The sequence below is a fragment of the Barbus barbus genome (assembly GCF_936440315.1).
Source record: "Barbus barbus genome assembly, chromosome: 20".
In the NCBI taxonomy this organism is placed as follows: domain Eukaryota; kingdom Metazoa; phylum Chordata; class Actinopteri; order Cypriniformes; family Cyprinidae; genus Barbus; species Barbus barbus.
The window spans coordinates 11,257,428-11,545,785 of record NC_136748.1 but is presented as its reverse complement, the minus strand read 5'-3'; the positions used below and the strand labels follow the sequence as shown (position 1 = coordinate 11,545,785).

The following is a 288,358-nucleotide window of genomic DNA, read 5'->3' as shown; positions in this document are numbered from 1 at the left end:
ACGTCTTTCCCATCACAATATTTACATTTTTTTCCAGTCCGTTGTGCTACCTTTTCTTCTGTTCATTCTCTATGTCGTTATGTAAAACATGCTGTGACGGCTAGGATGTGTTGTTGGTGGTGCTACTGTCTGGATGAGGGTGAGGACGGCGAGTGTTTGTTGATACCTAGTGCATAAACCAGCATCGGAGGACAAAGAGAGAGTATATATGGTGAGCCCATACATTTGTAGGAAACAGAGGATATTAACAGCGTGCGATAGAGGGGAGTCATTCAAAGTGGTGGGGAGAGGAAATGGTGAAGGGTCACGACGATGTGGAAGAGGAGGTTGCTCAGTATTCGTCCTGGTCCAAGTGGGCCTGCTCTTCTATTTCATCATCTTCTGGTGGTGCAAAGCCATCCTGTAGAAAAAAATCACGGTATTTAAACCCTGCATTCAACACTGCACTGTAAGTAACATTTTGTATATTCCGGTAATTATAATGCACTTTTGTATTTGCCCATTATGGTTCCTGAAGAGCATGTCATTAGACTAGTTTTCTTAATTTTAGGTCACAATTTCATAGTGGTTCTAATTAAAAAGCATCTTGGATTTCATATGCAAAAATTCAGAGAACAATGGTCACTTGAACAGCAGATACAAATTGATATCGCAATTATGAATCAACTTGACAGATATATCAGTCAAAAAATTATCAAAAAAGATAAAGTCATTGGCAGTACCTCTGTGGCATACAGAATGTCAATTATCCTACTGATAATGGGGTTGTTTTCAGTCTCATGTTCTTGACAGATCAGTTCAATATCTCGAAGTTTACTGAAGTAGAAATCTCTCTCCTTCTCCAGACCATCTACGGTTAACTTCAGCTCCATCAACTTAAAAAAAACAAAGCAAAAGGCAAAGAACAAAATGTAAGATACTAATCAGAACATAACCATTCCTTAATGGGAAAAAGTCCAAATGCTTATTATGATAAGACAATCTATATCCAGACATAGAAGAATATCAAATAAAATGAAGAAAGATAAAAATGACAAATGCAAAATCTACCAACACTTTCTTTAATTCAATTTCTACAATCTCCAATCGAAAGTATTCCAAGGTAGAGTAAGTCTTCCTTACCCTCCCGGGGACTCTACCTGTTGATTAAGCTCCATGATTTCAGCATCACTTCCCCCATTTCGGGCATGTGTGGGGTTCTTCCTTATAGTGGTGGTCACCCTCTGTGGTGTGGGCATGTTTTTAGGTACTGTTGGCGATGTTCTCTGAGGCCCTGAAATTGGAGATGTTTTGCATTTAGTTACAATAAATGGGATCTGTTCAGTAAATGTACAAACTAATCCATGCAATTATAAGTTTTTTTTTTTTTTTATCAGCTTCTTTACACATTAAGCTCTGTTTCATACCATAGTGGGCCAAAATGGACCCTCATAATTGACTGATCTGAAACGTCCCACAAACAGCAGTCTTCATGAGAGTTCAAATAACAGTCAATTCTGAATTCTGTAATTTTTTGGGAGCTTACTAAATTGTATTTTGGAATTGCCTTCACATATACAGTGTATAAACATACAATACCTAGTTTTGGCCAGAATTGCACAAGATAATTTTGCTGCCCAATCTTTTTTTTTTTTTTTGACCATCCTCAAGAGTGAGCCTATGATGCCTTTAAAGAAATAGTTCACTCAAAAATGAAAACTTGTTGAAACTGTACTCACCCTCACACCATACATGGTGTAGATAAGTTTGTTTCTTCGTCAGAACAGATATGGAGAAATTTAATAACGCTTCCTCTGAAAAAGTCCTTCTTCTGTTGTCCTCTCACATCAAAATCCACTGACATATTTGTATAAAACTGTTTTGGACTGTTTTTGCTAGTAAACTAAGCTTGTGCATATTTCTCTCCTGATTCAGACGAGACAACTTTTTCACTGGAGAAAGCAATATTATGGATAGAGGACCTAGCCGAAAGCAATGGTTTGAAGTTAAAAACATCTTAATTATTCATTTGTTTCCTACAAACATTTCACAAGACATTAATTTTTGGAATGAAGTTGTGTTTTGATGTTTTTATCTGCTGTTGGGACCCTCATTCTGACGGTACCCATTCACTGCAGAGGATCCATTGGTGAGCAAGTGATGTAATGCTAAATTTCTCCAAATCTGTTCTGTTGAAGAAACAAACTCATCTAAATCTTAAATGGGCTGAGGACAAGTACATTTTCAGCTAACTTTCACGTTTGGTAAACTATTCCTTTAAATGCAGTCTAAGGTGGCAGCTCACTAGGTTTTTGAACAGAGCTAATGATTCACTAAAATGAGCTTCAGAAGAGGTTCAGTAAGATCAGCCTTTAACAAGCTACAGCATGGACTGCTTGTTACCCCATTACTTTGGTTAAGCCTGTGTGATCAAACATTAACTGTTCCAAAAGCCGGTTATCCACTTTATATCTGGCAGGTTTAACCAAAGTCAGGGAATTGTGACGAGATGTGACTACAAACTAAATGGAGGTCACATTCCCAATCCACCCCAACAATCACAAAAGCAGTCAATTATCAGCAAATTAGGACACCACTTTTGTACCTCTCTGCTTCTAATACTTGGCTATAAACCCTCTATTGCACAATTTTGCCTCAGGGTAACCCTTTTCCATCACTTTTCAAGCAAAATATGTCAGTAAAGGGTTGTTAATGAAGGGATGACTTTAAATTTAAAAAATAAAAAAACACTTAAAGTATTTTATTGGTAACACTATATCCTTGTGCTCAACATTATGCCCTGCCTCAAAAAACCTTTTTTCAGCTATAAAAAATATGATTAACATTTATTAGTGAATAAAATAAATTTTAAAAGAGTTAATACATAATTTGTACACTACTGAACAAAAGTTTCCACTTAATTAATATAATAATAGTAATATATATTTTAAAATGTTAATTATTTCTCTTATGACAAAGCTGAATTTCAGCAGCCTCCAGTCTTTAGTGTCACATGATCCTTTAAAAATCATTCTAATATGCTGTTTAGAAACATTTAATAAAATAAAAGTATTATGTATAAAAATAAAGGTATTTGGGGTTGACCCCAAACCTTTATTAACAACTAATTGTTTTTACATTATTTTTTTTTATTTACGTAACATTAAAGTGAATTTTAAATACAGTGTAGTAAACTTAGAAGCCAGTTCTAATAGTCCCTGTAATATAACAGTTTGTTTTATTATAAACTAATTTCTTTCTATCACCACATAACGCTGCCTCCGATTTCTTTTTGATTTTAGTATGAGGTCCATTTTTATGCAAGCATTTTTATTGCTTTTATAAGGCATGCAATAGAGGGTTAAAATAAAGGCATGTTTTTTTTTTGTAACTTATTTCAAGTGGCAATAACTTTAAAATGACCAATAAAGAATTTGGAGGAACTGAGGGATGAATAGGACTGACTGAAGTGACACTAAGCAAGCAATGACCCTTCAAGACAGCACATGAGAGAACACCGCAGAACTGATTTTGGAAAACTGTTTGTTAGTACTGCACTAACAGAGCAACACAGAGCTGTTTTAATGCTGAATTCATTGTTTTCTCATTAATGAAAGCTTGGGCATAAATCATTCTGAGGCCCGTGCACAACCAGCTGCTTTGCAGAGCACGCTGTCAATCAGTAGAAGCTCAGCAATCAATGCAGCAAAGGGGCGGCAGAATCTCAAGGTTACCTGAGGGACCAGTTCTCTTGGGTTTGTGGGAAAAGTGTTCACCTGGATTTAGTGGAGGCGCCACATCTTGGCCCTGTCTAGCTTGAAGGGGATCATACTCTTTTCCATCATAATTGGCATCAAAGAATTTTTTAAACCACTGGACGAATTCAAAGTTGTCCTGGAATTTTCCTTTCACTAATTTTTCCACCGGAATAATCTGGATAACAAAAGGAAAACAAATCATTAGATCAATATAAGACTAAGTTGTAATCTAGAGGTGTCATTTTTATGCTAAAATCCTTTCTTATATCCTAGGAAATTTACAGAATACAAAAGCATATTTGACTAATTAAATTAGACACCTTCACTAGTCTCAAATAATATTTTCAGATAAGGTGACAAACAACACCAACAATCTGCACCCTGACTGATCATTTGATAAAAATATACAAACATATAATGCATAATACATCAATATACAGTATAAGCCTCACTTTGATAACTAATTTACATTTACAACTATTTAACTAATGACCCGTTAAGCGATACCTAGGCCTGATGTTTGATATTGATGAAAGTTACTTCTCATTTTTTTATTAGAGATGTCTGTTATATTGAACATTTATTAGCTTCATACTATAGTAAATGGATGGTTCATAAAAATGAATTGATGAATGTTCAAAAAACACTGGTATAACCTAATAAGTAATCACATACTATACATTATCTTTCATAACAACTGGTTGCTTTTTTTGTTTTTGCTCAAAACATGTATTTTAAAATTTCAAGCCAAAATGCATGACTTTTTTCTTCGACCTTACTGATTGCACTGTATATGTGAGTTTTGTTGTGTTTTGGTTCAGTCTCCTTAGTTGACCTAGTTTCTCTTTCTATTTGATTATCATTATCTTTTCCTGTGTCCTCATTAGTTCCTTCTTATTTAAACTCCCTGTCTAGTTCAGTTGCCTGTCTGGTGTAGTTTGTGTTATGGTTGTGTTACTTGCCTGTTTAAGGTTGGATCTACCTGTTCATATTAAGTCTTATTTTGGAACTTTACCTTGTTTATCGTCATCGTCTCTACAACCATTGAGTGACAGTGTAATTTTATTTCTGTATTGTTGTTCTTTTCTTTATAGTACATTTTAAATAATTTAATTTAAAAAGAAACAAAATCACTTCTCATTGACCTTTTTTGATTAGCAATAATTACGTTTATGTAATAACATTAATGTAAAACATTTTGATTTACTATTGTGTAAGAAATGTGCTATACAAATAAACATGCCTTAAATTATATTTTTTAAACAAATGAGCTGTAAGCTTTCGTGTATATTTTCTAAATGTGTAAAGAGTAAAAGTGAAAAAAAATTTAAGTTAAAGACAAGATTAAAATAAAACTGTGAGATGAACATAGATTTAAATATGCCAAAGGACCAACTAACTTTATCGACGTTCATCCTCTTGAAAGCTGCCTGGAGTACTTTGAAGTTATGTATAAACTCATGTTCCAGCTTTGCTTGAAATTTCACTTTCTTTAAAAGAATACACCCTGGGAACAGCATGTCCATGAACTGACAATAAGCCGCCCCTGAGGACAAAGAACAAAAGAGAACATGGATCAATAAAGCTCATTCATTGCATGATGGGGAACAATAAAGAAAAATGTCTTTGATCAACATGCATGCGTGTGATTGGTTAACTTTATTAGTGTTGAGTGCAAAGTAAATGCTTTAATTTGACTGATTACACTGGAAGAGATACAAACACTTAGCATGTATGATCAAAGGCAAAGTAAAAGCCTTTTTATTGTGAAATGAACTATAGTGTTATATAATATATAGTGGAGCAGAAATAAGAGTATGCTATTGCCATTCATGACATAAAAGAGAGAAACACTATGAAATAAGGCAGTACGACCCACCTGAACATAATTGTTCTATTTTGGTGTAGGTGAGCTGAAGGGAGTCGTTCAACCATGCCAACATGTCATGTCGGCTCAGGTTCTCAATTGTTACTGATGTGGCGTATACATTCACTGCCATCTCCTACAAAAAAAAAAAATAGAACAAAGTCACTATGTACATAATGCTCTTCATTTTATTACTCACGGCATCTGTGACTGTGTGTAAGTATATTATGTATATATGTGTATGTATATATATATATATAAATTTGTATATATAATTTACATAAATTTATTTACAATTTCATGTTGACAACAGGATAGCAGGTGAAGATCATACACATTCTTTGAATATGTGTCACTGTGTCTGGACTTAATGTGTTTCTATTTGGTTACTCAGACATGTTATTCAGTTCTGTTCTTCAGTTGTCACTGCATCACTGCAGAGTAAAATTGTAATCACACTATAAATTTCAATCCTCCGAAGATAATCCATCCAGATTAAAGTGTTTCTGAGATGTTAACCATGCTCATCTGGTGCGCTCAGCAGTGAAGTGAAGTGAAGTGACATACTGCCAAGTATGGTGACCCATACTCGGAATTCGTGCTCTGCATTTAACCCATCCAACGTGCACACACACAGCAGTGAACACACACAGCAGTGAACACACACACACCGTGAACACACACCCGGAGCAGTGGGCAGCCATTTATGCTGCGGCGCCCGGGGAGCAGTTGGGGGTTCGGTGCCTTGCTCAAGGGCACCTCAGTCGTGGTATTGAGGGTGGAGAGAGAGCGCTGGACATTCACTCCCCCCACCTACAATCCCTGCCGGCCCGAGACTCGAACCCACAACCTTTGGATTACGAGTCCGACTCTCTAACCATTAGGCCACGACTTCCCCCAAAATCTGTGCCCCGTGTGAGGACTGTGTGATGAAAATCACATCTGTAAAACACACACACATCTACTACAGAGACACATTATACGTGTATTTCACTGCATGAAATCTGTAAAGCTCTGATTCTTGAGTACTGGGACAAAAAATGGTTTCAGCTCCATGTATTGAATTGTCGGCAGGGTTTAACTTTTTTTTTTTTTCTACTGTTGCAAGCTAATAGTATATTATTTCAAATGTAACTTTTTCAGAATTACATTTTTGTTTCTGCATTTTAGAAATACAAATTTGTGTGACATCATGGTTTATAATATCATATGATATTACCTGATTATAAATGTTTTCATAATTATCTGAATGTGCTGACTAAAATTTGCAGTAAAACTTTTAAAACGTATTTATAAAGGAGGCATTTTTATTAACCCCTTCTTATAATAATAATGTTTCTTTTAAATATAGGCCACTGTACATTTATGTTACATACAGTACTTTAACCTTAATTTTATTAATATTCAGTCTTATAATATTAAGTTATTGTCAGAGAACAGGTGGTTTTATAATTTTATAATATAATCATTTAAATAAAATGAGCAGTTAATAAAAGCGAACAGTCCCTTTGTTTTGTAATATTGTAATTCTCAGATCATATACAATAATGCTGCTATATTCAACTAATGACAGGTACTGTAGTTTTTTTTGTTTTTTTTTTTGTACCTGCTGACTTTTTCCTCACACCTCAAGAATCAGTAAAAGACAAAAACTGGTTGAAAACGATTATTGGCACTCTACAAATGGTATTTTTCCTAATAATATAAAAAAATATATAGGCCTTATTGTATTGTGATGGGTCTGAAGAAATGAAGTGGAGATTGACCTGCTTGTTTTACCATCAGTTGGATAAACTATGCGCGTTTTACTATGTCATGTTTATAATATTCATTATTATTACAAACACATGCATTAGTTTCATGTTTATTTATCCTTTGCTGCAAACGACGTCTTAAACTATATTACAGTAACGTTATATTACAGTATGGGAGTCACACAGGCCCTTTAACGCGCTCTGCTTATCTCTGATATGGCTCTTTTTTTTGTCTTTACGCCAAAATGTGCGCATAAATTTTGCGTTTTACTCTATAAAACAGCAGACTGGAGCCTGCAGTGATATGTAACACACGTGAGTCCGCTGAACAAACAGTGCATTATTGTGACAGCTCTGCAGGCCCTGCAGCCCCGCCGCCGTAGCGTTAACTTACACAGACACGCTCGAGCCATAAACACATAATACACAGACAAAAGGGGTGCCAATTTAATGTCATACATTATGAAGAATACCGATGAATTATAATATTTGAACAATATTCTACTCACTGTATTTTGACTGCGTCCTTTCCAATGTTGATATTGCACTGGCAGAATGCAATCCGCTACTGCTGTGGGTTGCCAGATATGCGCCGCTGCCTAGTTACGGGCAATAGCGCCACGCGCTCCTGCAACAAACTCGCCTGCTCTGCGCATGCGCACCGCCCCTCATTATAGACGCATTTCTTTGTGAAGATCTGAATAACAGCAAGTAATTATCAGTTTGCATCACTTGTGTTTCTGTTCTTATAAATAGAAAACACTGTAGCTGTACTAACATTATTTCTGTATTTGTCGAAAAAATATGCTGCAATGATAACGACAACAGGTTTGACAAATCCTACATAAGGTAGGAGAAAAGCTCAAAATAAAGACATTTCTAAGCAAATCTAAGCTTTATTTTAGAAATAAGGACAAAGCTATTTGAAAAGACACAATAATAATAAAAAAACATTAACATTTCAAATAAAAATAAATTAGAAAGCTATATAATATACCCTATAAATACGATTTTTATTTTCTTTAAAATTATTGAAAGAAACAAAAGTTTAAAGTGATTGAAATAACTGACACACACACACACACACACACACACATATATATATATATATATATATATATATATATTAGTAATTAACAAACATGATATAATATAATAAATATATAATTATTAAAAGTAATATATTAATGTATTACAATAAATAGATTAAAATGAATGAAAAACTTAATATATACGGTCGTGGTCAGAATCTTCTTCTTCGTGTCCTACGATCTTATATTACATCTTTCCAGTGTGTAGCACAACTGATGGCGTGGTAGCTGTGCTCTGCTAAGTCACGATCTGAACATTGCTGTGCAAGGCTGCACTGAATGAGACCCCAAGCATGTAGCATTTGTAGGCATCTTCCATGGCCTACTCGTAGTCTACTGAGGGTCTTCCAGATAGGCCATGATTGATTGTTGTCGCTGGCTAGACACTCAGCGGGGATGATTCCTCTGACTTCCCAGGATCTTGCCCCCACACCGATGGTATTTTATCTATCAAGCCAAAGAGTTTCAATAAAGATATATACAGAGTATAACCAGCAGTGAAATGTAGGTCAGGTCCACTCCAAGGACAGTGCAATTATAAAGTATACAAATATTAAGAAAAAGAAAAGTAGAAAAAATAAAAGAATAAAATAAAAAGATAAAAAATATAAATATAAATATAAATGTGCAGGTCAGTATGTTGTTGACTTAAATAGTAAATAGAGGAATGTGCAAAAAGTTGTACAGGGTATTTAAATAGCAGCAATATGAGGTAGAGAAAAATTATGAATAGCTTATTGATATATGATATTTACATGGAGAAAAATTATGAATAGCTTATTGATATGGTGATATTTACATGGAGTCAAGTGATGTTATGACACAGAGTTAGAGTTTAGGAGCCTGATGGCCTGGGGGAAGAAACTCCTCCTAAGTCTCTCGGTTTTTGCCATCAGGCTACGGAAGCGCTTACCAGATGGCAGCAAAGTGAATAGATGGTTACCAGGGTGATTTGAGTCCTTGATGATTTTGACAGCTCTACTTTTGCAGCATTTGAGATAGATGTCCTGCAGAGAGGGGAGAGCAGACCCTGAGATGCGTTCAGCTAAGCGCACAACTCTCTGTAGTGCTTTGCAGTCCTGATTGGAGCTGTTTCCATACCACACTGAGATGCACTGAGTCAATACACTTTCTATGGTCCCTGAATAGAAAGTTTTCAGGATTGCTGGTGAGACCCTGAATTTCCTCAGCTGTCGCAGATTGTACAGTCTTTGCCTGGCTTTCTTAACCTGTGTTTGGATGTGTGTAGTCCAACTCAGGTTCTTGGAGATGTTTACACCGAGGTACTTGAAGTTACTCACCCTCTCCACAGGGGTCCCACTGATCATAAGAGGAGTGTAGGGCTGCTACACTCATAGCCTCTGAGTGGGAGGACCAGCGCGTCACTACTCTCTGCACCGGAGGATCCTGAACGAGCCTTTGTTTGTATTCCGGTGTTAGGAAAATGGCGGCATGGTCCGATTTGCCAAAAGCCGGTAGTGAGAGGGCTTTGTAGGCATTCTTGAACTGAGTGTAGCAATGATCCAGTGTGTTTGGTCCTCTAGTTGGACAGGATACATGTTGATAAAAGTTCGGCATGACCTGCTTGAGGTTGGCTTTGTTAAAGTCCCCCGCGATGATGAAGGCAGCGTCAGGATGTTTGTTAATGTAGCCGCTGAGCACATCGTGAAGCTTAGACAAAGCCAAGCCGGTGTCCGCCTGTGGTGGAATGTACACAGCAGTAACAATGATCGATGAAAACTCCCGGGGCAGATAAAATGGGCGGCAGATAATGGAAAGATGTTCCAGATGAGGCGAGCAGGAACGCGACAGAATGGAGATATTCCTGGGATCACACCATTTCTTGTTAATCATGAAACACACTCCTCCGCCCCTGTATTTTCCGGCCTCTGCTGTTCTGTCCGTCCGAAAAACAGAGAAGTTATCACTTGGCATTACAGCAGTGTCCGGGACCATGGACGAAAGCCACGTTTCTGACAAACAAAGGATGTTGCAGTCCCTTATAGGCAACTTAGTTGGAAACTAATCCTGGCTCTAAGATCGTCCATCTTTTTCTCCAAGAATTGGACATTTGCGAGCAGAATGCTCGGAAGAGGAGGACTGTGAGCCCTTTTCCGTAGTCTATCTCGAATCCCAGCGCGTTTCCCGCGGTGTTTCTTGATCCGTCGCCTCGGGGGGTTATGTTCATCTCCGCGTTTCGAAGAATCTCCAGAGGCCATGATGGATTCCTGGATAAAGTGTCCTTTTCAGGTTGAACCACCGGCTCTTTTTCCCATTGAACATCACATAAGATCTGCGATTAGCTCGTAGAGTTTGTATGATTTTACAGAAGTTTTAGTCAAGTGTCAGGTCAAAAAGTTTCTTTATCAAACGATGCTGGGCACTGTCGTATGCTGCTGTGAGGTCTACAAAGGCAGCCCCAGTGATAAATCTTTTCTGGAAACCATCCTCAATATTATACTGGGTGAGGTTTAGCAGTTGTCCTGAGCAAGACTTGCCTGGACAGAAACCAGCCTGATCTTTAATAAGCTTTTCTTCCGTGAGGGTAGTCAGTCTAGTAAGGATAAGTCTCCCAGAGTTTGAAACTGATGCATAACAAAGAGATTTGGCGATAGCTTTTAGGTGATAAGGGATCCTTGCCCGGCTTAAGGATGGCAACCACTTTTGCCTAGCGCCATATTGGTGGGATATTGCATGTGAAACGCATTAAACATGCCAAGGAGCCAGGACTTCCCTTTTTCACCTAAGTTTACAAGCATCTCAGTTAGGATGTCGTCCGGGCCAGCAGCTTTACCATTTTTGAGATGTTTCATGGCTATATTGAGCTTGGCACTAGTGAATGGTCTTGAGAGATTTGAAATGTTTTGACGTTACATAGCTTGGTAGAGCTTTTAAATCCAGAGGGTTTCCTGTTACCATGGCTGCCGCCATTTTCAATCAGTTGTGAGGCAATCTGATTTGGTGTGACATTGGTCACGGCTGGCGGAGTGATTTTTTCAGCGGTTAGCTTTTTAAAGACAGTCCATGCTTTATTGCTGTTCTTTGAGAAGTTCTCTATCATATCCTGCCAGGTTTCCCTTCTTTGGGCGCCATCAGAAATATATTCTTTGGTTTTTCCCATTGTGATGGATGATTAAGGGAATTTGGACTTTGTTTTCCCTCCTATTTATATTTCTGTGAAACAGGAAGCCGTGGCTGGATAATTTCATGTTCATAATCCCCCTGGAGTGCTCAAAATTCAAGATATTTTACTCGTAAGAATTTCTAGGGGGTACCAATAATTGTATCCAACATGTATTTGAGAAAAACATTTATTTCATAATGAGATTTCCCCCATTTTCAATAGTTTTACTTCAATGAAAAGTTAGATTTTTGTGATTTCTTTTTAAATAAAAGATCAAAAGGATTAATAATGCAGGTTATTTTCAGAGCCTTCTTTGATCATATTTACCAAGGGTGCCAATAATTCTGACCATGATTGTATACAGTATATATTATAAACATGTTTGTTAATTACTAATGAATTATAGTTATTTAATAACGTATATAAAATCAATGTATATAGAATATTCTATGTTGCATTTTATTCAATGATACATGCAGTCATGAGGTTGAAGAGGGTTTATTTGCACTTTTTCATGAGATAAACATAATACGTACAACTGTAGTGCATACACAGCTCATATTAAAAAATTGAAAAGCATACTGAAAATTCAGAATAAAAAAATACATGAATATTCAGCACCAACAGAAATGTTCTTGCCATTCTACTGCTTGTGTCACTGGAACATTGTACAGCTAAAGTTACTGTGTTTCGAACGGTCTCTACAGAAGGTATTCAAGTGCTTAGTTAGACATACATGTACAAACAGAACACATGCCTCAGTTAGCTGACTGGTGTCTTTTAACAGGGTTGGTTAGAAGTGAAGCAGAAATTTTCTGACTTGTTTTTGGAACATGCAGATCAATAGTCACTAATGCACAGTGTTCAGTGAACAACTGATGAAATTCAACTGTCATTACAGTTCAGTGTTCGGCTAACAGTTAATTCTAGAATAGATATACAGCTACACTGCAGAAATTATGCTATTGTTATGAAGAATAACTCGTAAGTGCCTGTAACACTAACAGGGAATGTAGACTTAGTGGATAAAAAGAAAATCTGGTCAGTTAAAAATGAAAGATCAATACATTTTTGGATTAGTTACACAGCTAAATTTGATATGTAACATTGTAAACAATGCTATTCTCAATTCACATTTTAGAAGGTCAGGTACGTGTGCTTATAAACGACATAAGGAAAATTGAAAACGCTTCTTATAAATTACTTTTTTGAATGTATAAGCAATACAAGTGACCTGTGTCATGAACTAAAACTAAAAATATGACAGAGAAACGATCAAATATCTCGCATTGCCTTTGAAATTTTAGTGTCAAAAATAAGATAATAAAAATAAGAACAAATATTAACACCTTGACACAAAGCAAAAATGAGTTTGTACCTGCTGTCACAAAGTGTTGTCGATTGGTCACTGTAAGAGTTGTAAGTGTAGAGAGGCAGAGCGTGTAACTCCAGATATAAACACTGAGGTAAATGTATAGTCATCTGCCAACACATTAAAACAGATCAAATATTAAATAACTTTACAATGGTTCACATTTTCAAGCCATGACCAAATACACAAACTAATAATATTCCCATTCTTAAACAACTTTCCAGTTGCTATCTTTAAAACAGTTTAAATGGCAGTTTGCGTAGAACGTACTGTTGTTAATGTTGTTAAACAAAAACAATTAGTAAAAGGATATGTCATTTATTTAGCACTACAACACAACCTTCACTATTTCATTTGACTGAATATGAAGAACAAAACACCCTGTAACATTTTGGATTACCAAATCTCTTACAAGTATTTCCAACATATACCTTGTTTTCCAATTTCCACACAAATATATTTTTCCCTTGTATACACGCACATATATAAGAAAAACACAGGAATTTAGTTGCAAGTGATTAAAATTAAATGATTTTCATCAGATGTGAGGTTGTCAAAAATGTAGGCGTTCAGCTGAAGACTTCCACGAGTGTTGATCCGAAATGTTACCAGATTCCACTAGAACGACCACCAGGGGGCGCCAGAATCCTTGCGGAAGCTCTCTTTGGAACATTATCATCAATTTGGGCACCTAGCCAAAAATAAAGACTGTTGAGCTACACAGGTTACTGTAATTGTAAATAAACACATTTACATAGTTTATAAATTTATATATTTTTCATTTCTATATTATTTTTTAAATATATAATTAAATATATTAAACAGAAATACGATTTAGACAATTTTATATTAATTTTATAATTATGTAAACATACACACACACACACACACATACATATATATATATATATATATATATATATATATACAGTCATAGCCAAAAATATCGGCACACTTGCAATTCTGTCAGAAAATGCAGCACTTCTCTCAGAAAATTGTTCCAATTGCAAATGTTTTGGTATTCACGTGCTTATTGTTTTTGTTTGCATTGCAACAACACACACAAAAAAAAAACTGAGAAGAAAAATCAAACTTGATAAAATTTCACACAGAACTCAAAAAATGGACTGGACAAAATTATTGGCACCTTGTCAAAATTGTAAGAAATAATTGCTTTTCAAGCATGTGATGCTCCTGTAATTTGTATTTAGACACACCTGCGGCAAGTAACAGGTGTGGGCAATATAGTAATCACACTTGCAACCAGTTAACATGAAGAAAAGTTGACTCAACCTTTGTGTTGTGTGTCACACTGAGCATGGTGAAAAGAAAGAAGTGTAAAGAGTTGTCTGTGGATTTGAGAGAAAAAATTGTGGGAAAACATGGACAATCTCAAGGCTACAAGTCCATCTCCAGAGAACTGCAACAATTTTCTGAGAGAAGGGTTGCATTTTCTGACACAATTGTAAGGGTGCTGATATTTTTGGCCATGACTGTATACACGTGTCGTGGTCAGAATTATTGGCACCCTTGGTAAATATGATCAAAGAAGGCTGTGAAAATTAATCTGCATTGTTAATCCTGTTGATCTTTATTTAAAAACTTCACAAAAATCTAACCTTTCATTGGATAATAATTTAAAATGGGAGGACATATCATTTATGTTTTTTAGAGAACACCTGACAAGATATCAGAGACCATTCCTTCATCTAGAATCTCTCCAGACCCTTTAGATTCACAGCTCCATGATGGTGCTTCTCTTCAGTTCACCTCACTCATTTTCTACAGGGTTCAGGTCAGAGTGGCCAGCAGAAGCTTGGTTTTGTGCCCAGTGACCCATTTTTGTGTTGTTTTTGAGGTTTGTGTTTGGATTATTGTCCGGTTGGAAGATCCAAACATGGCCCATTATAAGATTTCGAACAGAGTCAGTCACTTGTTGATTTTTTTTATCTGTTGGTATTTGATATAATCCATGATGTTATGTGTCTAAACCAGATGTCCAGGACCTCCAGCAGAAATATAGGCCCACAATATAAAAAATACAGCAGTATATTTCATTGTACATTTCATTGTAACCCATCAAGATGTGATGTTCAGAACATGGTAACTAGAGTGTTTGCTGCTAAAAAGCTCATTGAGTGATGAGTGAGGAGAATTTTTCATGAAACCCTCCCAAACAACATGTGGTGATGTAGGTGCTGTTTGACTATTTTTTTTTTAAGGTTTTTTTTTAAGGTTTTCTGCCCCCGAGACTTGACTATTTTCTGCAATTCTCCAGCTGTGGTCCTTGGAGAGTCTTTAGCCACTCAAACTCTCCTCCTCACCATGCATTAGGACGATATAGACACACGTCCTCTTCCAGGCAGATTCATAACATTTTATGTTGATTGGAAATTCTTAATTATTGCCCTGATGGTGGAAATGGGAATTTTCACTGCTCTAGCTCTTTTCTTAAAGCCACTTCACTAATTTGTGAAGCTCAATTATCTTTTGCTGCACATCAGAAATATATTCTTCTGTTTTTCTCATTGTGATGGATGATTAAGGGAATTTGGATTTTGTTTTCCTATTTATATTTCTGTGAAACAGGAAGCAAATTGCTGGATAATTTCACCCTGGAGTGCTCAAAATTGTGAATAAGAATGGGAATATACTTCAGATATATTTTACTCTAGGGGTATCAATAATTGTATCCAACGTGTATTTGAGAAACACATTTATTTTATGAGATTTTCCCCCATTTTCAATTGTTTTAGTTCAATGAAAGGATAGATTTTTGTGATTTAAAAAAAATAGATCAAAAGGATTAATAATGCAGGTTTATTTTCAGAGCCTTCTTTGATCATATTTACCAAAGGTGCCAATAATTCTGACCACGACTGTATATATAAGTATGTGTGCATGTATGATTATGTAAAATTATGTTCTGATTGTAGGAAATTAATCAAAACATTTAACAATGTAATTGTAATAACTGTAAAAAGGAAGAGAATGAGACTTTTTTGCATTACAATAAAAAATCCAGGGAAAATGTCAATAAATATTTTTACTGACATTGTACTGGCATTAAAAATAGGCTATGCAACTATATACAGTATATATATATATATGGCATGCAGTAGTATTCTGAAATGAGGAGGCAAAGTTTTTTTGTTATTTGTTATTTAACAAATGTAAATTCATGTCCCTGTCCCATTTTCTTGCTTCCATAAACATTATTTACGCTATCAGAAAAAAAATCTATTTTGGATTTTACATTAACAATAATAGGCTATTCTATTTATTAAAACCAAGTCTCATAAGTTTAGTGTTTTTAAGCAATTTGCATTTATTCCAAAATAATAACTCAAGCAGTAACAATTTAAACAATATATTTTACTTAAACAATTAGCCTATATATTTTGTTTATAGCTGTTCTTTTTAATAATAAACTTATTAAACTCTCGCTGTAACTTTACCCGCTGGTGTATCTGTTAGACAATTTTACCTTAGAAAAACAAGATATTTTTATGTCACTTTTTGTGTCATATTTTGTAATATTTGCATTGTTTTATTTTTGTACTATGATTTTATATTCTCATCCAATTTTTTGAAGAGGCACTGCCTCCTTGCCTCCTCCTTTTGCTGTTTGTGTGTGTGTTTTAGTGTCAAGTATAGAACTTTTTTTCATTAGATTTAATGTAGACTACTGTACCAGACAAACTAAAGCTGGACTCATGTAGGTCTCTCATTCCCCCGTGGCGCGTGCAGGGTCGTGGGTTCATGTCCCCATCTGAAGGGCCCACTTCCTTCTTCCCTGAATTCTGCACTGCAGCTACATCTCCAGTGTAGGGCGCACGCTCCACCCCCTTGAGTGCTTGACACTGAGAGAAGAGGGTCACAACCAAACAGTCGAGGCACTGCCATACACTTTAATAAAAAACAAGATCTACTGGAGTGAGAGTTGTGCTTTGAGTACCTTCTCCCGCTGCACCATTTTCTTGTAGAGGTAGTCTGGGAAGGTTCGGAGAGGGTAGAACTTTCCTGAGCCCTCAGCACAGGTGAAAATGCCGTTTTCATAGACCACGCGACCGCGGCTGATGGTTACCAGCGGGATGCCGTGACAACGTAGGTTCTCGTACAGATTTACATCTCCACCCTGCCATTGAGTGGTCACAGAGATGGTCCTACAGACACACAAAACCATTTAAAAATATGTAATTTCATTTTACAATACTTAGTATATGGAATGTTTTTTAAATTCTCAGCTGATTTGAATTGAATACATTATTTTGGAGACCTTGTTGATTCTGGATCCCAGACGACCACATCAGCATCGGCTCCAGGGATGATCCTGCCCTTCCTGGGGTAAAGGTTGTAGATCTTTGCAGCATTGGAGCTTGTGACAGCAACAAAACGATTCTCATCCATCTTGCCTCCGACCTATGAAGAAAGATAGAATGAGCTAAAAAAGTTTTTATTCTCCATGCATCGGTCATTTCCTGTCCTCTCCATGATTTTTTGTCTTTGCTGTGGTTTGAGCAGCAAGTTAACTGTCTATAATATGTTATATTAATACAATATTGTTATATAATTCATTACTTTTGTTAAATATTATTTATATACACTACCATTCAAAGGTTTGAGGTCAGAAAGATTTTTTTATAAAGAAATTAATAATTTTATTCTGCAAGGATGCCTTAAATTGATCAGAAGTGACAATAAACACATTTATGCTACAAAATAAATATTCAAATAAATGGTGTTCTTTTGAACCTTCTATTCATCAAATATCCCTGAAAAAAATGCAGCACGGTTTCAAAAACAAACAAACAAACAAGCGGTTTTAATTTTGACACTAAAGACTCTGCAATCAATTAATTAGTTAATCAATCAATTAAGGAATCAATTAATTAGATTTTAAAAATTAGGTTTAAAAATATACTTTTTAAAATTTAAATTATAATAATATTTCACAATATTACTGTTAGTACTGTATATTTTATTACACAAAGGCATCAAAATAATTGGTGAGTATCTTTGCGTTTTGTTGTTTTATTAATGTTAAAAGAATAGTTCACCCAAAAATAAAAATTCTGTCATAGTGTTTTATTTTTATACCATCATTTACTCAAAAGTTGAGTGAGTTTCTTTTGCTGCTGAACAGAAATGCTATTTTGAGGAACTTGGAAAACCAAACAGTTGTTGATTTAATCTTTTTACTTTGCAAACAGTAAGCAGAAGCAGTCTAGTCAATTGGTGGAGGGGACCTATCTATAATCTTTATATTTAAGTATGATAAAAATATATATACATATATACTTTAAATGTGTTATTGTAAGTTGGTCAAGCGCGACTGGCTCTTGTTATTCTACTACGTTTTTGTGTAGTTTTCAGCGCAACTGTTGCTATGGAGCGTTCTATTGCGTTTCGCCTCTTGGGCTTCTATACTCTTTGGTGCAAATGAAACATTATATTAACATTATATTGGCTATATTAACTGAAACATACCACTCCCCGCTCCCAAATAACACTCATGCGGTCCTGAACCCCAGGAACACCGTGAGGGATTTTAGTGAAGTCGTCTTTGCCCATGGCCTTCTGTTTAGTGGTGAAAGGTCGGTGGTCCGATGTCACAACGTTCAGAGTGTCACTGCATCACAGTGAAAAGGCTTTTATGTGACTGTACAGATATGACAAAATGACTAAATTTGTGCAGATCAATAGTCACTAAATGAAACTACTCAGTACACGGTCAATCCACTTACTTTCCCAGAAGGCTGAGCAGGTAATTGGGTGTGTTGGGGTCGAGTCTGAGTGGTGGCACAGTGACGAAAGCAGCTGCGTGAGCCCAGTCCTGGTGGTAGTACTGCATCCCGTTTAAGACAGCATGAGCAGTGGTCGTCTCTCCATGCACCACTTTCCCTGTCGACCAATCACGTTTCAGTATTTGGCGTCACATTGTGTCATTTACTGGTGAAGATTCGGATGTCATATATTAAAGTGACTGTGAATTGGCCTTGAGTGACATTGCCTGGCTCTTACCCTGCATTTTAGCGGATGCTAAAACATCCCCTGCTAAAATGCTGGACACATTCACAAGATATATGGGACAGTGGGCCTAAGAGACAAAAAAACAGAAACAATGCTGATCACATTTAAAGTCCTTAAAGGAACACTCCACTTTTTTTAAAATAGGCTCATTTTCCAACTCCCCAAGAGTTAAACAGTTGAGTTTTACCGTTTTCGAATCCATTCAGCCGATCTCTGGGTCTGGCGGTAGCACTTTTAGTGTAGCTTAGCATAGATCATTGAATCTGATTAGACCGTTAGCATCTCGCTCAAAAATGACCAAAGAGTTTCGATATTTTTCCTATTTAAAACTTGACTCTTCTGTAGTTACATCGTGTACTAAGACCGACGGAAAATGAAAAGGTGCGATTTTCTAGGCCGATATTGCTAGGAACTATACTCTCATTCCGGCGTAATAATCAAGGGACTCTGCTGCTGTACCATGGGTGCAGCAGCCGCAATGATATTACGCAGCACCTGAAAGTAGTCCCCAGCTAGGTAACTAGTTATGATATAGCTGGGGACTACTTTCAAGCGCTGCGTAATATTACTGTCAAAAACTGTCAAATTACTGAATAAGAGCAGATCTGCAATATGTTTTCAGTGTTTACATTACCCATGTGTTTTAATTCTGAAATACAGAATCTTTGTTTGTTATATTTAACACTAAACCGCTCATGTGTAGAATTACGGATACAGCATCTTGCTTAGAAAAGGCCCAATTGTAATCACCCAAGTCTATGTTAGTATTTCAAAAAGCACTTCGGAACCAGTAACAGCAGTTTGGGCTGTCATTGGAGCTGTAAATAATGAACAAAATACATCAACACTCTTGTACATCATACTCACTCTGTTAGAGACGGTAATAGCTCGGTGGACGGCCTCTGCTTCCAGCTGCACATGGAAAATTCCCAAGGTAAGTGAGAAAACACAAAAGTCACCAGTGAAACCTAATGATGAACAGATGCCTAAGAGTATTAATAGTCCATAGAAATGCAATATGGAGACGGGAAAGACTAGGAGCAGGAGAGAGAGTGGTTGTATCTAATATCTTAAAGGAAAACAATTTCATGGTCCCAGGATTTGAATGGTTACTTTACCTCCTCAGGTCTGCTTATCTCAATGCCCTCTGGTCCACTAATACCCAGATCCAGGGCTTCTCTGGCGCCCTAGTGTGAATGAATAAAAACATGCAATAACATGATAAATAACGACTATGCAGGAAGAAAGATGCCAACATTATTCATGATAATTTTGACCAAAATAAAGGCAGCATCACATACACTACTGTTCAAAAGTAAGGTCAGTCATTTCACATAACGCCGATAATTATTGATAAAAATTAATAGTGCTATTTCTCATGTGTGAAGCTGCTGCCTGTACACAGCTCACTAGGTTTTGGAGCAGAATTTGTTTCTATATTATGGTTTTGCACCAGTTCCCTGATTTATACCTCCGCAACCAGCTCTCCATTCTCCGCATGGACGCGAGCCACAGCACCGATGTCCTTACAGTTCTGCAGGGCCTGAAACAGCTCGCTGTCTCTAAGCATGTACATGTCCTTATATGCCATGAACATCTGGAAGGAGTTCACCCCTTTTTCCCGCACCAGTGTCTCCATTTGAGCCCTAACCTGTGATGACAAGACAAGTCAAGTCACCTTTATTTCTAAACCACTTTATACAACACATATTGTGTCAAAGAGGCTTCACAGTGATAAACAGGAAAAGCACTGAATCAATTACAGAAACTCAACTATGGAGACAGAGTTTGCATACTCAGCAAACACACTTTGTACCTTTGGTCCCCACCAGGTCACTCCCACATGAAGAGCGTAATCACAGCAGGCCTTGGCATCAGCGTGAGAGCGGCACTTTTCATAAGCGTCCAGCAATGATTCGTTCTTCTCTGGCAGCACATGACCAATTACCATAGTGGTGCCTCCAGCCAGAGCAGCCTGGAAATAATCAAACAACAGACTGACTGCTGAGGGATCCATACAGAATGAATACAAATCACTTGGTTTAATGGGCCAACAACAACATAACATAATGCCAACATGCTCACAAAAGCTTTGCATGAAATGGCACGATACATAACAGCACTCAGAAAACATTAATCAAGTTTAAATTAGACCTGTACTTGAGAACTGTATTCAAAATGTATCCGGAAGAGTTGCTAAGCCATTGTTTCACGGTGCTCTGGGTAGTGGTTAATAGGCATTTATATGCATTTACATTTATTCATTTAGCAGACGCTTTTATCCAAAGTGACTTATATGATGTTCTTTTCATTATTAAGGCATTGGTAAGAACTTCAGATTTTTTTCTAGGTTATTGCTGGAGTGATCCAGTAGTTGCTAGGGTGCTCTCATTATTGCTAGGGTGTGCATAATTATGAATATGGGACTGCTGATATAAACTTTTTGTATTTCATATGTACAAAAAGCACAATAATTGCAACATATGGTTAGAAAGCATGAAGCTTGCAGTGTTAGCATGCCAGTTTTTGTCAGCAGTCAAACAATCTGAAACATAATCTGAAAATTACAATCTGAAAACATCTTGCGAAGACGCAACCCATAGCAGTGCATTATGACGCTTCAGATTGTCTGATGGCAGACAAAAGTAAATGATAAATGGATGAGAGATCGTTACAAAAATGCGCATAAAATACACTAAACACAGAAGCTCAAACGTGTGTGACGCGCTAGAACAGACCTAACTGGTTCTCACGCACATTTCTTCTTATTTTGGGTTTTAATGGCAGGTGAACACCATAGACCAGAGGTCTTCAACCCTGCTCCTGGGGACCCACTCTCCTGGAAAGTTTATTTCCAACCGGCTTCAGCACACCTGCCTGCAATTTTCAAGCAGTCTTGAGGAGCTTGATTGGCTGCTTCAGGTGTGTTTGATTAGGGTTGAAGACCTCTGCCATAAAACCTATTTGGACGGGATTAGTTTTAAAGGGGTAGATGGGGTAATGTAATTTTACCACAGGACGTCTGTAATATTAATGGGAGATTCGCACGGGATTAGAAATCTCAGTAAAACTATCAGACGTGGGGGAGGGGTAACTCGATTTACGCACTGCTGTCACCTGCCTGTCGTCAAGTGCGTTTTATGTTACTTCCTGAATGTAAGAGCTCTTCATCGTTTGTAACAGTAAACATGCTTGAGGTGGTTTAGACAAGACAAGTGATGCTCTGAGTGATTGACAGGAGGCGTGACTAACTGCTGTGTGTGATATGAACTCACTGTCAGAGAGAGAGGAAGCGTAGTGTAGGTTTCCGTGAGCACGATTCGAGACGGAGAGAAACACGGACAAATGCGTTTCATCCATTCTTTCAGAGGATGGAAAGCAATGGGATCATTCGCGCAAAGACTTGGTTGACCCACTTAAGTGATTACCAGCTTGCATCAGTTGCTTTTATAGTGTGCTTAAACTCTAAAAATCACGGTTATTTTATTGCAACATTTTTTTGTGTTTGGGTAGTTTTTTGTGTAACCCAGCTCCTAGGACAGTCGCAACAACCCAGTGTGAGTGCAAGCAGATATATATTCTCTTCAGTTCTTTGTTTCATTTAATCTATAAAACATTAAACCATTTTATTTTATGCAAAGCAAACCAAGTCACCTAAATGAGCCGCAAAAAAATTTTTTTACTTATAAAAATTTTACTTTTATAAGTAAAAAAAAGCGAACAGTTAAGTCAGGTTATTTTTGCCCACCTCTCTCACTATACACAGCATGTAGCCTTAGCCTATAGCACTGTAGTAAAATCCCAGGACAACTCTAGTCCGAGCATCCACTGCTATTTGTCACTCTGCATTGTCTGGCATGAATATTCCATTTATTCATAAAGGTGGGTTACACGAGTGTAACAACTGGTTACACATGAGAGATATTGAGTTAGAAAATAGAGTAAATGAAGTAGGTGATTGCTCCGATCAACACACACACACACACACACATATATATGTATATGAATACTCAAATTGAAGAATGTAGTTTCAGGTTTCTAGATTTTAGGTTTATTATTATGTCATATACATTTTTGCTTTCTGCTCTTTTTATGTAGATTTCAAGTATTTAAGTTCATATAATACATTTATTTCAATTTCTGAAAAAAAAAATAGAAATAGAAACCATCAATAGGATTAGTAATGGTTTTACTGGAAATTGTATTGGTTTTAATGGAAATTGTAATGGACCCTATTGTTCTCTACTGGTAATTGGTTGCCTATTATTGTTGTTAAATAATATTATTGTTAAAACTTCTAAATCCTAATGGAACATGTCCCAAAACACACTACAGGAAACCATTATTTAATCGTTTTAATGATTAAAAGTTGATGGTTTGTGTAATGTTTGTAATGGCATTTGTAGTGGAAACCATTAGAATTTCTGTGATGGTTTCTATTGTTTTTTTTCAGCAGGGTCACCATGGGTTTTGAAAGTGAAAAAAGTGACAGTGATGTGACATACAGCCAAGTATGGTGATTCCATACTCGGAATTTGTGCTCTGCAATTAACCCATCCAAAGTGCACACACACACCCAGAGCAGTGGGCAGCCATTTATGCTGCGGCGCCCGGGGAGCAGTTGGGGGTTCGGTGCCTTGCTCAAGGGCACCTCAGTCGTGGTATTGATGGTGGAGAGAGCGCTGGACACTCACTCCCCCCACCTACAATCCCTGCCGGCCCGAGACTCGAACTCTCAACCTTTGGATTACGAGTCCGACTCTCTAACCATTAGGCCACAACTTCCCTATTTTGTGATGTTATTTGCCATAAATGCAATACATTGATTGCTGTAATATTGTGAGATAGTAGTGGCTGTTTGTACTTGTGGTGGGCCTATTTGGGAGAAAATCCAGGGCCGTTTTTTACTCCCAGTCCGTCCCTGCTGATGGCAGAAGGTCTGGGAAACTTGGCCGCTTTGAATGGCGAAGGCCCACCCAAGAGGCCAGATGATTGAGAGGTAAAGCAACCAATCACGTTTCGTTTTGTACCGTCATGTTTAGGCGAGTGGCAATGTTCCTACAATAACAGACCGGTGTGTACAACTCTTGGACATATTTTAAAAATTCTATGTCGCAAACTTTAAATATTTCTCATACTTTTGAAAATCCAGCGTTTAGTTGATCCTGATAAGCGCTCATTGTTACAGTTGTAAACACAATGGCTTTCTTCTTCCATGAGGGGGTTTGGCATCAAGGTGGAACGTTAAAGAACGCGACACACATCTCCCGGAAATCCTTTATAATTTAACCAATCCGATGACAACCGAAACTCCTGAAGTGTTTCCAATTTTGAGTGCCGTATGCATCAGACATTCAGCCACCGGTCCATGAGCGTGATCTCTTAGGTTGAGACTAAGGTGATCTGATGGTTGCTAGAGAATTGCTGGGCTGTTTTAAGGTGCTCTGGAGGTTTTTAGGGCATTGCAGGCATTACTAGGGTGTTCTGGTGGCTGCTGGGATGTTGCGATCATTGCTAGGGCACCATAAGGGTCTTCTGGTGGTTGACAGGGCATTGTTAGGCTGATGTAAGGGTGTTCTGGTGGTTGTTGGAATGCTGTGATTGTTACTGGGGGATTGTAAGGCTGTTTCAGGTGTTCTTTTGATTAGGATGTACTGATTGTTTCTAGGTATTTGCTAAGGGTGATCTGGTGGTTGCTGGGGAATTGCAAGACTATATTCAAAGTGTTGTGATGGTTGCTAGGATGTTCAGATAATTTCTAGGTCATTACTAGGGTGTTCTGGTGGTTGCTAAGAAATTCTGAGGCTGTTTTAAGGTGCTCTGGAGGTTTCTAGGGCATTGCAGATGTACTAGGGTGTTCTGGTGGTTGCTAGGATGCTCTAATTGTTGCTACAATAGGGTGTTTGGGTGGTTTCTGGGGTAGTATTTTTGGCATTACTAGGGTATTCTGGTAGTCGCAGGGAAGCTTTGATTGTTGGTAGGGAATTGCAAGGCTGTTTTTTAAAGTTTTCTACTGATTGCTAGGATTTTTGATAATTTCTAGGTCATTCCTAAAGTAATCTGGTGGTTGCTAGGGAATTCCGATGCTGTTTTAAGGTGCTCTGGAGGTTTCTAGGGCATTGCAGGCATTACTAGGGTGTTCTGGTTGCTGCTGGGATGTCGAGATTAGGGCTGGGCGATATAGCTAATTCACGATATAATGTTCCATATCATTCGGTATCAGGTGGTTGCTGGGATGCTGTGATTGTTGCTGGGGAATTGCAAGGTTCTTCTGGTTAGGATGTACTGATTTCTTTGGCCGTTGCTACGGTGATCTGGTGGTTGCTAGGATGCTCTGATCATTGCTAAAGTAGGATGTTCGGGTGGTTTCTAGGGCATTATGGGCATTACTAGGGTGTTCTAGTGGCTGCTGGTTTGATCATTGCTAGGGCACTGTGAAGCCGCCTTTCCACTGCACACGATATTCGGAAACGACTGTCACATTTCTCCCCCTAGTGGCAGTCGCACAGAACTTTCAAACTGGTCGCGCAGCAACCGTTACCTCTGCATATATTTACCATGGTAAAATTAATGATTTGAATAATTAATGTATGAATGTATCGTCACAAATGACCCCCAAAATAAAAACATAGGTAGGTTTTATGGGGCTAATCAACGTAAATAATGATTTAATAATTATAAAATAATTATTTCTGCTATAATTATCCTAAAGCACCATTTTACCGAAATAGTGTTTAATGAATAATGTTAAAGTGAACAAAATATTGATAATTCTATCCTTACGCTCATAGTTTTTAATAGAATACATCACATCCGGTTGGGCAGTCGCACACGGTCTAGCCGCAGAAGTTAAAATATTTTAACGCATCTGAAGCTCAAATCGGATCCGAATGTTTCCGCATACGCATATGATCGGAATTCCATACAGCTTCCGCATTACTCTCCATTGGAAATTAATGACTTCCGGTCTGTCGCTTGTCAGAGATAGTGAAAAGGGCGGCTTGAGGGTGTTCTGATGGTTGCCAGGGCATTGCTAGGCTGATGTTAGGGTGTATCTCTCAGTATAAGCCTATATGAGGTATGAGTTGTTGTTGTATTTTTTTTGCGCCTGTGGATTATCCACCAAAAAGTTATACAATAATAATATGTATTTCTCATATTGCTTTAGCCAACACCACTAATTAATATCCCACAATATCTGTCTGAGCATAATGTTTTACAGAAAAACACACAATTAGTAGAAGACCTTTTTTTAGTACGAGGAAACAATGATTAACAGTAATTCAACCACAAAAACGGTCCTCTTTAAAAACATCTCTCAGCTGACACAATCCGGACAGCCACATCCACTAAAGGGGTGTGTATTTGTGCACCATTGTCTTCCAGCACAATGGCACGAGTGAAAGGCTTTTGCAGTAGTCTTTGCAGCAGTGCTCCTGTATCTATGGAAACAGAATCTGATCTCCATTTGTCTCTGTGCCCGGCGAGTCTTATGGCTGTAGTGGGGAGGAGGGGGGAAGAGAATGCCACTTGTGTTGCCAAGGCTAACAATAACAGCGTCGATAACAACTCTTTATTTGTCATCTCAAAGCCCCCAGCACTAGAGCGTGTATGTATTTGTGAGGGTGAATCGTGCCCTGTGGTTGACGGAGGCAGATTGTGAGTGTGCAATGCTCACTCTTGCATCTCAGTGTCTGCTAAGTGATCCATGGGATTTATTTAGGCAGGGCTGCTGAAGCGAGTGCATCACTGCTTTTGAAGTATTTATAAAACAAGAACAAATGAATGTGACATTAAATGGATGTTACTTCACACATCATTTTAGTTCAGATCTTCCACTGTATGAAAAACGCTTATCTGAAAAAACTCATATAGCCTAAAATACAGTCATATAATGCAAGGAAAATCAAAGTACATTTTTGAAAAATAATTAAGAGTACAATCCTCTAAGCAGTACTATCATACTAGTTACTTTTGAGGAGAAGAACTTATTGAATTGTCGTGAGATAATAGGCCCCTGACAGATGGTGGGAGCCACCCAAGGTGTGGGGGGTGCGAAGTAAAAAAAATCAATTGTTTGCTTCTACTTTTTCTCTATATGCCCCAACTGGTACCACACTATTTCATCTTAGAAGTGACAAAGCTGAAGCCTTAAGCCATTTTAATAACCTCCCTAGTTCTTTTACATTAGATTTTAAATATCTAATGTCTATGACATACGGGGACAAATTAGATATTGTGGCCATGAGTTAAGAATTTGTTCAAACAACTTATTCATTTTTTACAATGTTTTTTGGTAAATTGCCACAATTTATCTAAATTAAAACAAGGAAACAAATTAATAAAAACATGGCAAAATATGGGATTGGTATGTGGCGCAAACCCGATTCAATCCTACGTTTTCCACATGAGTAGCATTGTATTCAAAGAATTTACTAACCACAGATATAGCACAGAAATAGGAAACTGGTGTATGATCAGATAAATTACTTTAAATCTGTATAAAATTAAACACTTATTTAAAATAATTAAATATTATTTTAGCTGGGAATCAAAATATTCATAACCACGGCAACAGTGTTTCAGTAAGGAGACATATATGATTATCAGTCAACAACGTAAATCAGTATTTTACTTTTGTAATGTGACATAATTCCAACTGAAACAGGACACAATCTTAGGGTGGGACCATTTGATTTAAACCATTGGGAATTGAATGAATTGTAAGAGGAGGGATTGAAAAATGAGGTCTTGATGATGTCAGCCAAATAAAAATGTTGTTCAGAGGTGGAGCGAGATTTTCTTTAGAATAACGTGGACTGATAAATAATTCCTAGTACGACCAATAACATATAATGAATGTAAGTCAGTTCTGAGTAAATTCTGACTTTCATACCTTGGTGCCGCTGTAGAAGTCATCCGCGGTGTTGGCGTTCATGAAGCTCTCGTTCAGGTGAACACTGGTGTCTATGCCACCCGGAAGCACCAGCTTTCCTGTGGCATCTATAACCTTGGCCCCACCTGGGATCATCAGCTCCTTGCCCACTTGCTGGATAATGCCATTCTCAATGTACACATCCGCTTCTTGTGTGAAGTCATCGTTCACCACTTTACCTCCTTTTATAAGAATGCGCACCGTTGCTGAGCTGGAAGACATGGTTCAACCTACGAGAATCCAGAGACAAAGTGTCGATGTGTATTATATAAAACAACAAGGTCTTTATAACCCATTCAGTCATTTTTTGAAATAAATAATACTAATGATTAAGGATGCATTAAATTGATTAAAAATGACAGTAAATGTTTTTTTTTCATTATTACAAAAGATTTATATTTCAAATAAATGTTCTATTCAGCAATGATTCCTGAAATAAAAATATATTAATGTTTTCCACAAAAATATTAAGCAGTGCAACTTCTTTCAACATTGTTAATAATAAGAAATGTTTCTTAAGCACCAAATCAGTATATTAGAATGATTTCTGAAGGATCGTGTGACACTGAAGGCTGGAGTAATGATGCTGAAAATTCCGCTTTGCCATCACAGGAATAAATTACATTTTAAAATGAATTCAAATAGAAAACAGGTAGGCCTATTTTAAATTGTAATAATACTTCACAAAATTACAGTTTTTACCAGGGCTCTAGACTGTGACTGAGAACGTATGAGTTCAAATTTGACGTGGTCCTTGGTCTGCTCTGCTCCATACAGCGCATGCTGCAGAGCCGCAGCACGGTGTATCAGGAGTCAGATTTCACAGATTACATGAAAGAGACTGATAGAGGTACTTTCAGTACGAGCGCTTTGGGTGTATCGCCAATTGAGCACGAGCACAAAGGTGCGCACTGAAAAAATGACGTGAAAACGATGATGGATAGAGGATTTGGTTTTCAAGCGAAGTATAAAAGTAAAGTAAAAGACCACTTCTTAAACCAGAGAAGGTGAACATGTTGGTTTTCTTGGGAAAAAACATGCAAGCACTATCACCGACAGCCAAATAGCTCACTTTACGCGATGGAGGCGTACATTTTCTTATTTATTTGATTCCACAGTGTTTGCTAAACTTTCTGTAATTTATTAGCAAATATATAATACAGCATGTGGTGTGTGCCATGCCTCGTCTTATTTATTTTTGTTAATAAATGTTATATATGCTAGTTTGTCATTGTACTGTTTTATTGTTGTTGTGCTTTTCATGAAGAATACCAATGAATCTTTCAAGCATTTGTTTTAGTCTTAAAGTGAAAGGTGTAAAGATGTAAGCACAACAGAAAATGAGCTTTTCTTGTAAAACGTGACACTAAGATCTCGAATTCAAATGCGAAAGTGAAAGCAACCGAAGCCTGGCTTATAACATAGCAAAAGAGGAACTCCCATCACAAAATTCAAATCATAAATAATACTGATGAAAAAGAATGGGTTGAATGTTAATCCCACATTTGTTACCATAACTATTAACTATGATTACGGAAAAACTATTCATCAGCATCTCATGATTAATCTCATGTTATGGCAAAAAAAAAAAAAAGTGCGACCAAATCATGTGCTGGTGTGACCAACTGAGAAAGTTTGTCGCACCAGCGCGACCAGTGGAAAGAATGAGTCTAGAGCCCTGTTTACTGTATTTTATCAAACATATGAAGCCAATTAAATCATTTACATTTTTAATTACTATAGAAATTTCCAGAAATGTTCCACTATATTGAGATTATAGTGACTGATACTTCCTTCCAGGCTTTCCATAATCATGGGAAGTGGCTTATATAACCCGTTTATTTAATAATATACACCCCATACTTTTGGAATGACATCACATGTCTCAACAGAGAGCTTGCAGCAATCCATATTTCCACATTTGGGCTATGGAAACCAACTATGTCCTTACTTGACATCCAAACAGGATCAATCATTCATATCACAGTCCAAATATTCCACAACATTAGTTTAAAGAGGTTGCAAAGCATTACGCCATTCTAGAATATCACTTTAGCGGGTAAACTGACACCAACATGTGTGATTATCGTCAGTTGGCATGATTAGTCACATTATCGACTCCAGCCTTTAACATGGTAATTACATGTGAACATATTAATTATTCATGACACATTAAAGCAATTTCAGCACTGCAACAAACGTTCCAGTAATGTTGATTCAACAAACCTCAACATCCAACACACTACAGAAACAGGGTGTGGAATTCATATTAAATGCTCAAAAATGATCAGAGCAATTCTGACCCAGATTTTCCAGCGTTGCATGTGCTGGGATGTGGGATTGTTAGCAGGAAATATATGTAGGCTAGCAGCTGTTGCTGTACATTCCCTGCAGCACCGCACTTCCTTATGATCTAATCCCAAGTGAAAGCATGTATGCGAGTCTATGCTGCAAAGTGAGTTGGGGGCAGGTGGGTGCGGCATATTCACAGCATGGCGCTGCCCAGGGTCCCCCCTCCCCCCTGTTCTGAGCCCCTGATGGTGAATGGCGTGTGTGTATGTGTGCAAGGAGGGGCTACTATGGAGCTGGAGAATAAGGGTGTGTCCTCAGACATCCTACTATAAAAAGAAACAGTACGGTGCATGAGCTACATCTGTCCTGTCCTCACAACACAGCCTGAAGAAAAATAATTGGAGCATTTGTTCCTCGCCATGACTCATGGAGGCCTTCCTCAGGAATGACCTACTTTTGAACCGTGCCATATTCCATGAGATCCAGATGGCACTCTTCTGGGTAGCATGAAGTACATGGAAACTTCTGATCTTTCTTGTGGAAACAAATTTCATTCAGTAAAACAGGACGGGATATTCAGTGCAATTTGAACTATTAGAGCAAAAAGAAATATATATATATATAAATATTCCGTTTATTGCACTAATTCTTTCTGCTCTAATAGTTCAAATTGCACTGAAAATCCCGTCCTGTTTTACTGAATTAAATATATATATATATATATATATATATATATATATATATATATATATATATATATATATATAATTTTAATATAAATTTAAATTAAATATTTAATTTAATTTTAGATTGAATAATATTTAAATATTTAAAATTATATATTGTTTTAGACAATAAATACAATTTCAAATAATATTTACATAATAGTAAATAAAATATTAATTGTGCCAATGGAAAATATAAATGTAATTGAAAAACAGGAAGAACTGGTGCAATATATGTAATGTACATAATTTCAAATAATATTTTAAATTGCACACAAATATTTTAAATGATATACTGTATTCTACAATATATAATTTTAAATATTTTAAAATTTATTTTAGAATACATTATATTATTTTCATTTTTATGCTGAAATGTCCATTGCAATAATATTAAAGGAATGAAAAGACAGTAAGAATCTATCTCTATTTATATAGCATATATTTAATATTAACATTATAAAATATATTGGCATATATTATATCAGAATTTTCATGCTAGAATACTTTTAGTTTGCAAAGCATGCATGCAGTCACGTGAAGCGAAAACATGACTACAAGAGGTATTTTATGAACAGGTACACATGCACATTTGTGCAATGCATAGCATCAGTAATGTCTTCTGATATGTAGATTGCATGGACGAGGCTTCATTTAGAGGCTGATGATGATGGTGATGTAGACTCATCCCATATCGAGGGTGTCACACAAAGGGGCGACCAAGCCCTTAATCTACACAACACATTCAATATGTCTCAAGGCATCAAGAAATGCCAACGTGCGTTGGTTTTTCAACATTAATAAGGATATTATAACAGCTTCATAACGGAAATATCAGATGTCGGGCGTGCGCTCGCGTTTAATCGTGATTATTGCTGGTGGGCTCGAGCTGTTTATGTGCATATGACATTCACATTGATTGACTAGATTATTAAATATCGTTCAATCGATAGTTAAACCATTACCAACTCACATTAGGAAATATATACGGGAAACACGAGACGCAAGACTGGGAGATTCTTTCCATACCACAAAATTACACGATTCAGAGCCAAGCAATATATCTCTGTGCTAGTCACTGAGGAGTTTCTGAAAATAGTTTACAGATGAATGCAAAATAGCGAGGCATAGTGCACTTACTTCCTTTGTTATATCCTTAAAAAGCGCTTTTCCTTCACTTTCAGCACTGGGGAACAATAAAGCCTGTTAGACGGCAGGCAGATGCTTCTGTTGGTCCAGCCCGGTAAACCTTACGCTTGCAGCAGCATCCAGACTGTGAGAGCCGGCGCCGACCAATCACAGGAGAGATACACAGCGAAGGCCTCAGCAGCGGCCAATGGCAATGCAGTATGGGCGTGTCCTGTCGTCAGTGGTACGTACCATTTATACAGATTCACAGGGGATGGAACTGGATCATTATGCCAATGTGGCAACCGTGCAAACCAGACCATGAAGTACTACATTTTTTGTAGCGTTTTTTTTAAATAAATGTATATTAACATAAAATGTACAAATATACATTAGCATGTATTAGCAAAGTTTTATATCGATTTAACCATAGATCAACATTAATAAAATATATTATAACAATTATTTAAAAGTGTATATATGTAATTGTGTCCATATACTCATGCTTATAATAAATATGTGACCCTGGCTGTGAAACAGCTAAAGTAATGGGGGAAGTCGTGGCCTAATGGTTAGAGAGTCGGACTCGTAACCGAAAGGTTGCGAGTTCGAGCCCCCGGCCGGCAGGAATTGTAGGTGGGGGGAGGGAACGTCCAGCGCTCTCTCCACCCTCAATACCACGACTGAGGTGCCCTTGAGCAAGGCACCGAACCCCCAATTGCTCCCCGGGCGCCGCAGCATGGCTGCCCACTGCTCCGGGTGTGTGTTCACGGTGTGTGTGTGTGTGTGTGTGTGTGTGTGTGTGTGTGTGTGGATTTGTTCACTACTCACTGCTGTGTGTGTGCACTTGGATGGGTTAAAGGCAGAGCACCAATTTCGAGTATGGGTCACCATACTTGACAATACGTCACGACTTTACTTTACTTTACTTTAATTATTTTTGTAATTTAAACTTTTTTTTTTGTGTGTGTGTGTGATTTACTGTTTTCTACATAAAATCATCCTTCATAAGGTAAAGAACATTCTGTGAAAATGTTACCTTGATTCCTTTAAAATTGACTGAGTAAGACCACGTCAAAGATTGAAATCATAGTGAAATTAATGGTCAAAGTCAAAATCAAAATTTGATGCTCGTTATCTTATAATTCGATTTTGAGACTAGCCTGGGTTTCACAGAGAGGGTCACATATAATTTATTTAAAAACATTTTTTTTGTCATTCCCAGAATGTAACTATTATACATACAACACAGATACACAAAGTATTACATACAGGTACATCTAAAAAAAAATTGAAAATCGTGAATAAACTTATTTCAAAAAGTGAAACTTTCATATATTTTAGATTCATTACATATAAAGTAAGACATTTCAAAAGTTTTTTTGTTTTAATTTTGATGATTAGAGCTTATAGCTCATGAAAGTCAAAATCCAGTATCTCAATATATTATAATATTTATATTTGAGTTTCATTAAATGACCATCCCTACAACATAAATTCCGGGTATCTCTTGTTCTTTGAAACCACAAGAATGGGGAAGACTGCTGACTTGGAAACGGTCCAGAAGACGAACATTGACGCCCTCCACAAAGAGGGTAAGTCACAGAGGGTCATTACTGAAAGGTGTGGCTGTTCACAGAGTGCTGTATCAAAGCATATTAAATGCAAAGTTGACTGGAAGGAAGAAATTGGGTAGGAAAAGGTGCACAAGCAACAGGGATGACCACAAGCTTGAGAATACTGTCAAGCAAAGCTGATTCAAACACTTGGGAGAGCTTCACAAGGAGTGGACTGAAGCTGGAGTCAGTGCATCAAGAGTCACCACGCTCAGACGTCTGCAGGAAAAGGGCTGCCAAGCCACTTCTGAACCAGAGACAACATCAGAAGCATCTTACATGGGCTGTGGAGAAAAAGAACTGGACTATTGCTCAGTGGTCCAAAATCCTCTTTTCAGATAAATTTAAATTTTGCTTTTCATTTGGAAATCAAGGTCTGGAGTCTGGAGGAAGACTGGAGAAGCACAGAATCCAAGCTGCTTGAAGTCCAGTGTGAAGTTTCTGAAGTCAGTGATGATTTGGGGTGCCGTGACGTCTGTTGGTCCATTGTGTTTTGATCAAGTCCAAAGTCAATGCAGCCGTCTACCAGGAGATTTTGAAGCACTTTATGCTTCCATCTGCTGACAAGCTTTATGGAGATGCTGATTTGCTTTTCCAGCAGGACTTCTGCACCTGCCCACAGTGCCAAAACCACTTCCAAGTGCTTTGCTGACAATGATATTACTGTGCTTGATTGGCCAGACTTGCTTGACCTGAATCCCATATGGAATCTATGGGATATTTTAAAGAGAAAGATGAGAATCAGTCGATCCAACAATCCAGACGAGCTGAAGGCTCAATAGTGCCTCAGCAGTGCCACAGGCTGATAGCTTCCATGCCACACCTCACTGATGCTGGAGTTTGTGCTAAAGGAGCCCCGACCAAGTATTGAGTGCATAAATGAACATACTTTAAAGAAATTTTTTGATTGATCTTAGGAAATATTCTAAAATTTAGAGATATTGGATTTTGATTTTCATAAGCTGTAAGCTCTAATCATAAAAATTAAAACAAAAAACTTTTGAAATGTCTTACTTTACATGTAATGAATCTAAAATATATATGAAAGTTTCACTTTTTGAAATAAGTTACAAAAAATTCAGTTTTTCACAATATTCCAATTTTTTGAGATGTACCTATATATGCAAAATAACAAATTATAAGAAAAAATCAACATTATTCAAATATATTTATTCTATATTCATAATTATATATACATCGAAGGGGTCAAATACTTATTTGACTCATTAAAATGCAAATCAATTTATAATTTTTTTTTATTTTTTTGTTGTTATTCTTTCTCTCAAATAAACCTACCATTAAAATTATAGACTGATCATTTCTTTGTCAGTGGGCAAACATACAAAATCAGCAGGGGATCAAATAATATTTTCCCCCACTGTGTACGTATGTGTGTGTGTGTGTGTGTGTGTGTGTGTGTGTATATATATATATACACACACACTGTGTAAATAATTATTTAATATTAATATTATACATCCTTTCCAGAATTGAAATTTTCGATAAAAATGATACATTTTTAGAAATTAAATGTTATTTAACTAATAGTGATATACAATTAATAATTTACTTAATAATCATATATCATTTTATGGTAAATACTCGCAATGAAAACACAACTTTTTCACAAAAAAACAATACATTTATTCAAGTGTTCTCCAGCACAAGTACATAAGGAGCCTTTTTTTCTTCGTTCTGGGCACATAACGAAAGAAAGGGGAGAGGTGGCGAATGATTGCTACATTTGCTGTATGAGCTGATTGCAAAAGAAGAGAAGGTTTGAAAAAGTTTATATGACACAACAGAGGTCACAAATATCAACAGTGTCACTGAGATATACAGAAAACCTGTTAGGAGAGCAAACAAGAGGCTGTTACAGCCAAATATTTATATATATATATACCCAAATAAAGCAAATTAAATTGAACAAGACAGAAAAGAAATTATATAAAAAAAAAAATGAAACAAAAGAAGATGGAGGGCTGGATATATGGCATGGAATGTAGGACTTAGAAGCAATTCTGCCTGGATATTAAGCAAGTACATGTTAACAGCAAAATTTATTACATTTTTTTTGTTGTTTTTTTTTAATTTCCCATTATGAGTACATGATTTCCCACAGATAAGCACCAACTACAGCAATGTCTAATCTAAAACAATATAAGAATCTTTCATCATTTATCATTATTTTTTTCAAGTACAAAGTTAAAATGCCTTTGTTAATATCTTTATATGAGAGAGTAAAATAATAGTGCTTCTCCAATACTACAAGAAACATTCAGAAAAAAACTGTCATTATCAAGACAAGTTTATTTATTTTCCAAATAATATATTTTTCTCAATTAGATAAAATGTTTAGCACCTTAGGAAACACCTACAATCCCTCTCTTAGTACTTAAAACAAGAATTAAAAAGCAAATCGAAACACACTTTTGTATGTAGGGCTGTGCAGTAAAGATGGGACTGTTAAAATCACTTAGCGAACTCATTCTTTAGTTTGATCCTCCGTTCAACACATAAATATGAATTACAAAAGACACCCTGCTGCTTTATAGCTTATGTCAATTAGCCTGTTGCCATTATGTCAATTACCCCCCTCTTGCGACTTGAGTGCTGTTTTGATTCTATGATATATATTAGCAAAGAATTATATTTGTACATCTCATAGGTCATTAAAAAAAGCAACAGACAATTTCTATGTACAAAATGTACAAAAAGAAACAAATCTGGGCGTCGATATTATTGGGAAAATAATAAAAGCAACTTCGCTGAACGTGACAAATGTTAAGGTATGCAAGCAGTGCAATGCCTTAAATTAAAAAAAGAGCCTAACAAGGGTTTCATTAGAGCCCGTTTCTAACCAGATTCACAAATTTAGCCTATATGGCTTGTGTGATAACTAAATTATTGACATGGTCAACATCCACCATTGGCAAACATAATAATGTTTTCAGATCTACGCTAGGGACCAGACGTAGTTCCCCCCATCCGACTACTTTTCCTACAGGGATACTTAACAAACACACTCACTTTGGGATTATATAGCAGACACTATACTGTATCTCGACGCAGCGAGTTATGATAAAGCGACTCCGTAGCACATGGAAAAATGAGAGGGGTGCCATTCGAATTCGGCCCCTTTACCACCGGCACGACAGACGGATTTTTTTCTATCCTAGCTCATTCGTTCACATCTATTGGCACAGCCCTACTGTACACAACAAAGTATTACCTTATATAACGGCAAGAGTTTCACATCATTAAACATAACTGAAAAAAAAGAGCAATTCACAAGAATCAAGGAGAAAGATTTAACAAAAATATCAAAGAAATAAAGAAGTATACATTTACAAAAGTGCTCGATATTGTTGGTAACACAGCACAAAAAATTGCTATTAAAAGGTAGAAGAACATTGTGAAGCCGCACCTTTAAAGATTTGCACCTGACTGAGAATAGCCTGCGGACGCCGAAGTTGAAGGCTGATTCACCTGGCCGACAAAACGACCGACGCCATCCTTCCTGCGGCCGCCACGCACGCTAAGAGTTGTACAGTAATGATTTTGGCCTGTGTGACACTAGAAAAAAACTAGCTCACCACAGCCTTTGATTTCAAGGTATGGATGACAAAAACATCACCGCCCATGTGGCTGGTTTCATGCGTTTGGATTGCAGGCATACTGAAGGAAGCAAACCTCAAAGACTGAAAGGCTGAGGTGTGTTTTTTCTTTTTTTTAAAAGAGCACCAGAGAATATTGTATAAAAAGGCTGTAAAAGATATAAAATGAGATGTGGCAGACCTGGCTTGACCTGTCGTTTTTTTTTTTGCTTGTTTTTTTTCCTCAAGGTTTCAGTCGTTCGTTTTACCTGGCGACGGTACAAAACGTGACCCCATGATCTTGTTTCGAGTAGTAGCACCACATGAGTTGCAATGTTTTTCACCACCTTGAAGCACCATATTGTCACCTATTACAGTAGTACCTTTATTACCTTCAGTTGTGTATAGAAACTGTAAACAAAGAGGTATTTGTGATCTGGTGTTTTGGATTTGTTAAAACAGAGCCCCCCTGACACTAAGAGAAAACTTTTTTTTCCTGCTCTTACCAAGGCTCAGACGCTGGAGGAGAGGAAAGACGCGCACCGCGAGAATTAGATCGATCCGTGACCCGACAGTCGAAAAACTCAGGAGGCGAACTAAATGTGATTTCCCTCTCAACAAATTTCTCGTTTCTGCCTCGAACTGTTACATCGTCTCTCAGTGCCTTAAAAGGAGGCCATGTCTCAACTATAGCTTGCACACATAAATCAAACACTGGATAACACTGCTAAAAAGTAAAATGAATAATAAAAAAATTAAATAGAATTAAAAACAGAGTCAATTATTCCAAACCAGAAGAAAAAACCCAAAACAAAACATGAAATACCTTTTTTTTTTCTGATGTCGAACTTGCAAATAACATACGAGAGCTTGCTTTCTAAGCTCTTGGTATTACATCGGTTTAGATTTTTATCTGTACTGGATTTGAGTTCAGATGCAGGCAAAGTACTCTTTGAGTGGTGCAAACAAGTGACGGATGACCGGGACGCTCCACGACCTTCCCAGCAGCCTTTGCCTGGCCAGACGACTCATGTTTGACACGTCTGTGTAATGGACAGGGAAGCCAAACACCCTGATAAGAGGTGAAAAGGGCAGAAAGTTAGTTCAAATGTATTCACAAGTACAACACTCCTGTGATGTGAATAGACAGATTATGAATAATCTAGAACAGTTTATTGCCATTTTTGTTTTATAGATAAAGAATAATCATACAGGACAGATTAAAGTGATCAAATATTTGTTCAAAAATCTATTTCAAATAAATGCTGTTCTTTTACACAGAACACACTGGATAATATAATATGTGACCCTGGACCACAAAACCAGTCATAAAGGTCAATTTTTCAAAATTGAGATTTATACATAATCTGAAAGCTGAATAAATGCTTTCAATTGATGTATGGTTTGTTAGGATCGGACAATATTTGGCAGAGATACAAGTATTTGAAAATCTGAAACCTGAGGGTGGAAAAAAATAAAAATACTGCGAAAATCTTTAAAGTTGTCCAAATGAAGTCCTTAGCAATGCATATTACTAATCAAAAATTAAGTTTTGATATATTTACAGTAGGAAATTTACCAAATATCTTCATGGAACATGATCTTTACTTAATGTCCTAATGATTTTTGCCATAAAAGAAAAATCAATAATTTTGATCCATACAGTGTATTTTTGGCCATTGCTACAAATATACCCCAGCGACTTAAGACTGGTTTTATGGTCCAGTGTCACATATAAGTAATGGTTTTGAGCATATTAGAATGATTTCCAAAAGATCATGTGACAGGATGCTGAAAATTCAGCTTTGCCATCACAGCAATAAATTATATTTAAAAATATATTCAAATAAAACTGTAAATTGTAATAATATTACAGTTTTTACTTAAAGAAGTAAACTGCTAATAAGTAGTTCACTGCTAAAAGCAGGAAAAATGTCATTAAAAATGCATTGCTAAGAACTTCATTTGGACAGCTTTAAAGGTGATTCCCTTTCGAGGGAACTTCGAACTCCGTCCTCTAGGGGTCGCTATGGGGAACGCCGTCAGCGTGACCCGTGTCTGAAGCATTCATACAAAAACACCACATGTTGGCCGGAGACAGCCTATGACGTCATTACCGGCGTGACCACAGTATAGAGGGGCACCGGGAAAATACGTCATTTTCTTCGTCTTCAGTGGCTGTTTTGTTTGAAGCGTGCATTCCACTGGTAAGAACGATTTTCTACTCTACTATGGCGAGCACTAGCCAGGCGTTTAAGAAATGTGTTCATCCGTGTCCTCGTTATTTGACACCTGATGACACGCATGATCTTTGCGTCTTTTGTTTGGGCGAGGAGCACGCACGCGATGTCCTCGAGGGGGCAATCTGTGTGCACTGTGAGCTTTTTTCCATGAGAAAGCTCCGCTCTCGTCTGTCTCTCTTTTCGAGGAAGGAGGGACAGCCGTCTGCTTCCCGCGGTTCAAGACCCACTGATGCTGAGGCACAGAGGAGAATGAACTTGTGAGGTTCACAGGCGGATCTGGCTGATGAGTTAGAGAGGGGGCTTTCCTTCTCGCGCTCGTCGGCCGCGAGCGAGGGCGAGCCACGGGATGATGATGACGCGATCTCGCTGACATCATCTGATCCAGCGGCTAGTGCTCTGCTGGGTTATGCCCAGAAAGAGCAGGAGATGTCTGAGGGTGAAGAAGTTGAGACTGAGCCCTATCAGTCCTCCTGCTCTGCGTATGATGAACTGTTGGAGGTTATGGAACGCACCACGGCAAGGCTTGACCGTGGAAGCGGGACAAGATGGTGGCACCGCGGGGTCGTCTCGATGAGCGTTATCTTTCTGGCCATAACCCCCCAGCTCGAGTGAGCCTCCCATTTCTTCCTGATCTCCATGCGGAGGTTGAGAAGGAATGGAAGAAGACGTTTTCTTCTCGCATTCATAGGTTTCAGCATACCAGTTATGCTAACATTGAGGGGATGCGTGAAAATGGCTATGAGAGGATGCCCCCTGTGGAAGAGACGCTAGCCAGCTATCTCTCTGAGGGTGAGACGTCCTCTCTCAAGGCTCCCTCCTTGCCATCTAAGCCCCTTCAGGAAACATCTCACTTAAATGGCAGGGCATACGCAGCAGCAGGTCAGGCTGTCGCTTCGTTGCACACGATGGCGGTGCTTCAGGCATACCAGGCTGATCTGCTGAAAGACCTGGATAAGGGTCAGGGCTTGTCACCTGACGAAGTAGCTGAGCTGCGCCGCACCACGGATTTGGCTCTCTGTGCCACTAAGCAGGCCGCCACTGCTATGGGCAGGTCTATGGTGGCCATGGTGGTAATGGAGAGACATCTGTGGGTGAATTTGGCAGATGTTGGGAAGAAAGAGAAGGGCTTTCTTCTTGATGCTCCAGTCTCGCCTTCCGAGCTTTTCGGTACCTCCGTCGAGACGGTGGTCGAGAAGTTTAGGGAGGCGAAGGCACGCTCAGCGGCCTTCAGAACCTTTATTCCAAGAAGGTCCAGGTCTAAGCCCGAACAACGCAGGGGTCCTGGCCCATCTCTATCTAGGGATCAGAGATGGGCACAGAAGGCTAGTGTCGCGACCCGTGCCCCTCCCCCGCCTGTGGGTAGGGCTAGAGGGAGGCGCGGGTCAAGGAGAGGCAAGCAAGACCTGAGGGAGGTGATCCAGACGAGGCATTCTCAACGCTCTCGTCCAGACCAGAGTAACTCTTAAACATCTACTCCCTTCCCTCAGGGGGCCTGTACATCTGCCCTCATCTTCTCCTCTCTAATTCCCCTGCAACCACCGTCAATTCCACCTGACCGAGTCTAGGTGGGAGCCTAGGAACCTGCGTTTTAAGAACATTGTAGTCTCTGTGCTGGACTTATGATGTTTTGGTTAAGTTCTATGTTTCATAGTTTCTGGGACCTGTTGTGTGTGTGTTTCACCTCTTGCCTTCGACACAGTGCAGTGATGACCTCACTCGTCGATACTAGATCCAGGCTAGGATGAGAGCCCTGTTTCCGGCCTCATACCCCTGGATCGTGTGGCCCAGTCGTAGGTTTCTGTGGAAAGAGCCGCCATGGTCATCAGGTCTCCAGCACTACAATGCCTAGGACCTGCAGGTCTTTTTACACCAGTTATTGGCATAGGGACGCATCCTTTGAATAGAAAGGCGCATGGCTATCTGAGGATATCTATGTGCTATCTCAGGGACTGCTCCCCTTCCGGGGGTTCTTAAGTAGCAGTCTCCTTGAGCCAGAAAAAAAAAAAAATGTGCTGGGGTGTAGGTAGAATCTCAGAGTCCGAGTTCCCTCTCAGGCTGAGAGTTGAGTTCTCCGCTCTCCAGAGTCTGTCATGGTAGCGCTAGTATTGCTCCCCTCACTATCGAGGGTCACCTATGAGCATGCTGCTCCCTTCCTGCACCCTATGCTCTTCTGGCTGGTCGAGCTGGCATTTCTCCCCTCATTATAGAGGGTCACCTATGAGCATGCCGCTCCCTTCTGGGCGTCTGAAGTGCTCTCCTTGTTGGTCGAGCTAGCATTGCTCCCCTTACTATAGAGGGTCACATATGAGCATAATGCTACCTTCCTGCACCCTATGCTCTCCTGGCTGGTTGAGCTGGCATTGCTCCCCTCACTATAGAGGGTCACCTATGAGCATGCTGCTCCCTTCCAAGCTCTCCTTGTTGGTCGAGCTGGCATTGCTCCCCTCACCTTAGAGTGTCTCCTATGAGCATGCCGCTCCCTTCTGGGCGTCTGATGTGCTCTCCTTGTTGGTCGAGCTAGCATTGCTCCCCTCACTATAGAGGGTCGCCTATGAGCATGCTGCTCCCTTCCGAGCTCTCCTTGTTGGTCGAGCTGGCATTGCTCCCCTCACCTTAGAGGGTCACCTATGAGCATGCCGCTCCCTTCTGAGCGTCTGAGTTCCTTCTCACGCTGAGAGTTAAGTTCTCCACTCTCCAGAGCTCTGCCTTGATAGAGTTAGCATTGCTCCCCTCACTTAGAGGGTCACCTATGAGCATGCTGCTCCCTTCTGAGCTCTCCTTGTTGGTTGAGCTGGCATTGCTCCCCTCACATTAGAGGGTCCCTTGTGAGCATGCCGCTCCCTTCTGAGTGTCTGAGTTCCCTCTCATATTGAGAGTTAAGTTCTCCGCCTCTCCGGAGCTCTGCCTTGGTAAAGATAGCATTGCTCTCCTCACTATAGAGGATCACCTATGAGCATGCTGCTCCCTCCAGAGCATCTGAACGGTGTTTATAAATCCATGTTATGGTAAGTGTGCACGCTAGTCTCTGTGCACTTTCTGAAAGCCACGTTGTGGTAAGATCGCACACCAAGGGTTTTTTGCAGTCATCCTGTATTGCATGGGTTATGCGCTGCGGCTTCGTACCCATTCATTAAGTCGGTCAGGCCCTGGTTTCACCTTTGGCCCCACTCTACCTATGTATCCCCAGTGATACTACTTGAACAGGGTGTTGCTACCAAGGATCTGTTGAGACAGTTCCTTCAGCGAGCTCTTGCAGAGCAAGCAGTAGCCCCTGGGTGACAGGCCAAGACTTAGTTACTATCCTAAGCGCTTGGTCGTATCCCCTTAAAGGAATCTCTTCTTCTGATTCCAAGCCTTTGAGCTCTACCCTGGGTCCAGGAGGCCTGGCCTCTAACAGGTAAGTTCTGGGGTATGCAGCTCAGGCCTTTGGCCGAAGGGGATAATGTCACCATCGTACCGTCCCAGGGGCAACTCCCTTAGCCGGGTAGAGTTGGTACTTAGTGCTCGCCTTTTGTGCTTGGCTTGCACTCCCCTCAGCATGGTGGCGTGGGTATTCCGTTCCCCATAGCGTGCCATGCTTCGGACGCAAGCTTCAGACGGAGAAGTGAATGACGTATTTTCCCGGTGTCCGTTTATACTGTGGTCGCACCGGTAGTGACGTCATTGGCTGTCGCTGACCAACATGTGGTGTTTTTGTATGTATGCTTCAGACACGGGTCACGCTGACGCCGTTCCCCACAGCGACCCCTAGAGGACGCTGTTCGAAGTTCCCTCAAAAGGGAACGTCTCAGATTACGTATGTAACCATGGTTCCCTGAGAGTAGGGAACGAGACACTGCGTCCTCTAGGTTCGGTGCCATGCTTCGGACGCAAGCTTCAGACGGAGAAGTGAATGACGTATTTTCCCGGTGCCCCTTTATACTGTGGTCGCGCCGGTAGTGACGTCATAGGCTGTCGGCGGCCAACATGTGGTGTTTTTGTATGTATGCTTCAGACACGGGTCACGCTGACGGCGTTCCCCATAGCGACCCCTAGAGGACGCAGTGTCTCGTTCCCTACTCTCAGGGAACCATGGTTACATATGTAGACGATTTATCAGTATTTAGATTTTTTTGCACCCTCAGATTCCAGATTTTCAAGTAGTTGTATTTCAGCCAAATATTGTCCTATCCTAACAAACCATACATCAATGGAAAACTTATTTATTCAGCTTTCATATGATATATAAATATCAATTTTGAAAAATTGACCCTTATGACTGGTTTTGTGGTCCAGGGTCACATATATTGATGACTCATCTTGTGCTCAGGGGCATGATACAACTTTTTGTCAACAAAAAGACCTTTTGAATAATAATGTCAAGTGGGAGATGACAAGTGGTCAGCACTAAATGCTGGTGTAGACGGGGTACAAAACATTTTGTGTTCCAATCATTTAAAACCCATTTGAAGGTCAGACACATGACTACCCTTACCAAAAAGTAGTATACTTCAAGTTTATTTTAATAAGTATACTTAAGTAAAGTTCAAGTATATTTTTAAGTATACTTTATATCAGTGTACTAGTAGTAGTGTACTATTTCAATACTCATTGGGACTAAATTGGCCCACTTTCTAGTATATAAATGTATACATTTAAGTATACTTTAAGGATAACAGTAGTAAAGTTTGAGTACACAACTAGTTTACATCAATGTTTTTAGCTTGTACTGAAACTATACTAAAAGTGAACTTATAGGTATACTGAGAGTTTACTAATTAAATACTTGTAGTAACATTTTTAGTACACTTTGAAGTATAGTCTCAGTAAACTACTAGTTTAGTAGTTTTATACTGCAAGTATACTTGTAAATTTTCTTTGAGTGAAGTTTATATCATAATTTAAGTATACTACTATATTCCTATTTAGGTATTAATTTGTATATATTTTGTCATATGAATATCTGAACATACAAAACATCAAAAGAAAGAACAGGGTATCTGCTTGTAAACAAAAATATTTTATTCTAGTTATATGCATTCTTTTTTTTAAACACTTGAATGTGGGTAAGTTTCACAAATAAAAAATAAATAACATTTTGAACAAAAAGCTGAAAAAAGACGATGAATTGGATTCAGAATGATAATCAAAACGTAGATGGAGTCGATCAACACCCCAAAGCTTGACAGTCATTATTACCTCTTCATTGGTCGACATTTTATTCCATAACGTTATACAGTTTTGATGCTGTTTTATGTCAAATGATCGTGTTAGATTACATGTGGAAGCATCTGTTGGTTAGTTTTCTTCTTCACTGGTGTTTTTTTTTGTTTGTTTGTTTTGGAAATTCTGTACAGAAGATGTGTACTAGCGCTCCCTACCGTATAACAATGAAAACACGGATTCTAGGAGCACAAGTATAGCTCAAATATATTTAGACTTTTTCGAAGTACAAGTCAAGTATACTTAAATGTCATTTTAAGTATATTTCTGAGAAGTACATAAAGCCCATTTCTGAGAAGTACATAAAAGTAGACTTTCTTATTTTTTTAGTTAAAAAGAAGTATAATAATAGCACACTTGAATAAACTTTTTTTTCGTAAGGGTATATTGCATGTGAAGTATGATCGCTGATCTGTACTGATATCCATACTGATATCACCTGTCAATCATGTACTATACTAAAACAAGGGTTTCAAACATTGCTGGTTATGTGTGGCTTTAAAAGAAAATTCCTTCTGTTAGAAAATTTTTGAAAAGTCTGTATATAAACATCAGTATTAATTTAGTATCATTGGGATATTATTATATATTTTTTATTGATATTTGAATTAGTTTTTACTTTAATATTTTATTTTCATTTTAAAGTTTTGGTAATTTTGTTGTGTGTTTTTGTCCTTTTTATTGTTTTGTTTTTTCTTTAAACAAAATGTATTATTATTTTTTATTTCAATTTTAGTTTGTCATTTTAGTACATGAAGTTCAACTAAACTAAGCAACTAAGCAACAATGCGTTGACTTTCTTTTCTGTCTTAACTGACCACTTGTGTTTGAATCTCCAAAAAGGATTTTAATACAAGGTGTAAATCAAGCAAGGCTAAAATATACCAATGCAGGAAGAAAATTGTGTTTGTCAAGCCATATCAATCAATATAAGTTAAAACTCACTGTTCACTGAAGCGGGGCCTCGAGATCTCTCTGTTGAACAAATGTCAGTGTAACATTTCACGTTTACTTTTGGACTTATAGCTTAGAACTTTTTAAAGGCATTTTGTCATACCTCTCCATCTCAGTGCACCACAGGATGTCCTCTTTGTCATTCATGAAGACAGGGAAGTGCTGGTCTTTGCCCTGCTTTATGGAATTTGACCGAGTGGTGATGGTCCGCACTTTATCAAACTTTAAAAAATGCAAAAGAAACTGATTTAAACTGCTTTATCCAGAAATGAATTGAGGGGTTGTCTAAGAAGTACCTTAGCTGTCCTGCCATGCTCCAAACAGTCTTGAAGGTCCAGTTTATCAGTGCACATGGCGGACAACGGTCTGAGAGGAAAAGGAAATAAAGAGGTAAAATGATAAAGTGAGAGATTAAATAATGAAATGAATGAAGAGCACTTCCAACTAACCTGTTCATGCCAGGCAGGTTACCCCAAAAGTAGCGAGCTCTGTGGGCAGCAGAAACCTCCTTGGCATCGATCATCACTGGGTTGCACTATAATACATAAACAAATAAATGTCAAAATAAATAAATAGATAATAAAGTATTATAATTTAAATAAAAATATATCCTAAACCTTTGTAATATTGACTCTAGCGAGCATATAATGGGTTCATTTGTTTCTACACAGCAGGTCATTTTACCACTAGGTGGCAGCAAAACCTACTGGTTTATATTAAAGCCCCACTGACAGTATAAAACAAATTCAGCACAGCTTAATAATCATCATGTTCAAACACCTCTAAAAAGCGAGAGATGTCCCTCTTGTCACTGACACCCATGGCCACCACATTCTCAAAGAGCCAGAAGAACGGCCTGTTATCTCCCTCTTTAGGTCGGGCCTCATGTAGCAGCCGGTAAAACTCGAAGAAGAGTCGACCCGTGCCCTCTGAAAAACACAAAACAAGATAACGAAAACTCAATATGACAATTATCATAAAAATTTACAAATATATGAGCTGTGTTATAAATACAACTGAGATATACAGTACACTACCATTCAAAAGTTTGGGGGGGCGGGAATATTTTTAATGTTTTCGGAAAAAGTCTCACCAAAGGATGTATTTATTTGATAATATTGTAAAATTACTTTGTGTTGTTCTTATTATTTAAAGGAACTGTTTTCTATTTTAATATACTTTAAAATTTAATTTATTCCTGTAATGGCAAAACTGCATTTTCACCTTTACTTCAGTGTCACATTATCCTTCGGAAATCATTCTAATACATTCTAATAAAATAGTTGTGATGCATAATATTTTTGTGTAAACCATGATACATTTTTTCAGGATTCTTGGATGATGTTTAAAATGTTTAAAAGGACAGCATTTTTTAATTAGAAATATTTTGTAGTCTTATGGACCCCAAACTTTTAAATGGTATTTGAAAGTGTAAATACTAACAATAAAGACTAAGGCTAGAACACACAGCTGAATAAACTCCTACCGTAGAGACCTTTTCTTGCAGGATTTACTATGGACAAGTCATTGCACGGACTTCCACCGATGACAAGATCAAAAGGACCCCATTCCTGAATCTGTGGATGACACAGAAGAACAGATTAGATAAAGGAAAATAAAATAATAGAAAGATTGATCAATATGAAATATTGTGGAGACCATTCATTGAAAAACAAATGAGATGCTGACAGTTTTAACCTGAAGAACCCTATTTATGATAACATTACTCTCAAAAGTTATTGTTAATGGTCAAAAGTTATGAAGATTTCAGTTTTTGTGCCAAGGCCAAGTTACCAAGATGGCCACCAAATGTACAGACTTGCTTTAAAATAACTTCAGTAACAGTAAACTGAGGTGAAGGACGATACTCACGTTTTTACGGGTGACGTTTCTCACGTCACCCACGTACATGATACGTCCCTGGTGCCGGACGATGCCCACAGTGATGGAGTCCTCGCACACTTCTGAGGCCACGTAACGCTCCACCTGGATACCCAGCTCCTTCAGAACCAGCAGCCCTGGCATAATCACAAACACCATGACAATCTACAACTAAGTTATTTTATTTTTGCTAATTATTGCGCAGTTTCATTGTAGTACGCAAGTACTGGAGATGAGTCACATGGCATTTAAAGCTGACTCAAAACAACCCGGCTGCAGAACTGAGCACCATTAACAAAGATGGCGGATTTCAAATCACATTCTTCGAGATGGTCGTATGCCAGCCAAAATAAATGGGAATGCTAACGGATTCTTTTCTTCAATTATAATAGATGTCCTTGCTTCAAACACACCAATGATGCCCAAAAATCCTGTTGAAGTTGGAAGCTTTCTAGGTTTAAAGGATTAGTTCATTCCTGAATTAAGATTTCCTGGTAATTTACTCCATGTCATTGAAGACGTTCAAGTCTTTCTTTCTTCAGTCGAAAAAAATGAAGGAAAACTTTGCAGGATTTTCTCCATATAGTGGACTTCAATGGAGACCAACGGGTTGAAGGTCCAAATTGCAGCTTCAAAGGGCTCTACACAATTCTAGCTGAGGAATAAGGGTCTTATTTAGCGAAACGATTGGCCATTTTCCAAAATGAAATACAAATTTATATACTTTTTAACCACAAATGCTAATCTTGCACTAGCTTTGCGATGCGCATCGATGACTTCACACATAACGTAATCAAGTTGGAAAAGTCACGTGTGGTTAGTTTTTTGTCTGTGTACGCCGGTTCAAAAAGGTAGGGTAGGGTGAAAAAATCCATCTTATTTTCTCCTCCAACTTCAAAATCGTCCGACATCTTTACGTTTTTTTGTATAGGGCAATTGACTTTCTTTGCAACACTGGGTCAGTACTTCCGCTTAGGACACGCGTGACCTTTCCAAAGTGATTATGAAATGCGACAAGTAGAGCTAGTGCAAGATGAGCATTTGTAGTTAAAAGTATATAATTTTAGTTTTATTGTTTTGCTAGATAAGACCCTTATTCCTCAGCTGGGATTGTGTAGAGCCCTTTGAAGCTGCATTGAAACTGCAATTTGCACCTTCAACCCCTTGATGCCCACTGAAGTCCACTATATGGAGAAAAATCCTGGAATGTTTTCTCAAAACCTTAATTTCTTTTCGACTGAAGAAAGAAAGACATGAACATCTTGGATGACGTAGGGATGAGTAAATTATCAGGCATCTTTCAATCAAGCATCTTTCTATTGGTAAACACGACAAAGCTGAGTGAAAAACTTGCGAAATCTGTGTAAAGAAATTTCACCTTCATGCAAAAATTCCTATTGAAACGACTGGATTTTAAATGTGACTGCAACTTAGCAGCCAGTTTCTTGATGGATTTAAAATGATATTACAGTGAAAGTTTCATACGGAGTATGTAGTGACCAGATAAATCATTCACTTTTCCGCCAAATATGCATACGCCACATAATAATCAGGCTTTAATGACAAACATGGACCGTCTAGAGGGTCAAAACTGCGATTGCAGTTAATCCCCACTGTAAAATCACACATTAGAACGTGAGCGGTACAGAAGTATCGACGAGCGGCCAGTATAACAGTTAAGCTAAGTGCACTTTAAAAGCCAGGATGAGTGTAACGTGATCAGCACTATTTTCTGCTGAGAGGATGAAAGGAAGGGCGGACATTCTTCACTAACCTGTTGCGATTCCATCAAAAAGTGACAGGACGCGAATGGGTTTTCTGTTCTCTGCCAAAACCGAAGGGTAGAGCCTTGGTGGTTCCTGAAAGAGAAGAAAGGAGGAGTAAAAAAGGGGGGTGGACGAGAGACAGACAAGACGAACAGAGAGAGAGAGAGGCCTTTAAAGCACACTGCTCTGGTAATGAAAGAGCACCTGTCTGTACATACTGTCTGTAACTAACAAAGAGGCCTTTAGGATAAACCAGTCCAGTAACAAGGGGTTATTGTTGAGCGTCTGTACAATAAACGCAGTATCACCGGCCCAGTTTCATTAACCATTTTCTTGTGATTAAGTGTGGCTGTCTGTGGTCTTTGTTAAACGTCTTAGTATTCAATAACGCTAACAATAGCAAATGCTCGCTAACCTGTTCTGTAATCCATTTGAAGAGTGGAGTGTGTAAGCTAAAACTCTATGATGTTAAGATGTGTACTGTAACACTCTCTGGCTGCTCTTTAGCACACTGGCCATTAGCCAAGCTGCTCTTTCACATGGTCTGGAAAGCAAATGGTTTAGGAGTCATATAATTACATAATAAAACTCTCAAACCATTCACATTTATACTGTAAACTACACTAGTTTTGGTTAAAATGCTCACAGCTGCTTCAACAATGCAGTATTTATAGCTGTGAAATGGAAATAAGAAAACAAAATGCATATTTATTTATTTAAATAATTTTTGGACATATTGCAGCACTTCAAAATGATTCCACAATGTGATTCCCAAATGATCTCTATTGACCCTATGGTTACTGTTAAAAGTTTCCACACCTTTTAATCAACACATTTTCATGGTTTTTCCATTACTTTCCATTTCAGTCAATCCTGATTACTGGATAGGGCTTTTTATAGAGATTGCACTCAAATGAGTCTTTTATAGCCAGTGTCATTTCTAGAGCTGAATATGAATAGAAAAATCTATATTTACTTCATATTTCCATGACTTTCCAGGCCTGGGAATTACAAATTGAACATTTACTGATATTGCCAGACTTTCCGTGAGAATTCTGACTTTTGTTCACTCAGACAAGCTTCAGAATGTCCCACAGGAAGGAAGTGAAGATTTGAACAGTGTATTTTAGACTAAAGTGCTTATGAAGCGGTAAAATTTAATTGTACCGTAAGAAAATTTGGGGTCTGTACATTTTTTTTTTTTTTTAGGAAACTATTCAGCAATAATGCATTAAATTAATCAAACGTGACAGTGAAGACATCTATAATGTTACAAAAGTAACAACTGTTTTCAACATTGATAATAATAATAAATGTTTCTTGAACACCAAATCAACATTTTAGAATGATTTCTGATGGATCATGTGACACTGATGACTGGAGTAATGATGCTGAAAATCCAGCTTTGCCTTTAGAGGAATAAATTACATTTGAAAATATATTAAAACATTTAAAATATTTCACAATATTAGTTTTTCATGTATTTTTGATTAAGTAAATGCAGCTTTGGTGAGCATAAGAGACTTCTTTTAAAAACATACAATACATTTTATTAACCCAAAACTTTTGAATGGTAATGTATATTATTCATACACAGGCTGGAATCAAGTGTGACATTGGAAAATAACTTTTTTGTCTTTAAAGAACCATTCAGATGCACATTATGTGATTAAAAATGATGTAGATTCAAGGCTAATGCCTAACACAGTGAACCGGAGAGCTTGTCTGATAATATGATGGAGAGTAACAGTTGCTAAAGTAGGATTGGTCAGTGATAATTTTAAGGTGTGGCTTTTTAAGGTGCCACTTATGCCACTTACAAAATCCTGGTCGTGATTGTTGGCAAAGAAGTGCTGCAGTCTGCAAGGCCAATCCACTCGGCGCTCCAGCAGGCCGTACTGAGCCTTCGGCCCACACATATAGCAGTTCCACGGGTCTTCTTTAATAGCTGCCTGCGCCGCGCCGGGCCCCACTAACAGATCCACACACTCCACACAGAAACACCTGCAGGAGAACAAAGATATAATGGAGGAATCAATGCAGGATTGAGGTAGAAAATGGAAATAATACATCATAACTCACTGCCGACAGTGTCTCACCTACAACAGTTATTGTTTCCGCACATGAGCACTTCCCTCCCTCCACAGCAGATAGTACAATAGGACTGGTAGCCATCGTCATCGTATTGATACGCACATTCAAGGAAGCAGTTCTATAAAAGAACAAACACATCAAATATTAATTCATTCTTATCAAGGAATACTGGGCATATGTGGTTGACAAATGAAAAACACTTTTTTTGATTGTGTTTCATTTGATTAAAACAGAAATATAAACAATATTGAAGGAAGCAGGGCAAGGTCAATCCATTAAAATATTTAATCTCATTTTAATTTTATAATTTTATGCTATGGATGCAGCAATATTAAAATTCTGCCCAGTATTAAAATGATAAATGTTACATGGTTAATATTAAAAACAACTATTGACTAAATAAATAAAACAAATAAATTGTTTCATCAAATGTCAATATGTGACCACAAAACCAGTCTTAAGTCGCTGGGGTATATTTGTAGCAGTAGCCAAAAATACACGGTGTATGGGTCAAAATTATTGATTTTTCTTTTATGCCAAAAATCATTAGGATATTAAGTAAAGATCATGTTCCATGAAGATATTTTGCAAATGTACTACTGTAAATATATAAAAACTTAATTTTTGATAAGTAATATGCATTGCTAAGAACTTCATTTGGACGACTTTAAAGGCGATTTTATCAATATTTGTATTGTTTTGCACCCTCAGATTCCAGATTTTCAAATAGTTGTATCTCGACCAAATATTGTCCGATCCTAACAAACCATACATCAATGGAAAGCTTATTTATTCAGCTTTCAGATGATGTATAAATCTCAATTTTGATAAATTTACCCTTATTTTTTTTACCCTTAGGTTTTGTGGTCCAGGGTCACATATAGTAATAACAACATTATAATGTACAGTATGAGAAATGTAAATAAATGAAAAATTAAAGTCCACAATTAAGCATAAAATATATGATAAATTATTTAAAAAATGAATAAAAAGCACTAATATCACTTGATATCTGCTATGCTTTCAACATACTGCGCATCCCTACTTAATGTAATCAGTTCCAGTAAAACTATTTATTTCAGTAAAATTACAAGAATTAACTTTGACAGCAAGATATGAAGTATATATATATTTAAAGATGGCATTACAATTATCATACTCTAACTTTAGCATAACTTACAGCCAACATATTTTTGATTGACTCCATTTGTCTCTGTACTTTTTTTTTTTTAAATGAATGTTTTGCCTTGCAAATGATCGTGTACAGCATACAGTATGTAACATTTGTTTTCAAAAGTCACAGACAAAACAAATCTGCCAATAATGTGAATGGACATGACAAAAATTACATTCAGGCTAACAAAGCAGCCCTCAAGGAAGTAGGAAGCAGGAATTTCCTGGCTTTTACCTTACAGCTTTGGCACATTCCTCCAATGAAGAGTGGGTACTCCAGGGAAGCATTAAGGCTGCCACAGGAGATGCAGATGTCTGGAAGTGTTCAAAGTGAGAGAGATTTTAGCAGAGGCTCTAACACTGACAGACAGCCAGTTATAAAACACACCTTAATCTGTATGTGTAACACATACCTTCAATGTTTCTACATTTCTGACGAACTTCATATACAAGCCTCTCTGAAAAACAACAGAAAAATAAACATTTAAAAATGGGAAAACCTCCCAGTGTTTCACACATTTGGCCTAATTCAACTTGACATTTTGTTGAATGGAAATTCCAGTGGTTTACATTTACATCACCTCGACAATTAAATTATTTAATAGTCAAAACACTTTTTTAATAGCATGCTAGAACTGATATAATGCTGCTAATTGTAGTGGTACTACATATTAAATATATTAAATGTCAGAAATAATTGATGATAGACAGCTGAATAATTGAAAATCTGGATTAAATATTAATGCAAGGTTCAGAGTCAAGTATTCCAGTCGCCACATTGACATTTGTTAATCTCAAGACATACTACAGTAGTTCATCATAGTAGCTGACATTAGTTCAAAAGTGTCACCAAAACAGCAGTTATTAGATTTGCTTCATTGTCATTTTTTTGGATGTTGTGCAGTGGTATAGTGAAACATTAAATACAAATAAATTATATAAAAAAAAAAAAAAATTGTTACCAAAAAAAAGTGTACCAAATCAGCAACAGTGCTGTAGTTATAAAAAAAAAATAATACACTACTGTCACTTTTAAAAGTATTAATTTCTTTAAAAAAATATAAATCTGTAAACGGTAAAGACATTTATAATCTTACAAAAAAATTATATTTAAAAACTGTTCTTCTTTTGAACTTATTTATTTATCAAAGAATCCTGGAAAAAATGTATCACGGTTTCCACAAAAACATTAAGCAGCACAAATGATGTTGAGCATATTAGAATGATTTCTGAATGGCCTCTGAAAATTCAGCTTTACAATCATAGATATAAATAATATTTTAAAATGTATTTAAACAGAAAACAGCTCATTTGAATTGTAAAAGTATTACACACTATTACTCTTTTTGAAAAGTACAAACTTTTGAACGGTAGTGTATGTTATATTATGTATACTATTTTTTTTATATTTTTTAATGAGATTTTTATTGCAACACTTTTTAATAGTTTTTTATTAAATATTACATTTACATTTAGTAATGTAAATATTGTAAATATTAAGCAGGTGTTATAACTAAAGTGAAATATAAAGCCATTTGTAACTACCAAAACTGTTGCAAGTGAAGTGAAACTCTTGGCTCTCCATATAACCCACAAAGTAGATGGAGCAAGACTGCTCCAGTTTTCCTCTGTTTGAGTGTTTAATAAAGCTCCCTGCTGATTTAACAGCTCGTCTCTTTATTACTACTGTTTAGGTTTTCCTGCCCTAAAACATGGGAAGTCATTTTGAAATCTTTAGCATGTATTATAACAACAACAACTGAACAACATGTAGGTGAAAATGCCATTTTAAAGCTATGTTTGAACATGTGCCACAATTCAACACAAAACACGTCTCTTTAAACTCGTAGAATTAGACGAGACCCCTGTCATAGTTCCAGACACACCCTCTTGTGTTTACTCTGCCGGCTGAGTAGATGAGAGCGCTAATCCTGATTTAGCATTACGAGCGAGAACTCTTTGAACTCGCTGACCTGGTGCGGTGAAAGTATCCGCTCACCTCGAGTCCGCTCGTCGATGATGTCTTTGACCTTGGGTTTCTCTGTGGCTGTGCTCTTGCGGGGCTTTTTTGCTGGTGGGGGCGTGTAGGCCGCCGCCTCTGGCTCCACCCACATCTCTGGATACACTTCCTTGTAGGGGTTACGCTCCTCTGAAAAAGGCACAATGGTACGTATAGCTATTGGTTAATGGATAATGCGGTGTGTCTATGTAAACGTCCGGCGGTCAGGATTGTTTTAATTTAACCAGTAACAGAGCTTAATTCCTGGCAGGCTGGCATGTGCACAGGCTTAACGGATAAACATCTAGACTAGTAAGCATCTACAAGAGATCTTAAAAGACAAAATTCTCCAAAATCTCTGAACCGAGGAACTGTCCATCAGAAATCTCACCGGTTTGCACATTTCTGGTTAACAACAGCAAAAAACTGAATTTGAACCTTTCCCTTAAAGTCAGCATGAAGTCACTAGCATGTAGAAACTTGGAAATAATGGAAAGAAATTACCCAAAAAATTAAAAGTGAAAAAAAGAAAACAGAAATTTAATCCTAAAACCTTGCACTCCAGTGAGCTGTCGACACAATAATTGGTGCAACTCGACAATTGAGTCATGGAGTTGTGAGCAAATCAGTTCAATCTGCGAACCCTATCAACTGGTTCATTGAGGAGAACTTGAACTAAAATGAACAATTCATTCCCTGATCCAGATCTCAAGTTCAACTCACCTGAATCAGTGATTCGGTCACCGTGGTTCTTCAAGGGATAGTTCACCCAAAAATGTAAATTCTGTCATTAATTACTCATGCTCATATCGTTCCAAACCCCTTCGTTCATCTTCGGAACACAAATCAAGATACTTTTGATGAAATCTGGGAGCTTTCTGACCCTCCATATTTCGCAACTGTACTACCACGATCAAGGCCCAGAAAGGTAGTAAGGACATCATTAAAATAGTCCACGTGACAACAGTCTTAATTTATGAAGCTACGACAATTTTGTGCGCAAAGAAAACAAAAATAACTACTTTATTCAACATCTCTTCTCTTCCATGTCGGTCTTCCACGTGTGTTCACGAGAGCACCACGCATGCTGACGCTAGAGTCGGCATTCTGACATAGCTTCATAACATCAAGCTTGAAAAATTGATATCACATGGACTATCTTAAAAATGTCCTTACTACCTTTCTGGGCCTTGAATGTGGTAGTTGTGTTGCTGTCTATACAGGGTCAAAAAGTTCTCAGATTTCATCAAAAATATCTTCAATTTCTTTCCAAAGATGAACGAAGGTCTTGCGGGTTTGGAACGACATGAGGGTGAGTAATTAATGGCCCATTTCTGGGTGAACCATCCCTTTAACAAATTAAGTCATTATAGACTGTCGTTCTAACAGAGTTGCACGAAAACCCCACAAGTTTGTGTTCCACTGAAAAGTAAAATAGCAGCACATGAAATTGAGTAAATTACAAAAATTTTATTTCTGGGTGAACTATCCCTTTCGACAAGCTTGACATTTTCCTTAGCCAAGCAAGCAGATATCAATATGAAACAACAGCAGTCTTACCTTCAGGCGGCTCTAGACCTTTAGGTCCTGTGGGTTGAAATCCCGTCATGGCCCATTCAATCATCTGTTTGTTTTGCATGTCTACTGACTTAGAAGTGTCAGTGTCGTCACTCTCTGGGCATTGGAGGAAGGTTTTGCCTGTTCTAGTGCTGGCTACCTGCAATGCACACCATTCAAACATTTTCTTTAGAGAGATTTTTGCTTGCAATATAACAATAAACTGGAGAAAATCTGATTTGTTCAATCCTCGATTTGTACCACAAACAAATTCCTACCTGTAGCACTTCAAAGATGGCTTTCTTGTACATTGGTTGTTTATTGTATGTTGGCTGGTGAAAGGCGTTGTGGAAGGAACTTAAAGGCAACAGTTTCTCAACACAGACCTACCGGGAAAAAAATTAAACAAAATATTTAGAGGGATGATCGACAACAATGGTAGCATGATGTTGAGTGCCAGAGAAAATTATGATCTGTCGCTTACTGTCAACAAATTCTTTCACAAAATTTAAGGGATAGTTCACCCAAAAATTAACATTTTGTCATTATTTACTCACCCTCATGTTGTTCCAAACCTGTATGAATTTCTTTCTTCTGTTGAATACAAAAGAAGATATTTTTTATCAAATAGCTGCTTGTAGCCATTGACTTCCAAAGTATTTTTTACCTACTATGGAATTTTTTGGAACTGTTTGGTCGAACATTCTTTAAAATATCTTTGTGTTGAACAGAAGAAGGAAACTCATACAGGTTTGTAACAACTTCAAGGTGAGTAAATGATGACAGAATTTTCATGTTTGGTTGAACCATCCCTTTAAATTGCATTGTTTCCTGAAAATTAAAGTCATTCATTTAAGATTTAACTTGTTTTACACCGTGTGGCGTGTGCTGTAAGAGTGAATACAAACTCACCACAGAAAACTTGCCGTCACCGAACCACATGACCCATCTAGTGCCTTCAGCCGCCCGGCTGCGTCCAGTCATTAACCAGGATACAATCCGGCCTGGCCACCAGGAGAATCCTCGTAACTTTCCCCACACAAGCTCACCAATGCCGAAACCTCGGCCATCCTGCAATATACAAACACAGGATGGATCAACTTGTGATTTCATACAACAAATGTGAACTGCTCATAAGATACCCTGTGTTTTTTTAATTATCTTTAATTCTTTTTACTGTCTAGACTTTCAGCCTGCATGGTAACTCTGTGGCGATTGCTATAAATGGACAACCTTTAATCCTGACACTTGAACTTGCCTATTTTGCGCACATAATTTCACAGATGCTTAAAAAATGGCCGCACCTTAAAGGGATAGTTCACCTAAAAATGAAAATTCTGTCATTAATTACTCACCCTCTTGTCGTTCCAAACCCGTAAGACCTTCATTCATCTTCTGAACACAAATTAAGATATTTTGATGAAATCCGAGAGCTTTCTGACCCTGCATAGACAGCAAACGCAACTACCACATTCAAGGCCCAGAAAGGTATCAAGGACATCATTAAAATAGTCCATGTGACATCAGTGGTTCAACCTTAATTTTATGAAGCTACGAGAATACTTTTTGTGTGCAAAGAAAACAAAAATAACAGCTTTATTCAACATTTTCTTCTTGTCTCTGTCAGTTTTTGACGCGTGTTCATGAGAGTACCACGACGCATGCATGTGTTGTTGCTGACGAAGGATCCAGTGTTCTGATGTAGAATCCTGATGCGCTGCACCTTGTTTGCAAGCAGAGGAATGTGCACGCATGTGTCGCGGTACTCTCATGAACGTGCGTCGAAGACTGACAAGGAAGAGAAGAATTGTTACATAGTCATTTTTTTGTTTTCTTTGCACACAAAAAGTATTCTCGTAGCTTCATAACATTACGGTTGAACCACTGAAAGAACCTATGCCTTTACTACCTTTCTGGGTCTTGAACATGCCAATTCCCTTGCTGTCTATGCAGGGTCAGAAAGCCTGAAAGCTCTCGGATGTCATCAAAAATATCTAAATTGGTGTTCCGAAGATGAACGAAGGTCTTGAGGGTCTGGAATTTCTGTGCAATTAATGACAGAATTTTTAAATTTTGGGTGAACTAACCCTTTAAGGCAAAGAGCTGTACGACAATAGTTTTAGTATAGTTTCAAATTACTCCCAGAGTTCATATGAAACAATCCCTCCAGCAAAAGACAGGCCCCACTGTTTAAAACTGGATTTCAAATCTGGTTAGCCAGATAACTTCTAGGATAACATTGCATAATCCTGGGATTTCTCTGAGAATAATTAGCCTATCAGCAAGCAGGTGTCAAAAGTCAGAAATTTGGCTTTGATAACAAAACTAAGTCAACTTTATGCAGAATTTGAAAAAGGAAAATCCCACATTTATCCCAAAACTTATCCAGCTAACCAAATAAGCCACAACTGCAGAACCAACCACCCAAACTACACAATGTCTGTACACAATATTTCTAAATTATCAACCCCAAGCCACCAAGATCATGGGGAAGTTACTCATACCTCGTACTCCGACTCTGTGTCAGTGGACTTGGTTGAGGTCTTGCCTCCATCCCCTACAGACACAGGCTCTGGGGTGGTGGCGACAGTTGGAGAGGCTGGGTCTGTAGGCTGCTGCTGCTGTTGCTGTTGGAATGGTGGAGGTTGTTTCTGGGGAGAAGGCTGGGGTTTGAGGTTGGTCTGAGGTTGAGCTTGAGGCAGTGGCGGTTGCTGCTGTGTTGGCGGCGTCGGTGGAGGAAAGAGTAGTGGGACGGTGATTATGGAGCTGTCTTTTTGAGGCTCCGACTCTACCTCGCCATGGTCCTCCATTGAGTTCATCACAGACACCAGTTTTGCCTTCTTCTCTGCCTGCAACGTAGGGAACAGCGGGACAGGAAGAGGAGGAGGTAAAGCACATGGAACAGCAGTGGCTTTCCTGAGAATAGCACAGTTCAGCGCTTGAGTAATGGTGATTTTTCGGTTTGTTTATAGTACTTTAATCCCACGTGCCAACACAAATATCTCCATCCTTTTGATAAATCACAAGTGCCGCCCCTTTGAGTGTGAAAACAGTCCCCTTTTCATTGTGGTGAAAGCTGTGTGCGATTACTTCGTAACAATGAGAGCTCCCCCCGTGACTGAGATGGATGCGCGCTGGAGAGTTCAGCGAGTTTGTCCAACCTGACTCTAAGCTATTAGGTCAAAAACAGAGGACACGAGCCAAGCCATGACTTAAGCAGCTCACAGCAAATCCCTAACAGCTGCACCTCTCTCGTCCTCTCGTTCTCTCTCACTCGCACGTGAATCTCTTTCACAGCTGTACTTTCTCTGCTGCTGGGGTCCAACTACGTCTCCAATTTCACTCACACACACGTGAACCTGGCAGAGTCGCCTGTGTGTGTGTGTTTGTGTAGGAGAAAACGGCTGGATCCATCCCCAGAAAGCTCTCCCTATGTCTCACTTTAGCTCACTCCCTCCATTATGGTGGCTATACATTCATATAAGCCCGCAAAGGGGGGAGAGAAGCTCTGGTGCCAAGAGCTCATGAGTGTGCATGAATAGACAGGATGAGTTTGGAGTAGAAACATGTGGCCTCAAATCAAGAAGCCCCACTGTAGTTTATAAATATCTGTATAGCTTCACTGGCTGCTTCGATGAGCTGGGCCATATGTGCCAGGCTGTTTGTCTTTGACAGCGGTTGACTGTGGAAAGAGTATTTAAGTGTATGCAAGCGGTTTTGTGCATATGTGCATGTCTTTATCTCTGCAGTACTGGGCGGTATGATGGTATATACCAGTAGTTCTCAACTGAGCCTAAATAAACTTCCAAGGGAGCTGTTTAATTTTACAGTGCTTTTCCTATTCCATGTCATTTCAAAACCAACAAGCAAAGCATGTTTCGTAACTTAGCAATATTTCTCAGGTTGAAGAATACTGTTCTAAAAACTCTGGAAATGTGGTTTTCAAAGGACAAATTGCAATCAAGTGTAACACTCAGGTCCTTAAGTGTATATGATGATACAACAATTCATTTATCTATGCACAAATTGCATTTAAGCCGCAGTATTCCAATGGATATAAGCTGTTTGTCAGAATTTAACAGTAGGAAATTGCTGACCACTGTACCCCCTCTTCAATGTCCTTAATTCAACTTGGAATTACCTTTCGTTGCCACGGTAATGATGCAGCTTTATATTTCCTCTATACCACATACCCAAGTTTTCCTGATGTTTCCACTAGAATGTTTTATTTGTCTTATTAATTAAAACACCTGATTCAACTGGGCTTATTAGTATGTTAAATAGAAAGACATCTAAACATTCTGAGACCAGGAAAACTACAGAGAAAAATAATACAGAGCCTTGGGGGACTCCATATTGTACTTAACTAGATATTCGTTAGATTTCTCATTTTCACAATAAAGTAGTAGTAACCAGAGTGGCAACAGGTTTTAAAAAGTAAAACTTTGTCTGACCAACGTTGTTGTTTTCTTTACAAACTTACTAAAAATATCTGTAACAAATTCAGCATCCAATTTTTTTCCTTTGTACAATATTTATTTTTTTGTTTCATTTAAAGAAACAATGTTCTAAAGTTTAAAATCATTAAGTACTATTACGGTAATTATTTGCATGTATTTTTGTCTTCATTTCAGCGGATTTACAAGAGGAATCATCACAGCCTGCGCAGAGACTCCTTTGAATATTGACTTTGACAATGAGGGAGTCACAAAAGTTACCCACTGTTACATACAACTGGGTCTACATACTACATGCAATGGTAGTAACACTGAGACATTGCTATACCGTTTATACCATATCAGATATATTTATATGGCAAATAGTTTTCATTCACTTATGATTTTTTTAAATTAATGCAATACCTTTCACTTCAAAAGTATTTAAAATCACTACATTTAATACTATACATCACATCACTGTTATTCAATATTTAAAGCATTTTGTGTTGAATTTCTATCAAAAATAACTCCGTTATGGTGTCCGCTGTCACCATGATGTACAATTACTTATACCATATATAAAATTTTCTGTCATACACCAGTGGCTTGAGTTATCATTAATGTAATCTTAGTCCAATCATTTCAAGACAAGCATATAAACAGGATTAAATCAGAATATAATTGAAATCTGAAACCCTTATCTAAAGAAAATATTATCTTGAGCTACCCAAGACTTATTTCAACTCACATGCTTGCGGCTCTGTTCGCTCTAAATGTACACAATTTACATTCCACACAACAAGCCGAACTCACCCTATGTGATTGATGAAGAGTAAAAACACCTGCTTTTGATGTAAAACCCACACATAACTTCTGACTAGCTTAAAAAAACTCCCTTAAGTAGTCAGAGCTATCATAAGATACTACAAGATTGTCAAAACCGATCATAAATAATGACAGAGGCAGCCAATACTGCAGGCAACTATTGTATATCAAATTGTACAGTGAGCGGGAGAGAAGAATGTCGACTCAGGAAGAAGGAAAAGGTTATTTATATATATATAAAAATGAAGAAATTAATAGAAAACTGACTCCCAAAAAACTGGGGGAGGAGAGGAAAGCACTGCGGCTATAAGTGGAGACTTGCTTCTGGACGTGTTTTTTTTATTTTATTTTTTCCCAGCTGTAAATGCCCCTCTTTGGGGGCCTCACTGTAGCGAGTCTGGCTCTTGAAATTGAGGGAGGGGGAGACGAGAAGGAAGGAAAGGGGGAGGGTTCCAGGAGTACAGTACTTTACAGTCTTTGTCAACCACAAACACACTGCCCAGCTCAGGAATAACAAGCTATATAAGCAGTATGTAATCCACAACAGAGCGCTTAAAATAACCAGATAACAAGTGTATTTATAATAGTCCAAAGAAGAAAATACAACAACAAACAGCAATAATTACATCAAGCTGTACTGTTGGAATCACTTTGAATAATTTACAAAGATAAAGATTATTAAAAAGCATGAAAAGTTGGAAGTTACCCATTTATTGGCCTAGTTTGCTACATGGCTGTCCAAAAGATAAAAAGCTCATTTAAAATACTAAAAACACAGAGATGTATTTAGAGAAAATGTTTCTGAAATTAGTACTAGTCTTACATTTCTAACTAACCAAAAATATCCTCCAGCCACCGAAGTAATGAGATGTAAATCTCAGCATCAGCACAAAGAAAACTTACTTTTAAGCCACTATGGGACTATAAATGTGGATGTACTGTAATGGTCTCTATAATGCAGTACTTTCACTTAAGCCAAAAATTGCCAGATAGAATAATACAGAAGCTTACAGAACTAAGTGATAAACTAACCTCTTCAGTTAAAGCTCTTATACACAGTGCACATAAATCCAATACTGAAAGGTAAGAAGGGTAACCTTGTGAGAGAGTGTTTTTTAAGCTCTATGTTAAAGCTGGTGTGCTGTATTATAGGACAGCACAGCCCTTTAGGAGCGCTACCTATATCTGAAAGGAAACGCCCATGGCCTTAAGCTGCTCTCCACATTACAATGATCAACCAAGCCTCTTTTCCAAGAAACCTCCTCTGGGAAATTCTTTTTTCCAACCTTATTGTAATTTTTTATATACCATGACGATTTGATTCAATTCCATGATCAGCTACTGCACATGGATGCCTGTAGGCCTATTATTTTGCATGTTAGGCCTTTGAATGTGTTGCTGTTCATATGACATAGGAATAAAAAAATATATATATACTTTTATGATTTATGATCATAAAGACAGGCTGAGGCTAGTATAAGAGACTCTCAGGCCAGCTAATGGAAGTTTTATTTGCCCTACATCAGACCAATGCCACACTGTTACTATGTCATGCATTTTGTCATACTTTTATGCCTTACAATTTTAAATATTTGGTTTCTGTGATAAAAATGAACATTTTAGTAGCTAATTGTGATCATTTAAACATGCCAACAAGCTAACATTAGCAAGCTGGCTAACACTGATGAGTTCTTGCACTGATGAGCAAGAATGAATGTGCTAAACCCAACATTGCAAGAATGATAGCATTGGAAGCATTAGTTTGGGTTGAAAATTACAAACAAATCAGTATTACGTCAGAGCATGCTATACAACATAGCTTCTTTAGGGAAGAAAGAAACATAATAAATATTGCTTAATATTAATATTTCAATAAATTATAAAATAATACATAAATATATATAATATTGATAGTTTTCATGTGACGTCACACCCTCATAGGAACGCCCACCTTGCGGGCAAAACGAAGCTTAGCTGCACTGACCGCCAGCTATTTTTACGCAGATTGCATCAAGTAATAATATAGTAAAACGCAGATATTAAAAGGCGAGATTCAGTGGACACCTTATTGATGATGTATATTTTGTACAGGCAAGAAGATGAAGCCAAAATATAAATGCAATGTGCAAAGTTTCACATTAAATGGCTTCCCGTAGAAAACCATTAGAAGGAAAACACTGAACCAATAGGCAGATTGCGTTCATGTTCTGTAAACTGTGCATCATTAATGTGGTGATTACTGAATTTGATCTTTTAATATTACTTTTAAATAGTTTTAAAGTATAAGTAGTTTAAGTAGTTTTAAATATATTAAGGCATGTTTAAGTGTTTTGTCACACTGTTTATGATTCAAATATTGCCGCGGCTGCTTAATGTTGGAAACTTTTTCCTTCGTCAAAGCAGAGACCAGGAGACTTTGGGATAAGTTACTCTTTATTGAGAACTCGCTGTAGTCGCTGTAGTCATCCAAGTCTGACTCAAACAGTATGCATTGTAGTTTATATACATTTCGAGGGGGAGGGATACAGAGGTGGAGACAATCTAAACAAAGAATTCAAATACAGTACAGGAATCGGCCCATTACCAGAATTTCCCTAGCCCTGATATCATCAGCATAACAGTGTGATTCAAATGCATAGGTGCTAATCCAATCAGCCTGACAGTATCACCCAAATGGTCAGGAAGTGCCTAAAGACAAAAGGTTAATGTCTCAGACACCTGGGCTGCCTGACTTCATCTTAGAATGTCATCATCTTTACCTCAAAATGTAAAACACACTGTTTCAGTTTATATATAGTTATATAAATAGTTATACTATTACATTGGAACCTAGATTTATCATTTTATAAATTTGTAATCCAACAGCTTAATATGGATTGCAAATGGCCAAAACTTGCATTTTGTTCAGAAATTTGAGAGGTGATCTAAATATTTGCGGCTGGGAAACAGATGAAAAATCGACACGCTTGTGCAGCAGTTCTATGGATGTTTTTCCCTCCAAGTCTTCGAGCCGGTCACGTGACTGAAAACTATCAATAGGCCTGTAAGCATAAATGTGTTTATTTAAAAAAGGAATAGTTCTCCCCAAAATAAAAATGTTCTTAAAATTTACTCACCCTCAGGTTATCCAAGACGTAGGTGAGTTTGTTATCTCATTACAACCGATTTGGGAGAAATTTAGCATTACAACTGATTACCAATGGATCCTTTGCAGTGAATGGGTGCCGTCAGAAAGAAGCTGTTGTTATTCAAACAGCTAACAAAACCCTCATAATAATCCACAAGTAATCCACATGACTCCAGTCCATCAATTAACATCTTGTGAAGTGAAAAGCATTTAAAATAATGTTTTTATCAGCTGTTTGGACTCTCATTCTGATGGCACCCATTCACTGCATAGGATTCACTGGTGAGTTAATGATGTAATGCTAAATTTCTCCAAATCTGTTCCAATGAAGAAACAAACTCATCTACATCTTGGATGGCCTGAGAGTGAGTACATTTTCAGCAGATTTTCATTTTGAGGTGAACTATTATTTGAAGTTCCATAGCAATTATAGAAAGTTATAAAATAATATATTAATATTCATTTTAATTTAAGAAAATTTAATATTTCTATTCATTTATTTATTTTACCAAACTTGTTGAACACAGCTGACGGACAGTTAGTCTACAGCGCATTAAAACATTATGAACTGTTTCCAAACAAACAATGTTTAATAAATACTGTTCGCTTTAACTTTTTTGAGGAATATGAGGAATTATTCAAATGCCGGCAGCACAGCAGTGCACACTGAAATTCCAACAGGCAGGGGATGAATGGCTATCGCCACTGTGTGACAATCGCATTTATTTTGATGTGACTTTGTGAGAGACCGAACAAAGGCTGTTCACTTTTTAGCCTCCCAAGTCCAGAGAATAGAAGATGCATTTAGTTTGCGATTGTACTGGGTCCATTAAAGACTCGGAAATTAGTAGTCCAACAGAGGTCAGGCATGCTAAATGAGTCTTAGTCTAAGTGCCTTAATGTTAAAGTTTTTAAAGCCTTCTCTTTATTTGTTCACTTCAAGCTGCTCAAAATTATTTTAGTCTAAAATCAGCTATTTCCTTAAAATGCGAATTAATCTTCAAAAGCTGAAGCGCAAAAGTCTGCCTGCTTCATTCAGTCTGTGCAGCCTTGACTCAGAGTACGAGCAAGCGCTGGCAGCGCACTAATCACACGCGGTTCCCGGGTTCACTCGGTTCATTCATATTTGCATACCCTTAAAAAGACACGCACTGCATTTCCGTTTCAACACAAGCGACAACCGCTGCCAGTTTTACATGTTTGCGGTACCGACCCAAATCTGACAGCCAAAAAAAAAGCATATTATCTTTGTTTTCAAGCTCAAAAGCAAAACTTTCCTTTTAAAATAAGCCTAAAAGCATTAGTTAGAGCTAAAACATGCTCCGTCTCTACAACCCTAATGTATAAATAACCACAAAAAGCACACTGTCAGATCACGGCACACTTAAAAACCAAGTACAAACTTTCAAACGTGAACAAAGCCAAAGATATGCCCTATGCACAACATCCTGCAGAGGCAGTAAAACAGGAAATACATTCAGCTCTCTGCTATCCCCCTGTGATAACATACAGGCTAGAAAAAAAAAACCTTTTAAGCAAAGCATTTCGTCTTGTACTTGCAATGTTTTAAGGCCGGTCCGGCACTCTGGTTTTAAAGAGATGGGTTTCCTTTAAGCTACCCGGGGCAGATGGTCCGTAACAAGTCTCCTGGAAATACCTGAAGTCAGCATATTCCTCCTCCAGCAAGTCTACTCAGACATGCACACTGTCCCCTGCGCTATCAACAACAAACAAGCCAGCCGACCTACCCATACACGCCTGCACTCGGCACTTTAAATCCAACGTGTGAGTCGCTTTTTTTCTTGCCCCACTCTTGGCTCAGTGGAGACCACTTCAAAAAAAAAAAAAAAAAACAGAGAGCATGAACATTTCTTTGTCTGGGAATTCAGGGTCAGGTGGTTCCCAAAAGGAATTCTGGTTGGCTAGAGAGGACTTGCAGAATGTTGGCGGCTGTCCAGGAGGCTGTCTTGCAAGCAGCGCTGGAAATTCGCTGTAAACCTCATCTTCACCCTTATATCCATAGTACGGAGTTCATTTCCACTGCAGAGAGAGTAGTGAGGGGAGAGGAGGAGGAGGAGGAGTGAAGGGAATGGGATCGGGGTGGGACAGAGGAATCTACTGTAGCGTTGGGCACTTATAAAAAAAAGAAAAAAAAAGAGACATGATCCCCTTTGCACACTGAAAGTGAAAGGTTTAACCCCCCCCTTAGGGCCACCCCTTCAATGCTAACAAAGCTCTGCTGACTGTATGCGGCTCAGGCCTCGTAGCCAGAGGAAGGAAACATGTCAAGCTCCCTTTCAATAGAGTTTCCTTCTGCATTGTTGTGTCCGGTGTGGAGCTGCCTCGAGAAAACATGACTGCACAGACCTTCGGAGAGCAAACAGAGAAATTGCATGTTACAATCTGCGCTCTCCATAATGTGCCTATTCAGAGAAAAAAAAAAAAAAATTCCCAGGCTCCCGATGGAGGATTCCTGCTCTCAGCGTGAAGAATGCGAAACGCCCACTTCTCTGGAATTTTACGACGTCCACTCACGAGACAACTGTGTGTCCGGCTAATTTGGCCGTATTTCTGGGATCTCTGACACTTTTATGGCTTATCCTCAAACACAGTGTGGCAAGGGCTGGAGAAAAAAAAACATGAGGGCGGGGGGAGCTTGATGTCGATTGGTCGGCTCCCTTTGGTTACCGAGGAAAAAGAATGTTATGTAACAGAGCAGTTCTCACCATGCAATACAGTAGGAAAACTGTCAACCACCTGTACCTGTGATGATATTAGAGATTCACTATAGCAATGGGTTTTATAGGGATAGTTCACCCAAAAATGACCCGACCTTCGCTCATCTTTGGAGCACAAACTAAGATGTTTTTGATGAAATCTGAGAGTTTTTTGACCCTGCATAGACAGAAAAGGAACTACCACGTTTAAAGCCCAGAAAGGTAGTAAGGACATCGTTCAAATAGTCCATGTGACATCAGTGTTTCAACCGTAATTTTATGAAGCTATGAGAATATTTTTTGTGCACAAAGAAAACAAAAACAACTTTATTCAACAATTTCTTCTCTTCCGAGTTAGTCTTCGACATGCGTTCACGAGAGTACAGGAACAACTATGCAGGGTCTGACAGCTCTCGGATTTCTTCAAAAATATGTCAATTTATGTCCCGAAGATGAATGAAGGTCTTAAGGGTTTGGAACGACATGAAGTTAAGTAATTAATGACAGAATTTGTATCTTTGGGTGTACTATTCCTTTAAGAGAGCTAAATTAATTTTCTAAATCAGTGTTTCCCAGCCTTTTTTGTACTCCATCAAACCCATCAGTAAAGGCTCATTCACACTAGGGACAATAACAATAACTATACATTTTTAAATAATTTTTCTAATTCTATAAAAAATGTGGAGTCCACTCCCCAACAATAACAATAACAACACATAAAAACTTTCAGAATTATTTTTTTTTCAGCAGTTGAATGATAAAAACACTGAGATATAATCAGAATACACCTGACCAAACCTGCAGTGCATTATTATAATACACTGAATTTTATCGTCTGTTGGTCACACTTTATTCCAATTCTCGCTATTAAAAAACCATCAACTATGGCTTTTGCCCCAATAAACTATTAATTTGCTGCTTATTAATAGTTAGTAAGGTAGTTGTTAAGGTATTGGGATTAGGGATGTGGAATATGGTCATGCAGAATATGTGCTTTATAAGTACTAATAAACAGCCAATATGTTATTTACAGGCATGCTAATAAGCAGCTAGATAATAGTGAGAATTGGTCCCTATACTGGAGTGTTACTGGTCTGTTAGTGTGAAATATAGTTATCGTTCTTGTTGTGAACCAACCTTAATGCTCAAGCACCTCTTAATTTGTCCCTTAAATTATATTAAACTGGATTTTCTTTCAAAATAACCCTGGGGTGGGACTATCTGTATGATCAGCAAATGACAGACAGGAGTGTTCTAGGAACCTGTTTCAATGCCACTAGTGGAGCAGAAATCACACTTCACGTTCAAGTCCAGACACATCACAACAATTTCAGCTCAGCACGTTCATGTAACGTGTATAAAAAGTCAACATGACTCAGACTATTCGACTAAAAAAAAATGAAATGATGATATAACCTTTGATATTTTTTCCTGAAATGTCTTATTCTTGATCTTGGTATTCAAGATGTCTCCAATAATTAGTGAAATAGATTAATAAGTTACAATTAAACAGTAGAAAGGCCAACTGTGGCTGTTCTTAGGGCAGTGCAACTGGGACCACTGCACTAGGCCCCATCCTTTAAGGGGGCCCCGCATCCTCTACTTGCTCTTGGCCCCATCCCATGCCAGGAATGACCCTGATCCTAACCAGGAGCAACAAGTGTCCAGTCATGTTGTTTTTTTGTCCACACAAAAATGCTCTGGCAATCACAACTAGGTATACACGATACCGATAAGTTGATGAATATATCTACCGATATACTAATACTGATAAGTGATAAACATTTAAAATATTTTGCATATAAATATTTAAAATATTTAATTAAACATTAAAAACTGATGCAAAATAGAGTAAATAAGCTTGCACAATTAAATATCCAAATATTTATTACCGATAAACTTTAAAATCTCTAATGCGCATCTCGTAAAGCCGGTTCTGTGATTAGTAGTAAATCTCCATCACGTGCTTTCAGATGGAGTGGCATTTAATACACAGAGCCATACTTCACTGACAAGCTACGCAATACATTTACATTTACATTTATTCATTTAGCTGACGCTTTTATCCAAAGCGACTTACAATTGCTATATATGTCAGAGGTCGCACGCCTCTGGAGCAACTAGGGGTTAAGTGTCTTGCTCAGGGACACATTGGTGTCTCACAGTGGATTCGAACCCGGGTCTCTCACACCAAAGGCATGTGTCTTATCCACTGCGCCATCACCACCCCAATAAAGCGTTCATTATTTTATGATTATGAACACAATATTCCGTAGCTTGTCAGTAAATTATGGTGTATTAAATGCCGCTCCATCTGAAAGCACGTGATGGAGATTTACTACTAATCACAGAACCGGCTTTACTGACGAGATGCACATGGTCATTGCATTCGATTATTTGCACAGCCCTGTTGGCCAATAACCAATCATAAACAAAAAAAAACCTTATCTATGGATCAGACTGTTACAAACTACCATTACCGATTTTAACACCTCTGATTGGCCACTGCATTCATAACAGACATGTCTGTTCATGGTTATAACGAGTAAAACACTAGATTTTCTGTGTGAGAAGAAGCAAGCAAGACGCCTCATGAAATAAATGGTACCTTCATGTGAGATCATATGACTCATCAAATACACTTGGTTTTTGCAGAATCTATTCGGGACGCCGTCGTCCTGGCAAACGTTCCTGCTATAATAGAAATGCTGACAGGCTCCCTATCGCTCTTACTCTGGTACAGTGGTGAGCAGTGGTACTCACCTCCAACTTCCACTTGGCCAGCAACTCCTCCCTGGTCCTCTTGCTAATGTAATAAGGGTCACCGGCCTGGAAGGTTACTCTGGGCATGGGTCTTTGACGGAGGCTGACTTCCCAGCCCACTCCCCCACGGAGCCTCCCTCGAGCTCCCTGTTTAAAGGGACAAAAGCAAAAAAAAAAGGAAAATAAAAAATTAACGACTTTTTCTCTCTCTGTTTTAGTGTGCTTATCTATCTATGCGATCCAAAATGAAGGAAGGAAGTATCTCTTTCTGCGAATGATTTTGGAGCGTTTCGAGAATGGGCTGGTGGGGGACTATCAAACTAAGGGTACTCATCAGTACGGAGAGGGTTCGAGCGGGTCGACGGCTGGTAGAGAACAGGGACCCTTGTTTTTAAGCAGAGGACCAAGTGTATTTGATATTTCACCATAAGGGTACCATTTCTTTCATAATCAAGTGGCTGGAAAAACAGGTTCCATGTCATCTTCCCAGGAATTTTCTTCGGAGATCTTGAGCAATTAACGAAAAAGTTTAATTTTCACAGACGGAAACACACAAACGTGCACACATATATCACAGACAGGTGCACAACAGGAAGACAGTTTTACCTCATTCTTTGCAGAGTCCCCACCCTCGTCCTCCTTGTGCTCCACGTCTAGAGGGAAACAGCCACAAGAACAAGCGATTACCTGAAATGTTTCTGACAGTCCGGATTTGTCGCAATGGAAATCTGTCTTCATCAATCTGCAGTATTAGGCCTCAATGATATTTTAGCATCAACAGAAAATTTCACAAGGCTTTTATGTGGAAGAGTAAGCGTAAAATAGCTTTGAGCCAAAATAAACTATTCTCATTTGTGTGCAAAGTTTTTTACTTGCAAAAGAGTTTAAATAAAGAGCTGAGAAGCCAAAAGCAGCAGGAAGACAGACCATTTTAGCTTGAGGGCTTCGTGTTACTAAATTAAAGTCTTGGAGAACTTTAGAAACTGAGTATTCATTTCAGTCAATCACTACCAAAAAGACTTGTTGGGTTGCTAAATATGTACTGTGAAAATTGCCACAGGGCAATATTTACTTACACACAGCATGAATGTGTCTTTGTGTGTGGCACCAAAATATTACCATGTTTTTGGCCAACATGATATTACTAGAGCCAGATGTTCTATGTGTAATATAATTGGCTGGATTCAACAGTTTAAATAATGAATTTGTGAATCTGTCAACAGCTGCCATAAACATCTGCATGATAACAAAAGTGTGATGATTTGTGAATCCAACAATCAACACGTACATAACAAAATGTTGTAAACACCATGTCTATTTATAAACTGTGCTTTGCATGTGTCACATTTTTGAATAAGACATTGAGTTTTAATCTTAAATTCCATACTTAGCATTTATTTTTATTTTTTTACTTTCTGCATGACTGTAGTTATAGCCTAAAAGTGTTGTCTCAAAATGTAAAAAAAAAGAAAAGAAAAATTCACCAAGTATCAGTTCATGCACTTTTTTTTTCAAATATCTTGAATTTTGAGTAAATATTGTATAAAATAAGTGCTCATTCATATGGAAATATATCGGCTGACCGGGCTCTAGACATTAGTATCGAAATCAGCCATTGAAAATCCAATATAGGTCAACCACTGCTTTTAATATCAATTACATCAAAGAATAGCAGTAATTCCAAAAGCATGAAATCAAAAATTATCCTCTGCACTACACACAAACTAAATAATTCTGTGCAGGCTCCAATCAGAACACAGAAATGCAGGACATCATGAATACTAGCAACACTGAAACAACCACTTTGACTCATTATCATAGATGATTTGACATCTCTGACATTCAGTGTTTTTGCAGCGGGGAAGCCCCCATTGTCTTTGGCCGTTGTTTTGTGTCTCACACCTCTATTAATGGTACAGGCAGAAGTATTTTTCAGATGGTGTGTCAAGTTAAAAGTAGCCTGCTCTATTCCATTGTGCTGCATTTAGCAGTTTTTGAATCCAAAATTTTGAACACCCCTAAGAAACATGTTCAGTCAGGGGCTGAATCGGCTGATGTAAGAATAGTATCCCATGTTCATTCAAAAAACACAAAGAAAATGTAAAACAAAATGGCAGCAGATTCATTCTATGTCTAATAATGGTTAATGTGATAACTAACTAGTCAGTCTGAACAGTAAAGTAATACCATTGCAATCTGCTGTACAAACAAAATAAAAATTTCCCCAACACTCATACTTTCTCCGTACTCATCTAATGCCATTCATCTTGTGTACATTCCACAGCGCCACAATGAATCCTCCCAAAATTCTTGAAAAGTTCTGACTCCTTTTTTGCCCTGGCATTGATTTATACTCCTGACGTCTCCACATACAAAAGGATGTAGTTCATGCCTAAACAGCTTTGTCTTGGCTGGGTTCAGCAGGTTAGGTCGAGGTTAGCCAGAGGCTACGATTACCAGTGACCTGAAACATTAGCAGGGCTGTCATGATGATTCATGATTCAGGAGTACTGAGACTCCCTTCTAACTTGGCGTTGAGGAAGACAATATTACTGAGAGCTCAACAAAGCTTTCTAAAAGCACACCCACAATTCCACTACTGCATCAATAAAACGTGGCCCCTAAAAGCCTTTAGAAGATTCATTCCTGTTCAAGTGAAAAACCAGATACAGATTCGCTAATTTACTTTAGTACTGTATAGAGCAGGGATCCTCAAATCTGGACCATTCCTGCAGAGTTTAGCTCTAACCCTAATCAAACACACCTGAGCATGCTAGTCAGAATCTTCAAGATCATTAGAAAATCGCAGGTAGGTGAGTTTGATCAGGGTTGGAGCTAAACCATGCAGCAGATTGGACCTCCAGGGTGAGATTTGAGGAACCCTGGTATAGAGCATCTGATAGAATAGTTTATTTCCTAAAACCTTTCCTTTTAGCTTGAAGCCTAACATTAGCATGATACTCAGATCAAGAGTAACATTCACCATTACAAACTTTCCCACATCAAAGGGGAAAGTTTGATGTGGGAAAGCTAGCACAGAGTTCTGAGAGGTAAAAAAAAAGATTAGCTTGGAAATTAAAGAGACATCTTTTTATGTTTGCTAAATGTCAGTTCCTAAAATGTCACTGCAATCCCAGTGGTGATGTGTCTCATGAAAAATTTAGCTTTCAAATAAAAGATTTATGTAAACATACTGTTTCAACAATGACAACTTCCTCCTCAATGCATCTATTGACTGCAAGCTGCAAAAATGGTCCACTGCAAAACTGACAAGCATTCTTTTAGTTTAAACAGTAGAACACAGTGCAAACAACACCAAGGTCAAGGGTTTGATTCTGAGGGAATGAACTTAATCACATCAGGAAAAGTGACTCAATACACAGCCCTACTACCAAATGCATAAATGTAAATTACTAACATTTTAAGTACACTTCAGCAAAATGTAAAATGTTTAAAATTGTCAGAGAGCCACCGCAGTCTCCACTAACGACACTCACCAGATCCCAATTCCCTGAATTCTAATCACCGCCACCTGTCAGCACTCATCAACAGCACTATATCCCTGCACTCCTCTTGTTCACTCACTGTCTGGTCTCAAACTTTCCATGTTGACTAATCTGACCCACTTACCTTTTGTCTACTTACCAGTTGCTCCAGTGTTCCTATCCTTGTTCTCCACCGCTCCAGTTCTCCACCATCTCCACGCTCCACTGTTACCTCTGGAAAAGGAAAAAGGACATTCACACTCAGATAAGCCCCTAGAGACATTCCCATTCCCCGCCTGCTTACCTGGACATTCTGCTCATCTCATTCCCCTCTGCTACTACTCAATAAACCTGTTGATTGTATTGCACTTACCTCTGTATCCTGTGTCTATCTGCTGACAGAAGTCCAGACCAGAACTGACGACCGGAGATGGAGTTCCTGAACCCTGACACTGCGGATCCCCTCAAAGAGCTGGTCAGCGTTCTTCGAACAGCTCTCTCTCCGGTCACAAAGCCTCAGTCTGCCTCTGCCAGTCCCATGGCCATCCCTGCAAACTATTCAGGTGAGGCGGTTGAATGTAGCGGTTTTTTACTCCAAGTTTCACTCTACATAGAGATGTAATCCAATACATTTTCCAGCGTACGGGCTAAAGTTGCCTTCCTGATCTCCCTGCTAACCAGACGGGCATTGCTCTGCGCACGAGCCTTCTGGAACTCACAGACCACTATAATTAACTCTTTCGATGCTTTCTCTTCCCACTTCAAGGAGGTCTTCGACCTATCCACCGGCTCGCTCTCCATTGCCTACCAACTCATCCGCCTTCGTCAGGGAGATTCTTCGGCCAGTGACTATACTCTGCAGTTCCAGACTCTGGCAGCCTCGTGTGGATGGAACGAGGCAGCGCTACTCACTACTTACCGTCAGGGCTTGGATCCACAGATCAAAGCCCAGATGGCGATCTATGATGACACTGTCGGTCTGGAGAGCTTTATGCAGAAGGCCGTTAAGATCTCCCAATGTCTCACGGCTTGTCAGCCGGACATAACCACTCATTCTCCGTCCTTACCAGCTGCCTGTCCTCCGGTACCAGCACCTATGCAAATGGATACTAATCGCCTCTCAAGCACTGAGCGTGCTCGACGTCTCGCCACGGGGCTGTTCCTCTACTGTGGAGTTCCGGGACACTTCATTCGGGTGTGTCCCTCTCGCCCCCCACGCCCAGCGGTGAGTAACCTCCAATTGGAGCCTGCTATCTCTACCCTACCACTGCTAACAGTACAACTGCTCACCCCACGTCATTTCATTTCAATACCTGCCCTCGTGGACTCGGGATCCTCAGGCAATTTCATCTCACAAGCCCTCCTAAAATAGCTTGATTTACCCCACCAGAGACAGGCCGAGCTGAAGATCGAGACCATACAGGGAAAACCGCTCGGGCGTGGGTACATCAAGTTCCGGTCTCTGCCGATCACTCTGGAAGTAGGCTGTCTTCATCAGGAGAGGATTTCCTTTCTGGTACTGGAGGGACTCACCGTCGATATCATCCTGGGACGCCCCTGGCTATCTCAACATTCCCCCGAAGTCAGATGGGATACCAGCGAGATCCTTCGATGGAGTAAAACCTGCATCCAAAACTGTCTCTCCAACGTCCCTGTGCCCCTGGTTAGTAACCTGACGCTCCAAGTTCATTCCACCCTAGTGGAGAGCCCCGAACCTCGTGAGGTTCCGATGATCCCATCTGACTACCAGGCGTTCCAGGATGTGTTCAGCAAACAGGCAGCCACGAAGTTACCACTGCACCGGCCATGGGATTGTGCCATCGACCTGCTGCCTGGCGCTATACTCCCAAAGGGTCGAGTATACCCCCTGTCCATCCCGGAGCGCAAGGTGATGAAGGATTACATCAAGGAGGCTCTCCAACAACAGTTTATTCGCCCTTCCACCTCTCCGGCGGTCACGAGCTTCTTCTTCGTGGGCAAGAAGGATGGAGGCTTGCGGCCCTGCATCGACTACCGGACCTTCAATGATCACACTGTCAAGCTCCCTTATCCTCTTCCCTCGAGGAACTCCGTGGGGCCCGCATCTTCTCGAAGCTGGACCTGTGGAGCGCCTATAACCTCGTTCGTATCCGGAAAGGCGACGAGTGGAAGATGGCATTCATTACCCCCTCAGGCCACTATGAATATCGAGTCATGCCGTATGGCCTTTCCAACTCTCCGTCCATCTTCCAGGGGTTTATGAACGAGGTGTTCCAGGAGTTCCTACACCAGTTTGTCATCATGTACATACTGTAGACGATATCCTGATCTACTCCCGGAACCTGGCCGAGCATCGCCATCACGTGACGCAGGTCCTACGCCAACTCAGGAAACACCACCTCTACCTGAAGCTCGAGAAGTGTGAGTTCCACCGCCCCTCGGTCCAGTTCCTCGGCTACATCCTCAGTACGGATTGGCCCCAGCCTCAGTAAAGGAATTTCAACGATTCCTCGGCTTCGTAAATTTCTACCAGAGGTTCATTCTGAACTTCAGTCTCCTCTCAGCCCCCCTCACTTCCATGCTCCATCAGAAACCCATTCCACGTCGCCACTGGTCCCACGTCGGATGTCGACTTCGTCACAGATCTCCCCATGTCAGAAGGTTATACCTGCATACTTGTTGCAGTTGACAGATTCTCCAAAGCCTGCAAGTTAATTCCCCTCCGGGGTTTATCCACAGCCCTCGAAACGGCAGAGGCCCTCTTCCATAATCTCTTCCACACCTTCAGCATCCCGGAAGATGTCGTCTCCGACCGTGGGCCACAGTTTGTCTCCCGTGTCTGGAAGGCATTCTTCAAGCTCCTCGATGTCATCGTCAGTCTCTCCTCAGGGTATCACCCCCAGACTAACGGCCAGACTGAGCGGAAGATTCAGGAGATTGGGAGATATCTCCAGGCTTACTGTCATGACAACCAACACAGCTGGAACCGCTTCCTCCCGTAGGCCGAGTATGCACAAATTCCCTCAAGCAAACCACCACCGGCCTCACCCCTTTCCAGTGCATACTCGGCTACCAACCCCCTCTGTTTCCCTGGACAGAAGAGACCTCCGACGTTCCAGCACCCAGAGGCCGTGGCTGACCCTGGAGGAGGGGGTATTGTCAGAGAGTCACCACAGTCACCGCAGTCTTCACTAACGACACTCACCAGATCCCAATCCCCTGAATTTTAATCACCGCCACCTGTCAGCACTCATCAACAGCACTATATCCCTGCACTCCTCCCATTCACTCACTGTCTGGTCTCAAACTTTCCATGTTGACTAACCTGACCCACTTACCTTTTGTCTACTTACCAGTTGCACCAGTGTTCCTATCCCTGTTCTCCACCGCTCGAGTTCTCCACCATCTCCACGCTCCATGTTACCTCTGGATCCCCTGGAAAAGGAAAAAGGACATTCATGCTCAGATAAGCCCCTAGAGACATTCCCATTCCCCGCCTGCTTACCTGGACATTCTGCTCATCTCCTTCCCCTCTGCTGCTACCTGTAATAAACCTGTTGATTGTATTGCACTTACCTCTGTATCCTGTGTCTATCTGCTGACAAAAGTAAAGTAAAATAAAATAAAAATGTTTCAGATGGTATCAAGTTAAAAATAGCCTGTTCTAGTCCATTGTTTCAAAATATTTTTAACAAATATTTATTTATTTCTAACTTGATTAGAAAAACTATTGACTCTCGCTCTCTCTCTCTCTCTCTCTCTCTCTATATATATATATATATATATATATATATATATATATATATATACACTAGTTTGCAATCTTTTCAATCATTTAAAAAACGGTTTGATTTACAGCAGTGGTTCTAGAGGCAAAGTTATACTATTATACGAATATTGCGTTTATGTGCGGAAAACCGTGCAATGTACAATGGATTACGCCCTCAAAAAATGTGATACTGCCCCCCAGTGGCTGATTTATTTCTAGTGCAAATAAATCTCATTTATGGTTAAATCTGCAGCCGGTTATGCAGCCTACCAATAATATTAAGGCATCCAATAGGGCTTGTTGTCAATGTACGTTTCACAATTTGCTGAATTTGAAATTTGAAATTTGTTTTTCATGCTGCTAAGAGGACCAATGTGGTGTACTTGCTACAAACTTTCAGAAGTGACATGAGCATATTCTCTCGAAATCGCAATGGCATTGTGATAATTATAACTATGGACTGGACAAAATATGATATGTCAGAATAGATGTGCATGAAGGCAGGCACCCTCACTAATTTCAGAAGCACCGACAGTGATTTGAATTGAGAACATCCTTCAGGAGCTCTACGGTGGAACTCGAGATCGGTCTGTAGCACAGTTGTCTTTCCTTCCTTCCTTTATATATATATATATCAGTGGGGATTTCTTTAAGACTGCAAGGGAAGCTCGGCTTCCCCTATAATGTCAAAAAATTAATGGTCAAATATGTACTATTGTGTTAACATTTTATTGATTAAAAATGCGTTAGAACACGTTCATCTCGAAGACGAGTTCTTTCAGAATCAGCTACATATAGCAGGTGACTCGATTTCCTTCTCATATATTCCCGTAGAGTCACAGTGTATTTGCCTGTTGAAGCCTAGCGTCCATTGACTTCAATGGGGCTGCTTTGAACAGTTTTTTTCAGTGCTTCGAAACTAGACGCTCATTGGATAAATGCTGCAATTATGATATGGCGGGGCTGGACTCCGGGCTTCTGCATGATGATTGGAGGGTCTGTCGAAAGACTGTATCTCCTTTTGATTGACAGCGATTGTGTCCTATAAGAAGTCGCTGATGCTGAAGCTATTCGAGCCAGTGTTGCCAACTTAGCGACTTTTCAGACCACCCTAGTGACCTTCTTCCCCAAAAGCGACTAGCGACAAATCTAGCGACTTCTTTGACAAACCTTAGCGAGTCTCTGTGATCGCTGGTACTGCCGCAACGGTGCGAGGTGAGCGCGCATGCACCTCTTTCTCTGTTCAGTGAGCGGCTGAGAGGAGCAGCACGTTCAGTTCAAATAGATATTATGTTGCTTCTCTAATTTTACATGCATCTAATTTATAGCCGAAACCACAGCACAGGAATTGTCTTATCTTGTGTATAATATTTGATTCCATCAGATTTTTGTGCAGACTAACTACTTGGGAGAGCTGGTAATGTATTCTTAAAGGGCTTCGTTTCAGTCACTATTTCATATTTATCCCGTTGACTGACAACATAAACAGTAAAATATATAAAGGAAAACAGTTTTATTGAGAATTTGGCTACATCAAAATACAGTATGAGCACAGAGAGACAAACAAATGTGAAAGGCAATATGGTGTGATGACGTCATGAATATGCTAATTAGTGCATGACGTCATCTGGCGACATTTAGCTACTTTTCAAACTGGCTTTAGCTACTTTCCATCGAAAGAAGTTGGCAACACTGATTGGAGCTCAGTCCCATAGTGGACTTTGCAAGTGTAGTCAAAAGACAAACTGCTGCAACTATTTCTTGATATTTGCTTGGCGAAATTGCTGGCCAATTTTCATTATACATTTCACACAATTATACACCACATTCCTTGTTTCAGTTTAACCTAATTCCCACATTTCCTCCGTTGAGTTTAATGTTTTTTTAGATCGTTTGTTCATTCATTCATTCATACAGTAGGCCAGGCGGTGAACTAGCCAGCTAGAAAACTGCACACAATTTCCGTATAAATAAATGGACAATTTTTATGATGTAGGCCGAAAATGAGCTTCCCCTCTTTGAAAGACCAGCAGCCGCCACTGATATATATATATATATATATATATATATATATATATATATATATATATATGGGTCGTGTCAATTAAAAAAAAATAATAATAGAATCGCTCTGAAAAAAGTTTGAAAATCACTGGTTTATGGCCTCAAAAAATGCAACACTGCCCCCATGTGACCGATTTCTTTCAAATTTCTCACAGACCTTTGGGGCTGTGAGTCAAAGAGGCCCACCAAGTTTCGTTCTGATCGGCCTCTGTTAACGTTGTCTAATAGGTAGACATAGGAAAAGGAAGGAAGGTGGCGGCGCGATCGATCGCTGCGGCTGCTCCGGGTCCCAAAGACAGTGCTTTTATGTCGTTTAATGTCGTCTGTTCGTCTCCAAATAGTGTAAGTTTACCGCTAACTCTTAAGGAAATCACCCCGGAATTCATCTATGATCGCCATAGTCTTCTGGATATCAGCAACGCATACGAGCATCAACTCTCGCCGGCGGCTACTGAGAAGCTACGAGGCCTTTGTTTACTGCTGGAGCCGGACCTCGAGACCGCGGCCTCGCCTACTGACGCTACCCGCACAAGGCAGCGTCGCAAGCGGTGTGAGAGAGGACGGAAGCGCGGTAAGCGCGGAGGTATACGATCTAGGCTAAGAGCTAACCCCTCAAGACCGGCTCTTCCAACACTCATGCTCTCAAACGCTCGCTCTCTGGAAAACAAACTGGACTTAATTCAACTCAGTCGATCTACACAGCATGAGGCAAGGGACTGTTGCGTGTTTGTTTTCACCGAAACATGGCTAAATGACAACATCCCGGACTCCGCCATTCAACTGCACGGGCTATCCAACTTCCGAGCGGACAGAGATTCATCACTGTCTGGTAAGACACGCGGAGGTGGCTTGTGTGTGTATATCAACAAAGACTGGTGTAACAATGCTGCGGTATTATCAAAACACTGTTCATCGCTGGTGGAGTTTATGGTTGTGAAGTGTCGACCGTTCTATCTGCCGCGGGAGTTCACGGCCATTGTTATCGTTGCGGTTTACATCCCCCCCGTGTGCAAACGCTAAGGACGCGCTTCGTGAACTGTATAGCGCCATCAGTGAACAACAAACAAAAAACCCCGACGGCTTTTTCATCATAGCCGGTGACTTCAACCACGCAAACTTAAAGACAGTTTTGCCAAAGTTCTACCAACATGTGAACTTTGCAACAAGGGGAAACAACACACTGGACTTTGTTTACACAACAGTTAAGAACTCTTACAAGGCCGAACCCCGCCCCCACCTCGGGTACTCAGACCACATCACTGTTATGCTAATCCCAGCATATAGACCACTTCTCAAACTCACCAAACCGGTTGAAAAGCAGATCACAGTATGGCCAGACAATGGCACCTCAGCACTGCAGGACTGCTTCCAGGACACAGACTGGAACATGTTTAAAGAGGCAGCCACCTACAACAACCACACAGACCTGCATGAGTACACTGAAACTGTGACTGCTTACATCAAAAAGTGCACTGATGATGTGACAGTCACCAAGACCATCACCACACGTGCAAACCAGAAGCCATGGATGACAGCAGAGGTTCGTGGGCTGCTAAAGACCAGAGATGAAGCATTCAGATCAGGAGATAAAGCAGCCCTCAAAACAGCAAGAGCCAATCTGTCCTGTGGCATCAAAAAAGCAAAACGGTCATATGCCCAAAAAATCAACAACCACTTCTCAGACAGCAGAGACACACGGAGCCTGTGGCAAGCCATTCAGACCATCACTGACTACAAGCCCCCGCCACAGGCCTGTGATGAGGACACATCCCTCCCCGATGCACTCAACCACTTTTATTCACGGTTTGAAATGCAGAATGACACACCTGCACAAAAACTGCCCACACCTCCCAACGACCGGGCGCTCTGTCTGTCTCCAGCCGACGTAAGGAAGACCCTATCTAGGATTAACCCACGCAAGGCTGCGGGTCCTGACAACATACCTGGCCGTGTTCTGAGAGACTGTGCTGCACAGCTGACAGATGTCCTAACAGATATCTTCAACACCTCGCTGAGCCAGGCAGTCGTCCCCACGTGTTTCAAATCCACAACAATCATACCGGTACCAAAGAAATCACCTGTGTCCTGTCTCAATGACTACCGTCCCATAGCACTGACTCCAATCATGATGAAGTGCTTTGAGAGGCTAGTCATGCATAACATCAAAACCAGCCTCCCCAACACACTCGACCCGCTCCAGTTTGCATACCGTCCAAACCGCTCTACGGACGATGCAATTTCCTCCACCCTCCACCTGGCTCTTACCCACCTAGAAAATAAAGACTCCTATGTTAGAATGCTGTTCATTGATTTCAGCTCGGCATTCAACACAATAATCCCACAACAGCTCATAAATAAGCTAAACCTGCTGGGCCTTAACAATTCCCTTTGTAACTGGATCCTGGACTTTCTAACTGGAAGACCTCAGTCAGTCCGTGTCGGCAACAACTCCTCGAGCACCACAACACTGAGCACAGGTGCCCCACAAGGCTGTGTGCTTAGCCCGCTGCTCTTCACACTGCTGACCCACGACTGCACTGCCAAGTTCAGCTCCAACCACATCATCAAGTTTGCTGATGACACAACAGTGGTAGGTCTCATCAGCAACAACGATGAAACGCACTACAGAGAGGAAGTGGCACAGCTGGCTGAATGGTGTGGCACAAACAATCTGTCCCTCAATGTGGAGAAGACAAAGGAGGTTGTGATGGACTTCAGGAGAAACTCCGTTGACCACCACCCACTGACCATCGACAGCTCGACTGTGGAGAGAGTCAGCAGCACTAAATTCCTGGGGGTGCACATCACAGAGGATCTCACCTGGACCACCAACACCATGTCACTCTCCAAAAAGGCACAACAGCGCCTACACTTTCTCCGCCGGCTGAAAAGAGCAAGTCTCCCTCCACCCATCCTCACCACATTCTACAGAGGCACCATTGAGAGTGTGCTGACCAGCTGCATCACTGTCTGGTACGGGAACTGCAGTGCTGCTGACCGCAAGACCCTCCAGCGGACAGTGAACACAGCTGCAAAGATCATCGGTGCCCCTCTCCCCTCCATCCTGGACATCTTCCTTACACGATGCTCCAGCAAAACCAACAGCATCGTGAAGGACTCCACCCATCCCTCCCACAGTCTCTTCCAGCTCCTACCATCAGGAAGACGGTACCGGAGCATCAGAGCCCGCTCCGCCAGACTGCTCAACAGCTTTTTCCCCCAGGCTGTGAGAGCCCTGAACTCAAACCACCCCACCCCCCTCTGAAACCCCATGCAAACCCCTACCTCCTGAACATGGACCACCCCCCACCCCAAACCTTACCACACCAAAGAAAAAACTGTATGGAACTTAAATTTTTTTTATTTATTTTATTAAAAATTTTTGTGCAATTCAAGTGTGCTACACACAGGTGAGTGGGCCTGTACAAACCACCTGTAGTAACACACTCTCCTCTATGTGCACTATGGACACTTTACACTATGGACACTCTCCTCTATGTGCACTATGGACACTATACACTATGGACACTTACACTTTACACTATGTGCACTATGGACACTTACACACACTGCTGCGTGTGCACAATCTCACAAAAGACTCAGCAATATATGTATGTTTACATGCTCATACACTACAAATCATCCTGCACTGTTCCCCAACCAGCTGCTGACTCAAATGTCTCTCTTTGCACATGTACAGTATTTGTGAAGCATTCGTATAGTTTGTATTTTTTATCTTCTATTTTTTAGTTTGTATAGGGTAATATTTATGTGAAGCATTCGTATAGTTGTATTTTTTATCCTTTATTCTTTTAGCTTGTATAGGGTAAATACTTATATATAGTATACTTGTAGTTAAATCTGTCAGTAGATTAGTAGTGTATAGGTTTATAGTGTTTTTTTACTTCATTGTTGTATGTCTGTATTTATGTAGCACCGTGGTCCTGCGAGACACGACATTTCGTTCCACTATATGTCCCCACATGTAGCGGAATGACAATAAAGCTCAACTTGAACTTGAACTTGAACTAGGTGCTCAAACTTCATCAGCCAATGGCGGCCATGTTTTTTTGAGATACGCAAATGTCCATAGACACTTTGGACCAAGACCTAGCACAGCGATTTTTATGTTGGTAGGACAAATGGTTACCTAGTTATAGCCATTTTTATGTTTTTTTTCCATCTTATAGCGCTTTTTTTCCTGTAACCTCAGCTTGAGCTCTTACATAATTTGCAGAGTTTGGCGAAGATATCTCATTCTTTTCAGGAGTTATAGGCATTTTACTAGAAGTGGCCCTGCCCCCTTCGAACGTTTTGCCGTCCCTTTGCCACAGTGAGTCAAAAGTTCAACTTTTTATTTTTGATAATTATAGATATTCACTCTCCAGAGAATCTTTCAGCACTGGTTTGGTTCTGATCGGGCGAAAAACCTAGGACTAGTTTGCAAAAAATATGAAATACCCAAAAATTTCACTAGGCTCACGATCGAATCTGAGGCCAACGACACAAGACACTTGAGCCTGCGACTAACGGTTTAGGAGTTATGAGCGATTTCGTGCTTTCAATCGCTGTAGCACCCACATCAGGGCAATAGGGGTGAGCCTCAGTCACGTTGTAGGTGGTGTGAGTACTACCACCACTACCATTCAAGTCTCTACTATGACTTACGGTTTGGTCTGCACGATCAGTTTTACGTGGAAATTGCTCATCCATGACCATTCTAACAATTACAATAGCGTTTCAGCACTACGCACTTGAACCCCTAATAACATAATACAAAAAGGTAAAATGCCTGTAAATCAGGGCTGTGCAAACTCGGCCCTGGAGGGCCGGTGTCCTGAAGAGTTTAGCTCCAACCCTAATTAAACACACATGAAGCAGCTAATCAAGCTCTTACTAGGCATCCTAGAAACTTCCTTGCAGGTGTGTTGAGGCAAGCTGGAGCTAAACTCTGCAGGACACCGGCCCTCCAGGACCAAGTTTGGACAGCCCTGCTGTAAAATGACTACTTGTTTATAAAACTGCATTTTGAGAGCACTTTTCTGATATATACAGCACAAAGGCATGAAAGAACCTTAAATGAATGCATGAAAGAATGCTAATTACCTCATTTTGATAATCATTAAGTATGAATGATGAGCAGGACAACTTCATATTCAATCTGTGGGATTTAGACCAGGCTTACAGGCAATCTGTCACAGCATATTCATGACGTCTCTATACTGACATGAAGCCAAAAGAAGTAGACAGCACCCATTTTAATAACCCACTAGCCTAAGGAAAGTCTGTTTGAAGTCTATCAAAGCTCCATCACCCAGATACATCACAACACTTGAGCGTCGAGAGGCCGTGGGCAAAACCTGAGAGCTTGTTTTCTTCACAAGAGCCATCAAAAGCCTGCCAGTGAAGTACCACACACACCCAGCCAAAACAAAAGGCAGCGAGTCCTCTTCACATTTATAGCATGTGCAAATCCTCTCTCGACGCATCTTTCTGTCTCTTCCTCTTTTCTCAGTCGCTCGACGGGAATAAGCAACCCTGTCTGTACAGTGAGGAAGGGGTTCATTCCGCTGAGACTGCCAAGGTCACTGGGTTTATGAGCGTGGTTGGCACGCTGTGCCCATCGAGCCTCCGGCGTGCCAGTTTGAGCACATGCCAGCCAGCGTGTTCAGAGCGTTCATTTCCCCTTCACTGGACTGAAATCCGTCCTGTGCCCTCTAGGTAGAGGTATGAAAAAAGCACAGGTACTGCCGGATTTGCCCATTCTCTGTCAATCAAAGCAAGATTGATCTTTTTGACTCACTATGCAGAGTTCATGGTTCAATAAAATCTTTGGGGGGATTGAATTAAGAATTGACATACAGCTTCTAGGTGCGATTATCTTTTTGCGATTAGTATTGATTAGCATTAGTGCTGGGTTAATGAAGTCTGGCAAACAGTGGTAGTGACTAGTGCAAATAAATCTCATTTGTGGTTAAATCTGTAGCTGGTTATGCAATAATACTATTAAGGCGTCCAATAGGGCTCGGTAGTAAATGTACATTTCCCAATTTGTTTTAATTCTGATTCACAGGCTCCTGAATGATTCACTTCAGATTAATTTGGGTATATTACAGTTGCAATCTCCATTTTACTTACAAATAAATTAGCTTTAAAGTGCATTAAAGTATGACAAACATGCAAAAAAATAAAAAATCAGGATATATATATATATATATATATATATATATATACTGTAAATATATGTAGGAAAGTCAAAAGAGTGTATTAAGACAAGGATTAGATGACAGAGTTATGACGTTAATTTGATGATTATTGTTATTGATTATTATTATCAAGTTAAAATTATTTTGTATTGTATTGTGTTGTATTGTTTTGTTTTGATTATATTTATTTACATGTTCAAAATGTTTCAATCAATCAATATATATATTATTTTTAGAGATAATTATTAATATATATTTATAATTGTATTATTTATATAATTGTATATTAATGCTATTAATGTAAAATAAAACATTAAACCAACATAACTAAAAACTGTATACATTATTTTTATAAATATTAATATATATATTTTTTTAATTGTATTATTTATATAATTGTGCGTATCTGTATATTAGAAAGTGAAAAAGTGAAGTGACATACAGCCAAGTATGGTGACCCATACTCCGAATTCGTGCTCTGCATTTAACCCATCCAACGTGCACACACACAGCAGTGAACACACACACACCGTGAACACACACCCGGAGCAGTGGGCAGCCATTTATGCTGCGGCGCCCGGGGAGCAGTTGGGGGTTCGGTGCCTTGCTCAAGGGCACCTCAGTCGTGGTATTGAGGGTGGAGAGAGCGCTGGACATTCACTCCCCCCATCTACAATCCCTGCCGCCCGAGACTCGAACCCACAACCTTTAGATTACGAGTCCGACTCTCTAACCATTAGGCCACGACTTCCCCAAAGATAATGTCTTATTTTAGATATTTTTTATTTATTAATTTTTTACTAACAATTATTACACCTCTGCATCTACAATTTGCCACATGGACTGTTGGATAATTATTAGGGGTGCTCCAATTGATCGGCTACCGATCACTATCAGCCGATAATCGCTTTGGGATGTTTGATCGGCGGTCTCTAAAAAGGCCGATCTCAAGCTGATAACGCGCCTGCCGTTACAGGTTTGGCACGACATGCAGCGGTACCTGCATCTCTATCTCTGTCCGGCGTGGGTAAAATAATTATAATGCTGATGGTGAGGTACAATTCATATATCTTCATTAAATAACTTATAAAATAATTAGAAAAATTTCTGTGAGACACATTTTCACAAACTGCGCGAGTGAATCACCGCGCGCGCGAGCTCTCTCTTCTCTCTCAAAATGCGCAAATGGCTTCAAATCAAATCACGTCTGCACTAAAGCGAGCTGCACGCTGCACAGTCGACACATGAATTGTCACTTGCACAATCGAGGCAGTGTCGCATTGTCACTAAAGTTTATAAATTTAATTTCTTTTTAATTGTGTTTAAACATTTCAGCGCTCGTGCGCTCTCCTGGAGACCGTTTGCAGTGCGTGTGCGGTGCGTATTTTTTCCGCGCTCATGTTAATGGTTTAAAGCGTTCACACTGCACACGGTTGCGGCAGTGCAGAGATCGTTTCTGCACCGAATCTATTTTGGCTGAGCTGCACGCGCTGAATTAAAGTGACAGCGCATTGTTTGTGGTAAACATGAACATGGATTGACACGAAAATGTAGTAATTACACCATAAATTCTTAGAATTAAAGTCTACTGTGTTTCAGATAAGCTATGGCTTTTTGGCTAGGTTTAAAGGAAAAGAGCACTTTTAGATAAACAAGGCAATAATAGATGACACTCGTGGAGGTATAGGAAAACAAAGTTCTTTATGAACCGCAGGATTGCTTGTAATAAAGATTTAAGTGCTAAAGAAAGGGCAGTAGAGCTGATTTTCTGTCAATGGTAAGTTTTAATTTAGAATGTTTGTGATAAATTATAATGTAAGAAAAGTAGTTTAAATGTTTTGCTAATTGCTTGAGCAACTTAATATATAAGTCTAAAAGTAAATGCAAACGTAAAAAGAATTGAATAATGTGTTTCTTATATAGTATTTATTGCTTTTAAACACATCTATGAAAGATTGTATTACTGGACTATGTAAAAAAGAATCACAATACTGAAAAAGCATTTTAAGTAGCAATGTTTGGAATTGAAATCAAAATAATGGATAAATGTTGTGTCTGTAAACAGCCACGGATCAGTTGCAGACTCCTGTGTGAAAGCTTATTACATCTATTACTCCTGTGTGAAAACTCTACATTTAGAGTTTCTAAAATACACACGCATGTCTATGGAAGCAGCAATAACAATCCATTCAAATATTATTTTCCAGCGTGTTCTATTCGTCTCCGATACACAGTGTAAGTAACTATAAAGTTCACTCTATTCTTCTCCCAGTTCACCAGCCACTTACATATATTTCAGGACAAATTGATGAATTTACAAGATAATTCATAAAGCTTTTTAAACGACAAGAATCAGAATATCAGATTCACTAATGCCAGCTATGAAGTTTGTTAGCTTGTTTATTTTTTAACAATAACTGGATAAATTCAGATTTAACCTGCATATGTAAGGTCACTCACTTTCCGGGACCGCGATTGTTATTTGAAAAGGTTAACTTTAACGGAAAAAAACAGACCCCCTGTAATAAGTTTAGCTTATTTTTGTAAATAAATGCTCCACTGCACTGAGATCCACCTCTCCTTGTCTTTGTCTGACCCACACTATGACAATTAGCAGTGCTAGCAAACACCACATACTTTGATTATTTGGTATATGATGTTTTACTTGATTTCCAAAGCATTATAAATGGACTGTCTAGACTTTATACCATTTTACATAGGTCTACAAGTTGGCGTCTTTCACCATAAAGTGGGTTAAGGGAGACCGATGTAGGATCAGTGTGTAAGTGCCCTGGGCATTGTGCCATGCACCTGGCACGGCCCCCACTGAGAGAGTGGCCACAACACAGACCTGCTGTCTCTCTGTGCACTGCACCCAATCAAGGCAGGCTGCCAGGAGAGACACGGCACTGTCTACCCATCCTTCACTTACTGCTCTCATCAAGGTCAATACCTGACCCCACAGTATGGAAAGAGAGAGAGAGAGCGGTCTGATAATTGGCATCACACTGGAGCGCTATTCAGGAGCATCTCAGAAACAATGATGAACCTGTAGTGCCACTGCAAAAAATAAATATATTTTAGCTGAGCTGTGAGCTTGTGAATTGTAATAAGGGATGAAATTAAAAAAAGGTGCTGTGTGGTAATATACTGAAAACTAATAGTCAACAAAGCTTTCTATTACATTGTCTTTTGTGGCAGAACACAAACCAAACATACAGCGCAACAGTTTAATTCACAAACAAATCACTTGATTTGTTTTTAGAAATCATTCAAACGATTTTCTGAATCAGACTGAATCACTTTTTTAAAGCAATGCCAAACATTAGTACTTCATCTCATAACATTTTCCCAGTTAACACATCAACGATATGCTTTCGAAAAAATAATGTTAAAATAAAAACATTATACAAACATAAACAATGCAAAAGGTAATATAAAATAATGATAAATAATGTTAATAAAAATAAAATAATAGTCACGAGTAATTACTAATTCAGCATCCCGCTCTGATCGGTTTCAATCAGGTTTGAAGCTTCTGATCAATTTTTAGAAATAAGAATAGAATATAACACTTATGATGTCAAATTGACATTAATATTAAAAAATAAATATTGCACAAAATCTATCAATTTAATCGCATTTGTTAACTTTTGCGGCACTATTAATAATTGAAACCTTTGAATTATGTATGCTTATGTATTTCTTCAAAAAATACTGAAAGTTCCCGTGGTGAGTGACGTTCTGTACTAGTTATGTTTCAATATAAAAAAATTAATTTAAAAAATAAAATAAAAAAGTAAAGTAAAATAAAATAAAACAATAAAAAGCTTAAATTTGTATACATAGTGAAACTTAACCCAAACAAAAATGTTTTGAAAATATGGATATGTGGCAGGGGTGGTTGGTGCCCCCATTGGGAAAACAAAATCCTGTATGAAACGCTACAGGAGAGAGAATCTTGCCAAATCGCTCTGTACACGGTGTGGGAGGCTGGTGTCTTTTGTTTACAAATTAGATTTTTTTGGGAGCGTAATTACCCTGATTTACATATTAATGTACTCATTTAACAATAATTATTTGTCTTTCAAGTCAATAGTACCAGCAAAGCCTCCAAAACCATTTTACCATCCCACTTGTTTAATGACTAAATACTGATTTTTTTTACCATCATTATGACAGGTTCTTGGCCTCGGGCCCACGAGTGGCTAAGTGAGCAGACAGCTGTGAAACATGATGCTAAGGAAGGTTGAGCATAACTCACATTTAGTCGGCCGCTCCAGTTTCCGTCTCCCTCGTTTCTTGCGCGGCAGAGTTGGCAGTGTCTCCTCTTCGTATTTCTCGGAGTCCTGGGATGGACTCAGGCTTGAATCAGAGGCCGACTCGGCCCGACAGCCTGATTGGCGTGGGAGCCCGTTTTCCACAGTATTCTTGTCCAGCATGGGGTGGCGACCTTCGCACGATTTGTTCTCATGCCTCTCAACATCTCCATTCTGGGACTGCAAAGACGACTGGAGCTCCACCCCTTTGTGCTGCTTAGCCACGCCCACCAGCTGATCCACTGGCCCGTGACACTCCGCCTGCAGCAGAAAATTACATAATCGGATTGGATGGTCATGCATCTATAACCTATTATTAATCAGAAGCTCTGATAAACAATAGCAACTCCCTAAGGCACAATAGATTCAATATTTTAATTAAAACACAATAAACCAAATTTACCATAACAATACTCTTTTTATGATTATAAGCTTCATTACTGTACCAATGTCGACACGACAACAAACAAAAGGCCCAAAAACCAGAATTCAATATTTTTTTATAAAAATACACTTCACTTACTCAATGAAAAATATGCACCAGAAGGGAAAAATTAATAAATAAATACAGAAACAAATATTTATTTTCTCCTCAAGTACATACATAGTGTAATATTTTAATATTTTTAAAGTACCATTTAAATAATCAGATGTCATTCTACAACTGGCCTGACGTTTTAAGCAAAGAGTAATTAAATTGACTCGCTTAAATCTTTTATCTGATTCATTAAAAGCATCATTCATTCATGAATCAGACTGAATCCGACACATGAATCAGTTTGCGTTTTGCATGCAGCCAATTGTTGTTCTCCAAGGTTGTGTCGGGTTTTTTCTGTGAAGCTGTAGATTCGGTGCCAGTGCTAACAGTGCAGCAAACGCTGAAATCTTATTTTGAGAATTTTATCATCTTGTAACATCGCTCTAACAAGGTAGAGAGGATGAGGATTTTAATAAAACTTTCATTAAAACACCCCCTCTTTTAATATAAACTACATTTCCAGAAGGGTTCCTGATAATAACAGCCATATACCTTTACTTACTTCAAAATGGTTATGAATCACAGAGCACAAATTAATGAGGAAGACCCAATTTGCAGTATAAAGTCAAATCTTTCATTTGCAGTCTAGGCCTCGTCTTTCGTCTGCTCAGTATAAGGCCATTTCTGATGTCCTTGTGTTGACATCTAAACCATCTAATCTAATCTGAAACTAAGAAGACACGGAAGCTCTTCCTACACATTAAGTGCAATGTGAGTACAATGTTTCTATGCATCTGTCTACAAAGATACAGAAAAATAGCACAATGTGCAGTGCATGGAGAGTACAGCTTTAAAGCTTTGTAAACTACACAATTATCATAAAAGTGTCACTTTTCAAGTCCTCAAGATGAAGTATTTGCTTTGTCTGCCTTCATGAGAAGAAATTATGTCAGATTTGTTAAGAAAAATCATTCTTTTGGGTCAGATTTTTTCTATAAATCAAATGATCCGGTTTACAAACCAATATAAAAGTTTTGCAGTGTTTTTAATAATATTTGTATACTAGTATTTATTAATATTTTGAATTAGTTCTCATTCCTATATTTAAGTTTTTAGTAATTTTGTTATGTGCTTTTGTCATTTTATTAGTGTTTTTTATATATACTGCATATTTCTACTTCAAAGTATTTTCCTTACAGTATATTTTTCATCTTGTCAGCTTATGTTTTTCATTTTTATAGCTCTTTTATTTTTAATTAAAAACAAAACTACATACAGTATATATATATATATATATATATATATATATATTATATTTAATTATAATATAATTATAGTGACCTTACAGCATAATTTTGTGTAATATAGTGAAACAGTAATATTGTGAAATATTTTTTTGACAATTAAAATAACAGTTTTCTCCTTTAATATGTTTTAAAATACATTTTATTCCTGTGATATTAAAGCTGAATTTTCAGCATACATTACTCCAGTCTTCAGTGTCACATGATCCTTCAGAAGCATTTTTTAATATAATCAATGTTGGAAAAAAATGTCATGTGGAAACAAATATATTAAGCAGGTTTAAAAAATATTAAACAGGATTCAGTGAAGTTAAAAGGAACAACATCTATTTGAAAAATAAATATTTTATATTTTAGATGTCTGTCCTGTCTATTTTGATCAATTGAATGCATCCTTGATGAATAAAACGTTTACTTTCTTACAGAAACTGTTTTGAATGGTAGTGTGTATACAGTAATAAAAATGCCATCAAGCCACCTCAACTACACAAAGGCCCTGTGCAGTATGTCTATACATCCTGCACAGTCATTCATCTACAACCTCAACATACATCGCTCATGGGATCCAACCACCTGCTTAGCATGTACACGGGAAGCCAGACTGACACGAGAGGCTGGCAATACAGAGACAAACAGACTGGGAGCCCGCAGAGAGTTAAACCACCAATCTGACAGTGGCATTTCTCTTTAGAGGAGCAGCTGCCGCTTCGCCTCACTGCCTCGGGATGTCAAAACCATTCTCATGAAAGAGAGATCGAACAGTGATCTGACACAACACAACCATTACTCTACTCTTGTGAGAGGAAAGACATAATCTCCCAAACAGCTGCTGGATTGTTCGTTCTCAATCAGGGGCGTTTGTGTCGTGATGATGACAGAAGATTTAAAACAGTCAAGTTGTTCAACGGCATACCTTTGATGATCTAACTTGTCATAGCAAGACTCTGGAAAATTTGACTAAAAACAGGGTTACAGGGTCGAGCCGCCCACAAATGCTGGATTCTGGGTGTCTACTTTCTTAGTGTTTATTCTTTCCGTTTGCTTCATTTTTCATTCGTCATTACAGAGGGGAGGTGGTATGGGAGGAATGTTGTCCATTTGTCTAAAGAGAGTCAGTTGGTGCTGTGAGAAAAATGTTTTTGAGACCCCTGAAATCTCTTTAAAAAGTATATACAGTACAATGCATTACTTTCAATTAGTGTGATTAATTACTGCTGCTTATAGTTACTATTAGGGATTTGAACAAACCATTAACTCTGAGAATTAAACACAACTATTCACGCACAGATATTATACGACACAAATCTTTTGACTTGTTGAGGAGAAGTATAATATTATTTTTTTGTGATTTATGGACTTATTTATGGACTTATCTGATGGACAATAAAATGGGGGGAAATTCCATAGACATTTAAGAGCCATTCGAGGGACCAAAATATCATTCAGATTGGCTCTTGGGATAGAAAGCAGCACTACAGAAAAAAAAGTCAGTAGGGAAACAAATCAGTCTGATTTGTGAGCAAATCTCAGAGCGATTGTGAGAACTGAATAAAATGATTCATCGAGAAGATCTGACTCAAAAGAAAGATTACTTCCTGAACAGGACACCATTTCTTCTCATGAAATATTTAGTGTAACTTTCTCCAATTTGACATTTGCATTCTAGTAATCCCAGTATTTGTGCCATGAATATCACTCTGTTTTGTAAGAATATGTTTGGGGAAAATAAATTATATATATATATATATATATATATATAAAATGATGAAATTATTCACCAAAACAATGTTTGACTCACATATAATTACACCATATTTTTTCAAAATATTAAAAACAAATTAAGAATACGGTTATTACCTGACCGCCGCAATAATATGCTATGAATATGTATCTTTAATACACAAAAATTAAATACACATCACATCACAGTTTCCAGTTCATTTAATTCAAATATGAAAAATGGCTGTTTTGTGAATCTTTTTTGACTGACTCATTAAAAAGAACTGATTCATAAAAAGTCATTTTTTTCACAAATTTCTACAGAGATGATGTCTAACGAACCGCATATGGATGCAAACACAATGTTTTCTCAACTGTCACTGCTGGCAAATAGATTTTACATTTTTGTTACATACACACACACACAAATATTTTTATTTATTTATTTATTTATTTCAGTCTAGGGCCTTGGAAAGCATTAAAGGAATAGTTTGTCCAAAAATGAAAAGTCTGTCATTTACATAAACCTGTATGATGTCCTTTCTTCTGTGGAACATAAAAGAAGATATTTTGAAGAATGTTGGTAACCAAACAGTTTTGGCGCCCACTGACTTCCACTGTATAGTCCAAAAAAAAAAACACTAATCTTTTTTTCAAAGTATCTTCTTTTATGTTCCACAAAAGGCAGAAAGTCATACAGGTTTGGAACGACATGAGGGTGAGTAATTGATGACAGAATTTTCATTTTTGGAAGAATTATCCCTTTAAGAACAATATCAACCACATAGCAACCACCCACCTCACCCAAGCTTTGCAATGGCACGTTTTGTATGGAAAATGCATGCTCTTAAGTCCAACCGAATACAGAAATGCCCGGAAAACCATGAAACAATGGCACTGGCTGCAGTCCAGTAATCAAAACAATGTGGTTTGCTTTGATATTAGCACCTTCCTTATGTGACCTAGAAACAAATCCCCCCATGTGTATATGCTGCAGTAAAGTTTGGAAGTAAGGATAAAGGGGGGATTGTTTTCAAGTCCAATTTCCGTGTCTCAAAACAGCACCGTGGAAAACAATGCTACTACCGTTCAAGATGAAAAATAGAGCAGAATTTCAAAGTTCCGGTCATCACTCTTGATACGTCACTTAGAGCCTCGTCTTCCCCAGACGGCTTCACAATTCTCGGACATTTCAGCGAGGCAGTCAAACATAGAGTGCTAACAAAGTCCTCCAAATCAGCAGTCAGCACTTCTATGAGAGATGACTCAAACATTATTCTATCTGTCTTCACATGGCTTACATTTCACAGAGTAAGACATCGTTCTCCTCACAGGATCGCAATTACCTGTTGAAGGAATGGGATAGGAGGATAATACAATCAGAAAGTCCTCAGGGGAAGGCAGGAGAGGATGTGGGGCAACCGAACATCCGTATGCCCTGACATGCCCTCTCTGGATTAATTATGCAAGAGAAGGGATTATTTTCAAAAAATACTGGAATACTGGCTCTGGAGAAGGGGGAAGTTTTCCAGGGACTGGATATGGAAAAGAACTCACTTACTCCCTACATTCACTCCCTAAAATTTACAGGGCCCAGGACAAAGGTTTTATGACTTCTCTCTAGGGCCCAGTGAGTAGGCTAATCTATAGAGGACTTCAGTGGGGTCCCATGACCCGGTATAACATTTCCCGATTGGCTCCCTACCTAACAATGGCCCTGAGCGGTTTGTCAGGAAGGTGCAAAACAAGCAAGAACACAAACACTGAAGCTCACTATGCACTGTACGAATTTTTAAATGTATGACAGATTATACTGTACAATGTGATCTGAAAGAGATAGACAAGGCAGATGTGTGTAGTGTTTCATACCAAACTTTACGATAAATTGTAGTCACAATTCATTGTTGAAAAAGCCAGTCGCACACTTTACAAAAAGCACTGGATGAAGCAATTTGTATTCAAGTTCTCAAGTTCATGGATAGTCAAGGCTGATTGTGCTATGTGTACAATACTGCATGCCAGATTGTACGATAAATTGTAGCCAAGACATACAGCCACAATTCAGTGTTGACAAAGCCGGTCGCACACTTTACGAAAAGCATTGGATGTGTCATTTTGCACTCGCATTCTCAAGTTCAGGATGCCAGCCCAAAACTGTGAATCCACTCACCATACAGGTAAACGTTCACTTCAGATGTGATGTGTTCAGTGTTTGTTTCATACCAGACTGTATGATAAATTGTCACCAAGACATCCAGCCATGATTCAGGGTTGAGAAAGTCGGTTGCACACTTAACGAAATGCAATGGACGCATCAGGGCTTGTTTACACCAAGTCACTTCATGCGTTTTCTCTGATAAGATAGCTGAGATCTCTGATTTGTTAAAACGGTTCCATTTACACTTGGCCACATTAATGTGTCTACGCATAATGGATATAAATCCGATTTTCAATTCCCAAACTATATGCGAGTTCACGTCAACGAAAGCAACATATATGCACTTCATTTTTTTCATTATCAGCTCATTTCAAGATCAAAGACCGCAGCAGCACTGGAAAAATAAGCTAGTCTTACTACTATTAATGAAGATGATTGAGTGTTGAGCGTCTGCGACTTACTTTCAGTTTCATTTGTGACAGTTTGCACGAAGGCTTGCTGAAGAGATACTCAACTACTCATCCGCGGCGATGCGTGCTGCATTAGCGCTGTCATATCTGGCTATAACACGTCATATAGCCTATAACGCTCTCACACGTTTATTATTTTAACATTTTGGGAGGAGTAAAATTACATATGTGGTTTCAACAACTAGATGCTTTTACACTTGTCCAGTTTTGTCTGGATTGTGGCCCAGACCACCTCCTGAAGTGGTTTGAGCGTAGGGTTGCAAAAAGGTGGACAACTTCCAGTAAATTCCGGAAACTTTCTAGGATTTTTTGGAATCTTCCAGGGATTATTGGAAATTTTCCACCCCTTTGCAACCCTATTTGAGCGATCTGATTTAAATCTGTCTCGAAAGCGTGGTGAAAGGCATTTACACCTTGTCTTTTCACGATCTGATAGCTATTTGATTAGTGAAAACGCATGAGGTGACCAGATGTAAACACCATACAGGCAAAAGTTCACTTCAAGAATGAACAAAGATGTGGCGTCTGTGAGTTTTCTGTTTGTGCAGTCTATGATATTTCTCTAAATGAAACATAGGGTAGCACTTTATTTTACAGACCTGTTCAATATGTACATACTATGTACTTACTACAGTGATTTCAATAACTGGATTATAACTAGGTACTAACCCTGAACCTACCACTAAACCTAACCATAACTCATGTAGTTACCTTATATAACAGTAAGAGGTAAGTACATTGTACGTACACACAAGTACACAAACTGTAAAATAAAGTGCAACCAAACATAGACTTTATTCATCCCACAATACGACAAACGTATTACTGAAAAATGCTCAATTCGCAATCATCCAGCCTAGGGTGAAGTCAGTATGTACATTAACAAAGATTAGGGACAAAATATGATGTAATTTAGTGGACTTATTTAATTTAGATGTCTATTTTGAACAGCCAGGGTTTGTAAATTCATAGAAAACTCCCTCTACGACAATAGAAACCCTTTCTGATCCCAGAAATTTGTCTCAGACAGCAAGATTGTGGCCAAAATGTCAACACAATGCTTAGGTGTTATTGGTGGTCACCAGTGGTTTTATTTCTTTGCCATGGGGTTGTTAGGATTTTGCTAAGCCCAAGCAAGAGATGCTCAATATAATGCTCAGGTCTCTCCTTCAAGTCTATAGGAGTCTGTTCAGTTGTCCACCAGGTGCAAATCTAAAGTTTGATCAGTATTTAAAAAAATGTGTCTGGTGCCCCCATGTCATTACCAGCAACCACATGTTTGCCTGTTTACCCGTTCCCTACCACTGCCAAGACTAGCGCCTGGTGGATAAATGAAAATAAACCGAATCCCAAGGGAAGCTGGGTGTTCTGTGGTTTGGTTGAGTGTTGAGAGCTCAGTCTCTAGCATACTCACGAGGAGGCGCTTGCGTTTGCGGCCAGGCCGTCCAACCTTGCGGACAGGAGTGCAGAGCGAAGGCATCTCGTCAGTAATCACGGTGTCCATTCTAGAACTCTCATTCTAAACAGACAGAAATGAACATCAATTAAACATTATTGCTTAACCAGAGTCCTTACTGGCTCATATTCAAGCTCTCAGGCATTTGGCCATATTAAGATCAATTGATAATAAAGAAAATATATTTTTAGTTCCATTTCAAAAGTTTTTGAATATATTTTTAAAAAAACTGCAGCTATTTAATTACGATGTTATTGGCTGATAATGAGAATTTTTTAAATGTGCAATTATTGAATATCATTAGCTATTAACGATTATTGGATATTTACACTACAGTTCAAAAAAAAATTATCCTCTTTTAAGTCTTTTACACTCACCCAGGCTGCATTTATTTGATAAAAAATACAGTACAAGCAGTATTATCGTGAAATATTATTACAGTTTAAAACACTGTTTACATTATTACATTTAAAAAATGTTTTCCATTGTAAATTTTTCCTGTGATGCAAAGCTGAAATTTCAGCATCATTACTCCAGGATACAGTGTCACATGATCCTTCAGAAATCAATCTAATATGATGATTTGGTACTAAAAATAATATAATAATATAAAAATAATAACAATAAAAGCTTCTCTTTTTTTATTATCAATGTCGAAAGCAGCTGTGTAGCAATTGTTTAAAATAGAAATTGTGCATCCTTGGTGAATAAATTTATTCATTTATTTAAAAAAAAACTTTTTCCCAAAACTTTTGAACAGTAGTGTATTTGTGCTTTCACTGTTTTTACATTTAAATTACATTTGCTATCATCTAATGCTGACTTAAATTTAATCTTTAGAAACACTATTTAACACTGGTAAATGTAATCTAGTGAATTTCAAAATCGAATAAATCTCTATAATGTTGTATATGCCTAAATTCCATTTAAAATGACTGATTTTAACAACAAATTTAGTTATTTATTTTTAATGCATTTAAACAAAACAGTAGAGTTAAATATCGGTTATAAGTTATCAGCCGTAACATGAAAATAATTATCAGCTTATCAGTATGGGACAGAATTTTAAAATCAGTTCATCCTTAACCTTTACACACCAAAATATTCCAGTAAACACACCAAGACTTAAATTCGTCAAACGAGATATTTAAATATCACTTTCACACTTAGGTTATTTAGCTAATGAGCTAAATTGTGGTGTGATACAGCCGTGGAGAGATGCCGAACTCTCTGGGCTCTCTCATGACACAGTTACAAAGACATTCAGTGGTTCATTCTCTCCTCTCATTTACTTTCTCTTTGTTTAACATAACCGTGTCTTCCCTCCTCAACAATAGCCACTCTTCTTCCAGCCAAGCACCCTAGGGTGGACGGGAGAGAAAAGATGATCCGCTGCAGCAGCTTCAGGGCTGGGATGAATCAAACCACCGGCTCTAAATCAGAATGCTAATGAGGATGCTGTCCTCGTCTGCCATGACTACTGAGAAGTCCAGCATGGCCGAAAGATGGCGGGACAGCACTGGAATTTCTTATTATTAATGCATAATGACGCTGATATGAAGCAGAGCACAAATAGCATCTCAAGTTACCTAAAAATGTCCAATTAAATTCAAATCAAAAAATTTTTTTCATGTAAATATATTAAAATATATTTTGATTTAAAATATGATGCATATTTATATTTAATTATTTTTAAAAATATATCTATTTACTTCAAATCAGAGTTCTGGAGAGTTAGCGTTGCTCTTTTCCTGTGGCGGTCTTTCCACATATTTTATGACTAAAAAAACCCTCACACAATGTTCTCATTATGATACAAATAAACAAACAAAATGTTTAAACAAACAAAAACAAAGGGTGTGCACAGAAATCGACGTTGCCTTGTGTGAACTCAGTAACACCGTCTACATCTTTGCTCTATTTCTGTCGGCAGCCGGTTACTTAAGGCAAGAACTGTTGCCAAGCAACAGGACTACGAGCGTAGCGCGGGTCCATGGGTGCAGGGGTGGGGAAGAATGAATTCCCCTGTAAATCAGGCAAACGGCAGCCTCTCCTACACAAGCCAACACCCACGTCACTAAACGCTCGTACGAAACAGAGCAGACACTATCTCTGATAACAATTTACTCATGTTTACTAATTATGTTCACCGGAGCCTCTACGCTGACACTCGATAGCCCCTGCCGTGGAAATGAATCATGTCAAATTAAAATAATATACTGAATGAAATATTGTAATGATGGATTTGAGGGGAGAGTTAAAGGGACAGTTCACCTAAAAATTGTATTCTGTGGAACATGAAAGAAGATATTTTGAGAAATGTGTTTTAATTTTGGAAGCCTCCAAAACTGTTTGGTTCTTCAAAATATTTTATTTTAATGTTTCCACAGAAGAAAGAAAGTCACTTCAAGTCACTTAATTTTCATGCAAGAAAATGAATGAATATGAGTTCTTCTGGAAAACAAACACTTTTAAAAGTAATCTATTTTACATGTTTTGTCATTTTTCCATGGGGTTTTTATTTGTGACCTCTTCAGCAAAGGAGTATAAACCATTAATAAATGAGAGGACACATCAACTCAACTCTAAACAATTTACTTTTAAAAATTATTTGCCCCGTTTCTTTATTTGCACTATAATAATTAAAGAGATTCATTTTGGTTGGCCGTAGTGGTAAGATAAAATTGGTGATCGCGCGAAAACAACAGCTTTAAAACCAAGCTGGAGCAGCGGCCAACCGGCTCCATCAGCAGACGAATTAAATGAATAAACGAACGCATAATCTGTAAAAAGTTCTGTTTAACACCTGCTCCAACAGGCTGAATGTTATACCGCGTAATTACCGTAATTACTAGATGACAACCTGGACGTTCTTTACCGTAATTACTAGACGACAACCTGGACGTTCTTTACTGTAATTACTAGATGACAACCTGGATGTTCTTTACCGTAATTACTAGATGACAACATGGACGTTCTTTACTGTAATTACTAGATGACAACCTGGATGTTCTTTACCGTAATTACTAGATGACAACCTGGATGTTCTTTACTGTAATTACTAGACGACAACATGGACGTTATTTACTGTAATTACTAGACGACAACCTGGACGTTCTTTACCGTAATTACTAGATGACAACATGGACGTTCTTTACTGTAATTACTAGACGACAACATGGACATTCTTTACCGTAAATACTAGACGACAACCTGGACGTTCTTTACTGTAATTACTAGACGACAACCTGGACGTTCTTTACTGTAATTACTAGACGACAACCTGGACGTTCTTTACCATAATTACTAGATGACAACCTGGACGTTCTTTACTGTAATTACTAGACGACAACATGGACGTTCTTTACTGTAATTACTAGACGACAACCTGGACGTTCTTTACTGTAATTACAAGACGACAACCTGGATGTTCTTTTCCGTAATTACTAGACGACAACATCGACATTCTTTACCATAATTACTAGATGACAACATGGACATTCTTTACTGTAATTACTATACGACAACCTGAACGTTCTACTCTGAGCTGTTCACATCTTCAGAATTATGGCAACAACAATACTAATACCAAAATGAATCTATTTAATCTGAGCAATCAATGGACAAAACCACACTACAAGTACAGGTCGTTTTTTAAATGCCTTATTGATGAACTTGTAGTTTATTTAGTGTAACATTACATAATTATTCAATTTTGTGCTAGCTTCATTATAATGTGTGTTTTTTATTTATTTATATAATATTTGTAATATTCTTGCATTATTAAGACATTAACAATATGCAACAATATGCATCAATAGGATTCTAATTAAATAGAATATTACATAATATTATTAAACAGACATTTTGAGTGTTTCTACATGATGTTGCAGCTGTTAGGTTGTAATTATGAGTTCAACAAGGACGTAAAGGACTTTTTACAAGCCAGAAACTCGTAATTACTGTAATTCCAACATGGCATGGACAAACCCTTATGCTAGTTAATATTAAACATTTCAAAATAGTTAATATTAATTTAAGGATTCCATGTTGCATGAAGATTTATGTCACCACCACTTTTCAAATCATTGCAACAACCATTTTCATTAGTAATATGCATAAATATAGCAACAGATTTTTGAAGTAACATTAATTTTGAAGGTTTTAGTTAAGACACATTATCATTTTTATTTCAAAGCTAAAGAGCATTTACAAAATTATAGTCGCTGCATATGCAAAGTTAGCGTAGGCTTTTCGAAACACAAGAAATTTCGGTGACAGATGTGGTAACTAGCCTTATTTTACACAGCACACAGCAGGCCGAACATAAAAATGTCCAGGGACTCATTAACCTCTTACCATTTGATTTCCGTTCGTGTCACAGTTGAAGTCGGAGCTCTTGAATGCGGCGGCGGTGGTGACTGAGTTGGACGGCATCACCAAATGAGTGACTGTTGAATACAATGCAAAATTCGATCAAAACAAAAAAAAAGAACAAAAAAGGGGAAAAAATGATGACCCTCCTTCTTTAGGATCCCCTGTGAAAAGGAACACCATAATCAGAAGAAACGGCACTCGAACACAACATTCAGAATAAAAAGACACATCCAGAAGATTAGAAAAATACAATCATTCGTTAATAATAAAAAGTTACACTAAAATAAGTGAGATGAGGTGCTTTCAAACTTATATTAGCAACTGGACTTCATAATGTCTGTTAAGTAAGTAAAACATCTATGTGTATGCAAATACTAGGGAATAAGACGTCACATCCAGCTCGTGCATGAGAAATCAATCTTAATTACATGTAATTCTTCAGTCTAATACACCAGAAAATAAGGTTGACTCAAAATGTACGCATTCTCCGACTGCTACATGAAAATCCTTCTCTGGGGTGAAATATGAACTCTTCGCTTTATGGTATTTCCTACTTTCTTCCTCAGAGCAGTTTTAAAGGGATCTGTACATTTTATTCTTCACTCCCACGTATGTGTGCTTCAATGTGCTTTCTCCACAAGTAGGACACCAAAGTCCCATGAAATTAGATTTGGAGGTCAATAAATTAGGCGAGTCTATCGTTAAAGGAATAGTTCACCCAAAAATTAATCCTCTGTCTTCTGAATTCTTTACTTACTGTAATGTATTTCAAACTCCAAACTCACACAACTTGCTTTCTTCCAGTGAAAAACAAAAGAAGAGGTTTAGCAAAATGTCCATGCCGCTCTTTTCCAGACAATGAAAGTAAATGGTGACCAGGGGCTGTAAAGCTCCAAAAATGATCATAAAAGTCATCTGAATGATTTGTGCGCTACATCCAAAATCATATGATAATTTTCTGTGTGAACCAAACCTAAATTTAACCTGTTGACTCTGAAATCTCAATCACGAACACATATTTATTCAAATATGACATATTAGGAAACAGGCTTGACATTTATGATGTCATTGGACCTTATACCTCAATTGTAATCAATTAAGACGCATCAAATTTGATTATGTGTGGGATTTTTAAATTTGACCGTCTGTTCCTACAAACCTTTATGGCTTCAGAAGACTTAAAATAGTGCCACTGGCTTGTGAAGCTGTGAATGACATGAGGGTGAGTAAATGACAGTATTTTCATTTTCGGGTGAACTATCCCTAACTTTTACCAATTTGTTTTTTTGTTTTTTTTTTAAATCACAGTAGTAACCATACAGTAGTTTCTGCCCACAGATACATTATAGTGACTGAAATAAGGTAACTTGATATTGCTATTTTCATTAAAACGGAAGAAAACTCTTGAATCTTAATTTATTATAATTTTACAGTAGTAACAATAACTATGTAGTAGTAACCATGTCATTTTGGTAAACTCTGGTCTCCACAGTACAGTACATTAATACAAGGGTAATGGCCAGTCATTAATATTCAATAACCGGTGAGATGTGTCACAGGTATCCAATCACAAGGTGTTAATTGATCACGTGTCTATCATAGTCTGTAACTGCATAAAGCTCTTTTAATCATCCGCCTCCTCGGATTATTCGGCCTTTATAAATGACAGTCAGGCCTAGGGGGCTTAAATGAGACCCTTTCAAACCTAGGTGAGCACTTTTGGGCACCTTCAGCGTGTCTTTAGGCATTTTTGGGCATCATAAGCGCTTGCGGAACAGAATGATTATCAAAAATGCTGTCTAGGTAGGCAGCTCGTTAGGTTTTGAAACACAACCATTGTTTCAAATCGAGTGGACTGACGCTACGCTTGCGAGGAGCTACAAATGAACGATCATCAAGTTCAAGAGCATATCGCGGTGTACTAAGTCGCACATCTGTAAGAGCAGGAAAAACCCCTGGCCACATCGAGCCGCCCCCCTCCGTATCGCCCCGAAAAATGGCCAGCCCCACGGCGGAGACTTATTCCGATGTCGGCTTAAGGTGCTAGACAAGTGGATCGCAGTGTTAATTACCCGCTTCGCCAAGTTCCAGGCCTGACCCCTTTTTTGTTTTCGCTGACTCCCGGATCCTCCTTCTGCTTCGCTCTCCCCGTCCTCCACCACCTCCCCAGCCGGCAGCTCTCCTCCAGATGCTCCGCTCTCACTGACTGCAGAGGCCGCTCCGATAGCAGCTCTAGGTCCTAGAGACCGTCGGGTACGGTGATAGGGTTTGCTTGTCAGAGAGAGGCATCATGATCCAAGTCATGAAATCATCCTATCTATTTGCTAAATGCTTTTTGTATGTTTTGTTTATTAATTAATTAATTTATTTTAAATTCTATCAAAATGTCAGAACTGGACCTTCCAGTGAAAGTGACAGTCTCTTCTCTGGAGATGTAGGCAGGACTTCTCCAATCATTTAGGTTTATTTAAACCCCGCCCCTGCAAATCAACCATCAATTTTTAAAGCAACACCCACATGTCAACAGCCAATCAAGTCCCGCCCTGCATTTTTTTGTTTTTCGATCATTTAAGGCGTTCACGCTTTGTCGTAATTATGAGATTTATGAAGGTAATTTGATGGCATAAAGATTTGCATGGCAGGGTAAGATTTGTGAAAGTGTAAATCGCGTTTCAAGCGCAAGAAACTGCAGCTTCATGCTAACGCAAAATAAATATGATCTGCATTCTTATGACTTCCGTTTTTTCCGCGCTTACACTTTTGTCACGGCTTTTTTGCCAAAATACAGTCAAAAGCACTGCAAGCCTGTGAACAATGATTTACAAGCGAAAACAACAGTTTAAAGAACTGCTAAACGGATTGACCGCGTAGAACCAAGCTGTATGTGTAAAAAAGCAGACTGTCAAATATCTAAATGACTTGTTATGTATGTAGGGCAAAAAGTTCCCGAAATAATCCGATATGTACAGCTCCTTCTTTCTTTTATCTGCGCTCACAGTTTTGGCACGATTCTCTCACTAACTGAGTTTTGCAAGCGCGAGGGCGGGTCCACCTTCTTTTTGTAGCCAATCAAATGAGGCTCTCGCTAACTCTCCATTTACTCTTATCTGATTGGTTCAAATAAACACATCATACGCTAAGATATTTATCTTCATTTACACTTACGAGTAACAGTAAAATGCTGCAAATCATTTTTTCTTGCGCTTGAAACGCGGTTTACACTTTCACAAATCGTACCCTGCCATGCAAATCTTTATGGCATCAAATTACCTTCATAATTGACACCATATTGTAATTACCGTAATTACGAGCAGTGTTGGGAAGGTTACTTTGGAAATGTAATATATTACAGATTACAAGTTACCCTATTTAAAATGTAATATATGTAGTGTAACTTTTCAATTACTTTATTAACGTAATGTAACTGATTACATTTGATTACTTTTCTAAATTTCTAACATTTAATAATGTCATTTTTAACAAATTTTTAAAACTTGTAAACCTGTAAAAAAACAAAAACAAGTTAATCTTAAAAAATACAGCAAATACATTAATCCAAATAGGAGTTATTGAATAAGCACGTGTCCTATTCTGTGTCCTAAACTCCTGAAACAATGGCGTCTCATATGTTAGAGCAGCCACTGCAATTTATGAAAGAAATCAATTAAATCTGCATGTGGGTGTGTGTGAATACAATTCAGATGTACCCCCCCCCCTTTGTAATTCTTAACATTTTCACAAGTAACTGTAATTTAATTACTATTTTTTTCTCAGTAACTGTAACTGATTACAATTACACTTATTTTGTAATTAAATTACGTAATTCCATTACATGTAACTAGTACTCCCCAACACTGATTACGAGATACCAATTGAACTGGGACTCACAAGTTATAATTACGAATTCTACGAGGATGTGAAAGCTTTGGTATGTTGTAATTACGATATGGCGTGAACGCACTTTTACACCCGATAAACTGGGAATTCTCTGAGAGCTATGACCTGATTCTGAAAATGTGAATGGCACCAAGTAGAATGTAATGTGTTTTCATCTCAAAATTACGGTAATTTATGACATGGCGTGAGCACAGCATTACACTTGGATTTAATGCTGCTTTCATGCCAAGTCGTAATTACCGTAATTTCGAGATAACAAAACGTGACATTCTGCTCTGAGCTGTAGCACATGAATGTGCAGTGGTCAGGTGGTACACCAGTGGTGGTCTATGCCGCTACTTATGATTCATGGCGACTTTGAATTTTTGGAGGCTACTGTCATGTTCATACATGATGCCAATAATTTGATGCCATAAATATCAACAGAATGTGGTTGGCTTTTTTTATATGTCCGCACAATTAAGTTCTTTTTAGAGATGAATTGAAGGCATCACTTCGGAACCCTGGAATAACATGTGGGAATAAAAAAATAAAAGACATTATGGCCACAAATTCAGAATAATTCCTACAATTTACCCCCCCCACACACACACACACACATTTTAATTTAGTTAAACTGTGTCCATTTAACTAAGGGCACAAATTAATAAATTGGGGGAACAAATTAGTACAATGTGACCACAATTTAAAGATGAGGGAGCTAATTAATAAATCCAGGGAATTGATTAATAAATCGTGGGACTCTGTACATCACCTTATTTACACATTAGCTGGAATATGCCTGAAAAAAAAATGGTTTAGCTTGATTTGTGCTAAATAACTAGCTGCCACAGGGCATTAGTGCCAAGTGCAAAGACTTTCCTTAAAAGTAATTTATAAGGTGTGTTATTAAACAGAGTCCCATGAAATTTCAGGATGTTTAGGATAACCTTATTTTCAGTAAACATGAGTGAACTCAACCATACTAGACGATATAGTTCACCTAAAAATGAAAGTTCCATCATCATTTACTCACTCTCAAGTTATTTCAAACCAATATTAATTTCTTTCTTTTGTTGAACAAAAAAAGTAAATAAAAGCAGTCACTGCCTTACTATGGAAGTCAATGGCTGCTGTCAACTGTTAGGTTAAAACATTCTTCAAAATATCTTCTTTTGTGTCCAACAGAAGAGAGAAACTCATTCAGGTTTGGAACACCTTGAGAGTGAGTAAATGATGACAGAATTTTCAATTTTGGGTGAATTGTCCCTTTAAACTGTCTTATGTTTGTCATGTTTTCATATTGGGTTGAAACAAAGAAACTGCTTTAACTGCATCTTTTTTGCACACAATACAAGTGATTCTGCCTAACTTTTACTTCTGTGCTGCTCTATAAAGACAGCAAGTCATCTTGACTTGGAATGACATGAGATTAAGGAGTTAGGAAAGGTACAATTTTCATGGTTGTCCACGGCATAATGGTAAATAACTGATTTTGTAACTCAATCAGAGCCGTTGCTTAAATTCACATTTAAATGTTATGGGTGGCCCCGCCATCACAGGATCCCCTTGACGACAGATCTGAACTCAATCCTAATGGAGCTGAGACATATTATTCTGTGGACACACACACAAACACACTTTGAAGTTTTTTCACATATTTTACTCTTTAATAGTATACAAAAAAACATAGGGGTGACGTAAACGCAAATATGGACGTAAACCATTGCAATCAATGATTGTATACAGCAGCAAAACCATCAAATGAAATAATTAAACAGTGTTTGTAGCTTCAACTGACAGTTTGGAGTTTTAAAACAGTAAAATCACGAGTTGCCAAAGAAATGAAAACCTGATGGTATGGATTTTGTTTTTGAAAAATTGTTTCGTCTAACTTTGATAACATAGGAGGTCCTCCGTTGGAGGCCCATCTGTAAGATATAAATTTGCAATGATGCTTGAAATTGATTTCAAGCAGGGTTCCTTCTGCTTAAACTGTATTGTGTTTCAACCATTTAAGGCACACCGTTATTAGTTACCCTCTCGGTGGACTGCTTCTGTAAATTCATAATCAATAAATTGTGGTTTAACACGCACAAATACACAGAACAAACACCTAAAGGACACACTACAGGTTGGCAAACAGTTTGGCACAACTTTTAAAGGCAGAACAATATTTTTTTTCCCAAAGATCACAGATAAATAATGACTGCATTCCGACTAAGCCACATACTTAAACTCCTAAGGGCTGACTTGCACATGTGCAGAATATTTTATTTTATACAGCACTTTATACAGTACATCTAGGCACACACCTACATCAGAATATTGCATTCATATTTGTAGCAAATGTTGGAACATAATCAAACTTTCAAATTTGCCATCTGAGAGTATTTCGTACGTTATCGTCCAAGCTTAAACAATGACAATAAATTCCCAACTACATTGTATATTTCTTTCCTTAAAACACAGAACAAGCATTATGATATGTAAAATCTGATTTGAAAAAGGAAATATATATGATTGCACTCACTATAACAAAAGCAACGCTTTTTCCAGTGTAACACACTGAATGAGACCTCACTGTTCATATTAGCCATTCAAAAGATTTCCTTATGCAGAATTACAAGCATTTTAGAAAAGTAATAAACAGTGAAAGAATCATTTCATCTAATGACCCTCATAAATATCAAAGAATCTTAATATTCTACACCAAAACTCACTTTAAACTGTTGCTCAATGGATTTATCTCATTTAACATTCAAATGTTAGCAGTCATAAACAAAACTTTTTTTTTTAAATAATGGTTATTATTTCTTATTTGAAACCAAACTAACAAAGAACAAATCACAAGTATAACACAATTACATACTTATAATAATTAGATAAATGTAATTATTGAACCTGAATTCCTTCTGATTCAAGTACAGTAAGTCAAACTCTCTTCCTCACAACAATAAAGCTTTAGACACTAAGCATGTCTTCTTCCTATAACGGCGTGTCCATGTCTGATGCGCAACACTATGAAAGCCATTTCTGTCACATTCTGCTTTTGTAAATCATAATTATAACATTAAAAGCCAAAAGTATGATATACTGTCATAATTATGAGATAATTCAAAATCATGAAAAAGCTGAAATTTTGAGATAAAAAGTCAAACTTTTGTCAGTCATGATGACTTTTTCTCATAATTTTGGCTGTCATAAATGTAACGTTTTATCTCATAATTATGACAGTATGTCACAATTTTGACTTTTTTCAGTTTAATTCAAATAACTTTGAATTTTATCTCATACTTTCGACTTTTATATATTTATGACTTAGTATGTCATAATTTCGACCATTTAATGTCATAATTATGTTTTTATCTCAATTTAAACTATTATCTCTTAACTATGACTTGGTATGTCAATTTCACTTATTTTGTCATAATTTTGACTTTTTATGTTATATGACTTAGTATGCCCATTTCAAATTTTATGTCAAACTTTCAACTTTTTTTGTCATAGTTATATTTTATGTTAGAATGTTTTTTTATTTTTGCTTTTATTATTTATATGCTTTTATGACAATTATGTTTTTTTATCTCAGTTTTGACGTGTTATAATTATAACTTATCTTATCATTTCAAATTTTGTCATAATTATGAGTTTAATCTCATAATTCTGTCTTTTTATGACATTTTATCTTATAGTTATGACTTAGTATGTCATAATTTCAAATTTTATGTCAAACTTTCAACTCTTTTTATGCCACAGTTATATTTTTATGTTAGAATTATTTGTATTATTTTTCTTGGCATAATTGAATGACAAGATTTTTTTATCTCAATGTTGAATTGTCATAATTATAATTTACCTCATAATTTCAATTTTTTTGTCATACTTATGACTGTTGTCTCATAATTTTTACTATTTATGGCATAGTTTTGACTTTTTATCTTATAGTTATGACATAGTGGCCTGGTTTCACAGACAGGGCTTAGTCTAAACCAGGATTAGGCCATAGTTCAATTAGGACATTTAAGTCATTTTTATCTTGAGACTAAACAAAGGCACTGATATATTTTAAGAGCAGTCAGTGCACGTTTCTTTCAGTTGAAACAGCTCGGAGTTACATTTTAGTCTGGGACTAGGGTTAAGGGTTGTCTATAAATCCGGGGGAGTATGTCATTATTTAAAATTTTTATGTCATAATTACGAATTACCAAAGCATTTTTTCTTATGTGGCAGAGATGGGCTTCCATACAACGATCCTGTTTTCTACACTCAGCCGTTCCATAAAGTTTTTATGACCTGTGGTAATCTTTGACATTTGACCTTCATGGTGTCAAAGTAAATTCCACCCATTTGTTCACACGCGTTGCTACCGCGTTCCTCTCTCAACAGTCCCTGAGCACTGGTTTCATTAAATTCACACGAGTACACACAATAACTGAACTCAATAAAGCTTTTGAAGAAACTTTTACAGAGACGTGTGCACTCAAAGATGGCTGGCTAAGCTGGTTTATAGATATACGGAACATACATCCGTATTCCATTAAAAGTCCCTTTATGATCTCCAAAAATACAGAGAGATACATATGCGATACTCTAAACTAAGAGGCAATACCGAAGCGCTAAAACAATGGCCACAACGATGGGCTAAACTTAACACAGTAGCAGAATTCCCAGACAAACGGCGAGCTCTACGAGACGTCCCTGAAATATGGTGGTTCGGATGCGTGTGATGCAGAAGCAGCAGCTCGATGATCAGAAGACTACAAGGAGCAACGGAGCAGGCATCACTCGAGTCGGTCGGAATAAATGTCACATGCAGAGCAAATACGAGCCCTCTCCACCTTTCCAGTAGAGCCGCTCCATGCATTAAAACACAAAAAATCATCACTAGTCATACAAAAAAACTTCCTGTGTTGGGAACATCTGGAAAAATAGCTACAGCATAGATCAATTTGAGTGACATCATGAAGATGCACAGTGCGTTCGTTTCAGAGAGAAGTAATCACAAAGTCATAAAGGTTTTTTAAGAAAGCACAAACAAGCCATTCTCATGGGTAATGTGATAACAATGGGTTTATACAGATAGACATAGAGCTATATTTATATATATATATATCTATATATATTTATATACTTCCTAATAAATCCAACTTGCTCTGTGCAAGGTGTAATGAAGAGTTTGTTTCACATAGTGAAACCCAGTTGGGGAAGAGCATGCATTTGTCTATGTGCGAATGCCAGAGAGCTTTTGATGTCGCTGGTTCTTTCCTGGGGCTTAGAATGAAGGGGTGGAGTGCCTTTTCCCAGAATGCTTCAGCGATGACACTGGACAAAACACAAATTTAAGATTAGGGGGTCATAACGGCTCCACAGTACATTGCACTTTTAACTTTGGCTTTAAGGGCAGGACTAGACAATGTACTCATTTATACTTGCATGAAATATTCTATATTCTTTTACTCTGACTCAGCTAGAAGAAAGAAAAGAGGCCTCAATCAAACCGAGAAACTATAGGCTGGTAACTGTGGAAGTTATCTTTAAATAATTAGGGATGCACCGATATTAAAATTCAACTTTGTATATATAAATAAAAAAAGTAAGTAAATAAATAAATAAATAACTGCAATGTGGATTCAGGCATCACATTATAATGTACAGTATGAAAATGGATATTCATTTTGCTGAAGATTGATTATTGATTTTGTGTGTGTGTGTGTGTTTTTGAAGATTTTGGTTTTTAAAGACCTTAAATGAGCACTAGATGACAACAAATGTGTGGAATTAAACATTCAATATCAGCCAATGTACTGTATATACTATTGTTCAAGTTTTAAATAATGTTTTAAAAGTTTTTTTTAAAGACGTCTGTGCATAATTTGCTTGAAAAATACAGTAAAGTAAAAACAGTAATGTGGAATTGTGAAAAACTGTTTTCTATTTTAAAATGTGATTTATTACTGTGGCAGCAAAGCTGAATTTTTAGCATTCATTACTCCAGTCTTCAGTGTTACATGATTCTTTAGAAATCATCACCTATATACTGATTTGGTGCTCAAAAAACATTTACTATTATTTTTGTGGAAAAAATTATTTCATAAAAAGCAAAAAAAAGAAAAAACATTTAAACTGAAATCTTTCGTATCATTATAAATGTCTTTTGTCACTTTTGACCCATTTCTGTCCTTGCTGAATAAAAGCAATAATGTATTTTAGTCACCAATTTTGGCCAATAACTCATGCAGTACTGATATATCGTGCATCCCTATAATTAAAAGCTTGGAAGCTTATTAAAAGGGTAATGGACTTTGGGCCTTTACTGTTTTCTGTCATTCTGAGAGAACAGAAGTAAAGGAATAAGTAAGGTATAAGGGTAAAATGACAAACAAGGACTTTGCTACTCACCCTTCTCTCTTCCATTTCGCATGTTCTCCTCTTCTTCCTCCAAACCGTCGTCCACTGCAAAATTGACAAACATTAAAATTACCACTCAAATCACAAAGTGGGTACTTAGAGGAGAAAAGTGAGTCTACAAGAGTACCTGAGTGAAGTTCTTTCACTAGTGACGACATAGTGTTTGTGATTGAGTCTGCAGCCACTAAAAGATCATTACGGAGATTTCTTGGTACACCTAGATGAAAGAGGATTGTTTTCAGATCACAATATCTAGAATATATAAATCCAAAATTAATTTAGCGACTTAAATTTCAGTCTGTTGCTCACTCAGAGCTATCATATAGCATTAAATGTTTTAGAATATTGTCAATAACATTTGTTTAGACTACATTTATGGTATTGCGTAGTGCTAAAAGCCCTCGTCTTTTTTATGGAAAAGATCGGTTTGGACATTCTTCCCCTAAACATCTTCTAACCATCTTTAAAAACATGTTCTAAAGATCTTTTATTCATCTTCTAAACATCTAAACATCTTCTAAACATTTTCTAATCTTCTTCTAAACATCTTTTAATCATCTTCCAAACGTCTTGTAAACATCTTCCAAACATCTTCTAAACATCTTATGTGGATGATAATGTCAATGCAAAGCTTGACACTTCTCACCCTGAGAGAAGGCATCCAGCACGTCATCTCCGACCCCTGCCAGGCAGTCCTGTGGTGTGTGTGTGGGGGTTGAGCCGGCTGAGGTGGAGCGGATGGGCATAGGCATGGTGCAGCTGGCGCTGTGGCTGGGAGATGAGTGGGGCGAACTCCCCGTCTGAACCTGTACGAGGGAAATTAGACAAAAATTACACTAAATATATAACAACCTGAACCTCCATTGGTCCCTCGCTCCCCAAGAAACACTGATAAATAGCTACTACTGCAGACACACCTACAGATATCTGATCTGTATCTTTAGGTTGTAGTGCATACGTCTTTGGCCTGAGAGCTCACTGAGCAGCATGCAAGTGCCATTAGAGGAGCAAAAGGATGGTAGAAAAGAGCCACACTGTCCCACAGATTGATGCTGGGCCCAGGGCCTGTGGCCCACTGCCAGGCAGCAGATGGCTGGCCAGACTGCAGTCACATTAGACGTGAGGTGCTTAGCCCTGATGAAAGGAGAGCAGGTCTCTGATATTTGGCAGGGAGACATGCGGCTCGTGGTCCCTCCCTGGGTCACAGGAACAAAGCAGTGGGACTTGACTGGAAATGGGAGCTTCATGTCCTCGTTATGAGGAGCAGACGTGACAGAGATCACCCACAGAGACGGTCTGTGATAAGCTCATGAGATAAACTCATGCTTTATTCTCTTTAAGCAACTTTCACTTATCAGAAATTCACTTTTTAGAAATAGCAATTCTGTAAACATTTACTTATCCTTATATCATTTCAAGCTTAAATTACTTTCTTTCTTTTGTGGAACACAATGGACTGATGCTCCAAAAATGGCAAAAAAGTAGGAATGCACCACTATTAAAATACATTAAGATACACATAATTATTTTCAAGTCACAGCCAATGACTAATAAAGCAATTTTGTCTAAATAAATAAAAAAATAAAGCAAATATAGTGAATGTAGGCATTACAGTATTATAATGTACATAGACTTAAAACTGCATATTCTTTTTTTGAGATCTGCTAAAGATTATATTACAAGATCAAATTCAATCAAATATCTGTAGTCAATTCTGAGTAAATATTTTGTGTCTATCTAATTTCAGCAATTTTACATACAGACATCATGCGCAAAGTTAAGATCAATTAAAATAAATTATATTAAATTATTCATATTTTTAAAGGGGTCATATGATGTTGCTAAAAAGAACATTATTTTGTGTATTTGATGTAATGCAATATGTTTACGTGGTTCGAGGTTCAAAAAACACATTATTTTCCACCATATAACTATGGTTATATGATGATGGCAGTCAAATGAGTCATGAAATAATTTCAAAGTATATTTGTAGCATTTTCATTGTTTCCAGAGCTTGGTGGGAAAAAAAAATCCCATTCATTGTCATTGCATGGAAAAGAGAAGCATGAACATTCTTTATAATATCTCATTTCATGTTCCACAGAAGAAAGAAAGTTAGGGTGAGTAAATAATGCAAAAATGTATTTTTGTCAGCGATCCTCTCCATTTTTCAGCGTTATGCAACCCGTTAATCTTTTACCTGTCACTTTTTTGAAAATGTCTGTTTTGCCATTCTCAATGCATATGTCAGTTCAAACTTTTGCAGCTTTTGGAGCATGTTCACTCCAGAATTGCAGAGCTGTATTAAAGGAACACTTACTGCCTGTTTCTGCTCTTCATCCTGTCAGCCAGAAGATGAGAGATGACAGTGAGTGAAAGCAGACACGTCAGCGAGACAGCGGTGGGAAAGAGAAAGGTGAAGAAAAAAGAGAGACAAAAAGTGAGCAAACAAATAAAGTTTTCATACATGCAGAGGGAAATAAAGAGCCAAATTGTTGTCCAACAAGTTTCGTACCTTCAGCAGCCTCATGAGACCTTCCAGCTGGATCATCAGTTCTCTCCTGCTCTCCTGCAGGGCCGACATACGCCTCTCCAACTCGTCTTTTCTGTGCCTGAACCAAATGACAAGCAAAATGAATAAATGATCACCTTATGAATCATAAAAATCAATGACTGCCAAATATACGCGACTTAAAGGGCACATATGATGGAAAAAAGGATTTTCTTTGCTCTTTTGAAATAAAAAGCTCCTTGTTCTATGTTCATAATGCAAAGCTCCCTCCACAACCCACTCATACAATTTATAAAAACTAAGTGGGAAAAATGTCTCATGCTATAATGGTATTGCCTTCAGAACCAGGATATTCGCATATATCATTTTTAAAGATACAGTAACAAAAACAGTAACAAAAAGCTTTTACAGGTTAAAATGATGGCAGCTAATTGTAAAATGTAAAATTAAATTATGAAATTTTGATTAACATTAAAAAATCATGACATAAGTGTAGAATATGAGCCCTTTCCACTCAAGTCTTTCATTAAAAACATAGTACTGCTCAGAAATGCACATAATGTGACTAAATCTCCATGAAACTAAAACAAAGAGGGCAAAAACAGAACATAATGGAAATGTGCTCATTCACAAATCTAATGAGACCAACATATTATTAAGAAAACTGATTTGGCTTCTACATGCCCTCTGGTGCCTATAAAAGGTACTCCGTCTAAATGACTTGAACAATGACTACAGGGAGTGAAATCCCACCCAGTCCATTTAAAACCTGTTATGCTCCTAACAACCTCAAATGCTGTGAAACGCTCTGGTTAAAAGAAAGTTATGGGTAATTTAACATTGAACGCTTCCTCTTCTTTACAACTCTGATTAATACTACAACCATTCTGTTGTTTTTTGTGCTTGTGTGTATAAAGGCTGTGTGTGAGCGTGTTTGTGTACCGCAGCAATCGTAGCTCTGCCAGTAGAGTGGGGTTCTGCTGGGCTTTCTCTGGAGTGGGTTGAGAAGCCTGTTCATGTTCTAGACGCAGACGCTGGATTTCCTGCAGTATCTCCCTATATACGCCAAACACAGAAACCAAAATGAACTTCACTGGCACCTTTTTGAAAGCACTCAATTGTAATGTAGCACAGTCGCATTAATCACAACAACAATAATAATAATTATTATCAATAATAATAATAATAAAAATAAAACATGAAATGTTTAAATGAACAATATAATAATAATAATAATAATAATAGACATTATTACTATATTTGTTAAATTGTTTAATTGATAATAATAGTTAAGTATTTAATTTAAATATTTAATGTTTATTTTGGTTGAATAATTAAATGTAATAATAACAATAATAATTGTTATTGTTATTATTATTAATAATAATGATAATAAAACATTAAATGTTTAAATTAAGAATATACTATATAACTTCATAATAATTCTAATACTACTACTAATAATAATAATAATAATAGACCTTATTACTAAAACTGTTAAATCATTTCATTTATAATAATAGTTAAGTATTTAATTTAAATACTTAATGTTTTTATTGGTTGAGTTATTAAATATATTATTATTATTATTATTATCATCATTATACAATTTGGTTAAATGTAAATTTTAGTTTGAATATTCAAATGTATTATTATTATATAATTTAATTAACTGTAATTAATAAATATTCATTGTAAATAATATTTAAATATTATATTGAATTCATTTTTTTAAATAATTGAATGTATAGCAGTTATTATTATTATTATTATTACTGCTATTACTGTATAATTTAATTAACTCTTAATAATATTAAAATTAATAATATTTAATTAGTAAGTAAATATATTACGTAATTACAGCATTTCAATTATTGTTATTCTTTTACGTGACAGTAAATCTGAATACATATTGACTTATTTTCATTTAGCTTGAAGAAATGTATTTCCATCGCAAAGCAAGAAACATTTAACTGTTTAAAAACCCCACCTGTTTTTATTCTCTAGTTCTGCGATGAGCTGCCTTTGTTGCTTATTAGCATCAAAGTTGAAACTCAGATCAGTTGGAGGACATTGCTGAAAGACAAAATAATTAGTATTAATTATTATGCTCAAAACTAATTAGAAAGATGCCAATAAATGAACACAAATATATGCTGCCTAGTTATGGAGCATAAAAGCCAGATAAACAAATTAATATTACTAAACATGCTGTTGATTTTCAATAAATTCCACGCAGTAAAAAAGTGTCCTCTGAAAACTTCATCAACAATGTGCTTTTTATTTCCATTGTGAAGTACTGAGGTGTAATTTGAGTGTGATTATGAGTCTCACAGTGGAGTTGCTGGCCTCCGCTGCCAGACGAGCAGCATATCGCGCGATAAGACGATGTTCTTCATCCAGTCTGCTGGGACTCTCAAGGGTGCTACAGTCCAGACAGAGAGACAGAATAAGAAGAAATACATACAGCAGGAAGAAAAAAGACAAAGAGAGGTATGGAGCGTGAGCCGGATGATGGCAGATGTGATTTCCAGAAATCAACATGAGTAATGAAACATCTGAGATGATAGATGACCATCAGGAAACAGTTTTGGGGAAGATACTCTAAAATGTGGCTGCTCAAGATATAAGAACTACTCATAGTTCAAAGCTGCTTAAGTACAGCCATGATACATCATTTACTTTATAATAATATACTTTATTTATATAATATAATATATGTAAAAAAATATATATTTTGAGTAAATATTTGTATTGTTCATTTAATTACACAATTTTATACATTTAGTATAAAAAGTCAAGATATATATATTTTTTTCAAATAATTGAGTAAATATTTAGTAAATGTTCATTTTCTTACAGCAATTTTATATACATTTATTGCAGACCAAGTCAAGATTATTTATTTATTTATTATTTATTTATAAATATATATGATTATTATATTTTCTTCCACATTTGTGCAGCGAATTTTGAGTAAATATTTTTATATAATTATATAAAATATTATAATCATATTTTAATGTTTTTTTGCGCAATTTGTCATTTCTAATATAATTTCAGCAATTTTACATAGATTTAATGTTTTATAATTACATTAGATTATTTGTAATATATCAGTATTAGCATTTTCATCCACCTAAAATCCTCAGAGCAGGTACCTTGTGTCTGAATGGATGCAGAGCGCAGACGTGTGCAGTGAATGCATAGGCTCTGGTAGTGTGGCTTTATGTTATAGGGTTTGGCATATGGCTGGAGCAGATGACGGAGCATATGTTTTTCTTCCTCATTAAGTGCCCTACAATTAGGAGTGAATCACGTGTGCATATGTGTGAATGTGTATATTCTGCGAGTTAGACACCACACAAAAACACACATTTATCAACATGCACACGCCGCATTTATCAATCAAATGTAACACAAATATTATATTTGTTAATACAATAGGATAATAAATGAGTTGCACAGATCTGGACTGCTGTGTCGGTCCCTGTGGCCCCGCCGCCGTGACCTGCCTGAACTCTCACGCTCTCAACGGAGTGATTCATTAAGAGGGTTGTTTTCATGCCAGACGTCTCACAGACAGACATGCTGTTTATAATAATCAGTGTCACGCTGAGAATGATCCACTGGAATCCACTTATTGATATGGCACCCTGACAGCGACTGTTAGGCCCTTATACTGACACTTAAAAGTGCTCTGGGTAATTTTTTCTCATTAAACAGCTTTACGCAAAGAAATGAGAAACACTTTCAACAAATATGTTTAAAATTAGTTGCACTTAAATAAGATAAATACAAGTGCAAAGCAAGGGCCTAAGAAAAAAAACTAAAACTCACTGGGCGGAAAAGCTGTGGGTGAATAACTGAAATGGGTCTTTCTTAAATTCATTAAATGGAAATATGCCCCTGCAAACTTAGTAATAATAATAATAATGTTATTACATATAACATTGTAAAAATATTAAATTATATTAAACTGTATTTGAAGTATTAAACATGACTAAAATAAAATAATTATAAATAATATAACAATTCTACTACTAATAATAACAACAACAACAAAAATACATGATTTTTTATTACTTTATGACAATATTCAGTTATCAAAATTGCATATTAAATATTACAAATATATATAAAACATATTATTATTATGACTAAATATAATATTACAAAAATATTCAATTATATTAAAACTGTATTTGAAATATACAACAATTACTAAAATTAATTACTATTATTAATTATCATCATAACAGTACATGTAACATTACAGTAATATGTAATTCTTAAAATGTTATTCAAAATAATAAAGTACTCAAATTAAAATAATAATAAATATTATAATAATGATTATCATTATCATTTATCATTATTATTATTATTACTACTGCTGCTACTGTCACGGTTTGGTTTCTGTTTAGTTTCCCTTTTGCCCTTATTTGGTATTTCCTATTCTAGTTTCCTGTCATTAGTTAATTAATTAATTCATCCGTTTCACCTGTCTTGAGTTAATTATCTTGTTTCCTCGTTTGGTTGGTCCCTTTAAAAGTCCTGAGTTCTCCCTTAGTCTTTGTCTGAGATTATATTGTTTAAATGGTATAAGTGAGTTGAAGCCTATTAAAAGATTTCTGTTTCGTCATTCCTTCGTCGAGTGCTATTCATTTATCCACAACCACACGTACCATAACAGCGACAATGTTCAGTTATTAAAACATTTGAAATATTAAAAATGACTCAAATCTAAATTATATAAATTATATTGAACATTACAATAATATGCAATTATTACTTAATTGATCATTAATACAGAAATATATTATTATTAGTATCATAATCATCATTTAGTGTTTTTCCTGTGCTTATAAAAGTGCATCTTAACAAACACAATCTAAATTTTATAGACAGACCATAACAATTAATCAGCCACACAATGAGTACAAGTGGAAAAAAAAGTCCAAACATGCAACACCTTATGGAAAATTAAAAATTGGTGGCACATAGTTTCCATGCTTCCTTTATACAGTCCAACAAATGGGAAAAATACTATAATAAAAAAAACTAAAAACAGATCACATCACTTTATTGCCAAAATAAAATGATATAAGGTAACTAGAAGTGACAGTGTGAACATCTGCCATTCATGATAAATATTAACAAACTACTCCATATAGTCAGAGGCGGACAGTAACTAAGTTCGTTTACTTAAGTATTGTACTTAAGTACACTTTTTGAGTATCTGTACTTTACTTGAGTATTATTCTTTCTGAAAACTTGTGACTTTAACTTCACTACATTTGGAAGACAAATATTGTACTCCACTACATTTCTATCAAGGTCCTCGAAGTAGAAAGTTGTTACTACGTAGCAGCTTTGAAAGTCAGTGGGGGATTTATTTATTTTTTTTCTAAAATGTGATTTTCTTTTTTTCAGACAGTTTATCAGTAATCACTCTTGTAAGGCTACATGAAGTGATTTCCCAGCATTTTTTGAACACTGGCCAGTTGCAAATGTGATATTTATTTACAATAATTCAATAATAAGAAATTGGTATATATTAGACACAATATTGTCTGATTTTGCTAAATTGTGTGCTTGAAAATATAAAGCCACAGAAGAACTGTTGTGCGTCTCCTAATAAAACAATATAGGTGCTGGACTTGAAGCAGCACTGCACAGACCGTACTGTGTGTGACGGCAAAGTACAGCGAGAGCAATTAGACAGCATTTTTTTTATTTTTGTTTTAATATCAAATAAGTCTTGCTGTTTTGCTTTTTTGTTAAAGCAGTGTTGCTGTTGTAAAGTTATACAGCTACAGTTGTGTTGCTGGGTTTTAAAGCATGTTTGATTCCCCCCCTTCCTTATCACTCTGTATTTACAGCAATTTCACTGTCCACTCTGTTCAAATGTGGATGAATGGCTACACATAGATGTGTGCACACACTGTCAGAGCTGTGTGAGATCACTACCATCTTTCTTTTGTGGGGGTGGGTAGGGGCGTTAAATAATTTTTTGTAAGTTTTTTTCCCCATAGGTTTTTAACATTCTAAAAGCTCTTTATTCCAAAGATACTACAAGCCCGTCAGTGTATTCAGTAGGTGTAATGTATTGTAAGTTGCTTCAGAGGAATTGCAACTATTATGTACAACAATAATAAAACAGTGCGTTGACATAAAAAAGGAAATTTTTTTTTGGTACTTAAGTACTTTTAAAAGCAAGTACTTCTTTACAACTTTTACTTGCAATGGAGTAATATTTGACCAGCAGTCTCTGTACTTTCAAGTAATGGAGTTGTGTACTTTGTCCGCCTCTGCATATGGCTAATAGTTTGTCAAAAGAATAGTTTAAGTCATAAAAGTCCTAAAGGAACATTAAATCCTAAGGGTCAAAGAGAGGACAGACAATGGCTATGAAAATCAAATTCTACCATTTTACAAAAAAGTAAAAAAAGTAAAATTAAAAAGTACACTCTGACTCTTTCCAATCCAAAAGTGGATAAAGGACATGGAGAGCATATCAACACTCTCTGAACGGCGAGACTGTGATAGAGCTGGAGTCTATGATTTCATATCCAGTGACAGGTGGTCAATACTCACTTAACTTGAAATTAAAAACTCATTCGGAGCAAATGGAAAATTATATTTCTGTTCTGGCAGCAATACTGGCCATGACCCAGCAGACAATAAATTCTACACAAGGCCACTTGTCCTTGAACGCCCGACCCAGTAAATGAACGCGTGCTGGAGAGGTGCACAGTCAGCAGAGACTCACTCACGCACATTGTCCCGCCTACAGCTCTGATGTTCCTACAAGGCCATGCAATTACACCCAAATTACTTAGAAAGAGAAAGAAAAACTTCTTATGAAGGTTCAAGGCCCAAAAAGTTTCACAATGAATCTTGTTCCTGATGTTTTGAGAAGTTAAAGAAATCAAGGGCTGCTGTAATATTTTTTTTTTTTTTTACATTTTCCTTCACAAAACACATATATACATTAGTGCTGTCAAACGATTAATCGCATCCAAATAGTTTTTTTTTTTTACATAATATATGTGTGTGCTGTGTATATTTATTATGTATATATACATACACACAAATATATATAAATATATACACATAAATACATGTAAATATTTTTCAAAATATATGCTGTATGTGTGTCTTTATATATACATAATAAATATAGACAGTACACACACATATTGTCACAACACGTAGGAGCCAGGGAACGAGGAGGCGAGGAACTCTTCCAATAACATAGATTTTATTAATCAAATCATAAGGAATGCTAGAAGCACAGAATTTGTTCCTTGTTCCACGAGGACAGGAACAGGAACAAACCAAATACAGTCAGGTCCATAAATATTAGGACATCGACACAATTCTAACATTTTTGGCTCTATACACCACCACAATGGATTTCAAATGAAACGAACAAGATCTGCTTTAACTGCAGACTGTCAGCTTTAATTTGAGGGTATTTACATCCAAATCAGGTGAACGGTGTAGGAATTACAACAGTTTGCATATGTGCCTCATACTTGTTAAGGGACCAAAAGTAATGGGACAATTGGCTTCTCAGCTGTTCCATGGCCAGGTGTGTGTTATTCCCTCATTATCCCAATTACAATGAGCAGATAAAAGGTCCAGAGTTCATTTCAAGTGTGCTATTTGCATTTGGAATCTGTTGCTGTCAACTGTCAAGATGAGATCCAAAGAGCTGTCACTATCAGTAAAGCAAGCCATCATTAGGCTGGAAAAACAAAACAAACCCATCAGAGAGGTAGCAAAAACATTAGGTGTGGCCAAAACAACTGTTTGTTACATTCTTAAAAAGAAGGAACGCACCGGTGAGCTCAGCAACACCAAAAGACCCGGAAGACCACGGAAAACAACTGTGGTGGATGACCGAAGAATTCTTTCCCTGGTGAAGAAAACACCCTTCACAACAGTTGGCCAGATCAAGAACACTCTCCAGGAGGTAGGTGTATGTGTGTCAAAGTCAGCAATCAAGAGAAGACTTCACCAGAGTGAATACAGAGGGTTCACCACAAGATGTAAACCATTGGTGAGCCTCAAAAACAGGAAGGCCAGATTAGAGTTTGCCAAACGACAACTAAAATAGCCTTCACAGTTCTGGAACAACATCCTATGGACAGATGAGACCAAGATCAACTTGTACCAGAGTGATGGGAAGAGAAGAGTATGGAGAAGGAAAGGAACTTCTCATGATCCTAAGCATACCACCTCATCAGTGAAGCATGGTGGTGGTAGTGTCATGGCGTGGGCATGTATGGCTGCCAGTGGAACTGGTTCTCTTGTATTTATTGATGATGTGACTGCTGACAAAAGCAGCAGGATGAATTCTGAAGTGTTTCGGGCAATATTATCTGACTGTATGGGCACGAGAGGAGGGGAAACACAAGACACAGGAAGACAGAACTTACATTTACCCTCCCGGAAGTTTGCATCATCCAACGGGGAGGGGGGGTGGGCGCTCTAGAGGCCTCCAGGGACCAGGAGACATAACAGACGGCCTCCAGGGCGGCGCCCTTTCCGGGACCCATGGCGGGTCAGGGGACTCGGGAGGCCATGGCGGGTCTAGGAGCTTGGGCGGCCATGACGGGATTGCCTCCGAGGCCGCGGCCCCAGCCTCTACGGCAGGAGCCCTACTACCCCCCCCCACCCCCCCACCCCCACACACACACACACACACACGTCAAGAAACACAAGACACAGGAAGACAGGACTGGCACATATATTATGTAAACAAAAACTTATTTTGAATGCGATTAATCACGATTAATCGTTTGACAGCACTAATATACTGTATATATATATATATATATATATATATATATATATATATTTTTTTTTTTTTTTTATCTCATTTATAATATTTTTATTATTATTATTATTATTATTATTAAAAACTACTGCAGTTATTTTTCTCATGCCTCCTCTTTAATCAGGCTGTTAGACTATGAGGTTTACAGATGTGGCTGTTTGCCACTTGTGCATCACTCAGATCACGTCCCAGGTTTGTACCAAGTGTCGCTACTAAAGAGGAACAGGATGATGATTTTGTAACAGTGTGCGAGTCTACATAAAGCTGTCTGTTTTATAAATTACATGAGCAATGTCATTTTGGAAAGTCATCTTCATCAGGCTGTAACTAAACTAAATCATCATGGCATACAAAATGGCAAACATCTGCAATGTCAAAGGTGCTGGTACTCCAGCACTAAGATAATATATTTAAAAGAAAAAAACGTTAAAACCCAAACTTTTACATCATTGTGATAATACTGAAACTTAATTCCATAGGTACACACTGACAGACAGCTTGCTTTCCATAGCTGTATTTCTTTGTCATTTATAACTACCAAAAACTACCTTTTTTAAGAATCTGATACTTTTATTCAGCAAGGACACATTAAATTAATTAAAAGTGACAGTAAAGACATTTTAAATGATTCTTATTTCTAATAAATGCTGTTTAATTTTCTATTCATCAAAAAAAAAAAAATCCTGAAAAAAGTATCAAGGTTTTCACAAAAATATTAAGCAGCACGATAATAATAATAATAATAAGAAAATCAGCAAATCAGCATATTAGAATTATTTCTGAAGGGTCATGTGACACTGAAGACTGGAGTAATGATGCTGAAAATTCAGCTTTGCATCACAAAAATAAATAAATAAAATCAAAATTTTAAATATAATCAAATAGAAAACAGATTTAGGTTGTGATAATATTTCACAGTATTAATGTATTACTGTATTTTTGATCAAACAAATGCAGCATTGTTGAGCATAAGAAAATTATTTCAAGAACATTTTAAAAAATCTTTCAGATCTGAAACTTTTCAAGATTTTGATAACTATATATATAACAGCTATTAACCCATTTAATCCCTCCAGTTACAACAGTGAGCGTAAAGAAGGTTTTCATTTATAAATCGCTAGAAATATTATTGACTGGTGCATTTCCTGCAAATATGGAAAAAATAAAGGGTCTCGATTAAATATGTTGAGTGTTAGTGCAAATTGTCACATGACCATAGAATGAGTAAACATGTTGATGGCAACTATTGTGACCTGTGGGATAATAAAGTGCATTTAGCTATACACATACATCCAATTGCAGTTGTTAGTGAAGGTTACAATGTAGCAAAGTGAATAAATTAAAATGTCAAATTTTACAAATAAATTGATGTTGTAAGACTGGTAGCACTAATATAACAATTTTAGTTAACACTTAATTTTAAGGTGTCCTTGTTACACGTTATATGTTACATATTATAATAACACTAAATTATGCATAATTAAAAGACAAGTAACCCTAAACCAAACCCTAACCATATAGTAAGTACATATTGTTACGGGATTTAGTGGTTGCAGTAAAAATAAACAAAGGATCACGAGAACGAAGTAGCATCAACACACTCTTTCCTTTAATGAACGTTACATAACATTAAATAACATTAAACTCAGGCAAAGAGAAAGGGAGAACTGAGGACTTATAAAGGAACAAGAACAAAAGAACAAACAAGATGATTAATACAAAACAGGTGAATGGAATAAACGATGATTAACTAAACTAGGACAGGAAAAACCAAATAAGGGCAAACAGGAACTAAACGGAAACCAACACGTGACACATATAGTGAATTAATATTAGTCAGTACTTAAATGTATAATTACACTGTAACAAGGACACCTTAAAATAAAGTGTAACCCTATTTTATGATATATGTTACAATAAAGTAACCATTTTAAATACGTTGATGGTTGTATTTTTTGTCTTTTATCTCAGTATTCCTATTAGTGTTGTATAAGGGTTTTTCAGCATAATAGTAACCCTAGAATGTGATGAAACAGTTTAAAATAGCTGAGCTGAGATATATAAAAATTTTGATGACAGCAGAAATATGTTAATTCAATATACACATTTTCCCACCGGTTACAATTGTGACTGACCATAATACACAATCTTTCACACACTTTTCCCCCCCAAATAATCAAAAAAATAATTATTGATTATTTTAAAGAGTTACTAATGACACATCATTTGGATATTTTCATATATGGAGAAAAAAAATGGGATTAAATAGGTTAATCATTTAAAGTAATGAATAATTTGTTAGTATTTATATTAATATTTAACTTTTTAAATGAAGGAGTGTGTTCTTTATAATATCAATCAGGAACAAAATAGGTAACTAGAATCATGAAAATCTACTTGTGTTGGTATAAAATGTTATCTTAATCAATCACCCACATCCTAATTTAACCTGTTGCTTAATGGACTGAAATAGTGCTAGAATCCCAGTTAAGTGTTCTTTGCCCAGTTAAGTGTTCTTTGCCAGATCACAGGAGTCTGCCGCATCCTCCATATAATAAAGAATTTATAACCGGCCTGAAAGATCGGGAATTGCATTCATTACAGATTTTGTTGATGCACTTGCAGCTTTACCTTGCATAATTCATTTAGCGAATGAAGTGCTAAAACAATGCAGATAGCACGAGCAAATAAACGATCACCGGATCACCTTGGGCTGTAACCCAGCCTGAGATGCACCAAGGGTTCACAGACAGCAGCCAATTTCTCGATTGAATGCTTTTAGTAATCTGCGTAATTTCACCAGTATTGGTATCGACTGCTAAAAGTCATCACGACTCTGACAAACGTAATCAAGTGTGGTGGGTTGAACCCAGCATAATAAATAATTACATAAGAATGCTAAGGAGCACTTCCCTAACATCTCCATTTTGGCAGACTCCAGTAAACAAGAGTCGAGACGAGAATTAAGTGCATTATAATTCTGCATACATTTTTGGAGCCGCAGGCATTACCGGCATTTGACATTGTACTCACACAAACAATGTCCTGTAACGTAATGATTGTGATGTTTGGTGAAAGGTTCAAGCAGAGCGACTGACAGTCTGTGTCTTTGATTTCATAACCAGTGGCGTGTTATTGATGGAAGCGGAGATGAAACTAACATCTACAATCTCCCTCCACCACAGACCTCATTTAAATGCGTGGCATCTCCAATCGCCTGAGGTTAAAGAGTCGAGTAAAGTCAGCTCCTTTTAGACTGACTCTGATCATTACGGTGAGGGACTTCATGTAGGGTGAAGTGTTTACCCGTCCATAGACGCTGTGCTATATTTAGAGCAGAAAACACACAAACCAACCCCTTTCTGTGCAAAACATGCCACATCTGGTCCATTTAAGTGATTTTCCGTCATGACATGCTCCGAGACTCGATGTGTTTTAGTATTCACCCGATATTAAGTACTGTCAGTGGCCTGACACAATCACAACAAATGTAACGGCTTACTTTCCAATATGTGTTCAATTGAAGGCATGCGGCACTAGAAAGCCTGCGAGGAAAGGGCTGCTTTGGCAGCGGCTGTAAATAAACAGGGAATGGTGGATCTTATAAAGAGTGAATTGTCGGCTGATGGAAATGTTTGCACCAGAGCTCACCAGTATAATAAAATACAACATGTTACGCAATAAACCATGGGTTTCTGTAGGTATCTTTTACAAAGAAATTCATACACTTATGAGGGAGTATAGAGGGTCTGATCCCACTAATGAAGCTTTGAATTTAAAAGAAGTCAAAATAAAAGGTTATTATAGTTAACATTTGCTACTTTTAGCTGAAATAACTTCTTTCATTCCAGCTAGTTGCCAATGAAACACTGAGATAAAAAATATAAACTATATAAAAATTACAAAAGTGAATAAAAATAAAACACACAACAAAATTACTAAACCTTTTAAAAAAATGAAAAAAAACACAACATAAAAAACAAAAATTAACTAAGTATTAATAAAAACTATAAAAGTATATCAATGACACAAAAATAACACATGAAAACTGGTTGGGGGGGGGGGTTACTTTAGTAAATTAAACTGGTTTACTTTAGTAAATTAAGATGCTTACAATGCTAGAGACAATTTTGATCGTGCAAGAAAAATCTCATCAGAAACTTCTGCCAAAACTTTGAAGTCAATCCCTCTGAAAGTTTTGTGTGTAATTCAGACACTGCATCAAACCATCTCTTATAAATGTCACATTATGAAATACTGCTGGAGTGATGGCATGATCATTTTTCAGCTGCTGAAAACCTTTGCATGAGAACTTGCCACAAGAATGTAAAACAAACTCTTATAACTGTTGTACTTTTTCACCACATTCATTTAACCATCATTTTCTTCATAAATCATCACATAAATAAATGAATCATGAATGTCACTGAAATTAAAAGGGAAAAATTCTGTCATCATTTATTGACCTTAATCCCATTCCAATCTATATGTACTGTACTTTCTTTCTTCTGCAGAAGATATTTTGAAGAATTCTGGTATAACCAATCAGTTTTGGTTGGATAAATATATAAATAAATATTTCTAAATATCTTCTTTTCTACAGAAGAAAGTCATAGAGTTTTGCAATGACATGCGAGTGAGTAAATTATGACAGACAATTTTCATTTTCCCAACTACGTCTGGGGTCACACTTTATTTTAAGGTCCAGTTCTCGCCATTAACAAACTAGGACTTTTGCCTCAATAAACTCCTATTTGCTGCTTATTAATAATAAGTAAGATAGTTGTTAAGTTTAGGCATTGGGTAAGATTAGGGATGTAGAATATGGTCATGCAGAATATTTGCTTTATATGTACTAATAAACAGCCAATATGTTAATAATATTCATGCTAATAAGCAACTAGTTAATAGTGAGAATCGGTCCCTATACTAAAATACCATGGCTGCGAAGATTTTCAGTGAATAATAACTTAAATTTCATTCTGTTACTCACATGAAGTTAATGTACGGTATGGCACCGCTAGATGCAAAATATAGCTCTCAAGTCAAATCGACTACTTTTATTCCATTGTAATTTTTAAAACTTTAAACCATCTGTTCTAATTCACTTTTATTCTATGGAAAAGAGCAGCATGAACATTCTGCCTAAAATCTCTTTTTGTTTTCTATAGAAGAATGAAAGTCTCAAGTCTTGAAAGATTTAGAATGAATAAATGATTTTTTGCTAATCTGAGCCTTAAACTTCACGATGCTTGAAAGACCAGTGTTAAGAGACAACAAGCAAAGGCATTTGTCTTGGGAACCTGGGCATGTGTCAACAGCACAAAACAGAAAAAGCCAACCTGACCAGCTCTCTATTTACAAGATAAGGCTTTCGTTCCATCAGAGTTTATCTTCCGGATCACCTTGGGCTGCAGCCCAGCCCGGGAAGCGCAGAGGGTTCGGAGACAGCAGGCCAATTTCTCGATTCACTGCTTTTAGTCATCTGCCTTTGAAAGGCAAACATTCAACCTAATTCTGCAGCGATGTAATAAACATGGAAAATATTCCGCCCAGAGAAAGATGCTACAATCTTCTACTCATCCGCGCGCAGCATACTTTCAAAACAAGCCATTTTACATAACAGGCTTAAGTGGAGGAGCTTAAAACACACTCACACACACACAATCAGCATGCAGACAGAAGCCTGTGCGGAGCGCTTACCTTTTTGAAGGTGTGGGCGCCCCGGAGGAAATGAGAACCGTATCGTTCATGTCGTTGGCCACTGGCCTCAGCTGACTGCAAAATCACAGAGTTTGAGTCAAGCCTTGACACAAACCTACGGATGATGCTCTAAGCTTTCCAAGCACGCAAGGGACATCAATCTGCTCTAAAAAGTATTTTTGAAGTACACCGTTTGAGCACACATTAAACTTCCTCATCATAATCGCCTTCTGGATGCACACGTTTTAATTTAATGCTATTTGCCCAAACTTAATTAAGTTAACAAGATGACAAAAGGGTTGGAGGAATTCTAATTAAAGCTGCATAAATCCAGGAAGGCTGGGAGAAATAGGAGGGGGTGACTTTGCAGAAGGTAATTTGTGTGAGTAAACAGTGCCACGGGATGCATCTGGACTTGATGCCCGCCAGTCCTGATGAACACACTTGACAAGACCTTTCGCTTCATTTGATAAGGGTAATTCCAAAATTTCGATGTTATAAATTGCTTCTTGTCGACTTGCTTTTTTTGGGGTTTGGCAAACTGGTGGCTAATTCCTATTAATTCACAAAATCTAATTTGTTCATTTTCATACAATCTGCTTGTGACCCACTGACCTTCATGCTTTATTTCTAGAACTTGCACATTTTCATACAAATCACATCGTAGAAATTCATATGAAATCATCAAATTAAACACTTCCCTTCCTTACATTACGATGTAATTTATTTAGCTGAAATTGTAATTAAAACACTTTATTAGAGTACATTTTACAAGAAAATACTATTTCATTCATTCTACTTCAAAATTGTCTGTTTAATTCCATGTATTACTTACAGTTTCTTTGTAATTAATTGTGAAATTTGCTATCAGTTTAATACATTTTCACAATTATTTCCATCATTTTTCCAGTTATTTATGATTAATGAAGAATAAGTTTTTTTTTTAAACAATCTTTAAAAAAAAACATTAAAAACCTCCCATCCTTATATCACTCTGTATTTTTTGTGAAATTGTAAATAAAACAGGTTGTTGAAATACATTTTACGAAAATAAAAAATCGAATTCTTTCTACTTCAAATATTTGCTTAAATCAATGTGTTATTTAGTTCCTTTGTAATTAATTGTGAAATTTGCTATTAATTCCTGAGTGAAAACTATTTCTATACCAATCATTTATGTTTATTTTCCCGATTTATCTTGTTTGATACATTTTCATAATAATTTTTTCAGTTTTTAATGATTAATGGATAGTTTAGCACAACTTGAAAAATCTATATTAACTACACAAATTTCCATAACTTTTCAGTGACTTCTTAGTCTGAAAATCATCATTTTAAAATTCCCTGATATTCCCAGGCTTTCCATGAGCCTTGCTCATATCTGAAGTGTTTGTCTACTGCAATCCAAAATGCAATCTCTTTAAATGAAAGGAAACATCCAAAGAATGTCGTTTCTTATTTCATTCGCTCAGAGGTTCAGCGCATTTGCATTACTCAGACGTCTTAACGTTAATGTTCCCTGAGGCTGCTAGCATCATGTCACACGACTCGTGAAATGCCATCATATTTCAATCCGAGCAGCCGAGCTGTGGCATCCTTCTGAGACCTTGAAGGAAATAGTTACCAGCATCGAGCAAAGTGATCCAACACATGGCAAGCAAATCCCCAACAACAGTGCTAGACATTTACTATAACTGCATGTTAAGAACACAAAAGACTTCCTTTTAATTAGGAAAGCGCTTCTTTTCTATACAATTATTCACCCACCTCCTGCAAGGCAAAGAGTGGCTGTCTGTCAAGCGGTGAGACGTAAGCGGTGACCGCTCTGTCCAGCTGCCTGTCCTGTTCTGTGCTCAACTGAAGGAGCATCTCAATGCACAACACTGCTGCTGTCTCCAAGGAAACCTGACAGTCACGTGATACAGTGACGATCCAGATACACTTACTCTCTCCTTTTCCCTCTCTCTCTCTCTCTCTCTTCCAGCCTCCCGGCTCCTCGGTTTAGATGCACATACAGTACTTTCAGCCACTCAGAAATAAATGCTATATTCTTCCCTAAGAACATTTCAAATTCTCCAATCTTTGTTTCCAGCCACCCACATTAGTCATAATCCAGAGTAAACAATCCCCTCTTTTCCAGCAGAGAGTTTCATTTACAACACAATTACTGTACACAATGCAGCCTACACAGAAACAATAGTCTAATACTTTAAGTGCAAATCTACATATTTTTAAATTTGACTAGTTAGCAGTTTGTCTAACCTAGCTCTGCCACTCTATGATGTAATAGTGTGGATAAGCACCACCTCCGCAGAAGAAGATCAACGCCTGCTTCTACATTGCTGCCTGTTAGCCCCGCCCACCGATTCACACACGTAGTGTAAATAACAAAAGAGATAAATGCAGATCTATGCAAAAATCAAACGATTAAGATCCTCCGAAGCCAACAAGATGCTGTACAGTGCCAAGTTGTGGAAAAAGTCTTTGCATTGGCGTCCTTCTGATCCCAACATTAGGAAAGAGTATGAACTTGCGCCAGACCGTGTTACGGGGCGAACGAGATGTGAGACATGCAGATCCATTTGCAAGCTTTTATTCAGGGACGTAGTCACAAAACAAGCAAGGTTCATGCAATGGCAAACAGGTACAACACAGGCAAGACAAAGAGTAATCCTAGGGCAAGCGTGGGTCTACGATCAGCGAACAATATCCAACAGGGCAAGGCAGAGAGATAATCCAGGTACACGAGCAATAGTCCAAGCGAGGTGCAAACAGAGTCCGAATGGCAAGGCAAAGGGTTAATCCAGGAAACACAGGCAAGAATCAAAACACTAGAAAACAGGCAAGGCAAGACTATGACAACTAAGTGGGCTCCGTAGAGTAGCTATCGCTAGAAGAGTGATATACGCTATACAATACTCGGCGATCTGACTGAGGACGTCCATGGCTTAAGTAAGGCGTGTGATGGGAATCAGCTGTGTGATCAGTGCAATCAGCTGTGTGTGTGTCGTCAGTGCAATGGATGATGGGAATTATAGTCCGGGGGTCATGTGCAACAGTTAGTGTAGTGCAAGAGTCAATGTGGTGAGCGAGTGACCTCTGGTGGTGAGTGAACAGAAGTTCATAGACCGGATTCGTGACAGACCGCGTCAGTAAGAACTCAGTCCTTTGTTCACTTAATTTTACCGCGGATTCGTTTAAAAACAAGGCACAATTCGACACAGGATTTTCAGAAAGATTGAAACTAAAAGACGATGCTGTGCCGACTTTATTGGATCTGACAGTAATGTCGCAACACAAGTGTAAGTAACTATTTTTATTACGTGCTTGCTGCTTTGTCTGTTATTACAGATTATTTGATATGAGTATTTATGCATTTTTCACCTAAATCACAGCCAGCTGTCAAACATACACTACTGTTTGCCAATCATAGCAGTGGGCATTTACTTTTGAGTCTACAATCCTATTCAGTCCAATGCCTATTCAAAAACAGAGCGTTCTGATGAGGGGGGTCAAAAACAGGACAGAAAATAGCCTTTTACTTCTAAATTATTTTTTTTTAAGGTAAAAATTTTGATAACATTATAAGTGGACCTCAGAGAACAGTACAAAATAATAAAAAAGGCAGTCCATGATCCCTTTAAAGGTCATTCCTGGCATATGGCATTTTGGCACTGATGTGTGAATGGAAGCAGTGCGGATAAAGAACGGAAAGCCATTGTGTGTGTGATTAGCACATGTAGTACATTTACTGGACAAGATAATCTTGCATATTTACTAAATATATTGGGTTTCATGTGTGAAAAGGGCTGGTAGTGACTGTCTTGAAATTTTTGTTGAGGAGGGCCTCTAACACTAGCTTGCTCTATTCTATTTCTATTCTATCTGTTTGCTTTTTATTTATTATATAATTAAAAAAAAACATTGCTACGTGTACTATGTCAAGCTAACTGAGACTTGTCATATCACTTGCATATCATTACTCTTTTGTTGATTTTGATTGCTTCCATTGTCCTCATTTGTGAGTCGCTTTGGCTAAAAGCGTCTGCTAAATGGCTAAATGTAAATGACTAAATGAGGAGGTGGTGAATTTGTTGTTTGTACTGTAGCGATGAATTTATAGACATCAGAGAGAGTTTTATTATTATTAACAGAATTAACTTGAAATTTGTTAATTGAATCTGGGGGATCATTTGACACACAGCCACAACAGCAATTATATGTTTTATTAATTTTTTCCTTTTTATTCGAAACATTCCCAAAAGCATTAATATATCATGAAATATCTTGATTCTCACCTTTATAGATTATGTTAATTGATCTATAGTGGGCGGTGGTCAAAGTAACCTAATTATGTAATCTATTAACTATGCATAAAAACCTGTTTGTTTACTTAAGTAACAGATATGGGTGTCATGCCATAACATATTTTAATACGACTGACTTTATATTTACTGTGAATTTAACATTGAAAGTTAATGTGAATAAAAACATTGTAAGTTAGGCTACTAATCATAACATTTTCATTGTACAGAAAGAGAGCAAAGAACATTTCTATAGAGTCATATCTATCAGATAGAGTTCAGTGTGTTAGAGTACAAAATCACCTATCCAATGATTTAGGTACATCAACTGGTATTCCACAAGGATTTATCTTGGGTCCAATGCTTTTTGCTATATATATAAATGATTTTCATCTTGCATATCCTGGCATTAATATACAAATGTATGCGGACGATACAGTAATTTCGGCAAGGCTAAGAGAGAATTACTTACAACTAAATGTGCCCAAAACAGTATGTATGTTTTTCTCTAAGTCTAACAGTATTATTAAAGAGCCAGATGTTTACATGTCAGGGGTGAGGCTGCAGGTAGTGCCTCAATAGAAATATCTGGGAATACTGATTGATTCTAAACTTACATTTAAAGCTCAAGTTAAAAAGGTTTGTAAGCAGGTTAAGTTTAATCTCTATAATTTTAAGTTTATTAGAGATTACATGTCATTAGAGGCAGCTAAAATGTATATGTATTCTATGGTTATTTCTCTCATGACTTACTGTTTAATCACCTGGTTTCAGGCGAGTTAGAGTCTAAAACTATTAACAAACGTACACAAAATCTTCGATAAGAAATCGGTACATTATCATCAATGTCCAATACGGAAAAAATATAATTTGTTAAATTGGGAAAACATGATGAAGTATGCAAATGTATGCTTGATATATAAAATTATTTATGGCTTATCTTCTCCCCCTCTTGGTCAGTTAGTTTGTATTAAAACAACTGATTATCGCTCTACAAGAGGCGCATTAAGAGGAGACTGTATCATACCGTCATCATAATTTTAGTCAGTCTGCTTTTTCTGTCAAAGCTGCACGAGAATGGAATTCATATTCCGACAACTACGTATAAGAGATCTAGACACATATGCTTTATTTAGGGTTCAAATGAAGAAATGGTTAATTAGTACTCAGATTTGTCAACACTAGAATCTTATATCTGCTAGCTATCCTATTATTGTTTGTATTTGTTTGCATTGTATTTAATTGATCCTATTGTTGTCAATAGAGTATGATTTGTATTGTGTAATTATTCAATTTTCTAGTATGTATTTTTAATTAAATTTTCTTTAGGGTGACATCTTGTCCAGGGACTACAATGTCCTTTGACTGATTCTGGTACATTTACAGGTATGTTTTATTAATGTACAATGTCCCTGTCAACTAAATAAATAAATAAAATAAAAAATGTACATTATCAAAGAACATTTTCACTGACAGTCTAGAGTTCAAGCACTCTCAAAAACTCAAATTAAAATCACTGAAGCTGTTTACACTATAAAATGAATATCTTACAGATTCGAACACACATTTGTACTTTGTTGTTTCTAATGAGAGAATACACCAGAAAGTGGTATTCAGTCAGTGAGTGAGTGAAGAAAACACCGGCATTTTAGCAATGACTCATCTGAATGCCTCTGATTGGTCATTGCATTCATAAGCTCAGCAGAATCGTGTGTGATTGTTTATAATGTGCAGTGCTGTAAAAACGCTTCTGTATCTGGCTCAGCGCCAGCCAGTGGACGCAGATTTGAATTTAGCAGCTGATGATATGAGGCGCTGAACCATCTAATCACGCCGGTGTGATTGTATTAAATATAGAAAATATTAATCGGATATTTTTTTGTCTTTTGGAAGCTGCATTCAAAATCCACTTGGCACGTTCCCCCTCACTCTCAATGGGCATAACGCCTCTGCTCTCTCCACCCTCAATACCACGACTTAGGTGAGACCCTTGAGCAAGGCATCGAACCCCCAACTGCTCCCTGGGCGCCGCAGCAATGGCTGCCCACTGCTCTGGGTGTATATTCACTACTGTGTGTACACTTGGATGGGTTAAATGCAGAGCACAACTTTCGAGTATGGGTCACCATACTTGGCCACACAGCACTTCCCTTTCCCTTTCCCCTTTCCCTGTACAAAAGAAGTTGTAAATAAAACAGATTATTGGAGTATGTTTTACAAGAAAATATTATTTCAGTCATTCTACTTCAAAATTTCACATTTAATGTGTTACTTGCCATTTCTTTGTGAAATGTACCATCAGTTTCTGAGTTTTCGGGGAAGGGATCCAGGGAGACCATCATATTTTGGGGGTCCTTGGCATCAAAAGATGGGGCAAAAACTTTTACACTGTCAGCACACTACAAGCTTCTTTAAAAATACAAAATAAATCTACTAAATTAAACTAAATCAACCTTACCAATCAGCCACTCAGTTATTGGGCAACTAGTCAACCTAAGAGAGCATAATACTGCAATCCTCCATGCTAGATTTATGGGATAAGTTGGGGTAGTATGAGAAACTTTGATGCCTTTCTAATTAGGTGCATCTCTCCAATCAATGCGCATATGGTGCAATATTATCCTAAAAATGTAACCCACTGCTAACAGATGCCACCCCATCACTCTTAGTCAATAAATCCGGATTCTTCAGCTCTAATTTGAACCTGAAATGCTACATTTTAGCTAATCTCCAACCACTCAAATTCGTCAAGCAGATCAAACCAGGATGAAACCGTCTCCTAAACTTTGATTAGCAAACTCCTCTAGATTCAAAGCCAGAGACTGACAAGTCTTAGATGTCAGACGTGCTACGAATGTAGATTTATTCATCCTGATGTTCTGTCCTCACCAGAGAGAAAGGCAAAAATCACGCTCACATCTTTTTTATGAGGTCAAATTAATTACATCAAGGGCCGTCCACAGGCACTCTTCTTCTCTGGTTAATTACAGTGAATTGAGTACTTTCACAGAGCTCGAGCTGGAGAAATATGGAGCATCTAATATCCCGTCTCAGCTGAAAGTTATCAATGCATGTGCTGCCTCCCAGCCGGTTTATGCCTCTGGTTCTGGGCCTACGCTGCACATCTGCAGTGAAACATCAGTGTTATATGACCTTGGCTGTTTATATATCACTGTCTATTTTGGCTACATTACAGTAATTCATACTGATTAAGCAAATAAAAGAAAGAGGAATGGCATATGCACATTTGGTAAGCAAGTTCCTAATGAAATAAACACGAAATCAAATCGACCTTATTGACTTTCAACAGTACATTCCCACAAGTAGTTGAAATAGTTGAAACAGGAACAAAATATTAATATTTTTAAAATATTTATTTTGAATGATATATTTTGAATAAAAATAAAGAATAAATAAAGACTATGCCACACTACTTTTCTTCTTAATAATGATAATTTTCTTCAGTATCCTAATTCAGTATCAGATTTCTAACATGATTAATAGGAGTATGTTTTACAAGAATTTTCTCAAGTATGTTAGTATGTTTTAAGAAATACTATTTCAGTTTTTCTACTGGAAAAACTTTTCTACTTCTACTACTACTTTTTTTATTTCATGCTTAATTCAATTTGTTACTTGTTTGTGACATTGTGAAATTTTTACATTTTTACTTATTGTTTTTCAGTTTTTCTTTTTTTTTCATGCAAATGAAAATGAATGAATTTTAATCCACAAACTACGAATATTTTCATCATAGAAGAGGTGTAATCAAGACATTTTTCTCATGAATTGTTTTTTGATCTGTGAGTGTCAATCATTGACCTATTTACCATACATACAACCCACAAACATTCTGTCAGTGGTTCAAAAAACGATATGCTTTGCGCCATTTTGTTTCATTTATATCCACTGCAAATTAGTCACAGACATCTGTCCCTGCCTATGGTTCAGCATGTCCTAAAGAACTCCATCTGTCAAACAGGAGAAAATCTGAAAGGCATGCCTTCATATGCCATCAGCTGTCAGAAAAACAAAACTCCAGCAGTTCATCATAGAAATTCATCTCACTTAAAACAACAACAAGGCTGTCCACAGCGTTCCTGGGTCTGTCTGATTCACAGGGCCGAGCAGACATGATTTTCCTTTTCTCTGACTCTGCCACGACCGATCAGAACGAGGCGGCCTGCAGCTTGTGACAGTGGGATGTGTAGGATCATGTTGATGGATGTCACCTTGAGGTCAAAGCCAGCAGGAACACTATGCTGACCAATTGTGAGGGGCAGAAACGGGCAGTCAGACATGTTTACGCTGATCTGCCAGCTACCCAAAGAGCAAGAGATGGTCATGATGGGACAGAGCTCTAATAATGAGGATACTGATTTGTATTAATTTCTGTTCCTAACCAAAACTGATGCAACTGATGACATATAGCTCTTCAATGCAGTATCAAATAATAGAAATCATGAGATTTTAAATAAAAAAATTAAATCTACCAGGAAGATGAGATATATGCCAAAGTGTAATATGCAGAGTTTGGAGTCATAAATAAATATATAAAGTGTGACCAATGGTAATATGCAACCTAGTTTGAAATACATGATTGTAGTGACATCTCTGCAAAATTATAATACTTGCACATTTTGCTACACTTTCAAGATGAAATCCGGTTCAGTTAGTGGTGCTAAAAGCCTGTTCAGATTTATCTGAAATGAATGTTTTTATCTGAGATGAATGTGAATCTGACAACATTTTATTACGTTGAATGTTGTACTGCATGCATCACGGCAGTTTAATTTGATAGCACAAAAAGGTTAATGCTCTGTTGCATTTGAAAATAACATACCACCTCTACCCGAAACATAAGCAAACATGAGTAAAAAATGCATGCATTTGCTGAAGAAACCATCCCTTTTTATCTCGCTTCAAGTCTTTTAGCTCTTTTTTTAGTGACGCAATAATATACCAGGTGCGCTACCGAGCACGTTTACTACTTCAGAAAAGGCATACATATGGAGCTGATTATGTGATGCAAATGTCAAAATTATTTAGTTCATAAATGCTGCACTATGGTAAAACTGTTTTGAAGTCATGTAGTACTTTGCCAAAAAATGGTTGCCTTTATTAATCGATATTCTGTCCCCTTTATTAATAATTTTTGTGAAAAGGAATAAAACAAATTCTTGTTTTACTGCAAAAATGTAGGCAGATGCATGTATTTCCAATGAGCCTAGGTTAGTAATACGTGTATTAACAAGTACAACTAATAATAGAATATGACAACACCGATGAGATTTATCACAGCAGAACCGCTTCCTTCAATACTCAATATAAGAACGCATAAATCTCTGTCTGAGCTGAGGGAGACTCTCAATGAAACAGACTATAATATCTGTTAGAGTCCATAAAAGTGGCATTGTTACATTCCAGAGCCATAGTAAACAGCAAACGCTGGAGGCTTGAGATTGATTTAGCACTAAAGAGATCGTGTGGCTCACAGGCACCTTAAACTACATTTAGATAAGCTGAGAGGACAATATGTGACAGAAGGAGAGAAATCAAACATCTGAGTATTCAGAGTGCATGTTTAATGCCAGAATGAACCTCTTTCTTACTTTTTAACACGTTAATGCTTTCACTGTAAATGATTTATCGGTGCACATTACAGGGGGAAAATGTATGTCTGTAGTCTTTAATCAAAATGTGCTCAACCTCTGAAATGATTTTCCTTGTCACTTACATAATTGTCTCATTTAAATCCTGATTGATTCTGAAATATGTCACATTACAGAAGTTAAATGGGTTGCGAATGACATTTCGTGTCTTTAAATGCATGGAAATGTGCTCCGCATTGTAATCAAGGTCTGATATTCATCTATTCTAATTCAACACTTTCATATCTCTAATTGTTGCATGGCCAATTAAAGCAAGCATTACAAAAGTATCTTGCTCTCTTTATCCATAAATAGGAAGCGTTATTTGAAAATACATTTCTACAAGTCTTTCACACGAGGACTATTTGAAGCTGATGCTATTCGAGTGGTACAAAGGGATATTTCAAGAGCAGTTTTAATTGCTTAGCAATCTGAATTTGGGAACTAAAAATAGACGACGCTGGCAGCTGAACACGAGCTGGCAAATGTGCCCTTCGGTCACAGTGAGTTCAGAGGCAATTTCATCATTAACTCTGAATCTATTCTAGGTGGTAATAAGACGGTCAAATTTAAACACTCTTTCATAAGATGTATTATTTCATCATTGATTTACACGCAAAATTGCATTTAGAATTCAATTTAAAACAGATCTAAGAAAACATATTTGATCTTAAATATATCTCACATTTTGCATGAAACGATGCACGTTTTAAAGCAAATGGAGTTTAGATGTTGAATACGAAGTGCAAGATCTGCGTGTATTCATAAGCCAATATTTAAAAGCATGTGAAACTTTTGAAGTTGGTAACGTGAAGATATTCAGAAAATATATAGGCTAAATATCTATAACTTTTCATTGCACAAAACCATCAAAGTCAACAAAAAAAAAATATTCTATACAGATTATGCCTATAATAGGAATAATAACAGCAGACAACTTAAAATCTGGCATTAATTGTCTTGAAATGTATTGCTTGAAGTGTTGCTTCATAAGTTTTGTGTAAGTGCGAATGCCCCTCTATAAACACATCTTTATAGAGAGTTTTTCCATGCTGAAAAGCCGAAAATCCTCTCTGCAAAGTTGCATTTCTTAATTCATTCCCTTTAGGACATTGTCAATAAAAAATATTAAGGCTTAATAAAAATGTGCAAATAAAATCTAGACTAGTTTTCCTCAATAAGTTAATGTGACAAGAAATAAAAAACTTGATTCTACATCCAAGCCACTAGGTGTCAGTATAAAGTCCAAGAACATTGTTTATTAAGCAGAAATTAATTATTGCAATTTTAATGTTAATAGGAAAAAAATACACACTGTACTTAATTTTATACATTAGAAATTGATTGGATTGTAAAAATATGCATTTTATGCCAGAACGTTGATTGGCGGCTGAGGGGAAAAGGTTGAAAAGTAAGAGATATTCATGACATCAATTAAAAGTAAAGTCATTTCAGAGGCACAGGAAATTATTACATTTAAAAACTTTAAAAAAGTGAAATAATGTAACCTCATTAAATAAGACCAGGAATAAAAAAGTACCTTAATCAATTTTGGTATTGATTAAGGTGACTCAAAAATAAAGAAAAGTCCAAAAGTATGTTCAGTTGTCTTGTTGGCAGTCATCCACCATCCTTTTCTTCAGACAGAAAGGGTCACAGGGAATATCTGAGAGAAACATTTGGTTTAAAAAGCTTGTATATCTCTACACAGATACAGAGCGGGATCCTCAAGGGGATACGCCTCAGGTACTATCAGCGGCCTCCATTAAATTTAAAACTCCATCAGTTTTAGTGCAGCTACTCTCTGCCAACTCAGAAATGCCACCGGACCATGACTGTGCACTTCAGCTATTATTTTAGTCTCCACAGGACCTGCATGTAAAATTTTAAGGCAACCAGCTTCAGCAGATTTTTGAGTTTTCTCAACTTCTTGTTTTAAGTTTATACAACAAAAAGTTGCTAAATTTCCTAAAAAATAAGTTGAGAAAACTCAAGCTGGTTGCCTTCATTTTAAGTTGGCTCAACTTATTTTTTTTTATTTTTTTTACAGTGTAGTTTTGTGGTCCATGCAGGGTCACATTTATGTAACATTATAAATGTCTTCATTGTCACTTTTGATCAAATTAAAGCATCATTACTGAATAAAAGTATTATTTATTTATATAAACAAACATTATTATAAATGTACTGTTCATTGTTGATAACCCTAGTAAAAAATCCTAGTTGTTTCAATTCAGCAGACTTTAAGTATATCAGTTAATGCCAAAAACTACAATTGCATGGTATTTTTATTAAGAACATAAATATGTAAATGTATTTGTAGTATACTTCGCACAAAATTTATGTATTTCAAATATATTTTTCACTGGTATTTAGCACATTTTCATTGATTAAAATTATATGTCATGATAAACTAGACTAAAATTGATAAATATAAAAAATATTGACTAAATTAAAAAAACATCCCCATCAAAAGACAACTAAAATGAATTATCACGAGGTGCAGTCTTACATGCTTTACTGCTGTTCAAAAACTACAAGCATGATATTATAAAATCATGCGATTGTTATCCGAGCTGTTAATACTTTATATGGTTCATAATCAAATAACACTGCTACTTTATCAGCAAAATAAATGAACACAGTAAATCTGCTACACTTTGCCTCCAGAGAAGGGCACATATGTTCTGCAGTTTTATGGTCTTCATCAATCCCCGAGTTCATGTGTCAGTTAAAGAAAGAACTTATAGACCAGGGCCTGCTCCTTAGAGCGAAGGTCTGGCAAGATTGATTCAGCTCCCCGATATTTATAATTCAGTAAACGAGAAAACTGTACCCATATATTTCTACACACAATATCTTTCTTCTTGATGTTTCCTAATTACATTTCTTTCCCACGACAGATCTGCAAATCAATATTCGCTCTCGCTATAGAAATAAGAAACAAATACTGTCGAATTTCAGACAAGAGGACCTGATTACAATCATAACCTGACTGTTATATGCCGCAGCAAATGCGAGCTGTTTGTTCAAAGTTACTCAGAAATGCAGTGAATGAATGGTTTGGGATGTATAAGTCGTACAGAGGTAAGACAGCAGGGAGAAATTTGATTGGATAAGCACTCTTACGTGGTGTGTGCGAGGTCCTGAGGTCTTTCCGCTGCCTCTGGGAACACAGGGTGAGGCGGCTCTCCGATCGGCATGCAGCCCAGAGATTTACTGATGGCATGGCTGAGCTTCTTTGCTGGAGACTTCTGTAAAATGAGTGAAGAAAATGTCGCAAAGTTCAAAATAAATACTAAATACAATACATTACATGTACTTAACTAATAAAAGCAAATGCAATTCAAATATATGCATAAAGGGGGAATTAATGCATATTTATTCTGTACATAAAAATGGCAGAATTACTTCCCATGTGAAGCTAGAGTATTTTATATCATTTAATGGAGAGAGATATATATATGATACATTTAATTTAAAGTTAATGAAAAAAATTATTTGATTCAGCAAAATCCTTGCTCTGTGGTTAGAAAAAAAAACTTTATCGAGGTGGTAAGAAGGTGGGGTGGGGGTGGGGGGACTCTTATAATTGGATTTGGGAGGCAGTGCGAATCCTTTCCAGAGCTGTAATTTCCAGCAGTGTGACTGAGCTTTGGAACAACGCTTGAGTATTAAAAATCAATATAACTCACTCGCTGAAAAACACGAACCCCTTGAAATCCTGAATTAGAGAAGAATGACGTTTAACAGGAAACAAAAGACTTGCTGCTCATCCATCCCTCACTCAGTTTGGAATCCGTATGATTGCTTTCTTTTATTTTGGAAATAAATTATTACTTATATTTAGCAAGGATGCATTCAATTGGTCAAAAGTGACAGTAAAGTCATTTATAGTGTAAAATATTTTTCTTTCAAATAAATGCTGTTCTTTTTAACTTTACACTGCCGTTCAAAAGTTTGGGATCAGTAAGACTTTTTCATTTTTTTTAATGGAGTCTCTTATGCTCATCAAGGCTGTATTTATTTTATTTGATCACTAATACAGAAAAACTGTAATATTGTGAAATATTATTGCAATTTTCTTATATTGGCTTCCTATTTTAATATATTTTAAAATATAATTTATTTCTGTGATAATTTTCATCAGCCATTGCTCCAGTCTTCAGTGTCACATGATCCTTCAGAAATCATTCTGAGATGCTGATTTATTATCAGTGTTGAAACTGTTGTGCTGCTTCATATATTTTTTTGGAACCTGTGATACTTTTTTCTTTAATGTTTTGATGAATAAAAAATAAAAAATATCAAAATTAAATATTTTCTAACAATATAAGTCTTTACTATCACTTTTTATCAATTTAACACATGGTTGCTGAATAAAAGTATTAATTTATTTAAAAAAAGAAAGAAAAAAATTTTCTGCACAATTTTCTGCCCAAACTTTTGTGTTCAGCTGTTCAAATTCAGCATATTAGAATGATTTCTAAAGGATCATGTGACACTGAATGATGCTGAAAATTCAGCTTTGTGTCACAGGAATAAATTATATTTTAAAATATATTAAAATAGTAAACTGTTATTGCAATAATATTTCACAAAATTAAATTTTTTCTGTATTTTTGATCAAATAGATACAGCCAAGATGAGCATAAGAAACTTCTTAAAAAAACATTAAAAATCTTACTGATCCCAAACTTTTGAACGGCAGTGCACACACACACACACACACACACACACATACATATATATATATATATATATATATATATATATATATATATATATATATATACCCTAGTGCATATATACTATATATACTGTATATATTTCTACCTAGTTTTATTATATTATTACATTAAAACAGTATATTAATTATTATTAAAATGTAAAATTAATAATAATATTATTTCATATTTAAAAAGCATGTTCAGAAATTTCTTTGGACTAGAATTTCTGTCAAACCTTAGACTGCATAATTGAGATCTGTTGTGATTAATGACTTCAGTTCTGGTCTATTGCTCTAACAAAGCCACTGAACACACTGAGTATAATATATGAATATGAACATATAAGTATTCTAATCATGTACCTTTATGTTATTTTTCTTTTGCCATTTTAGGGCATTTTAAATCACCATCGACTTTCATTATAAGCTAAAGAACAGCTTGAATATTCTACATAACATCTCCTTTTGCGTTTCTGGGAAGAAAGAAATTAATACAGGTTTGGAGTGACATGAGGATGAGTACATGAAGGCTGAATTTCCATTTTTGGGTGAACTAACGCTACATACCCATGAGGAGTGCTCCTTCATCTGGTGCTGGTTGCTATGGGGACCACTGGCATGACCACGCCAGAAGCAGCTCTGACAAAGCTGGTAGCCATGGCACTGCTGGCAGCGGTAGCGGAAACCCATCATGCTCTCACTCCGGCAATAAGAACATTCCACTGGATGGAAGACTGCGGGACAGCAGCACAAAGACAGTCGCAAACCGCAATTTAACTGAGCCATATTTTGTGAGCGAGGTGTCCAGACGCAGTGGGCGATGGGAAATAAGATATAAAAAACCCACGTACCATTCTCTACATTAGCGAGTCGGTGCATGAGAGGTAGCCATACGAGGCACTGCGGGGGTGGATCTGCCATCAACACATCCAAAAACGTATTCAGCAAGATCTTCTTCTGGCAAAGCACAGATAAGACACTCTTAGTGAAAGCCTCTAAGACTCCCAGACAGGTTGAATGAGATCCTGATCGTTTTAATGGGACTCTTGCTGCTATTTGAAGCAGATTAGTGTACTCACCTGATGAGGAAAGCATGTTCTCACAGAGTGCTCGTTGTAGCCAAATGATGGCCCCTCGAACACTGCCGTGGGAAGCTTCAAAACTTCCCTCAGGAACTGGTCAAATTTGGCAAAGACCATCACCCCATTTAAGTCTGATATCTGGGAAAATATATCTGAAAGAGATAGAAGTGATTCTGAGTTATATCATCCCTAGTAAAAATAGTAATATACTAAAAAATACATTTATTTCATACTAAGTATAGTTCAAATCTGTTAACATATTTTGACATATCACTTACTGATATAAAAATTATAATTAAACTTGTGCAGAATGTGTATTAATATCACTATTAATAAGGATTGTATGATCTCCGTATAATATCGGTCTATTATAATACAAGATATTTAAAGTGTACCTGAAATGTATTTGTAATAGTTCCACTTTAGCACAATCAAATATACTTCAGTGTATCTTTAGTTAAACTTCTGCACAATTAAAGTGCATTAAGAACAAAATGAGTTGTTCCAATTTGTACCAAAAGTACAATTGCAGGGTATTTTTATTAAGTACATAAACATGTAAATGTATTTTTAGAATACTTAGCATGAAATAAATGTATTTCAAATACATTTTAGTATATTTATTTTTCAACCGGGATGTCATGGATAAATATTTAAGAACAAACAATTCAGAATGAATGCTTAATTTACACATTATTTATAATGCATGAGGATATCTAATAATTATTATTAATCATTATCAATAATAATGATAATTTGATGCTCAAAGAAAATGACAAATTTGCATCACTTAAATATACAAGTTAAATAAAATAAATTTAAATTAAATAAATAAATAAATCCATGAAAAGGAAAAAATATCTGGGTAAAATCCATTATTATTTCACAAAGAAATTCCAAGCTACTGTCTGTACAGCTAAAAGACACTTGTGGGATGAAAAAACATTATTATTATTATTATTAGTTCTGAGATTCCTTTTAATAACTTTAAATGAGTATTCAGAAAACATTGTCTATGTAATTTTGTGTTCAGTACACATTATGTACAGCAGGGGGAGCCAAACTCTCAGTGAAACTTTTTGGCATAAAAGCCCTTTTTGTATATTATTTTAAAATAAAAGCCTGTGTACGTAAAATAGACTTAAATAAACTTATTTCATATTGTATGAGCTTACAGTCTTTAAAATTGAGTACTACTGACAGTTTAGAAGAGAGAAATGTAACTATTTAGCAAAAAGAAGAGAGCAAAATGACTACTTCCATGGATTCAATGCTAATCAACAACAGTTAAGCCTTATGCATTATATGAACTCTGCTTTATGACAGAAAATATCTATTATGTCTTTGTAAAATAACTGCTGAATTATAGGTATTATACTTACAACGTAGTTTGTCCAGTATTTTACCGCCACACATCGTAGCTAGCATTGCCTTCATAGCAAACACTGTGAGTTTCCCATGGCCTTCACTGAAACACAAACAACACATTATCAGATGTTCTGTTATAGCAATATAAAGTAAGTAGATATTACATTAACAATGTTATTCTGTACCTGTTTTTGTTTACAGTATATAGTGTACATTTTTCAGTTGCTAGCTACTTTTTGCACAGGCAGAAAATGTCCTCTAGCTCTTTTTTAGTGTTGGAAAGTCTGATTAATTTTAGTGAATTGGTTCATTTTAACGATTTGTGCAAATTAACCAGTTCAAAATTGACCCACCAATTCATTTAATTTGTTCTGTCCCGGTGCACCATCTTCTTTCATTAGGTGTTAAGTTGTGTTTTCATCTGTGACAATGATAGCTTATCAGGATCACCTAAATTTTCAAAAGTATGTGAAGTTTACGCAATAGAATTTTGTTGTATTGTTGAAGTAAACATTTGTTGTAGTAAGCTTGCATGACGTTAATGGATGATTTATTGGTTTTACACCAGCCTGTTATTGTGGGGACATCAACTTTAGAAAACTTCAGAAAGCAGCATCTTTTGCATATTTGAACACTTTCCAATGACTGTATGATTTTGAGATCCATTTCTTTTCATGCTGAGGACAACTGAGGGACTCATATGCAACTATTACAGAGACTTCACAGCACTTGCATACTATTTCTCTTTTGTTGGTTTTAATTGCTTCTATTGTCCTCATTTGTTGCTTTGGATAAAAGTGTCTCTAAATGCAAAAAAAAAAAAAAATATATATATATATATATATATATATATATATTTTATAGATATATCAATATCAATCAGTATATCAGTCATCTTATAAGTGACCACTCTGGTACGCTCTACATAGGCAGCAACACTGATTCAAGAAGAAAATTTGGGGTAAAATAGTCAGTAATTTTAAACTATTTTTATATTTTCTTAATTATGTTTTTTTTTTTTTGTCTTTTTTTCATTTAGGTCATCACAGTGCACATAAGCAAAATTTGGTGAACTCTTCCATGCATTGTATATTATATCAATAGTGTAGCTATGTATGAGGCACAGCTCACACAGAATACACTTTCAAACCTTGCAGATTTGTCTGTGGGTGAGAATGGTGAATTCATGTGACCAACGTTAACCCGAAATCTTTCACCCTCAATTGAAATTCCAGATCGAGTGGATATCTGACTGTATTTTGCTTGCGAATTGGTAAATATGAATGCACTTTTAGAATTTTGCCCAAAAAAAGTGTGGTAGCTTAGTAAGCAATATAATTAGGTTGCCTACCTTATAGCCTCCAACTTATTAGTGTATTTTCAATGTCTTGAAATGCTGTCTCCGTAGGCAGCTCACTATGTTCTGGAACAGAGCCTATGCCTTCCAAACGCTCACTCTTGTCACGATGCATATGACTCACAGTCCATCAGGTTTGCAGGGACATACTGCCACAAGGGACCCCCTGAGAGAAAAACAAATCTCCCTCACTAACAACACACCTGTCATAAGTGGCCACGATGAAGTTTAGCAGCAAGCCGATTGACTGGTCCACGTTTATCTGGTGGGTGGTGGGCAGCCGCTTGTTGAGCTGGTAGAAGATGGAGGACAAAATGGTCTCCAGGCGTGACACGTTAATCTCCGCGTTGTGGTCTAATGTGCTCAACCCATTGTCACGGAAAGCTTCGATCATGTTCCACACGTCCACTAGATGAACTACGACAGTAAAAGCACACCAGTGAGATCAATAAAAATACGGAATGGATATGCTTTGTTTTTTATATACAAGTACTTCATATACCAAATTGACTTTGTATGTCACAAAATGGTATTTAAAATGTTTAATAGGACTTACGGTTGCATCGTTTCTGAACAAATCGTAGCTTACATGCCGTCCTATACGTTGAGAGGCGAATAACATCAAAGTTTTGTGCCCCTGGTGAAAATGACATGCATCAATTGTGTTACTTTCACATTGCAAAGTCCCTTAAACCATTTTATAGCTTGCCCCAAAATTAACATTTTGCCATTATTTACTAGAGTTGGGAGTATTTAGGCATGCTGGGAATCACAATCTGATTCCAAAACCATTCTTGAGTGCATTTTTATTAAATTACTTAGTACTTTTTAAAATAACTACAGATTGATAATAGTAATCAATTTCATAAAAGCAGCCCACATGATATATCCACCTTTAGAGGGGAAAAAAAAAATCATAAGAATGACATGAGGGTGAGTATTTTTGAGTGACCTATGCTTTCAAAAATGTGTAATCTATGACATGCACAAAAATACTTTTAACATACAAAGCAACTGTGACATTTTATACTGCAGTTTTTCTTGGACCATCAACCCGGTTCTACTGTTTTCTCAAAATCAGTTTTGCCTTCCAACCATAGAAACTAGTTTGTGCCAGTCTATTGCCCTGTGGCAGTGAAGGGAGAAGAGATTTCGACAAGCCCTCTGTGTATGTGTGTGGTGCATTGTGCAGAAAGTGTTGTTAAATCTGAAAGCAACTCACTCATCTCCATGAAGAGCTGTCTCTTCTCCACCATGGACTTGCTGCTTTTACTTCCCTCTTCAATCATTCTACACAACACAAAAAGGTCCAATTACTAGCACAGCCTCATTATGAAGACACAACTCAAATCACAAAATAGCATTTGAATATGTTTGAAAATATTTTTGTAAAGAAATAGAAACAGCTATACAAATACAATACAGCTATTTTAATTTATTTTCGACAGCCAGTTTCATTTACAATAATATAATGACTAATTAAATACAATAATGAATGGTGCTTTTTTTTAGGAATCTATTTATCTATCTCTGTGTATATTCCACATTCCTTTAATCAAAAGACTGTACGATCTTTTGCAAACTCATAGTGCAAATAGTCAATCCACAGGAAACTGCTTAAGACTCTATTACTGACCTGTCAGGTTGGCTGGGACTCAGATAAGGTGATGCGAAGGAACCAGGAAGCTCCTATGTAAGGAAAAACATTTTGATGTTGACATCTGGGGAAATACCCCTCCCCCAATCCAACCCACACACACATACAAATAATAAACCCTGGAATAAATCCCCCGTTCACAAAAGGGCATTTGAGTTCTCGTGCTCTGTGCTAGTGCTGATTATGTATGACAATAGTGTCTGCACATACTGCATCCTGTGAGCTAATGAAACAAGAGCCGCTAAGGAGCCACTTAATAGTGACAATAAGAGGACACATCATAGAGGCAGTGAAGGAAGAATCCTGAGTATAATGACTGTGAAAAAGGAGATACATGCATATTCTACATTAGAACTTGCTGTGAGTAAAAGTAATGTGCAGAGACAAGAGAGAGATGAGAAATGAGCCGCTAAGGAAGAAGGCAATGAAAGAAAAATGCTGAATGTAATGAGTGTAAAAATATATACATAATACTGGATATTATAATAATGTGTAGAGTTATTACTGTTGTGTAATTGTAGTTCTTACATCCTCACCATAAAATGTTACATCAGCCGTCAACTCATATTTACTTGCTGCTTCCATTAGTAGAAAGGGGTTTTAGAAATCCCAATGACTCGAATCCTTTGATTCACTTCGTCAAGATGATCTGTTCTGATTCATTCACTGATTCAGTAACCCTTTCTGCAGGTTACATTGTTATGCCAGTAGACTGTTAGGCAGTAAGTTGTGTGAGTGATCCATTAAAGGAAAGGCTCCCCCAAAAATGAAAATGCACCCACCCTCAGGCCATCCGAGATGTAGATGAGTTTGTTTCCTCATCAGAACAGATGTGGAGAAATTTAGCATTACATCACATGCTCACCAATGGATCCTCTGCGGTGAATGGGTGCCGTCAGAATGAGAGTCTTAACAGCTGATAAAAGCACCACAATAATCCACAAGCAATCCACACGACTCCAGTCCATCAATTAACATCTTGTGAAGTGAAAAGCTGCGTGTTTGTAAAACACAAATCCATCATAAACCATTGGATAATCAATAATTATACTTCCTCTAGTGAAAAACTCCATCCCCTGTTGTCGTCTCACATCAGAATCCACTGACCTATTTGTTTTGACCAGTTTGCACTTGGAAACAGTACTTGATCTGTGCATATTTCTCTCCTGATTCAGGTGAGACGACTTGTGTGTGGATTACTTGGATTACTGTGATGTTTTTATCAGCTGTTTAAACTCTCATCCATTGCAGAGGATCCACTGTGGAACATGTAATGCTATTTTTTTCCAAATCAGTTCCAATAAAGAAAGAAACTAATCTATATCGTTGCATGGCCTGAGGGTAGGACTGGGCGATTTAGCAAAAACTAGAATCTCGTTTTTTTCAGAATGTTTGACCGATTCTCGATTTTTTTTTTTACGATTTTTAACTAGTCGACTTAAAAATGTAACTTCAACATGATTCAAATAACTTTTTCCTTTATTATCCCTCTAGTTAAAGAAAATTATATTCCAAGTGCACCACACATAAAGTTGTCAACATGATGTAAATGTTAAATCACTTGTTAAATATCTCTGCCTAAAAGATGCATGAACTACAACTACATCCTGTACAAATATACATGTTATATGTTCAGAAATAATAGGCTACAAGGAAAATGCTTTAAAAACAGTCAATGCAATTCAAACCATGAACAACAGCTTTCAGCCTGTCACCATGATGCAGACATGAAATATCAGACATACAGTAGTAAGTCTTCACAGGTTTTTTATTCAGTTGTGCTGCTTTTCCATTGTTTTTTTCTATGTAAACATGGACGCGTTTGACTGTTGCACTCTCATGCATGAAACGTCATTATAAAACACAGCGCTCAAGTTAAAAGAATTCACTCCCATCTTCTTGCTACATGTTGTGGATACGCTGTGTTTCATTGTGAAAGCAAAAGTACTTTGTTTGGGCTTCCAAAAGAGGACACAACTAGAAATCAGTGGTTAAGTTGTATTTACAACACTGTTCCAGAACAGTACAACTTAAATATTCGAGTGTATGCGGCGCAATTTATGAAGGACTATTTCCTGAACCTGGCAGGAGAGTAGTCTACAATGCTGGCTTGCACAAAGGCTGTTTCTATAAAGTGGGGCAATTCCAACTTTGCAAGGACAATCTGGCGCTTCTGACTCACAGCCTGTAAGTACGTTTCTGCTACGGACGATTCAAACGCGAGTCTTGAGCAGTGTAGAGTAGTGCTTGTTGTTTGTCGTTTCTCCGATCACAAATGCAGACATGGTAATGTTGAAAAGACAGTATAAATCATTATAATCTATAATTATGTCCCCACTGGATGCAACAAATGCTTCATTTGTAATGGGTTTTATTGTTTTAGTCTCATTGGCGTTAGGAAATGCCATCACAATACGGTGAGGGGCGTAACATTTCTGTCTCACTGTCTCGCAGACCATAGATGTGTAGATTCCCTATTCGACCGCTCCAGATACGTTGACATGTTGACAGATATGTTTCCATGTACATAATCATTGTTAACATATGTGACACTCTCCAAAATGGTGCTATAGGGGAATGCGGAGGAGACTAATTGTTGAATAAAGTCGTTATTTTTGTTTTCTTTGTGCACAAAAAGTATTCTTGTAGCTTCGTAAAATTACAGTTGAAACACTGATCTCACATGGATTATTTTAACAGTCTCCTTGCTACGTTTCTGAGCCTTGATCGTGTTAAGATCCTTGCTGTCTAAGGGAGGGTCAGAGAGCTCTCGGAATGCATCAAAAATATCTTAATTTGTGTTTCGAAGATGAACGAAGGTTTTACGGGTTTGCAACGACGTGTGGGTGAGTAATCAATGATAGAATTTTCATTTTTGGGTGAACTATCCCTTTAAATATTTTACAATCACAGGGAAACCGTCTTGATTAAATAATTCAGGGTGTTTCATGAGAGAGGGCGTTCCCTGCAGAGACCTTTTGGTGCAATTTGATTCTCTAATTGGTGTCATTTTCATACAGCATCTTGGGTAATGTACTTTTTCCACCATGATTTCAGATGCTAAACATTTATTTTAAAAATAAGCTAAAATAAAATGCACAGATGGCTTCAACAAATGCATATGCCATTGACTAACAATATAAGCGTTTACAAAGATTTGCAAGTTATCATTAAAAATAAATTCCCCTTATTGAGAAAATGAGTAATGAGTTTTACTTCCGGAACCCAACTGTTGCACATCTAAATTCACTGGTTTTATTAGTCAAAAATATTAGGCCTATTTCACATTACTGAACCAACCTATATACATTCACTTACACAAACAAAACGGGTTAAATCAGATAGATAGGTAACAACTGCAGGTTTTTCAGTGCTATTCTTTAGCTAGCAGCTTGTTGGGATAAACTGGCGTATTTGTTTAGTAATGAACTGTTCTTCACACTAGATAGGCTACTATTGGATCCTAATGACAGGAAGGCAGCGCGAGACACTTCAGTGAAACAAAACAAACGAGTCAGTGCAAGATTCGTTCACTTAAAAGATTCACTCAACTAGAAAGCATTATGTCATTCCTGACTTCTGGCTTCAAATCGATCCGTGCAGGGCTACTACTGAGTGAAATTAAGGCCCACTAAGTAGAAGTAACACAATGACTCGCGCATTTAAAATAGTAATACATCCCGAATGCGTTTAAATGACAGCGTCTAAGCTTAATGCATACGGCCATGTTATCTTTATTTAACTCCCTGTGTACCTGGCATGTTAAATAAATAAGATGCTAGCTATATGGTGCGCAAATACAGCTGGATCCGTGAGATGATATTCTGAGGACACGTTCTGTTGCGTGTACGTTATTTGTATTAGCATCTGCAGGTGAAAGCATCATTAGCGGATGATCTTACCAGCGGGAGGAAATCACGCAGGTCGCCTGACCATCATCAGCATCTGATGAGAGCGATCAACGGGCTCGCACTCGATTCCTGGCGTATCATCTTCATCATACCTTTCTGTCGTTTCACTTTTTTAATACAGGCTGACAAATACCGACCCAATAGTCCGCAGTTTGCTGGCGCTGCGCTCCCCCATCGTCTTGTTTGTGCCGTGGTCACCGTTCCGTTTGATTCGGTCTTGTAGGAACTGCAGCACGAGCGCTTCTCTGAGCCCCAGCCAACAGCAGAGGACAGCAGAGCACTCCTGCCTTTCCCATCACTGAGCAGCACTACAGCTCTTCATGTGCACGATTAGCCCACTTTTTGTTTTATGTAATGCAGTGCAATATGCTTGCTCAAATATGCTGAGTGACACATAAAGATGCTTATTTTTATTTTGCATTTCAGCATTAACAGAACAAGGCTATATAGGCTTACATAAGGAAAACTATAAGTCTGAGATACACCTCTTAATAATACATACTACAGCAGAGCAACAAAGCAAAAGCCAGAAATTGATTTGAAAAAGTTAGGCTAAATATGGGTAAAACTAAATTATAGTCTGCTGATAAAACAAATCAAATAGCCTAATTTCCTGGCATTATAATTTCTCATTATATTAAGGTCTCAGTATACAGAACTAGTTTCTAAAAAAAAATACGTTTTTGTTTGTTTTACCCAATTACATATTTAAGTCAAAATTTAACCAAATTACATTTAAAAAATAAATACTCAGTTGCAATATCATTATTACAAATTTGGCAACTGTTTGAATCCACATTAAATTTTAATCTCAGAAATTCCTTATAGGTAAATACATAATTTTAAATTTCACTTCTTTATATTTTGGTGGAAGGCAAACAGAACAGAATAAAATAATCTAATCCAGGAATAAAAATTGTATTCACAGAAAATACCATGGTATAGCCTATTTGCCACCAAACTATATTTTTGCACTTTAAAGATAGGCTATAGGAACACACACACACACACACACACATATATATATAAACTGTATAACATCGGTGCAGTCTTAAATGCACCAAGTCATATGCCTTTGCATGCTTGCTAGCTAATAAAGAGATTCTAATTCTGACTAATACTCTAAAATCATCATTTATATTATTAATGCCATCTTCAAACTGTGTATGAAGCTTTTGATTTATTTATTTTTTGATGATAATGACATGCAATTACTTTACCATATTGTTCCAGTATTTCACTGCTTAAAAACTCTATGACGTGAACACCTGTTCACCTTTTCATGAACAGCCCGCTACGGATCACTATTGTTGTTGCATAGCAACATTCTGTCATGGTGAAAATCACACTTGAATTAAATGAATTGGTTAAAAAAAAAACTTTTAAGTGAAAATTTGTGCTCTTGATATTTTCATATGTAGTAAAAGCAATATGTTATTGCTATTGTTCCTTAATGTTTAAATAATTGAAACCAAGGAATTAAAAAATAACCCATCACTGCAATTATTTTACTGCATTTTATTCATATTGTTTCTTGATAAAATACACTTTGCGTACAAGTGCTGATTACAATTACTATATTACATTCACCTTTATTTTACATAATATTTGACTTTTAAAACATAAAATAACACACACTGTGGAAGCCACTCTAAGTTCTGGAATACCAACACCTCCTGCACTAAAAGTCATGTGATTTCAGGGTTCTGCAGGGAAACATTGCCTCATTAATTAAAAATCCAAGTGTTTTGTAAAATGTCACAGGCATATAAGGTTGGCGATAGAGGCAGTGGTAAGTCATGCGTTGCAACTCTATCAAAGGAAATGAAAGCAGTAAATAACCAACAACAACAGTCAAACGCTGCTGTTTAGCTCTGACATTTTCAAGAACTGGAAGTTAACCCAAATATCATTTGTTTTGATTTTTCAGTTATAAGGCCTGATATAAAGTACAATGGAGGTATCAGAGTTATATTCTAAGAGTCTCTTGAATGTTTAAATGCTGCATATATGTAAATGAAAGCGACAGTTTGACAAAAGTCAATGAAAGCCAGTTACCTTGAAACAACCTCACATCCAAAGACATTCAGCACGACCCAACCACCACGCTATTAATTTTATTCATACAACACAAACACTATAACCTGATGGATTTTTTTTCTGAAAAAAGCTAGACTTTCAGTAATCAATAAAGTGAGCTGCAAGTTTCACACAGATATTATTAGTCAATTAAAAATGCACTGTGAGGAGGACACATCAATTCATTCATCGCAGGCAAAACTAGCCATACAAAAATATCAACAGATCACAAGGGCCCTGGTACGAAAAATTGTGTAAAAAGTTTATGTACACCTTAGACACCGGTATACCAAAATGAGACAGCCAATATAAAGATATAGTAAATACCCTGTTTCTTAAACATTTTGTAAAATGATTTGTAAATAGACTTCTTTTTATTAAAATATATTACTTAAAATATATTACTTTGCTTAACTAGACAAGACATTAAAAACAAAATCTGATTATCTAGTCCCCATAAATCGACTTTGGTATATTACCAAGCAAATCCTATCTAAAATTATTTTACATTTCTATTGCCTGGAAGGCAGATGATTTAAAAAAGCCTAATTCAAAGATGCAACAAGTTTTTTTCTAACATACACAGAACTATTGGTATCAAAATGTATCTGTTAAGCAGAATTGTTTCAGGACAGAAACTGAGCCACGACATTTAATGTTGAAACATGATTATAATTATAATGTGTTGGACAGTATTTCACAAATAAAAACCTTTAGTTATCAGAGACAATCGGATATGTTTAGGCAAGATGCTTTGTAGAAATTTTTGTACATCTAAAAGAAAGTCAGTATTTACAAACAAAACAACAAAAATCTTCATAAAATCTCCCTTCTGAGTGTTTACCTTCATTGCTCATATAGATTTGGAGTTAATACTCTGCATTATTTTCCCTAAAACTAAGGTTACACCGAGTATCTGCTATTCCAATTAGAGGCAATGTCACTTGTGTGACGTAAACAACTCAAATGATTCGACACAGGCTACTGAAATGATTAAGACCTGGTTTTGCTCCTGAGAGGGTACATTAGATTGTTTAAGAAGTGCTTTAATTCTTACAAATCATCTTTTTTTTTTGAGCAAAGTCATTTTCTGAACATAAAAAAGTGCAACCTTAAACTAAATCCTTTTTTTCTGAAGAAAATGAGATGTAAGGGACTAATGCTCTTAATTTTATAAATATTGTAAATATACAAATTATTGCCATTATCAGTATAAACCTGTTCTTACATTCTTCTCTTGTGTAAATCGATCTAAGAGAAGTGCTAGCCTGTTAACATACTTGACAAAACTCCCTTCTATCCCATAAATAACTTTGAACAGTACCATATAAACCTAGTAACAAGGCAGGTTAATGTATTAGGCTTACATATTCACAGTAATTCTGCAGTAATTGGTATTTCAGTTGTGTGGTTCTTTGCTTGTGTCACAAAGGCTTCAACCAACCAACAAATAGGTTTACAGGAAATGCAGCGACTAAATGTTGATGTTATCGGTTTCTAATCCAGCAAACTAGTGTGAATTATGCATACAAGATCCGAAATTTGAAGGGTGGAGGGGAATCATGATTTTTAACATCTACAAAAATAGTAGCATATTCATTTCAATTTCTAAAATTATATTACACAAATACAACAGAAATAGAACAAGCCTTAAATATTGCCACTATTCAATATTTAGTCTTGAATCGAAAACAAGGTGCTCGATAAATGAGAGGAAGTATTACTCGGCATTGCACATTTTTTATACCTCATCTTCTAGCGTGTTATTTGTTTGTGCTGTAGAAAAACAAAGGGGCGAATTCACTAAACAGTTGCGTACTGCATTTCAGCGTAAAAGCCAGTGGCGTCTTCATTAGCATCCACAATCCAGTTTAATCAGGCGCTTAAAGCGCTGAAAAGCAAATTACTGAGAAAAGAATGGGTACATATCCAGACATACAGTGTAGTCGAGCACTTTTGGCACTTTAAAGAGCCGATTCAAAGTCTGGATTGCATTAGTGCAGCCATACCGAACAGTCTCAGTAAAGCATGCCAGATAAAGGTAGTCTGCTGCATTCGCCACAACTACTGTAAGTCAAAAGACTATAGAATACCCAAGACATGTCACTCGTATAGTTTTGAATTGGGAAAACATGCAACACTCAGCATGGCTGCTGTATCGAAGGAAGCTCCACCTTCTGAGTAAAAGAGCCAATCACTAATCGGTAAAGTCAGCGCGTCACTGCAGCTGCCGTTAGAAGTCCTGGTTGCTATAGAAACAGACAGCATTCTGAGACGTGCGCCTAGGACTGCGCATGCACACTGGCTGGTCTAGCCTTAATAATATGCTTTTTATAACGCTATTTGAGCAAAATAAACAACATTTATGATACAGTTGTTGTCAGATTTCATTGGTGATTTCAAATATGAAATTTAAGCGTAGGCTTGGCGAACAGTTTTGGAGAATTTCCTCTTTCAAAGAGATAGGAGCTGCACTTGCATGCCCGAGAGGCTTTTCAAAGATGGCCGCCGAGTGACATGACTTGCCTTAAAGGGACTTTGTGCAAGTACTCAGAACTGACTTGCTGGTTATGTTACCTGATTTGCATAACTCCTGTATCGTCTGCTAAAACAAAGCAGAAGGTACGTGCAAATAAACAGCACTATTAGCGGGCGCAATTCATTCTTAGTGAATTCCCCCCATACAGCACAACAGCTTGCCTCTCAAATGACAACGGATACATGAACACTGCTGTACTGTCGTAACATTTCTGTTACCCTCACTGAAGTGATTACTTCTTTTTGAATGAACAAGTTGCAGTTTATCCTCATGACCATTATCGTACCACCAAACACGAGACACATAGTTTGGATGGACCAATGCAGTCATCATGACAGAATGCGCCACATCCCTTGCACATAATCATGGCCTTCAGCCGACAGTAGCACTTTGATTGGACGTCCTCCATCCCAGAGGTTTCTATAAAGGCTTGCTCAGGTGAGGTCTCACCCTGACTGTTCTGATCCAGTAGGTGACCGGCAGGTATGGCAGTGACGGTGACGGAAAAAGACATCATACCTCCAGCAGCCGTTTCACCATCACCGCTGCAGGACACAGTGGGAGAAGTTGGAGTGTCAGCCATGCTGTGGTTCAGTGCGTGAGGGACAGACATGCTGATAGTGCCACCATACTGAGGTCCATTATGGGCTTTCTGAGACAAGAACGTGTGTTGGTGACAGTCACCTAACTGATATGGCTCTGTTTTACCCTGTATACTACTGCACATATCAAGCTGCGCTCTTGAGCATGTTTCTTTGGTTCTAATAGAAGTGCTGTCTTCATCTTTGCTGGACAAACAACTCCGAGATGGAGATTCAGACTTTATATCAGAGCAGGGTTGGGGTGGCAAACCATCATCTGGTTTATTTATGACACATCCCTGCTGTTCCACTTTGACCCTTGAGAAATTTGGGTGAATGGTAAGTGATTCCGTCTTCTCTCCTCTCTGCCCTGCTTCGATTTTCTCCTTCTTCAGGTTGGCAAGGGCAGAGCCTGTATTACTACTTAGGTGGGGCCGTTTGCTGCTCTCGGATCCTCTACCATACGTGGACACATTGAGGAGGTAGTGTCCTGTCATAGCTGGCTTGGATACCCTTTTCCGTCCAAAGATGCCCAGATGGATATTCTGGTCATGGCTACCCTCAAGGTGATCTAACTGACAGGACTGGAACTGGGAGTTGGAGCTGGTGTTCTTCTGCTCGCATTTGTGCCTTAGTGGATGGAGCATCTGGTCCTGAGTACCAACTTTTACCAACTTGTCCACGCTTCTGACCTGCATGCCAAAAGGAACTTGGTTCCCAAATTTGTTGGCATCTTCTTGGTTTGTTGAGCTATCGTTTTTCAACCCAGCAGTGGTGGTACCAAGATTCCCTTTATCTCTGGAAGAAATGGCCACCGATTGAACCTCCACTTTGGCTAGTGGCTTTGGGAGGATTTTTTCTAAGGGAACCTCTTTACCTTGAAGAAGCTGGGTGACCAGAGGATTATTTGCTGGGATTGAAGTGCTAGGCTTGGTGGCTGACGCTCCTGAAAAAGGTGTTTGCTGTGGTCTCTGGTTTTGTGCAATTGTGTTTGAGACAGTAAAGTTTCCTGCCTGACATGAAGGTGCTAGCGTCCCACCAGGACTGAGGAGGTTATGCTGATCCTTGCCCGTTGGGTTCAACGTACACCGAGTGGTTTGCAACCCCATGGAAGAGCGATTATCTTTTAAAAAACCCTGGCTTGCACTGAAGGCTTGTGCAAGACCAGGGTCTGCGTGTCCAGTGGAACCTGAGGAAGGAGAGGTCTGTGAGAGAGTCACTGTGCCTTCAGGAGCTGGAGATCCAGAGCTTAGCTTTATAGGCGACACAGATTGACTTCTGCTGCTTGCTGGTGAAAAATCTTCTGACAGGGACCGAGCTGGAGAGGGTGTTGAGGTACCTCCAACTGAGCCTGTTCCCATTGAGGAAGACGACCCGGCTGCTGCTGCTGCAGCACGCTGTGCACGTGCTAACTGGGCTTTTGCCTTGATGTCAGCTAGAGTGCGTGCACCAGTGCGACCAGGTCGAATGCTAGGGGGTGTCAATGGAACAGGAACCGGAGTCCTTGGAGATTCCTGCTCAGTAGATGCAGGGGCAGAGAAAATTCTTGACACTGGGATCTGCAAAGAAAGAGTTTGAGTATTACTATGAGAGTGAAAATTCCACTGAGTGCAGCATTTAATGTAAAAAAAATTAATAAGTGGAACAAAAATGAGGGTGCTTTGGGTGGTTGCCTAGGCATTGCTATGTGGTTACTAAAGGGTTCTGAGTGTTTTTAACATGCCTAGGTGATCGCTAGAGAGTTCTGGTTGTATACAAGTCTGATTGCTTAGAAAAGCAATAGCAAATCATCTCCTCAACAACTTACACAATGCAACATCCACACCTACATCAATCATATAGGTACTGTAGTACAAAAGACAAGCAACATCATGTCTACACTGGGTTTGACCATTGTCAGCAGATTAAAGGGTAAGAGTTAATGATCTGTAAGACTGTGTCTTTATTAGTGCTGTGCATTGATTAGAGTAAATGTTTTGACATTTGGTTATAAAGTGCTTTAATTCTACAATATATGGTGTAAAAAAGTCTGAGTGCTGCCCTCTTCAGGTTGAACGGTGGCTACTGCAGTTGAATTTTGCTATTGGATGTTGCATACCCCTGTGAGTATGATGGCACTTACTAACCACGCCCCTGCACGAGCTCACCATGTCCCCTCTGTCTCCACTTTTCCAGCATTTTTCAAATATTGCCAGTGGGTGGAGTTAGGCTCTGACCAGGGGTTTAGTTACCCTTTAAAGGTGTATACACTGGAACCATCAAAACAAACATTCCAAAACCAATTATCATTCATGTCGGAAATAGCACGAATGATTCTACTAGGTTCTATGGGTTCTGATGAATTCCATTACTCTCATCTGGCGTAGACAGGGTGTGCAACACTGCTTAATACTTAAAGGGATAATTCATTCAAAAATGAAAATTCTGTCAGTAATTACTCTCCCTCATGTTGTTCCAAACCTGTAAGACCTTTATTCATCTTCAGAACACAAATTAAGATATGTTTGATGAAAACCGAGAGCTTTCGGTCCCTGCATAGACAGCAACGCTACTGATGTAGCACCGACTGAGCCTGATTTCTCCCAAAGTTTTTTTCTCCATTCTGTCACCGATGGATTTTTGGTTCCTTGCCGCTGTCGCCTCTAGCTTGCTTAGTTGGGGACACTTAATTTCCAGCGATATCGTCAACTTGATTGCACAGATATTAATTTAAACTGAACTGAGCTGGACGATGACATCATTGAATTCAATAATGAAATGCCTTTAACTGAAAATTGAGTGTTTAATCTTGTCATTTTACATTATTGACACTACTTTCCTATTTTGATATTGGAAAGTTGATTTGACACAATCTGTATTGTTAAAAGCGCTACATAAATAAAGGTGACTTGACTTGATGTGTTCAAGTCCCAGAAAGTTAAGGACTTTGTTATAAAAGTCCATGTGACATTCTACGTCGGCACGCCGGCTCCTGTGTCAGAAACACCACGCACGTGCTGTGGTACTCTCATGAATGCACAGCAAAAACTGACACGGAAGACAAGAAATTGTTGAATAAAGTCGGTATTCTTTGGACACAAAGAGTATTCTCGTAGCTTCAGAAAATTAAAGCCCCGTTCACACCCGTACTGTGAAGACGCTTGTGGGTTCCTACTGCTGTCGCTCTAATGTTATTGGTAAACTGCATGTCTGGACATATCTTTACAAAATGCAATAACAAACTCTATATATCATCGGTAAAACTAAGATATCATTCTAATCTGACTAAGAATTGGACTTAAAAGAAATAGGGTAAACGTACTTATTAAGCTCACGTACCCATTAAGCACACTTCCATTTTTGAGATCAGATTATAAAAAGAAAAAAATTTATTATCCTACTTGATGCCTTAACCAATTGATATGTTTGTTACTATATACCTCCTACAATTTCAAATCAATCAGATCATTGCATACGGAGATATGTGTCTCCATGTGTTCACACTGTCTAGCGGCCATTTTGAAAGCCGTCTAAAAACTTTCACCAAAAGAGGAGCCGCTTAAATGTGATTTTTATAGAGGTTTAAGCCTTTATTTTGGGTAAATTTCACTAAAATTAAGAGATTATTGTTCAGACTTTTGGATATTATATCCAGGAACTTGGATGTGGGAAATAATTACATTAAATCCAAAAGATAGTTTTAGCAGCACAGCGCAGACGCTACAGAACACAGTTAGCTGACTAGCTGTATAAGATTGTGTGCTACGCTAACATAATACTTCACAGGCATTACTGGCTTGTACTTTTACATCCATAATATTATAAATTGACAGTTTATTGCTGGTCTGTGGTTTTACAGTGTTGTAATTTTTAAAGATTTCATATTATTTTAAGGTGAGCTTAAAGGGTGCACTACTATGAAAATCACACAACTTCAGTTTGACATCAATAAGTATAATTTTATAGATATTGTTTATAATAGTTGTTCATATTAAAATATGTATGAACTTAATACATGACCTAGACTATTTATTTAGCAAAAATCCTGTCATTTTAATAAATATTACAATGAATTTATTAAAAATGGTTGCTGCTCCCATTAAGCTCAGTGTGTTCTCTTTAAGCTCTTCCACATTGAACGTCTATGTAAATACTTCATAAACAGATTTTACATATAAACTCATGATTGTCACTTTAAGTTAATCGATTTTCTATGGATTCTGTCAACTCAAATCTGCAGACTGGCTCTGACCTTTGGCAATGAGTATCAGCTTTTCCAGACTGTAAATCTGTGGAAAAATTGGGGCAAAAATCATGTAGTGTATTCCAACCATAAGAGACTATAGATAAGTTTACATCCATGTAATAAGAGGCTTCATAATGAGGCTAGTTTCTGTGTTCATCCTCATAACGGAGTGTCTATTTACACTAAGTGCAAATAGCCGCCTTGTTAGCAAAGGCTATTTACACTAACTCCGCCTACCAACGTGTGATTGAGATGAAACTATGAAAAAAGACACTCATTTTACATCATTGTTAATAGCGTAGATGGTAAGGCGCATGCTTTTTGACACGATCGACCCGAGTTCGAACCCGCCTTTTGCCAAACTTTTTTTCTCCCTTTTCAAATCTCAAATCGCATCGGGAAGGCATTTATTTTCAATAAAAATGAAGGAAATAATCAACAATGAAAATAAAGTATCGGGTAGGGTTAGGGTAGGTGTAGGGAGGGCTTTATTGTCCCAATAAAGTGGCATCCATTTAATAATTTGAATTAAAACTATAATTTACACTCAATACGTTATTATTGCGTACCGTTTTATAACGTACTACAATACTGAGGTGCAGATAATTGCCACTATTTGCAATAAGTAGTATATAAATAGCAGAAAATCTATTTTAACAGTGTAGCTATTTTATATATATTTGATCATATATAGCTATTTTAACACAGTGTAAATATCATCCATCGCTATTTGCTAAACTTCTCACTGCATCATATAATTAACAACACAAACCGTCAATGTATGACTCAAACTCACTTTAGACTGCCAACAGTTTATTTTCCACGCATCATTTTTATGTCGTTACAGTCAAATCATTTAAAACAGTGCACTCGCGACGGTGACGTGTGAGCACCTCTGACAGATTCTTCACTCCTATTGGTTGTTGCACGCAAAATTCGCTGTTCATTTGCATAAAGTTAAGCAATCCTTAACTTTTGTCGATTGACCCGCATCGCTTGACACGCCCTCATTCCGTCGCCAACGGTCACTGTCGCTCTTGTCACCGGAAGTCGCCAGCTCTCCATTGAAAATTAATGGGATCATGTCGCTCTGTTGCTGGTGGTGTGAACGGGGCTTAAGGTTGAATCACTGATGTCACATGGACTATTTTAACAATATCCTTAATACCTTACTGAGCCTTAAACGTGGTAGTTGCTCTCTGGTTTCATCAAAAATATCTTAATTTTTGTTCTGAAGATGAACAAAGGTCTTACAGGTTTGAAACAACATGAGGGTGAATAATTAATGGCATATTTTTTTATTTTTGGTGAACTATTCATTTAAGGCTAGGGGTTTGTTCAAATGAAAGAAACTTTAAACTTACTTTGAGAGGAGGTACTCTTTGTTCTGCTTTTTCTTTAGCAGTCACTGTGGATGACGCTTCTGATGAAGTGACACGGGGCTTCTTCTCTGTTCTGAGCTCTGTATCCTGTTCACTAGAGACTTTTCTTTTTAGAGGCTCAGATGTGACAGCAGTTACTGGAGATCCAGCCTCACTTCTTTCCATTACAGTTTGTCCAGCCTCGCCATCGGGACTTTCATCTTTATCTTTAGGGGTGTGTCTCTCGTTTCCTTTCAAACAGGTGACCACTGCTTCCAAAGCAGATGCTGGGGTCTTACATGTGATCTCATTTTCCAGTGCTTTTTCACTGTCAGGTTTGGGCTCCACTGCTTTCTGAACAGAGGACTCCGGAATCAGTTCTTCTTGTGCATCCTTTCTCGTGTCTAAGGATACATGTGATTGCTCTGGAGCAGGAGGTTTGACCGGCTCTTCAGTCGAGACATGTGTTACGATTGATTTCACATCTCTAGATCTCAACTCCATGTGGATGACCTCTGTCAACTGGTTTACCCTCTGAGACTCTTTGACAGCCTCTGGCTTTTCTGATAAGACCGTGCTTTTAGCTGGTTCAGGAACACTCCTATCCTCTGTCAGCTCTCTGGATTCATCTATACTCAATCCAGATCTGAAATTAAAAGCAAGAAGAGACAGAATATTAGGAAAAAAGGACCTCAAAAACAAAACATCACCTATGATACAATAATCTAGAGACCCACTAACCAATTTTCCATCAATTTTAAGTCTTCAGGGCATGCAATCCTGCTCCTGGAGGGCCACATTATGCTACAGTTTAGCTTTAGCCCTAATTAAGCAAACCTAAACCAGCTAATCAATGTGTTGGAGCTAAACTCTGCAAAAAAGTGTCCCTCCAGAATAGGACACCCCTGAACTAGACCATACTCTCTTATTTTCTTTTTCAGTATTTCCATAAGGCTTGGTGGCTGACTTACTGTTCACCATAGTAGCTCTCAAAGAAATGCTCCTTCCAAAGCTCCACTTTCTTTTCCTTCTCGATTTCTTGCCGCATTCTCAGTCTCAGCTCTGGTGTGAACTCACCTGAGAATACAGCCTTGCATAAGTCACACAAATATTGAAGATGAATTTATATATAACACACTAAGTAACTTTTTTCCACTGCAAAATGTTTACTCAAAGATTTTTATAGAAATGTATAGTTCTTTAAAAAAAAAAATGTTTACGATAAGGTAAACTCAAATGACTCTTGTAATATTGGAAGCTTAGAAAAATCTGTGTTTTTCTACAGGACCTTGTCTCCTCATGGTGGCTACCACATTGAGATCAAATGATCTGCCAAATACTACTCATTTTATTTCTGTAGCCCCTGTATTATTGGACACTGTCGGTTGCAGAATAAACTGGGTGACAAGTACACCTCCACATAGAGTATTTTTATATACTTTTACAGTATATTTGCTTCTGTGTCTTGTTGCATCCACACTGATATTTTCACCTAAATTTCAATAACCAATGCTGTTCAAGAGTGATGCCAGCAAAGCAAAATTACATTGAGCACATTTAAGCTTTTAACTACTTTTAAATCATCGAGGACAACAACTGACCCTCTGACAACCTCTCCTTCCAAGACTGTGCTGCTGATGTGAAGAACTCATTGTTTAAGGCAGAGCTGGTCACCTTCAGTGCACCATCCATACTAGCCTGCGAAGTATCATCAATAACAATCAGAGATTCGTGATCCACAAAATCATACTGTATGTTCAACACCGCAGGGTTCTTTTGTGTTTCACTACCTGCTGGTCTACCTCTGGCAGCATCTTAAGAAGCTTCTGTTGACACTCCGTAGGCAGCATTGAGAATGTGTGCTTGTTGATGAGCGCTCGCAGGTTGGTGTTGACAAGGATGGAATCTGGAGTCTCAACATCTATCTCACACTTGGTACGCCTCAGTTGTCCTGAAAATCCAAGGTGGGAGATCAGTTGCGGCATCTCGTGCTGACACGAATTACAGTGGTCTGTGACGATACTCACTGGCACTGAGCCTACTGGTGCGCTGAGACACCTTCCGGGCACCAGTCGTGTGGCACACATCTGCTTTGACGGAGGAGGACGAGCTGGAGGTAGAGTTCTGTGGACTGGCAGGGCAGCGCTCTGTCTGTTTCAGCTCCCAGGCTAGAGCAAACGGAGACATGCTGTTTAATATTCATTTTGTATTTATATGAATATGAAGTGGAGGTCAAAAATTTAATTGGACTAAACTAAAGAGCAGGCTTTAATTTGAGTAAAATTCACATTGAAAAACTGTAACATCAAATACTGTGTGTATGTACAGGATTTGGAGGAGTCGTGAGCCATGTCTTTGACAGTCTTGAGGAGCAGTCGTGGGCTGGAGGCGTTGGGGATTCCACATTGCCGCCGTTGATTCCTCTGCTGCTGCTGTTTCAGTGCCTATAAATTAAGTATGACAAAAAACGAGAATGTTTATAAACCCACAGCTTACATAACATAGGTTGCTGCTTTGTTGTAAACAGAGAGCACAGGGGGTCTCAAATGCTTAAGGTTTAAACCAGCCAACAGTGGTTAATATCACAGCAGGTCAGGGCGGTATGACAGTGTATATTGTGCAACAGCAGAAATGTGTAATTCAATAAAGATCTTAATATACCATGGTAGATATATCCATGTGGTATCAGTAATGCTTCAAGGGAGGGTTCACCCAAAAATGAAACACAAATTAAGATATTTTTGATGAAATCCGAGAGCTTTCTGACCCACTGACACACAATTCAAGGCTCAGAAACGTAGTAAGGACATCGTTAAAATAGTCCATGTGATATCAGTGGTTCAACATGAATTTTATGAAGCTATGAGAATACTTTTTGCGCACAAAGAAAAAAAAAATATCGACTTCGACACACGTTCACAACAGTATCACAACGCACTACCTTTACTACCTTTCTGGGCCTTGAACGTGGTAGTTCCATTGCTGTATATGCAGGGTCCGAAATAACCCTGGGTCAACAATATCTTAATTTGTGTTCCGAAGATGAACGAAGGTCTTACAGGTTTGGAACGACATGAGGGTGAGTAATTAATGACAGAATTTTCATTTTTGTGTGAACTATCCCTTGAAGCATTACTGATATATCTACCATGGTATATTAAATTAATTATTCAGTAATTATTATTTATAACCTAATAAATAAGCAGAAATAATAAGTGTAAGTGGCAGTACCTGTTTGAGGGCCTTCTTGCTGTGTTTCTGTGATGGGGATATGAGTTTGCTGTTGGAGACTGACGGAGATGAACAGCGAGACTGTGGGGAGGATGGCTGAGATTGCAGTTTTGCTGGCACTGAGAATGGTAGGAAAGCAATACATTAGTTGCATGTTTGCACATCAATACCACAAACACAGTTATACTCACACACACAATTGAACCAGCATATGCATAATTTCACTCCATGACAATTCAAGGACATTTTAATACAGATACACAATCAGTTTGTAACTGAAAAGAACAATGTAAGTACGTGATTAGTGCAGTCTCTATTCTGAAGTATTTAAAAAATGTAATATTTTTAAAAAAGCATTAAAATATACATTTTCTTAAGTGTGTTTTTATTATAAAATTTTTTTTTGTAATTTGCACCTGGAATCACCTGGAAATTATGTTGCTATTATGTTGTTCCATGACAACCATAAATTCATAAATACACTTTTTTAACTTTCCTTTTATACATTTAGCAAATGCAATATGTAGTGGCAACACAACTAAAAACAACCATGTACTGAGATCAGAACCTAAGCCCTAAAAATGAAAACACAATGTGTTTCACTGTATTATAACTTTACAGTCATCCAAGCACATTTTTAAAGGATGGGTGTTTTTAAAAAGACGAACACTTGATAAAACTAACTCCGATAAATAACATGCTGCTAAAGCAATAATTATTTCCTGGTTTTTGCAGTTAGTTTCTTTTTCTCTGACACAATCTTCATTTTCTCAATCCACAGCTTCAAAGTTTCACCAGGACATTTAGATGAAAGTCTTACTTACAGTACTTGGTTCTGGATGAATTCACTCTGTAAGAGTGCATAAGTTTCTGCAAGATGAATTGAGGTAAAACCTACATTTGTTTAGTTAGCTTCGTACTACTCTCTCATATATTTGAGGAAGTGGTATATAAAAAAAAAAAAAAGAAAAAAAAAGTAGAATTTCCTGTTTAAAGGGTGTTTTGCATTCAAAGAATATTTTGACTTGAACAGGGAAAAACTAAACTTAGATGTGAGGTCATTTATAAACATCAGCGTATGAATTACACATTCATGGTTCAGAATGTTATCTACATATCTACGCATGCGCTGATTTGTGCCTGCGTGTTTTGAGTTTGAGCTCCATCAAATTGATTCTTTATCGTCTATTTTCTATCTTAAAAACTATTTTATACACTATCATTTTCGTTTCTATAACGTGTGAATATATCCCCTATAGCATTCTAAAACAAAACCAATCAGAACGCCTTATCACTAGTTTTATTTTGATTTCTCGAGTCTGCTATTAGCTTATAGCCCGTTAGCATCGGCAGCGTGTCTGCCGCTAATCTCGCTTACACTGCTAATACTCTATTCACACACATTACCATTGTTTCACTGTTACTTGCTTAAATGGCAGATTTGTGTCTACCTTTGAGTGCAGGTGAGGACACATTCGAGCTGCATTCGGTGCAGCTGGAGCTGGAGGCCGTGGAGAAGCAGATCCGCGACCTGGTGGAGAAGCAGGCCCAGCTGAGAGAGCAGAGAGCCGCGCTGGAAACATCCCGGGCTGACGCTCACAAGTCCGGGGTAAGTATACAGCACGCTGCTAACACTCCCACCACCTCTACTCCGTGTGTTTCTCTGCACAGACCCTGTGCACCCAGGACGCGATCTTCCCAGATATCCTTCACTCCGGCGCCGGGACGCCACGGACCCTGGGTGCACCAGCAGCGGAAGACGCGAGCCAGGCCCCGGGCGACGACCTCTCCGCCTCCGGTCTTCGAGATCTCCACCCGGAACCGCTTCGCTCCCCTCCGCGAGACGGAACGCGACGCGACGCTGTGATCGTCGGAGACTCCATCGTCCGGCACGTCCGTGCTACATTAGCTGAAGGTAAAGTGCACACTCACCGTTTCCCCAGTGCTCGTGTTCTCGATGTTTTTGCACAGATACCCGCGATCCTGAAGGGCGACGAGAGCATCGGTGCTGTCGTGCTGCATGCGGGGGTTAACGACACCAAGCTGTGGCAGACGGAGACACTGAAGAGGGACTTCAGGAGCCTGATCGAGACGGTACGCAGCACATCGCCCGCGATGACGATCATTGTGTCAGGACCGCTTCCCACGTATCGACGAGGACACGAAAGGCTCAGTAGACTGTTTGCTTTAAACGAATGGTTATTGTCATGGTGTAAAGAACGGAAACTGCTCTTTGTTAATAATTGGAATCTTTTCTGGGAGCGTCCTTGGCTTTTCCGTGCTGATGGCCTGCACCCCAGCAGAGTCGGAGCGGAACTCCTGTCGGACAACATCTCCAGGACACTACGCTCCATCTGACTAGTAAGCCAATTCTCAAATAACTGCTATGATGACTTTTGTTCTACCCACTTAAATGATAGAAGTACTTGCGTTATCCAATCTATACAGACTGTGTCTGTTCCCCAAATAGCGAGGTCAAAATATAAATTTAATGCAGGATCTAGAAAAAATCTGATCGTGATTAAACCAGAAAAACGCAAAATAAATGAACAAAAACTATTTTTAAAGCTTGGGCTCCTAAACATTAGATCACTCGCACCCAAAGCAGTTATTGTAAATGAAATGATCACAGATAATAATTTTGATGTACTCTGCCTGACTGAAACCTGGCTTAAACCAAATGAATATTTTGGTCTAAATGAGTCTACTCCACCAAGCTACTGTTATAAACATGAGCCCCGTCAGACTGACCATGGCGGCGGTGTGGCAACAATATATAATGATATTCTCAATGTTACTCAGAAAACAGGATACAGGAGGTTTAAGGCATTCAAAATACTTCTGTTTAATGTTACACTGTTAGATATGCAAAAGAAATCTCTCCTACTATTGTTCCAGCCACCAAAGACAGATTCACAAATAACCTGCCTGATTTATCTCAACTGCTCTGTGTACCCATAAATACACATGAACTAGACGAAATGACTAGCAACATGGGCACTATCTTCTCTAATACATTAGAAGCTGTTGCCCCCCTCAAATTGAAAAAGGTTAGAGAAAAACGTACTGCGCCATGGTACAACAGTTATACCCATTCTCTCAAGAAAGAAACTCGTAATCTTGAGCGCAAATTAGGGGTGTGCGATATGACGATTTTTGATCGTGGACGATAAAAATGTCTCCACGATCTGCTTTTTAAGAAATATCGTAGTATCGCGCTACCGCGCACATTGTCAATTACAGTTCTGGCGCCGCCGTCTCTATGTACTGTGCAACACGACATACAGCAGTAGAGTTACTCTGACAGGACACTGCACTTATTCGCGATCGCAAAAGTACATTATTTGCATACAAGCCTTGCTGGTTAAATGTTTAATTCGCGCGCTGGTCTGACGTGCGCTTGTTCTGAGCGCATACACCTGAAGCACGCGCACTAAAACGCCTGTTTAACAGCGCCTGATTACTCAACTAAGTTATATTTTGCGCTAATACTGTCAAAACACACAATGTTTACATACAGACTGAGTTGGTTATCTCTAAAATGAAAGTAAATAGTTAAGAGAGAAACGGATGCGTGCCTGTACTGTATATTAGATGTGTGCAGCTCTTAAAGGGACAGGACACTAAACGTGCTGTCGACTGTCATTAAAGGGATAGTTCACCCTAAAATTTAATTTCTGTCATTATTTACTCAGTGGAAAACCAAACAGTTGCTGGTCCACATTGACTTTGATAGTAGGAAAGAAAAATCCTATGGAAGTCACTGAGGACCAGCAACTGTTTGGTTTTCCACCTTCTTCAAAATAGCATTTATAAATGTTCAGCACAAGAAAGAAACTCATTCCGGTTTAAAACAACTTTTGAGTAAATGATGATATAAAAATACAACATTATGACAGAATTGACAGACAGATGACAGAATATTAATTTGTGGGGGAACTATTCATTTAACGTTAACAAAACAACAAAACGCAAAAGAGAAAAATCACTCACTATTCTTGACTGAAAAACTTTAATACAGTTGCTTTAGGAATCAGTCTATCTAGTGTTTTATTTTTATATTTGTTCATTCAATTTCATTGAATGCTCTGCTAAATACACCTATTGTACCTGGAAATAAAGCACTGTTTGTTTTATTTGTATATTATGTGTATTTGTAATGTGTATCTTTGTTCTTATTTTTTAATAAGAAAAATAAAATAATGACAAAGATTTTTTATCTTCGCCCACTTTGGCCTAAATATCTGCCATGCATCTTTGTCTTTCTAGTTTGGCTGTAATGCTCAGACAACTTGTAAAACCAAAATAATAAAACTAACAAAGAATCGTGATAAAAATCGTGAATCGTGATATTTCTATAAAAAATCGTGATATGATATTTTTCCCATATCGCCCACCCCTAGCGCAAATGGATAAAAACTAACTTGGAAGTTTTTAGAATTGCGTGGAAAAACAGTATGTCCAGCTATAGACAGGCTCTAAAAGCTGCCAGGGCAGAGCATATCTGCAAACTCCTAGATAATAACCAAAACAATCCAAGGTTCTTATTTATCACAGTGGCTAGATTAACAAATAAACAGACGCCACCCGATAAATATTCCCTCACAGTTTAATAGTAATTACTTTATGAATTTCTTTACTGATAAAATAGATAACATCAGAAATACAATAACAAATGTAGATTCTACTGTGTCTAGTATTTCAGCTTCATTCATCGCACCCAAAGAAAAACTGCAGTGCTTTACAACTATAGGACAGGAAGAGTTAAATAAACTTATCAGTGCATCTAAACCAACAACATGTTTATTAGATCCTGTACCAGCTAAACTACTGAAAGAGTTGTTACCTGTAGCAGAAGAACCGCTTCTCAATATTATTAACTCATCGTTATCTTTAGGTCACTTCCTAAAACCATTCAAGCTGGCGGTTATTAAGCCTCTTATTAAGAAACCACAACTAGATTCAAATGAACTGGCAAATTACAGACCCATTTCAAATCTTCCGTTTATGTGTAAAATTTTAGAAAAAGTTGTGTCTGCTCAATTGTGCTCCTTCTTGCAAAAGAATGATCTCTATGAAGAATTTCAGTCAGGTTTCAGGCCGCACAGAAACTGCACTTGTTAAAATTACAAATGACTTGCTTCTTGCTTCAGACCAAGGCTGCATCTCATTGCTAGTATTACTTGATCTTAGTGCTGCTTTCGACACTATAGACCATGACATACTAATAGATTGATTACAAAACTATACTGGTATTCAAGGGCAGGCTTTAAGATGGTTTAGATCCTACCTGTCCGATCGCTACCACGTTGTTCATTTAAATGGGGAGTCATCTCAATTATCACCAGTAAAGTATGGAGTACCACAAGGATCTGTCCTAGGTCCTCTGCTATTTTCAATATACATGTTGCCTCTTGGTAATATTATTAGAAAATACGGGATTAGTTTTCATTGTTATGCTGATGATACTCAACTATATATCTCAACAAGACCAGATGAAACTTCTAAACTAAGTTAATAGATTGTGTAAAAATTTAAAAGATTGGATGACCACTAATTTCCTCCTATTAAATTCAGATAAGACAGAGATATTACTTATTGGACCAAAAAACATTTCACAGAATCTCTTGGATTACAATTTGCAACTAGACGGATGTACTGTTACGTCCTCTAAAGTAAAAAATCTGGGTGTTATATTAGACAGCAACTTGTCCTTTGAAAATCATATTTCCCATGTTACAAAAACAGCATTCTTCCATCTTCGAAACATTGCCAAGCTTCGAAACATGCTACCCGTTTCTGATGCAGAAAAGATAGTTCATGCATTCCTGACCTCTAGACTGGACTACTGTAATGCACTGCTAGGTGGTTGTCCTGCATCTTCAATAAACAAGCTACAGATAGTCCAAAATGCAGCGGCTAGAGTTCTTACCAGGTCAAGAAAATATGATCATATTACCCCAATTTTACAGTCTCTGCACTGGCTACCTATTAAGTTCTGTATCATTTAAAAAATATTATTACTTGCCTATAAGGCCTTAAATGGTTTAGGCTACTGCGTACCTAACTTGTCTTCTACCACGCTACAATCCAACCCGCTCCCTAAGGTCGCAAAACTCTGGACTTCTGGTAGTACCTAGGATGGCAAAGTCCACTAAAGGAGGTAGAGCTTTTTCACATTTGGCTCCCAAACTCTGGAATAGTCTTCCTGATAACGTTCGGTGTTCAGATACACTTTCTCTGTTTAAATCTAGATTAAAGACACATCTCTTTAGCCAAGCATTCACATAATGCATCTTATAATCTTGTACTGCAGTTATATCTGATCAAATGTACATTATTATTATTCTTTTGCTTGGGTTGAACAAATCATTTTGCTTAGATGGAACAGCAGCTACGCTAATTATGTCTCTATTTGTTTCTCTGATTAACATCCCATGGTAACTAGGAATTACAGAAGCTTCAGTCTGGATCCAACCTTTAAATGATCTGAGATGACCGAACACCTGAGAAAAGATAATGCCAACCCCTCAGAGGATGCCAAAGCTCAGACAACATACAGAATTACCAAATTTTGCCATAAGTTAAATATATTAAGGTTCTGCAATATATAAATATATTGTGGAAACTTAATTTCCTGTAGAGCTGTTTTGCAACGATTTGTATCGTAAAACGCGCTATACAAATAAACTTGAACATACTCCATCCCACAACAGATGGCACCAGTCAAGATATCTAACAGTGATTTGATTAACTACAATTTTTAATTTCTTCAAATCTTTATTATTAGTTATACATTAGCCACCTGCTTAAGCTTCACCCCACTACAAAACCTTTGGAGAAAACCTTAAAAAAAAATTCTCCCAAACAACTATGAGATATTTCAATAAGCACAGTCATAACAAACAGCCATAAATTATACTTGAATTAAAATGTACTTTATAGTTGTTTAATTATAAAAGGCTTTTTCTTTTTGTCTTTGTTTCTAACCTGCTTATCCAGTACAGTATGTAAGCTGTAGAGCATTAATATTTTACAGTTGTAAATGAATATTTAACTGTACACACTGCCGTTCAAAAGTTTGGGGTCAGCAATGTTTTTTTTTTTTTTAAGTAGTGGATACTTTTTCAGCAAGGATGCATTTTTATTCTCTAAACACATGTATAATGTTACGAAACATTACTTTTAAATAAATGCTGTTCTTTTGAACTTTATCAAAGCATCCTGAAAAAAATGGTTTGCACAAAAATATTATGCAGCGCAACCATTTTTAACAAATTTACATAAATAATAAGAAATGTTTTTTGAGCAGTGAATCAGCGAATGATTTCTGAAGGATCACTGAAGACTGGAGTAAAGATGCTGAAAATTCATTTTTGCTATCACAAAAAAAAAAAAAAAGGTTACATTTGAAAGTATATAAAAATAGAAAACTATTCATTTTAATTGTTAAATTATTTCACAATATATGCATGTTAATTCCCCCCAAAAGTAGAAGTAGCACTTTGGTAATTTCATTGCTCTGATGCAGTGGTTCAAGACGGGTGGAATGTTCAGGAAACATGTTTGAAAATTACTATTAATTCTGCAGTTCTATTTGGTGACACTAGGGGTGCAAAAATTACACACTCCAGCTCTAATTATAGCTATATTCATAATTCATCAAATGTAGTACCTCTCCTTTTCCACCTTCCTCTGCGTCCATCTTTGCTGTAGGTAGTGGTGCTGGTATTTTCTGTGCATCGTGTATCAGACATGTTATCACTGCTGTCCTCTGAAGCATCTTCTGACAGTTCCTTCACCACGTCTCCAATGTCCTTCTGCTCACATACAAACACAAACCATACACATCACATGCCCAACACTAATTTCCATTAAAATAGATCATTTGAATCTGATCAAACAATTAATGTTAATTAATATATTTAATAGATCATTAGGAGAATTGGGGCCTGTTATGCTAACGTTGAACATTAATAATAATAGTGGTTGGGTAAATATTCATGTCAGTCAGAAGAACCATATGAACAAACCAAAGCAATAGAAACCCCACATTTATATTTACTTTTCATTCATGGTAGACATGTTAGCAGCAGTATATAGTGAATTAGTGTGTGTTTATTTTTCAGCGTCGTTGGTTCTGGAAGCATTTTTTCAACTCATTTTTCCCATAGGGATTTTGAAAAATGCTCTGTTAAAGCATTATAAGCTATAAAATAAGCAAACCAGCTATGAGATGAACTACAACATTACAAACTTTGTGCAAAAAGTATTTGAAAGTCCAACAATAGAAAAAAAAAAAAAACTGTGTACCTAACTTTAGTGAAGGAAAAAAGTACAATCCCAAGAAATATTACAAATGACAGTCAAATTAAAAACAATGGAGAAATATTAAATAAATAATTTAAAATGGTTGATTACCCCTATAGATACAATACATTTTTGTTTTAAGATAAACACAAGCTGAAATAATGTGAATAGATGGCTTAAACAAAAGCATTTGGAGTAATAACCTTGGAGCTCATAACAGCTCTGTCCTTAAAGGTTTACAATTTACTGTTAAAAATCACTTTTCTTATGGGGAAAATTGTGTTTTTGGAGTTTTATTGAGTTTTTACTGCACTTCCAGAACCCAACTGCTGCACTCTGTGTATCTTCTGAAAATCGAATATATGATTGTAGTGATGCTAACACCACGTTGAGCTACAGGAATTGTGCTCAGGTAAGAAACATTTATTTTGTGAGTGGTTAAAGGGGTCATATGATGCGATTTCAAGTTTTCCTTTCTCTTTGGAGTGTTACAAGCTGTTTGTGCATAGATAAAATCCCTGAAGTTGCAAAGACTAAAGTCTCAAAACCAAAAGAGATATTCTTTATAAAAATTTAAGACTTTGCCATGCCCCCCTAAAACGCCTCGTTTAAACACGGCCCCACGTCTACATCACTGTGTGGGAAGATTTGCAAAACACCGCCCAAATGTATACGCAAAGAAAGGGGGCGTGATTTTTATTCTCGCTGTAGTATTGCTGCTGCTGCTGCCGGCACCATGTTTTGGAGACGCTGTGAAAGGAAAAGGAAAAGGAAAAGGAAAAAAAAGGGAAAGGGAAGTGGTGTGTGGCCAAGTATGGTGACCCATACTCGGAATTTGTGCTCTGCATTTAACCCATCCAAGTGTACACACAGTAGTTGGGGGTTTGGAACCTTGCTCAAGGGTCTCACCTCAGTCGTGGTATTGAGGGTGGAGAGAGTGTTGGTTATTTACTCCCCCACCTACAATCCCTGCCGGACCTGAGACTCGAACCCACAACCTTACAAGTCCAACTCTCTATCCATTAGGTCACGACTGCCCTTAAACAGCCCTGTGTTTTGTTGTGAAAGCGAAAGTACTTTGTTTGGGCTTCCAAAAGAGGACACAACTAGAAATCAGTGGTTAAGTTGTATTTACAACACTGTTCCAGAACAGTTCAACCCAAATATTAGAGTGTGTGCAGCACATTTTATTTCCTGAACTTGGAAGAGTAACATTAGCCTACAATACTGGCTTGCACAAAGGCTGTTTCTATAAAGTGGGGCAATTCCAACTTTGCAAGGACAGTCTGGCGCTTCTGACTCACAGCCAGTAAGTACGTTTCTGCTACGGACGATTCAAACGCGAGTTTTGAGCAGTGTAGAGTAGTGCTTGTTGTTTGTCGTTTCTCCGATCACAAATGCAGACATGGTAATGTTAATTCATTATAATCAGTAATTATGTCCCCACTGGATGCAACATTTATAATCGTCGTGCCGGGACACGGCCTCACAATACGGTGAGGGGCGTAACATTTCCGTTACATGCTTGAGGTATTCGGCCAATCACAACGGACTGGATAGCTGGCCAATCAGAGCACGCCTCACTTCTCAGAACGATGAGCTTTGTAAACATCGACACGTTTCAGAAAGGTGGGGCATAGAGGAGCAACAATAATGTACAGTATGTGGAAAATAATGTGTTTTTTTTTACCTTAAACCGCATAAACACATTACATTACACCAAATACACAAAATAATGTTCTTTTTAGCAACGTCACATGACCTTTTTAAGTATGTTTACCTTCAGTGTATAGACTCCCATTCTGCCGGGGACCTTATAGAAGATCCCTTCCTCTCCACGTGAGTTTGTATGGAGCATGGCATTGAGACAGGCAAGAGGCGACGTTCCACTAAAAAACCCCCCCAAAAAAACAGCTGATTAAATCAATCACCATCTTCACGCAACTAAAAAGCTGCAACAAAGATCACAGTTCAGTGGTTGATTTCCAGGTATGTCAATTTAAATTTAAATAAAGTAAAATTATTATATGTAAAAATACTGAAAACATGCTACATTACAAGCAGTCTGAATGACAGAATATGGCAAAACAATTACTAAAAATGTCTGGATTTTGATCTTGGCATAACAAAAACATATTAAAGGTTTATTTGCGGTGTCTTCCATTTCTAACTGTGCAGCACAATGCAAAATATACAAAATTCAGGTAGATTATACTATAGTGCAAACTACTACAAACATTTATATATAATATTTTAATATACATCCGACTGAGGAGTGCACATAATATACACAGACATTAAAATTAAGTACTTTAATACAATCTTTCAAAGAAAATTTAAAGTAAATGTAAAGCCAAAAAATAAATAAATAGTAAATTGTAGTTTGTATGTGAAAGGAAGCTCTGTTTTTTATTTATTTATATACTATTATAGTTGTTTTAAACTAGCTATTATTTTATATTTCCAGTTTAAATTGGAGTTATTCTGTTCTGTGCTTTTGTCATTTTATTTTCTTTTTCTTTTCTTTTTTTACTATTTAGGTTAAATGTGTTTTTATTTTTATTCAGTTTTGGTTTAATTTAGACAGTTCAGTTTTAGTTTTTATTTACTTGCAGTTAGTGATTTAGTGCTTGAATGTATTTCAGTTAGTTGTTAATGCAACATCTTTAATTTTCAGTTTTTCATCCAATTTATATTTGATCTTATTTCATATTAGCTTTATTTCAAGGAACAAAAGTGAGTTACATTTTCTACATTTGGTTTTGTACTATTTGTCTTCTCAATAAAACTACTGATTAGTTTTAGTCTACAGTATTTAAAAAAAATTAAATAAATCAAAATTATAATAAAACAGGCTTAAAGGGATAGCTCACCCAAAAATGAAAATTCTGTCATGATTTACTCACCCTCAAGTAGTTCCAAACCTTATGAATTTCTTTCTTCTGCCGAACACAAAGGAAGATATTTTGAAGAAAGTTAATGACAGAATTTTCATTTTTGGGTGAACTATCCCTTTAAGGAGGTTAAATTTATTTAGTATAGATATTATGTAGCATCTTCAACAGAGCAAATCTGGCAGAAGCACAGCAAGCCACTCTGCCATTTCTGAGGACAAGCACTATGGTCAAAGCCACGGTCATATGGTCCTCGCTCTTGGGAGTCCCTTTGCATGCTGTGTCAACTGGGGACATGTTAATAACATGCATAGGGACTGGCTAATGGATTTAAATTAGTTGGAGGGGAGGATGTACTACTGTATAATCTTACCTTCTGGAAGACAACAGAGAAATGAAACAAACAAAAAAAGAGATATGTAAAAGATGTAAAAGAGATCAATTAGATATGTGGCCACATAAAAAATACAATAAATGAAAAAAAAAAATGTATATGATATGGCACAGTTCTAGGGGCAACCTGCACAATCTATAGCAATGAGTGTGTGATAAAGAAATTGCTATTTTAATAATAATAAATAAAAAAAAACTCTGTAAAATGACCTCACCTTATCTCCTTAAGCCTTTCTCTCTGAATCACTTGCAGGATCTCTTTATGACTCATCGGTGTGTTGGGGTACTTCTCAAGCACCTGTGAACATTACGGAAACAAGCAAACAATTCAGCAGTGACTCAACCGCAGAGTAAGAATGAATTCAATCTGATGGTCAGTTAAAAGGAGGTTTGGTTAAACAGTAATGACTTTGAATTCTATCATTAGTTGACCTCAACGAAGCAGACAACCCTCTCTGTGAAACTGACCTACTTCTGACTGGGTCAGAGAAACATGTTAGTTTGGGTGAGAGAGTTGCATTCAAAAGTGGTCATGTTTTGAGAGTTTGGGAAATGGACACGAACTCCAGACATTCCGAGTGTTCTGTGGCTTTTATCCACACATGAAGTCAGCTGCTGGATGGAGGCCCAAGAGCTGCTTCACCCCTGCTGTGTCACACTGATGATGATCTCACGTCCTGCATTCATTTCAGTCATCCTTTACTTTGGTGAGGAAAGTACATTTCTTTATCCATGCATTTGCTTACATAAAACCCAGTTTCTTAGACGCATACAGTGGCACCACAATGTATCTGAACACCCATGTTATTTTATCGATGTACTACTATAGATTTTATTTTTATGTTTTTAATTTAATATTAGATAAAGTTTTAGTAATTTTGTTGTGTTTTGTCTTTTAAGTTTTTATTTTTTCATTTTAGTACCTCAATTTAAATTAAATGAAAATAATAAATATTGTCTTGGCAACCAGAAATAAAATAAGTTTACCTTTTTTAATATTTTATTTTATTTCAAATAATGACTTTTTATGGTTTTAGTTATAGTTAGCAATAGTATAGCTGGACACTTCAGTCACTCTTACAAATCTACGAATTTCACCATCTGCAATTAAATGATGTCAGACCTTTTCTCAGAAACAACTTTTATGAAGCCATGCTTGATGATGTATGAAGCCATGCTTTTTTTATGTATTTTAATAGGGGTTTGATATTTGTTATTAAATGCAAAGACACATGCATTTTAGGGTTTTATTATAGTAAAGTGTATTATAATATGTAAGAAATAGCAGCCAGGTATAGAGGCAAAACGCTACCGTGGTACACCTGCGCACCTGTAGTTTCTCCATAAGCCTCTTTTTTGTATACTCTATAGATCAGTTTGAATGGAAAAATGCCCACCAATGACAGCTATTAGTCTGTGTGCTTAATTTTTTAAAAATAATGAAAGATCTGACTCATTTCCTCAAAAAAAAGAAGGTTCTTTATGTTGTATAACTTTTGTAGGCTGATACATTTTTTTTTCCAACTGAAGCTATGATGAAAAGGAAGTAGCAACAGTTACTGTTTTGTTCTGTAGGTGCTGCACTCAAAAGTGGAGGGAGAAGAACACTTTAACTTTTGTTTACACAACAACATACTAAAAACTTAAAAGATTTCCTTTGTGTACAGATGACAGCATTGTCCAAACGATCCCCATTCACACGGATCCACGAAAACTTAATGCTATATTATGTATGCCAGACCAGGGGCCTGTACCATGATGGTAGATGAACAAATTCAGACTTACAGGACTAGTTTCAAATTGACAAAACCAAACCACTCCAATCCAGCTTTGTTGGTACCAAGATGCTGATCATCAACTTTCTTTATCAACTCAGTCTTTGATCCTTCTTGAGTTTGTGGAGCATGTGCACATGAATGAGTGACATCACTGGCGAACAGCCAATCACGAGCCTTGGTTAAAGGTTTTGATAAAGGTTAAGAGATTGAAGAATATGATGAATTTAAAAGGGGAAAGGGAAGTGGTGTGTGGCCAAGTATGGTGACCCATACTCGTAATTTGTGCTCTGCATTTAACCCATCCAACGTGCACACACACAGCAGTGCACACACACACACACCGTGAACACACACCCGGAGCAGTGGGCAGCCAATGCTGCAGCGCCCGGGGAGCAGTTGGGGGTTTGGTGCCTTGCTCAAGGGTCTCACCTCAGTCGTGGTATTGAGGGTGGAGAGAGTGTTGGTTATTCACTCCCCCCACCTACAATCCCTGCAGGACCATTAGGCCACGACTGCCGCTGTAAATGCATTTACAATGAAAAAAGTACTTGTTCATGAAAGAGGACAAATAAAAGAAATGATCTTGCTTCATCAGTGCAGTCACAAGTGAAACTTAAGTTAGTTTATATAATTGGAAATACACAGCGATAGAGACTCGAACATGTAAGGTCACGTAGTCATTTTTAAAGTGTTATCTATTGATTCTACAGCTTCTTTATATTACATATGATCTGTATATAAACATTCATTTAAAATAAATGATTTATAATAACTGTTCAACTAAAATTGCTTATGTGTTATTAATAGTAATAATATAAATCATATAAAATAACTAAGTAATTATTATTAAAGCAAAACAATTCTTTTTTAGTACTAGTGACCTTTAATTTGTAGCAAGAGAAACTGGGGAAGTGACTTTTTTGTGTCAGACATGCGTCACTTTGCTGATATCTGATTGGTCCAATTTCAGTTTGCGATCTCTAACTCAGAACATAACCTGCCCTGGAGCAGGTTAGCAATGAACGTAGCTAAAAGTCAAGCCACTTTCATGGTACCTAAAACCCAGGATTGGTGCAAACTAAACCGAAATTTACCTAGCTAGCCAGCTAATCCGGCTTCATGGTACAGGCCCCAGTATTTGGCAATGTCAAGTTGTAAATAAACACTACACACCTGCACACATACCTGTAAACACAATACGCAAGCGAATGACGTTACCATTTTTGTAGTTTAGACTGAAATATAAGAGTATCCTTTTTAAAAACCTGCACTTTGAAAACCGTTTAATTTTTCAGGCCCCCAAACTGCCATTGTTGTGTAAATGAACAGCCAAAAGGCATAAAACTTTTTCCATTTTTAGTTGAAAACTATGTAGAGTAAATGCCCCTAAATGACTGGAGACATGTCGCCAAAGAGAAGACCGTTGTTCTACCATAAGATTGAGTTGTTGTTTTTCTTGCGTGTCTACTGTTGGTTGGTACTCTGTTAATATTGTATATTTATATGTTGATTGATTACTAAAAAATAAAAAATAAATTACATATGCATGTATAAACTGTTCACATTGAGACATATACAATGCATTTAAATCACATGCAGACTTCAAGTTATTAAGAGCTTATTTTATTTATAGTTTATCTAATCTTCCAAGTTCAACATACAGCAAACCTGTGTGGGTGAGCTGATCACTTTTCGAGTTAGACACGTCCAAAAAATGTTTGATAGAAAACAATTCGTGTTTAACCGATTCATGAAAAGAGACTTAATCAGGTGCATAAGCAGAAGCTGCAAATAAACATGGAGCTTTAGTTTGAACACACTTGTATCTTCTTTAGACATACACTGTTCAGTTACAGTGTGTCAACTTTATATATATTATATATACTTTATATGTCAAAGTTATATTCAACAGCGATGCGGAAAGTTCCGCTAATTTAAGGAATCATACAAAAACACTGACGTCCATATGTAAACAAGCTCGCGTCAAACATACTCAAGCGAGCGATGATTATGGCCTTTTACAGCAGAAAACACAGACGAATTCAAAAGTACAGTAATATTGCTGTGTCCTCGAGAGGTTAATGACATTACTGGGTTGTTTATGCGGGTTTAGGTGAGCTAAGCTAACTGGCTAACCAGCGAAGTGTCACTAGTATTTAAGCGCGCTAAGCTGCCTCGCCTGAGCTAGCAACTGACACGAACATCATGCTACAGACGCTTCATGAATTCACTTCCCGGATCAAAAGTTCCCTAATTGTGAAGAAACCCATTTAATGCATATATCATGTCACGCTTAGGCAGTGTATGGATCTAAATGCACTTTAACAACAACAACAGAAACCAGGCCCCGAAATGCATACGCAATACTTCGCGTCCACCAGCGGGTCATGAACTCATAAACACAGTTGTACAAGTGGGAGCACAAGGCGAAAACAAGCTAAACAAATGCTCGAGAAGTCTTCGGTTTTACCGTTTTGGCGGCCTCTGCCCACGTCCTCCCCTTTTTCTTCTTCTGTCTTTCCCTCATGTCTGCGGTCGGTCCACAAAATCGACCTGGGTGCTGTAGAAAGTGTTGATGTTGCTTTAGTTACCGTGCAAGACCTGCCATCTCTGCCATATTGGGCTTTACTGTAAGAGACTAATCATGTGACCCTCTGGGAAACGTCATCTTACTGTACAGTTTAGGGGAAACTACCCACCTAAGGCTTGTCTCCGTCCATTGTTTCATTTATATAAACGTTTCAAACTCCAAAACAGATACACATGCTTACTCATAATATCAATTTAAAGTGTTTATACCGGTCAGATGACAAGCAATGCATTTAACAGATGCTATTTCTAATCGTGGACTTAAAACAAGAGCTTTACTTTCACAAGATAGATTACAGTGGTCAAAAGATAATATATTAAAGGTTTACAAGCTATTTACTTTTCTATGCATTTATGCCATTGCACTAAATAACAATACAAACCAAGTGGCATATTTTAATAGAAAAATACAAGCTGACGTTTCAAGTAAACATTTCACAAAACTAGTTTCTGAATTCTTGTAAAACAACTGTTTGCATGGGACATTATAGTGACACTTAATGGAAGCATTCAAAGGTGCATTCAATTATATATACATGGAATTAATAACACTTTTGTTAAGCATTTATCTTATCAAACATATTTGAGAGACTCCTAAGAATATTCATATTAGTCTTTAAAAAAATATTCTACATAATGCAGATCGCCCCCTTATAACCGGTGCCATGCTGACACCACATGACCAACCATTTTTAGTTGTTTTAGGTCTAATTAATTTACTCTAGTATATTTGAATTAATCTTCTTTCTTTTTTTAAACTAAATTTTCTTATGTGGGACAAACTTGATTATTTTATTGTTTTTAATTATTTTATTATCATTTTTATCATACTTTCTGCCCACAGCCTAAGACTCTTCAGCATAATGGACAAACCACAAAATTCAAAAACATTACAGAAACTACTCTAAGGCCCGGTTTCACAGACAGGGCTTAAACTAAAACAGGATTAGGCCATAGTTCAATTAGGATATTTAAGTAATTTTTATAAACTTACTTAGAAAAAAACATTACTGGTGTGCATCTTGAGGCAAAACAAAGGCACTGTTATATTTTAAGATCAGTCAGAGCAAGTTTCTTTCAGTTGAAACAGCTCAGACTTAGATTTTAGTCTAGGACTAGGCTTAAGGCTTGTGTGTGAAACCGGGGGTAAATGTTCAACATAACTGAACATCAAACACTAACTTGCAAAGCATGCTGGGAACAGAATATATATGGGAATATATATGCTTGCTAAAAACTGTTTAGCTGCCTACTTAATATTACCCAATAGCCCAAGCAGCCTAAGTAGCATCAATTAAATAAAGCTTTTAACTGATTGAGGATAGCAAATCCACTAAATAAACAAGAACATTCATCAAGGAAGTAAATAAGGACATTTTTTATTTCATGTTGACCTTGAGGGTCCAAATAATATATGTGCATGAAAGGTTAAAGCTTGCCCCTTGACATAATCCGAGCTTGATGAACCTCCCAGATCACTGAAGCTAAAGTAGCCTACAATGGTATGTAACCAAGAGTCATATGATCTATGGTATACTGGCTTCTTTATTCAAACTCCCTCTGTGCTTTTTCTTTAATCTTTTACATGACCTTCAATGCGTTGTTTCAGATGCTGTTTGTATGAAGTCATGGTTTGATATTCACGTTTGTACAGTTCAGGATTGTATTACTTACCTAAACTTGTTATGTGGTAAATATTGAGAGATTATTTGTTTATGATCTATGTATTGTTTGCATTGCTGTTCAAGAATGACATCACAAGCTTAAACAGGATACACTAGCTTTTTCAAGTATTATACAGGAGACAATTGTGCTTAAAATGACTAAGCTTTGATGCTAAAAAATCAAGATGATGAAAAAGACAACTGGCATTGCTTAAAGCTCATGAAAACAGTGCAAAGAATAATTAAGTGCTTTCTATGCGTGCAGGCGTAACACACTGTACAGGCTCATGGCTGGTAGGCTGCCGCACAAGCCCCCATTGAGGCTGGGCATTGGGGCCCAGAGGCCGTAGAGCTGGCTGATGAAGAAGCAGATTGACTTGGCCCTTGGTACCTTGAGGAGGAAGAAAAGAACAAGGTTTAAATGCGGACAATTCATTTCAGCTTTCTGGGGAGCAGCTGAATAATAGATGTGCAGGGTACTCACCACGATCTGGCTTTCATGACCCGGGATGCGGTCGTCCGCTTTCTATAAAGGCTAAAGTCACGTATCAAGTCTTGGGTCCTTATATCTGACCTCTGAAGGTCCAGGGGCACCATGGTGGGTGGAGAAATGTCCAGCTCCAGAAGCATAATGTTCTCAGCCTGGGACAAAAAAAGATTTTTTGAGATTTTACAAGATTATACACTACAGTTCAGAAGATTGGGGTCAAGTTTTTAAATTATTTCAATTATAATTAGAAATTCATACTTTTATTCAACAAAGGTAAATTAATCAAATGTTACAAGATTTGTGTTTCAAATAAATGCTGTTATTTTCTAACTTTCTATTCATCAAAGACTCCTCAAAAAATTATATCATGGCTTCCACAAACATTAATTGCCTTAGCATAATAATAATAAGAAGAAGACATTTTTCTTGAGCACCAAATCAGCATATTAGAATGATTTTTTGAAAGATCATGTAACACAAAAGACTGGAGTAATGATGCTGAAATATCAAATAAGTGACTTAACAAATAAGCGATTTTTAAAATAAATAAATAAGTGACAGCATTATGACATAGCTGTATTACAAAACAAAAGTCCTATAACTCAAAAATATTACATTATATACTGATATTATCACTTTTATTATATGCCAGTAAACTGTTATAGATGCAATTTTGATAAAATTCTGGATCAGTCTCTGGGGGTTGAATAATTTTGATTGCAAATGTAAATGCAGCCTTGGTGTGCATGAGATTTATTTCAAGAAAATCTTACCAACCTCAAAATTTTGATAATGGTAATGTATTTTTTGTTGCTAAATTCACAAAAATGTTATTATTACCTTAAAACAGTAATATGATTTATTCCATAATGATTGGAATTTTAAAAAATGACTTGATCTCTGTACAATGCTAACCCTGTATCTAGAAGGAGACCCGGTTGACACAGCTTGAGCATATTGACTTATTGGTCTCTTGTGTCCCACTACAGAAGTTGGCCTTCGTCTGACGAGAGGGGAGTTACTGGAAAATGAGAAAAAATACAATATTATCAGATAAGAACATCATCCTTTTTTTTACTGTAATGTAAGGTTGTTCTTTTACATACTTTTCGGAAGGAAGAATAGGTAAGACTTTCCACTGGTCTTCCTCGCTGTCGAAGTGGAGACGATTTATGATCTTATTCTTTTCCTCTGGAGGAATGAAGTTGTCAATAATCAGGTTTCTGGAAAAAAAAAAAAAAACATTACGGCATGTACAGGAGTTTTGTCTTTTTATAGCTTATTTCAGAATAAAACTGTGAGGACATGTGGGACATACTTGAATTTCATCTCTCTTGTCAGCTCATTCATTGTCTGCTCCAGTTCCTGCCTCATTGTGACATGTTCATTGATGATATCTCCAATCTCAGACCTCACCAGCTGCAGCTTGCAGTAAAACTGAGATGAACAACCAATGCAGTGTTAACTAGGGTGAAAATAAGACTAAAATATAAGCACTTAACATAGCTAATGTCTGCTGTATTAAACAGGGTTAGTTGTGCTTTTCCTATGAGCATCAAATACCCATGTTACGAACATAATTTAGAGAAGTAAATAAAAACCAGTACACTCTAATGAACGGTGGCCTTGAAAACACGAATGAAAATTGCTTGAATGGTTCATTTTGATGATTAAAATTAATTGAATTGAAAAAACACAAGCTAAACTTTTTAAGCAGGCAGTCTAAAGGTCATAAATATTAGTCTATATATGCCATGCATGATAAAAATCCATGATATCTACAGTAAACCATGTTCATGAACTAATTTTGACAGGGATAATATACAGTGAGCCAGATATTATCACAAAATAAACCAGGTATCTGGACCTTGCTTATTGTGCCTATTGTACATTATAAGATTTATGAAAACATGCCAAATAAATACAAATCTGGCCATAAAATATTGATTTAAATCAAAAGTATAGCTGGAGATGTCAATTATTCATTTTAGCTCTCAACATTTTTGACTCAAGGCCCTCCTTTGATAATATTCAGAGAACCTCCTGTCCTCACAAGGTGATATGTAAATTTTAACTAATTTTTAATACTAAATTTAAATATATTTAAGACTTATTGGAGCCTTGGAAGTTTTCTAAGACTCCCTAGTTGTTCTCAGCCCCCTGGTTGAGAAGCACTTTTATATAAAAGATATTTGACCACAGATTGCTACGATTGACTAATCAGGTATTCCTTACACGTATGTCTAACATAATGTGCTTATGTGCCAGACATACATTTCGTTCTGCTTCAAAAACAGTGAGCTGTGTGTGTGTGTGTTTGTTTGTGTGTGTCAATGACCTTACGTACCTTTTTAAGTTTCTTGGTCTTAAATTCTACCTCTTGCTGTAGAGTGGTAAACGTCTCTTTCAGTTCAATCGTCTCTTCATCTTGTTCGAACATCAGCTGCTGCATCTCTCTTTCCATTCTATCCTAGAAGGATTTATCACACACAAATAAGAGATTCTGATTATTCAAGTGTTTTTATGTTGATGTGTATTATAATTACTATGTATATGGCTACTTTTGTACTACAGTCACCTGCTCAGCAATCTCCTGCCTCTTCAGTTCCAGCATTTTCTGCTGTTCATTGGTGTGGTCAATGATGTTTTTCCCTCCAACCAGAAGCTTACTCTCCATAGCCTATAAAAAACATGGCACAAATTATATGATGTGGTTTATGAATGATTTAGTGTATAATGCAGAAAAAAACTGTCTGGACAGAACTAACCTTGTATTTTTCAATCAAAATTTCCATAGATTGCTGCTCCTTCAGCAACTCTTCCACAGTCTTAGATTTCTTGTCTACGGTGCCAAGTTTCCTGCTAATATTAGGCTTGTAATTGGCAGAGGTCTTGGCCATCTGCTGCTTCCACCAATAGTCCTCCACACTCTCCTCCTGAACGGTCTCAACGACCCCCACTTCTCCATCCCTTGGAGTTTCCACTTCTCCGCTGCTCATGCTCCTCTTCATCGTCATACTTTTTCTCCTCCATCTCCTCCTTTCTTTCGCTACCATCCCTCGTTCCTCGAGCTGTGCCTTCAGCCGGGCTATTTCCTCTTGGAACTCACGGAGCAGGGCGTCTTTGGGGTCCTCGTTGATCTTTGGCTTGTTCCTGATGTTCTTCGCTCTGTTGGCATACCTCAGTGTGGTGAGCGTCTCATCATAGTGGCACGAAGCTGGTCCAACGGTGGCCACCATAACGGTTTTAGAGTTGCCTCCGAGGGAGTCCTGTAACAGCCGGGTGAGTTTGGAATCCCGGTAGGGTACGTGGGTACTCTTCCCATCCACCAAAGCCGAGATAACATTTCCAAGAGCGGAAAGCGACAAGTTGATTTTCGCAGCTTCTTTAAACCTCTGTCCCTGGACACCTGTTTTGCTTTGCCGCTCACTGCCGGCCAGATCCACCATATTTAACTTTCCAACACGAATGTGGTCTTCACCATCAATGCCCATTTCGCTGCATTCAATAGTTATGACAAAAATCGCATGAGATCTTGAGCTACGCTCATTCATTTTGGTAAATCCGACAGATCTTGATTGGTTCCCCAAGTTCATGACATGCTCAATCTCCTTTATGTTCTTAGTCACCACAGATGAGAGATCTTTGACATAAACACCCAACTCAGGATTTTCCTTGAGCTCCAGTTTTTTGTTGTTGTCTTTGCAGAGAAGGTCTCGTATCTCTTCTTGATATATTTCCATGTAAGACACTCTCACGAGATACTGTTGGTTCTGAGACCTGGATATGTGAGTGAAAATGTGCTGAAATGAATTTGGGATGACGCCCCTCCTTTCGGGGTCTGTGGGCACACCTTCCATTGTATATGTTTTGCCAGTGCCAGTTTGCCCATAAGCAAATATAGTTCCGTTGAACCCGTGTAAAACAGAGTCAATAAGAGGTTTGCATGCATAGTCATACAGCTCGTTTTGTTTCGAACTCACGTCATAGACGGCATCAAATGTGAATGTTTTTAAGAGGCTTCCGGATGATTTGGGATTACGCACGCTCACCTGTCCCAGTCTGACATCTACTTCAACAATTTTTTCTTGATTCGTTGCCTCTTCCTTCTTGTTTAAAGGGCGGCAACGCACCACCACCTTCACCGCCTCTGATTTCTTGCCAATCGACATGGATCGCGGTCGCAATAGGCTATTTCTCTTCATCATTTCTATGAAAAAGCCTGTACGTCTTTAATATTCTGCTGTTAGTCTATATATGAATGCGAGGAAGGATTAAATGAAATACGCATATTCACATGCAGCCTGCACATACGCATTTGAATGCGGCAAATGTATGTCCATTCTATGAAAACAGGAGCGCATAACATCTTGGTCCAACGCCATCATTCCACTCCGCTTCATGCACCGAGCCCCGCGCATCTCCTGCTCCGGCGGCACACGCCCTGCTCCTCGCAGACAATAGACGGAGCGCGATGCTGATAGGTAGACTAGCATGTTTTCTCTCTGCGTGAGGTGCTGACGCATTCGGTGTGCAGGTTATAATCACTCAATGATTAGATTATTGGCGATTAAGTAATTGTATGTAATAGAGCACAAAAATGGTATATGGTCAAAAATTAGACTAGGTTTATGTGATTTAACCTTCATGTTTGTAAAGGGTTTGAGAGAAGTCAAAATCCTTTAATAGCTCAAAAATGTATTTAATTTATAAAGATTAATACACTTAAATTAAAATACTTGTAGGAATACTTATATGAATATAAATACAAATCATTAATTGTTTTTCATTTTATTTACCATGTTCCTCACAGGCAAACACTTATGTAGGCTATTTATGTATATATATATATATATATATATACACAGCACACACACACACACACACACACACACACACACATATATATATATATATAGAGTGTAGCCTCTCTATATATGTGTATATATTCACATATACACACACACAGTATATATATACACAATACATACATATATATATATATATATATATATATATATACATACATGCATACACACACACACACACACACACAAACAATCAAAAAATTAATGAAATTAAATGTTATTCTATATCATTTGATAGTATGTGCTATAATATATGGATAGATAGATAGATAGATAGATAGATAGATAGATAGATAGATAGATAGATAGATAGATAGATAGATAGATAGATAGATAGATAGATAGATAGATACATACATGCATACATAGATTATCATATGGGATTTTTGTGACTGCATAGCCTGTTTTACAGTCCCCATCTGTAAATTATTATAATAATGTTATAATGGTTATACCCCCTAATGTTACTATCCCTATTTGACCTATTACATTTTCACATCCTGAATATAAAAGGGTGGAATATTACATATCATTTAATTACTATCTATCTATCTATCTATCTATCTATCTATCTATCTATCTATCTATCTATCTATCTATCTATCTATCTATCTATCTATCTATCTATCTATCTATCTGTCTATCTGTCTGTCTGTGTGTCTGTGTGTCTGTCTGTGTGTCTGTGTGTCTGTGTGTCTGCCTGCCTGCCTGCCTGCCTGTCTGCCTGCCTGCCTGCCTGTCGGTCTGCCTGCCTGTCTGTCTGTCTGTCTGTGTGTCTGTCTGTCTGTGTGTCTGTCTGTCTGTCTGTCTATCTATATTTAGGTGTTTTAGAATTTTGGGTCCAAAAATAAAATATAGTCATTTCGAACAGAACATGATTAATATTACTGCACTATCCTGAACTTTCAGGCTTGGTTATAATACTAATGTGAGTCAGAATTACGATCATTCAGTTTGGGTAATGCTAATCTTTCTTTATTACCAGTGTAACTAATCTGTGCACACCTTGGAGTAATTTCCGTCCATATGCACTGATTGCTATGATTTACATTGTTTGAGCGGCTTCAGACTGTGTTCTCACTGAACACGTGACTCCAGCGTTCAGTCATATTCGGCCAATGGGATGCGTGTCCCCGCTCAGACCGTGTGGAGAACTTTACCGGGTGCAAAGTCTCAAGTTTCGTTTAACTTGTCCTGCAGATTCACGAGCGTCTTTTATTCCATCACCAGTCTATAGCGGCTGTTTCTGTTTTACATGAAAGTATGAATGAATGTATGCTGTGCAGAATTTTCTAGTGCGTCGCGCAACTTGCCAACAGCGTTTACGCGTTTATTTTCAACATTAATATCTTGTTAATGCCATAGACGTTTTTGTCACGAAATGTAAATTATTACAAGTACTAAAAGAAACTTTTTTTTGCCGTTGAAGACAAAAATGGGTTTGGGACAGAATCGGGTGCGTTTGCTGGGTATGCTGTCTTTAACGCTTGTGTTTTTCATTGTTGAAGTTGTGGTAAGCAGGATAACTGCATCTCTCGCAATGTTGTCGGACTCTTTCCACATGCTGTCGGATGTAATAGCTTTGGTAGTGGCTTTAATCGCGGTGAGTTTTGCGGAGACAACTCGTGCCACAAGTAAAAACACGTATGGATGGATCCGCGCAGAAGTGATGGGAGCGTTAGTTAACTCCGTGTTTCTGACGGCCCTCTGCTTCACGATTATATTAGAAGCCGCTGAGCGCTACTCGCTGCCTCACGAGATTGAGAATCCACGCGTGGTCATTTGGGTTGGTGTTGCTGGTCTCCTGGTGAATGTACTCGGTCTTTTCCTGTTCCACGGACACGCAGGGTTTGGTGGGCACGGACACTCTCATGGGGGTCACTCTCATACTGGACACTCTCATCTTCACAAGACAAGTCACACGAAGGCACACGAAGAAGCAGACAATCTCATGATAAACAGCATCAGTTCTCAAGGAGACCAAACTTCTGAACTCAAATCAGGTATTTGATTTAAATTACAATTTTATTTATTTGTAAATAATATTATATTTAAAAAAAAATATTTTTTCATTATTATTTTATTTATAATCTAACATACATATAAATTCAGGATTGTCACATTCCTGGAACATCTGGAAATATTAGGGAATTTTTACACCTAGAAAAAAAAAACATGGAAATTCTTAAAATCTATTTTAAAACGTCCTGTTCCCACAGTCCCGGAAAACCTTGAAATATCAGCGAATGTCAAAAAATCTTAAAAAAAAACACAAAAATGTCTATAGTCAACATATTTTTTTCTAGCTATTTTAGTTAGTATTTCTTCAGCTAGAAATTGGTATCCGGTTTTCAGGCGACCAGAAAAGTAATGGGAATAACATGGAAATTCACGTGGGAACCCTGTCTTAAAAGTCATGGAATATCAGGGAATTTCAAAAGTGCGATTTCCAGGCTTGGAACAGTCATCAAAATTAATAAAATCTTAAAAAGATCATGGAAATGTCTGTAGTCAACATCATTTTTTGGTTGCACTTTATTTTGCAGTACATGTACTTACAGTATACTAACTTAAGAAATTACTGTAATATAAGGTAACTACGTGGGGTAGGTTAGGTTCAGGGTTAGTACCTATTGTAATTACTATAATAAGTACATAGTATGTACATGAGGAACAGGACTGTTCCTGTTTTTTTAGTTATTTTGTAATTAGTATTTCTTCAGCTAGAAACTGGCATCCAGTCAAAAACATGGAAATTCAGAAAGTGTGGAACTGTGTCAATTTTCTATGGTGAATATTTTCTTCTACTTATTACCTCTTTTAGTGCAAAAAAAATCTATATATATATATATATATATTTTTTTTTTTTTTTTTTTTTAAGTGTGAAAACCCGGTAACTAGGAAGATGTTTGAAGTAATAGCTTGGCTTCATTTTTATGCACACAACTTAATGCAAAACACATATAATTGAAAACAATGTTTTCTTGATCTTGATTTTTCTGCTCATTTTGCTGACTATACCCAGACAGCCTAAACATCAAAATCCCCGCTAAGGGCTCATTGGAGGACTTGGATCATAGTTCTGAATCAGCCTCCCAGATGAACATGCGTGGGGTGTTCCTGCACGTGCTCGGTGATGCATTAGGGTCCGTCATTGTGGTAGTCAACGCCTTGATCTTCAATTTTGTGTGGACACCATGCCACAGTGACGCAGTCTGTTTCAACCCCTGCCGTAGCAGCCACTTGACTGAACATCAACATGTTAATACCACAGTCCTGAGCATATCCAAAACACCTGACAGGATGCCCAGAACTGTCTCTGTGGCCGGACCATGCTGGGTGCTTTACCTTGACCCAACGTTATGTCTAATAATGGTGTGCATTTTGCTCTACACAACTTTCCCTCTCCTAAAGGAGTCGGCTCTGATTCTCCTACAAACAGTACCCAAACAGATCGATATGCACAAGCTGAATGGGAAGTTAAGGAGCTTGGATGGAGTTAAGGCCGTTCATGACCTGCATATCTGGCAGCTGGCTGGGTCTCGCATTATTGCAACCGCTCACATCAAATGCACGGATCCAGCTTCTTACATGGACATTGCCAAACACATTAAAGACATCTTCCATGATGAAGGCATCCATGCTACTACTGTTCAGCCAGAATTTTTTCCCATTTCTGAAGGATTTGGTGACTCTCAGTGTGAGCTTTCCTGTCGAAGTCAATGCGAACCCAAGCTATGTTGTAATCCGACTAAAAGGGCTAAGCCAGAGTCAGAGTTGACCAAGAGTAAAGAAAAGTCCTGCAGGCACACTCTAGGATGGTCTGATCGGAAAGAAGTGGAGGATACTGTACATACAGAGAGGGAATCAACGGTTTAGGACAAGAAGGACATTATATTGCATGAGTTACACACGTTCACTTGCTCATAGCTGATTGTTGCAGGAAAAATTAGGGCGATTGTCTGGACTATTTCAAATCTGCTTATTGCAGAAGTGTTTCTTTTAGAGAGCTGGGTTTGTTAAACACAACAACATTCAGTTAATCATCAGTTCATGCTGTGTTCTGTATATAATCCTGATATATAAAAAAATTAAAACAACTTTATTCATATTATGCACTGTATATTGGTTCTTATTGATTACTAGATAGATAAGTAATAAAGGTCACTATATGCACTGTATTTACAAAAGAAGACATATCGATGCCTAGCAATAGCAGATAATTATTATTATTATTTTTATAAATACTTTGTTATAGTCCAAAGATATTCCTGGTGTATTAGTGTGTTTTAAAGACTATTTCAAATCTGCTTGTTGCAGAAGTATGTTTGAGAGAGTTGGGTTTGTTAAACCCAACAACATTAGATTTCATGCTGTGTTCAATATATAAACCTGATATATGAATGCAAAACTGAATGCAACTTTATCCATATTTTGTATGTTGTTTCATATTGATTGCTATAAAGATAGATATTAAAGGTCACTTTATATTAAAAATGAAGACATTGATGCATATTAATAGATGTTATTTTCATAAATATAATTCAAGAATATGCAAATTCAAAAACATTTCTTAATTAAATATTTTTTATGGTTTTTCAAATATATTTAGTAATCCACATAAATATATAATGTGTATTTATTAAAAACATTTATTATATTAATTAATTTTTTAAAATATTTTTTCCGCTTTACATATTATCATTTGATTCTCTTTTTAAAGAAATAGTTCACCTAAAAATGCAAATTTTAATGAAATTAAAAATGAATGGGTGCCGTCAGAATGAGAGTTAAAACAGCTGCTAAATTATCCGTAACACTGCTTTCTCCAGTGTAAAAAAGTCATCTCGTCTAAGTCGGGAGAGAAATATGCACAGATACTGTTTCTGTTCTGTTCTGAGTACTGTTCTAAACAAATATGTCAGTGCATTTTGATGTGAGAAGACAACAGGGGATCGATGGATCCCTCCTTTTCACTGGAGGAATTATTATGGATTGTGAATATGGTATTTTATGGTATTTTGTCAAAGGTTTTTAAATTTAAACACTTTAATGATGGATTTGTTTCTTACAAATATACAGCTTTGAACGTCACAAAATGTTAATTGATGGACTGGAGTTGTGTGGATTATTGTGATGTTTTTATCAGCTGTTTGGACTCTCATTCTGACGGCACCCATTCACTGCAGAGGAACCATTAGCGAGCAGGTGATGTAATGCTACATTCTCCAAATCTGTTCTGATGATAAAACAAACTCAAATACATCTCAGATGGCCTGAGGGTGGGTCATTTTTTTTGGGGGGGGCAAACTATTCCTTTAAGATATGCTTGAGATTATTATTAAAATATACATGATTATTATAGAACGCATCTTTTGAGTCACACTGCAAAAGGAACCTAATATTCTGTTATTTGGTCTATAAGTCATCCATGTTCCTGTCCCTGATTTAAACATGAGATGCAGCAGTCAGCGGCGTCCTCTCACACAAAATGACATCTTGCTCCTTGCACAGCTGTACAAACAGATCATGTCTTTAATGGACCTTGGAACCAACTGCACTCATATAAAAGCACACAAACACTGAGATAAGTATTTAGTGACTTGGTTGAATTCTTTAAATAGATTTCTACTCTTGCATGGCTATGTGGAGGATCAGGGGATGTTTGTTATGAAACAACAGTATTGGGATAAGGGTGGGGAGCACTTAATGAGGGCAGTGTGATGCAATCAGTAAAGTAGTGTGTGGGGCCCTGTTTCAGAACAATGGAGAATGGTTCTTATTCAGTCATTGCATAGTCTTCAAATCAATTCTCTAGGATAAGAGACCTGATGTGTGTCTACTATTGTAACAATTAATAATTGATTGACAGCTATTGACAGTCATGCAGCAATCAGTGTCTTGTGCTGTTTGCATTGCTGTACATCTGTAAGGAGATATGTTTTGCTTCTTAAGCAGGTTAAATTGACTGTTGAACTGAGAGTATGATGAAGGGGCTGGGGATGACCGAGTTTATCATGTGAGAACGGTCCCGAGTTCAGATGGAATTCGTTGTGAAAGTACAAGCCCTACAATGACACCACTGTAACATGCAAGAACAAAATATAAAGAACACAACCTTTTGCTTGGTTAGTACAATAGTGCTTAAAGTGCTTAATCCAGTAAACACATGACATACCAGTCACATAATTTATTCATACTTTTTAGTCCTTTCATTACTTACTAAAGGCTCATTCACAGCAAGGGCACTAACTATAATAATATCAATAAAGATATAGTGTTAGAAATCTTTGTAAATTTAAAATAATAGCTGAATCCACACCATGGCACAGTGGAACGATATTATTAAAATGTCTTTCAAAATGAAGGATAAAAATGTTGACAGCCAATCAGAATCCATCCAGCTTTTAAGAGCTTGAGGAGGACACAAAGTTGTCCTGTGTTAGTGCTAATATAGTTATCGTTATAGTCATCTTTGAAGTGATTGTCATTGGTGTGAGTGTCGCTTAGTTGGTAATGTAACTGCAATGTTGCAAAAGCACAAATTATTAACAACTCACAATAATGCCCTAATGTTCGAGTATTAGTGATATTTAGGCAATTTTGATTTATTGGCAACGTAACTGCAACGTTGCAATCCCTTGAAATTATGATCACCAAAGAGATCATTCATCTCACCCAAAATTGATTAGAAGGCATATATTAAACCACTGGAATCATAGGGATTATTTTGTGGTGCTTTTGCATGAAACTACAATTTTGATCACTATTAACTTGCATTGTATAGACCTATAGAGCCTAAATATTTACTAAAAATCTTTGTGTACTGAAGAAAAAAGGACGTCATAGGCCACATAGGATGGCATCGAAGGGGAGAAAATTATTAATTTTAATTTGGGGTGAACTGTACCTTTAAGAAACATTAGTTACAACATATGAAATATAGCAAAGTCACAATAAAGACAAGTGGGGGAAATAAATACAGATTGTACAAACAATAGGTGGAGTAAATCACAAAGTTAGTGCAATTAATAATGGCCTACCTTAAACTGTGTCTGACAGAGATAATTTTATTGCGTGTTTGCCATCTTGTGGATGAACATTACATTGCAGGCTATTACAATTGATGAGATGGTCCTCATCAGAACACAAGATCCAGGGGACGTGATTGGATCTAGATCCAACTCTTCCCACCTTACCCTTACCTAAACCTCCACCCCCTGATCCCTAAACCCACCCATTCCCCCCCCTAAACTTACCCGTCTCCACCCCCTGATCCCTAAACCCAACCATCCCCATCCCTAAACCTACCCATCCCCACCCCTAAACCTACCCATCCCCACCCCTAAACCCACCAATCTCCACCCCTAAACCCAACCATCCCCACCCCTAAACCTACCCATCCCCACCCCTAAACCTACCCATCCCCACCCCTAAACCCACCAATCTCCACCCCTAAACCCAACCATCCCCATCCCTAAACCTACCCCCACCCCTAAACCTACCCATCCCCACCCCTAAACCCACCAATCTCCACCCCTAAACCCAACCATCCCCACCCCTAAACCTACCCATCCCCACCCCTAAACCCACCAATCTCCACCCCTAAACCCACCCATCTCCACCCCTAAACCTACCCATCTCCACCCCCTAGATGTGGATCCAACCCCGCCCCCTGGATCTTTGTTCTACAGTGAGGGGCCACTGCAACTGATTGCACATTTCAGGGTTATTAGTTGACTAAAGCAAATAAAAGTTATCTGACTTAAAACATAACAAAAATTGTACTTATTTTATTAGTTGCCAAGTAAAGATTTTTATTTTCATTTAGTTTAAGTTGATACCTAACTAAAAGTAAAACTGAAATAAAATTAAATAAAAAATGAAAACATAAAAATATAACAGAAAATTCATTCAGAATACTAATAAAAACTAATTTACATGCATTAAATGATCATAACCACATGCACAAAGTCATATGTATGTAGATGTATAATCTGGGAGTCCAGAATCCCTCTGTTGCTAATTATTTCTTGCTAAAGTGATGCTTTCTAAATTATATTTTCAGCTTAATTTATTGAGTAAAAAGTTGAAAGTAAAATGTACATGAATTTCAAATGTGTTAGTACTGTCTCTGTTTTGTTTTATCCATATGATTTGAGAAACTAATTGAATTAGTAACCTATAATTATTTTTATAATTATAAAATGAATTAATTGAAATATTCATATAATTGAAATGATCTTATGCATTCACTCGTTACCTGAGGTAGTGTATAGAGTTGGTCTGTGGCAGTGCAGTCAAATACATGTCTCCTCCTCCTGCAGTCAGTCATACACACATTGACCTCCAAACATGGCCGGCGTACGAGCCCTCGGTTCCCTCTCCAGATTCACAACCAGAAGATATACCCTGTTTCCAGGTACTTCACACAACCACAATCTTTTCTTACATTCCTATCGTATTTCGCTTTGACACTTGCATAAATAAACCACTTTGAAGAGTCACGTCTCAGTCATACTCCACTGTAGTAACGTTAGCTTAGCTCAACTGCTAATTAACTCAAGGTCTAGTGATGAATGTTTTGTGAATGTATAAGCTTCACTTTACATTGCAGTAACATTACGGTGAAATGCTAGTGTTTATTTTTTATTTTATTCACAGTAGAGTTGACATGCTGTTCCCATTCAGATTGCTAATACTGGCTATTATCTGTTAATGCATGACAAAACGAATAAATGTATAAATATGTATATAACGTGTTTAATAAGGAGTCGTTCCCTCTGCCATTGAAAACTAGTGTAATTGGGGTTGTTTGGAAGAGACCTGCTACTTGGTTTCTAATACATAATATAAGAATTATTGTTAAATTATGTCTGATAAGTCAAGATTTGTTTAGAGAGAGACACTTTGTATTCAGTTGATAATGTTTTCATCGTCATTGGGAAGTGTATGGCATTATCATTGTGGTTGTAGTGCAGGTTAAGGGGAAACTAGGTTAAAGTTCATGTGTGACTGTAATACTGGAGTAATGTCCTCTACAGGACTGTCTGTATCATCACTTATCCTAGCTTGACCCTCACTGGTTATTTGATGATATGACTTCTGAGAACCTTCTGTGATTTTACCTACTTATATTCATCAATATTAACTTTTTTCTTTTCTTTTTTCATCCAATAAAGGTGTCACCAGACGGACCTTTAGAGTTGCTTCTTGTATGATGGGTAAAATCATTATATATTACATATAAAATAAATGAAAGTATGTGTATATACCGCATCAAGTGATTTTATATACACAGAAAGTGTCTACTTTAATGTTTCAAATAGCGTTTGTGAAATTGTCAGCATATACTTATTCTGAACTGTACTTAAAGTATATTAACGAAAAAGTGATCGTACTGAATTATACTCTAATTATATTATATGAACTTCTTGTTGACAAATACCTAGTGGTTTAAGGACTGTGACAAAGATTGATAAATATTTAAGTTGACAGTTAATTTGTATTTTAGGGCTGCACTGAGTATTTCAATATCATTGAATGGTTCTTAATATGACAAATTACACAATGATATTTTTTGCTTTTAATCATGATAAAAATGTATGATATCATTTTTTTGCTCAGAAATGATCAAATAAACCGAACACATTCTAATGAACGAAAAACGAAAAACTAAATTTAAAGCTGTATTAAAGTCTTATTGTTTTAATGCCTTTTTGTCTTTGATCCATAAATAATATACACAATAAAAAAATATATATGTATGTGTGTGTGTATATGTATAGCATTTATTTAGTGTTTTTTTATAATCTCTGTTTCATGTATTGATTGGTTTTTCATTTTCATGTCTTCTCAATGTTTCCTCAGCTCGTACACATGTGAACTATGAGATCAAGGGAGATGTAGCTGTGGTCCGTATGAATGACCCCAGTGCACGGGTAATAATTGTCTCCTCAAAACCATGCATTTATGCATTCAAATTATATTATAATGTGTCGTAATGTGTTTTTGTGGTGTCTAGGTCAACACGCTGTCTGTTCAAATGCAAAGGGAGATGACAGAAGTTATGGATGAGATTTGGGGAAACAATGCTGTCCAGAGTGTTGTTCTCATCTCATCCAAACCCGGCAGCTTCATTGCAGGAGCAGACCTTAAGTTAGTATCAGGATTCATAATATGTTGTTTATTAACTGATTGTGGTGATCATTATCAAATACAATGCTGATATCTTGCCTGTGTGTGTGTTTTTTTTTTTTTCTGTATCATGTAATTAGCATGATTCAGGCCTGTAAGACTGCAGAGGAAGTTACAGGCCTTTCTCAAGAGGGCCAGAGGATGTTTGAGAAGATTGAGAAGTCTCCTAAGCCTATTGTCGCTGCCATTAATGGATCATGCCTTGGCGGAGGATTAGAGGTATTGGATTTGTGTGTATTTGTAGTAATTTTCTTCTTCCACATGGTGAGCATAAGGATTACAGTCAAATTTTGGACCTAATTTGTAAAATTTTCTGGATATGTTTTATCATTTGTTGATGATTATTAGTTATACAAACAATAAATCAGATAACTGAGAAGCAAAAAACCTAAATTCAGCACTAAAATTGAGTTAGCATTTAGTTCTACAAAAAATACAGTGTTGATGTTGTGTATTTTGTCTTTGTAGTTTGCCATTGCCTGTCAGTACAGAATAGCCACCAAGAGTAAGAAGACGGTTCTGGGCTGCCCTGAGGTCATGCTCGGCCTTCTGCCTGGAGCTGGAGGAACACAGAGACTGCCCAAAATGGTCAGCAATATGCCAACATCACATTTAGTAATGATTCTCTTGATTGATTCTTCACGACTCAAGTCTGATTGTTTTTGCACATTTGTTTTATACAGCTTGGTCTTCCCAGTGGCTTTGATTTGGTGCTAACAGGAAGGAGCATCCGACCAGATAAAGCCAAGAAAATGGGACTGGTTCACCAGCTGGTGGATACTCTTGGTAAAACAATTTCAGTATATTGCATTTGTGTATGTAAAACAGTAATATTGTGAAATTCTTACAATTGAAATGAACTTTTTCTCTTTTGTATATAGTAAAAAAATTTCTTGTAATGTTAAAGCTGAATTTTCAGCAGTCATTACTTCAGTGTCACATGATCCTTCAAAAATCATTCTAATATGCTGATTTAGTGATCGATAAACATTTCTTATTATTATCAATGTTGAAACAATGTTGTTACTTAATATTTTTATACATTATAAATAGAAAGATCAAAAGAACAGTATTTACTTGAAATATATATATATATTTTGTATAAGCATTACATTATTTTATTTATTTCATCTATTTATTACATCCTTGCTGAATAAAAGTATTAATTTATAAAAAAAAAAAACCAGGGCCTGGATTGAAGAGTCCAGAGGAGAGGACCATTGAATACTTGGAGGAAGTTGCTGTGGAGGCTGCCAGAGGGCTTGCTAAGAAGCAAATCCCACTTACCAAAGAAAAGGGCTTGATGCAGAGTAAGTGATTGCAATAGTCAAATTAGTAGTCAAGCATGTGTCTAAAATAATTTTGAAACTACAATTTAATTAGGCTTTTGTGTAGTTAAGATTAAAACTGTTAATCTTTTGCAAGATTCAGACTATTGCCTTTATACACAATTTTGCTTTATCACTGAAATTGGTATTTTGCAGAAATTCAAGACTACGTCATGAGTTACCCATTTGTGAGACAGCAGATCTACAATACAGTTGAGAATAAAGTCATGAAACAGACCAAGGGATTGTACCCTGCCCCACTGAAAATAATTGAAGTATGATATTTGTTATTCTGTGCTTAATGTGATGTGTTATCATAAATCATGGCAGAAATAGAAAATTATGTTCTGCTTGTTTTCTCTTTCAGTGTGTGAAGGCTGGTCTAGAACAGGGTCCGACTGCAGGTTACCTGGTTGAGGCACAGGTGCTGTGAAAGTGTTTAAACTGTTTATTATCGCTTCTATTCTACAATAAACCTGAATCGTCCGACACTTGATTTACTGAACCATATCCCATGAATTATTCCACTTAACTAGACATCTCTCGCTTTTTTCCTCAAAAAGTCACCTGCGTTTCTGATCAAGTGTATTTTTCAGGAGGATTTTGAACTTTGCAACTGAAAGCATGTTGAATTATCTGTCAATTTTCATTTAATGATAATATTGGGTTAATGCAGGCTGTGGTTAAAATGAAAGACAATGTGTAGTATTAAAATTTAATATGCCCTTTTTTATCTCCATTTCAGAATTTTGGCAAGTTAGCCATGACCCCTGAGTCTAAAGCACTTATTGGCCTTTACCACGGTCAGGTCACATGCAAGAAGAATCGATTCGGAACCCCTGAAAAGGAAGTAAAGTAAGTATATTCTTACTCTGTTATCATGTGTAAATTTGTAAGGTAGATTGACCGTTGCTGCATGACTTAATTTGTAATGCAACTACTTAAAGCTGCAGTCAGTAAATTGTTTTGGTTAAAAATGATCCAAAATCAATTTTACCAGTACATAACCAGCCAGTGTTCAAAACTATCTCCTTACCTTAGCCCGACTCAATAAGCTTATAATAATGTTTTCTAATTTGAGTGGTACTGGTAGGTTTTGGCGAGAAATTCGAGCATGGCGCTGCGTCATTACGTCACGTCTGTAATGACGTAATAAAGATTAAGTCCCTGCTAGTAGGCTATATCGCATGTGAGGATGCTGCAGGTGGTGGATAGTTAGCCTTTTCTCACAACAGCTGGAATAATTAAATTTATCATTTTGATGGCGGATTGGAATCCAGAAGGGATTGTGTGTTTATGAAACACATGTAAGTGACTGAAATTAAATGATATTTGAGTTTTACATTTGCATCTGATTACAGATAACCTACATGGGATTACACAAATTTTGTATTTTAAAGAGAATAATTTGCTTTTTGGGTTAAAACAATTTCTTTATACGAAATTGGAATGAAATGACAATTAAAGATTAGACTGTACAGAAATTGTAACGCTGATACACACCACATACACAGTCACGTAATGCTGAAAACAATTTGCGAAAGTATAACAATAATAATAATTTGCACGGTTTGATGTGATATGAGCTATCCGATCATTAGATTTAATCACCATTGGTAGCGCAATTTATTGTAAGGTTTTTTTTCTCAGTTGGTCAGAACAAAAGTGGCAGACTTGTTACTTGCTCAGATGATAATATCCAGTGAAAATTCTTATTTGGGTCATATATTCCAAGGCATAGGCTAGAATCTGTGATTCCGAAGTACAGTATCCACACCAGTGCGGTGACTGATAGCCACACATCAAAACATTACATTCATCCACGCTGAAGAGCCGTGTCGACTCTCAACCCTTGTAAAGAAAAAAAATTCCAGGTTTGCAATTGCAGGTTTCAAACAGAGATAGCGACAAAGAAGCAAAACTTGCGGACTGTGGCTTTAATGATTTATCTTTATTGCTGGAAAAAATTTAATTTTTCTTGATTTTCTGTTTGTAGAACACTTGCTATCTTGGGAGCAGGGCTGATGGGTGCTGGCGTTGCTCAAGTGTCTGTAGATAAAGGCATTCACACCATTCTTAAGGACACTACACTGGAGGGACTCAGTCGTGGAGAGCAGCAAGTCTATAAAGGGTGAGAATTAAAGGGATAGTTCCCCCAAAAATGAAAATTCTGTCATTAATTACTCGCCCTCATGTCATTCCAAACCTGTAAGACCTTCGTTCATCTTCAGAACACAAATTAAGATATTTTTGATGAAATCGGAGCGCTTTCTGACCCTCTATTGACAGCAATGCAACTGAGACATTCAAGGCCCAGAAAGGTAGTAAGGACATCATTAAAATAGTCCATGTGACAACCGTAATTTTTTGAAGCTTCGAAAATACTTTTTTGTGAGCAAAGAAAACACAACTTTATTCATCAATTTCTTATCTTCCTTGAGAGTACCAAGACGCATACGTGTGCATTCCTCTGCTTGTAAACAAGCCGCAGCGCATCCAGGTTCTATGTCAGAACACCGACTCCTGCGTCAGCAACACCACATGCTTGTGTCATGGTACTCTTGTGAACCTACATCAAAGACTGACATGGAAGAGAAGACCTTTTTGAATAAAGTCGTTATTTTTGTTTTCTCTGCGCACAAAAAGTATTCTCATAGCTTCATAACATTGAGGTTGAACCACTGATATCACATGGACTATTTTAACAATGCCCTTAATACCTTTCTGAGCCTTGAAAGTGGTAGTTATCAGAAAGCTCTCAGATTTAATCAAAAGTATCTTAATTTGTGTTCCGAAGATTAACGGGCTTGGAACGACGTGAGGGTGAGTAGTTAATTAATGACAGAATATTCATTTTTGGGTGAACTATCCCTTGAAGTATAGTGAACCAATGAATATAAAAATGAACTAGATCAAACCTTTAAGGAGAAGTGCAACCAGAAATATAAATTATCATGTTGTTCAGTTAATCTTTGAAACACAAATTATTTGCATACACCTTTATTGAAATCTGTGTTAAAAAATATTTATAATAGGGTTTTTATGTGTATAAATGCCTAAATTAAATCTGTTTGTTATATAAAGTGATTGTATCTTTTCACAAGACTTGCAGAGGTCTCAAACTCAGTTCCTGGAGGGCCACAGCTCTGCAGAGTTTAGCTCCGACCAGCTCCCAATCACACCTGCTTGGACGTTTCTAGTAATCCTGAAGAGCTTGATCAGGTGTGTTTGATTAGGGTTGGAGCTAAACTGTGCAGAGCTGTGGCCCTCCAGGAATTGAGTTTGAGACCAGTGAGAGTGTTCGATTCATATGGATGTTTTATTACACTTTTATGACCTGTTTTGGTTTCCTGGACTTTCAGTGGAGGGACAAATGTCTTAAATTTAATTAACAATGTATTAATTTCTGTTTTGAAGGTTAATCAAAGTCTTATGGGTTGAATTTGTAGTTTTTTAACTATTCCTTAAAGCTAAGTTAAAGCTGCTGTGATGGTGGGAGAGGAGCATTTTTTTTATTATTCTGTTTTTATATTTGATTGGCTTTTTTGTATTAGATTTATTTAATTGCATTAATTTTATTTTATTTTCAGGCTAAATGACAAGACTAAGAAGAAGAGTATGACATCATTCGAAAGGGACAGTTTTCTCTCCAACCTAACTGGACAGCTTGACTACAATGGCTTTAATAAAGCTGACATGATCATTGAAGCTGTTTTTGAGGATCTGAGCATCAAACACAAAGTCCTAAAAGAAGTTGAAGCAGTAAGTTAATATCTAACAAGACTGAGATTTCAAATTCTCCTAAATACTAAAGCTTTGATGATACCACATTTTCTCATTCCAGGTGATTCCTCCACACTGTATATTTGCTACCAACACATCTGCTTTACCAATCAAAGATATTGCAGCTGTCAGCAAGCGACCTGAAAAGGTAAGAAACTTGAGTTCTTGACCACCATGTGAAGTTTAGAGACGATCTTGAATGTTACTGTTTTGTTTCAGGTAATTGGAATGCACTACTTTTCTCCAGTCGACAAGATGCAGCTACTGGAGATCATCACCACTGATAAAACCTCCAAGGACACAACAGCCTCAGCGGTGGCGGTCGGCCTGAAGCAAGGCAAAGTCATTATCGTCGTTGGGGTGAGACACAGATTTTCAAAATCGCTATTTTATGGGTTTGCAATTCATTAAAATATTTTGGAATAACAAATTGCAATGTTTGTCTTCAGGACGGACCAGGTTTCTACACCACAAGATGTTTAGCTCCCATGTTGGCTGAGGCAGTGCGTGTATTGCAGGTTTGTGAATTACCTTCTGAATTATTCATTTATTCCCATCTGTTGTAAAAGTGTTATATATATATATATGCTATGATGACACTCTTAATAGTAACATGCCTGATATGCAGATCTTTGTATTTTCTACATACAGGAAGGTGTTGACCCCAAGAAGCTAGATTCCCTGACCACAGGCTTTGGCTTTCCTGTTGGTGTTGCAGCCCTGGCTGATGAAGTGGGCATTGATGTGGCAGCTCATGTGGCTGAAGACCTCGGCAAGGCCTTCGGCTCCAGATTTGGAGGGGGAAATGTTGAATTTTTGAAGAGCATGGTGGACAAAGGATTTAAAGGTACATTCTTTAGCTTAAGGACAAAGTATACTTCAGTTTTGATGTGAACGTGTCTGCAGTGTGCGAACGGAGGAATCAATCTCCAAAGATCAATTTCCAAAAGCACAAGCATAAAATGACATTTGAAAAATTAAAGTTTTAATAATATTAAATCATTATAAAATAAAAATAATATTTGAGAAAATAATAATATTAAGTACAATTAGAAAATGTAAAAATATTTGTTCAATACGGTCTAATTTATCATGTTTTCATATGTATTTGTTTTATTTTGGTAGTGTCAATTTGTCTATTTTGTCAGCAGTTAAATACTCATTTAAAGGGATAGTTCACCCAAAAATGTGAACAATTCTGTCATTAATTCCTCACCCTCATGTCGTTCCAAACCTGTAAGACCTCCGTTCATCTTCAAAACACAAATTAAGATATTTTTGATGAATTCTGAGCGCTCTCTGCCCCTCCCATAGATAGCGGTGATCCTAACATGATCTAGGCTCAGAAACGTAGCAAGAAGCTCGTTAAAATAATCCATTTGACATCACTGGTTTAACCGTAATTTTACGAAGCTACGAGAATACTTTTTGTGCGCAAAGAAAACAAAAATAACTTACTTCAACAATTTGTCTCCTTCGTATCACCCTAAAGTGCCATTTTGGAGAGTATCACAGACGTAAACAATGTATGCAATGTATGTACGCAGATATGTTGTTTACGTTCTGATCAAAGCGTAAACAACGTATCCGTGTACGGTGCTGCTGACACAGAACAGCATACGTTGTTTACATATGTGATACTCTCCAAAATATAGGGTGACACGGAGGAGACGAATTGTTGAATGAAGTCGTTATTTTTGTTTTCTTTGCTCACAAAATGTATTTTCGTAGCTTCGTAAAATTACAGTTGAACCACTGATGTCACATGTAATTAATGACAGAATTTTCATTTTTGGGTGAACTATCCCTTTAAGGTCTTTAGTGGCCTTAACATGTACGGTATAATTTGTCATAAATGATTTCTTCTTAATACGCAATTAGGCCGTAAATCAGGTAAGGGCTGCTACGTCTACCAGCCTGGACTTAAACGCAGGGATGTGAACACAGAAGCTCTGGAGATTTTGGAATCATACAAGCTGACGCCAAACGCTGCCATGTAAGTTGTCTTTATTTTCAATTCATAAAGTAGTATTTTACATTTACATTTATGCATTTAGCAGACGCTTTTATCCAAAGCGACTTACATTGCATACAAGTTACAGTTTTTTTTTTTTTTTACATTTTATCAGCTCTTGCTTTCCCTGGGAATCGAACCCATGACCTTGGCGTTGCTAGCGCCATGCTCTACTATTTGAGCTACAGGAAAGCCTAATTTGTAACATGCCATTTAATCATTTGGCAGACGCTTTTATCCAAAGCGACTTACAATTGGGGAATACAAAAAGCGATTCATCTTGAAGAGGCAATCAGACAGAGAAAGTGCTCGTAACACCAAGTCTCAGTCATTGTTCAAATAAGTACAAGCTAGTAAGGGAGGGAGAGAAGGATAGAGGGAAAGATTAAGTTTTTTTTTTTTATGTGTTTAGGATGAAGTCAAGTACTGCCGAAAGAGATGAGTTTTCAGTTGTTGCTTGAAGATTGCCAGGGATCCGGCGTTCCGGATAGGGGTGGGAAGATTATTCCACCTGCCAGGAATGATGAACGAGAATGTTCTGGAGAGTGATTTTGAGCCTCTCTGTGATGGTACCACAAGGCGTCGCTCACTAGCAGATCTCAGACTTCTGGAGGGGATGTAGGTTCGTAATAGTGAGTGGAAGTAGGAGGGTGCTGAGCCTGTGGTAGTTCTGTACGCAAGCATCAGTGTCTTGAACTTGATGCGAGCTGCCACTGGTAGCCAGTGCAAGGAGATGAAGAGAGGTGTAACATGCGCTCTTTTGGGCTCGTTGAAGATCAGTCGTGCCGCTGCATTCTGAATCATTTGTAGAGGTTTGATTGTGTTTGATGGCAGACCAGCCAGAAGAGCATTGCAGTAGTCCAGTCTAGAAACAACAAGGGCCTGGACAAGAAGTTGTGCAGCATGCTTTGTCAGAAAGGGCCTGATCTTTCTGATGTTGTGTAGTGCAAACCTGCAGGATCGAGCAGTCTTTGCAATGTGCTCTTTGAAGGTGGAATTTTATCCACCTCTATTTTATCAGGACCGATGCAGTGTTATTGTTCTGTAGTAGGGTAATTCATCCTTTTTCATCCAAGGAAAAGGAAAAAAACAACTATTTTTGTCATCACTGCTTCTTTCTGTCTCTCCACCCAGATCTTCAGACTCAGATATTCAGTACAGGTTGGTGTCCCGTTTTGTGAATGAGGCTGTTCTGTGTTTGCAAGAGGGAATCCTTGCCAGTCCAGTGGAGGGTGACATTGGGGCCGTGTTCGGTCTCGGCTTTCCACCCTGCCTTGGAGGTGAGAGTCCAAAGTCCAGATTTACTTTGATTTGAACTTATCCTTAAACCTTAAAAAAAATGTAAAGGATAATGTGCATTCAGTCCCATCATTATGTTAATTGTCTAAATGCAGGACCCTTCAGGTTTGTGGACAGCTTTGGTGCAGAAAAACTTGTGGAGAAGATGAGAAGGTTTGAGGAGGTCTTTGGGAACCAGTTTACACCTTGTCAGCTACTGCTCGATCACGCAAAGGATCCGAGCAAGAAATTTCACAAGTGACTTTAGCGTCATGTGCCATTACTACTTCATTGAAGTTTCAGAGATTTACGTGAAAAACAAGCAAATGCGATTGTGCACTTAAAACGAGAATACAGAATATGAAGGGCGTTTTTGTTCTTTAAAACGGACATTACAATAGGAAATATCACTTTTCCCGTAAGATGCCATGTGCATGACTAATATTCAGGTAGACTTTGGCCAAGCGATAGCCTTTTACTAAATTAAATGAATTCGTTTTTGAGTTGTTTTTGTATATTAATGAACTCTTTAGGTGAAATTCTTTTCTAATGGTTGTGTACAAACTGTACAGGCAGAGACATCAGGTGCATTCCAGTACAGCCCTGGTGTCAGAATCAAAAACTAATGGGTATAGTCCAAAAGCACTTGTCTGTAAAATAACTGTTTTAATTTCAGTGAGCTTTGATGCTCAATCTGTCTCTCTGGACATAAAACGTGGCCTTACATAAAAAATTAATGTCAATGAAATAAATGAAATGCTCAAGTCTTCTATTATTATGGTGTTTTTATTGATTCCATGTGGTTTTTACTGTTAGGACCGTTTATTTCATGGGAACTTCTCTTTCTGATGTTATAAGCATGATGTAGACAAACAGGGAGATAATCTGTTAACTACCTACTGTACTAAAAATGTCTATGAAACATACATTACATTTTATAATGACAAACTTGATTGTTATATTAAAAATATAGGATGAATATTAAAATTTTAATGAAGCTGTACAGCGTCTTTATACTACAGCAGAAAACAGTATGAGAATATTTTATTTAGATTATTGTAGCATAATGTCCCCATCTTTTCTACAGACCTGCTGAAGTGCAATCAATAAACTAAATGGAGTGGAAAGGTCAATGTTTTTGATATTGGCTTTTTCTTATAAGGAGAAAACATGAGCTCCAACAGGAGGCGCTCGGTGGATCAGTAACATAAATATATAAATGAAATATACACCTGGGGCTTGAATGGTTTAGCGGTAACTTCCGGGTCAAGACAACAGCATAGCCCCGCCCCCTTCGAACCGGATCCTGCCACCCGGAAGTTTCTAATGGATGATGTTGGCGATTACAGCGTGCTGATTTGCTTGTCCATTGCGGCTGTGTCTGAGGATGTAAGGCTGTCTGAATCCCCCAACCCCCATTAGTATCCTCCAGCATGAAGAAGAGAAGCGCTTGACGGGATCTCGGTGAATGCAGCGTGATTTCGGCAGGATGCTCCGGCTGTTCGCGGCTCTGGTCATTGTTGGGCTGCTGCTCGCCTGCTTCACTTCCTGGCTGTTTGACAGCTATGACAGCGCCTGGCACCCGAAGCGCAGTGTACTCCAGCCCAGAGAGACTGGCCCGTACCCCGGCGGGCAGCTGGACGCTGTGTTCTGGTTTCTGCAGGTGAGCAGAGAGGTCATTAAAAACCTGTCACACTGTCATTAGTCTGTCATGTCATTGATTTGTATAGTTTAGCTGTATTGTATATAACCATGAATCTTCAATAAATTGGTTATGGTCACGACGAGACATTAAATGAATGTAATATGGTGTTTATGTGCTACAAAAATTGAAAGCACTTTTTTTCTTCTTCTTGAGGACACACGTCACATACTTCCAGTGATTAGTCTATTGTAATCAAGCAGTAGTATACTGATTTCATTGATAAATATTAATATGTAACTCTTAATACAAAATATTGGGTGGACCTACAAGAGGTTTTTCCACTAATGGAATGTTTTTAATGGGGTACAAAAATATATTTTATTATACATTCAGTATTTATATTTGTGATAGAATAACACAAATATTTAAAGAATGTTGGGACACAACTTTGGCAAAAGGTATTTTATAATATGTAATTTATTTTAAGTTTTATTTATATATATATATATATTATTTTACAATAACTGTGTTGTTTAGCTGTTAGTTAATGATCCGTGAAAATTTTAGAGCTACAATTTTAGTTCATGCATATTTCACACATGAATCTCCTAGTCCTTTTGCAAAATTGTACTGTCAAAAAAAATAATAATTGTGTTAGGGGTTGAATAAAAAAAAAAAAAAAGTAAAATTATTTTTGAGGCACATATTTGTTAATATATTAACTAAAAGTGTGTAAAGCTGTCTAACATGTGGAAAGGCCAAAGAGGAAAGTTAATAATTGGTTCTTCAAATATGAGTCTGATTTGATCTGTAAAGACGCATGCAATAGTTCTTTTTATTTCAAATGGAAGACTTAATTAATATGTGTGTGCTTAATCCTCCCCAACACTATACTGTACTAGAAACTATGATTTAAAACATTTCTTTGATTCATAATAATGTACACTTTCATAATTTGTAAAACATTTAAAAAAAAAAGTAAACTATCACACCAATTATTTGTCATAAAAATTATATATGTATGAATATAGCATCATTCTTTAATTCATCTGCTTAGAAATATTTGTGCACTAAAATTACAGTTTTATTAACATATATTGAGACCATTTGGTATTTTTTTTAATCTACAGTATGTACAACATCCTGGAAACAAAAAGCTTGTCACATCAGATATGCATATACAGTGTGCATAAAGCCCTAGTGTCATAGTTTGAATGATAAAACATGAAACCTTCAGCTGTGTACTGATGCCTCCTCTAATATGCCAGTGACACTTGCTCTATAAATAGGCCAGTTTTATGTGTGAGATTTCCAACACTCTGTGTTAACTACGAACAGGCCTGTGTGAAACCTCATTATAGCTGATTTCTAAACATGCTGATTCCTCTGTGCAGGTTTCTGACATCCATATCAGTCGTTTCCGCGATCCCAGGCGCATCCCAGACTTCGAAAAGTTCTGTAGTGACACTATTGATGTGATAAAACCTGATCTTGTGCTGGCCACAGGTGAGCTGCCATACATTACTTACTGTATACATAGTCAAATTAGATTTTATACATACATGCAACATAAACCAACATTTTTACTTTATGTAACAGGGGACTTAACAGATGCAAAGACTGAGAGTAAAATGGGCTCTCTTCAACATGAAGTGGAGTGGCAGGCCTACCACAACATCCTTAAAAGATCCCGAGTGCTGGAACGGACTAAATGGATTGACATTCGAGGAAACCATGGTGATTATTATTTTATTATTATTATTTTAAATGAGGATTTTCGAGGGCTGGAGTTTTGAAAATATTGATCATTGTCAAACAGGTTTACCCAAACACTCCAACCCAAATTTGAAGTGATTTTTTTTTTTTAAATGAATTTGTATGATGTGAAGCATATGAAAGTTTTTAGAAAGATTTTTAGAAAAACGTAAGTATGAAAATCCACCTTTAAACATAAAACAAATGCAGAAGCAGATTGTACAAAAAATTACAAATGAGTTTGTATGAATTCATACGAATTAGCCACCAATTCACCAAAATGTAAAATAGTTGCACGATGAAATAAAATTGTGTTGATCACTTGTCTGCCATAGGTCAGTGAAACAGATAGCCCCGCCCCAAAATCACACCATTGGTTGAGCCAGAATTGCTGTGTCAGGCTCAAAGTGTTTACATACTTTATGAATGGAGCCCACTTATAGTTGCATATTACAGTGGGATGGGGAAAAAATATTTTAACATGACAAAAATGACACACTTTATCTTTGTTTGCTAATGACAGTTGCCTCCTGAAATCATTATGAAAGCATCTGAAGGTTTGGGTGGGGGAGCTAAATAAAGAGCAGAAATAAACTTCCTCTTTGCACGTCACTGTTGGTCTGGGACAAATAATTGTTTGCCTTTGTCCCAGTGTCTGTTGGCAATAAAACAATTGAGTGAAGACAGCTGGACACTCTTATGTCACACTAATGACTTGAATGAAGCCCAGCTCTATTAAACAAGATATTGCCGGCTTGTTGTGCGACAGAACAAACTTTAGTGAATTAATAACAACTTTGCAATTATGAGGATGTTTATCATTACTCTTCCAGTTTCCTGTCCTGATTTAAAAGAATAGTTCACCCAAAAATGAAATTTTTGCATTATTTTAGTATTATTTATATACCGTTATAGTATTTATACATATTTTGGATTTATTTTTATTTTCAGTTTTCATTTTATTGTTAAAGTTTTAATAATTTAGTTGTGTGCTTTTGTCATTTTGTTAGTTTTTTTTAATATTTCTATTTAGCTTTAAATAATTTTTTTATTTAATTTTGAATAATTTGAGTACTTCAACTTATTTCATTTCACTTTGTTAGAATGGCAACCGTAATCATTTTTATTTAAGATTAAGTTATTAATTTGATGCTCGGATACACATTCCAAACCTACATGATTTTTCTTTGTCTGTCAAACACAAAAGGAGATATTTAGATGAATGTTCATGTTGCTCTTTTCCATATAATTGGTTGCTGAATCAGACTGTAAAACCTCAAAAATATGCCATAAAAGTACACATGCACTACATTTCAAGTCTTCAGCAGCTATTTGATAGCTTTGCGTGAGAAACAGACTACAATTTAAGTCATACTGTAAGAATTATATTTCGCCATAGCTCTACTGGCATATATCCCTTCAAATCTCTTTTTACAATCAGCTGGGTGTGACACGTTAAGTTTCCAATGACAAATCCACGCTAAAACAAAATGCATTGCATCGCAACAGACTCACAGCCAATCAAAACACATTTAATGTTTAATATGCAGTGAAATGGAGAAGAATTTGGACCAATGAGATTTACTTTGAACAGATTAAATACACATAAATCTCTTTGTGCAGCAGCTGTGTTTCAACTGATATTATTATATTAATATTTAGCTATGAAGACTGCATCGACTTTGGTGGAGGCTAATGAACATCTCTAATGAACTCCCATAGCTCGCATATCATTTTTCCTCTATTCCCATTATCCCATTTCCCCACAGGTCCTGTAACTGGTGTTACATTACGAAAGCTGCCAGACATGTAATAAGAGCTCCATTATCAGTTATTTTGTCCACGCTCTTCTTCCATTTCCAGGAAATCTTGATTTATATATTCTTCTTGTCTCCTCAGATGCCTTTAATATTATTTCACTGGAGAGCGTGAACAATTTTTACAGGTCTGTACAAATATTACTAATGCAGAACATAATGGCTATAAAGTTCCAAGAAGGTTCAGATATTAAAGTTTTTTTTTAATGCACATTTAATGGTCTTATTGGGACGAAATTTTGTCTTATCTCCATTCCTGAATGCTTAGGAAATACTCTGCCAATCAGAAAGTTGGATCCTTCCACTACATACACAGAACTCCTTTTGGGAACTACTCTTTCATTTGTGCCGATGCCACTCTGACCCCTGGACCCAAACGACCCTATAACTTCTATGGAGTTATCAGTCAGGTAGGAGAGATTATTTTAGTTTTGCTTATGTAAATGTGATGACAACTTTTCCCTTGGGCTGAAATGTGATGTTCCTCATAGACTCAGATGGACATGTTGGCGACCTTTAGAGAGGAGAGTCTGAGCAGTAACAAGTCCATCTGGTTTGGACATTATACCACATCTACTGTCATCTCCCCCTTCCCTGGAATCCGAGAGCTCATGAGGTTTGGAAAAATCTTGCAGTGACACTGTCAACCAATGTGACATTTTTCCCCACTGACCACCAATAACGGGCCACTTAGACAGGAAGAGAGCATGTGACCAGCATCTAAAGTGACCAACGACTGTTCTGTTAGGGGTTGGTTTATCTGAAATTAGATTATATATAAAAAAAAAAAATGACAGTGCCAAATTTCTATATATGACTATACTGAAAACATTCGAAAACAACTTAAAATATATATAGAGTTTGTGAGGTTTAGTCCATATAAAAACTATAATACAATAATTTAAATTATGTATTTATTTTAAAAAAGACTACTGTTCAAAATGTTGGGGTCGATACGATTTTTAACTGTTATACTAATATATTTTGCATTTTTTCATTTTAAAAACACTTAAAACAATTCTTATTAAAAGCTGCTTAATATTTTTTGTCGAAACTGATATATTCTTTGATACTTTCCAAAGAACAGCATTTTGTTTGAGGTAGCAATCTTTTGAAACAATGTAAAAGTCTTTAGTCACTGTTGATCAATTTAATGCATCCTTCATGAATGTATTAATTTCTTAAAACACAAGAAAAACAAAAATAGACATAGACTTTGTTATAGATAGACCGTATATAGACCATATCAGAGTCTATGTGTGTGTGTTTATATATACGTATACATTTATTTGCTAACTTTTGTATTAATTAATTTATTAACCTGTTAAACTTTCCAGTGTTTATTTAAACCTTGTAGCCACTAGTTTCTTTGTGATTTAAAAAAAACTCCCTCTATGTTGCAAATCCGGAAAAGGACATACGATTTGTGTGTGCAGTATGAATCAGAATCAGTCATTGACCTGTGGATGGCCTGTGACTGTGCCATCTGAGGCTGCGACTCGATTTGGGCCACTTTTCAAATGTCATTCTAAATCCGATGTCTACTTGGCCATCTGACCTACATCTAAACCATAGAACAAGATTCTCTAGCATGAATTCTGGTCTGAAATGCTGTAATAATAATGTCATATTCAGTGCTGTTAAACACTTGTAGAGAATAATGCTAAAGAGCTAACAAGCGGCATTAGATTGCATCTTATAATATTCATCATATTCTGCTGAATCTCAAATTTTGTCCATTGTTTTTTACAGTACTGCTGTGGCGTATTTGTGTGGGCATCTACATACACTAGGAGGCTTCATGCCGGTACTGCACAGTCGACATCAAGGAGGCACGCTGGAGTTAGAGCTGGGAGACTGGATGGACAACCGCAGGTAAGTTCACAAAGAACGAGGCCCACGCTCAAGGGAATGCTGCATGATGTATATATAGCTGATTGTTAGCAAATACAAGAACAACAGCTGATATATGAGGAAGACATATCGTTGTGCCCTAGTTCTAATAAAAATGCAGTGACACGAAGTTCTCCCTTGGTCCAGGTACAGGATATTGGCTTTCGACCATGACCTGCTTAGTTTCACTGACGTGAAGTTTGAGGACTGGCCAGCTGTGCTGATCACCAATCCCAAAGACGCCCAGTACCTGCACCCAGGAGTGGAGCCTCTGGGTCGTATCCGCAGTTCCACGCACATCAGGTGTCTCTGTGTCTGTCCTCTTGAACCTTCAAGCGCTCAGACGTAGACGTTATGAAACATTATCGTCTCTCATCCAAACCTCACATTTATGTTTATTCCCCGCATGCTTGTCTTGTTCTGTCCTACGGAGAATGTCATAGTTTGAGGTTGCACTAATTGCTCAATGTGCCGTGTGTTGGTCCTATAGGCTCCTGGCTTTTTCTGAATCTCCAATCACAGCTGTGCATGTGAATGTGGATGGAGTTTCACTGGGAAAAGCGTTTAGCGCAGGGGGTCCTTTATACGTGCTGCAGTGGGACCCAACGCTATACACTACTGGACTGCACACTATCAGAGTTAACGTGGAGGTGGGTAATGATTTGAACAAATAATTTTGCTCTTGTATTAAACATCACTTGTCACTCGTTCTTCAAATCATGTGGCTTATTTAGAAGAGGTGTGCTGTTGCTCTTCTAAACAGTTGGACAAACAAATTCTGCCTGGTCCTGTAGACTTTGTAAGAGTAATATCTGGAGACCAGATGGACTTCAGCAACCAACCAGAAAACAGAACAACAACATGCTTAAAACCACAGAGCAACGTGGTTAAACCACTCAGAACCTTAGCAACTGCATAGCAATTGTTTATTTAAAGGGGCCATATTCCTTTCTCTTTGGAGTGTTACAAGCTGTTTGTGCATAGATAAGATCCCTGAAGTTGCAAAGACTAATGTCTCAAAACCAAAGAGATATTCTCTATAAAAGTTAAGACTCTGCCATGCCCCCCTAAAACAGCTCATTAAAACACACCCCCTCATGTCTACGTCACGATGTGGGGAGATTTGCATAACACCGCCCAAATGTATACGCAATGAAAGAAGGCAGAACTATTATTCTCGCTGTAGTATTGTTGCTGCCGCCGATGTCATGTCCTGGAGACACTGTGTTTCGTGGTGAAAGCGAAAGTACTTTGTTTGGGCTTCCAAAATAGGACACAACTAGAAATCAGTGGTTTAGTTGTATTTAAAGCACTGTTCCAGAATAATTCAACCCAAATATTAGAGTGTGTGCAGTGCATTTTACGGAGGACTATTTCCTGAACCTGGAAGAGAAGCCTACAATGCTGGCTTGCACAACGGCTGTTTCTATAAAGTGGGGCAATTCTAATTTTGCAAGGACAGTCTGGCGCTTCTGACTCACAGCCTGTAAGTAAGTTTCTGCTACGGATGATTCAAACGTGAGTTTGAATCATCATGTCGCGCCACGACACGGCATCACAATACGGTGAGGGGCGTAACATTTCCGTCTCGCGCTTGAGGTATTTGGCCAATCACAACACACTGGATAGCTGGCCAATCAGAGCACTCGTCGCTTCTCAGAACGATGAGCTTTTTAAAAATCGACGTGTTTTGTTAACCTTGAACCGCATAAACGCATTGCATTACACCAAATACACAAAGTAATGTTATTTTTAGCAACGTCATATGACCCCTTTAAATATATAGAAATGGTTGTATTATTACTTTAAGAAAATGGCACAGTGTGAGCTTCTCTCACTTGTTCTCTCTCTCCCTGTCCCAGGACTCTGCAGGTCGCTCAAAAGTGCAAGAGCAGCTGTTTACATTGGAGAAAGACCTCACTCCCAGCTTCGGCTTCATGCAGTCCTTCATCCTCCTTACAGACCACTACATACTGGTATAAAAAAATGAAACAAAGTCATCGTGAAAAATTGATCTCATAATAAATATTGAAATAGCTGTTTACTTCACTCTTCAGTTAATGGGATAAAATGAAAATTCTGTTGTTAATTACTCATCCTCATGTCGTTCCAAACCCGTAAGACCTTTGTTCATCTTCGGAACACAAATTAAGGTATTTTTATGAGTAATTAATGACTGAATTTTCCTTTTTGGGTGTACTATCACTTTAAATGATCATAGATTTAAACATGGAATAATTAATATATTAAAGTGCATTTTTTTAAGATTGTAAGTCTGTGTCTGGGATAAGAATACAACAATAAAATCTCTACATAAAACACATTTACCACAAAAGTACATAAAACATATATAGTTAATAGTTTACCGTTTATGAATATTATATGCATCTCAATGACTGTGTGTGTGTGTGTTCCCACAGGCACGGATTGCCTTTGTGGGCATAGTATTACTAAACCTTGCTGGGCTTGTGCTCTTCAGATTTATGCCCGTATCTTCTATAAGAGGTATTTCTGTTGTCCTATCATTATAACTGAATATAAATGGTCTTCATGAGCATAATTGACACTAGACACTATATACTCTTATAATCCATCAGGATTGTCTTCTCAAGCGTGGATGTCTCTGCATCTTGTCAGTAAAAGCAACACGTTCTTCTATTCTCTGCTGCTGTTCAACCTGTGTACAGCATTAGGTAAGTCACCGCCTGACACCACTTGAACAGTTGATGGAATTGATGGAACAAAATGACTTAAACAACCACTGCAGAAGGCCTGTAATCTTCTTTTATACAGAGAGTATTTTTTTCCATCTGACCATTCAGAAGAGAGAATGAGTGACACAATTATTATATTATAGATAATTGCCTCTTAGTTTTTATGAATATCCGTAACCAACCCTTGATCTTAAGGCTGCATAGGTAATCTCATAAACTATTTAAAAAAAAAATTGTGAAAGTGCCAATTACAGTATTCAATACAGGTCAACTTCTGTTGCAGCAAAATATGCATATTTACAGCTTTTTCTTCTTTTTTTGAGCATTGTAACCAATAACAGACATGAGAGCAACGGTAAATATACCAATCGATATTCTCAGCCAGTCTAAATGAGCGAGTTTTAACCCTCATGTTTGGTCCGGGTCATTTTTGAGCAAAAAGAAAATTAAAAACAGTTTTTTTTACATGCCTAAGACTATTATGCAAACATCTAGATAAGCAAATACCAATTTTCATGTACAAAATCCATAGGAGAGTCTGAAGTAGGGCTGTCACTAACGATTATTTAGGTAATCGAGTAATTAGTCTATTATTCTCACATTTAATCGAGTAATTGGTTAATTATTCTGACGATTAATCGAGTAATCAGATAATTATGATTTTTTTTTGTAGTAATAAAAATAGAGCTAAGTGAATAATAGCCTTTAAAATGACTTAAAGTACATATATAATAGCAATGAGGCAATAATAATTAGTTCAAATACAGTATCAAAAGCAAGTAATCATGTGATTTTATTAAACAAAACTGTTAACATAAATGTATTATAAACAATAGAACTAACGTACATTGCTCATTATAACAAATGATTGTTTTTACACTTCACTGCGTGATCAAATCCTTGTTTAATGTTGACTAAACATCATTTAATTCAAGTGTCTGCTTAATCTTTAATATTTGGTCATTTCTTTACAACAGAAATGCTACAGCCGCTGTAATTTCACAATTGACAGTTAGCATAATGAGAAAGATAGTGATGTATTCTCAACAACAACAACGTTTATTTATAGAGCACATTTAAACACAACTGAGGTTGACCAAAGTGCTTTATAAAGAATAAAACCCAAATAAAATAAAAGAGGAACAAGGAAATCAACAGATAAATAAAATCAACAGAGAACAGTAAAAACCCCAGGAAACATACTAAGGAGTCTTATAAGCCAGGGTGAAAAAATATGTCTTCAGATAAGATTTAAAAATACTAATAGATGGGGCACGTCTGATAAAAGGAGGAAGGCTATTTCAAAGCTTCGGTCACGCAGTAACAAAGGTGCAATCACCACCATTTTTAAGTTTAACTCTAGGGACTGAGTAGGCCAAGGTCACATGATCTCAAGGTTCTAGACGGGGTATACAGAAGCAACAAATCGGTTAAGTATTGAGGAGCCAGGTTATTGAGGGCTTTGTAAACAAATAATAACATTTTAAAATCAATCCTATACTTGACAGGAAGCCAGTGTAGGGACATTAAAAATTCTCGTGTTTTTATAAGTTTATAAATTATTTACCTTACAAATCTGATGAAATGGCACAAGGTACATTCCCCGATGAACGTTATAAAAAAACCCAAACTCATAACAATATGCAGAGATGGAGTTTGAGACGCTCTACACATGTAAATGATTTCTGTGGAGCAGCATTTACTGCGAACAGAGCCGTTACAAGACAGTTACACACGTATAAATAATTAAAGCACATATATTAAATATACACAGCACACGTGCATATATTATATTAACAAAAACTTTTATTTTGGATGCGATTAATCGTTTGGCGGCACTAGTTTAATAGTGAAGTGAAGTGACATTCAGCCAAGTATGGTGACCCATACTCGGAATTCGTGCTCTGCATTTAACCCATCACGCGTGCACACACACAGCAGTGAACACACACACAGCAGTGAACACACACACACCGTGAACACACACCCGGAGCAGTGGGCAGCCATTTTATGCTGCAGCGCCCGGGGAGCAGTTGGGGGTTTGGTGCCTTGCTCAAGGGCACCTCAGTCGTGGTATTGAGGGTGGAGAGAGCGCTGGACATTCACTCCCCCCACCTACAATCCCTGCCGGCCGGAGACTCGAACCCGCAACCTTTGGATTACAAGGCTGACTCACTAACCATTAGGCCACGACTTCCCCCGGTAATACATTATGGAGCCTTGGAAAACGGTCTAATAATGTGTTTTATGGATTCTTCTCCAGGGAATGCGCCACTTTTCCGGTTAGTCGACATGGGCAAAATGCAGTCGAGGATTATTTTTTTAAATTGAGTACTTGAATTGAATCGAGGATGTGCCAGGATGAACTCGGTCACAACATGATTACTGTGAAGAAAGAACAGTGCATTTTGTCTTCTGGTTTTTCAGGTCCATGGTTCATTGGGGAAGTTATTGATGGACACAATGGAGTCGGCTTTGCTTTTGGCGTGTTTGTGGATGGCCATTTCCTTGAAGGCAGTCTTAGCTATGTTGTGGGAGTCATACAGGTAATTCAAGATCTAGGTGCAGATCATACTGATCGTAACGGCCGAGTCGTAACATGCTGTCTGTCATCCACAGGTGCTCTTCTTCAATATGCCTCTCACTTATTACCTCTGCTGGAGTCTTCACCACAGGTGTCGCGGCACCAGCTTCCGCTCGCATTTCCGTTGGCCGGGCAGCCACTGGAGGACTCTGGCGATGCACATAGGCATGCTGGTCCTCATGATTTGGCAGGCCTATTCTTGCTACTTCCTGCTGGAGACCTACGGGCCGCTGGCCTTCTTCCTCTCTCCCGTACGTACCTGGGCCCTGTTCATGGGTCTGCTGTTGGTGTACAGGGCATGGTGGGGAACACCTCCTAACTTCTCCGGTGGCAGCAAGACCAACCGGCCGTCGTGACGGTGACCGCTGAAGAGAGGCCTTCACCTGTATCGTTGTTTTGTGCCAAGCTCTTCCCTCCATTCAGTGCTATCTTCACGGTCACCGGATTTCCAACCATTGTCACTACACATTAGGATAGAGAAAATAGTCTTTAGTTAATATGGAGCGATGATGGCATCACACGTGGATGACGGAGCCGTTTCAAACCTGCTTCTGATCCTCCTTTGATACCAAGACACGTTGGTAGTTTTTTATAGCCAGTTCCCACCGTTGTGAACCCAAGCAGTGTTGAAGTCCAGATGTGTGTGGTTAAGCATACCTATTATTTTGATAAACTGCACATTATGTACAGTACTAGTCAAATTATGTTTGTTTTTATTTGTGAGGAGCAATCAAGAAAGGAATAAGACTGATATTCTTAATGTTTCTGCATGAAACTGCCACTGATCAGTCAATATGAATACTCGTATTGTTTTAATGCATATAAACGACACTGTAAAGAGGGGATATAATTTTTTACACCTGTAGACAAGGTATAATATGTGAAGGATAATATAAGGGATGAAGCTGGTCATTATTGGCTATAAATTATTTTATCCACCAATGAAAGCAGTTTCAAAAGAAGCCAAAGCATCAAGTTTGCATGTCACCAAGCATCACTCAGACTTAAACTGTGTATGGAACGCTGCTCGGCCAATCAGATTAGACCAGGGGTGTCCAATCCTGCTCTTGGAGGACCAATATCAGTTTCGCTCTAGGGCTGTCACTAACGATTATTTTGATAGTCAAGTAATCGGTCGATTATTCTGATGATTAATCGAGTAATCAGATTATTGTAATGAATTTTTTATAGTAAAAAAAATAGACCTAAGCGAACAATAGCCTTTAAAATTACTTAAAATATATATATACACACTAGTCAACATTTGAAGTGGATCAAAAACCTTTAATCAAAGTTGTCCTAAAACCAAAATGCGTTCTTGTCTTAGGACAACTTTGAACTTTTTTGATCCACTTCAAATGTTGACTACTGTATAATAGCAATGAGGAAAAGCAAGTAATCATATGGTTTTCTTGAACAAAACTGTTAAAATGCATAACTTACATAAATGCATAAGTTTATAAATGATTTACCTTACAAATCTGATGAAATGGCACACATTGCATTCCCAGATGAACGTTATAATAAACCCAAACTCAGCAGTATGCAGAAATGGAGCTTGAGATGCTCCACGCATGCAAATGATAACCGTTTGTGTGGAGCAGCATTTACTGTGAACTGAACCGCTCTGGCATGCACTTATGCAACCTAAATAATGCAGATATATTTAATTGAATCGTAGCTTATGTGAATTCACAATAGCAGTATGCTTTGATTTTTTTTAAATGGGTTTTATATATCATGCATTTTTATTTTTTTTATTGCTAGAAGAAAACTGCATCATGATAAAAGGGACTAGAAAGTGCGTTGGACAATATTCAGTTGTATAATTTAGCATTCGTTGTACAAAAATATTTGACACAGAATGCCAACATTGACGAGAATATGTCAGAATTAAAGGGATAGTTCACCCAAAAATGGAACGCCATCAGTTACTCAATTGCTTCCAAACCTGTAGGACTTTCGTTCATCTTCGAAACACAAATGAAGAGCCAACCATACTTGCTTGATGCATGAGGAAAAAAACTAACTTTTCGAAGCAGGAAAGGTTTTTTGGAATGGATTTTCAATGGAGAGAGAAATCTTTCAGTAATCATTAAAAACATCTTTGTGTTTCAAAGATGAACGAAAGGGTTTGGAATGACATGAGGATAATGAACTAACCCTTTAAGTATTTCGAAGAGCTGTATAATAGGTGTTGGTGTGGCCTCTTCCCTGCACGACTGTAAGTTTTATCCACTGTCTTACAGTGCAAGAACTTCATTTTGAACAACAATTAACTGATTTTACATATTCCAAAGGACGAAACCACTATGTATAGATGAGCATGAATGTAGAACATTGTTGCACAGTCACAGTTAATACACTTAATAATGACCACTTCAACTCATGCTGAAGTTTAAAGACCGATATGTTGGACTGCTGAAGGGAACATCCCAATGTAGCATATTGAAGAAGACACTGAACACATGGAAATAATCAAATGTGCACAATTCTGTTACATGTTTATTAGAGAAATGTTGTGAAGCAGCTCTTTTATAGTTGGTTTTCACAGTTGCAGACCACACAAACAACCTAAGGACACAATGGCCATCAGTTAGTTTGAAAAGAAACTCTGTGTTGTCGTTGAGGTCTGTCTTTTTTTGCCCTCATAATGCACTTGACAGGTGACAGAAAGAGCTGTGACAAGAGTTTCTGGTGGATTCACTGACATTCCTGTTGTTTCAGGTCACTCAAGGTCTCTGTTGTCTCTCAGGAAAGTAAAGACTTGAACAATAGGCTTTTCTAGTTTGTCTTTCAATGCCCTGAATGTTATTTTGAAAGAGTTTTGTTGCAGTTTTAAGGCACATGATGGTGAAAACAAACCTTTTTAGAAGATTCCACATTTACTCGTTATGATAATCTAGATTTGTGGTGAACCGATAGGACTTTGAATGTTTGATGATGAAATATCTGCTTAAATGTGATTTTGTTTTTAATTACTGTATTTCATTTTTTAATTATGTTATTGTATCCATCCACATTGATATTGTAATGTATATTCCTTCCAGTTGTTCTGCACTGTTTTATGGGCATTCTGGGTTACGTGGCTTTTGTAGTTCCACTCATGTCGGAAAGTGCTGTTCACATTTCTTTTGTGCGAACAATGAATACATATTTACTTGGAATTTAATCAGAATTCATTTTAAAAGTGGGCTTCACCACAAAATACGTCCAAAAAAATAGATTCTTTATTCTGTTTTATAACTGACAATGTTGTTTTCCCACATGCAATGACCTCAATTTATATTTGTCATGTTTCTGCAACTCTGAATCATCTTGCATTGGAATTGATTTATCTGGCTGCATTTATGTACAACAAAGTAAAGGGGTTTCATATTGTGACGTTTTGTTGTTTCTTTTTCATGTAAAGGCAAGACTTTCATATCTTAAAATAATTTAGGAAAAGAAAATCCTGAAAAAAATGCATCTCCGTTTCCACAAAAATATTAAGCTGCACAACTGTTTTTAAGCTTGATAATAAAAATTAATGTTTCCTGAGCAGCAAATATGCATATTAGAATGATTTCTGAAGGATCATGTGACACTGGAGTAATGACTGCTGAAAAATCTGATTTGCCATCACAGGAATAAATGACATTTAAAAATGGAAACCGTTATTTTAAATCATAAAAATATATCACAATATTACTGTTTTTACTGTATTTTTGATCAAATAAATTATCTTGGTGAACATAAGGGACTTCTTCCCCAAATACTTGAAACTATCTTTTTATTACCAAAACTGACACTAAATTTATTTTAAAATTGACACTTATTTTATAAGTAAATTGACATTTATTTTAAATTAAAGGAATAGTTTACCCAAAAATAATAATTTTGTCATCATTTACCCTCATGTCATTAAATATTTATGTTCAATACCAAAGATATTTTGAAGAACCTGTTGGTCCCCATTGACTTCCAGAGAAGGGAAAGAAATACTATGGAAGTCAATGGGGACCATCGACTGTTTGATTACCAGAATTCTTCAAAATATCTTCTTTTATGTTCCAACATACGAAAGAAACTCACACAGGTCTGGAATGACATGAGGGCAACTAAATAACGACAAAAAAAAAAAAAACGATTACCTTTAATTTTATTTTAAGTATGTTTTGCTTTTCAAAATGACTTACAGCACACTTAAAGGGACAGTCCCACTGGAGAAACCTCAACTTTCTTTTTGAGAGTCCTTTTTAGTAACCTTTCGGTTACCAGCTCAGATTTATAATGACTGCACCACCTCCACAAGGCCTCCCGATGCAGATGCTTGACTCAGTCTGAAATTTTGACAACTTGTTTACCGATACTGCCTCCAGTCATCATGGAGCAGAACACCTCTGAAATATGCACAGTGTATACATCCATTAATATAAACATGAGCAGTTCATACAATATGTATGCAAAGTACACTTCAAGACATGAGAAAATAATAATAATATCTCACCTCCCATGTTCTCTATACCATTTACAACACTTTCCAACACATGTGAAATGAAGAGGAGAGATACAATGTACAAAAGGTTTATGGCGTCAGTCATGTGAGGAAACATGACTGTGGTAGATTTACCTTTATCTGGCCTGTCTTTACCCAGCGGTTGAGCTGCACAAGACCTTCTTCATGCTTCTCTGTGTAGTTCAATTCAACAAATCTCTCCCTGTGAACACATTGTATTGCTTGTATTACAATGTATACAATCAACAAAGTAGGTTTTACTAGGTATTTTCATGTACCTTGTGATGTTTTTGCGACGCACATCCTTATTGTACTGTGATATTTGGCCGCACAGAATCACATGACCACCGGGATTCATCTGCACAGGGAGAGTATTGCACTTTAACACAAATAACCCACAGAAACTGACATAAAAACTGAGGGCAGGACACACTGAACCTGTCATATAACAGCATCGCTGATAGGACCGCCTACGTTGTCAAAGTATATATCAATGCCTGCGGGGCAGTGCTCCCTCAGTGCTGAGCTGATATCTCCTTTTTTGTAGTTTATCCCTGCAGTAAAACCCAGTTCTGTTACCAAGGCCTGGCATTTATGGTCCACGACTCCCTCACAACCATCCAGTCTGCCGATCTTAAACAACACAGAGCAAAATTAAAATCACACATGGCATACTGTATATCACAAAAGCAAAAAGAAAGAGCTTTATACAAGAAGCAAATAATGTTACTTTGAGTACTCAATATAATAGCATATTATGTACAGATTATTTTAGACATTTATCCTTTTAAGCATTCCTAATTATTTTCAAAATATGAAGCAATAAATAGTTTTTAAAGTAAAAAAAAAAAAAATAATTCTATGTAAACTTTTTTATTTTTATTATGATATGTATTATTTATATTTTATTGTATATATTATTTATATTTTATACAAAAAATCTTGAAATATTAAATTTCTGGGAGTCACACTAGACACCATTTTTCTACCCGTCTTATCAGAAGACATCTGATTTTAAATTATCTGATTGATTATTATCCTTGACGTACAGTCATGCAGGGGTCCTGTCTATGATATCATTTCCTTTTTTATGTTTTTTTTTTTTCATTTTGATAGCACCAAATGACTGTGATTGCTTTTTTTCTAAGCAATCAAAAATTATTATTCTAAACTAGGCTCATATTTAAGAATTTATATGCAAGAATTTAATGAGTTCTGTTTTTTATTATTGAATCAGTTGTATTACCATGGTAATTTTGAATTTATGTCCCCCAAAATGAAAACAAAAAATACTTATCATAGAAGAGGTGTATTCAAGTTAATGTATATATGAATTGTTTTTTGGTTGCACTTTATTTTAAGGTCAAATTCTCGCTATTAACAAAGCATTAACTTCGACTGCTTATTAATAGTAAGATAGTTGTTAAGTTTAGGTATTGGGTAAGATTAGGGATGTAGAATATGGTCATGCAGAATATGTGCTTTATTAGTACTAATAAACAGCCAATATGTTAATAATATGAATGCTAATAAGCAATTAGTTATAGTGAGAATTGGTCCCTATACTAACGTGTTACCTTTTTTCAACAAATTAACAGTCCAAACAAAAAATGAGCATCAAATGAAAAATCTGCCTTAGCAAGCCTAAATATTAAAAGTTAATTTATAATAACCCTTTTCAAATACATCTAAAAAGCTGACAAAACTAAATCTTTCCATAGAGAACAGATCAATTTCATATTTCCACTTACATATTACCTGTCCAGCAATCGACCCACAAGCTCCAGCTACTCCACTGATGACCATCGTCCGGTGGCTTCCTGGAGTCACATGACCCTTCTCTCTCACACCTAAAAGAGCAGTGAGGCCAGGCATGCCCACCGCTCCTAAAACATATGACAGGTGACCATCGACCATCTCTGGGTCAACCTGCAAGAACAAGTACACCACATAAAGTGGTGTGAAAAAGTTTTTGCCCCCTTCCTTTTTTTTTTTTTTTTTTTTTCATATTTCTCACACTTGAATGATTCAGATCATCAAACAAATATTAATAGTACACAAAGATAACCCAAAGAGTAAATACAAAATGCAGTTTTGAAATAATGATTTCATTTATTAAGGGAAAAAATCTGTCTAAACCTAAGTGAAAAAGTAATTGCCCCCTAAATCTAAAAACTGCTTGTGCCACCCTTTGCATCAACAACTGCAATCAAGCTTTTGTTTTAATTCAGCCACATTGGAGGGTTTTCGAGCAAGAAATAACTGTTTAAGGTCATGCCACAGCATCTCAATTGGATTTAAGTCCGAACTTTGACTTGGCCACTTCTTGAGCCATTCAGAGGTGGACTTGCTGGTGTGTTTGGGATCATTGTCCTGCTGCATAACCCAAGTGTGCTTGAGCTTGAGGTCGCAAACTGACAGCCAGACATTCTCCTTCAGGATTTTCTGATAGAGTGCAGAATTCATAGTTCCATCAATTATGGCAAGTTGGCCAGTTCCTGAAGCTGAAAAGCAGCCCCAGACCATCACACTACCACCACCTTGGTTGACTGTTGGTATGATGTTCTTTTTATGAAATGATGTTGGTTTTACGTCAGATGTAAATCGGTCATCGGTCCACAGAATATTTGCCCAAAAGTCTTGGGGATAATCAAGATATTTTTTGGCAAATGTGAGACGAGCCTTTGTGTTGTTGTTTCTTGGTCAGCAGTGGCTTTTGCCTTGGAACTCTCCCATGAATGCTGTTTTTGCCCAGTCTCTTTCTTATTGTTGAATCATGAACACTGACCTTAAATTAGGCAAGTGAGGCCTGCAGTTCTTTAGATGTTGTTCTGTGTTCTTTTATGACCTCCTGGATGAGTCGTCGTTGCGCTCTTGGAGTAATTTTGGTAGACCGGCCACTACTGGGAAGGTTCACCACTGTTACAAGTTTTCTCCATTTGAGGATAATGTCTCTGACCGTGGTTCGCTGGAGTCCCAAAGCCTTAGAAACGGCTTTATAACCCTCTCCAGACTGATACATGTCAAATATATTGCTTCTAATCTGTTCTTGAATTTCTTTAGATCACGGCATGATGTGTTGCTCTTTAAGCATTCTTCACTTTGTCAGACAGGTTCTATTTAAGTGATTTCTTGATTCTACGGGTCTGGCAGTAATCAGGCCTAGGTTTGGCTAGTGAAATTTAACTCAGCTTTCCAAAATAATGTGGTTCATCACGGTTCTTTCATGATTTAACAGGAGGGGGCAATTTATTTTTCATGTAGGGCTAGGTAGGTTTGGACAGCTTTTTTTCCCTTAATAAATTAAATATTCTTTTAAAAACTGCATTTTGTTTTTACTTGCATTATATTTGTGTAATATTAAAATTTGTGTGATGATCTGAATCTTTTAAGTGTGACAAATATTTAAAAAAATAAAAAACAGGAAGGGGGCAAAAACCTTTTCACGGCACTGTTCATATCCATACACACCTCCTATCCACATACATTAAGACTATTTATTCAAACTAGCCAAAATGAACACTACACCTTTTGCAAAAGGCTGCCATCCATCACGTCGTAGGTTTGCCAAGGCCAGTTGAAGGAGGTGACAGTAGTGCCCACAGATAATGCCTGATTCTTGCTGGCCTCCACTACACCAACTCCACCTCCATCCACACACTCCTCTAATCTCCATGACAACAGGTAGTCAGCTCCAGTATCATCATTCAAGGGACAGCGCTCCATTGAGAGATTAGTGTTAATATTGTTTCATGCATTAGTGTATAAATTAATGCCTGGTAGTATATTGATTATAGGTTGAGATTTCATGAAGGAAATATTCACTATATGAATATAGTGAACTATACTGTATTTCCCACAGGAAATGAATGGATTTCGTGATTTTCCTTTATGAAACCTCAATAATAAACACAAGTAAGGTCATCACACCATGTAAGGGTCAACTGAGAGGAACTAACACTTGTCCTTCTTTCAGCTCGACTGATTTCATAATCTCCTCCACACAGAAATTCTCTGGAACCGGATGACCATTTTTGCCTGATCATATATAGGGGTAAAAACATTAACTTAAGTTCTGGAGAAACATGCGGGACAGTAATATCTATGATTACTGGACTACTGTTGTTCGTCAACATGGCTTACCTGGTCGACAGTGCAACACAACTCTTTTTACATTTAACATTTTCCCTTCTTTTACTACTTAATGTTTTTATAAAAGAAAACTTGTAGTTATTTATAATGCAACTCTCAAAAATGTTGCTTGCAGCGACTGCATTCGTTCCTGAAACAATCACGTGACTCGCAGGAGCTCGTCTGATTGGCAGCATGAGCTTTAAAGATCTGGTCGCATGTGTTGTGATGATAGGTGCGTTCGACTTGAAGCACGGCTACAGACGGTGGTCAACGAGAGTAGCCGCTTGCAGTCAGGGGCGGAGTTGAAAACGGAGTCGTCAAGTCGGACACTTCGGGGCTCTCGTAGTTTGCTGCATCTACCTCAGTCATGGCAGATCACGTGGCGTTTGCTTGCTTTATTGCAGACGAACTGGAAGCTATAGAAATGCCGTTATTGTTGTATGAAATTGAGCACAATGAGCAACGAAAGTGAGTAAAGGTTCAATGTAATAAATATTGTTTTAATAAACCTTTAAGATGTATGTAATATTTTGAAAGGGTGTCATCAGTGGTGGACAGTAACGAAGTACAAGTAATTAGTTACCGTACTTAAGTAACTTTTTAGCGTATCTGTACTTTACTTGAGTATTATTGTTTTGTGAGACTTTATACTTTGACTCAACTACATTTCGAAGTGGAAAACCTTACTTTTTACTCCACTACTTTCCTAAAACCTGTCGTTTCTTTTTACGTTCCTTTCCACAACATACATGCGTAACCAGTGACAGGTCAAAATAAGTACACGTGCTCCGCAAGTGTACCAATCAGAACACGTCGTGTTTCGTGCAGTTTGGGCGCTGCTGCTGGCTGCGCCTGCGCGCTTTACTGTCTATGGCTGCTGCCTGCCTGCTTCTTTTCGCTGTCACGTTTATAGCCAACGCAATAATGGAAGAAGCGCCAGACATTGAAATTGAGCACCCATGGCCATATTTAAGCGGATTTTTTGAAGTAGTGGTAAGGAAGAACGAGTCATTCATTTTTAAGTGCCTTCTCTGTCTGCCTCAGAAGCATACGATTTCTTCTTTCAAGAATTTGCCGTCCAATCTAAAGAAATACATAGAGGTAATTTTCAGTTTGACTGTGAAATTAATTAAAGGCTAATATACCTGTCGTTTTACCCAAACTGGATATAATATGCTCATACGTTGTGTTAATAATAAAGGTCAACAGTGCTATTTCTGTTATTCTTCTGTTATAGCACATCACTACTAGTTAGTAGTTCTACATACTACGTAAGTCTTCAGGGAAATCTGGTGGTGTGTTAGTTTCTGTTTTTGTGTGATTTATGCAAACACTAACATTTGTTTATAGAGTGAACATACAGCTGTGTTGTAAGGAGTCATGTTTAGTAAATTGGAAAAAAGACATCCTTTGTAAACTTGAGTAAATCCGTTTTTGCAAGTTATTGCACAGCTCAGCTGTGATGTAGTAAAGGAGCAAGGTGCCATGTGATAAAGGAATAAGATTTCTACATTACTTCAAACAATAAATTGTTAAAGAAATACGTGTCTAATGTGGTTTCCCCCCACCCTATTTATTCCTAATCATGTGGTTTCCATTTAGTAGGATGTGCTTATGATAATTTCAAAATATATCAGTACCAGATATCACAAATAGAAAACATTGTATTTTCAGAGTGGTGTTAGTGGGCTTTTTTTTTTTTTTTTTTTTTTACCTTGTATGACTTGATAGAGTGTATAAAGGACATGACAAGACATTGGAACTACACCAAATTACTTTTACTTTTGATACTTAAGTACATTTGAAGTCAAGTACTTTTATACTTTTACTCAAGTCGACATTTAAGGGGAGCACTTCCACTTTTACTGGAGTAATATTTTACACTAGGTATCTCAACTTTTACTCAAGTACATGGTCTGTGTACTTCGTCCATCACTGGGTGTCATCACGACAGAAACAAGTTTTAAGTAAATAAACAGAACATATTGAAAATTTGACTTGTGCAGTATGATTCATTACGTGTGTTTTTGCTACTGCAACTTAATAAAAACAATCTATGAAGATAATAATTGTATGTACTAAATGTGGTTTTCATTACAGATAAAAGAATTAGGATGTTACATATTTGTTTACTTATTTTACTATTTCTCCAGTAAGCACATTTTAGTAAGACATTCATATGTGAACACCATGAACAGGCCTACGGATAAGCCCAATTTATTTGCCTTTCTATTATGATTTATACCAGCTTATGAAAGTGATCTGAATGTTGTATTAAGTTGACATCCAGCCAGAGTTGTTGGCAGTAATCACATGCAAGTGAAGATGGATGAACCCAGCAACTAGACAATTAGTATCAATCAGAATCCATGATGACCACATTATATTAAAAGTCTGTAAGATTGACATTTGATTTATTCCATAACAAAATGATTATCTAAATAGGTTATGCAGCTTAATACTGTAAAGGGTCTGTATGAAAAAGGCCCAAAATAAACCTATGCTATACGAATTAACAAAAAAGTGATTGCAGTAAAAATAATTGAAATCTTTTAATAAACATGACTTACGAGATGAAGATGACATGAAAAGTTAATTTAATTAAGTCCGTATATGAGCATTAGTGGGACTGAAGTTGTCAGAATAAACCCGAAATACACGTCGTTGTTGTCATGTGGTGAATTTGGCCAATTGTGAAACAGCTGTGTCGTCATCAGCGCTCCCGCAGTCGCTCTGGAGAAATTGCGCCGGCTGAGTCAACCGACTGCTCTCGAAACGCTATCGCGGTACTTTGATGCCACACGTGACAGTGACGTGTGGTCGGCGCCGGTTCAAGTCGGACTAAATTTCTAACCGGCATGCACTGCTTCAAGTCAGCCGCCGATCGGTCTGCTAAGTGCTGCATGAAGTCGAACGCACCTGATGAGAATTCAGACGAATCGGTTCCTTTGAACAGTTCATTTTGAAGAACCGGTTCATTTGATTACTAAATGCATATTAACATTTAAAAACATCATAACGATAATAAGCAAAATCACTGTAATTCCATGTTAGTTCCAAATGAGTTCTAAAGTCATTTAAAATCTAAATATAACTTGAAATTACTTCAAACCATTTTAATCTTTTGATTGAAGCGTGTTTGTATGTTTAATTAAAATGATATGAGTCGAAGTTGTTGACTCCATATCAAGAACCTGATTCAGTTCGATTCGTAAACGAATCTTCCAGAAGGTTCGATTGATTCAGAAACGATTCACAATAATGATTGCGTCTGTTTACTTTGGACACTAGTGCAAATCTTTACCATGTGATTTCATATGGCATGGTTTAAGAAATGTCTTTTTATAGTAATTGCTTTTTAGCACACGTGACATTAGGGTGAGGAGTTGTATATATGTATATTTGATCGTAAATTTGCCACAGCATCCACTAAAGGTGTCTCCTGTATTAAAGGTGCAAGATAAAAATTGCATCACTGTGCAATTTGCAGCGGGTGGCGCTCTTGTTACCAACGAGGAAGTGACGCTAAGGCAAAGGCTTAAAGTTTTTTCCCCCTTTTTTTCTTGAAAGATCGCTGGAGCTACGTCGCAGATGTTTTAAAGGTAATGTAATGCGCAATAACTCCAACTAGATCCAGTTTGAATGCGTTTCCACTCGTAAATCATAGATTTATGGAGTTTCTGCAGGACGTCGAAAGAAGACCTTGTTCGTTTGGGTGGCTCTGTACTTTTGACAGAAGCAATTAGATGCGCTTTTGTGTTGCGAGCGCTGTTTCATGTAAACGCATTTTTGCTGCAACCACACACGTGAGCAACATAAAGTGCTTATCAGAGGAACACTTGTGTTGCAACAAATGCAAGCGTTCACTTTAAATAAGTGACCGTGTTAGTTCTGTACCTGCATTATGATTGATCATGTTACTCTTGTGCAACATTTGGTGGTGTTGCAACAACTGTGTCATATAAACTTGTGTCAGCCTCCCCTCTGAGCCATCACAACGAGTGCAGGGGGATTTACATCTCAAAACTGGTTATGTACTTCCAGTTTGATTTCTGGCTGGGAATCATGCGTGCATTGTAACTATTAAATAGGCATGCATTCACGCGCCCATCTGCATTTTATGATTAAGAATGCAAGAAGGCTGCCTGCAATATGCATCTACTTCCAGCCATTATTATATTTTACACACCCGAATAGCATTGAGGCTGGTACACTCAGCACATGCCATACCCAGTGAATGTCTGGTGGCTTTGCACTTTATTTTAAGGCACAGCAGAGAGAGAGAGTACAGGAACACTGACACGATGAGGCCTATGGGTGTCTCCTTACTCACAGCAGCACATGCTCGATCATGTCTGTGCTGCTGAGCCTCTGCACAAATGCGTTCTAGGCGTGATTAGTGTTACACAGAGTTCAGAAGTTTCTCAAATACTGTTAAAAAGGGAGTCTGTCTTACAACAGTTGCCTTGACACTGCACACTTTATCATAATGTTTACAATGTTCCCTTGTAATATTGATAACAATCGTATCAGTGAGTTTCTAGTGTAACGTTACATTCAGTTGGGGTCCTGATAGCACATGTACATCTCGGAGACGTCTGTATTTACATCTGGAGGACGAAGTGTTTGCTCATCTGCAATGCATCTATAGGACGTTTCCTTTTAGATGTCTTGGTTTATGATTTAGAATGAATGGGAGTGGGGAAGGTTAATGGTTGTAACTCTCTTTCTTCTTTCAGAAGTGTCTAAGGTTGTGAAATAATATTCTCTTATTTGTCTGCTACATGTTAAAGTAGTTTAGAAATGCACAATTTATCTCTAAACTGTGTAAATTAGTGTCAAGTATAAAGAGTGATGTTACAACCCACCCCACTAGTGAGCGTAACGGTCTTTAAACCAGGACATTTTAAGTGTTATGCATGATTTTTTGTTGTTGTTGAGGTAATCAAGCTGGACACCATAATCACTTCAATTTCTGTTCATTTTAAATGTTTTAATAATTTAAAATTCCATTTCAAAACCGCTGATAAAACTGGAAACAAACCAGTGAAAACTAAGATTTCCAGGGTTTTTAGAAGTGGAAGTCGCCATAGTTGGGTGAACATCTATAGGACAAAAATCATTTTTTCATTCACATTTGTTTCAATAGCTAAAGAAATATCCATGATAGCATTTCTATGACTTTTACAAAAGATAAATAATATCAGGAGCTTGATCACGATGGTCAGATCAGAGAACATGCCCGGTTCTACGGGGGTGCTAAGCACCCTCAAACGAAATCAATAGCACCCTCAGTTAAAGCAGTAATAATGGCATTTCATTGCAGATTTAGCAAACTATCCAGTGCGTTATGGTTTGTGCTCTGGGGATCATTTTCTATTTCAACATGTTTGTGCAGTGTTGAGCAATATAGCCAATCACAGACATGTCTGTTGATTTCTTGAACGCAGCAGCCAATCAAAGGTGTTTAAGTTTGAATCCACTCACCACTCAAATCACCGGAGCAGCAAGAATCATCTCATAATAAAGTGTTAACACAATGTAATGTACATAAGAGATTCATTGTGCAGTGTAGAGACCTTAGTTGATTATAACATAACTTTGTGAAATTGCTTTGAACTAAGATGAGTGACAGCTTTTTAGTAATTATAAAAGGAACGCTCTTTGCGCCATAGCAATGTATCATGGCAAAATTTATAAATGCTCTCAGCCATTGTAGTTGAAACACTCACGCAGCAGTGTTAACTAGTTTTATGTAGTTTAATGACTAAATGTAATGTTAGAACTGTACATTACATTATTATTATTTTTTAAAATCATCATCATAACAGTCCATCTAAAAAAACTAAAACATTTGCTTGCAAGTTTGTGTTGTCACTCTCACAATTGTGGGAAATGTAGGCCTGTACAGTACATTGTGCAAAATGGGACAATCTTTGTATCCAGTAGAAGTGCACCGGATAGTGTTACAACCCCTCCCACCTGCTCAGACGTGATATTTCTAGTTCTTAAACATGTAGATGAAAAGCTTATGTAGATGTTGTCAAATTCAACCGCTCATTCAGACGATAATGATCACAAATTAAAATGCAGACATGTCCTATCCTGTGTATTTTTTACAGTATATCAATACTGTCATATCAGGCGGGTGTTGATCATAGTGATTTCACCTCTGTAGCTCATTTCGTATTGGTTCAGCTGTTAGTGTTACAACACTCCCTGGTCCCCAAACCACACAGTTTGGCCTTTTTTGTTATGATTAACCTCATAAAGGTTTTCTACTAGTTTGAACCACATGCCTCGTTTTTTTGCTCACTGACTACACATATTGTAATTTATTCACTGGATATATTTGGTACAAGCCATGCTTTAAGAACATTTCCCAGTGACGGAATTTCCCGCATGGCCTGTGCATTTGCTGTAATTCACAGCGCCCCGCATGGAAGGGGAAAGGCCTTATATGGTAGCGGAAGTGGGTGTGGCCAACGGGACAGTAGGGGATCACAAGACTTCAGCTGAAAGAGAATGTGTTCAATACTTCATGTACGAGTGAACTACACAGTTCTGGGCGCTTTGATTCGCATGCGCGTGCAATAATAACGAAATCGCGTGCAATTGTTTTGAAAAACGCCACGCCATTTTGTCAAAGAAGCCCTCCATTTCCATTTCTCGGTGATTTCGTTTGCACAAGGATCTACCTCTTGACTTGAATATTACTGGAGTGAGGTCAGCATTGCATGACTCAATCGTGGATAAGCATGCATTCATTTCTCTACTGTTGCATTGGATCTTGCAGTTGTTCTTAGGGCGACCTGAAAACAAACGTGGAAAACAGCAAGCACGGTAAGGATGCTTTTTAAACGCCTAATATTAAATGTTTAGGATTGTTTAGCAAACCGAAATCATGCTGTGGATATCATTATTAAGTGAAAGCAGAATATTAGTCGAATTCGAGCGCGCGCTACGTGTGGCTCTCGCTTGTAATACTGAAAGCATGAACAAACTTGCGCACAAAATACATTCACCAGAGCTGACAACTAGGAAGAGACAGGAGGGGGCTTGTCATTTACCACTTGTATTATTTTGCCGCTCAAGCATGCTTCATAGGGTGTATTGTTGTCTCACTTTGTTGCGGTGTGACACGGAATTAACTTAGTGACTGGATAATCCCTTTTCTGCAACAAAGGACTTCTGGTAAATAGCGCTGAGCTGGCTTCACTAGGAAGGGAGGTCCAGGGAGGGCACCCAGTATGCAAACACTCTGTCTGTGTCTCAAAATATATTGAGCTGTTTACCCAGACAGCTTTTTGAGGGGCTTGAATGCGCTTTTCGACCGTCCGAACGCAACGCGTCGCGTGAATAAAACTGCGCGTTGAAGTTAAAGGGATGGTAGCACAAAATAAGATCTCTGTCATTTATTCACATGCATGTTGTTCCAAACCCGTACGGCTTGCTTGTTTTTATATGGCACACAAAACAAGATGTTACTCGGTCTCAGTCACTATTCACTTTTTGCGCGTCTTTTTCCACTAAATGAAAGCGAATGGCTGTTATTCTGCACAACATCTCCTCTTCCACGGAACAATTACAGTCATACAGGTTTGGAACAACGAGGGAGTGAGTAAATGATGACCGCATTTTAATTCATGGGTGAACTATTCCTTTACAACTAGATAAACTAGAGACCCAGTTCTGTGTTTACGCCCCCTAAATGCTGTCTAGTGAGGCAGCTGACTAGGTCTTGAGCCACGAGGGGAATTCTCACTCATGCCTCAGCACTTGAGTCTCTTCTGCATTTGTTTGCGGTTTAAATTAAGAAGTAGGTACGATTAGGTAACCGTACTTGACGTTACAAGCTTATTAAACGCGTTCTATTGTTAAAACCGTGGCTTGTGTAACCGTGCATCGCTGTGTCTTGTGTTGTTTTGCCAATGTAATGACATTTATGTGCGTTCACTGCGCGCAGTTTCCAGCAGAACGCCATGCGCTGGATTACTCGAATAAAAAGATGTAATGCACTGAAATGTGTTGACCTGCAGTATGGTCCTCACACTTTAAGTGGACGCTGGTTTGGCTGATGCAATTGTTGTTTACATCCCCGCGCAGTTAGGGGTGTTTCTCATTGCGTTGCGACAACCCTGAATATAGGCTACTGCAGCTTTAAATGGCTGCTTTGAGTTACGCAGTACTTATACACTTCACTGTATGATGAATTTCACGATATTTGATGTTTTTGGCCTAATGTAATTGAATGAATGTTGATTTGAAACATTACTCTGTAGAATGCTCAACTATTTAGTTGTTTTTTTTTACAGTAACAATGTGAACTTGAAGTTGGTTAATGTTCATTTGCATTTATTCAGGCCAAAAAAAGAAAAAGAGTAATTTCCTTTTTTAGAATATCCTATGATTCCTTCTTTTAGTTGTTTTAATAAAAAATACCTGGTGTAAAAGTGGGTGTTATGTATTTATAATGTAATTTAGCTAGCAATATATATGCTATAAGTAATAAGAAACACATTCATTGGAAGGATTCAGGTGCACAAAGTTTAGATATCAGTGCTATTTTATTCTAAGCATAGAGAACATTTGTATTGGTAGGTGTAATAAAGCAAAAAGCCACGTGAGATGGGCACTAAAGTGATTTTAGCACAGTAATCAGTGTTAGTAAAAGCAGAAACACTAATGTGCGTTAAATAATTAAAGGACAATAAACCATTCTTATTGAATATAGATCACAAAAGAAATGTTAAATCATCCGAGTGCTTTGACCTTATTTGTGTAGATTTATATTTCTTTTAATAAATGTGCTCTCATGAGTTAACCATTTTGAGATATGCTCTGAGATTATTCATTATTAATTTCATTGCTATATATGGACATGCTCATTACAAAACGCAAGCCCTCCATGATTTATGAGAGGAGGGTATAGCAGGTTAATGATAGACTTTTATTGATTTTGATGTTAATATTTGGATGCTAATGTGAACTATGGGGGGTTACTTTCAAACAATCTCATTGTGAAACTAGGCTAGTACATTTTCACACTTTCTGTGGGATTGTGTGTGCAACTGTACATCTCTCCTCGTCTTACTCACTTTCACTGTTGCCCTCTCTGCTAACAATCTAGAAGTAATTATTTGCGGAAGCGTGCAGATTTTTCTCCCTACTCGCACTTAGCATTCTCACATATGCGTCATCTTGGTTTGTTGGTTTCTAAGATTAGTCTTTTGCTTTCTTTGCATACTGAACAAATTACCTGCAGTTTGTTCAACATTGTTTTATTATGTGCACTAAACTGCTAATGTCACAGCTCCCCAACCCTTAACAATCCACCTTTCCCTTTCAAATTCTTTTCTCTAGGGTTCTATTCATGAATTGCTAAAACAGCTATTTCAATTAACCCCCACTAAGCCCAAAGTACTGACTCTGAAGGATAACCATGATATTTGTCACCCCTTTCTTCGTAGGTTGTCTCCAATGAATGAGCAACAAGTTAACCTAAAGACTTCTCAACCCAGCTTGACATCCCAGGAGCGGAAAAGTTGGCAGTGAAGAAAAAAGCAAATGGACATGTTTGAACTACATCGTTCTGAAACTATTATTTCTGAAAAGGAGATGCTGCAGTTTTTTCTTTTAAAGCTTACCTGCATTCCTACCATGCTGAGTAGGTTTGGATGACCATTAACGGTCATTAAACCAATCAAGGGTTAGAGGATACTCTAAGACTTTTCATTAAACCAGAGACGACTTTGTGTGGTTTGGGAAATTGAACTCTTGTCTCCTTAACCTCCCACTCCACCACTCCTCAGAATCTATATTCATGAAAGTCATGAGTTTGCAACCTCAACCGAAACCAAACGCAAAGAGAACGGGCAAGCGCATCACTTTCTTTAACGATCAGGGTGTGGCGATGAAAGAGGTCTTTCAGCATACAGAGCCCTACTATGGCATTGGGGTCCCTCCCCCAGGGCCATGCCATAATGACAGTGGAGGTGTGGAAAGCCAGAATGCAGAAGTACCACATACGTACCTCAATTCTGTCATTTTCAGCCCAGAGAAGAGTGATCAAAGCCGTGGGCACTACCAACAGATGATGCCCATGAAGTGGTCACACCAAGGCCTACCTTTGCAGCCTCAACAGCGACCAAACAATTGGTCACAGGGTGTGACCCATTGGTCCCAGAACTTTAGCCCTTACCTGGGGACTCAGGCTGCTTTTGCAAAGCAGATGCATGAGGGCATGTCAGTACAGCAGCAGCAACCTGAGCCATCGACTATTAGGGCAACTGAAAAACAAGTGGCTAACCTAAGTGGAGAGACCTTTAGGGATACGACCAAATCTGGCCGAGGCATGGACTGGGAACAGCAGCAGGCCTTTCAGCAAACACAAAAGCCTGGAATGTTAAATCCGCAGCAGCATGGACAGTCCAACCCTGGGAATTCTGTGCTGCAACCCTTTCAGTTAGCTTTCGGACAGCCCAAGCAGAACTTGGTAGCGGGATGCTATCAGGTAGTTCAGGGCAATCGGACTTTGCCAAATTTGAATTACAGTACACAGACAAATTCCCAACTACTGCAGCAACTACAGCAACAGGAGCAACAGCGGCAAATAATGTTCCAACAGCGGCAGCAGCTGGAACAGCAGATACGACAACAAGTACAGCAACAGCAGGTACTGCAGCATCAAAAACAGCCACAACCGATATCACAATCACAGTTACAGCAACAAGCACAGCAGTTAAAACAGACTCCGCAACAGCAACCTCCACAACAACATATGCAACAGATTCAACCGCAACAAGACATGGTACAGCAGCAGCAAAAATCTGAGCAACCTCTTCAGAACCAGCATGTATTGGAAAATTACTCTGATGGCCAGCAGCCATATGCTTCTTCACTTGATCAGCATCCGCCCTCATTACCAGGACAGTCCCAAGAGACAACTGATCCCCCGTCAACACAGACTCAAGACTCTGTTCCTCAGCCTCCCTCAACTGTCCCCCAGCAATCCATCGAGACCCAACAGCCTGGGCCCCGGAGATCACGTCGGCTTTCAAAAGAGGGTGGAGGCCCTGCCTCAGATAACCCATTTGTCATGCCAACTGATCTCCACACCCAAGGCTCTCAGAATGGTGCTTCTGAGACCAGTGCGGTGCAAGACATCCGGGCCGCTCCAACAGGTGTAATCCAGAGCACACGACGTAAGAGGAGGGTGTCGCAAGATGTCAACCTGCAAACCTTGGCTCAGAAGGCTTCGGAAAGGGAATCTCTTCCCTCACATAGTGGCAAGGTAAGACAACTGACTGTTTTTCAGTCAAACATGTTGTAGAACTTAAAATACAATGTGGTTTTGCAAATTCATTTTGACAAAGTTGGTCTGTGATTTAAGGATGACAAATTATCCTTAGCCAAGGGAAGTTGACATCATTATCTTCTTAAAGCTGTGCAGTGAGGATGCACTACTTGTTTCAAATGCATACAGGTTCTGCAGCTTCCTCAGTTGATAGGGGAGTGTAAAGTTAGTACAGGCACTGACTGTTGCCATTAAGTCACATGATCTCTCGAGCCAAAAAAAAGGCTTTTGGACACCACTATCTCCTGACGGACTCCTCATACAAATACCATTATGTGCACCCCACCCTCAGCCCACTGGCCCTCTTGAGGATGCCTAAACATTGATGTACATAAATAAAGAGCTGCATTTTCTTTTGTCGAAGCCCAAAAGCACAGCTCTGTGCATAACTAATTTTGATTTTGCAGTGTCACTGAGTCACTTATTTTTTTAGAATGAGAGATTACGAGATTTCATCCTCTTGCAGTAGATGCTGCTTATATGGACTAGTGTTAATTACTTAGTTTGTTCATTCTTTTACTGCGCATAGAGAATTAGCGCAATTAGCAGTCAAATTCAACGAGGGTATCTAAGTGTTTCTGGGCCGTGCTATTTAGTTCACTCTGCTTTTCCTTGTTACATAAACTTCCGTTGAAAAGGACAGCAGCACTCCCTTAAGACGTCCAATGGATGATAACAAAGAAAGGGTGGGTGTGTGTACATATACGGTTGATCTGTGGACCAGATAACGTACAGAACAGAAAGAACGGTCCAGTAAAAAGCAAATCTCAGGTCAGCTGATTCCAGCTCCTCGAAAGGAATAGGTACATAACTCAGTGAGGTGTTTTTTTTTTTGGTCTCAGGTGACACTTTATGCCTCTAAACCTCCCCTACTCTAAATGTAGGCTGAAAAACAGCTCTTGCGCAAGGGTGAGTGAGCTGCAAGGGCTTCATGTACTAAGCTGAATACCTTAGCGGTTCCAGCAAGGCTGGAGTTCAGATATGACAGGCCACATCCTCCGGGATTTCTAGATTTTCATGCAACTTCCAGTTAGACGCATGGTAGTAGTGACGCATATTGCATTGCATTTTTCCACATCATGTCAATGAAGTTTCAGTAGTTTTATTTTCTTTGCTCTCATCGTGCTTTGCTTAGAGTTAGCAATGAGGAGAAACAGGAATTGCTCTCACAATAAGGGAAACATGGGTTTGGTGCTCCTCCCAGAATGCTTTTTTTTTCTGACTCCAAGATCATTGTGTTATAATTTTTATTTTAATTTTTTTCAAAGAGGTTTCGAAATTTGCAGGCATTGTGAAATTGCTAAGAGTGCCTAAGATTACTAAGATTTTTTTTTTTAAAGTTCCTGGAGAAGTATGAATGCAGTTCAGTAAACCTAACATAGAAGGAACCCATTCTCTAATCTTTAACATACCCACAGGAGAGTCTGTTATATGGAGGTATTGTCCTGTGCTGGCATGCCATTATGTTAATCACTTGTGACAAATATCTATACATCTATACATATGTCTGCTGCTGGTCTGCAGGGCAAGATGTTTCTTCCTGGAGCAGAAATGAGGTCGCAGTAGATTCATTAGGATGTTTTTGAAAATAGTCTTGAGCTAACCTCATTTCCTGTACTAATATATCTTATCAGCTCTTAAGAGCTCTCTCGTTTCTTTCATGCATAACAATTATGTCTACAGTGCGTAGGAACTATGCACTCTGCTGAGACTTAGGACTTTTGTTGAACCATTAATTTGACTGTGTTAATCATGTGTGTTGTCAGCAAGAGCCACACAGGCCCTGGAGCCCCCCTGTTGCCCCAACAGGCCCAGGTCGAGGGGCAGCTGAGGTGGATCAGGTGAGTGCCAAGCGGCCCAGAGATGACAGCCTCATGCCATTGGTCATTCCAGTCTCTGTGCCAGTGAAGCAGACTGATTCTTTGTCCCCGGATCATGAGCAAGCTAGCTGGCCTTCACGGCCTTTGAGCACCCATGACATGAGCTGTTCTGATTACAAGACTTCAGTGATTGTCACTCGACGACGTTCACTGAGGAACTCTCTGTCTGAGAGCACAGGCCAGGTGAGTTCACATGCTAGCCAATCTTATCAAAACATTAAAAGGGTCATGAGATGTCACCCTCTTATTTATTTACCTTGCACGATGTTACAACGGAAAGCCTGTCATTCATTCAGTGCTTATCATGGCGGAGATACTGTTGACAAGAACAAAGCAATATGCGTGATTAGCAATGTTAATTTCAGGTGAAATGCTATAGTAATACTACAAATCTGCTGAAGCATTTGACATCTCTCATACGGCTCCATGATTTCTGCAATGAATGAATGGTGGATAGTGCAGATGCACTGTTTTGTTTTCTACACACATACTAAAGCATGGACGACGCTCGCAGTGTTTTCAGCCTCTGCTAACTCATTATATGCTGCTATGAACACACAAATATAATATCCAGCTGCTCTGAGAGTCACTTCATTAGCATTTTACTGTTTAAATTGACTACCGTCATATCACATGCATACAGCAGCTGCAAGTTCTTCACGGCAACCCGTCAAAATAAAGGTTTGGTTTAACGAAGAAACTTTGACAGAAATATATTACTATTGTGCAGCCTTAAAGGGGACCCCTTTTTACAAGATGTAAAATAAGTCTCTGATGTCCCCAAAGCGTGTATGTAAGTGTAAAAGAGCACAATAGGACCCCTTTAAAAAAGTCTTGATTTTGTTTTGGGGGGTGTACTAGAATATGCTCTCATGCTTGGTGGTTCGAAAATCGCATTATTTTTCACACAATTTACATTATTACAATACCTTTCTCCTCAGCCTGACACAAACGGCTCGATTATTTCTGGATTTGATGAAGGCCCGCCTTCCAAAAAACGAAATATGTTGTGATTGGTTAGCTGTCCCAGTTCGTTGTGATTGGCAAACAGCTTAGACGGCGTTTCAGTATTGCCCCACCCCTTGCCAAAACAGCAAGTTTGTCAATATTGCCATATCAAGTCAGACCTCAAGAATATTGAACAAGAGGATCGTGCAGAACCTTTGCACGCACGGAAATGGCAAGACATATTAAAGTGGTAATGTTTTTGTTGTTTTTTTGTTTTTAAATCACGTTTTAGATGGGATGTCAACAACAGCTTAAAAATAACTGCATTTACTATGTACAGATAAGTGCAACAGTAATATGTATTGTGTTTATTGTTCTTTAATTCTAACATTATAACATGAATTGCACTGAAACTGTTATACAGTTGAATTTGTTTATACTATAGTCCCACAGACTTGCACTATTTGTGGCCGCACATATATGTAAATTAATTCTCTACCAGTGGGGAGGCGCTGTTGGAGCGGGAGAGATCGCGATTTCCCCGGTAACGCTGTACACAAAACAGAGCTCTGCTCACAAACGCTGCTTTAGCAGACATTATATGCAAGATGAAATGAAAATGACATCCAAAATTTTCTGAAAACTGTTGGTATCCATCAGAAATACAGTGATATAAAAACACCTGCACTTGGTTTCGATTTTGAAATGTGCAGTGCTCAACCAAGCGTTCTCCCCACCCGCCAAGCAAATTTCGTAGGCGGGATTTACAATTTGTGATGTCACAAATACAGAAAAACAACTTTTTAGTCCAAACAAGCCGTTCGTTGTAGTTCTTGAAAAGGGATTTTTAAAATCCGAAATATCTCCCTTTGGAGTGGACTTTGAGATTTGTAATTTTGTAGATCGTTTTATGCCCAAACATACACACTACACACTGACTAAAATTCAAAAAGTGAAAAAGCATAATAGGACCCCTTTAAGTTAAGTTTTAGCACTTGAAGGCAACATCAGTGAAAACAGGCAGAGACAATGGTAGCTTTAGCAATTAGCCTTGCAGAGCGCCAAGAAGCTCTTCCAGAAAGGCAATTTGGAAAACAAATGTATGATACTTACTTTGTCTGGAGCTGATGTTCGCGCACGAAGCATTGGTATTGATTATTAAACATATAGGGGACGTTACAGTTTTTTTTTTTCTGTGATATTTCCTTCGAAAACGAAATTTAACCACAGTGTCCTCGGCTCAGATGAGGGGAGATTATGGCGACTCCTATGTTCATTAGTGCATCCCAAAACACAACACTTGTAAAGCCTCTTTGGTGCTAACATTGTATATATCTCCAGTAATGGCGGACCGCAGCTTCTCACTCAGGGCAGTGTTTATGCTAATAGGGCAGAGAGCGTCACAAATGGGCGGGACTTTTTCCCCTCTGTGACGTGAACCGCTCATTTGGAGAGACTGTTCATGATTTATTGGTTTTATAAAAAAATTTGTTGGTGGATTTTTAACATTTATAGGCTGGTTGCTTTCACACACTGCGGCTACACAACTGTTCAAACACCTTATAAAAGTGATTTTTGCATAATAGATCCCCTATAAGACTCCATGTAACAACAATACTACTACTAATAATAATTATTAATAAAATTATTTTTAAAGGATTAATCGCATTTGTTTTCTTTTAAATTTTAACAGTAAACCTGTCTTGTGCAGCACTTTGTTTGCCAAAAATAAGTGTTTAACTAAGAAAAACATTTGTTTTTTTAGACTGAGAAAGTTTTGTGTTCTGAAACTTACAGGATGTTTTTATAGTACAGTGACCTCTTACATGTCAAAAGATCAAGGGAATTTAGGTTTCTCAGTTCATGACCCCTTTAAATATAGTTTTGTATGCCCATGATCTTTCTTTCTCTTTGCCTACTTATCTATTTCATCCCCCTCTCTTAAAACCTAGATTAAAATTCCCCAATAATCCGCAAATTTCTGACGACCCCCCCCCCCCAATCCATTTTCTGCACCCTAATCCAACATTTCCCCACCCTATTTCACTACCACATTTATGAGATCTGACAAGACTCACCAAGATCATCCAGATTGCATATGGTGTATGTATTTTAAAGGGGTTTCTGCACTACCCGGCTTGCCAACATCTAGTTTTTTTTATTTTACAGAACGGTGGAGCAGAGATCGGAAGTGAAGCTGACGGCAAATCGACCAAAGCCAAACGACGTCCTCGTCCAGAACCGCTCTTTATACCCCCACCCAAACTTGGAACTTTTATTGCCCCACCAGCCTACTCCACTATCACACCTTACCAGAGCCACTTACGTTCACCTGTCCGATTGGTCGACAACCCCCTCAACATGCCGCCTTACACTCCCCCGCCCATCCTCAGTCCAGTTCGAGAGGGTTCGGGTCTTTACTTTTCCACCTTCCTGTCGGCCGCCGCCGCTGCAGCAGCGAATAATCAAGGGCTGCCCCCACCCGCCACTCCCAAATCTGCCACCCGTAGCCTCCTGCGATCCAGTGAGTTCATTTTACTGTCTCTACAAAGTGCGTTAATCAAATGAGTTAAATACAAGCTAAAATAGAATTCTGGTTTAGATTCATTGTTCAGAATTGAATGACTTAAAATGACAACCAAAAACCTAAATTTAAGTAATGTTCCAAACCCTAGTAGGCTGCCTAGCCAGCTACCTTCTAAAACAGAGTCCTAACTTAATACAATTTTATAAGTAACTCCATGTGCATCACACAAGTAGCGCTCCACATCTAACTTGATGAGCAGTTGATTCCAATGAAGCTTTATGTTAGCATAAGTTGTTAAGCTATCAACTTGATATTCTCAATACTCAATGCAATTGAGTTTTTAAGGACAAAGTTGAGCATTTTATGTTCATTTTGTCTCCTAAGCTCCTCTTAATGCACGATAGGGTTACCTGTTTAGCAAAGGAGACATGCTATGCTGCCTTAGAATTTGCTACCCAAAATATTGAGGAAAATGAAGTAGACTGAGCTGCCTACTGTTTGTAACAGCTTAAAATGCTGTAAGTGAGTGCCTCATTAGGGTTTGGAACAGACTTAGTATGCCTAAGATATATGTCCTAACAAGCCAGGATTTATGTAATTAGACATAATTGATGTGCATATCATGAATAGGAGGACATATATTAAGAAACACTGTTTACTTTGCGACTAAGTACAGTCTTTTTGTTTGTATATGTCCAGACAGCAGTGATATAACCCCACCAGTTCTCTCTGCTATGAGTGAGGCTACACCTGTCAGCATTGAGCCGTAAGTATATATGCTATTCAAATAACACCCCCACATATTACGCTTCACAAGTTTCTTTAAGTAGCTAATGCTTATGGCCAAATGATAACTTTCTTTACTTGGTTAACCTTGCCTTTTTTATTTTGCTACTTGCTTACTAGATTTAATTCAGCTGGCTGAAAGTCAGTCAGAATAGCTGGTGGTTTTTCTCACATTTATTAGACAATACTCAATGGAGCAGCCCAGAAATCACTTTATTTTCTGTACAGAGCTGCAGCTTTACACAGCATAAACGTTGACCGTGTGAAAGCACAATTTGAGCCTGCTGTTGAAGATGCTGCAGCACACACTGCTAATGCATTTGGTGTAAACAGTTATGTTGCAATTACTTGATTGTAAGTTGAAACTGTAGACTGCAGATGCAAAGTTCATGGTTTTAGCTTGTATGTTAACAGTGGAGTTGGTTGGGGAGCTGTTATGTCATGCACAAGTGGATCTGGTAGTATGTTTAAGGGAAATTACATCTCAGTGGGTTTCTTGGATCATACATGGGGTATTTCAGAGCTATGTTTTCAAGAACGGAGTAGGTGGGGGATGGTGGCTGAACAGAGAGAACTATGGGATATCTTCTCTGACTGGTTCCAGCTGGTTTATCTAATGGTCAGAACAGTGTTTGAAATTCTTTTGCTCTTACATACACAGTGAATGGCTGCAGATCCCTTCATTTTGGAGTTGGCCAATGCACCACGAAAGCACATCCTGGAACAAAATAATAAAACACAGTCTGTCTTGCCTTATCCCCAGACCTTGGCAGTCAGATACTGGAACATTTGGCTTTGAGAAACATGGGGTGTTAATTTTATGCAAATACCCATGGTCAAAATCTACTCTTGTGAATGCTGGAGTTCTCAAAAAAAGGAGCTGACAATGAGATGAGCAATAAATTAATTGAAACGGCATTCTGAAACAACTTTACTAGTCTTTAAATGGTTCTGATTAGTGAACCAGACACCTTTTAGAAACAACACAAACTACCTGTGGACTGACCTGAAGTGGAATGCGATCGTTTCTCAGGAATTTCTCATTACATAGACATGTTTCAGTAGCAGCACTAATTTGTGCCTCATGTTTAGCTTCCTATACACTTTGAACCACAAATATTCCCCTTTAGCCAGTAGGTCTTATGACCCCTGTCCACTTTTGGAGGCTTTTGGAGATGTTTCTCAAATAGTGCTCATTAGGTTTTGCACAAACTTCCTGTTAGTCTTTTTCTCAAATTGTTGAAGGGATAGTTCACCTAAAAATGAAAATTCAGTCATTAATTTCTCACCCTCATGTCGTTCCAAACCCGTAAGACCTTTGTTCATCTTTGGAACACAAATTAAGTTAAGATGTTTTTAAGATGTTTTTGAGGAAATCCAAGAGCTTTCTGACCCTTCAAGGCCCATAAAGGTATGAGGACATCATTAAAATAGTCCACGTGACATCAGTAGTTCAACTGTAATTTTATGAAGCTACGAGAATACTTTTTGTGCACAAAGAAAAGAAAAATAACTTAATTCAAACAATTTATTCTCTTCCGTGTCAGTTTCTGAAGCACATTGACGAGAGTACCACAACGTTAAAGTGTTTTTTCTCATGTTGAACATAAAAGAAGATATTTTGAAGAATGCTTGTAATCAAACAGTTGATGGTCCCCACTGACTTCCATAGTATTTCTTTCCATTCTACGGACGGCAATGGGGACCAACAATCATTTTTGGGTGAACTATTCCTTTAATGACAGAATTTTCATTTTTGGGCGAACTATCCCTTTTAGTTAATAATATAGTAGTTTAAATAATAAATAATTTATTTTATTAAAAAGAATCAGAGTATTTAAAATTCTAAAAATGCAGAATATAAACATTTTCGCTAGTGGTCTGATGCTTTTGGACTATACGGTTTTAAAAATTGTATTCATTTAGTTCGGATTGCTACAGCAGCCTGTATATGTTCACTCTCTCTTGCAGTCGGATAAACATTGGATTGCGTTATCAGGCAGAGGTCCCAGAGCTGAGAGAGCGCTCCGCAGTGCAGCACGACCTACACAAGGCTGACCTGGTGTGGGCGCCACTGCCTGACCTAGTGGCCAACACTGAGCAACAGCAAAGAGGTTTACAACTTACACAATACCACATTAACTTTTTTTTTTAACACTTTTTTTTAATTCATTAAATTGAATGAAAGGAAGTTGCAGGAGTATGTTCTGCAATTTTGCCTTATTTAAATGAAATCTGCATGACCATGTCTTTCCTGGACCTTCTGTGTGTCCCTGCAGTGGATGACCTCATGCACCTGGCGTGCTCGAGTGCGTTGCGCGGAGGAGGGACCAATCAGGAACTGGCCATGCACTGCCTGTATGAATGCAAGGGTGACATCATGGTGAGTGTCATGCAGTAGCACACTGACATATTTTAAGTGCACTTCCTGCTGTATTGTGTACCAATTAAAGCTGCTTACGCCCCACTGCTCCTTTTCTTAAACTGCTGATCTCTGAGAGCAATAGATGGAGGGTTTGTCATATGAGTAGACTATATCTGAATGAGCAGTTTGTTTTTGAGTCCTCTAAGGATTTCTGTTGACATCTCTGACAGGAAATATCAGTTTAGGGATCATCTTACTAATTTGAAATGAAATTATGTAGAATTATGTATTGCAGAGCCTGAAAAAACAAAGTGTTGATGTGACTGATGTGTGCAAACGCATTACACGCACATGGAAAGTGTGCATGTAAATTACAGTTTTTCTTTCAACAGCATTTCACACGCCAGCATGCATAAGAAAAGCTTAGGGCCCTGTGAAATGGGTTTTATTTTTTCCCCAAATTCAGTTTTATTTATTTTTTCCTAAATTCTGTTTTATCCATTTTAAATGTTCTGGAATCCATTTTTTTCCGTTTTCATTTTTCTGGACTGTTTTAATGGTTAAATTAAATTGTATTAATTAAAAAGCATGTCTAATTAATTGAAATCATGAAACTTGCACAATTTAACAGCAATTTATTACAAGTTTAACATTTTTAAGGTTTAATGAAATACTTTTTTTTTTTTTTTCTCAATTTTGTTTTATTTTAACCAAATTCTGTGTTTTCCATTGATTTTCTGGATTGCATTTTAATTGTTTCAGCATCTCTAAATAATTGATTTTATAAAAAAAAAACATTTATGATTTTCATAAATATGTTGTGACCTATGTTTTTTCTGGTAAATAGTCTTTAAAAATAATGTTTTAATAGTAATTTTATTAGTAGTAGTTCTGTCACAGTTTCTTCAAGTTAGACCAAACGTTTATTTTGACGGGTCGCTGTAAAGACCTTTAAGCTTCAGTTTGTATATTTTGATGAAAATAGGAAATTTTCAGCAAAAAAGGAAACATTTATTGTAAATATTGGTAATAATTCACAGGTTCAGTTTATCGGCTGCTAATCTAAGTGAATGCTAATTTATGAATATACAATTGTTCATTGTTAATTCATGTTCATCCATAATACATTATCTAATGATAATATATACACAAATACTACCCTAAATGAGCAAGTGCTGTAATACTTTTACGTGTTAATTTATTTAGAATTAAAATGCTTAACTAAATTCTCACTGAGACTGCTGTGATATACAGTACAATGGCATATATTTAATTAAGTTCCTTTTAAATTAATGTGTTGCCCCCCTCCCAAATCCAATCATTCCAAATAAATTATATCCAACTTTATATACATCTTAGGGACCATAACTAGTAATTATGACTCTCGTGTAAGTACTGTACATTTTAAAATGCATCTTTTTCATTAAATGAAATATAGATAAGATAAAAACATAGATTTATATAAAAAATATTTATTACTTTTTGAAAATATTTATTGTGATTCACTTGATAATTGTGATTTTTCTAAACAGCATATCATGTAATAGAATCAGATGTTTCATCTGTTGGCAGCCCTAGTTTATTTAAACCAGTGCAGCCTGCTAATTGATGACCCCTGTTTTATGAAAACACAAATGGTGCATGTGTTTTGATATGATTCTTTTCATCGTTCGCTCAGCTGAGCCAGCAGCTGCAACAACACAGCAGCCAGCCGCTTACTGCTGAGCTGTCACTCTGCCGCCATAGCAACCACCTGTCAATCACAGGCTCATGTCCAGAACGGCACACTGAAGATGATTACATCATGTGCGTTGTGCTTCTGAGCAAATTACACTGCAAAATAACAAGCTATTTGCTGCTTTGTGGTTCGTATAACATGTGAAGCTCTTCTGCAGAACCTGAAAGTCAGCTCGACTCTTTGTGAGGTTTGTGGTGTTTATTGAGCATCAGTGATAAGAGGGATGCACTGACAATTGGTTTCATGTTGTTGCTTTTAATAGTTTTATCTTGTTGCATCTTATGTTTTGTGATTACAAGTTGTTTGTTGCTTTGTGTTTCATGCAGGTGAGTCATTTTTGTTAACCACTAGCTAACATGGTCTTGATGTAGATATTTTAACACATTAACAGGTATGGTAATAGGTCTGACGGGTTCAGCAGCAAATTTAAATCGCAAACAGATTGGCCCTGCGATGAGATCTGTCATGTTATGTGTTATATTTTATAGCACTGATTAATTTTTTACCAGAAATAACTTTGAATTAGAGTTTGAGTTAGAATAGTTTGTAAGAGCATGAGTATAAACGCATCGAGGTCATATAAGCCGACTAGATGCATTTCCTGCTCAGTGTTGTGACATTTAATGTCTCCAACAACCGCTATAGTCCAAATCTTATTAAAGGATTAGTTCAATTCCAGAATAAAATTTTCATGATAATTTACTCTGCCCCAATGACATCCAAGATGTACATGTCTTTCTTCAGTCGAAAAGAAATGGTTTGAGGATTTTGGTTGGATTTTTCTCCATATAGTGGACTTCAACAGGGACCAATCCAGTTTAAATGGAGCTTAAAAGGGCTCTACAAGATCCCAGCTGAGGAATAAGGGTCTTATCTAGCAAAACAATCGGTCCTTTTTCTAAAAAAAATTAAAAATTATATACTTTTTAACGAAAAATGCTTGTCTTGATCTAGCTTGACCTCGCGCGTTACGTAGTCAAGTTGGAAAGTTCACGTGTGACGTGGGCAAAGTACCGACCCAGTGTTTACAAAGCGAACGTGCAAAGAAAGACAACTGCCCTATACAAAAAAAATTAAAACTACGATGTCAGGAGATTTTGGAGTTGGATGAAAAAATGAGATGGAGTTCTTCGTCCTACCCTACCTTTTTGAACCGGATTAAACAGACGAAGAATTAACGACACGTGACCTTTCCAGCCTGATTATGTAATGCGTGAAGTCATGGACGCGCATCGCACAGCTAGTGCAAGATGATTATTTGTGGTTAAAAGTGTATACATTTTAATTTTTTTTAGAAAATGGCAGATTGTTTCACTAGATAAGACCCTTTTTCCTCAGCTGGGATCGCGTAGAGCCCTTTGAAGCTGAATTGAAACTGCAATTTGGACCTTCAAAAATCCCCATTAAAGTCCACTATATAGAGAAAAATCCTGGAACGTTTTCCTCAAACTTTAATTTCTTTTCTTCAAAACTTAAAAAAAAAAAAAAATTATTCTGGAAGTGAACTAATCCTTTAATGGCCTTTTTCAGTGTGGTATTACTTATGCATTTTTGTTTCATACGATATAGCTAAATGAGAAAATAACTAACCACAGACCAATTTTTTTCCAGTTAATTTAATTTATTTGATGATATTTTATTTTTGTGTTTTTGTGCAATATATATATATATATATATATATATATATATATATATATATATATATATATATATATATATATATATATATATATATATATATATATATATATATATATATATTATTATTATTTTTTTTTTATATCTTTTTTTAAATATGGCTGAAGTGTCCAGATACTTTTTGGGGCTTCGATATAAAGTGCACATGCTGCGAGATGTTGAATTTTGGTTGTCCAGATCATTAAAAGTCGAAAAAGGGCCATAAATCAGAAAAAAACTCACGTTCGAGCTCGTTGACCCAGAAAAGACTATGGTGTCCTCGATTTATCGTACCCTGAGAGATTGTATGGTGGAGAAAGGCGGAGAGAACAAGAGGGATTATCCAGCGACTTGCACAGCTGGGTTAAACGCCTTCAGCAAAAGCCTTTTACACATGTTTAAGGCTATAGCGATGGTCTTGCAAAATTGCATCTCTCCTGCCCTCATTAATCTCTTCATATCCACTCTAGGGCATAACATGCCCTGACCTGTGTTTCTCTAACTTGTGACTGTCTTTTCAGCCAAAACACATCACACACCGCAGCCAGTTTTGCTTCCTCAAACATGCTAATTTCACTTTCTTTTTCATTTTTTCAGGGATCCCTCAACCTTCTGTTGTTAAAAAACCCCATCTTTCCCAAAGCGCACCCTCTGGCTGGCTACCACTACTCTGGTAAGTCCCCTTCACTATCAAGCACACTTTCTATTTCTTTCACCCTTTTTTTTAATGGCCGAGGTGATGAGAGTTAATCCGTACGGCATGCGGTACCCAGTCAGCCCCTGCGCTGGCATTCCAAACCATGCTCTGTGTCTCAGTTATAAACAAAAGCAGCTGAGGAGATTGAGAGATTGCTGGGTGACTGAGTGGGTTGCTGGGTAGAGTACAGGAGGAGAGTAGGGGGAGTGTGTCTGTGGCATGTTGTTAAATCCTAGGAGAAGACAGCGGTATCATTGTTTGTCTGGATATGTGTGTGCTGGCTGTTCATCCCCTCTCTGTCCTTTTGTGTGCGGATGTGTTTGTGTTAGCGGGTGGGGGTGCTCTTTAAGAGGATAGGCTAAACGGACAGCAGCCTCTATCTGATTCCGTGCACCGCTTGTCTGTCCCGCACAGGCTCTGACAGCTGGACGCCAGAGGAGCGGCGTTTCTTCAACAAAGGCATTACTGCCTACAAGAAGGACTTTTTCATGGTCCAGAAACTGGTACGTACAGGTTTGAACACCTGTTAAAACCTAACATGAGTGTCAATCCCCCACACAAATAATAGACAGTTGGGCCCATTTGACTTTCTACTAGTAAGTAACCACCTAGAATATCATAGCAACACTTTAACCACAAACTACAACACCATAAGTAAATGCATAATAATGCTATAAAACACTTAAAACATCCTAGCATTAGTCTAACATCCACCTGTAACATCCTAGCAACGTCCTAAAGGCTGTTTCACACTGAGTGCGACGTGATAAAATTGAGGCGAATCGCTGATGAACAGTGCTTTCACACCGAGCGCGAAACAGTTGATGCCTTCTGCTAATTCACGCCTGCACACTAGGTGGCGCTAACCAGCAATGCATTTTTCCTTATATGTATCTCGTATATGGTCCGCTGCTCAATATACAGCATTAAATTAAGGTAAATAAAGAAACTCATTATCTATAATGCTCACAAGAATACATCTTAAAACTCAAATGGAGGTATGATCTGACTTCTAACAATCACGCAGGTGGAAGAAAACAGACGGTGCTCTTCAGATCACATTCTGTAGAGAATTAATAGAAATTCTATATTCTGTATTAAGAACATGTGAGATTTAATCTGTTCTCAGATACCAGTGATAACAAGAACGCATCCTCTTCTCCCTCAGAATACTCTTCTTTTGTGATTGTTTACACTGGTTTTCGAAACAACGCCACCACTCTCACCCTTTTGTGCAACAGCAGCTGCTCTGGGCATGTGATCTTAGCACAAATCTAATTGGACGGTCCGTTTCGTCGTGGAGCGACTGGGTAAAAAATCGGCACACAGGACAAAAACAAAATCCTCACTTTTTCGTGCTACAATGATCGCGTCTGGTGTGAATGACCCCATAGGGATTTATTGTTTCGATTTAAAAGCGTCATTGCACCAAATTTTCACGTTCAGTGTGAAAAGGCCGTAACACTGAAAATCCCTTTCAGTTGCATGGCTATGCACTAAAATATGCTAGGAATGTCTTGGCAACCAAGCAGAAAGTCTTAGCAACGCCTTAAACAAATAGAACGCTCTGGCAACCACATAGCAATGCACTAAAGCATTCTAGCAATAGCCTAACATGCTGGGTAGGTTACTTACAAATTGTAATTGTTACTGATTTTCAAATTGCATGATACAAATTGTAGTTAGTAACATAATCCATTACATTACAAATTTTAGGTCACATAATTAGATTACTGTTGGATTACTTTTCATCTAAATTGTTTATCTCATTGATTTTAATTATGGTAATCTTGTTCCATATTGCTATAAAAATACAAAGAGAAAGAAAATATATATATTCCATTTGTTGTTATTAACAACGTGTAATGCATTTAACATGCATACATACTGCATAGCATCACCCTAACAACCACCACTGACAGCCTAGCCCTACGATGGCAAGTTTTGCATGGGTTCCAGTTCGTGAATTCTGGTAATGATGGTTTGTGTTGATGTTTGACTTGAAGGTGAGCTCCAAGACAGTGGCTCAGTGTGTGGAGTTCTACTACACGTATAAGAAGCAGGTGAAGATCGGCAGGAACGGAACACTCGTATACGGAGAAGCAGAGCCACCAGACACTAAACCCACAACAGAGGAGGAAGTGGACAATAAAGTGAGTTCCTGTAGCTTTGTGTCTACATGTACCTGGGTTGTTTTAATGGCCTACAAACCAGAGAAGCATCAAAATGTTTCTTCTCCTTCAGAGCTCACAGAAATTAGAATCACGGAAAGAAGACGAGGAGAGCAGGAAGTGGGAAGGGTCATGTGACAGGAAACAAGAAAACAGCCCGGGCAGGGTGACGCAATCGCTACAGGCCACTGAAAATGTGAGTTTTGGGAGATTTGATTTGCATGAGGTTGCAAAAATGCATGGTGCCTACAGAAAATTACATCTGCAGTTCTCCAATGTTCGTGCCCAGCTCTGACCTACTTGAAATAATAAGAAAACAGGTCTGCAATAGACATTAGTCATGTGTAGTTCAGCACAGTAGGCTATTTATAGCGCCATCTAGTGGTATACCTCATTACAGGCTTAAATGATTTTTCCAGTGCATAGTGCACTTAATATTGTCCAAATATTAGAGACAATCCTGCTGGAGTAACCTGCAGTTAACTTGCTGAATGGCACTATAGCAAACTCTTACATGGGTTTGAACCAGCTCTCCTTCACTACACCACCTCTCAGCCATCACAGAGGAAGTTCCCTGTGTCTAATATCTGTATGCATTGAGCTGTGGTTGCTTTAAGTAATCATTTGTTTCCTGTTAGGCTGCTGCCATCTTGGTCTTAAGAAGTCAGGAAGACCGCACTAGAAATCTGTCCACGTTGAGGGCCAGTCATCCTCCTCCTCCTCCTCCTCCACCACAACCAACATCTAAATCCCGCTCTGACACCACTGGCCGGAAAAGCACTAGCAATACAGGAAAGGGACAAACAAACCAAGAGGGTGAATTCCCCTGCAAGAAGTGTGGCAGGTCAGTTTATTGGGATAAACACTCAATTTATGCAATTCACTATGATAATAGTGTACCACTTTTTTGTTTATTATTTGCCTTATTTACTTAAGCTTACCTTTTATTTATTTTAGGTTTACTTTAATTTAAAATGTTTGTTTTGCTTATTTATTCGTTCTTTTATTCAAATTTGCCATTTGTTTGTATCTTATTTAAATTATTTTATTTTTCACATTTACCTTGTATTTGTTTCTGTATTTAAATTTACATTTATTTGTTCATTTATATTTATTGTAAATTTACCTTATTTTTATGCCATCATTAATTCATTATTTTATTTATGTATTTTATCCCTGTTGTTCTATGCCATTACATTTTCGTGTTTATTATGTTCTCTAAACCTCACAATGCAATGCTGGGGAGTAATCAACTAAAAGTTGCGACAGTACTAATTTAACCACATTTTTCAGTAGTGTGACAGTAGTTCAGGTGTTTTCACAACAGTGTAGCAGTAACAAGCTAGTTTCTCCAACCAGCAGAGGTGGAAAGTAACGAATTACATTTACTCGCGTTACTGTAATTGAGTAGCTTTTTTGTGTACTTCTACTTTTTAAAGTAATTTTTAAACTTTTACTTAAGTATATTTTTACTTAAGTATATTTGTTTGAAGTATTGTACTTCGCTATATTTTAAAACGCAAAAAAAAAACGCTCCCTGGAGACTACTGCAGTAAATAAAGGGCAGGAGAACAAACTGGCGTTAAAATCACAAGAAAGATGCAGACGAACAAGACGGGCGTTATGGTGCAAACCCAGCTGAAAAAGAAAACCCCGTCGTATTCGGCTGAAGTTGAACTCGAAGGAAATGAAGTGAACCCCTGGCCATGTTTATGCTCTATTATTGCCTAGGGAGACCAAACTAGAAGCTTATAAAATCTCGACATCACCCCTTCACAAGCATGTAGAGAAGGTAAATACTTTCATCTTTGCATTGGTGGTTAAAATGAAGCTTTGACAGTTTAGCAAAAGGTTTTGCACAAGTTAGCCAAAAAGACAGTGGTGCAGGATGTGATATATATATATATATATATTATATTGTCTGCGATTAACATCATAATTGTTGTTTTAACTATGGGCGATTTGACATTATCAGTATTTTGCCAAAAACCAAACAAAACACTCCTACCATGTGTGAAGTCTAGTAGATTAGACTAGTGCGCTCACATTTAGAGTGTATTCTTTCACTGCGTGATTCAGTCTGTAAAAATGCATTTAAAATGATCACAAAATTTAAGATATGGAGGCAGAAAATGTATACATTTGTATCATTTCATATAGTAAATCAATATCACATGAAGAGTGCCATTTGTTTTCCCCAAAAATCAGCATGATTACATAGATTTTTTTACAACAGTTAAAAATACAAGAAGTTAATGAAGAGACTTGCGTTTTAGACAGCGTAATGCCTGTTTTTGCTCAATTTCGACAAAAAAAATAAATAAATCCAAACAGCCACCACAGCACAGTTTTGCATCTCTGAGCAATGATGGTGTTTCGTTCCTGAATGAATCAACCGTTTAAATGATTCGGTTCAATCGCAGTGACTCACTTATTAACAGTGACTTGCTGACACCTACTGGCGGTTTTAATTTCACATTTAAAGTGTCTTTTTTTTTTTTTTTTTTTTTTTTATAATTTCAAACGAGTATTCAACATTTTATGTCTTATTTATAAAAACATTATTTGTGCATTTGTAACTACAGGCTAAATGCATTCATGTCCTGCATTAAACAGTGTGTAAATACATCTAAATGCCACTTCAGATGAAGCTTCTGTTTCCTCTGCATTGCAAAGATGAATTTTGTTGATACTGATTTAATTTGTTTGGTAACAGCCCAATTGTCTTATTATTCTAATGAAAAACAACTAGTTTGAGATTTATAGGCCTATCCCAGGGGTGTCAAAGCCCTGCAGAGTTTAGTTCCAACCCTGCTCCAACACACATAACATGTAGTTTTCAAATATGATTAGATTAGCTGGATCAGATGTGTTTAATTAGGGTTATATCTTAACTGTGCAGGGCTGTGGCCTGCGGGAACTGAGTTTGACACCCTTGGACTATCCCATTTTTGCGTCCCTCTCACCGTTAGTACATTTTAAATGAGCTACTTTTTACTTGAGTAGATTTTTAGACTGGTACTTGTACTTAAGTAAAATTTCATTAATGTAATGGTACTTTTACTTGAGTAGAATATTTCCGTAGTCTATCCACCCCTGCCAACCAGTAGCATGTAACTTGACAAAATATTTTAGTTTCTGTGTTACTGTGTATTCAGCTTTAGAGTCAAGCAAACTGAGGTAATAATCAATTATAAAGGCCTTTTTTCACTTATGCAGCATTGGAAAGATTAATTTCAGTGGTTCCTGTAAATGAACCTGTTGATTCAAAAATTATTCAGAGATTTAGTTGTTGGACACAAGTCCTTGTGCTTAGGTTAAATGCTGCTGTTCGTCTTAAACTTACTGCTTTTGAAAATAACAATATAAACAACAACTTATTTTATATATGCTGCCGTTTCAAAAACTAGCTTCCTCAACACTGGTGAGTTGTGCATATGACTAGACGACATGCACTGGCGGTGTGGTCGTTTCACGCAGCTGATACATAGCTGCTCATACAAAGACGAGGAAGCAGTAAAGCTTGTCTGCTCTGAGGCGTTACATGCGTCAGGGATCAGGCTAGTAGTAAGCAGTAAAAAGGCAACATCTGATTTTGATTGGAGATTTTATCCATGGCAACAGTCAGATTGTTAAAATCAGCAGTCTCTTAGCAACCAAGTTCATGGAGATGTTGAATGCCACGTTCTCTGATCCGTACATATCAGCGTCTGTGTGATTTGAATACACACGTATGCTCTTTTATTTTTTACTATGAAGTACAGTGGCAGTATCTGGATTATCACCATATTCATATACTATAGTACATACATGGTACTATGGTAAATGAGGATACCATTGTATTACCATTGGATACCGGCTGATTTGGTTCTCAGGTTTAACTCATTGACTAAATAATCTGCTTTCCTGATTTCATGAACAAAATCCTTGCAATGAATCAGTTGATCAAGTTTACGAAACCAGTTTGAGTGATTCATTCTCGAATCCGGCTGATCCGGTTCTTGTGTGCAACTCTGTGATCTGCATGTCTGATTTGTGAACACATGATTCCTTTTACTTGGATTTTTGCAATGAATCAGTTTTCCAAAACCTGTCTGTATAATGCATTCACAAACTGGTTCTTTGGTTTAGCTTACTGACTCTGATGATCTGCATGTCTGATTCGTGAACGACTAGGGTTGGGTATCGCTTGAATTTTATCGATTCCAATTCTGCTTATCAATTCCGATTCGTTTCGATTCCAATGTGATTAAATGATGATATCAAACATTTATCCTGCGTCTCTTTTTTGCAAACCATTTATTGGAGCTGAATACCATGAACAAAAATCAACAGGCTACATAAAAACTTGACTCTTTAAGAGCCTGCATGATGCATGATTCTGGATAAATGTAGTTTTTTTTTTTTCTTTTTTTCCCAATGGAAGTTGTGGTTCTCATGATCCTGAAGAAAAAAATAGTAGACAATTAAACAAAATCACATGTAATTTATGAATGACTCACTCAGGATGTACTGGTTTCATTACTGGATGAATCAGCGTCCTTGAACGAATCTCTTGTTTCAAAGACAAATACATTTTAACAGACCCTTTTTGCCACCTACTAGCGTAACAATGTAATCGATAAATCTTCGTCTGAAGTGTCAAATTACTTTCAAAAGGATATATATTTATAACAGTGCTTCTGTGATTTGAATGTTTGTAACAGAAATAATGATACTGTGTGTGGTTGAAAAGACTGTGAAGCTGTTTCATTCATATACATGACAGCTGCTCTCTTTAGGTCAGCAGCAGCGCGAATGCAGATTTAAATGTTCAAATCACACTGGTGTAATCGTACGCTGCACAGACGAACCAAGTGATCACAGCATTGTGATCGCACACGTCAAAGGTTGAGGAATGAAACGGATGAATTATTGTAATTTAGGAATAGAATCACGTTGGTGTTTGTATAATTTTCGCGATCTATTAAATTAATGTCATGTTGGTGGTGACACCTCTCTTGCAACATGTTTAGCGATCACAGATATTATACTTAGTATTTTTTGGCTTCTGATCGCAAATGCAGCGACACTTTGTAGCGCTTAGATTAGCGAGCAAGTCCTGGCAGATCGCTAGGCCACACCGGTCCTAACAGATGAAAAAAAAAAAAAAAAAAGCGATAAGCGGAATTGAAATTTTAATTTGACAACAAGTATCTGATTCTTGACCTTAAGTATCTGATTCTGGATTCGGAATCGATTTTCGATTCCCAACCCTATGAACGGCTCATTCTTTTGAGTCAGATCTTTGCAATGAATTATTTGATCCAGTTACCAGTCTGAATGATTTATTTTCACAAATCTGACTGATCCAGTTCCTAGGTTCAGCTTACTAGCTATGTTTCCATCCACCTATTTTTATGCGCATTTTGGAATGTTGTCTAAAAAATGCTTGATGGAAACGCCAAGATGCGCATAAATTGTAAAAATGTGCATTAAAAAACTTATAAGCACAATTGAGTAGGATAAACTTTATATCCGCTAAGAAAAAAATGCACAAACTACGATGGAAACAAATAAATTCCACCATGCGCATTAAAAATCTCATGTGACTTGCGTGATGGGACGGGATAACTTGACTAACCAGCAGACCGATCTCATTGCACAGCATCTGAAATGTTGGTTTGGTCGTTCTGAAATGCCAAATCTGTCATCAAAGTATTTCTGTATAATTGTCGATTGTGTTTCTAAACAGCACGCATACACCTCCGAAAGCAATAGCAGTATTTGTGTTTTGTCTTCTCGCTCTGAGGCGCAAGTAATTCATCATATTTGAAAAATTATTATATTAAGTAGCTTTTCCTACTTTTCTTGGTGATAGTGCTAGTTGATCATGAAGTGACGATTTAGTTCTCTTTGACTCGTTGGATGGAAACGGTGCTTTATTCGCAAATGTTTTATGCGAAATTCCAGTGAAATTTGTATCTTTGCATTGAATCAGTTTAAATGATTTGTTCATGAATCCAGATGATCTGGTTCTCGAGTTCAACTGACTCTGCATGTCTGACACTTGAATGAATCATTCTTTTGAATTCGCAATGAATTGAACCACTTTAAATGATTAACCCATGAATCTGACTGATCTGGTTCAGTTAATCTAGTTCACAAAATCTGATCTGGTTCTTGTTCAAATCACTGACCTAAAGATCTGAACACTGTGTTTTCTCCAGGATCTTCTATAAAGTGAAGAGCCGCAGTGCCCACATGAAGAGTCATTCCGAGGCGGAGAAAAAGGCAGCTGCACTCCGGCAAAGGGAGGCCGAGCAGCGGGCGGCAGCCGCCTTGTTGGCCGCCCAGCAGAACGGAGCGATGGGGGATCAGAGCAGAACGAGGAGAGCCAGCAGCGACGACTCCTCGGAGGAAGAGGATGCAGATGATGAAGACTGGCCCTAGCTAACAATCTCTTTCGAATGGCCGAGAAAAAAACTATTTATTTTTATTTTACCAGCCAACAAGACCCATCCCAAAAGAACAGTTTCAGGGACTGGCTCACTCCCGTAGAGTGTTTGTGTGAGTGCGTATGTGTGTTACGTGTACATGAGACGGACAAAGATGGAGACCGATGCTGTAGAAGCATTCAGGGGCTTAATGTTCAGATATAGGGCTATTGGGAGTGTAAGCCATGCCATCTCAGTGTGAAAGTGTGTGTTTGTGTGCGTCTATAATATGCACTTTTGGACTCATCCTACACACACTGATCTGACCGCAGCACATCTATCCAGGGTCTTTGCACAGAACTCGCTCACTGCTCTCCCGTGAAACGAACCATTATGGATTCAGTGCTGTGGATGTAGAAGGACACAGAAGCAAGTGTGTGTGTGTGTGTTTAGTCTTTTCCTCCTCTTTCAAAATGAAAACGATGGTATCTTTCTCTTCCACGTGACTGCCAAACGCTTGCACAACTGTGCTTGTACGCCTGGTCTTGATCTCCAGTGCTGTAATTTTGGGCTTTCTGTTTTGAGTATCTCAAAGATGAAGTTCATCTGAAATGGAAAATTCTGTCATTTTCTCACCCTCATGTCATTTCTTTTTTTTTTTCTTCAGAACACAAAAATTAGACGTTTAGCAGAATGTTCGTGCTGTTCTTTCTCAAAGGTTGCCTAAGGGCTTTCAGTCTTTAAAAAGGACAAATTAAAAAAACATCATAAAAGTACGCCAAAGAACTATTATGCTATATTCCAAGTCTTATGAATAGGTTTGTCAAAGAAATAGAATGAAATCTTGACTCATCTTGAGTTATTTAAAATACAAACAAAAAAGTATTTTCTTTAAGTGATATGAAGTAGGGCTGTCAAATCGATTAATCCCATGTAAAATAAAAGTTTGTTTACATAATATATTTACATAATAGGTGTGTGTGTGTGTGTGTGTGCAGTGTGTATTTATGTGCATATATAAATACACATACACATACATGTATATATTTTATATGCGATTAATCGATTTGACAGCCCTAATTTAAAGCTAAAATATATATTAGGTTTAAAAAGGAAAAAAAATGCATAAACTGGGAAAAAACTGAAAAGAGGTTAAGATAAAGTACAAAAATTTTGTGTATATTTATTTATATGCGTGTGTGTATATATATATATATATATATATATATATATATATATATATATATATATATATATATATATATATATATATATATAATTACAAAAACGTAACAAGTACTTGCACTTTAATTCAAACTGAAAATATAAAAATAAGTTGTTCAAAATATTCAAATACAATACTTGCATAGCATTATATGTTATACAATGGTATATAAATTATGCTAAAATAACACTGCACAGTACCAACTTTAAACATGGATATGCACACATGGGATATAAAAGCTATGGTAGTAGTTTTAGTGAATTATGACTTCAAAAAAATGTAACAAATGTATCGCATGCCATCAAAAGACTATATACAGTGCATGAGTTGTATGGAAACTTATGATGCTTTTTAAAATGATTAAAGCTTGACAGCTGCCCTAATTTTACTATATACTTTCATTTCATGAAAATGATCAGCTTCAACATTCTACTTAACATCTCCTTTTGATGCTCATCGTATAGAAAGTCATACAGGTTTGGAAAGACATGAGTGTGAGTAAATGATTACAGCATTTTCAATTTTGAATGAACTCTTCCTTTCATTAAAACGGTGACCTCGCTAATGCCTTCAATGTTTTTGACACTTTCTATCTTTACATGACAATCACTTTTACAAAGTTCTTTTTTATACTCCGCTGATTATAATGGTTATGCTTGATATCATTTATTGTTATTATCATTACTGTTACTATTAGCTTTGTACTGTTTTATTATAATGTTGTTTTTTCGGTAGAGGGAAGGGGTGCAGTTCTTTTTCTCATTTGACTTTGTTTTAGACATTTGCTACCTGTGTTTAAGTGAAGATGGCATATATTTGCTGAAAGTGTGATTATAAAATCACACTGTAAGTGCAATAGCAATAGTGGGAATTTGGAGTTCCCTCCCACTCCAATTTTTTTTTTTAGCATCTTTGAACAAAAGTATTAGATAATCAACTTAGTGTAAGAACAAATGTGAGATGTGATGGTTGGTGAGTTTAAGGGCAGTTGCGAGCAGCTCGGATTTCTTTCTCTCTACTGGCCAAACACTTAAGCACTTGGCTTTGTCTCCATGGCAACAGAGTCTTCTTTTAAAGGATAGGCACACGGGGGATTCACAGCCAACAGTAACGGCTCCAATTATTGCTGACAACACAGAAGTCTTCTATGCAGCGTGTGTGTGTGTGCGTGCGTGCGAATGCATGTGTGTTTGTTTATTTGCATGGGTGTGCATGCGTGGTTGTGTGTAGTTCATGCACCAATATTCAAAACGGTTTCAAACTCAAAGCCAAGTGAGAAAAAGAAGCTTCATAGACTATTTAATGTCTTTTTATATATATATATATATATATATATATATACTTGTTAATATATGTGAAAAGACTGATTTGCTCTAATATGAAGATACGGGCATTTGTCAGTGATTTAGCCAAGCTTTTTGTTATTCTTGTTATGAATATTGAAATTAATTTGGAGAATGTCGTAAGAGTGCACCTCCCGTTTCTGTCTTTCATTCAGCCAAGGGAAATTCTTCTGTAGAGGAATATAAAATATGAAAAAGGCTTCTAAAACTGTATGCACACTTTCTATGCTGTTTTCATAGGGGCTTGTACACTAATGATGGCTGTGGAAAGAACTGAAGTGCTTTTTACTACAGTATAACTTATTGTGTTTCAGTTGTGTTTTTATCATGTGTTTTAGAATAATAAATAAGGAAAAAACACAAACATGACCATATTTGTAACAGTATTTGGGGAGGATGAGTGTTTTAATTGCTCAAATGATGGCAAGAGGAACAATAAAAAAATTTAAAATATTAAAATATTTATTTCATAAGTTGTATGGTCCACATGGTGGCATTGTCTACAGTATTTTTTACACTAGAAAAGCTACAGTGATATGAAAATCTGTAAGTTAGAAATCTTATAAATATATTAAAATGTGTTAAAATCGTTGGGAATTAAAATAATTTCTTAACAGAAATAAGCAAGAGTGATTTTTATTTGATTTATTTGACTAATTTTACAAACCAAATGATAACCAGACTTTAATGATGTGGCCTAAACAAGCATTTGACGGTTTTTATTTTTATTAAATGTAAAACGGCACAGATGTTAATTTTCAACTAAAAACTGACATTCAAGGGTCAACGCATCAAAATCAGATCAAACTCAAGACAAAAATGAATAGAGTACAGAAACATTAAATAAAATCAAGCGGACAAACTAATAAATAAAAGAAAAAGAAACACGAGGGGGACGCTTTTCTGTTACAAATTGCGTAATACAACAAAATGAACATAGCATTTTCTTGCTTTTTGACTTCATTTTTGTAAAGGCTTAATTTATATAACAAGCAGAGGAGGGGACCACACTTAAGCAATCTACAGTACAGATATGTATACAACATTTGACCAATGTTATAATGCTAGTAATCAAATAAAACGAAATGGTCAACATTTATTTATTTTTCCTGCCATTGGGTGGCGCCAACATCTGCCAAATAATCGTGAGCTCTTGCAATGCAGTTATGTTTCTGTTTTTAGCATCCATGCAGATGGGAACTAATTTTCTCCAGAACTTTCAGATAAACAAATAAAGATTCATCTAGCTAAATATGTGCAAACAATTCAGAGTAACACTAACATATGTTATTTTACGCATTCAAATGAAAGGCTAGGCCTGCGTTTCAGAGTTGTATTTAGCTATGAACGCATATGCAAACTACAAATGTCAGAACAAAACTAACTTCAAAACATCAAAACTAAACGATCATTGTTGAGAGCATGTAAACGCCACCTGCACACCGAGCAGATCCACCAGATCACACATCTACCACGTACTGTGGTCTGTTGATGAAGTGATGAGAAGTGTGACTGTTGCTGTGGATTCAGGGCTGTTGTATTTCAAAGTAAGCAGCAGGGGATTTTGGGAGAGACAGACGAGGTGGTTTCGTGCACATTCTCACTTGGAAGAGATGCTGAGATAAAATGGCAAACATGATTTTTTTTTACAGTCTTAGACAACATATGGAAGCAATCAGAGATCAGAGGGGATCTGTTTTGTCTTGTAGAAGGACACACAAAGGACTGCGTTTGCACAATCTGCAATGCAAACTTCAGTAGAGTGTGTTTGGAGGAAATTCCACCGGGCCGTTTGTAACAGATGTGATAGGTTTAGTTCATTCATCAATGGAAAGCCAACGAATCATGAGCCCCGTTGGTTGGGCCTGATGTCCCTGTGGGCGATGGGAGCAGCAATACAGGAGAGATGTTTACAGGTTTAAGATTTAGTGGCCCTGTGATTTACTGTAAAGTTGTGGAATCACGTTTGAAATGTGTGCGTTATATAAAGAACTTGATACAGATTCACTTAACAGATGGTCGACTGGGTGAACCTCACGAAAATGTGTTCAGGTCACATTTCAGACTAAAATCAGAAAGAAAAAACATTAAGATTTATTTATAACCATTTAGATTGATTGACTGATTGATCGATTTACGACTTTTTATTTGATTTTTTAAATAAAAATATTTTAATTTATTTTCTTGCTATATATATTTTTTTATAGAAATCAGACTATATTAAAGTACAACAAATACACAATGCTTTAATGCATAAATAATATAATAATAATGTTCTCTTTGCACCGGATACCATCATGTTTTATCACCTTCTTAATAGACACACTGTGTAAAAGACAATGGGCGGCCTGCAGTGGAGCAGTTCTGACTTTCTCTGGTTTCTGTAATATACATATTACGTAACAGAGTTTTCTATATAGATACACCAAACTGTGTAGCATATGCCAGATCATACTGTATCCCACAATGCAATGCACTTGAATCGATCTCTTCCAGTCTACTGGATCCTTTTCACAGACTGTGATGACACATTTTAAGTTTTTTTTTTTCATTTAAAAAAATATAATGTACATTTATAACACTGTGCTTTGTGTTTTATTATCTTGGCATTAAACTCCAGAAAACTAGTTAATGCTGCTGCATGTGTGTTTATAACACAACAGCTGGGGGAGTGACAGGAAATTTGACTCTTAAATTTCTCTCTTATGACCAACATAATCAATCCGCCGAAAGTCCTAAAAATATTTTTTTTTCTCTTGATGAACATGAAAATGCAAAAACTACATTTGTCGTATTTTCCGTTCACCACTATAGACGTTTAACAAATATCACCCTCGAAATATGAAAGAGTCCATGACAACCGCAATTTTTAACAGCTCTTTTCACTTATTCACCAAACTGCCAAAAGTTAAGATATTTTTTACACAAAATTCAATTTAAATGCAAAATAACGTAACAGTAGGCAGCTTCGATTTGTAACAGTATTAGTATTTACAGATTTTTCAATTATATTTATCATTTTATTTTAATTGTGATTTAATAATAATCAAACATATTTATTTTCCTAAAAGGCAGTTTTTTTTCTTTGTAAGAATTAGATTTATTATAAAGGCCATATACATATACTATAATTTCTGTAAACATAAACCAAACCCCAGGGAAAGCAAGAACTGAACTACAAAAAAAGTAACTGTGAAAGTGTCTGGAAAATACATAAATGTAAATGTAAGGTCAATATAATAATTTGTTGGATTTAAGATTTATTTTGCTAGACAATGTTTAATTTAGTTTACATACTATAAATAAAGACAACTTCAAAAGTTATGAATATTTATTGTGTTATGTAGCAGCCTGTTATGTACTAAAATTATTAAAAGCCACAGTAATCAAACTGAACAAAACAAGTTTAAACTGAAAACCATGATTTTCATTCAGACCAATATAAAAATGCACTCTGAATAAATGACACGGTTGTTTCACGACTACAATTTTGTTTAAAAATAAACAGCAGTGTATAGGCTACTGTGCTGTATTCTAGAGGTATCCTATTTCAAACATAGCCAAGCACTGCATGGATATTATCACATCCGGCCTCTGGGATTTAGCAGGAAGCCACCCTGCTCGCTAATCAACACAGTAACAGAGACAGATGTGCAGCCGCTCACTCCTTGCAGGTGCTCGGAGCTCCGTTCGGCCGTCTTCCTGTCTCTCACTCCATTCTTATTAGCACACACGGACTTTCTCATTAAACATGATGAGAAATGTGCAGCTCATCACAGCAGATTGCTTCCAGCCTTGCTTTGCTGTTTGTGAGGACAGACCAGTGAGTGAGTGAGGGTGGATAGAATGAGATGGGACCAACGGGACAGAAAATTTAATTCAACAAATATTACATACTGCCAAAAGAGATGAGGACCAGATTCAATGGCAAACCACAGCTTCTCCCTCATGTCACATTCTGGCAGGGCTATTTACTATGAATAGAACTCTGTTGCACTCTCTTGGACAAATTTATGCACTTGAAAGATTTATTTGGAGAACTTCATGGAAAATTCATTCCATGTTTAATGAAGTACTGCTTTTGTTTCAGCTTCTCGGAGCTCTGCACAATGAAAATAATCACAATAATAATTCAGGCCTTGAATCATTACTATCAGTGATTAAGATTTAACTGCATGACCTCACGATCCCTACATATATTTTGTTAACTTTCTTCATATCTTCATATAGGCTACTTTTTAATTAGTTGTGCTAACATCATTGCTATTGCTAACATCATTACTCAAACAAATATTAAACTTTGACATGATACTCACTCATGCGCCTTGTTGAGAAGAGGTTTGTTATTATTTTTACAATTAATCAGACTTGTGATTTTTGGCTAAAACAGCCAATATATTCAATATATTTACATGAGTGTAAGAGACTGGTCTCATGAAAATGCGTATCACCAACACGTTTCACTAGCATGTTTCTATTTGGCATGCTGTTTATATGCAGAAATGGACTTTGGCGTACATATAAAACAGAATTTTTGCGCATATGATACCTTTAAATTTTATAGCTGTCGGGATGGATTCCCCGGGAAACTGCATTCAGGCCTACTTCCGTCATTGGTTTAGTTTTAGTAGCTTAAAGACATATATTTCACGTTTTCATGTGATAAAAGTCATCCAAAATCCACTTTTTATTTGTTATTTATTCATTTTTTATTTTATACTACAACCATATGGTGCCTCAAACCATTAGATTAATCTGTGCAGAGCAGACCACCTTATTACAAATAGCCCACCATGTTCTGCAGCAAGTCACTTGGGAGTTTTATGCTTCAAGTTGTGCTACAAATCTTTTTAAATTGTCTAAGCAGGTTTCATTTTCTTACATGGAAAACCCTGTAACTGAAAAGACATTTGTAGGAAAAACTTTGTGAAAAGGTCCATTTGAGAAGCTTAAATGAAAATAAGCAGTGCAGTGGTAAAAATGTCATTTTTTAAAACAGAGCGGATAAGCTGGAACGGGCTGGAAATGGTATGTACCATTACTTGTACCATGTAGTTGGCTACAAACTTTATATGAATTCTGTAACTCAATGAGCATCTTAAACACACATAAAACTACTGTGTTATTCTTGGGCAAATGTAATAATCCCCTTTGGTCCGTAGCATTGTATCACTTGCCCATTTAACGTCAGCGGGAGCTTGACAAATATCCTGTCATAAAACCGTTGAAGGAAAGTGTACTGGCCTTTGCAACTCTGCGGAGTGAAGAAAGTGAGAGACTGATACCCTTTACCACTTTAAACAAAGAGGACGAGGCCATGCAAATTTAGATTGCTTGGCAGTTTCTGTATTTGAGTATGTTTACCCAAGTTCATCACTGGTGCAAGATCCACAGAAGTTTCAGTTCTGTTATTATTGCATCTTAAAATGACAAACAGCCTTGATTCAGTCAGAAATGTCCTTCCTGTGTGAGAAAGTTGCAAGCGTGGGGGGGTGGAAGCCATACAGCTGCGTGATCTCAATTATATTGCTATTAAAATAGTCGCATTTCATTATGTGTGTGCTCAGTACTTCTTTCTTTGAAAAATATTTTAAATAGCAAGCCGGGGAACAACCCTTTCTGTCTGTCTCATTCTCTCATTCCAGATCTCACCATGATAAAGGATCTTTGTTCAGGGGCAAATGCTAGAGACAGAGCCGGGCTGAGCGTTGGCCAAGTCACTGTTGGGTCTTGTTTGTGTCTGTTACGATAGTAACCGCTGTCCTCTGACCCGCCGGCAGCCATTCTGTGTTGGGTGGTGGGAAGGAGTTGAATGGGTGTAGGCAGGCACGCATGTCAAATAGACACAGAGTGGAAGTGACACTCCCTTTTGAATCAGTCACCTCGAAATGTATGTGGGATTCGGCACGTGTTCATTCTGGTATGTTACCATATAAGGGTATTCGAAATAAACTCTTTGACTCAATAGTTACCAATTAATCCCTCTGGCAGGTTATTTCCTAGTCTGCAGTTATTTGGAAGTGGTTGTGCTCTGAGGCATTACTCAAAATTAACGCTGCCTACTCATATCTGATTCATGCTTCTGAAATCTGGAACCATGCCAGAAATGGTTAGCTTTTCAGTATAAAGCTCAACATCTGTTGGCATCACCTTCTCTAAAAGTGGAAATTGTTCTTTTAAGGAGACATTTTGTTTCTTAGTGGGGCACAGGGTTTAAAATTAACACTCGCCAAGTGCCAAAAAAAAGCTTTTTTCTTCTCCACATGGAATATTTTTCACATTAACTCTAGTAACGTGCAGTGGCAAAGTGACATGATCCCATTCATTGCAATGGAGTTGTCGATTTCCAGCAACACAAGTGACATTGACTATTGGAGACAGGGTGTGTGTCTGAAATCGCATACTCTCTTGAGTACGTACTTATTTTGAATAAGTAATTACTTTGTGACCTCTGAAAAGTATATTCTATGTAGTATGAATGCAATGTGGACATACTACATTCACCATGTTGTCAATGTCATGTGACCTACCAGCATCAGTTGCATCACTATACTGCCATTCACAAATCCTCTCCCGTGGCTTTATGAGATAGTAAAGTGTCCATCGTATGCACACTTCAGAATCTTGCTGGAAGTAGTAAGTCATCCAGGTCATTTTTACCCTCTCTTTATGAATTCTGTGAATTTGGACATACTTCATTTGTCACATACTGGTTTCGCCTACTATTTAGTAGGGAAGTATGCAATTTTGGATGCAGCCAGGATGTAGACGTCTCCAGCGACACGACAGAGATGAAAAATGCTTTAATCAACTGCAGAGTGACTTTTGGAAGTGACAACCAATAGGAGTGAAGACTGTATCAGTGGAGCTCACATTACCCGTCTCGGTTACACTTTATTTTGATAGTCCACTTTAGACATTCTACTAACTACAAGGTATGCATTCACTAAGGTGAAAGCATACCTTGACTCTAGGGGTCAAACAACTAAAAATCAAGTCAGAAATCTTGGGGTGATTCTGGAGACAGACCTTAGTTTCAGTAGTCATGTCAAAGCAGTAATTAAATCAGCATACTATCATCTCAAAAACATTGCAAGAATTAGATGTTTTGTTTCCAGTCAAGACTTGGAGAAACTGGTTCATGCCTTTATCACCAGCAGGGTGGATTACTGTAATGGTCTCCTCACCGGCCTTCCCAAGAAGACCATTAGACAGCTGCAGCTCATCCAGAACGCTGCTGCCAGGATTCTGACTGGAACCAGAAAATCTGAGCATATCACACCAGTCCTCATGTCCGTACACTGGCTTCCAGTTACGTTTAGGATTGATTTTAAAGTACTTTTACTCATTTATAAATCACTCAATGGCCTAGGACCTAAATACATTGCAGATATGCTCACTGAATATAAACCTTACAGACCACTCAGATCATTAGGATCGAGTCAGTTAGAAATACCAAGGGTTCACACAAAACAAGGGGAGTCCGCTTTTAGCTATTATGCCGCCCACAGCTGGAACCAGCTTCCAGAAGAGATCAGATGTGCTAAAACATTAGCCACATTTAAATCCAGACTCAAAACTCATCTGTTTAGCTGTGCATTTGTTGAATGAGCACTGTGCTATATGTCCGAACTGATTGCACTTTGTATAATCATGTATGTATCATTTTGTTTTTATTGTTGTGATTATTATTTTTTTAATTCCTTGTTTTTATTATTATTTTTAATGACTATTTCACTTCCTTTTATGTAAAGCACTTTGAATTACCACTGTGTATGAACTGTGCTATATAAATAAACTTGCCTTGCCTTGCCTTAACTGTAAGTAACTTTCCACCTACATGTCAACAAACTCCCAATAATTTGCAACTACATGTTTACTAACTCTAATTAGGAATAAGATATTAAGCAGACACTCTAATGACTGGTAGTTGCAAAGTAACTTTGTTAAATTGGACTATCAAAACACCACCGCCTGATTGCAGGCAAAATAGGACAGAGAATTTATGGAGTGATTTCACTATTCTATATGATTTGTATACAGAATAACGAATGGAAATGAAACCGGTGGCAGTCACAGAGAGTTTGAATCATTAATTCTTGTTGATTACATGATGCAGTGAGCAGTTAAGCACTGATATAGTTCATATTAAAGCAGTATCCTCTGCATAGTGTTCATTATTACACACAAGAAAATGTCAGATGCGAGTGACATTTTGATATTTTTTTGCAGTATAAGTAAGTTTAAATTGTATCATAATAGATTGTTCATCTGATTAATGATTTATTCCATTAGCACTGCTGTAGTTTATATAACAACACTTTCCAACAACAGAATGGTACTCCTTTAGCAACAAGAAAACAAATCCCTAGTCAAATTAGAATCATTTCTTAGATTTAGCATCTATATATATATATATAATTTGTGATTTCATTTTCTAAAGATATTTCTAGACTTGCAGTCTACCAGTAACATTAGACCAGCAGCACTATAAATGTGTGGATGGGTCTCAAGACTTTAAAATGAACCAATAATATGATGCTATGTGCGACGCAATGATAGGGATAAAATGTTGTAAAAGGGGTCATAAAATGAGAAAGAAGTGTGAAGGACAAGCAGAGAGGGGTTTAAATTATACATTTAATGTATAGAATGTTCAGTTTAATTATAAAAGGGTCTTTGACTAGTGTCCCTAATGGAACGTCATTGTGTGCTATAGCAGACAACATTTTAAAATGGATTTAGATTACACAAATTAACACTTTCTATAACATTGCATGGTTTGGTCATTTTGTCTTTGGTTTAACAATATGTGACTAAAAATAGTGGCAAATAAACAAATCAAGCTCCTCTAAAACAAGCTTATAGAGTGTGTAAACCTGTAAATAGAAAAGAAAAATACAGTTAGTGCATGTCATCTACTGTAAGTGAAGGTAAATTGATTATTTTTATCTGGTGAATTCACTTGTGCAATGACCTATTTGAATGTGTGGCTCTCAGTGCCGCCACGTCCAAAACCTGAGGAAAAAAGAAAGAGAATTACTTATAATTATATATGACAGTCATTGTTGGTTTTGAATAGAAAACACAGCATTACCATTGACTATATGGCATGAAATTGAATGTTTTGACATAATTATTTGAAGTAACTTGCACTGAATGTGTTATCTTAGCAGGCAATCTGTTTAGCATGCTAACTGAAAACACTATATACGCAGTCAAAAATATGTGTAACATTGATGCAAAATTCAATTATATAACAGCTGACAGTAAGATATTTAGATGAAGTGCCACTGGATAATTAAGAAATTGATGAGTGAGAAACCCATTTTCTAGTGGTCAAGTACTGTCCCACAACAGTCAGTCTATGCGTTTATGAGCTGAAGCAATAATCTATGCCATGTGGTGGTCTGGTTGAACAGCAACCCTACAAAAACAGAGCTGTTGACACATTGGAGAAACTTTACCTTTGGGTCCAAAGAGTGCTGCGTAGCATGGGTTGTTACAATAGGGCTTTCCCTCATGCTGTGGGGTGAAACACATTAGTCAGTATGCAGTACATTAATGGACTTGAACAGGGGCTATTATGCAAGACCTTCCTCAAGATATATTACTCTGATAGACTAACCCCCTGAAGTGTTTATGTAAGGTAAAAATATGCCAAAAGTTAACTGGACTCTTTTAAGTCTGCCTGGTAAATTAATCTGTGGTCTGTCCCAGTAAGAGGTTGGCAGGCCGTGTGTATTTCTGTGACTCACCTCTGCATGTGAGCCAGCCGACAGGGTCTTGTTGCATTTCTCACACTTCAAACAGGGTCTATGCCAGTCTTTGCCAAGTGACGACACTCTCTCAGCTGAAACATCAATGATAATTATCATTAATTCAAATAGATATGAAAACCACATATAAATATGCCAACATGGATTGATTAATGCAGAATTGCAGTGCACATTATTCACAAAATTCCCCGATTATTTATTCATTTTTAATGCATTTTTGTCAATTATTAGCCACAATATTTCAATATTAATAAAAAATTTAAAGGCACAGTTCACCTTATTTTATCTTCAATTAATTACCCTCATGTTGTTCAGAATCTAACTTTTTTCAGTTGAACACAAAAAAATGTGCTTTGAATTTTAAAAAATGACTTTTTTCCCTCCACTATATTTAACGAAAATGAAGTTCAATGCTGTTTTGGACCCCACTGACTTTCATTGTATGAACAAAAATAGTTCTTCAAAATATCTTCTTTTGCATTTTGAAGGAAGAAAGAAAGTCATGCAGGTTTGGAACAACTAAATAATGACTAAATAATGACCAACTTAAATTTGACATTTTGGGGTGAACTATCTCTTTAAATATTTTAATAAGTATTCTTAAATACATATAAGAACTTGTGTAGTGAGAAAAGGAGCCTAATTCAACACATTTTACTATGATTAAAGCATTTAGCTGATTTGCTCCAAAAAATCAATGCGGAAAGTGGCTAAAAAGAAACATTTAGTTCCATCTGGGCCTGTTTATAACCTCATAGACAACTTGGAACCTAAAGGATCACTCATTAGCCGTTAAGTTGTTTTCATAAAAGAGTCAGAGCGATACAAAGTCAATCATGCATGGGAAAATGAGCTGATTTTCAGCCATTATGTAGTTAATTAAAGCCATGATGAACTTTTCATGTCAACAAAATCTCAAGTCTGGCAGACTGCCTCTACAGTCCAGCATGCTGCAAATCTTTTCAGATCATTGTGTTCTAGATAAAGTCATGACAGCGAGAACATGGGTGGGTGTGGACGCTACATGCAGGACACTCCCAAAGGAATTCATCCCTCCCTTCCCTTGTAAAAGGGCCATAAAGAAGTCTTTATCTACAGCTCTCAGCAGAAAGATTTGTCCAAACAACCCTCATGATGAACATCATAAAAGAAGTGGGAAGGGAAGACAAAGTCATGCATGCTCGGGCGTCTCCAGTAGGGGAGGTACTTTTTACGAGGGAGTTTTTGGGCAAGCGTCTACATCTCATGGACGCCAAAGACTGTCTGAAAGCATGACCACTATAAAAGATGTCAGATTTATGGCTCCAAGAGAAGATTCGTTTGAGCTTTTTGGCATGCAGAAAGCAAAGGATGGACAAAGGGCAGATTAACACTTCCCATCTGTGACGTAAATCTGAAAAATGTGATGAGATGTTAGCAAAGACCCCAGACACCAAATAATGCTTCATCTTTTATCTAGTAAGCAGAGCGTTGAAGGATAGCACATACACTACATTATTCCCATAGTTATGGACTACTCTGAACTGCTATAATTGCTTACAACAGCTGTAATAAGAGTCATACTCATCCCAGCTCAGGCAGTTAGTCATGCCACACTACGGTGGATGACACAGGAAGCTCTTTTGTTTAGTACTAGACTGTGAACATATGATCCAGACATGCTGGGAGAGTTGGATGCCAAATCAATAGTCCATGTGAGAAAGAACATTTTGAAAGGACAAACAAGGCAGAAAGGAATCACTAGAATGGGTTTGGGCTCTTGCAATGCTGCCAAGAAATAGTTTGGTTATCTGAGCCACACCTAAGACAATAATTACTTAACTTCCCTCAGCCAAATACACAGAGGACACACTAATCTCTCTCTCTTAATGGCCTTTATCATTACAAAATATCTTTGACTGGGTGTAAAATCTACAACAGAGATTTGTAATCGGTAGCTGATTTATTCTACATAGCATGTTTTTTGCCCCATAAAATTGCAAAGAGTAAGTTTATGTATATGTGTGTGTGTGTGTGTACATAATGTTAACATTAATATTATAACTATGCAAAATTTTCTTTTAAAACATTACTTTGTTAGTTTGAGCATCTCAACAGAGCAATGCTGAATATTGAACCAATGGTGTAAGTTTGGGGCGGGACTATCTGTTCGACTGACCAATAGAAGATTGGGAGAAGTTTTTTGGAAACATGTTTGAAATGGTAATTATTTTGGCAGATCAGTCCGATGATGATAGAAACTACACAATGTACTTTTACATCTGTTTAAGCTTAAAAGGAATTACAAATAAGAACATCCACTCTCTATTTGCGGTTATGGCAAAGCCAATTTTGATTTTGCCATGATCTAATCTCTATCTTATATCTTCACTGTGGATTTTTTTTCTCTTTCCATCTCTGAGGGGCTGCGGTTGTTAGATTGTTTCCATTCGAACATTAAATAAGACCAGCACCGGGCACGTGAGGCAATTTTGCATGATGGAAAAGATACAGGCTTAGAGAAGCACTATAACAGCAAAAGCAGAATGAGTCATGGTGTGAGATGCTTGGAATCTTTATTGTTATTTCAGAAGAAATGTTCATATACACTGTAAAAAAAGAAGAAAAAGTTGAGCCAACTTAAAATTTTAAGCTTCAGCAGATAAGTTGAGAAAACTCAAAAATCTGCTGAAGCTGCCTTAAAATTTTAAGTTGGCACTGCTTTCTTTTTTTTTTTTTTTACAGTGTAATTTTACATACTGAGAAGATATGATATTCAAAAATGTTGAGTGCTATACATTAAAAGACAGCCTTTGTGTTTCAAAGTATCGTAAAGAGTCTAACTCTACCGCTTGATGATAGAAACCTGCCAAAACTGCCTGGCATGTTTATATTGGCAAATAATATACAGCAAATTAGCAAAGAAGAAAAAAGAGTGGTGGAATAGACTTACAGTAAAGAGAAAGGCTCAAAGGAGATGCTTATGAATGAATTAGGCTCTGCTCAAAAACTCAATGAAACTTAAAAAATGTACACATATTAATTTTTATTTTCCATACATATTTACCAGTTTCTCTGTTTGAATATGAGCCAAACAGCAAAGTTATTTAAAGACACATCTTGTCTTGTTGCCTTCATGGTACTGAAAATATTTAAATCGTTTAGTACACAATGAAAACAGGTTACTTTACATTATCATTTGCATTATTAGTCACTGCTGTACTGCCCCATCTGCTATTTATGTTCTTATTGTTTCTTTATTATTCTAAATATTATTAATCATGTTAATTACACATTTATAGTATGATATAGGCCTATATTTTTTGGTTTTTCTAAGCAAACATAAGCTTTAGTCTAACCACTCTAAACCCAACAATGAAATTCTCCATTAAGTCTAAAAACCTTAGTGCAAACGTGTTTTCTATAATATGTTGTATTTTTGTTAACTTGCTGCAAGTGTTTTCTTGCTGCAAATGCTTGCCTGCACAAGTTATGTGTAAAATCTGTTTTGCAACAGGAAATAAGCTCACATGCATTAGTTGAAGCTTCCTTCCTGGTTATTCCCTCGTGCTGTTGCTTATTCAAACCAGTTTATATTAGTTACATCGAAGTATTAATAAATTGTATAACAGCATAATAGTGTACTTTGACTTTCTTTTCGTTCTTTAACTATTTGTTAAAAGTAGCATGTATGTAAATATAAATATTTTACATGAGTACTTACCAAAGTAAACTTCCTTTTCGCACTTGGGGCATTTAGGCATGTTTGCGGTGATTTAGTTCCTCGGAGGAGAAAGTCCTGCTTGAAGAAAGTTGAGATGGAGAGCAGCAACGGTCCACCTGCACACAGCCACGCCTTTGGTTTGCGCTCATACACTCCGCAGCCTTATTTATAGTACTGTGGAAATAGTTTGCACACGGTGATGGGAAGAGAGAGAGAGAGAGAGAGAGGGTGCGCGCACACGAGAACGCGCCTTACTTCATTATACTTATGCTCATTTTCTGCGGTTTTTCAGTTTTGTATTCTGGCTTTTTAATTGGTTTACAGACACTGGAAGCTCATTGTTTGTGTAAATAATCTTTTGCACTAGATGCAGGTTGAGTTCTGCTTGTTTGAAAGGGATAGAAATCTGATCCTGTACTCGGTACAAACTCATTCACAGATCAAAGACGCTGGTCATCACTGCTTTGTGTTTTTAAAATGAGAGTTTGTTTTCAGACACAGAGCAGTGGACCTGAACCCAGCTGGTTTATTATTCACTCTTTTACAATTATGAATATGAATCTGGCGCAGTGCACATACCTAGAGAACTTTGTGTAGGTCTTTGAGTGACTTATTTGTGTGTGGATGTTGTAAAGATCTCTGTGTATTTACGTTTAGTAAACAGCATCAGTATTTGACATCAAACATTTCCTGAGAGTATAGCTGTGTCTCAGCCCAACCCTTGGATTGACAAATGCACCATGGCAACTGCTCAACATGTTTTCAAGTGTAGTGAAATACATCACTGATGTATGCAAACACACACACACACACACACACACACACACCGTATCCCCAGAAAACTTTCTGCTATTTTTGATTTTCAAAACACCTAAAACCAAAAAATGGGGCCTCATAACATAGAGAATACTAGGTACACACACACAGATATTGATTTTATTTTATGGCTGTTTAACCGGGTAATTTTTTATTCAGTACATTACACCTTTGTCCAGATTTAATCATTGATTTACACACACACACACACACACACACACACACACACACACATGCAATGACTTCACTCCTGTTCTATGATGTTCTCAGTTTCTAAATTTAGATGTGTTTGCTTATATGCAATTGTCTAAAATATCAGAACATTATGATCTGTAAAAATATTTGTAATTTCTTACACCATTGGTTCAATATTCAGCATTGCTCTGTTGAGATGCTCAAACTAACAAAGTAATGTTTTAAAAGAAAATTTTGCATAGTTATAATATTAATGTTAACATTATGTAAATTATATATATATATATATATATATATATATATATATATATATATATATATATATACATATATATACATATACATATACATACAGTGTTGAGGAAAAGTAAAAGTAAAGTTTTAAAAGTAATGCATTACAATATTGTGTTACTCCCTAAAAAAGTATCTAATCACGTTACTTAGTTACTTTTTATGGCAAGTAATGCGTTACGTTACTTTTGCATTACTTTCATGTTACTTTTTAAATATGAGCAGGGCTTATTGTTTGTTTTTAATATAAGAAGTTCTATTTATAGCAAATGTAAAAGCCCTTTCACACCAAAAACCTCAGGCTGAAGCAAGAGTAACTTCATGTCTGTACAGTAGAACGCAGGAGAAGAAAGTTCTCTTCAGCAATAAAAAAACAATGAAGCACAATTGTTGGTTTATCTGAAGTCATTTTTGCTTATTAGTATGGTTGAACTGGATCATCAAAGGTCAGCAGCAAAGACATTGATTAATAAAATGGGATTTGATACATTTGTGTTATTTAACATATTTAATTATTGCAGGTTTGCGTCATATTCTGAGTTTGCATTTGACTGATTTAATTAATTTTGATGAATACTAAATCGTTTTTTTGGGGTTTTTTGCGAGTGAGATGAATTAATGCACATTTAGTCAAGAACTGCAGTAATATCATGTTCACACAGCGCACACAACGCCTCTGTACTTCCGATTTCTCCCAACATGGGGACAGGAGACTTGTCAGTCAATAAATGGGAAGACAAAGTAACTGGCGTTACAAAGTAACTTAGATATTTTCTTGGAAATTAAAAAGTAATGCGTTACTTTACTAGTTACTTGAAAAAAGTAATCTCATTACGTAACTCGTGTTATTTGTAATGCGTTACTCCCAACACTATATATATATATATATATATATATATATATACGTATATGTGTGTGTGTGTGTGTGTGTGTGTATGTATGCATGTGTAGCCTATGTATGTCAACATTTTTAATGATTAAATGAATTAATAAATTTTTTTAATGAATAATAATTGTAATGAAAGCATGATGTGTACATTTTACATAAAACTCAAAAATCCCAAAAATTTCTTTATTTTCAACATGCACATGAAAAACAACGTGTTCATAGACTGTTGCTGTACAGTGTATATGTTTGTGCACTGAATATAAATATATATGTAACAAAGTTCGTAGAACAGGAAGAAGGATACGGGAATCGGCAAACATTTAAGAGTTTAATAACCAAAATAAACAAACACAAACGTAACGCGGCAGCCCCTCACGGACAACTGCCGCACACAAAACACAAAATAAAGTCCAGGCCTGGTCCTCTCTCGTCTTCCACTGTCGTCACTCCTCCTTTTATCCTTCCGGAGCTCCTCCGTGGGACTCGAGACCGATGAGTGGTGCAGGTGTCGCTCATTATCATTAACTCCACCGGCCTCGCTCCGTTCCCACGGCTCTCGGCCCCGCCCCACTCACTACAATATATTTGATGTATGATGAACAAGAATGATTAATGTGCCACATGTGCTCTGTATGTGGCTGCATCCCTCGCTCTGCCCTGTGTTTGATTTATCTTGACAGCTCTACCCACAGCTGATCTGTCAGCAATCTCCTAACTCTATCGTGCCACCCATGTTTACCCAGTCATGTCAGGCCACAGTTTTGTCTCAGCAGACTCCAACTGCCGGCAAACAGCCCAACCGTTGCTTCATCTCTAGTACAACTGCAGTCCTGTTCACTGGGCTCTTCCTCATGTAGACACTGTGAGGTTCACCATCAAGGATTTTCCACTGATCTTTATCTTTATCTGTGCTGAGAGATAATTTTCCCTGCCGGTCCCTTCCAGCTCTATTATCATTGCCTGCTTACCAGCACCAAAAGCATTATCTGATCTGAGCACCCGCAGTACACACTTCCTCTAAATGTTTGTTTTTAAACAACATGAAAGGATAAACCTTTAAAGTTTGTAGATGACCTAATAGAAGCCTGGCTTAATAATGCTTGCTTTCAGTTGGGGAAACTACTTTAAACCTGCAGCGTGTCAAGCTACACACACACATTTTAAAATAGCTCAGCTATGGTCAAACTACTCTTTTGAGGAAGTAGTTAGCTACACTAGCTAGATAGTGACATACTGTATGTCTCCAAGAGTTCTTCATCTGGAAAACATCTGTTGTGTACAAACATCTGATAAACATATTTAAAAAGCAGTTTTACATAACCATACACATTTTCTAAATGTCTTTTTAACATCTTTCAGGAAAAGTCTTGGAGGCAGATGAGCACATGAAATAGACGTCTTCGCAATTTATGTGTGCTGTCAGGATACAAATTCAAAAACCAACAAAAATTGCTAATCACATTGAAGGTATTTAACATCTATGGGTTATAAATCATTTATGATTACGTGGCTTTCTGGAATACTTGATTCTGAGGAGCATTGGTGGCATCATTCAGTTAGAGAGCACAGAGTGTAAAAAGTTGGACTACGTGTCGCCACTTCCTTCCAATGTAGAGAAGTGAAGCCAAAATGTTCCAGATATGAGGTTGCGCGATTATAGTGATCATGAGCTGGAGCCGCAGTATCAAAATCTTGCCCAAAATTCCACAGATACAATCACAAGCACGCAATAATGCTTGCGATTTTATAGCATCAAATAACTAACTCAAAGCAAACTAGAAAGTCCGACAGTTGAAAGCATGATAAAAACTTCCCAATATGACGGAACCCATCTCTGGGAAAATTTTTTATTTGAAGTGTAATTTAATTAGTTGTTTTTTTTGTTGTTGTTTTTTTACTTTGGTATACATCACATTTGTTTACATGGCGAGGGTGGGGTTTATGATCTATACTGCAGCCAGCCACCATGGCCGATCAAAATGTTTGGTTTCACTTTTCAGGATGTGTGAGGCACACCTGATAAAAAGTCACGCACTCAAATTTGGTGCATACCTGAATTTGTTTGATATCAGAATTTGGTTCGTTTGGATAATGTAAACGCTGTTTTCTGAACTCAGGTTCGCACCCAGGAACTAGGCTTTGTCTGGGAGTAGGCCTACATGTGAACTCTGGTACGGTTCGCTTCTGATGTGAATGTAATTGTACTAAATCTGATATTAATCATGAATGGATCGGCCAAACTGTGTATTTATGCATTTACTCAAGTGACTCTCACTGAACCTTTGCATTACAGTTGTGACAAATAGATGCATATACTGTTCTGTGTGCCATTCTGTGTTTGGAAATTAATCAAACTTTTCAAAATCTGAAGGACAAAAATTAAGCGAGCAACCATCCATTCATTTTGCCGTCTTCTGCATAGTTCGGACCAGGCAATCGAACCAAGTGTGAAAGCATCCTAAGAGGGACTTCAGTATTAATATTAACTTGTTTTGTTGCTTGGCCAGTTGTTTTGTACATTGTATTAATATGGGCTATTTTTGCGGAAGCAATAAAATTGTCACAGTAGGGCCCGTCTTCCCCGTCACTCATCACTGTCACCTGTATCTCCAATCATCACCCGCACCTGCACCTCATCAATCTCCCATCACCACACTCATAAAAGCACTTCCCTCAGCTCACTTCATCGTCCGATCTTGACGTAACAGGATTACTCCATGGACCATCTCTGCTGCTTTACAAAGCTGAGTATAACTACCTGCGATTACTTACCTGTCCCTACTTACCTTCTGTCTTCTCCATTCCAGTCCTCCTCCTCGTCTGTTCCGTTGGCTTGATCGGCTCTCCGCATCTCTCAGCCGCTCTGCCGCGGCCAATCCCCAGGATCTGTAATATCAGAAAGACTGATTACTATTGACATTCTGCTCTCCTTAAACGTCACGAAGTGACACTCACCACATCCGAAGACTCCTCACGATTGCTATTCACTGTTACACCCTGTAAATAAACACCTTGTCATTTCACTTACCATCTGTGTCAGACCCGTTCCATTACAAAAATAATATACAGATAAAATAATTTGAACTCAAACCAGTATTTAAACTCCTCACACTCTATTTATTTATGTGGTGAGAAGATGTGAAATAAGATTGATAATGTACACCTGCATTGATCAGTCCTTATTTACAACCAAAGCTGTATTATCTAACAGAATCTATTTATTTATTTATTTATTCATAACTTATTATTAACTATTTTTTATTTATTAATAACTGAGTTTTCCCTGGTGTTTGAACAACTGTTCAAACAAGCTGATTCACTTACATGAATCAGACTTTCCAAAGCTGCTTGAGAACAAAGTGACGGTTCACATGCACTTAATTATTGCCTCAGTTTGCTCAGAGCTACATTATTTTATAAAGCCCTGAGCTACAGACAACCTACTGAAAAATGTAGATAATTTGTTGAGTTATTCTTTCAGTCATCTGTCCATGGACAAAACATTCATACGTCTTCGCGGGAGCACTACTGTAATTTGTTTGGTAACAGATATTTGGCATTAGTAAACTGGCGTTGCTCACAGCTCATTATTTTAAAATGAAATGACGCTCTTCTAAATAACTTGATTTCTGTTGTTATTCTTTACAAAAGTATAGTAGCATATCATAATTTTGTCGTAATCACAGATTGTTTTGTAGGCTAGTTATGGGAGCCCATTGCCAGTGTTATAGATCAGGGTGTACAGACGTGAAAGGGAGGAGGAGTGAGAAAACAAACACAGACGTCTGTGATTAGGTAATCAGGGGCTGTGGAATAACAGTTTGTTAGACTGAACTCATCACTGCTGAAGACAGAGGGAGGGCTGGGAAGCAAAGCGTTCTTTTTGTGAGCTGAGAACAGAAAAAATGTTGCAATATGTCAATGAGTGAAGAGGAAACACACACACACACACACACACACACGCACACACACACAGAGAGTCTGCAGACCTTGAGGGCGATCCTTTTATTGCTCCTTACTGTTGCATCAAATGCACACATAACAGTGATGATGTCAATCATCTCTGGAGGACATTGCGCATTGGGTGGGAGGAGATGTTGCTAGGGTTACTCTGTTGTGGGCGAGTTTGTCCCCTTCTGATTGACAGCTGAACGATGATTATGGTGTCACTCAACACACCTTAAAAATGTAACTTGATGTTGAAAAATAAAATCACAGACATGTTACTACATTTTGCGTCACCTGTCTAGTCATCACAGGCTTACTGTACCAGCTAAAACACCTTCTCATGTACTTTCATCAGTTACATGTCAATACAGTGAAAAATGTTTATCTTGGAAAATATCAAAAGGTGAAAGATGGTTGACACAGTCATAGGATTATTTAACTTATACTTGTCAGCCCACGTGTACTGTAAGTGAAATTGCATTCCTCTGTAATGTAACATGTTTGTGTTTCAGCCCTCAAGTATGTGTTTATTTAAGAAATTGTGGGAATAAAGCAAGATTAAATTAGAATAAAACAAATATAAACCTTGTAACCTTTTTCTGGTGTGGCACAATACTGGAAAGAATGCAACAATTTTTTCTTGAAAAAAAGGAGAGGGAGGCAGAATTAAAAAAAAGTAGTTTCCTTAGCAACCGGCTGTTATTTGTCATAGTTTACTTCCTGTGCTATGGTAACAAGAAATAAAACAGGATATGATGAGCTTGCATGTGTTTGGAAGATTTTAACAGTGTTGCAAGCCATTGCACTGACAAGGTAATTGTATCATCCCATGTCAGCTGAGTCACAATACAAGCTAAACTCATCTGTTTTTATTGCCAGACAAATATTTATACATGGTATGAAGTTGGACAGTGCAATGTATTTGTTTAGCCGACTGTCATCCGTTAACTAAATGACAAGCATATGTTCCATTATGATTATATTTGTGCTGAAACAAGAGAAAACTGACATCCCTGAGAGGAAGGAACTGCACATTTCCTTGTCTTATTGTGAGATATACTGTAATTGATCAAAGTCAGTGCATGCTTTTGCTGTGCATAGTTGTGTAATAGTTTCACCCATCCCTCTATTTACTAGTACTAAAATTTTATGGCACCGAGCTGTTCATGATTTGGCACCAGTTTGGCATTAAACGCCCGTGTTTCACGCTGTGGTGTAATTGGCATTTCTTTTCGGAAGGTTGCTGAGAATTTTCCCAGTATAATAAGCAAATGTTGAGAGAGCATGTCACATGAAGCTGAGGAGTGTGATATAATCACTGGCAGACAGACACCAGCTGGGCGAGAGGAGAGTCATTAGGCAATAGTGCTCCACACAATGCTTGGGTGAATATAACTGGGTCTTCCTACACAACGGCTGACTTTTGTGTCCCTTATGTACATATTATGTGTAGAAAAATGACTTTGAACAGTATGAACAGTAAACAGCTGATGCAAATGTTTTGCTAACATTGCTTAATCACAAAAATACAATTTTCTTTTACGGAGTGTCTGTTTACACCAGGGCTGTCCAAATTCGGTCCTGTAGGGCCGGTGTCCTGCAGACTTTAGCTCCAACCCTAATCAAACACACCTGAAGCAGCTAATCAAGCTCTTACTAGGCATACTAGAAACTTCCATGCAGGTGTGTTGAGGCAAGTTGGAGCTAAACTCTGCACGACCGAGTTTGGACAGCCCTGCATTAATTCCTCCCACTAATGTGTGATTGAGTTAGTCAACACTAAAACAGACACTAAGTTCAAATCAGTTTCAGTGGTGTAGACGGTAAGGTGCATACTTTTTGACACGATCGACCCGAGTTCGAACCCGCCTTTTGCGGGTTCGAACTCGGGTCGATCTCCCTTCAAATCTCATATCGCATCGGGAAGGCATTTATTTTCAATAAATAAATGAAGGAAATAAGCAAAAAGTTGAAAATAAAAGTATCGGGTAGGATTAGGGTAGGTGCAAGGAGGGCTTTATTGTCTCAATAAAGTGGCATCCATTTAATAATTTGAATTAAAACCATACTGTAAATAGAATCTATAGCTATTTGCACAGTGGAAATATCGTTAAAAAATACTGCTATTTGCACTTAGTGTAAATAACATCTATCGCTATTTACACTTAGTGCAAATAGCCGCTGCCTTTATTTTATATTTAGATATGTTTTTATCTTTAATCATGAGGATGTTTGTGGCCTGTCTTTACCTCTGTTTGTTTCACTTCTCCTTGATGTAGTTGCACTAACAAAATATATGTAAATAACGTTTTTTCTTTTTATATGACTTGTTTCTAGATTTAGCTTTTATAATCTATTAAAAAGACATAGTTGAGGCCAACCAAACGTTTAGCAGTTCAATAAAATGTAAACATTGCTATGAGATTGTGTTGTCATCCCTGTTACTTCTCTTTTTAAGGAAGTAGATAATTTCATTAAAAAACTTCACAGACAAGTTAACTTCTTCTCTTTTACACAATGTTATGTTTTGTTTTGTTAGATTTGTTACAAGGGGATTTTTTTACATGTCAGCCCTGTTACTATGATATAATTGTAAAGTGCATCCTGGTGGGATGACCTGCCCAACTCAATCAAGTCTTTAGCTATCTTCAGGAAATGGCTAAAGACACATCTCTTCCATCTACACTTGAACCTCTAACACTTGCACTCTCTATTTTATTTCTATTCTATCTACTTGTTTTCTTTTTAATTATTATAAAAAATAATAATAACTTGACCTCAAACACTTAGTAGCTCTATCTATTCCATTTCTTTTCTATCTACTTTAAATTCTAAAGTTAATTTATATATATATTATATATATATATATATATAAATTCTGGGCCTTGAATGTGGTAGTTCCCTTGCTGTCTATGCAGGCTCAGAAAGCTCTCTGATTTAATCAAAAATATCTTAATTTGTGTTCTGAAGATGAACTGAGGTCTTATGGGGTTGGAACGACAAGTAATTAATGACATAATTTTCATGTTTTGTTTCTTATGATTTTCCCCTACTGACAGTCTTAAAAGATCAACCCCGTTCTTTTGTATAAACAACTGATCATTTAAAAGTGGAATTTATTCTTTAAAGTCTAAAACTGAAATGCACTTTAAAATATCCCCACTCAAAAGTCAAATTATGAAGTTGTTAAAAAGAAAAACAAAATCATGATAACCTATAAATGTATTTTTATGTTACATATCCAGCACAACTGTGTACTGGAATCATTTTAAATAATTGCAAACTCAGTTAAGCGTGACATTTGAACTCTGAATATACTTGATAATACTACAAAATTATATTAATCATTTGAAACATCTGTTTGTGTATTTCATTTATTGCAAACAAGCAGAAAGAAAAGAAAAAGGAAAATAGTCAGATATCTGATGAAAGTCAAGATTTCAATGCAATGTGCAATCATCAGACAAACCATCAGCTCCTTAAAGTGCCAAGTTTCCATGTACGCTTTTCCAGTTTCTGTTTTTACTCACTTGTTAGTCTAGGTAAATCAAAAGTAATCTGACGACTTTACTTTGGCTGTAGTACTCTACAGCAGAGAAAATTGCTCTCATATGCCAGAGAGCACTAAAGTATCGAGCAACTGGTTGAAAAGCCCTGTCTACTGAAGACAGAAATGTTACATGTTACAGGATTTCAGTGGCAGTTTGAGAAGCCTCAGAGTGCATTTACTGCCGGTTTTCTGCCACAAAAGGACCACAAC

General features: G+C 37.4%; 11 protein-coding genes and 1 pseudogene across 20 annotated transcripts in view; 4 read left to right on the top strand and 8 right to left on the bottom strand.

Moving 5' to 3' along the window:
• Positions 1-8,003, bottom strand: part of LOC306886118 (microtubule-associated protein RP/EB family member 3-like) — a 9,448-nt gene extending 1,445 nt beyond the window's left edge. Inside the window, exons 1-7 of one of the 2 annotated variants that reach the window (XM_079443001.1) lie at positions 7,868-8,003; positions 5,617-5,740; positions 5,138-5,283; positions 3,714-3,912; positions 1,140-1,273; positions 723-875; positions 1-400 (exon numbers count right to left, since the gene is read on the bottom strand). The exon at positions 1-400 is cut by the window's left edge and continues 1,445 nt beyond it. In XM_079443001.1, the coding sequence (XP_079299127.1) occupies positions 332-400; positions 723-875; positions 1,140-1,273; positions 3,714-3,912; positions 5,138-5,283; positions 5,617-5,737 (822 nt within the window). In that variant the 5' untranslated portion in view covers positions 5,738-5,740; positions 7,868-8,003 and the 3' untranslated portion in view covers positions 1-331. The remainder of the gene's footprint in view (positions 401-722; positions 876-1,139; positions 1,274-3,713; positions 3,913-5,137; positions 5,284-5,616; positions 5,741-7,867) is intronic. The other variant, XM_079443002.1, reaches the window with a different exon arrangement.
• A 4,053-nt stretch (positions 8,004-12,056) lies between these two features.
• On the bottom strand, positions 12,057-32,208 carry dpysl5a (dihydropyrimidinase like 5a). The gene is made up of 13 exons (XM_079442909.1): positions 32,071-32,208; positions 27,875-28,143; positions 20,795-20,953; positions 20,450-20,629; positions 20,097-20,165; positions 19,846-19,890; positions 18,970-19,045; positions 18,693-18,849; positions 18,436-18,577; positions 17,225-17,367; positions 16,904-17,111; positions 16,640-16,808; positions 12,057-13,636 (listed from the first exon to the last, which is right to left on the bottom strand). The coding sequence occupies exons 2-13, from the start codon at positions 28,133-28,135 to the stop codon at positions 13,551-13,553; spliced, it is 1,695 nt and encodes a 564-aa protein (XP_079299035.1). The 5' UTR covers positions 28,136-28,143; positions 32,071-32,208; the 3' UTR covers positions 12,057-13,550.
• A 3,091-nt stretch (positions 32,209-35,299) lies between these two features.
• On the bottom strand, positions 35,300-103,960 carry LOC306886585 (DNA (cytosine-5)-methyltransferase 3A-like). 4 transcript variants are annotated; one of them, XM_079443812.1, is made up of 23 exons: positions 103,867-103,945; positions 101,777-101,868; positions 97,376-97,480; positions 89,778-90,093; positions 70,617-70,663; positions 70,011-70,157; positions 58,644-59,003; positions 57,052-57,210; positions 56,418-56,525; positions 56,143-56,299; positions 54,583-54,732; positions 52,997-53,041; positions 52,819-52,898; positions 51,416-51,528; positions 51,137-51,320; positions 49,325-49,409; positions 47,542-47,687; positions 47,156-47,246; positions 46,450-46,598; positions 46,119-46,204; positions 45,966-46,035; positions 45,773-45,891; positions 35,300-38,342 (listed from the first exon to the last, which is right to left on the bottom strand). In XM_079443812.1, the coding sequence occupies exons 2-23, from the start codon at positions 101,852-101,854 to the stop codon at positions 38,201-38,203; spliced, it is 2,937 nt and encodes a 978-aa protein (XP_079299938.1). In that variant the 5' UTR covers positions 101,855-101,868; positions 103,867-103,945; the 3' UTR covers positions 35,300-38,200. The 4 variants fall into 4 exon arrangements, with proteins under 4 accessions (XP_079299938.1, XP_079299935.1, XP_079299937.1 ...); XM_079443809.1 differs by lacking the exon at positions 70,011-70,157 and having other exon boundaries at positions 58,644-58,988; positions 103,867-103,960; XM_079443810.1 differs by lacking the exons at positions 70,011-70,157; positions 70,617-70,663; positions 89,778-90,093; ... (1 more) ...; positions 101,777-101,868; positions 103,867-103,945 and adding exons at positions 45,661-45,690; positions 66,279-66,409 and having other exon boundaries at positions 37,409-38,342; positions 58,644-58,988.
• A 6,985-nt stretch (positions 103,961-110,945) lies between these two features.
• Positions 110,946-148,927, bottom strand: LOC306886569 (dystrobrevin beta-like; the record flags this gene model as incomplete). Of its 2 annotated transcripts, XM_079443767.1 has the most annotated exons (18): positions 110,946-110,995; positions 112,073-112,126; positions 112,209-112,298; positions 112,728-112,887; positions 114,402-114,422; positions 114,597-114,693; positions 115,536-115,649; positions 116,584-116,669; positions 116,928-117,018; positions 129,148-129,222; positions 142,232-142,356; positions 144,399-144,565; positions 144,683-144,788; positions 144,911-145,065; positions 146,296-146,381; positions 147,842-148,055; positions 148,195-148,275; positions 148,861-148,927. In XM_079443767.1, 18 exons carry the CDS (start codon positions 148,925-148,927, stop codon positions 110,946-110,948), a joined length of 1,839 nt encoding a protein of 612 aa, XP_079299893.1. The 2 variants fall into 2 exon arrangements, with proteins under 2 accessions (XP_079299893.1, XP_079299894.1); XM_079443768.1 differs by lacking the exons at positions 110,946-110,995; positions 129,148-129,222 and having other exon boundaries at positions 112,065-112,126; positions 112,728-112,884.
• A 5,795-nt stretch (positions 148,928-154,722) lies between these two features.
• LOC306886568 (putative Polycomb group protein ASXL2) lies at positions 154,723-183,241 on the bottom strand. Of its 3 annotated transcripts, XM_079443765.1 has the most exons (13): positions 183,068-183,227; positions 179,035-179,117; positions 178,439-178,474; positions 177,313-177,421; positions 174,898-175,042; positions 167,223-167,341; positions 166,318-166,435; positions 166,019-166,159; positions 165,782-165,942; positions 165,593-165,689; positions 164,963-165,068; positions 163,995-164,637; positions 154,723-159,964 (listed from the first exon to the last, which is right to left on the bottom strand). In XM_079443765.1, the coding sequence occupies exons 4-13, from the start codon at positions 177,388-177,390 to the stop codon at positions 158,102-158,104; spliced, it is 3,471 nt and encodes a 1,156-aa protein (XP_079299891.1). In that variant the 5' UTR covers positions 177,391-177,421; positions 178,439-178,474; positions 179,035-179,117; positions 183,068-183,227; the 3' UTR covers positions 154,723-158,101. The 3 variants fall into 3 exon arrangements, with proteins under 3 accessions (XP_079299891.1, XP_079299890.1, XP_079299892.1); XM_079443764.1 differs by lacking the exon at positions 178,439-178,474 and having other exon boundaries at positions 183,068-183,241; XM_079443766.1 differs by lacking the exons at positions 174,898-175,042; positions 177,313-177,421; positions 178,439-178,474; positions 179,035-179,117; positions 183,068-183,227 and adding an exon at positions 168,047-168,203.
• A 1,894-nt stretch (positions 183,242-185,135) lies between these two features.
• On the bottom strand, positions 185,136-189,548 carry kif3cb (kinesin family member 3Cb; the record flags this gene model as incomplete). Its single annotated transcript, XM_079443852.1, has 8 exons — positions 185,136-185,241; positions 185,335-185,492; positions 186,256-186,361; positions 186,447-186,563; positions 186,659-186,777; positions 187,688-187,810; positions 187,919-188,020; positions 188,109-189,548. 8 exons carry the CDS (start codon positions 189,546-189,548, stop codon positions 185,136-185,138), a joined length of 2,271 nt encoding a protein of 756 aa, XP_079299978.1.
• A 1,808-nt stretch (positions 189,549-191,356) lies between these two features.
• slc30a1b (solute carrier family 30 member 1b) lies at positions 191,357-194,292 on the top strand. Its single transcript, XM_079443136.1, has 2 exons — positions 191,357-192,211; positions 193,234-194,292. The coding sequence occupies exons 1-2, from the start codon at positions 191,644-191,646 to the stop codon at positions 194,085-194,087; spliced, it is 1,422 nt and encodes a 473-aa protein (XP_079299262.1). The 5' UTR covers positions 191,357-191,643; the 3' UTR covers positions 194,088-194,292.
• Positions 194,293-198,478: 4,186 nt separating this feature from the next.
• On the top strand, positions 198,479-209,939 carry hadhab (hydroxyacyl-CoA dehydrogenase trifunctional multienzyme complex subunit alpha b). 2 transcript variants are annotated; one of them, XM_079444023.1, is made up of 20 exons: positions 198,479-198,630; positions 199,391-199,432; positions 200,079-200,149; positions 200,233-200,366; positions 200,486-200,624; positions 200,874-200,993; positions 201,089-201,191; positions 201,593-201,715; positions 201,890-202,008; positions 202,101-202,157; positions 202,479-202,588; positions 203,730-203,864; positions 205,324-205,495; positions 205,578-205,664; positions 205,736-205,876; positions 205,966-206,034; positions 206,168-206,363; positions 207,398-207,512; positions 208,665-208,810; positions 208,925-209,939. In XM_079444023.1, exons 1-20 carry the CDS (start codon positions 198,564-198,566, stop codon positions 209,068-209,070), a joined length of 2,292 nt encoding a protein of 763 aa, XP_079300149.1. In that variant the 5' UTR covers positions 198,479-198,563; the 3' UTR covers positions 209,071-209,939. The 2 variants fall into 2 exon arrangements, with proteins under 2 accessions (XP_079300149.1, XP_079300150.1); XM_079444024.1 differs by having other exon boundaries at positions 198,538-198,630; positions 199,391-199,423; positions 208,925-209,582.
• A 177-nt stretch (positions 209,940-210,116) lies between these two features.
• On the top strand, positions 210,117-224,599 carry LOC306886702 (transmembrane protein 62-like). Its single transcript, XM_079444028.1, has 14 exons — positions 210,117-210,471; positions 211,848-211,959; positions 212,053-212,190; positions 214,108-214,153; positions 214,294-214,435; positions 214,517-214,641; positions 215,778-215,900; positions 216,066-216,221; positions 216,409-216,568; positions 217,781-217,894; positions 218,339-218,423; positions 218,516-218,611; positions 221,060-221,178; positions 221,252-224,599. Exons 1-14 carry the CDS (start codon positions 210,277-210,279, stop codon positions 221,570-221,572), a joined length of 1,932 nt encoding a protein of 643 aa, XP_079300154.1. The 5' UTR covers positions 210,117-210,276; the 3' UTR covers positions 221,573-224,599.
• A 934-nt stretch (positions 224,600-225,533) lies between these two features.
• Positions 225,534-229,897, bottom strand: LOC306885941 (prostaglandin reductase 2-like; annotated as a pseudogene). The gene is made up of 9 exons: positions 229,858-229,897; positions 229,645-229,752; positions 229,243-229,434; positions 227,473-227,643; positions 226,153-226,347; positions 225,993-226,072; positions 225,829-225,916; positions 225,706-225,745; positions 225,534-225,598 (listed from the first exon to the last, which is right to left on the bottom strand). The product of its transcript is annotated as a prostaglandin reductase 2-like (transcript).
• A 9,666-nt stretch (positions 229,898-239,563) lies between these two features.
• On the top strand, positions 239,564-263,544 carry LOC306886382 (mitotic deacetylase-associated SANT domain protein-like). The gene is made up of 12 exons (XM_079443433.1): positions 239,564-241,141; positions 242,971-243,267; positions 246,202-246,556; positions 247,259-247,325; positions 249,317-249,459; positions 249,625-249,728; positions 253,723-253,798; positions 254,237-254,325; positions 255,829-255,975; positions 256,067-256,189; positions 256,632-256,837; positions 262,203-263,544. Exons 1-12 carry the CDS (start codon positions 239,672-239,674, stop codon positions 262,423-262,425), a joined length of 3,300 nt encoding a protein of 1,099 aa, XP_079299559.1. The 5' UTR covers positions 239,564-239,671; the 3' UTR covers positions 262,426-263,544.
• A 9,512-nt stretch (positions 263,545-273,056) lies between these two features.
• On the bottom strand, positions 273,057-278,855 carry LOC306885987 (cysteine-rich protein 1). The gene is made up of 5 exons (XM_079442829.1): positions 278,460-278,855; positions 274,736-274,830; positions 274,445-274,502; positions 273,955-273,995; positions 273,057-273,856 (listed from the first exon to the last, which is right to left on the bottom strand). Exons 1-4 carry the CDS (start codon positions 278,497-278,499, stop codon positions 273,955-273,957), a joined length of 234 nt encoding a protein of 77 aa, XP_079298955.1. The 5' UTR covers positions 278,500-278,855; the 3' UTR covers positions 273,057-273,856.
• Between the last annotated feature and the right edge of the window lie 9,503 nt (positions 278,856-288,358).

What these genes read in the sequence shown, in the direction of transcription:
- dpysl5a (XM_079442909.1), bottom strand. Translation starts at nt 28,135, where the DNA reads ATGTCTTCCAGCTCAGCAACGGTGCGCATTCTTATAAAAGGAGGTAAA. An exon ending in TTATTTGGGAGCGGGGAGTG is followed by an intron (nt 17,368 to 18,435) that starts GTATGTTTCAGT and finishes CTTTCTTCATAG; the next exon opens with GTCGGAGGCAAGATGGATGA. An exon ending in AAATGGTGCAGCGGGAGAAG is followed by an intron (nt 16,809 to 16,903) that starts GTACTCAAAGCA and finishes CTCTTCTCTCAG; the next exon opens with TGTCAAGCACTCAAGGGGGT.
- LOC306886585 (XM_079443812.1), bottom strand. Translation starts at nt 101,854, where the DNA reads ATGCCGTCCAACTCAGTCACCACCGCCGCCGCATTCAAGAGCTCCGAC. An exon ending in GAAATGTAGAAACATTGAAG is followed by an intron (nt 52,899 to 52,996) that starts GTATGTGTTACA and finishes GAACACTTCCAG; the next exon opens with ACATCTGCATCTCCTGTGGC. An exon ending in TTTTGATGGAATCGCAACAG is followed by an intron (nt 47,688 to 49,324) that starts GTTAGTGAAGAA and finishes TGATTATGCCAG; the next exon opens with GGCTGCTGGTTCTGAAGGAG.
- LOC306886568 (XM_079443764.1), bottom strand. Translation starts at nt 183,124, where the DNA reads ATGAGGGAAAGACAGAAGAAGAAAAAGGGGAGGACGTGGGCAGAGGCC. An exon ending in CACCAGTAGGCTCAGTGCCA is followed by an intron (nt 165,943 to 166,018) that starts GTGAGTATCGTC and finishes TTGGATTTTCAG; the next exon opens with GACAACTGAGGCGTACCAAG. An exon ending in AAAGAGTACCTCCTCTCAAA is followed by an intron (nt 159,965 to 163,994) that starts GTAAGTTTAAAG and finishes CTTTCTTTGCAG; the next exon opens with ATCCCAGTGTCAAGAATTTT.
- slc30a1b (XM_079443136.1), top strand. Translation starts at nt 191,644, where the DNA reads ATGGGTTTGGGACAGAATCGGGTGCGTTTGCTGGGTATGCTGTCTTTA. An exon ending in AACTTCTGAACTCAAATCAG is followed by an intron (nt 192,212 to 193,233) that starts GTATTTGATTTA and finishes GACTATACCCAG; the next exon opens with ACAGCCTAAACATCAAAATC.
- hadhab (XM_079444023.1), top strand. Translation starts at nt 198,564, where the DNA reads ATGGCCGGCGTACGAGCCCTCGGTTCCCTCTCCAGATTCACAACCAGA. An exon ending in ACCCCTGAAAAGGAAGTAAA is followed by an intron (nt 202,589 to 203,729) that starts GTAAGTATATTC and finishes TTCTGTTTGTAG; the next exon opens with AACACTTGCTATCTTGGGAG. An exon ending in AAGTCATTATCGTCGTTGGG is followed by an intron (nt 205,877 to 205,965) that starts GTGAGACACAGA and finishes GTTTGTCTTCAG; the next exon opens with GACGGACCAGGTTTCTACAC.
- LOC306886702 (XM_079444028.1), top strand. Translation starts at nt 210,277, where the DNA reads ATGCAGCGTGATTTCGGCAGGATGCTCCGGCTGTTCGCGGCTCTGGTC. An exon ending in AGCGTGAACAATTTTTACAG is followed by an intron (nt 214,154 to 214,293) that starts GTCTGTACAAAT and finishes CTGAATGCTTAG; the next exon opens with GAAATACTCTGCCAATCAGA. An exon ending in TTACAGACCACTACATACTG is followed by an intron (nt 217,895 to 218,338) that starts GTATAAAAAAAT and finishes GTGTTCCCACAG; the next exon opens with GCACGGATTGCCTTTGTGGG.
- LOC306886382 (XM_079443433.1), top strand. Translation starts at nt 239,672, where the DNA reads ATGAAAGTCATGAGTTTGCAACCTCAACCGAAACCAAACGCAAAGAGA. An exon ending in GGCTGGCTACCACTACTCTG is followed by an intron (nt 253,799 to 254,236) that starts GTAAGTCCCCTT and finishes TGTCCCGCACAG; the next exon opens with GCTCTGACAGCTGGACGCCA. An exon ending in CCCTGCAAGAAGTGTGGCAG is followed by an intron (nt 256,838 to 262,202) that starts GTCAGTTTATTG and finishes TGTTTTCTCCAG; the next exon opens with GATCTTCTATAAAGTGAAGA.
- LOC306885987 (XM_079442829.1), bottom strand. Translation starts at nt 278,499, where the DNA reads ATGCCTAAATGCCCCAAGTGCGAAAAGGAAGTTTACTTTG. An exon ending in CGGCTGGCTCACATGCAGAG is followed by an intron (nt 274,503 to 274,735) that starts GTGAGTCACAGA and finishes TTCACCCCACAG; the next exon opens with CATGAGGGAAAGCCCTATTG. An exon ending in AGCACTCTTTGGACCCAAAG is followed by an intron (nt 273,996 to 274,444) that starts GTAAAGTTTCTC and finishes TTTTTTCCTCAG; the next exon opens with GTTTTGGACGTGGCGGCACT.